The sequence below is a fragment of the Cololabis saira genome, chromosome 4 (genome assembly GCF_033807715.1).
Source record: "Cololabis saira isolate AMF1-May2022 chromosome 4, fColSai1.1, whole genome shotgun sequence".
NCBI lineage: Eukaryota > Metazoa > Chordata > Actinopteri > Beloniformes > Belonidae > Cololabis > Cololabis saira.
In genome coordinates, this window is record NC_084590.1 from 40114004 (window position 1) to 40350145 (window position 236142).

The 236142-nt window shown below is 40.2% G+C and overlaps 1 protein-coding gene across 11 annotated transcripts; it reads left to right on the plus strand.

Annotated features, from left to right (window-relative positions):
* Positions 1–24147: 24147 nt before the first annotated feature.
* Positions 24148–228147, plus strand: tenm4 (teneurin transmembrane protein 4). 11 transcript variants are annotated; one of them, XM_061719775.1, is made up of 32 exons: positions 24148–24285; positions 63286–63573; positions 65577–65849; positions 98102–98323; positions 110481–110730; positions 114405–114479; positions 117609–117844; positions 126927–127091; positions 129426–129640; positions 130723–130933; positions 137621–137722; positions 138245–138439; positions 139942–140142; positions 143942–144127; positions 147380–147406; positions 151335–151481; positions 154727–154943; positions 161526–161645; positions 165305–165566; positions 167196–167463; positions 167558–167701; positions 171290–171539; positions 173150–173170; positions 176686–176918; positions 178467–178621; positions 187152–188029; positions 194703–194875; positions 199857–200092; positions 211088–211384; positions 215073–216687; positions 219349–219491; positions 225168–228147. In XM_061719775.1, exons 2-32 carry the CDS (start codon positions 63351–63353, stop codon positions 225924–225926), a joined length of 8499 nt encoding a protein of 2832 aa, XP_061575759.1. In that variant the 5' UTR covers positions 24148–24285; positions 63286–63350; the 3' UTR covers positions 225927–228147. The 11 variants fall into 11 exon arrangements, with proteins under 11 accessions (XP_061575759.1, XP_061575757.1, XP_061575758.1 ...); XM_061719773.1 differs by lacking the exon at positions 114405–114479 and adding an exon at positions 114724–114822; XM_061719774.1 differs by lacking the exons at positions 114405–114479; positions 173150–173170 and adding an exon at positions 114724–114822.
* The last annotated feature ends 7995 nt before the right edge of the window (positions 228148–236142 follow it).

Here is a 236142-nt window from a genome sequence, read left to right on the forward strand (position 1 = left end):
GTTTAGATATTTTTCTCAAGGAATAATAGAACACAGAGGGGGGTTTAAATATAAAACTGATTCTTCAATATGTGTCAGAAATTATGAATATTATACTTTTGATTGAAATATCAGGAGTCATCCACTGAATTTAACCATACTATGCAATACTATACAAAATATCTCACACTCTTAGTAAATATTTCTCACTGATGATATCCGTTAAAATAAATGATGTAAAAAATGGAAAGAAATACATTAAAAAAATGAATGTTTATCATTTAATAATGTCAAGCTCTGTCTTAACCTGATCCCTTCAGTGATCAGCAAAGAGAAACTAACGTTTTAATAGGTAATTTTCTGACAGCAAGAAATGACTATTAGCGTCAACCCCCTCGCAGTCTGAAAGTAACAAGATGTAATAGAGAGAAAGAGGTTTTTAGTGAGTGACTAATATTCAGTCATTTACATATGCTGGTGGGGGCTTTTAATTTAAGTTTAAGAGCTCTCACATGCGGATTTGTGAGACGTAGCTTGTGGTGCTGACATTGTATTTGCAAGATCACGCACAGGGAAACCGCTGTCAGATGAGACACTTTGTATTGAAAGCCACAACAAGTCTCTTAGCTGGTTTGTAAAATAACCCAATTACCCCGCCTAATGCACATGCAAAATCAGTAAACATTTATTGGGAACAAACCTCAAACAATGAACCTACTCTCTTGTAATACCCAACAGGGATACACTGGCACCGGTACTGATATACCAATATGTCAAGTAGCTAGTTTCTCATGGAACAACTGAATCTGCTTGGTTGATACAAACTAGCTTTATATGTTTGATCTTTTTTGTCTGAATGTTTCAAGCTTTTTCTCCCAAAAGCAAGAAGCAGGCATCCATTCAACCTAAAAATAATACCTTTCTTTATTATCATGTTTTCTGATGCATACTGGTATAATTAGACAGTTAATGTGAGTTTACTTAGAAACTGCAAAACAATTTGAAACGCTTTCCTGTTCGGTAATTCTGCTTTCAGTTTTACAAAAAAAGGACTGAAAAACATCTATCTATCTATCTATCTATCTATCTATCTATCTATCTATCTATCTATCTATCTATCTATCTATCTATCTATCTATCTATCTATCTATCTATCTATCTATCTATCTATCTATCTATCTATCTATCTATCTATCTATCTATCTATCTATCTATCTATCTATCTATCTATCTATCTATCTATCTATCTATCTATCTCAGAGCAAAACATATATACATTAAGAAAAGCAAGTAAAATTTTGACCATTCTGCACAAAAAGGACATTAAAAATAAAAAAACGTGATCAAATGAAAGGTATTCCTGTTTGTGATCATTTGGAGTAGTGGGATTTTTCTCTATTTCAACATTATTACATGCGGCCATTTTTAGAGGGTGATTTTACTATCATCTATACAGATCTAATGAAATGGAAGAGGGTGCTACTTCAAGAGGAAGAGTTTAAGTATGTTTTGGGTTTTGTTCGTGAGGGAGGGGAGAATGAAACAGGAGATTAACAGGAGAGGTGGTGCAGCATCTGCAGTAATGCGACTCTGCTCCATTGTGCTGAAGCAGGAGCTGCTAAAAGGCAAGGGCTCTCTGTTTACCGCTTAATTTATGGTCCTACCTTCACCTGTGGCCACAAATTGTGACCAAAAGAATTATATTGCAGATACAAGTAGCTAAAATGTGTTTTCTCTGCAGGGCGGCTGAATTCTGCCCTAAAGTGACAATGGGAAGTTTGGTCATTTGTGAGGAACTTGGAGAAAAGTATCAGTTCTTCCAGATTGATGGTTGAGGCCTCTGGTTAGGATGCCCACTGGCTGAATCCCCGGGGGAGCTGGTTTGGGAATGTCCAACAGGCCCTGAAGCAGACCCAGGACATGATGGACAGATTTGATCTTCACTGGCCTAGGAACACCTTGGTATCTCCCCTGAAGATATGGGGGAGGTGGGAGTGGTGAGGGAAGGCTGGGCCTCTCTCCTAAGGCTTCTCCCCCCACCACCTGAACCCAGATTAGAGTTAATTGTTAATGGGACGGACAGACGGACGGATGGGTGAATGGATGGATGGATGGATGAATGAATTGATGGGAAGATGCTTGCATGCATGAATGGATAGTTTCCTTGAATGGTTTGCTTTATTTTAACCCAGTAAATATTCTTGATGTTTTTGATGTTATATCCTCTACTTTTGGTTATATATGTAAATGAGGTCAATTAAGTATTCTTTTACCCGATGTCTCCATGAACACCAAACTTGGCACAGATTGTTTGGATAGTACATATAAAACCTATCAAGTTTGATTATGATTTGTCAAAATGTCATCATACAGGAATTTATCATTTATTCTCCTAAAATGCTAAATCTGCTTTGCCACATTTAATTGAGCAAATATCAGTCCAAAGTTCACCTTTAAAAAAAATCTATCTAAACACAGTCTGTATCATGTGTTAATATTCTAATACATTATAGACAAACTTTCTATTTTTTATGAATATTTAATGAAATGCATAAATAGCAAAAATATTTTTCATTTTTTCAAATATTTATATACACTCCCACATTATTTGTATTGGAGCAGACAGTCATGTCATATCAGATTATCCTTTTTGGATTTTTGGAGAATATTTCAAGAGTTATGGTCTTTTAAAGAATCCGTACACACAGGTAGAAAACACACACATGCTCTTATTTTCAATACATGGTGGAGACCTAGCTTTTATTTGTAAATCTGCATCGAGGGAGGGGCCAAATCCTAAGCGTATGAACAAAGCCATTCGCAGGGCTAGGAGCGTACCCCAACGGGATGGCAGTCACAAAAAAATGACACTTGTCAGACTCAAGGTGGCTCTATGCCAAAAAAAGTATCTCCTAAACTATGTGTCCCACAGTAAAATGCTTTATATCATCATCGTGTCCCTTGAGTATAACTGTACTCTGACATAGGCCACGCCCACTTCTGTTTTTTTGGGGTTTTTTTCAACTATTTAGCATAAAATGCTAAACCTATTTTCAATAACTTGTTAGGGGGTTTTACCTGATCATCGTTATATTTTGGCTGATAAAACTAGAGTCTGAGCTTTAACAAATGATTTTGGTAAAAAAAATTTAAATTTTTGCTTCATAACAAAGTGACACATTTTGAAACATCATGTAAAAACTGGCAACATAAATAATGGCTAATATCTTAAAAATTACAAAAGATAAATAATGAGAGGATATTTAAGGACCTACTGTAGTTTAGACCTCAGTGCTAGACACCTGTTCCAACTCTAAGGGCGCCATAAATGTGAGTATTTTATATCTCAAAAACTGATGGACAGATTTGCACCAAACCTAATATGCATCTTTTCCTCTAAAATTAATTATGGAATATGGTTGTGATTGAGAGAAGTGGGCATGGTTCATGAGCAGCCTTAGGATGAAAAGCCTAAGGAGACTTTGCTAAATCACATTACTTCTTGGTATAATTACAATGACAAGGTATCTTTTCAGTGTTTGGATGCTAAGACTGTAATTTAGGGGTCTAAGGTTAAGTTAACACTGCATTTTTTTACCAAAATATGTTGGGTTTTTTTGGGTCTGGTTGTTCACGTTATCATTTTAATGCGACCTTCATCACACTTGAGTGTGATTAGTACGCAAACCTGAAGTGGCACGCATGTGCAGAGGAAAGCACAACGTAACGTAGTGTGAGGAGTTTACAGAATATGGATACTTCACGTGTTTGAGAAAGAAAGTGAGAGAAAGTGATTGAGAAAAAGGAGAGCACGCATTTTAACGATTGGCTTTTATGCAGCAGTGGAGTTCATCCATCATTTCAGTATGTCGAGGAATACTTTTGAATGTATCTGTTAGCGCCTCCCCTCTAGACTTTCAAGACAAAACACTCTCCTGTGATGTCAAAGTTGGATGAAATGCGACATGACCGTTCTGACTGCAGTCGCTTCGACACAGATATGTTTCTGATTTCAGACTACATATGAAAGTCACCTGGGCCGTTCAGACTATCATTAAAAAAAATCTGATAGGGTTCACATACGGGGCAAAAACACGGGAATTGAGCAGCAGTGTGAGCCTAATTAACTTCTTTTTAACATGCTGAGATCGCACCTTGACATCTCCCAAAAAAATCCAATAAAGTGTTACATGATGACATAGATGGGTAACAGGAAACAACAGCCAGTGAGCTGTTTCGCTGATAATGTATGCAGCAGTATGCAAGACATAACTCCCTTTAAAGTGGTAAGATTTCTTCTAATAACTTTTTTGGCATTTCCTACCCTAAGGTTCCCAACTTTAAGATTATAGCTCATAAAACTATTTTCACAGGGTCCTTTATCAAAAATAAAATAACAGCCTTCTTTGTTGCAAAGATTGTAGCTTTAAAGATAAACAGTGGTGGTACTGTAACATCTCATACTACTGGTTTCCAAAGGATAAAACTATTGGACTAATGTACCATCTTTTGTGCTGTATATCATATGTTCCATATTTAGATGAAGCGCACATCCTTCAAGGTTTTATTATAGGAATACATCTGTTTTTATATTGTATACTGTCTGAAGCATCTTAACCCATATGTTCGGTGTGACTCAAGTCAGCCTCTGTAAAAGTAATGATGGGCTGCTCGTGACACGCATGAAGACTCTGATTCACACCACTCTCATTTACAAGCGAGCGGCTCAGCTCCTCTCTGTGCCATAACTCAGCCTTTTAGAGAGGGACAGTGCAATGGACGAGGTCAAACCACAGATGCTGCTCCCTGGGTGATAATAGCTGATGCCTTTGAGTGGTCTTCAGAGCAAGAATCCATGCAAATGTTCTGATTGCATTCAAATTCAAAGCTCGCAAAGTGAACTCATCATTTTTCTGTGTCTGAAAAAAGAAGGAAGGCTCTGCTTGCTGAAAGTATCTTTCAATTGTCGTGATCAATTGCAATGTCTCAACAAGGTTCTATTTCTCGCTTACACTTGAAGGAGACATAATGACGAAAAACTGTATCGTTGGTCTGCTTCCACTTTATAAAAATATACATGTGAGCGCTCATCCTTGTGTGTGTGTGTGTGTAGCATATTGTAAACTAAGCCTACTTAATAATTCATCAACTGTGTTGCATCCAACATATTTGAATGCATCAGTGCGTAAGCTTAAATAGCTTGATGTCGGCATGAATAAGTTGCAGCTATATTTTTGCTTAGAGCACACATACTAATAATTGTCAGCGGAGGTGAGGTGGCTGAGGCAAAGACTTGCTGCACTGCTGAACTGGTAAATTGACCCTAGACCCTGACACCACACTTCAGCTCATATTAAGACAACACGGTCAGGGCACTGCAACTTGATTTTGACAGACGTGCTGTCGTTATCACTGTTGGTCATCACTAATCGTACGCCTCCAGAGGCTCAGGAGACAGATTTTCAAGGGCAAAACTTGCCTAGCATTTCTGTTGCAGATGAATAAGCCAGCTGGTGCGCTAGCTGTCACATGTGACACAGTGTGACCACGGTGATACAAAGCACAATCGACTTCAGCTTTACAAAGTCAAAAAAATAAAACAGAAATAAAAAAATATATACTTCAATAATGTGCTTCGAAACAATTAATCTGCCCACTGGTAATGACAAGTTGACACTTCAAGGTGCTAAGGTTATGTTGCGTCCCATATAAGTCTATGAAGCAGCTAAAAACTTCCTGCTTTATGACAATAAAAAACTACAGCCTCAGTGTCTAAAGCTGCAATTTCTAAATTTAGCCATAATACTTCAAAACTGCAGGGGTCCTCTACAGTCAAGCAAAGCTGACATATGACTAAATTTGCACGCACATGTGGGGAAAAGAAAGGACTCACTTTTAGCAACAATTTTTTCACGGACAAGATAGATTTTTTTTAAAATCCATCCATCCATCCATTTTCTATACCCCTTTCATCCTTTGCAGGGTCACGGGGCTCTACTGGAGCGTATCCCAGCTCATTACAGGCGAGAGGCAGGGGTCCACCCTGGACAGACCGCCAGTCCATCACAGGGCCACATATACAGACAGACAACCAGGCACTCACACTCACACCTACGGGCAATTTAGAATAATCAATTAACCTACTACACGTGTTTGTGGACTGTGGGAGGAAGAGTACCCGGAGGGAACCCACGCAAGCATGGGGAGAACATGCAAACTCCACACAGAAAGACTCTCACCAAGCCCAGGAGTCAAACCAGGAACATTTCTTGCCGTGAGGCAACAGTGCTAACCACTAAGCCTCCGTTCAGCCCATTAAAATAAAAAAATACAATGTAATATATTTAATAAAAAAAACAAAAAACAAATCATGGTCCTTACAACATGTTAAATCAGGTAACTACCATCTCAGATGAACAACTAAGCGTGATATATTACCGTACACAATGTCAGATAACCGATACTAAGTCAAAATGCAAAAGCAGTGAACTGCTTCCATTGGAATTTAAGGAAAGTGTATTTGTGTGGCACATCTCAGCAACAAGGCAGTTCAAGGTGCTTTACATAATGAAAACTAAAAAGAAGGTAAAGAGAAAAAAGATTGAGTTACAGTGCAAAGGCATAATAAAGAAAAGTTAGACTTAAGCTATGGTTAAGTGTATATAGTCTAGACTTAAAGGGAAAGTTCGGTTTTTTACAACCTGGACCTTATTTCTGGCATTTTTTATGGTTGTATACTCACCCAGAGGTGTTTGGTGTCATTTGGAGTCCTTCTGAAGATATTAGGAGTTTTTTGCGAACCGCTTCTCCATATAACGGTAGCGGATGGGGCACGGCCGGACACAGACGATGCAGCGTCTAAATAACACATGATTGCCGCGAAACTCTTCATTTCTTTTATGAATCACTAGATCTGCTTCCAGGACCTGTTGTCTATATCCGGGGCTGTGTGTGTAACAAATAAATCAGTTTGTAAACAAGACCTCTGAACTCATGACGTCATCTCTGTGCGCGCACTCTGTCCTCCGTTCAGTGAGCTCTTCAGCCGTATACTATGGCTCAAAACGGTAAGGACGTCCATCATATTCAAAGTCGTCGTCCACAACCTCAGAATTTGACAAATATTCAGACATGTTTCAAATAACTATCAGTAAACTAACAGTAGCGAACTCCAGCTGTACACAGAGCTGTGTCTGGGACGCGCGCACAGAGATGACGTCATGAGTTCAGAGGTCTTGTTTACAAACGGATTTATTTGTTACACACACAGCCCCGGATGTAGACAACAGGTCCTGGAAGCAGATCTAGTGATTCATAAAAGAAATGAAGAGTTTCGCGGCAATCATGTGTTATTTAGACGCTGCATCATCTGTGTCCGGCGGTGCCCTCATGCGCTACCATTATATGGAGAAGCGGCTCGCAAAAAACTCCTAATATCTTCCGAAGGACTCCAAATGACACCAAACACCTCTGGGTGAGTATACAACCATAAAAAATGCCAGAAATAAGGTCCAGGTTGTAAAAAACCGAACTTTCCCTTTAAGCTATAACTATAGTTATATAGTTATAGCTATAGTACTACTGACATAAACATTGTTTAAATTTCAAGTCAGAATGGTTTCAAAAAAATGTAGTCAAAGGGAGCTGTAAACAAAAGAGTTTTTAACCTGGATTGAACTGAGGGTTTCAGCGTTCCTGCAGTTGTCTGGACGTTTGTTCCAGATCTGTGGAGCATAAAAGCTGAATACTGCTTCTCCATGTTTGGTTCTGTTCTGAGGACACAGATGAGACCTGAGAGGTCTGGATGGTTGATATGGCAACAAGTCTCTGATGTATTTTGGTCCTAGACTCTTCAGTGATTTATAAACTAACAGAGGTATTTTAAAGTCTATCAATTACCTGGTGTACAGGGAGCCAATAAGGACCAGAAAATCGGAGTGATGTGCTCCACTTTCTTAGTTCTAGTGAGAACTCAGGAAGCGGCATTCTGGATCAGCTGTTGCCCTCAGATTGATGTTTTAGGCAGACCTGTGGAGACACAGTTGCAGTAATCAATTCGACTGAAGATAAATGGATGAATGAGTTTTCCAAGATCCTGCTGAGACATTAGTCCTTTAATCCTGGAGATCTTCTTCAGGTGATAGAAGGCCAACTTTAATTGTCTTAATGTGTCTCTGAAGGTACAGGTCTGAGTCCATGACTTTAACCAGGTTTTACATCTGCTTTTCAGCTGTAGTAACTGAGGCTGTGTGCCGATTTTAAAGGCTTCTCTTTTGGTCCAAAAACAATTAGTTCAGTTTTGTTTTTGCTCAGCTGAAGAAAATTATTGGACATCCACTCATTGATTTGTTCTATACATCTACTCAACACTTGCATGGGCTCATTGTCTCCTGGTGACATTGTAAGGTAAACCTACAGTATGTGTCGTCTACGCAGTGATGGTAACTTAATTTGTTATTTATTATCATATATATTACATATTAGTGATATTACTCACTAGTGAAAAACAGTCAAGAAAGTTTCCAATCTCCCCAGGGCTGAATGTCCCAGCAAAGTCATCCCAACCACAGGATGTGCACTGCTCAGAGAAACTCAAATTGTTATGTTAATGTTCATGACATTACAGTTAGAAAAGGCTGCATATGTATGGTTTGATTTGCAAAGGTGGATCGAAATGTACCTCAAGAGTAAGAAAGAACGTCCTTTGGAAAGATGACACCAGAGTACACGTATGTTTCCATAATAAACAGTGCCATGTTTGACGTGGAAAAAACAGCCGTTTGGCAGAAACACGTCTTACCAAGTGTCAAGTACAGTGGTTGGTAATCATTTGTTGTTTTTTTTTTGCAGCCACAGCATCTCGTATTCACCTTGAGCCAGCAATAATCTCCTGAGTACTAAACTAATATAACGTAAGCTGCTGGGCCATCTGTTTGACAGACCAAAAAAGATAAAAACAGAGTTGTGCAACAATGCAATAGCACACCAATAAATCTGTGACAGAGTTACCAGAAAAAGAATCAATGTGTTGCAATGGCTCAGCCAAAGATCAAAGCTCAACTGTGATTGACATGTTGCTGCATTGCATTAAAGGGATACTCAAGGGTTACATCAGTCATAGGTCTATTACTAGATCTAATGGGTGTAAAATATTGCTCAGGACCAAAACAAATCGAAGCAGATTTGAGTTAGAGTGGAGATTACGTTTGCAGCTTCATGCACTTAACATTAGCCCAGAAGGACGAGTGATCAACAACAAAACAAATCGGTTTCAAACCTCTGACCAGACAAAAAATGTCAATCCACAAGGTTGACTCGGCCCGTACAGATGAATCAGAGTAATTATGATTTGTATTATGTACAAAATATGTATAAAACAACTCAAATGATCTCGATGCCAGTTACTTACTCACAGGGCAAAAGTTAAGTCAATTTTTCTGCCGATAACATGGTTTTTCTCCCTAACAGACTTGTGGATAAACAAATGCCTGCAAATCTGAGTGAGCCTAATCCTTGTTATAGAGAATAGCGGCTCAGAATTCCTCGTTACTGATGTAAGAGACTAATAACAATGTAGAGGAACAAATTACTTGAGGATATTGTAGCTAAAGGTTGTTCTGCAAGCTACCGGATCAAAAGTTTCACTTAGTTCTGTTAAACAAATAAAGACACAATGTACTATGTCATGTTTTTTCTCACCTGATATCTGATCGGTGTTAATTATTATTAGGGCCCGATCACTGACAGTGTGAAGGCCCTATTGCATCGGTAGGAATTTTTTTTTTCCTTCTTCCGGCGAAATGAGGGCCTTTTTGCCCCCCTAAACGTGCCCCAAAAGTCACCAAATTTTGCACGCAAGCCAGGCTTGGCCAAAGATTTGATATTTAATGGTTTGCATTAATGGGCGTGGCCTAATGGCTCAACAGCGCCCCCTAGAAAACCCCCCCAGAAAGCCCCACAATACGGTTTGACGTACATGCACGAAAATCGGTACACACCTGTATCATGTTGCAACTTAAAGAAAAGTCTCTTGGCGCCATGGCCGAAACCGAACAGGAAGTCGGCCATTTGAATTAATCGTGTAATTTTGGCGCAATTTATGCCATTTCTTCGGCCGCTTCTTTGCCCGAACCGTAACGTGCACCCAGGTGTGTTATACATCAAAATGTGGGTCTTGATCCTGCGACAATGTGCATTACTTTTCTCAGTCAAAAGCGTTACCGTGGCGACGATAGACGCCAAAAAGTTCCTACTTTCTGCCATACTTTTAAATGGTTTGACGTAAAGACTCAAGGGTGGTGTCATCGGACTCGGTATTGAGTCCTTGAACATAATTGGTGCAAATTAGCCCTGCCCCTTCTTCTAATTGGTCGATATTTGATAGTCCCTATTCTCTGCCATAACTTTTGAACAGGTTGTGATAGACATGTGGGTGGTGTCATCGGACTCGGTATTGAGTACTTGACCTTCATTGGCCTGAATTAGCTCTGCCCCTTCTTCTGATTGGTCGATATGTGATAACTTTTGAATGGTTTGCCATAAACTTAAACTTAAACTTTATTTATTTATATAGCACCAACTCATGCAGTGTAAGTGCAACTCATGGTGCTTTACATACAGAGATAAAATAACAATCAAAAGTACAATTTAAAACATCCCATACGACCCCACCCCCCACGCATACACACACCCTCACTCACACTCATACACATGTGCATACACTCACACGCCCACACACACACACAATAAGTGGACTGGTGACATGGCTTAGCACTAACGATCCAGGTGAGGAAAACACTACCTATGGGTGGCCGTCCACACCGAGAGGCTCCACCGGCCACGACCACAAGGAGCATCGCCACAGAGACCCCCCCAACCTGGACAGACCAGGACAGACCCCACACAGAAGGTGGAGTCCCTCCCCCAGCTACCCAGGCCTGAGGGACCACCATGACGACACCCCCATAGGCGGAGCAGGCACACCTCCCAGTGTGGACGACCCCCCTGAGGAAACACTGGAGCTAAAAACTAAAAGATTAAAAGAAAGTAAAAAATGCCTAAAAAGTGTAAAATTTTAGAAAAATCTATACAAAACTTAAGATGAATAATAAATAACATAAAATACAAAGTCACTCAAATGGATTACAGGTGATCAGATAAAAGCCAAGCTAAAAAGGTGTGTCTTGAGCCTCCTTTTAAAAGTATCAACGTTCTCTGCATAAAGACTCGTGGGTGGTGTGATCGGACATGGTTTTGAGTCCTTGACCATAATTGGTGCAAATTAGCCCCGCCACCTCTTCCGATTGGTCGATATTTGATAGTTTCTATTTTCTGTCATAACTTTTGAATGGTTTGACATAAAGAGTCATGGGTGGTGTCATCAGACTTAGTTTTGAGTCCTTGACTTTTATTGGTGAAAATTGCACGCGCAAGGGCCCGTTCATCGCTGCTTGCAGCTTTAATTATTATTATTGTTGTTTTTGTTATTATGTCCTGATGTATAAAACCTTAGATCTTTCTTTTCCATACATCTCAACAAGTAATCAGCTCTATTAAAAATGCAGACATAAAAGAAAGAATAAAGAGAACAGGAGACCTATGTCCACAGTTCAGTACAAGTCAACTCCAAATGTATTTATGCATGAAGGACAAAGCTAAGACAAATGGAAATGTTCTTTATTATTAAAGCTCCTGGACAGAATAGCAGCTAATTGGGTTTACGTGGGGCAATTTGTCTCCTGTCAAAAAGCTGTCGAATGGTTCACGTGAGTTTAAAACACACAGTCTTTGAACGTATGAAATCACCGCTCTTGTTATTAAAATTAATATCCATTTAATTTTTCCCCCTTGTTTCTTCTTATCCTTGTCAGGGTCTTGTTTTTTCCTTCACCTCCATCCCTGATGCCGGCATTAGTTCCTCCGAGGAAAGAGAATAGTCAGATTAAAAATGATTGCCTCCTTTTCCCAGTTGCTGTGTCCCCAAGAATTTCACATTATTGGTCCTCACTGCGGCCATCCTCTCATCTGCATGGTGGCAGCCCCATCGCCAGCACAAGGACAAGAAATTGGAACTCAGTGGGGAGCTAAATGTGCTTTCAATCTCAACAATCCTTTTAATCTTTCATCAATCATGTGGAAGGAGCTTGGAACCCTGATCCTATTACAGTTAGAGGGAAATGGCTTCAAACTGACAAGCATGAGAACTGCAGTGAAAGTTTGGCATGCAAGAAAGTCGTGATGGAAGCCTGGCTCGGTAGTCTGACGAGAAAATCCTCAAACTGGTTTGCTAAAATTGAAAGCAAACAAACTGGAAAGGGTAATTCACTTGCTGTCAACACGAGGATCTTGAGAGAACTTCAGAGAGCAGAGAAGGTTGTGAAGATTGTTTTCCTTCAATCCCACTGAAGGTGACAATCACACGGCAGTCGACAGGGCCAGATTAAATGCAAATCATAAAGTGGGTCTGAAAGTCTGTCAGTTTCAGAATACAGCTTGAGAGATGTGGTTTCAACACAATTGCAGTTTCTTTGGCAGAAATTGACCAAATTCTGCTTCCAAATCAACCTGATTAAGATGGAAAAGAGGTTTATGGTAAATAGAGTGCTGTGATGTTTCTAAACTGTAAACATGACATACTTGTTAAATCAGAATTATACTGGTAAGAAATAAAATGAAAGGATATTTGTAATTCTTAGAAATGTCCTGTTTAATTTTGATATTAACCCAACAAATTTATGTGAATTTCAAATCTAATTCTAAGTAGCAATTAGGAATGTCAAAAAATGTTAGACATTACTTCTCATTAATCTATTTAATCTTATACTTGTTAAGACTTACACCCTCAAATGTGAAGGTTGATGGGGGAATTGATAATTGGTTTCTGTATCTTGGGGATGAAGTCTGTCGACAAGGAGGAGAGTTATTTATCGCATCGAGACTATCTCTCCACTCCGTTACATATTTCATATGTACGGGGAATGAACCCCCCTGCTGTCAAGGTACGTGGATATTTCTTTAAGACACACCGTCTTGCCCGGTCACACCCTCAGGTTTACCTATAAAGCACCTGTGCTGGCGTGTAACCAGTGATTGTTTGATCTCCATCTGAGTCAAGGTGCAGCGTGAGACGATCTGTGTTGCAGAGAAATGAGTGTGTGGGTGCAGCGTGAATCCACTTACCTACTGTAGCTGTAGTTAAGTGTCTGTCTCTTGGCAGCCTCCCTGGATTTCTGTTTCCCTTCCTTTATCTTCTTCTTCTCCAGAAACACAAAGAACCGGTTCTAGTCCAGCGTATTGCTCGCGGTTTCGTGAGCTAACACGCTCGGTTGGATCTATGCTGGTGCAGTCTTCCGGTCACGGCGGCTGTGATTCCTCATACCGACGTATTGCTCACGGGTTCGTGAGTTCGTGAGGTGGTTAGACGCCGGTATGTCCTCAGAGTGATAGTCCGTGTTAAGCGCCGGCCAGGTCCGGGTCGGCTAACAGCGGACGTCTCTCCCTTTTGTTATAAAGAGCCAAAAAAAAAAGAAAAAAGCGAACTAGGCTATCACAAAGCCCCGCATATTAGCCAGGTGAGCAGCTGAGCCAGTGTACAATAAGTGATGCTCCAGGTTTCTGTCGGTCCCCGCCCCCTGACGAAGGAGCAGAGTGATTGTTACTCATCGCAATCATTGCGGCCCAGCAGGGACACTCTTGCATGGGTTGTGAAGTTTCCATTCCTCTGGAGGATGGCCACGACGAGTGTGTTAAGTGTTTGGGTCTTCAGCACGCATTATTGGCCAGAGAAAGCCCACAGTCGTGCATTAATTGTTTTATTTTGTCTGCACGTACCAGAGAGGCCTGCTGTAGATATTTCTCTGGGAAGCGTGCAGGTTCCCCTCTTTCTGAGGCGCCCAAAAGGAAAGTTGGGAAGTCGGGGGCTGTAGCCACACAAGGGAGGGGGGAGTGTTCGAGGCCCTGGCAGGGAACTCTGCCTCCCCCTATGCCTACAACAGTAGGCTAGCCTTGTGTTGACCTCCTTTCTCTCCCCCCTCTGGGGTTGGAGGAGGAGGAAGGTGAGGTCGATATGGAGACCGTCTTCTCTGACAACGATGACTTGTCTTGTGGGCAAAGGGAGGTCGGCACAGGAGATGGAAGCTCTTTGGCCCCACATTTCGATGAGGTTATTGGCAGGGCAGCCAGGGCTCTGGGTGTGGCCCCCCCTGACGACCCTATGGCGCCCACCTCTTGGTTTGAGGAGGACATGGAGGTTCGCCCCGTACCGGTGTGGGTGCCCCTCCTACGTGACTTCGAAGAACTGGTGTGCAGACAGTTTACTTCACCGGCAGCCACGCACAAGTGGTCTGCATCATGTCACAGGTTTTCGAACATGAATGACAGGGAGCGTGTTGCCTGCGGGCCGCTCCCTCAGGTCGATCCAGCTCTCTCTCCTCTCATTTCTCCCTCCGACTCCATTCTTGGCAAAGCCACCTGTCCCAGGAGCGCCTGTCGGGCCTCTCCAGGCGCTCCAGGGAAGGCTTCAGGTGGGCAAGAACAGCCGTCCTTCCTCCAACACTAGAGCCCCCAACATGGGGATCAGGGGACCTCAGGCCCCAGCTGGAGGCTTTTCGATGGCATAACACTCGCCATCTGGGGAAGAGAGGGGCACTGGCTCAGGGGTCCTCCAAGCGCCAACCTCCTCCTGACTATTCCCAGACCTCGGTCTGCCAGCGGCCCCTGTCGGCGAGCCGTTACAGGGACGCATGGTCGGCTTTGGGGGCAGACCCATGGGTGGTTTCCACCATGACCCATGGCTACCGCTTACAATTTTCACACAGACCTCCTGTGGCGAGGTTGGCCACTTTCACTAGTGTGACCAACTCTCAACATGCAGAGGTTCTGCGGGAGGAGTTGTCCTCCCTTGTGGAAAAACACGCCATCAGGGAGATGGAGTGCGGGGATCACCAGGCTGGGTTTTTCTCCCACTACTACTTGGTCCCCAAGCGGGACGGGGGACTTAGTCCGATTCTGGACCTCAGGGGGCTCAACAAATATCTTCATCCCCTGAGGTGCAGGATGTTGACGATTCCCAGGGTGCCGCAAGCCATTAACATGGGGGACTAGTGGTTTGCCACTATAGACCTCGAGGATGCATACTTCCAGATACCCATCTGGCGGGGGCACTGGCGTTTCCTGAGGTTTGGCTTCGAGGGCAGACGGTTCGAGTTTCGGGTCCTGCCTTTCGGCATATCCCTGATGGCAGCCATGGTGCAGGTTGTCCCTCTTGCCCTCCATTATATGCGGCCTGTCCAATGGTGCCTGCTGGGCTTGGGCCTGTGTCCACAGATGTCCCGCCAGATCACAGTTGTGGTTTCTCGGAGGCTCCACAAGCCCTCTCCTGGTGGAGGGATCCGGCCAATGTAGCGAACGGGAGTGCTCTGGGACCGGTGGTGTATCGCCAACTGGTATTCACAGACGCATCCCAAATAGGCTGGGGCGCTGTCCACGAAGGCTGTGGGGTAAACAGCCGCTGGAGCGGTCGCTGAATGTCCCAGCACATAAACGTCTTGGAGCTGACAGCTGTCCTTTTGGCACTCCGACAGTTCCTGCCAAGATTAAGAGGTCACCATGTCATCGTCAGGACCGACAGCACAGTAGCAGTGGCCTATATTAACAGACAGGGGGGTCTGGGCTTCCCCGTCCTATGCAAGCTGGCAACCACGCTGTGGCAGTGGGCTCACCCCCTCTTCTGTTCGCTCAGGGCTGTGCACGTGGCGGGACCGTTGAATACGGCAGCAGATCTCATGTCGAGAGGAGGGCCAACACCGGGGGAGTGGAGACTCCATCTTTAGGTGGTCGAGGAGATCTGGCATCGCTTCGGCAGGGCGGATGTTGACTTGTTTGCTTCCATGGAGTCGGCACATTGTCGCCTCTTCTTTTCCCTGAAGAACGACGATCCTCCCGTGGGGGTGGGATGCGCTGGCGCACCCATGGCCTCAGGGCCTTCTCTATGCCTTCCCTCCATTCACTCTTCTCCAGCCTCTCCTTCACAGGATTCAGGTGGAAGGGGTGAGGCTGATTCTGGTGGCTCCTCTTTGGCCCCACATGCTGTGGTTTTCGGCAATTCCACCTCTCTTGGACGGCACACCATGGGTTCTCCCGCTTCAGCGGGACCTGCTGTCCCAGGCGAGCGGAGCCCTGTTCCACCCCTTCCCAGCCGGTCTCAGCCTTGTGGCCTGGCCCCTGAGAGGGACGGGCTCCTGGCTTTAGGCTTGCCGGAGTCTGTGGTGAAGACTGTGCAAGCGGCCCGGACACCTTCCACTAGGGCTGCCTATTCATACCGTTGGGGGGTATTTACCACTTGGTGTGGGGCTCACCAGATGGATCCCTATACAGCCACCGCCCGGGGCATCCTGTCATTCTTGCAGTCTCAATTGGAGGCTGGGAAGTCTACCGCCACCCTGCGAGGTATGGTGGCAGCTGTCAAGGCAGTTCATGTCTGTGAGCATGCATTGTCTCCCGATGACTGCTCCTTGATTTCCCGGTTTCTTAAGGGTGCCCAGAGGCTTGCGGTTCATAGGACTGGACCTTCGGTCCCTCCTTGGGAATTGGATATCGTCCTTGGTGCACTTCAGCATTCCCCCTTTGACCCCCTTGGGGTTGCTTTTGCAATTTGCAATGGCTTTCCCTGAACACCGCGTTTCTGCTAGCTGTGACTTCTGCCAGGAGGGTGAGCGAGCTCCATGCACTGTCCTTCACAGTGACTGCTGCAGGTTCCTGCCGGATGGCTCGGTGGTTGTCCTCCGCCCCAACCCAGCATTCCTGGATTTTGGACACAATTCTCCCAGGTGTGCCTGTCCCGTCCGGGTTTCGGGCGCACTCGACACGTGGTGTGGCTACCTCATGGGCCTTGTGGCGAGGGGCCCCTCCCACTACCATCTGTGCAGCAGCCACATGGTCATCTCAGTCCACGTTTTCACGTTTTTACCGTCTGAATGTTGCAGCCAGCCCCTCCTTCAGTGAGCGGGTGCTGGGTGTGACTCAACGGTAGGCAGCTACATGCCTGTTTCCTTTGTTGTCTCCTTCGGTCAGCTTGGCGTCTTGCGGGCTGATCTGAGCGGCCGCTCCGTTCTTGACTTTTTGTTTGGTTTCTTTTGGTCAGTCTTGCGGCTTGCGGACTGTCCTGAGCGGCCCGTCTGCCTCTCAGGCTTGGCCTTGATTGGTATGTAAATAGTGTAGAAGAATAAGAGTTGTCACTTTTCGGTGTACTGGGCTTGTGGGCCGCACCGTCTCCTCACGGGGTGTCTTAAAGAGTTCCCCGTAGATATGGAGAGATAGTCTCGTTACGATATAGAAAGTTTGGTTACTTTGTAACCTTGGTTCTCTGAGTGAAGAGACTATCTCTCCAGCTTTCAGGCCGCTCGGAGACATGTTTCGATCAAACTATCACTGGTTACACGCCAGCACAGGTGCTTTATAGGTAAACCTGAGGGCGTGACCAGGCAAGCCAGTGTGTCTTAAAGAAATATCCACGTACCTTGACAGCAGGGGGGTTCATTCCCCGTACATATGAAATATGTAACGGAGTGGAGAGATAGTCACTTCACTCAGAGAACCAAGGTTACAAAGTAACCAACGATATTAAGCAAGGGGAGAGTCCAGATATCAGTTTATCCCTGCCAGATAACATAAAAATGTCCAATACTAAAAATGTAAACTTAACACCTCAGTATAAGAGGTTATACACATAGTTGCTCAATGTCTCAATTTAAGTTATTTTCGTTTATTTATTTTTTTTCTGGTAATCAATGAATTAATAGTCACGACTAGTCAGTAATAGTTTCTAACTTTCAACAAAGACAGAGATTAAGTCTGTAATTTTGTTACCTCAAGGACTGAAAGCACTTGGGGGTGAAAAAAAAAATCAATTTTCCATTTTTAAAATCTTTCTATCAAGATATATTCATGAAGATCAGCATCATCATATGATTCACTGTTCATGGTGCTTTTAAAGTTACCTGTGTGCCATTAAAAAAGAAAAAGGAGAAAGTATTGAAACTGTAGTCTTTAATTCTTTAAGATAGGAGAATGCTAAGGATGCAGGGAGCAGAGGTGAAGAAGATGCAGAAGTTGTGCTGAGCAATGAGGATTATAGAAAAGCAGCAAAGAAGAGAGTGCAGCTAGGTGGAGAAGTGTGTCTGGAGTTATATGTGATAGAAAAATAACAGCAAAAGTAAAGGCAAAGGTTTACAAAACTAGAGAGTGGCAGTGGCCAAGAGACATGAAGCAGAGCTGGAGGCGGCAAAGCTGCACATGTTTAGATTTTCTATGGGAGCGATGGGGATAGATGGGATTAAAAACAAGCACATCAGATGCAGAGCCAGGGCTGGACACGTTAGAGAGTAAGTAAGAGGGACAAGTCAAAGTCGAAGTGCTGCTCCCTAAAAACAAAATTAAAGCCATGCTGCAACCATACAATCCCCATCCCACCAATACATTAAAACAGTAGATGAAAACAATAGGAAAAAACATACTGAGCCAATCAATAAATAGTTCAGCGTGTGTGTTCCTATTGCTTTACTCTGTGATGGAAGCCTGGAGGAGAGTATGTAAAGAGGAGGGTTAGTGAAAATGTTGCTATCCAGATGCTAGAGACGGAGCTGCCAGGCAGGAGATAAATGGAAGGACCAAGGGGAAGATTTCTGGATGTGGTGAATGAAGTGAAAGAAGATATTTAGTTGATTAGTGTGACAGAGTAAAATGCAGAAGACGGCATCAGGATATAAGGAGGAGGAAAAGAAGGATTAGTAGGAGGGCTAATGTGGGTTGACAGTATGGCTAATGTCGATTAATATAGCTAATAAATCTCATTTAAGAATAAAAAAAACCATAACTTAAATATTCTTAGCTTCAAAGCTGAAATAATACATAGGTTTTTTTTTTAACATAGGACATTTAACATATTGAATCTAATTTTAGTAATCGTACGCTTGTTGTTTTTCATACTGTGGGTTTTTGATTAAGCAACACATGACTCCATTTAAAAAAAAAAAGAAACTAAAAGTGTAGTTCAGAATCTCTCTGTAGCAGTAATGGTAACTTCTGTTAATTATGCTGTAATTGGTTTTCCTACTCACAAACCGTAAAGCAGCCCTCTCGGTTTTGACACTGATGCACTGTGAAAAGGACGAAAACATCCTGCGCACTGCCGGCCCCTGCTGCTCCCTCCATTAGCAAAATGTTGGTCCTTAAACCTTCACCAGGGAAGGTTCATCAAACATCTGAGGACCGAAACATCGTTAACTAAATGAGTGCGAGTGATGAACTGTGTGGGAGGGTTTCTCTCTAGCCACACTCTGAGTTCATGGTTTTACACAGCAGCCCGGATGACTGTGCAACACCAACATTTTGCGTGTTACCTGATGCACTAAATCTAAATTGAGAGGAGACAAATTTACTAATTATTTGAGGTTCTTAAGATAAAGAATCAATAAGTAACTGCTTATCTTCTCCATTTAATCCTAAAGCTTCTTGTTGTTGTTACATCTGAAGCTAAATCTGCAGTTCCATGTTGTAACAAGACATTTCAGTTATTATGTCAGATTATTAAGAATATTGGCAGAACAAAGTGTTTCAAATGAAGCTCAGGTGATATTCCTCTCAAAATCTGATTAAATTTGTTGTTTTTTTCTCTTTTTTTTTAGTGCAAAGTTTATTTTAGCTTTGAGAACAAATATTGCTGAAATTAAAGAGCCTCTCACTACAACATATGCAATGCAAGACGTCAAAAAAAACAACCTCTTTTGATCTGTAATGGGTTTTTTAACAAGTTTATTCAAACATGTGCAGTAAAATCATTTATGAAAAGTAGTTGAGTAGCTTAATATATTCTGCTGCAGGAGATTAGATGTTGTACAACAAAATGCCACTATTGTCTGAAACTGTCACAGATATTGCAACTCATTAAGATCTGATCCTGTCCTGCAAAAGTAAGAACAGCTTAATCTGTATTTCTCTGGTCTCAATGGGTTAAAGGAGTCAGAGGAAAGAAGAGGAAAAAGAAGACAGGGAGTGGTCGTCCAACAGAGCCAAGCATTCCCTACTTAAATGTTTTATGGGGCATATAATTTGAGTCACCCCATGAAGGCTTAAATCAAAGCTCTAACCCATTTCAAACCTGGATATTACAAGAATACTTGGCCGCAAAGTGAAATCTCACATAGCAACTTTAATAGTTTATCATATGTTTTGTTAACATAAATCAGTTACTTTGATTCATTCTCCTGATATTTGAAAAAAAACCTTTGAAGGAGTATTTTCAGTGACACACTTAAAATATTTTTTATTTTTAATTGCAGCCTGTCTACATCCATATGTTAAGCGTGTCCCGATAATGATGTGATTATGGGAGCAGACACGCTCACATCCCATGGATGTCGCTGCTGTGAACAGGTACTCCTTCCTCCATCTGGTGCTCTGGATGAGAGAGAGAGGGAGAGAGAGAGAAAAGCTGCATAGATGGGATGTAAAGACATTTGTTGATCCAGTCGTCTGTCTTCTCTCTTTTGTCCCAGTTCACAAAGCACCGATTTCATGTCCTCAGAACATAACTCCTACATATTCAAATCACCCGAATCCTAAACCAGATGTATGCGTGTATGTTTATATGATTAGATTTACCCTATATTTGGTCTCAGATTGTATTTGGTGTACTCCAAGTATTGGCCTGGTTCCTCTGCAAAGATTAACATTGCATATGTGACAAAAAAAAAATGAATAAAAGCAAATGAAAGAAGAAATGTTCTAGTTTTTGGTCCAGGCAGCAGGAACAAGCCATGAATGCTTCAATAAGATTTAAAAATTGAAGTTGTTATTTACATATCTAGCAGTTACAGTGAAAACTGATCATTTATTTGAAGCTATTTCTCTGGAATTATGACACATTTAGGTCTAGCATTTTCTTTCTTTTAGCTCAGTGTTTGGTCTCTACCAACTCCTAAGGGAAATTGCTATCTCTTTATCTACTAAGTGCTCCTCTAAGTTCACTAGCTCACATCGTCTGTCTCTCGGTGCTGGCAGGTAGTGCGGAGTGAATTTTAGAGCCGAAAAAACATCTGCCACCTACTGCAGCTGAAATGATGCTATTCTCTGACAGTGATGATAGTGAAGCGTTAAAACATCTGAAAAAAAAAAATTATACAAAGCTAGGAGTGAGTTGAAGTGATAAAAAAAATCCCTTCCACTCTACCTTGGTGCTTAGTTATTGTCAACGGGAGATTATAATCATTATTTACATGATGACAGTCAATTCAGTGATAAACCCAGGAGCTTGAAAATGATCTCGGACAGCAATTTTAGGAAAAACATGATAGGTTTTCATGGGAGAGTGAGCTTAAATTAAAATTTCCTGCTTGCAGGATGAAAATAATTTGCAGAAGTTGAACGTTTTTACCTATGCTGGTTTGATGTATATACACTGTGCCATCAGGCCTGATTGATGGTTGAGCACAGACCACAACTGTGAGCCAACAATTTATTTTTCAGTCGTGGGGCGGCCTGAAAATTGGTGTATAACCATTGAATTACAGCCCCGCCACCTGCAAACACGAGCCTGAATGCGGCTACTCAAACTTGAAACGGGCCCCTTTCCTGCTGTTGCCTGGGTCAACGGCAAATCTCCCCATCCCCACAATGACACAGGCCACAATACCGGGCCCGTCCTGGAGTTTTACATTTGAAAGCATATTTAACTTTTCACTCATTCACTCGCGGCCCGTGAGCAGTCAGACTCCGAGCCTCGCCAAGATTAGCTTTTGGCAGACAATGCAGTGAATTAAAGGCCACACATGGCCCCTCTCTTGTTCTCTGGGCGACCAAACACACTTCCAGGGCCAGGAACTCTTGACCAGTCTTTTTGACCCTGAAGGTGAAAACTAGGAGTTTAGAGATAAGTATGCAGTGGATTTGGGATCAGAACGTAGCCAGACAAAAGACAGATGGTCCCCTTGTTAACCTGAGGTGGTCCCGGCATTGCTTCAGGAAACGCAAGACTACATAGTGTACCTTAAAAAACTGAACCTTTTGTACCTGAATTTTGAGAGCTTTATGTGTTTAGCTCTTTATTATCATTTGATGCTTGTTTTATGGTTGATGTTGCTGTTTCCTCTAAAATATTTATCAAGAACTCACAACGAAAATTCAAACACAGCTGAACAGCACAGCATTTTACCCCTTACATTTAATTATTAATAAGGAGAAAGCCTATTTTAAATAATAATTACATAGTCCCTACATGAAGTGGTTATATTTTAGGAAAGCTAAAGAAATTCTCAGAAGATTCTGAGTAATTGTGCGTCATTCAGAAAAGGACTTCCAACTTGGTTACAGCAGAAGCTGCTTAAGCTGTTGAAATAATTGCGATTTGCTGTATGCCTACGATTGAATACATTTAAAAGGATGTAAATGAAAGTTCCTTTAAAAATAAATGAATAAAAAGGGACACAGCCAGTCATCTCCAAAGGACATTTTGAGCAACACTATTGGTTGAAACACTTTCTTGTAACTTACCTTTTATAATCCATAAGGACTATTAAGTGACTTGTCTACATTTTTAGGTAAATATCTCACCACTTTATAGTTTGTTCAGATGCAAGATAATAATAATAATAATAATAATAATAATAATAATAATAATAATAATAATAATAATAATAATAATAATAATAATAATAATAATAATAATAACAATAATAATAATAATAGTAATAATAATAATAATAATAATAATAATGTGTTTGTAGACAAAAGACAAGGCAGCTCTTGGGCAGACCTCGCAGATCCACCAACACACAGTATTCGAAAGGGAGTAGGATTGAAGTATATACTTATCAGGTCCTACTACCCCTGAATCTTATATATATTTTTCCAAATAGCAAGAGAATCAATGAGCTTACTTATAGAACACAAAAAGCATAATATAAGTCCATATATCAACATGAATATACATCCATTTATCAACATATCTACATATAACAATATATCCATATATATTAACAGAGATATACCCATACATAAATACTGTATGTATAATATATCTCTATATATCCATATACATACATATATATAACATGTTTATTTCCATAATATTAATCTATATATCTACACATATTAAATAAATCTATATATATATATATATCTACATTTTTATTCGCCACTGTATTTTGAGAAAAAAGTTTCTTTATATCTTTTTTTAAATTGTGATATGTTTTGACTTTGTTTTAGATCTATGCTCAGGCTGTTCCAAAGTTTTACACCATAGGTAGACATACAGAAGCTCTTCAGTGTTGTGCGTCTATTGATAACTTTAAAATTAAGTTGGCCCCTGAGGTTATAATAATAATAATAATAATAATAATAATAATAATAATAATAATAATAATAATAATAATAATAATAATAATAATAATAATAATAATAATAATAATAATGAGGTGAAGGTTAGTCATGTCTTTGGCTGCTGCTGTAATCCCCTATAGGATTATTACAGCTATTCCAAGGAGAGAGAGAGAGAAAGACAGAGAGTGAAGGCTGATTTATGGTTCTGCGTTAAAACCTACGCCGTAACCCTACGGCGTAGGCTCTGCGTCGATTTAACGCATAACCATAATTCAGGCTTTGGGGAGATAGAGAGAGAGAAAGAGAGAGAGGAGTAAAAAAAAAACCACGGGTGGATATTTGGAAGTCTTTACCGAAGGGGGCGACCACGCACAGTCGCACTCTTATCGTCGCTCGTGCCCGGCCAGCCTGGATGTGAGGGAGCCGCCACTACACTTCATCTCCCTCGACCTGCCTGTTCACGGGACTGTCTCTCCTATATCTCCCCAAGGATTCTTCTTTTCAACCAACCCCCCACCACCTCACCCCACCTCTCTTTCGCTCTCTCTCCTTTTTTTTTCTTCTTTTGATGGCGTTCAGATAGGGCTCTGCTTGTTAATGGGCGTCTTGGACGACTGCTCTTCCCATCCATGTGCGCGCCCGTGAGTGCGCTGTAACAGCAGCAGCAGCAGCAGCACCTTGGAAGAGAAGGAGGAGGAGGAAAAGGAGGAGGAGGAGGAGAAGGAGGAGGATTGCTTTCTGCCGTACCGTGTCGTGCACACTGGAAATACGCTCGCCTGCTCCGGTTACTATCAAAGCGAACGGGAGAGAGCAGCAGCAGAAGACCAAGTATAGGGGCGTGCAGGGCTGTTTTTTGGGGGGCATCCCACTCTTGTTTTCTGCTGAATTGTCAGCGGGATAAGGCTTTGCCGTGATGGACGCGTCCCCGCAATGGTAAGCTCAATTTCACTGACTATTTTCTTTTTTTTTTTTGCCAGTGTTGCAGAAAGCTGCTCACACGCATCACGCATGAACCGGGGAACTAATGTGATGCAGGAGCCGCGATCAGTTTCACTCCTCCAGACCGATGTTGTTCCCCCAAAAAACACTCACACACACACAAGCGTTTTTTTAGTGTGGACTCTTCATGCATTCGCAGATTTGGCTTATTTTTTCGGACAGAAGGCGGTTAGATGGGGCTGCGGGAGCCGTGTAGATCGGTGGGTTACCTGTTCTTATGCTGCGTTCCATTTACCTCGGAAGTCGGAACTCGGAACTGGGAATTTACGTCACAGCCGAGTTATCAGCGTTCCAGTTACAAATTAGGTAGGCCTAAACCAGTTTGTAGTTCGCATATACCACATGAAAAATGTAAATTACACTATAGCAGCATATATATGCCGAACAATACTTGTATACGACTGATTTAGTGTGACAAAAACTAGAATGAAGTGCTACGAAGCTCTCTTCTACTGTTTACAACCGGGGCAGCCATCTCGGAATGTGAACTCGGGGGTGGTGAAGACTCTCCGACTTTCCCAGTGGGAAATCCCACTTCGAGGGGCGTTCTAGTTGAAAAATGTGACTGGGAACTGGGAAATCCCCACTTCCGAGGACAAATGGAACGCGGCATGCGTCGGTGTAACGCGGAACCATAAACAAGCCTTTAGAAGGGGCTCTCCAAACCGCCTTAACATTATTGCACCATGCGCATGCATGTCATAGCTGGTGGAAATTAAAAAAAGAAGTGCATATGAACAGTGAAACAGGTCGCTGCATAAATGAGGATGAAAACATGAATTGTAGGTTGTGAAAGCCCCTGTAGGCTATGACAGTGTGACCAACCTTGTGCATGTTCCTGTGATTCTGAGCAGGCTGCGACATTACATTATTTTTGCCCACATTACTGCTTCCCAAAGGCTCTGGAGTAAGACAGACTTGAACTGACTGGGATGTGCTCCATATTGCACCCATTTCCCATCCCTATTTTTTTACAGGTGTGTCCGTATTCAACTTTGTAGTATTTACTATGAGTAGCAGTATGGCAGCAGTAGCAGGGGCTCGGTGGATTTAAAAAGCAGCGTGGCCTATAGAGAAACCTGCATAGCTGATAGTTTTACTGCAGCATAATAAGAATAACATGAATAAAATTCATGAGCAGACCTGCTTCCAAGAAACGCCATGATTTTTTCCACTACAAAAGAAACTACAGCTACAGTCTCATTATTGAAGTCACATACAATCCAATGTTAAACTTATAATATAATTAGACTTTCTTTTGTGATAGAGAGAGCCTTCAGAAGCACGTTATCATATTTTAAAAATGCAACCACTAATATTAACTGGAGTAAATGAAGAGAACTTAAATGTATGATACAGGTCAGGAGTATTTCAGACTGGAGGAGTGAGGACCCCTGGGAGTCATCGCGGGGGCCCTACACACTACATAAATCAGCTTTGCACTCAGACTCAAAAAGTTGTAGTACACACACACATCACAGAGAGTAGCAGTGTGGTAGTACTCTACTACTGGCAGAGTTGGACTTCCTTGTTGAGGAAGCTTTTGGACTAAAGATTAAAAAAAAAAAAAAAAGAAGTTAAATAAATATAAATTAATCTTAAGGAATATGAATTCAACAAGCCATCACTCATATCAACTTCTTTATAGCCACCAGACTTCAAATTACAAAGAGTTTTTACAAAGGAAACGTTACTTTCCCAGGACACACTGCAGACATCCAGACCATTAAGATGGCACTCTACGTGCATGAGGCGGGATGTTGGACTCACAAGTACCACCGTTGGCCATGGTGGGGTGCGTGACCTCAGATATTAGAGGTTAAATCCAGGGGATTCCAGGGGCCCTCTATCCTCTGTGGCTGGTATTTGATGGAAGCATCAAATGAGAGGTCTGAAGTTGTTAGGTCCCCTCGAGGTTAACCTTTGTAGAACAAGGCTGCATTCTCCCGCTTGTCTTTGTCGTGCTGATGAGCTCTGAGAAGCCGCCTCAGCACTAGTTCTCTGCATGATAAGGGTGGGGTGGGTGGATTTTAAGGGGGGGGGGGCACTCTTTGTAGTCACAAATGAAAAATCTGTTGCTCATCTTTTCACCTTAGCCGTTGTTTCGTTGTAAAATGAGTGCCTATTTGTTCTCATGTTGAAGCAGGATGCTGAAAGAGGACCTTGTTATATTCCATATGCAATTGTTGGGGATAATGATGAGTGTACAAGTGCAAAAGGATGACTGGGAGGAAACAATGAAATGCTTCTCTCCCCCTGGAGTTTCTCAGGGGATACTGTGTATTTGATGTAATAATTGTTGTGAGAACTTTACAGTCATCAGGGGAGGCAGTGGCTGAGTATGAGGGGGGATGTATACAGCGGATGATAGAGAGTATGTTCTTCCTGATCAATGGGAAGAGATTGGCAATAAAAAGGATAAGAGCCCGCACTTGCTTTGCACAACAGAAAACCCTTAAAATTAAATGGACCTGCATGCCAGAGAAGTGCTGGATTTGATATTTCCAAGTGATGTATATACAACTATATACCTGCTTTTGCAGCGCCGAGGCATCACAAGCAGACCTTGACTTTCCAGCCTGGTCATTTCCAGCATGTTCAGCTGAAGCCGCAGTGATTTATAATACGTAGAATTAATGTGTAGTTGTCACATTTACAACACTCTACTGGACATGAAAGCGAGACGGTGCCCCCTTTCTCCCCGTCTCATGCACATGCTCATGCACACAAACACCTCATTTTTTAAGAATGTTGACAGGACAGGCCGAGACTTTTATCACGAGCAGAGGACACTGCAGAAATGAAAAGCATGTGGCGTTGCCAAGTGACCAACTGATTGTTGCACAGCCGTTTTTATCAGTTTGGTTACATTTGATGGCCTTTTGTTTTGGGGGAATGTTTCTTTCTTCTGAAAGCTGGCTGCACAATGGTTTTTATTTCTTTTGGGAAACTGGATAAACATTTAAAGACATCAGAGTTAAAAGGAAAGTTTAAAATTGCTATTATTAAATCTAATTCAATTACAGCTTTTTCCGTCTTTTATACTGAAGGAAAATGTGCACAAAGCCCACATTTTTTTCTCACAAGGTGTGCTGAAACCATGATAGCCCAGGATTTGAACAAAGAATAAAAAGCCCTTTTCTGTATTTTTCATTTTAAGGCACAATTTTTCCAAAATACAGGAATCTTATACTTGTTTGGAGCTCTGTCTCACAAGTCTGAATCACTCAAAGTATATCATGAGAGTGATTGAGGTTGAAATTATGCACTTGAGCCCCCAGACACAGGATAGTATTTCTCATACTGGGCACACGGCAACAGACTCTTCTTTGTGTTCTGCACTGAAAAGTATGTATGTAGCAATTTTTAAGATTACTGTCACTGGTGTTGAAACAAATGATAATTTGCAGGTGTGGTTCCTGTTATCCTGACATATCTTGCTTTGATATGTTTTTGTCGGTTCGGTGCAACAACTGAACGTTAGCATTTTGTTTTGTTTTTTCGCATTTGCCATACTTCCCCGTCCTGCACTGATACCGATTTAGATAGTAAGGTAGAACCCTTGTCCTGAAGCTGGTGGATGCATAAGACCTGCACATTTGACATAATAATATATTTATTAGTAACAATAACTATAAAACAGTCTAGTAAAAGACAATGGACCAGTGTATGTACTATTTTAACTTATAATTTATGCCACGTACCTTCAATTTACTTTACCAGTGGGATTTAAATATATTATACTCTTCAAATGTTTAAACTGGTGTTTTTTTTTCATTATAGAAAAAGAAGCTGTTAGAGAAATGCAACTTATTCTTTGTTGCGCTCTTTCCACTGACTACTTGATGGTCTACTTCAACATATGACATATGCCCATATCGCTATTACAAACAACAAATACTCTTGGCGTGGGCCTAATTATGGCTCGAGGTTGTCTCAAAATGATGACATTAAATGTAGACTTAAAGCTTGATGTTTGCTTCTCTACGTAGTAGTTACGCACAAGACCGATGTGGGAGACTTGCATGGTTGCTTTGGTTGCCACCTAGCAAATCCAAATGCTAGGTGGTGGTGTGTGATACTTGCAGAAGTTCAGCAACAGTAACTATTACCGACATTGCAGCAATCTTTTTATCCAGCTCGAAAAAACTATGAAGTGGTAGCAAAAAAAATATCGAAGGAAATACAATGCTACCAGGCGGATCAATCGTATTTGTTGCAGTTGTGAATTAGCCTAATCTCGTGCAATATCGGTTTTTATCCCTCTCTAGGTATTTGCCAGCATCTGAGATCTCAGAATTGACACACAAAGTAATGCGTTGTCCGAGCCTTAGATAGCTGGTGCAGATGCTCTAACAAGGTCTTTGCTTTGCAAATTTGAGATGGAATCCCAGAATGAAATCAGTCAATTCTGTAAAACCACCAAAAAAATCCATGTTGTAAATCCATGAAGCGGGTTTCAACGACGTTCCAAACTATAAACACAGCAGTGTTGCTGGTATTGGTAAGCATATACGTTTGATTAATTGTGTTTTTTTCTCTTTTTCATACTGTTGAGGAGATCTGCATGCAGAACAAGCACGAGGATAATTTCATCTGACATTATCTCTATTTTTAAACATGACTCTGGAAAGGTAATGGGAGGAACAGCACTCTCGGTAGGGTCATTAGACGTTCTGGTTTCCTTGTTTGGTTGTTCATATCCAAATAATGCGTCCATTGTAGAAGTGCACTTAGTGCGAGCGCTGCTCTGGAGGCTTATCCTGCTAGATGATTAAGCTCCCAGCACTGTAAGGAGTGTTTCCTGAACACGAGGATGTATCACTTTCATCATGGAAGTCCTGTTTGTTCTTATCTAAGAATGTCAAATTTGACCGTCCAGCCAGAGGTGTCTGTTTCTCTTTCTTCAGCGCGAAGCAAAAAGGGCTTTCACTGGAGAGTTAGTAGGAACATACAGTGCTTGTTTTTGTTAAGCCATGAAAGTTATTTCTCGATTTACTGAAGGAGAGGTGATAAACGGTGGCCTGGAAGAGTTTTTATGTCTGTATGTCAAGTTTTTCATCTGTGGTAGCTTTTGTTGGTGTTGGGTACAATCATTTTTCTCACAAAGTAATCACCTGAACCTGGATCAGAAGACTTTAAGTGTAACATCAGTAGGTATTTGTTGCTGTGGTGTTATCGTTCTGTCTTGGCCTTTTCGAGGAACTATGCGTCTCATTTCTGTTGCCTTTGCAGTGTTGTGTCTGTGCATCAAAGAGTGCCACATGAGGTAGAGCAGACCGGCTTAGAGCTCACGCTAACTACAAAGACCTGAATCAAAAGTTGATAAGGCTAGGTAGATATAACAGCCCTGTTATGACGGCTGAAGTAAAGCTGGGGCTTTGCAGATTTCCCCCCCAAATAAGCAAGTAAAATGGTTGTCAAATGAGCCAATAAAAAGGAAATGAAGCAACTAAAGCTGGACACCTTCAAAGGCTCCAGGAGTTAAATGTCAAAGTTAGCATCACCCAAACAGTTTGCTCTAATAGAGCAACCTGGATGTTTGATTGCCCATCAAGCACTAAGAAACTCTACACTGATGGAGAGAAATTGAGGCTGACCATTTCAAACCGCTCCAAAATACTGCTCGGAGACTGACTCTGCCCAGCTGTCGGGTCAATGTGTTTTACACCACTCCAGTTAAATGCACTGCAGCAAATTGCTGCTCTCTCAACGTTGTGTGTGTATATACTTTGTCCTGCTGCAGCGATGCACAGTGGATGAGAAAGCTAGAAGTTTGATGACGGATCTTTGCGAAGGTATTAGAAAGATGTCCTTGCACCGTTTGAAAGTTATGGTTGCGAGGGAGAGTTATCCCACAGCCATCACATTCCTCACAGCAAACACACTAACAACATCTTATATTTTTCTGCATCTTGGAGTCCTCCCATTAGAAAAGCCTCCCAAGTGGCGTTTCGTCATGACCAGGAAAATCTTATGCAAGATAGTGAAACGACAGTCAATTTGCAGGTAATTAAACCCTAGTGATTTACAGCTGAAAAAAGCAGCGTGTACTTTGAGTAAGTGTGGCTGTGTGATGCGTGGAACTTTAAAAAAAGGCCACCGCACCACCAGGACCTGCCCGGGAGATCTAATGCAGCAGCTTTGGCAGTGCTGATTAGGAATGGGCGATATTTTACCGTTCACGGGAAGGAAGGAAGGAAGGAAGGAAGGAAGGAAGGAAGGAAGGGAGGAAGGAAGGAAGGAAGGAAGGAAGGGAGAAAAGAAGGAAGGAAGGAAGGAAGGGAGAAAAGAAGGAAGGAAGGGAGGAAGGAATGAAGGAAGGAAGGAAGGAAGGAAGGAAGGAAGGAAGGAAGGAAGGGAGAAAGGAAGGAAGGAAGGGAGGAAGGAATGAAGGAAGGAAGGAAGGAAGGAAGGAAGGAAGGAAGGAAGGAAGGAAGGAAGGAAGGAAGGAAGGAAGGAAGGAAGGAAGGAAGGAAGGAAGGAAGGAAGGAAGGAAGGAAGGAAGGAAGGGAGGGAGGGAGGGAGGGAGGGAGGAAGGGAGAAAATAAGGAAGGAAGGGAGAAAACAAGGCAGGAAGGAAGGAAGGGAAAAAAGAAGGAAGAAAGAAAGAAAGAAAGAAAGAAAGAAAGAAAGAAAGAAAGAAAGAAAGAAAGAAAGAAAGAAAGAAAGAAAGAAAGAAAGAAAGAAAGAATTGGTATTTTTTTATCGTCATTTTTATCGTTATTGGGATAAATGCCAGAAATTATCGTGATACATTTTTTAGTCCATACCGCCCATCCCTAGTGCTGATATGCAGCTCTGAAGGTGGCATTTCCCCCCGTCACAGCAGTGAGTGGTGGCTCGCATAAACTGCCATAATGTTTTTGTTTTCAGCAGCCCTGATTCTACTTATACAGCCCTGCAGATTAACATGTTAGTGCTGAAGAAGCAAAAGGGGGCTGCAGCTCTGGAAAAAAAACAACAAAAAAAGCATGGCAAAGACGTGTACAAATGCACAGGATGATGCATTTCACTGAAGAACTATCTGGATGCAGTCCCTTGGCTGATATTCAGTCAGTGCTGAGCACGGAAGTTGTAGTGCACGACGTATGATCTATGTCCTCTCAAATTCTGTCCTAATCCAGTCAAGTAAAACGGTTTGTTTGCAAGTACAAAAAAAAAAAGAAGAGAAAACAAACTGTTTCTTACAGTTATAATACACATATGTTAGTTTAGAAATGAAATGGTTGTTGTTGAGAGAATGATGATTTCAGAGGGTCAAAGCAGGCACCGTGAAATTGTTCCTGAGTTGTTTATTTATACATGACTGAGGGAAAGGCTCGCTGAAATTTGACTTCATGGCGTTACAGCGGAGCACTATGAAGATTTAACTTCACAGCGCTGAATTCTCTTCTGATCTGAAGCTAATTTGTAGCTCTGAGTTAAAGCTGGGATTGCTATGACAGAGGCATTTTTAGAGGATGTGAATTAGGACTGCATGAAAGAGAAGACGCAGGACAAGGAGCTTATCATACTCCTCACTGATTAAACTCCTTTTTATAGTAATTAAAACATTTCACATCTGAGTTTGATTTTTTTTTTTTTTTTTTTTTTAGTGTTGACACCAGCTCTCTGTCAGTTCTCTTTGAACTTTGTCTTCCAAATCACACAAGTTGCTAAGCAACAAAACTTTTTTTTAGCTATTTAATATCTAGAACTACTTAGCAATGATTAAAGGATAGTTTTCCATTTTTCCGAGGGTGGTAGGTAATTTCCTCCCGTTTTCTTTTTCTGTCTCACTCTGTCTCAGCATTTCTTTTTTTTAGCGTCATCTGGTTTTGATTGGGAAAGTATGTTAAAGCAGCTTATGAAACAGAGTAACGCTCTCTTTCATTGCCAGCAACTACCGCATTTTATATATACATTCACAGACCTGGCATTAAGGATGGCTTTGGGAGAGATTAGTTTGAGGGAAAACTTGAGGGGTGTTTGCCAAATATTAGATTTCTTTTGATAACCAAAGCAAAAAGAAGTTTACCTCTTTGTGCTAAGATAAACATGCCACTGTAATCACAAGACATGAGACAGTATAGTCTGGAAATGTTTATCTGGACCAAAGAGCGATGAGATTATCATGACAGCGTCTTTATGTGGGTCTCGCTAATCCATCCAATCAAGATAGTGTTACAGAAAGGAAGCTATCCCCTTTGATTACGTCCGTGTGTTTGTCACTGCGTGTCAAGGGTCAGCTTGACAGCTGCTGAAATGTAAAAGAAATGAGCTGCTTGCTTGGAGAGGCTCTTCCCCGCACCGCGAAGGTCCTGGGCAGAAGTTGACTAACAGCTGGTTCAATCTGGCTGGCATTGCTCTGAGTCACCCGAGAGCTGTCAGCGGTGCCTGTTTGCGCATTCAGGCACACATCAGGGTGACACCCCGTGACACAACATTACAACCGGGCCTCTTTTTCTTTTAAATGCAATAACAAGAAATTTCCGCCCCAGTCTCCTAAAATTTTATTTTTTGAAGTATTTTAAAAATGAAATTTTTTAGCCTCCCCTGTCTCGTCTGTATTCCTTCAGAAAACTGTCTTTTTTATTTTGAGCCTTGCATGTGGAAGTTTTTCAGAGGATAAGGGGATGTGAAAGGGAGTTGTCAATATATTTCGGACGTGTCAGGCAGCTAAGTGGAGTGATAGCTCTCGAGGGGGACGGCCTTAAGCTGTTATTCTATAAATATTAATAAAGCCCCACTCGTCTGCCTGGGAGGAAGCTAACGGTTTGCTCGTGTCAGAGATTGAGGCTTCGGCGTGACAAGTGGTGAAAAGAGTGATGAGATAACATAGAAGTGGCGAGATGACATTTTGTGACGGAACACATTTTTTAAAATGGAAATGGCATCTCTGAAAGCGGACGCCGGGCCGGTTGACCTCTCCCATACAAAACTCTGACACAGTAAACAATACCGGCCCGCCGTCAGTTTCATGTTTTATTTATTTTCCCGTAAACATTTACATGAACCATTAGAAGAAGCGGAAAAGTCATCGAGCGACATTTAGTGGGATTAATGCCCACGGACAGAATTAGCCGTTCTCCGCGGCGTCGCCAGCCGACGTAATTTTACACCGTGATCGCCTCTTTTGTTTGAGAAGCGTGCTTTGTTAATCTGACAGGTAACCTTGCGTCTGCCTTTTCTTTCACCGTGGTGTCATTGCGCTTAAACCTCACATTGGCCTGTTTATCCACGTGTGCTGCTGAAACAAATGAAAAGCAAATGGCACCAACAAAGCGGACAAGAATAGACCGTTCTGGCTGCTGAAGCGCATTTTTCTGCCAAGATTCACTCGTCGCCCACAACAAAAGCTTGGACAGCCACACAGGCAAATACTGGGCTGGGAAATTAATTAAAAATTAATCGAAATGTAGACTTAAAGCTTGATGTATGCTTCTACGTAGTAGTTACGCACAAGACCGATGTGGGAGACTTGCATGGTTGCTTTGGTTGCCACCTAGCAAATCCAAATGCTAGGTGGTGGTGTGTGATACTTGCAGAAGTTCAGCAACAGTAACTATTACCGACATTGCAGCAATCTTTTTATCCAGCTCGAAAAACTATGAAGTGGTAGCAAGAAATATATCGAAGGAAATACAATGCTACCAGGCGGACCAATCGTATTTGTTGCCGTTGTGAATTAGCCTAATCTCTTGCAATATCGGTTTTTATCCCTCTGTATGTATTTGTCAGCATCTGAAATCTCAGAATTGACACACAAAGTAATGCGTTGTCCGAGCATTAGATAGCTGGTGCAGATGCTCTAACAAGGTCTTTGCTTTGCAAATTTGAGATGGAATCCCAGAATGAAATCAGTCAATTCTGTAAAACCACCAAAAAAATCAATGTTGTAAATCCATGAAGCGGGTTTCAACGACGTTCCAAACTATAAAGTTTCATGTTTTATTTATTTTCCCGTAAACATACATTTACATGAACCATTAGAAGAAGCGGAAAAGTCATCGAGCGACATTTAGTGGGATTAATGTCCACGGACAGAATTAGCCGTTCTCCGCGGCGTCGCCAGCCGACGTAATTTTACACCGTGATCGCCTCTTTTGTTTGAGAAGCGTGCTTTGTTAATCTGACAGGTAACCTTGCGTCTGCCTTTTCTTTCACCGTGGTGTCATTGCGCTTAAACCTCACATTGGCCTGTTTATCCACGTGGCTGCTGAAACAAATGAAAAGCAAATGGGACCAACAAAGCGGACGAGAATAGACCGTTCTGGCTGCTGAAGCGCATTTTTCTGCCAAGATTCACTCGTCGCCCACAACAAAAGCTTGGACAGCCACACAGGCAAATACTGGGCTGGGAAATTAATTAAAAATTAATCGAAATTGACTTTCAGAGCCTATGACCAATATAGGGCCATGTCACAAAATAAGGCCCATGTCACTCATTTAATCCTTTTTTCTTTAATTCTGTTACTACTTTTCCCACTGTGTGCATCTGTATATGTACTGTACCCTTAAAAACATACTGCTAAACATCTAATCACATGAGTCCACCTCGTCCAGTCCCGTAGGTGCAAAACTCAAACACAGACAACCGACCAACTCCAGCAGGTTGCACCAAACAAAAATGCGGCATCTGAGGTTCGGACACATTTTTTCGCTTTTCTTACCAAACAGAAGGTAAATTTAAATGCTACAGACAAACAGCTTCAGCAACCAAAGGTGAACACCAGCAGTCTGTTTCAACGCCTGCAGCACAATCACAGTACTGTGTCAGAGCAATGCATGACGTTAATTGTCGATAATTGTCGGAAATTCTTTTCTTTTTTTCTTTAGCTTGCTAACCTTATTTTTAACAACAAAACCAAAATGTGAACTTTTTCATATGACATTTTCATTTCAAGCAACATGGGCTTTAGTTTCAGTTGTTTAAAATAATCAATGCATCGAGCGGGTACGTTTTCTTTCACTTATTTTGAAATGATGAGCTCCAAACCAAACCGACAGAACCGTCTTCACCCAGGTCCGGTTTTCCTTCACAGACCAGGGATGTGTGTCAGTCTAAGCTTTCATTCTCAAGTGGCCATTAGGGCCTTTGCAAAGTGTCATAAAAGGAATGGAAATGACTGAGAGCTCCATCATTTATTGTAACAATACAGGCCGCAGCACTTAGATGATGCTGAAAGTAGCCACGCCCGTCATAAAGTTAAAACTTTAAATGGTCTTGTTAAATTAAGAGAGAGAAAAAACAGGTGCTGTTGTGTAGTTAGCCATTTTTAATTTGATCATGAATTAAGCCTCAAGTGGCTGTTCAAGGAATTACAGTTGTCTGCTTCATGTTTAAGCTTGTGATGGTTGCCGTGTGAACCTCTTTGAATTGCTGTCTGCACAAAATGTAATGTATAACATGCTGTTTAAGTAATTGTTATTTTTATCTGAACATCTCCATTTTGTCATACTTCTTTTACTCTTTTGTACTTTTCTCTTTAAAGTACTAAATTGCCAATTCTTATGGTTATGAACATGGTTATGAAAATCACAGGGGACTGTTTTCTACTCATTATGGGTTCAGGATGTAACTAAAATGTTCCCTATATTATTAATAGTGTGGATACAGCCTGTCAGTCATTTCAAACAGCTGAGCATCACAACATCTGTATTATGAACAAAATGTGGTTGAGGTGGTGATTATTCGTGCTTGGCCAGAGACGAAAACTAAGCAAGACCTTGTTGTCTCGCTATCGCTTTTCCATCAGCTTCTGCTTCAAGTGCCTGTGCAGCTCCGTGGGTGTAATTTGCCATCACATTGCTAAGATGATCGTGAGGCTGATTTGATCGAGTCCAGCCATCTTTGTGACGCACTCGTGTTGTAATCGATTAGGTTGATGAGTTGCTCCAGCCTTAATGGAACTGCTCGTCCGAACAATGAGCGAAGGGCTGAGGTAATTCCTGCTAGCTCGTCCACGCTGCCCAAGAAAACGGAGAGAGAGAGAGAGAGAGAGAGAGAGAGAGAGAGAGAGAGAGAGAGAGAGAGAGACTGCACTTTTTCTGACATTTGTGCTGATTTCTTTTCTCTCCTGTTCTCTCTGTGTGCATGTCTGTTTTCACCATGTACTGTATGAAAGTCTCTCCCACCACACAGAGCAGTTAGGGTTTGACCGGCTCCCAAAATATGCGAGCCAGTCATCCGAAATGACTTCAGAGTCAGCGCTGAACTTTCTCCCATCCTCAGCAAAACTCTTGGCAAGTGTGAGGGTTTGTTGACCTGCTGACCAGAAACTTGCAAAACGCAAACAAACACTCTGATTCATTAAATCAGTCACTACACCCACTGTGTTAACCAACTGATGAAATAACAAGCTATTTAAATGACTCTTCTGATTGACAGGTTGGGGTGTCTGTGTCGCCTCACCACAAAAACGTTTAATCCTGGTTTGGGCCTTTTATGTGGTGTTTGTAGTAGGAATGGGCGATATTTTACCGTTCAAGATAAACCGTCCAAAATAATTCCCCACGGTAAGAATTTGTCATCTCGCGGTAAAAACGATAAATTCCCATTGATGACGTTTTTGTGTAAAGCTGATTTATGGTTCTGTGTTAAATCCATGCACAACGTACATGAAGGAAGGAAGGAAGGAAGGAAGGAAGGAAGGAAGGAAGGAAGGAAGGAAGGAAGGAAGGAAGGAAGGAAGGAAGGAAGGAAGGAAGGAAGGAAGGAAGGAAGGAAGGAAGGAAGGAAGGAAGGTGGAAGTAGGAAGGAAGGAAGGAAGGAAAGAGGATGGAGGGAGGAAGGAAGGACGATGGAGGAAGGAAGGAAGGAAGGAAGGAAGGAAGGAAGGAAGATGGAAGAAGGGAAGGAAGGAAGATGGAAGAAGGGAAGGAAGGATGAAGGAAGGAAGGAAAGAGGGTGGAGGGAGGAAGGAAGGAAGGAAGGAAAGAGGATGGAGGAAGGAAGGAAGGAAGATGAAGGAAAGAAGGAAGGAAGGAAGATGGAAGAAAGGAAGGAAGGAAGGAAGGAAGGAAGGAAGGAAGGAAGGAAGGAAGGAAGGAAGGAAGGAAGGAAGGAAATGCACCAGAAATAAAGAAAGATATGAGCCAGAAAGAAAGAAAGAAAGAAAGAAAGAAAGAAAGAAAGAAAGAAAGAAAGAAAGAAAGAAAGAAAGAAAGAAAGAAAGAAAGAAAGAAAGAAAGAAAGAAAGAAAGAAAGAAAGAAAGAAAGAATTAGTATTCTTTTAGAGCAGTGTTTTGGCTCCAAAGACTGAATGTGGTGATAGATTTATAGTTAAAAAGGTGGAGTTGAATTGGTATTTTTTTTATCGTCATTTTTATCGTTATCGGGATAAATGCCAGAAATGATCGTGATACATTTTTTAGTCCATACCACCCATCCCTAGTTTGTAGCTGTGTCCCGTACCTGCGTTGGTTTTCTGCAGCTACTCTGGCCTCCTCCCACAGTCCAAAAAACATGCATGTTCTCCTGATTTGTGATGATTTCTGATGGCGTGGGTGGAGAAAATGAATGCGGCATTTCTGATTTCTAAGTGGACTGTTGTGATGGTTGGCTTCGCTTCGCCCGGTGGACGGTAGCTTCCAAACTTTTGCCCTCTAACTTGCTTTGTACTGCGGGTTCATCTGATTTTATTTATTTTTTCCCAACATCAGTTATTTCTCTCGCCTATGTATGTCCCCCCAAACACTGGAGACGAAATTCAGCTTAAACATAAACGACCCAAACTATATAATCTTTGCACTTCCCCATGTTATGTCATGACTTTGTCATGAAGGCACTCGTTTGGTGAACTCCAACCATCGCCATCAAAGACTGCATAGAGACACGATTCAGTTGCTCCCTCTGAAGTCGCTTTTCTAGATTTAACTTCTCTATGACAACCACACAAAGAGAGCAAAGCACTTTTATAAATGGCATTTCTCACTTGTGAGGAGATAATTCCTGTTTTTTCAAATTGAGCCTCTTTGATGTCGAGCAGTTTATTTAAGAATCAAGATGAGGGGATTAATTAGTTTCAAGAAAAAAAAAAAGTTCAGTTTTTGGAAGTTTTTTTTGTAATCCCTATGGCCCAAGATCAGGTTGGCACAATTTTCAGTTCAAAGAAAACAGATAACGAAAACACAGAGCACACGAAGGCAGTGTGATGGGATGTTTTTTTTTTTTTTTTTTACTGATGCTAAAAAATTACAGTATATTAAATATCCTCATTTTATCATTTGCATTCTGAAAAGTTCCTGTTAAAACGGCTTTGATGTAACAGCATTGCATATTTATTACTAGTTTGCTGGCTATGATGTCTCTCTCGATGGCGGTAATTGTCATGAAGGCACTTGTTTTACTGCGGTACAATTTAAAAGCAATCAGTAAAGCAGAACTGTAAATTTCAACAATAAATTCAGACTCCCCAGATGTTTTGAACTCTTTTTGAGGATGATGAAGAAGCCAAACGACTCATATAGCCGAGTAAACAGCGGGCCGAGATGTGACATTTAAGAGCTCAGGGAATATTTGTCTGGAACATCTGTCTCGACAAATGACTTCAAATTAACTATACATGAATACATACCTTACACAGTTCTCTACGACCCATTTGCCAACACTAGCTCTGGCATTTCAATTAAAAGGAAAGGAATGGCTGTTTGTAAAAGGAAGGAACACATCCTTAGATAGTCTCCAGCTCGTCCATATGCAGATCCGTTGTTGCATATTATTTCCAGTGAAGCCTTGCAGAGTATAAGCACGGCCTGTGCTCAGGTCATAAACTATGCCGCTAATAAGTGCAACTGTGGTCTCATTAACTAGGTTGCCACAGTGCACAAAACTTTGCTTTTTAAAGTTCTCGTGCATCCACTAATGACGGACGTTCATAATGCCGGGCTCCTGGATTATCAAAGGCGTGGAGCACCCATAATGCAGTGCTTGCAGGCTTTCCATGAAAAAAACATTGGCAGTTGCTTAATTTAATAATGTCATGAAATTTAGGCTTGGCTGAAGTTCAGCAAAGTTTCTGGTTGTTCACCAGTGGATTGCTTTCATTTTGAGGCCCACACACTAAATGACAGCAGGATCGAACTGTGTCAGATGAGAAAAATGAAGTTGTTGCAGCCTTTGGTTCTTGTGTTTCACAAAGCTAAAATATAAAACCACCGTTGATAAGACTGAAAGGGTTTTTTTTTTACTGTACTTTCCAAGTAAACTGTTATTATGCAATCACATCTTTTATTTCAAACGTTTATTTTTACTTCTCCTATTAATTGAATGAATCCCTTGTGTGACAAAGAGGACACGCTCCGTTCGAAGTGCCACATTTAAAAACGTAACCAGCTGTTCAAAACAAAAGACTTTGTACTGTAACTCACTGGATGTGTGTTGCTGGAGAACTACATAAAACAAAGTAGTGAAAAGAGAGAATGAGGGAAACAGGGAAAGGGCAGCTTCCTAAATGTTTATGTCCGATTTGTGTGTTAAGAGCTCAGGAACGACGGGTCTGAAAGGCTGTACAGGAGCAGGAGTTTGGGTCTTGAATTTTTATTTTTGTGTGTTTTTGTGTGTGTGTGTGTGTGTGTGTGTGTGGGTATCCATTGCCTTGTGAATGTGCATAAATACTTAAAGAGCTGGTGCAGTATTTATCTATATATAAGCCTTTTTTCCAAAAGGGCATCTTATTTCTCAAGGTAGTTTTGTCAATAAGGGAATAGCAACAGCCTTGATATGTGTCTGGAGGCAACTCATTGTGATGTAAAAAGTGTCTTATTTATATGTTTAAGAGATGCATTTTGGAACGTGTAAATATTCTTTCTGTTGTCGGCGCTGGAATTACAGACCGTATTGAGTCCCACAGAATATGGGCATTTTAATAAGTTGCACAAAGTTCATCCGCCATATCATATTTCTTGATGGTATTCATGTAAACTCAAGAAGCTGTTGATTAAAGAGCTCTGCCGCAGAAGTTTCTGAAATTTGACATTATCATTATGTAGTTACAGGGATGCAACTATGTATATACTGTAATTCAAATCTGTGTAAATCATATAATCACATCTCATCTGTTCATAATATATATTATCATTCATTCATATCTGACCTGCACTTTATAACAATAGTTATTTACTAATCTACACTATGTACATATATATTCATATATATATATTAATATATTAATAATCTAAACTAATGACTATGTTTTGTAGTCCATTGATCTATTTATTATTGACATCATAATTCGACTAATCGAATTATGTAGCATAAACCATTTTGTTTAGCTTTTCGGCTTTAAGATTAGCCTAACATTGTTTAAGGGCATGTGTCAACTAACAAGAAAACATTGAAAATAAGGTCTTCAGTCAAAAATATGTGATTTATTTAATTTGTGTGATTAACAAACCTTGCTGCTCAGGAGACTATAAAAAATAAACAGAGTTAAGTCAAGTTAAATCCCATGTCAAGTATGTTTACAACCTTCTCTGCTCCCTGAAATACTTGCAGCGGAGCTCTGCTGCGATGCGTGCACAAAAACACAAGCGTGCGCTCGCAGATGAGACAGGAAAATGTTGCCTCAATCACCTGAAACAAACAACAATATCTACAAACCTGTGTTTCAAATACCAATCTACTGCACAAAACACAAGTGTGATGATGTCACTAATAGTCGATTAATAAGTTCATTGGAAACTACTTTTGTCAGTGATTTTTGCTGACTAGGTCTTTTTTGTCATGAAACCATAAAACACAGTAGATTAGTCTATTTGGCTGAAGATTAAAGTCTTTAGACAAACAAAATTAATTTGAATCATTTCTATTGAGGGAAAAATCATTGATTGGAACTAAACAAAGTGACTACATTTAAATCTTTCGAGTGTAAAGAAGTCAGAGATTTGGTTTGTTGGGGCCCAGGGTTAGTTGATTATGTTGGAGTCGTGTAACTTGAGCTGCTCTCTCACATGTTTCTCCAGTGGTCTGCATGTGTGCAGCCCACATCAGATAGACTGGAGTTGATGTTTGGAGAATTAACAGCAAGTTCAAATATTGATTGTAGCTGTAATGACTCTTTTTATGCTTGAATTTATGTCGTTTACTTAGGGCTGGGCGATTTTGGACGAAAATAAAATCCAGATTTTTTTCTCTGAAAACCCGATTTTCGATTTCGATTTCGATTTTTTTGGTAAAAAAGACAATGGAATAAATTGTTTCAAATATTTTATCTTTATTTTTAAAGAAAAATAGCAAACAAATTTCCCTATTGGGAATGAAATGCAATTGAAAGATACTGTAAATCTTCCTTGAGTTTAGTAAAGTGACAACATTTACAATTTTCTTGACCAAACAAAGCTGCAAGAAAGGAAAATCGATTTTCCGATTTTCCTTTTTTTAACATCGTCTTGATTAATAAATCTGATTTAGATTTAAAATCATCGCACAGCCCTACGTTTACTACTCACCTTTTTGCCAAAACCTTGGATAGGTGTTCAGGATTGGTTATCATTACAAATGATTAGAGGGCCTCTTACCTTCCTAGGGTTTAAGTATGGCCACAGAACAGGGAAACTGCCCACACCATCTCAATGAGAGCTACTTTAAGGTGTCAACACACTGTCAATGAATTTTTGGAGGTGATTTATAACTGGACGTAATTCCTAGGACCCAATAAGAGCAGTAAGTCACAATAAGTAGTGTTTAGAATGGTCCCGTTAACAGCATTTGGACTGCATTCGAGCTCTAATCAATTAACATTTGGGCTGAAAAGAAAAATAAGCTGAGCTGTGCAGCTGAGGAAAGTTACTGAGTACAGAAAACCATGGCCCTACGCGTAAGCATGTGACCTTTACACAAAACTGCAATGCACTAGTCTGGATCACGGAGCAGGCTTTTCATTTTACCACCAGCTTGCATTTTCAGATATCAGTCGTACCGGCTCCTCTGTTTTGCTGTCATTTTGACATGTAGTACATGTGCACAGTTCAATAAGTAATGGTGTCGCCGGTGCAGCACACATGCATTAACACTGCAGACGAACAGAGCTGCTCAGCGTGCTCGGGGTCCCTGACTCCCCCCCAGGACCTTTTCCGGTTCAAATCTGCCTTAAAGCTGCATGAAGGTATCTTTTACATAAAAAGTACATGCAATCATAAAACAACTCTGCTAAACTGCTTAGTAGAGGAATGCTCAAATCCCTTTAGCTCTGGCACACCCAGACTTTTTTTGAGTGAGTGAAAATAAGAGAGCTGAGTGCTGTTTATTGATGTCGCTTATTAATGTTTATGTAACTAAAATTGATCAGTGCGGTTTAAACCTTTGTTCGTTTTCTGGCTGTCTTACATTTCTGGATTCATGCTCTGTAAAGTGATGCCAGTTCTGCATCTGGTCTGGAATAATAAGATGAAACTGCACGACAAAACCTCATGGTTTCATGGTTATGTTGTTTTAACGTTATTTTGAAAGGGGAGAATAGCTTGCTCCCAAAACATTCCCGTTAAGGGCCGATTTGAAAGGGGGAAACAAAAGTACCAGCAGTCTTTGCAGTTCCTTTGAAGAGTCTGCTTCTTTAGGATCGTCTTAAGGTCAAGAAAGTAAACTGTCGCTCTAATTTACTTTCACCGTTTGTCCACATTTTTGAGTATACAGGAAGAAAGGAAATATCAGGAGAAAAGGAGTTGAGGCTCATCTCTGTCTCTCCCTCTTGCCCACTGTGCCACCCACACGCTGCCTCGCGTCTCTATTGCTCGGCTTGTCTTTGTACGATGCAGTGTTGTGTAAAATGACAGTGTTGTGGAAATGCTTCTTTGCTTTCATTTGGTCTTCCTTTTAAGACAGGGCGAATTTGCAATCTTGCTTTGCAATTTTCCCTTTCTTTGTTTCCAGGTTGCGCAGTAAAATAAAGTAATCATTGTTCATGATCATTTTGGACCAACTGTGGTGTATGTACTTTCCAAATAGGAAGGTACGCTCAAGTTTCATCTGTAAAATAAGGTTAATTGGTAGTGATGTTAATGGCAACATGCACATGATCAAAATAGCATGAATGCTAAATAGTAGTAGAGCATTTTCAGCTTTAATTACAGAATGTACTGTATTTAATGCGCCAGCATGCAATTTCACTTTTTCTTCTTCTTTCCAGAGTTACATTATTTATTTTTATTTTTTGCCAAGATTCTGTACTGATCACAGGAGAGTCAGATTGATGTGTAAGGTCTTGTCTAGTAAATCCCAAAGATCCTCAGTAGGGTTAAGGTTTCTGCTGGCTGATCCATGGATGAAGGGGATGTGTCTGTATCACACTTTCGTAATTTAAACCCTATGGTATTGTTATCCTGGAGTATACAGTACCTGTGCCATCACAGAAAGAAAACTTATAGGATGTTTTTGTAGTCAACTGACCTGATTTTCTTTTGAACACATATCATTGCTGGAACTAGACCTGACCAATTGAAGCAATCCCAGATCTTAACTCCCCCCGCAGATGCGTTTGTCCATAGGATGAGGGGTCTAACATTTCATCATCCTCCGTTACTCTTGAACAGGTTATATGTGGACTCGTGTGACTTTCCCCATTTAGCACAGCAGCTGGTTTCTGTTCCGACTCCCTCTTCTGCAGGCCACGCCTCTTTCAGAATCAATGCTTAGGCTTTGCAGCATGACATGAAATTGAGTGGAAATTATGCTATTGGCAAAAGCTGAATATTTCTACTCACAGTCTGTGAGGTCACAGCTGTCCTTGAAAAATCTGAAAATCTCACTGAATGAAATATTTTCAGACTTTCAGACGTTTTTGTTAGCAGTCTTTTCAGACACTCAAAGATTTGCTCTCAATCACATTTCTTTTTCATATATCTGCTTTTATAATACAATGCTCCACACTTCCACACTTTGAGTTCTCTTTACATACAGCATGTATGAAAATGCTCTTACTTTGACTGGTAAACATGACTGTGGTTTCCATTCTTCCATTCTTCATTTTCTTTATTTACATTTAACCATACAACATTCAGAGCTGTCTGTCCAGTAGGGCTGCACGATTAATCGTTAAAAAAATCGCGATCTCGATTCATGCTTGAACGCGATCTCATTTCCAAATGACAACGATTTAAAAAAAAAAAAAAAATTTTTTTTTTTTTTTTTTTTAAAGATGGCTGCATAAAAAAAGGACTAGGCCTATGTTCTAGGTTGTTGTAGTCCTGTCATGGTCAACTATCATGTTGTCATGTTTGTTATATTTTGTTAATGATTGTGGATTACATTTGGAGAAACATCTACCTTTCTCATCACCTGACACATATTGCACATAAATATTGTTAAAATTGTTATTGTTAAAATTATTTAAAGACAAGAAAGATTATTGTTTTTATGTTCAATGTCAGCTATTACAGCAAAAAGCAGCCAGAGGAATAATTTGTTGCCTCAGAACTACAGGATCTGTTACAAGTCCCCTTTCTGAAAGGGTGTTCAACTCAGGGAGGAACAAATATTGTTCAAAATTGTTATTATTATTTAAATTATTCAAAGGTTTGTGTAAAGAAGACAAGAGATGTTTATTGTTATTATATTTTTGTTCAGCTGTTGCAAAGTTAAAGTAATAAGTGCAATAAATTTTATATTGGAAAAAAATCGTGAGAGAATCGTGATCTCAATTCTAAGCAAAAAAATCGTGATTCTCATTTTGTCCAGAATCGTGCAGCCCTACTGTCCAGGTTTGAAAAACGCGTTGCACATCTCTTAACCACCTTTTGGTAGTTACAGAAAGCACCCTTGATTGTTTTGTTTGCTTGATTCAGACCAATAATTTGGTCTGGGGGGCAATGGGGTTCCATACTGTATACTACTTCACAGATGCTTTCATGTCTTTACTGTCACCAAAACTTGGTTACAAAAACATGGTTAAACGTATTTATTTATTCGTTTGGTAAAGCTGATGGGTTTATTTTTTTTTCTCTATTTATTTATGTATTTATTTTTTACTCTTCCTAAATCTTCCTAAAACCTGGTAACTCTCCGAGATGTGTTGTTTTCAACACTATTTAGGTTCTGTTCTCAAGACTGCGCTGCAGAAATATGTTCTAATAAAATTTACTTGGTGAAAAAAGGTGTGACAAAAGAGAAAAAAAAAGTAAAAAAAAAAGAAATGTCATTTAACTCTGAATGGATATTCTGTGGAGACTATAAAGTATGACCGAGGCCATTAGTTACCTATTTTCTTTCAAAGCGTTGCTGCAGCCACTTTTAAAGTGCATATGCAGCTCTAAAATGTGTATGAATGCACATGAAAAGAAACACTGAGGGAGTTTGTGAGGCTGATATCATAGTCGGGGAGCCTACCTCCGAGCAGGAGGGAAATCATAGAGAAATAAACTGCTGTTCTTTAGCACAAAGCTGCACCCATAGCATGAATTATTTATTTTTGTCAACTGACAAGCTCTTAACAGCTCACTGATTTATTTTTATTTGCTAGATCCAGTTTGATGACTTGCGTTGAAGGTGAAAACAATCAATTTTGATGTCAGTTTTCAATAACAATAACTAGAAGGCAAGTGAGAAAGCAGTTTTGGGCAACAAATACGAATAATATAAGATATTTTCTCCCAACATGCATTTTAGGTAGGAAAAGGAAACAAAAAAAAAGTTTCAAACTATAATACAATGACTGTTTCTGCCATTGGGTCTTCCTCATTTTTTAGGAAATAGCTTTTCCCTTCAAGATCAATTTTATAATAATAAACCTTACAAATTACATAAAAATGACTTGAGTGCTTCAAATACGTGGTAGTAGGTTTCTCCCCAAAAATATACTTTTCTCTGTAACTATTTTTTTCAACCTTTGAAACACAAGACTAAAGGGTTCTGTTTAACTTTTAAAGAAATTATTTAAATAAAATCAAATGCACTGATGTTTGAAAAATGTACACAATGGAAAGAAAAAGTATTTTATGAATAAAAAAGAATTCAAAATGTAGTGCTTAAAAAGGAGATGGGTGTTCAAGTCAAATTAAATCTTCTGTATGTGTGTCAATCAAACTAATAATAATGATGGAAATAAAAGAAAGGTCACCCTCAACAAAAGGTGTGTACAGAATTATCACTACGCTCCATGAATTCTATTATTTTATCTTTTATAAACAATAGAAATCGAATGACAAAGAACGTTGTTGTGGTCATTAGTGTGAAAAAGTGAATGAGTCATGACCTAAGTTGATGACGTTAGCGGCCCCTGAATCCCTCCCATGATGCCTTTGTGTTCAGAGTAATAATAGCATGCGTCCCAGACCACCTTCAGATGTATCCTGAGGATCTGAATCCGTCTTGAAGTGCGTTCAGACATGTGCATGAGCTTGGCCACTCGTGTTTGGACGTTCTGAGACGCACTTTAATGCAAAACTGACAGGGTCCTAGTCTACATGGGAGGCAGCAGAACGGTCGCTATTACAGGCGTAAGTCGGAAGGTAATTCAACTCAGTGGCTTACTTTTAAGAAAATAACAGAAGTGGGTGAAAGAAAAAAAACAAAAAACAAGCCTCTGCTTGGACGAGACCCAGAAATACTGTACCGGGAATTCGCAGTACACTGCGTCGGCTTTCAGAAGTTAACAAAACACAGAAAACAACGCATGGCTGGAGAAAGATTTTCATATCATTGATCGGTGAGTTTCTTTCCTATTTTTTGAAGAATTGGCAAGGAGACGTGTTGGCATTTGTCATAGGCATTTAAATGACAAATGGAGGTTCCAGTCAGTTTCGCTGCGATAGCAGCACAGGAAGGAATCCCAAGCAGAAACTCAGGGCTTTTCCCCCGCTGTCTAGATGTGTGAAACACCATCCAATGAGGATTTGAAGGAAAGCCCTTCTTGTCTTCAAACTTGTTAAACACAGAGATGGTGTTAACGTGCTCTGTTCCAGTGCACAGCCCCCCACCTTCCCACACATACACACACACACCCATCCTCCACTACTATATCCAAACACACCCCCTTTCAAAGTTGAGTAAACCTGCAGAGAATCAAGCGAAGGGAGCTTAGCCCTGATTTCAGTGTGGTGGAGAGACCTTGGGGCCCAGGGGACACTCAGGTTACCAGCATTGAATCCTGCAGTATTAGCAGCGCACAGTGAAATAACAGCCTGCCATCTGGAACCTATGTTAAAGTCATCCCAGTCTTGCAGCATTCAATCACACTGACCTCAATTAAGTGTTATTTGTTCAGCATTTTTACTCTCGTCTTCCTTTGGCACAAGAACTTGTTCTTAAAGTGTTGTATCCTACTCACTGAAAAACGCCGTTTCAGATCCTGAGGGATAGTTGGTGCTCGTGTTTTCTTTGCAGGTTCTCTATTCTGCACGAGCTTTCCAATTAAACTTTAAGCAATTTCCCATCAGAAGAGGTTTCAGGAGGAGAGCACCTTAAGTACGGAGAATAAAGCTTGTCTTTGTGCTGAAGAGATGCTGCATGGTTTACTGGGTCAGGACGGGTGTTTTTTTTTTTTTTTTTTTTTTGCTGAGCCCTCATGCTCATGACTCAATGTAGTCTTTCTTGACCCCACTTAAACAGGAGACAATGAGCGCACTTGAGTAGGTTGTCCCCCTTTTGAACCTTGATGCCCTACACTTACCTCAGGAAAACTTTCCACTATGCTTTCATCATCAGTGTGCTACGAGTTAATGTTTACTAAATCACTGATAAGAATTGCCTTGTTGGTTGAGGTAGACATATATTTAATTGGTTTTATACATTACTCACTTTATTTTCACCAACTGGCATTGTTTGAAAGATGCACGACCACCTTCAAGCCCCACTTTTTTGCCAAAAGTGTCTATATTTTTTCAAAACCAAAGCTTTTAAAAGGAATTGAAAAGAAGATTGTATGTGTGCTTGAGTTGTGTCTCTGACCGGAAAGAAATACTCATAAAATTCAACACTTGAGTTTAACATGTATCCTGGGACTTTTGACAAAAGTGGTCTGAAAACTAGCCTGAAATGAACTGGGTAATTAAAATTTAAAATTAGTGTCCATGGCGACATTACCCTCAACAGTTACTGCTCTTTCAAAAAAGATCACTTTAATGGAAGTTCATTACCGCTTCACAATCCACCAATTTGGTTAAATTCCTTTTACATTTTGCTGTGTAAAGGTTGATAATGTTTGAAGAAACACCCCCAGAGGAATACATCCATTCACATGACTTTTAAGAAAGTTTAGGACTCATTAATGGAGTTTTATTATTTTTATATATTTCTGATGTAAGGGTAGTCTGTTTTCCTGCCAGCCATATTTACACAGTGTAATATTATATATTTCGCACAACATGAATAAAAAAACCCACGAAAGAAGTAGTATATCATTAGCCTAAATTAAATGCTCTCCCTCTGATGCAACTCCACTTTAATTAACCCTTAAACATGGCCGCTCTCCGCAAACTGGCATGTTTGTAGCTCCTCGTGGCTAATTAGCACAAACAACAACACCGACAACGTATACACTAATGTACACTTGCTGTCCACTTTATTAGATAGGGAACACCTGGTGTACCTAAAGTGTAATAATAAACCTGGATGTGAACCAGGTGTACCCACTAAAGTGGGTAAAAGAGTGCACGCTAATGGCAACAAACGAGGACAAATATTATTTTTCATCATCTTTTTAAACATGTGTTGCCTACTCAACATAAAACAAGCTCTTAGTAAATAAATGGTAAACACTTAATTGTATCTCATCACAAGGTTCAAATTAAATGCTGTAGTGTTCCTGCACTTAGGTACTTTAAAGAAGCAGCCCCCTTCTATGCCATTTCTATACCAAAGTACCTGTTTCATTTCATGTTTTTAGCTTTTGGTCTCCACCCGTCAGCGGTCCTATTAATAATCTAAGGAGTGTTTGTGTCACGAGTGGTGAAACCTTGATGGAGTGTGCAGACGGTGACATGTTTATATTGTGATATCAGTTTCTGTTTTCACCTTTGGATTCCTAAAGTCACTCCACAACTGAAAATTGTATCAGCATTTTCATTTCCCAAGAAACTAAACTAAAACCATGTTCTCCTGCATCCTCCTAAATATAACTTCAGTATCACTTGTGTCTTTTCTGCTTTGAAAAGAATTTCCATGAGTTAAAGGGGAATTAACAAATGTGTTAGCAGAAGAAAACAACTTTGGTGGTTGATGATAAGTTTCTTCCATGGTTTTACATGAAATAATGTCATGAATTATGCTTTTTTTTGGTAGCCGCTTTCAACATTATGCATAATAAAAAATGTTTATTCATTCAAATTTCCTAGTTTAATGCTTTTCAGGTTTCATTCCATCTCACTCATGAAAATTTCATTGTGACTCTAGAGGTATTTTTTTTCTTTATGCAGGCAAAATATGCTAAAAATATGGAAAAAAGGGAAAGATGAAGCTTAGTAAAAAGAAATGAAATGGCCTGCCTTGTGGTAGGGAGATAAATCCAGTGGGAACGTGGGTAAAAGTTTTAGCTCGTACAACAACCAACTCTGTGACACATTTGTCACACAGTTTTCATTTCGATTTTATTTATTCCTTCAGAATGACTCGAAACATGTCGGCGTACTCCTGAAAATAGAGGACTCGGCAAAGCACTCTGTCATCTGTTTTGAACTTTTGTGATGGGTGAGCACTGGTCTAAAATGTGCATCCTTCTATGTGCCACAGTATCTGCATGTCACAGCGCCAGCTGCATGCCAGAGATGCCTAATAGATAAAAGCTGTGAAAATGGCATTTTGAATCCTCTGCTAAATATCCCATGCTGTCGGAGTCAGACATCAACACGAGAGTTGGCTTGTAGCAGCTGCAAAGACACATGTCTGAAGTCTTCCCAAACAGGTGATAAAGGGAGTGTTGCAGGTGGCTTCGGAGCGCCTCTGCTTTTTAGTTGACGTCTTAAAACATGCAACTCTGTGGGCACAAATCTCTATGAATCCATTTTTTTATACTCCAACACCACCAAAGTTGTGATGCTGTAGAATATATTTAAATGTAAATGAAAACAGGATGCAGAGATTTCAAAATATCATGATTTTATGACGTGAAAAACATATCAGATATAGCAAGTGACACATTTTCCCATTTCATGAACAATATTTTACAGTTTTACCAAAAACATATAGATAAACCTCTCCCCATCAGCAATCTGCGGAAAAATATGTCTGAAAATAATTTTGAAATGATATTCCTCTGTAGTAAGACATCATCTATAGTATGCTTTATTATCAAGTCATTCTAAGACTGGGCAAATGTAAGTGCGTAAGAGACAAGGCCGAAACCAATATTGGAAGTCTGTGATCTTCTGAATTAAAAACAGACATGATCTTGAAACAGAAATTGGAGCAGAAACACTCCTGGAAATCACTGTCTAAGATCACAGTTGGCTACAAATGGAAGTTAAACCTCTGTCACGCAAAGACGAAGCCATATCTGAACTTGATCTAAAAGTACCGTACCAATGTCTTCTCTGTGGAAAAGTGGAAAACTGTTGTCAGACAAATGGAAATGTCAAATTCTTAGGTAGTATGGAGCCATCAGGCCTGTTATCAGGCCTTTGTTCAAAAGCCTGCACCTCTGCTGGTATGGGGGGCGCATTAGTGTTCATGGGATAGGAATCCTGCACTTTTGCAATCATCAGTAATGAAAGGTATTTTAGGAAAAAAACATATGCCGACAGCCAAGGCCCTCCCTAACAAAGACACTGTATCTCTGTCAGGGAAGGCCTTGCACCTTTCAGCAAGACAATGCTAAACTGCACACTGCATCCTTTACAAAAGAATGGCTTCACAGTAAGAGTCTGAGGGGTGAACAGGCCTGTCTCCAGTCCAGATGTTTCCCCAAATGAAAGCATTGAGCACCTGATGAGATAAAATGATGATAATAAAAAGAGAAAAGAAGGGGCAGGTAGTGCTGGGCGGTATGACCAAAAATTTATATCAAGGTATTTTTCAAAATTATATCGGTTTCACGGTATATCACGTTTTTTTTTTTCATGCACAACTGGGTGTTAACCACATTTTCTAATGATTTGGAAAGGAATTGCTGCAGTAAATTGGCTTAGAATGGCCTATTTTACTGTCATGAGGAGGATGCATAAATCAAATAAATTTGATTTAGGCATGCTTTTCAAAGAAAAAAATCTTTTACAAAATTACAAAGTAGAAAATATTTATTGAACATAAAAAAACTGAACATTTTTTAATTTCCCAGCATTATGTTGTTTTGGTTCCACCTGGTGAATGTTAGGTAAAATTCTTATGTGGTTACTTTTTGGTTGGCCAACGATTTATGTTTGTGGTGCGCATCTGTTACGGGAGCGGCCAGTCTATTTCCTTATATTACAACGCCGTTATTAATTGTTAGTTTTTTTTCCCACTTATTCCACCGAACACCGTAAGTGTTTTTTTGCCATTTTCGGCCGAACAATTTCGGTTACCTAACAATCGTGCATCACTACTAACAAACAGTGTCCAGCGGCGCGGCGTTCCCAACATTGTGTACGCTACTCACCGGTATTACGGTATATGAAAAATTCATATCATAAGAAAAATAAACACCGGTATTCGGTATGAACCGGTATACCGCCCAGCACTAGGGGCAGGACTGTAGAGCAGCTCCAACCTTTTATCAGGCAAGATTGGGAGAATATTCTGCTACTAAAACTCCAGCAACTGGTTCCCAGATGCACATGGACTGTTTAAAGAAGAGGGGTGGCTACACAGTTTTTGAGATGTGATATATATATAATTGGGGTTGTTAATATTGTATGAGTTCTAAACGTCCCTACTTGGATTTAAGTATTTTTTCAATAACTCAAAACCAAAGATTTCTCTCCGCCTCCAGTAGGGTGTTAGCATCTACCAAACATGAATTTTAATTCTAACAGTGCGAGCACCACCGTCTTCATTTAGTTAATAGATCCATTAAGCTGCATGGCATGAGTGGAGGGTGGCCGCTGTGCGGAGCACAGGATGATGTGTTAATTCTGGGTAATTTATTACCCTGGGTGTCGCTGGGCAAGGGGCCTCTGACAGAGCTTTTCTCCCTGGGATCATACCAGCCGAGCTTCCATGGGCATTACCTGCTTAACAGGGACTCTTGCATGTGGTTCTCACATGCACTGATGCAAGCATGATGTAAAGCCCTCAGTGCAGGAAAACAACGGTGCGGGTACACATAGAAACATAAAGAGCAAAGTATCACACTTGCAGCGTTTGAAGCTAGAAAGCTAAAAGCACACTTGTGGAGAGAAAGGAAGACGATCGGATTTAGGCTGTGCGTTAAAGGCACTTGCTGGCTCTCATATGGTTTTTATTTATGGAAGTATCCTTTTCTGTCTAGGCCAAGCTCTGATTAGATCACAGATGCTGATTGTGGCCTAGAGCTGGTGATCAATCCTAATTTACTCGGAGAATTACATTTATATATAGAAGGATGCAGTGCCCTGCCCTGATAGATGAAAGGTCATTTCCCTCTCATGCACGGACAATCAAAATAGAAAATAAAAGAAGGCAACACACAAATTAGCGCTATGTTTTGTATAATAACAACTTGTAACACTGAATTTTTTTACGAGGAGAAAATGCTGCATATAGGACTAAGAGTAGATGGGGAAAATAAAAGAGGGATTTCAAAAGTGTGTGTGTGCTGAAGGGTTTCTGCAAGCCTCAGCACTGTCTAATGTTTAGCCAGTGGGATCAGCTAGTGCAGACCTATAGTGCCTTAGAGGCAGAGGGATTGTGCAGGTCAACGCACAACTGCCAAACTGCCCGTCAGGCATTTGATGTCATAATCACTTAGGGCAAAATCAGCATTAACTGTCAGTGGTCCAGGTCCTCATAGAATAAAACAGATTTCCTTCTTTATTGGTGGTCAGAGAGGGCGGTGTCTTCTTTTTTTTTTTGGTATGTTTGTGCAGTTGTTATACTCTGCCTTCCACTCGAGAAGACAAGCACATTGTGTTTGGAGCAGGCCACTGCAGCAGCTCCTCTTTCTCTAAACATTGCATCTTTATAGCCAGAGCTGTCATCCAGTGGGTGATGAAGCTACAGAGTGAGTAGCCACACCCAGGGGCTGCCGAGATGGGAGATGTGGGAGGTGTGTGGTTGTCAAAGCGGGGCTCGCAGGGATGACTCAGTTGAGCACTTAGAGTAAGACCATTACCATTCAGGAATGCTTCTCCGAGCTTTGCTGTGTCGGCTGAATTTTTACTGTTGATATTGAACATCCGCCGATTTTATTGTTTCATCACAGACGTGATTGCCGCTTGCCGTTCATCACATCTTCACGTAGTTCTCATGTTGACACATCCTCTGAAACCTGAAATGGTAGCTGACTCATTTTGCAAAGTGCAGCGAAGATTCATATTATTGCTGTTGTGAGGAAACCTAATTACCCCAGTTTATGTGATTGATTGATGTTATATACTGCTCTTCCTACTGAACAGTGGGAAACACGACTATGCTGAAGAAGATGGGGTTTAATTATGTTTAGTTTAGTTTAGTTTAGTTTATTTCGGTCATGACATCACAAAAAAAAAAGAATAAAAATGACAACAAGAAAACGAATACATTGTTCAAAGAAAACATTACAAAAAGGTTTCCAATATACAAATAACATCTAGACCGAAAAAAGGTGTAGGCTGAAGCAAAGCTTATTATTTGCCTACCCTCAAAAAGATTAACTAAAGCAATGAAATAAAAGCAAGAAGCAAGAGTAAAGACTGCCAGCAAAACAAATTGCCTCCATGGGGATAACAAAAATTCCTCAAGAAATAAAAAAAAAGTTAAGAATAAAGGTGCAGTCTACATGCTACCCCCATCCCCAAAAAATCAAATCAAATCACCAACCAAATAAATACCCAACTCAACACAGCATCACCACTCATCAATCCGATATAAAGAAATCATCTTTCTTTTCAATGTTTTTTTTAAATAAGGTTAAGGTTCTACTTGATTTCAAATCCCTCTCTAACTTATTCCATCCATCCACCGCTGCCACTGTAGCATCTCAGTTTGGTGTTGCTTCTGATTGTTGATTTCCTCTATATGCTCTCCCCTCTGAGGTTGTAATGGCTTTGTCTTAAATTAAACATATTTTGAATACAGTCTGGCAGCATGTTCTTGTTGATTTTGAACATAATCTGTGCAGTTTTGAAGTCCACCAGTTCATTCAATTTGAACTCATTTGTGTCTATAAATCAATGGTTGGTTGGGTGCTTGTATCTAACTTTGTTTATGAGTCGCATTGCTTTTTTTTGGAGTAAGAATATTGGTTTCGTGATTGTCTTTTTTATTAAAGATTAAAGATTATTAATTATTATTAGAGATTATTAAAGATTGATACAGTGGTTTTAGTGAGTTTAATGTTAGAATATTTTTACATTTATATAGAATTGCAATGGTTTTTGATATTTAGTTTTTTAAGAAGTTGACGTGAGGCTTCCAGCACAGCTTATGGTCAATAACCACTCCAAGAAACGTATTAACAAAAACTCTTTCCACTTCCACATTATCAATAGTGATTTGTACACTTTGATTAATAGGTCGATTTGCAAAAATAAGAAATGTAGTTTTACTTATATTTAATGATAATGATATGTACTGTATATGTACTTGATCTTCTTTGCCTTACTTAACTTCTTGTGACTTGATGGACAGGAGCTATTTATACTCACACCTAGATTATGCATTTGGGAAAATTACTCATTCGTGTATATGTTCAATTGAAGTGAAACTGGCTTTCTCCTTCTGCATATGCTCTACGGCTTCCAAAATAAGTTGGTGCACACAAGAAAGCAAAGGGGCAAGTGAACCACAACAACCGATAAGATGGCTTAAAGACAGCAATAGTTTATTATTCTTGGCTGGACTGTGGGAGTCCAACACAGCGAGGCTAAAGAGGAGCTGCCAGCTGCCACATAGACTAGTAAAATGGATCCATCGTGTCTGTTTATCTGCAATTTGGTGCTCCTTTCAGTTTCAGAGGCTCCATCTGAGACACTGCAGTCAGTAAACATTTCTTTTTGAAACTTATATCTTACCGCCACAAGTGCAGCAGGGACAGTCGTTATGTTTGCATCAGTGCTGATCAGGCTGAAGCCGATAAATACCCTCCCAGTGCCACAGTGTCCTTCGATGGGAGCTTATTGCCAATTGTGCCCTGTCACGCAGGCAAGAGGCAGGTGTTACTGGGTATTAATGTGATGTTGTTTTTTTTGTCTTATGTGAAATGGGTTTAAGCTTCTGATCTTTGGAGTTCACTTCCTGAATCTGGGCCTACAGGACTTATCTTGAGGAACTCTTTTGTGAGAAGGTTGTAATTGGTGTCCAGCGTTACAAGAGCGCTGTCTCCAAAGCAGCTGCTTTGCCACATAGTGGCCTATTCTTTATCACCTGTCACCGAAGGGGCGGGGGTGTTGGCGGTGTTGGGAGAGTTGGGGCCTGGATTAGATGATCAGATTACGCGTATATGGTCCTGATTACAACATTCATTGGCAAGAATGTTTTTGCTTTTATGTGACAAAGTGCTTTATGTTTTGTACTGGGAATACAGAGATGAGCTGTGGTCGGTTCTTTCTGGACCACTGAAGTGGAATTGGTTTACAATGGTGTTTACATCTTGGACAGTGATGTGAATTCCAAACAAAAGTAGTCTCTGGAGAGAAATCTGGGATAAATTTGGTTGCCATGTGTCAACCAAAATCTGGTTTATTTCACTTTAAATAGCCTCTGGATTTGTGTGAGTGTGTGTGTGTGTGTGTGTGTGTGTGTGTGTGTGTGTGTGTGTGTGTGTGTGTGTGTGTGTGTGTGTGTGTGTGTGTGCATGCGTGCATGCGTGCAAGCGTGCGTGCGTGCGTGTGTGTGTGCGTGCGCGGTGAGGGCTTTTAGCTTTTCACTTTTGTGGGAAATTGATTTATTGTAACAAAATTAGTTGACTTTACATTTGCATCACTGTGTAATGCTGCTAAACGTAATTCAAGCAGCAAGCTTGGATTCAGTAACTGTAGGATCATTAGTGACATTACTTTGTGATAACATCTGTGACTCGTTTATAAAATATTGTTTTCCCACAACCACATGCGTTTATATCCACAATTGAATTTATGTAAATACCAGTAGCAGTGAAGTCACACATTTTGATTTCTGTAACTCCAGTATTCGTAAGTGCATTTAAATTACCCTTTTAAATTACATTAGCGAGAGTGAATGGCAAGAAAAAACAGTGCTTTTGGGGAAAAAATGCTTTCACATAATCACATTGACAACTTGTGTTGCCAATACAAAAACATGTGTGTACAGCACAGCTTTTTGTCCTTGAAGAAAAACCAAGAAAAGGATAACGTAATAAAGACAAACATGCAACATGTTGAGATAAAGTAGAAGCTGCAGAGGTTTTAATCTCCCACCACGTACATATAAGTTTGGGCTAAATGACCAGCTCAACTCAAGGAGCCTCAAAAGTACCAATTAACCTAGTGACTGAAAATATTCTACTTGGATCATGCGTTTAGAAAATTGACCCATCATTGCAAAATATCACTTAACCTCAGATGCAGCTAATAATTCTTTTTGAAAGATGTCTGGTGAATGTTTTGCTAAAGGTTTCTGTCTTTCCCCATCTTCTGGAAAAATGAGGGAGTTAAGTTGAATGATTTTGGAGCAGATTTCACAATAAAAAACCCTGTTTGTTTGGAGAAGAAAAACAACGATAAAGTTAAAATAGCTGTGAAAATATTTTGTATTCACTGCATCAATTATTTTAGACGTTCCTCAGGCCACAGCTGCAAAACCACAAATATTTACCACAGAGACTTTGGCTGTTGCAAGTTTACAGTAAATTGACTATTCCTTAGCTGGTATTTGGTTTGGTTTACCTTCAGGTCAAACTATAAATCAAATGCTAGCCTCTTTCAGGATAATGAGTGTTAGTTTCAGAGTAATAAAAAGGAGGTCACTTCATCTTAGCCAAGAAGTCTTCTTTTACACTTCTGTTAACTTTATTTCCTGGATTAGTTGTTGTTCAATGCTGTATGAACCTTAGGAGTATGTATTAATTATTTCCATTAAGTTGGGTTAGGATATGCAACTCTTGATCCTTACAAGCGCTAGTTTTCCATGGTCCGTTTTGTTCATCACTGCAGAGAGTGAATAAATAGATTGCTTCTCCCTGTTGCTCACCAGGCTGGTTGAAAAGCATTATTCCATCTCTTGCTCCTGCTGTCAAGACTAAACCTTGAATTGCTTAGAGTGATTAGTAGCAGGGAGCGTGCTGTAGCTGCGCTCCAAGTCCACTTTTGTTTACGTTGAGGCTTTTACGCATTCTGTTTAATGCGCTGTTGGGGCTCCCTTTTGATCCCGGAAGAAGGCTGCTGAGATGCCCAACCGACACCGTGCCCCCTCCGTCTCCCCAGCTTGCATTAGCACTACCAAATTCGGATCTAGCAAGCCGTGCAAACCCCAACCCCCCCTCCCCAGCCCCATCTACCCAAGTCCTTTTTCCCCCCTATTGAAAACACACCTTTCTGTTGACTGAGGAGGCCTTTCTAAAGAGCTGAGGCATGTGAAAATCTTTCAGAAAAGAAGTAAATGGTGCCTGTGTGGAGCCTTCTTTGCTTTCAATGGACCTTGCAGACAGCGTTCTTGATATCTTCTCAAGTTTCCTCCAAGCTGCTCTCGAAGCTGCCTCTGTGTAGATGTTGGCAGTCTAGTGAGCTGTTATAGATACTTTGATAATGTGACAAGGCTAAATCATAACAAAGGGATAATTCAGAAATATTTTTCAAAAAGTTTGAAATGGTGTGAATGTTCAAATCTCCATCAGTGTGTTCCCTGTTTCCTGAAAGGCTATATGCATGTAGCGGTATTCCAGCTATCACTTGTGTAAAAATGTTGTCACTCATTAGTAATTAAGTGATTTCACAGACAAGTAACCAGTAATCACCTGAGATTATTCTCTGAGGGATTTGGCAAACATTGTCCCTGTGTCTCCTTGCGTCTGTTTTGTGCGTCGTCTGAGAATGTTAGCGTTTATTCCTGGCTCCTGCATGGAAAAATCTTTAACAAATACAGAGCTTCTGTAATGGAAAACAAGGGCTGTGCAGAGACTGACGACCAGATTTATATGCAGCCCCAGTGCTGAATAGCAATTCTCAGCACACTGCTAATTGTTTGATGGATAGTGGAGAGCCATTTGCATTTATATTGTACCACAAATGCCTCCCGCCTATTTAGATCCCATATTTAACTCCTGACATTGCCGCAATGGTCACAACTGCTTTGGAAAAGCCTCAACAACTTTTATTTGTTTTGTTGTTTTTTTCTTAATTTTTTAGCGAGACCTTCCAGTGTTCGTGCTGCAGGTGGTTTGAAAGATTTTGTCTTGTGTTAAGAATTGGATTTTGTCTTCTTTAGCAGTAGTTTGGGGAGCAGTGATTAGCCAGGAATAATTGAATCCATTTAGAAACAAATCACCTCGGCTATGCACAGAAGAACTACACGTTTGCATAATTTGAACAACAAGCTTAAATAATACAACAGAAACATGTAATGTACTGTGAACGGAATAGTGTCTACATTTATTTATTATGTAAACAAGGAGTTTTAAAATGTCACCTTGGACTCTGTCTGTGTATTAAGTTTTATACCATTTGGGAGCTTGAAGCATTAAAAGTTCTATGGTGAAAAACTCGATTGTGTTTTTAATACTGCCATGAAACGAAGAGAAAGAAATGTGGACATGATTACCTGGACTGCTAGTAGTCAGACTCTTCTAACAACCTGGCGGACATTTGCTGATTAATGTTAGTCCTAAGAGTAGCAGATTTCTATCCAAATTGTACTTTAGTTAATGATTAGTTCCAGTACCTTTTGAAAAAGGTAAGCACTGTGTTTTTCGCTGCTGCGGCAATTGCTCTTTTTTTTTTTTGTGATCACAGGTGGTGAAATCTAATCATGGTGCAAATAAAAGCACATACTTGAAAGTTTATTAATCTGCATTTATCTTAGCTTGACATTACTTGCATGTCTTTTGAAACTGTTACATGTTCGTCGAGCAATTCTAAGGGAGCTCTCCAAAGGACAGGACACCTTCATTGGCTTTTTTTTCTGGTAGTAATGACCTTGCAGGTGGGAAAACTCAAAGAAGAGCCATTACCTGGCCATTACAATACAGCATTTTCCAAACCAATCACAGCGGGGCGTTATGCAATGACTCATATTGTAGCATTCAAGAGCCAGTACTCAAAACAGAATTGTTGATGACTCCCCGGATCAACAGGTTTTTAACTGCAACAGAAAATAGTCGTTCCTTTTGTTGACACAACCCTGGTTGCTGTTCTGCCCACGCCACCTACTTCGCATCTCTGATTGGTTGCATCCCAACTAGGGGTGGGTATTGCTAAGGACCTCACGATATGATCACGATACAATATGATATTGCGATATCCAAATTGTGCGATATATTCCGATGCATAGTTAGCTGAAAACTGTAAAAGGCATTATGCATCTTAAAATCTGAGTTGCACGTACATCAGGTTATCGTGATAATTCATCAAACAAACTGAGGCAAAACAATGTAATTCAAATAATCCATGCCGTTTTATTGTAACTATACAAGCTAAAGTTACAACATATTTGATATATGTTTTTCATATTATTTACATAATATGAATTTAACATTGACTATATTACTTAAGCCAATGTATACAATAAAGTCTTACTGGATTTACAACCCATCTGAAACATGATATAATATTTGAAAAAAAAAAAAAAAAGTAAATCGATATTCAAATTTTGAATATCGATATCAAATCTGCCAGAAAGTATCACGATATATTGACATATTGATTTTTTTGCCCATCGCCTTATCTTATGTGTTGTCCAGACGCAGCTTTTTCTGTCTGATGGTACTTTCCCCCAAACATGAAAGCAAGAAAAACAAAAAAATTCTTTATATTGAAGAGGAAAGCAATTAGGATGGCAGGTCACGCTACAGAGATCAGTGAACCTCACAGCACCTTTGCTCCACTGCATATCAAGTCAACAAACCCTAGACACCTGACTCACTCTATTCCTTTGTTTTTGTTTACTTTTTAAAAAAAAGATTGTTGAGAGCTGTTGTTTGTGCAGCCACCTTTTTCACCAGTGATTATGAGCTTTTTTCTAATCGTGGTTTCTGGTCTTGTGCTCATACGTTTAATCACTAAGTGCATGCTTACATTGTCTGGACGATTCACTGTACAATTAATTATTATTTATTAGACAAAACCTCCTCAGAACATGTACTGGTTAATTGTGGTGTTTGGTACACTGCAGAGAGGTTAAAACTTTGATAAAGTCAAGCTTAGAGCACATCATAGTATCTCCATATTGCTCAGAAGACCCCATTATTTGGCATGTTTAACTGCAGCCAGTTTCTCTGCATGACCGTTTCAATAGTGATTTTATGCATCACTGTATCTGATGACTTTCATTGTTCCACACACCTTGCAAGACTTTCTTTGTTGAACCACATTACTGCAGCACTCACAGCTGCCATTTGCTTTACACCAGCAGACAAACTGGATTGTAGCTTAGTCAGATAATGAAACTGAAAAAGGTGGAGCTTGCAATTGCTTTAAAGAGCAAAACACACTATCCATCATTTCTTTTGTCTTTTCAGAGAGACCTCAATTGATTTTGGATCATGGAAAAGATATGCAGCTAGAGTTACCTTTTTGGCACTGCTAAGGGTTTGAGAGAACTTTGTCTTTGAAATAAAAGCATGATTCTTATCTTCCCTTTGTAGATTTCAATCCATGGCAGTTATTTTTCACTGGTCTTTGTAAATAAGTTTTCTTACAAAGTCTGTAAATTTCCCTATTAACGTTCTCCTTCACGACTTCAAGGCACTACTCAAAGCCTCTTGTATCTTATCTGCAAATGATAACACTTTAAAAATAGCCCTGGTATCGTGTTTTACTTCTTTCTTTCTTTCTTTTTTTGATTACATTTTTTTAATTTGGAACATTTTCTCATGATTTATACACGGACAGAAAAAAAAAACGCTTTATGTTCTGTTTTTAAATGAAATTACACTTTTTTTTTGTTTTATTGTATACGTAACACAAAGATCCTGACAGTGGCACTCTTGATGGACATGAGTTCAGGATATGAGGCCATTGTGTTTGAGGCTCGCCTGAAAGACTTTCCGGGTTTCCCATGTCTCAAAAGTACACCTCATTGCCTACTGGCTGATTAATAATAAAGAGGAAGCTCTGTGCCGAAGAGAGATGGCCAGAGTACCGCGCTCATCTCGTTGGGAACAACAAAAAGGCACTTTACAAAACATTCACAAAGCTGCTTGTTGTCTGCGCTCTCAAATTTGCATCAAGAACCTCGAGTTAAAGGTAAAAATTAGCAGCTCATACAAGCTGCATTTGAAATCTTGGGAGCAGCTGAAGTGCTCTTGTGGCTGTAGAGTGGGATCACCCCCCCACACCCCTACCGCCCATCCCCACCTCCTCCTCCTCCCACTGTGGCCTCAAGTCATTAATCACTGCCATCCTTTCAGCTGTCAATACGCACAAAAAGAAAAACCCCCAAACCCAACAATGACGTCGGAAATAAAGCGTTTTTGTATTTTCTTTTTTTTTTTTTTCCAGAGCGGGGGCAAATATAGTTCACTGAAGATATTGTTTACTGTCTGGCATAAATCTTGTACAGTTTCCATAAAGAGCTTATCTTGTGGAAAAATCCTCGTCTGAACAACACAGCATATTGTCAGTAAAAAAAACTCAGATTTGCCAGGATTAGTTTTTATCTCTTTTTCTAAGAGCTGTGCTCTCTTATCCAGTGAGATGTTTTCCTATATTTGCCCCCTAAGCCCCAAGTAGTATGGAAGCAGAATCCCGTGCCACATATAGTCAGGTTTTAAGCTCACAATGTATATTTATGAATATTTTATGACACTGCAATGGCAAGAAGAGTTATGTATTTAACTGCTCTGATCTTACTTAGAATGTTGCACAGCTGAGCTTCAAAGTAAACAGTGTCCAGACCTTTAATACAGTTTACTTGCACATTGACATCCGTTAATCCAACTTAATGTCTTAAAGCACGTGGTCACTTTAAGTGAGCTGCTTGCAAAGGCATCATCAGTTAATTCCTGTACAATTATCCATTGATTTACCCCATGTTTCGCTGACACAGCAAATTCACATTTTTTTTTTTTTTCCTTTTCCGATATTCACTTTAATATTTTGTCCTTGAAGGCAAGTAAAACATGGAGCTGCATAGCTGAATACTAAAAGTGCCTCTCACTATTGATCTTACCCTCAGTGCGCTGTTTGGCAGTTGCGGTTTTACGATGCAGATTTTAATCACCTCTGCCGGTTCGGAGTAGCCCTAGATGTGTCTGGGCCCTCACTTTTTAGCTCGTGATGATTTGTACCTTATAAACAACACAATTCATCGAAGGACACCTGCCACTTTAACACCGGCTGGACACCGGCCTTTTCTGTACGGCGCATAAAATAGAATATTTGTGGGAGATTTGTGGTGTAATTTATAGATCCAAGATTTGTTGGTGCCCTATTTTATTAGATTGAATCCAGGCGATTCCCTGTCCTCCGACTGTGTGTGCTGCACCATGCACACTCGCCGGGAACATGCATTTGCATTTTATACATTTCTGCCGCAGCTTAGTTAAGAGGATATATGGCTGTGTGGGTGTGTGTGTGTGTGTGTGTGTGTGTGTGTGTGTGTGTGTTTCTGTTGTGGACCAGCATGGAGTTAAAGATAATATTTTCAAATTATCAGTGATATTTTTCAATATGAGGTAACATATTTCCTCCTGAAATAGAAAGATTAACATTTCTGGCATTTTAGTATCCAAAATGAAAAATTGCATTTAAAAAGAAAAAAAAAAAGTTTAACCTTCACTTAACTGACCTTGATTTCTGTGTTATTTTCTCTCACAGAACAACTTCAACTGAACAAAGAACTTCAACCCACATCCGATTGTGTTAGTAGTGTGGAGGCAGCCATGGAGGTGAAGGAACGTCGACCCTACCGCTCGCTCACCGCCCGGCAGGACACGGAGCGCCGCTACACCAGCTCCTCAGCAGACAGCGAAGATGGTAAACCCAACCAGAAGTCCTACAGCTCCAGCGAAACCCTCAAAGCCTTCGACCACGACTCCAGGATGGCATACGGGAGCCGCGTCAAGGAAGTGGTTCACCACGAAGTGGACGAGTTCGGCCGGCAAGGTTAGTGCGTCATCAGGCGCTTTGTGACTTGATGAAGGAATAATAATTCCTGTAGATTTCTTACTGATTCTAATTACTCTGGTAGAAACTAAGTATTAAAAATAAAACTTTTACATCGGTGAATTCCCCCGCGATTAATGCACGGATCGGACTGACGCTGGGTGGCGTGTCGAGCTGCCTCAGAGTGAAGTCTTATCTGCAGGTCAGCTCTAATGTAAACATAACTAAGGCAGGGGCCGGGTCGTGGGAGGGGTTTGTACATCACGTAACCTGAGTACAACCCACCAGTAGGGATGGGCGGTATGGACTAAAAAATGTATCACGATCATTTCTGGCATTTATCCCCATAACGATAAAAATTACGATAAAAAAAATACCAATTCAACTCCACCTTTGTAACTATAAATCTATCTCTCTCTCAGATCCGCCATGTTTGTTACACAAAAACATCATCAACGGGAATTTATCTTTCTTTCTTTCTTTCTTTCTTTCTTTCTTTCTTTCTTTCTTTCTTTCTTTCTTTCTTTCTTTCTTTCTTTCTTTCTTTCTTTCTTTCTTTCTTTCTTTCTTTCTTTCAGGCTCATTTCCTTCCTTCCTTCTTTCCTCCTGTTCTCTCCTTCCTTCTTCCCTTCCTCTTTTGCTCCCTTCCTTCCTCCTTTCCTTCCTTCCTTCCTTCCTTCCTTCCTTCCTTCCTTCCTTCCTTCCTTCCTTCCTTCCTTCCTTCCTTCCTTCCTTCCTTCCTTCCTTCCTTCCTTCCTTCCTTCCTTCCTTCCTTCCTTCCTTCCTTCCTTCCTTCCTTCCTTCCTTCCTTCCCGTACGTTGTGCGTGGATTTAACCACAGAACCATAAATCAGCTTTACACAAAAACGTCATCAACAGGAATTTATCATTTTTACCGCAAGATGACAAATTCTTATCGTGAGGAATTTTTTTGACGGTATATCGTGAACGGTAAAATATCGCCCATTCCTACCCACCAGGGATGTTTTTAATCTTTTTGAATTATTATTTTATAAAATAAGGAAACAGCTGATGAGAGTTGCAGCAGGAGGACGTCACAGGTAGGCCTTTATCAGCAAGATGAGCAACTGGGGAGACGAGGAGTTATGTGACTCAGCCACAGAGCCGAGGATGCAATAAACCGCTGTATGTCCGGAACCACAAAGGATGGTCCATTGTTTGAGCAACCGGACACAAAGATGACAAACCGGGGGTTTGCAGGAAGCAAAATCCGGCCAAAAACGCTCATCCCGATGTTCATCCATCCTCATTTCGAAAATTACACCTGTCTGACGGCGAATAAATTCTTTCTTTCTTCCTTAAATTTTATTTGAGAGGGAACATGTGCAATTAAGAACATAAATGTAAACATTTGATGCATTGCACCAGAGTTAGCCTTAGGCTAATTTTCTAATCTTGCTGATGTAGGGATAATACGCCATTCTACACCCACACAGGTTATGTAATGTTTAAGTTAACGTCTCCCGACTCGCCTTCCCTCCCCTCAACTGGCCTTCAGGTGACAAATAACACGCCTTGTGTTAACATTACCAACACGCGTTAAACACGCCTTCATCATCCAGCGATATTAGCGGGATCCAATCTAAAAACACCTTGTGATAGTAAAAGTAAGAGTCACAGTAGATCTATAAAGCAACTGCTGCTGGTGTTATTGCAGAGAGAAAACATATGTGCATTAATAGCAATAGCTTTATAGCAGCAGTATGTTGGATTTAAGAGTTCCCACTTTGGTAACTCAGTGTGACTCACAGCTCTGAGAAGAGATTACTAATGTGAGAGCAACACTTATAAAGCTATGATTACCTAGCAAGGGCCTCTGAATACTAAAGGTATTGGTAAAAAAAACAAAAAAAACATACCTGCATCTTTCTTAAAACTCCATTACCACTTTTTCTCTGTGATAAATACAGTTCATTACGTTAAGCAATGCAGTTCTTGCTGGTGTTAATTAGCAGAGTTCTGCATATCTCGGCTCGCTGCAGGGGCTGACTTTTCCCTTCGAGACCTTGGCTTCGGAGAAGCTCTCCCATCGCACGTCGCCACGTACAGGAGCGACATGGGGCTGCCGCACCGAGACTACTCAGTCAGTGTGGGCTCGGACGCAGACACGGAGACAGATGGAATCATGTCACCGGAGCACGCCGTCAGGTTATGGGGGAGGAGCAACACGAAGTCGGGCCGCAGCTCGTGCCTCTCCAGCCGGGCCAACTCCAACCTAACACTCACCGATACCGAACACGAGAACACAGAGCACGGTAGGACGCTCATCTCTTTTACCTTTCTGTCTGTTCTGCTGCTTTTCTAAGGATTTATTTTTCTTAAATCTGCTGTTTAAATTTAATAGTTTGATGTTTTTTTTTTTTTTTTTAAAGCATGTTGCACTTAAGCAGAATGTCTTATGAAGCTTTAAAGAAACACTGTGTAGATCAAGATATTGCAGTCTCAGATGACGATACGATCATCCTGGGTTGAAGTAGTGTTGTTTCCGACGGTCCTAAGCTGGAATACATTTATTTAAAAGATTTTTTATCATTTAAGAGGAGTTTTTATATTTTTAAATGTTCAGGAATTGATTTCTTGAAAGAAAGATAAGCACACAGACATTTTCGGTGAATAATTTGATAGATATATCTGTGTGGCTCTGCTTGACTCGCAGCATTTTCATAGACTTTGATAAAAAAGGATCCGGTCGTTTTCTGTTTTGACTGTCGTCCCAGGGTTTGGGACACTTTATGGACTGTACGTTTGTGGCTTGTTGTTTCTCTGTCACTCCTTTTGTGTTTACTTAACTTAAAAAAAAGGAAAAAAAAAGAAATAGCAGGTGGAAGATTAGTGTTCAATCCCAGTTTCTTTTGTGATCATCACATTTGTATATTCTGAGGAGTTTTGTCAGTAAACACTGTTTGATTGATCTCTTTCTTGGATGCCTTACAGTATACAGTGAAAGAAAAGACTCCTGGAGTAAATTCAGGGTATGGTGGAGGCAGTATCACGTTGGCAGGTTTCTATCATGTCGACCACTTTCAGATGTGTTTACCTCAGTAATGCGGAATAATGAAATTCTCTCTGACACACAGTGGTGTCTTTGCCAAGAACTGAAGCTCTTTTTTTTGCGTGCTGTAAGGGCAAATGACAGCCTAAATCACACATAATATAAGGCACATTTGTGATATCGTTCCCAGGGTACTTGAAAGATAGAGAAACTCATCAAGAAGCTTTTGGCCAAAGTTTAATTGCCCTGCAAAGTCTTGCAGAGAACCTTGTGAATAATCTTGCATTTCAGACTGTCCCACGTTATGTATTAGCTTCTCATTGTAACTGACAGAAATGACTTTTGGAAGTGGAATCCATTTGCACAAATGACTCAGGGAGAGAGCGTGGCATCCCCCCCTGCTTTATCATCTGAGATGCCAAGGGTCTTGAATTTGCCTGTAATGTACATAATTAAAGAGAATATCCTCGGAGGGCTGTTCAGTCCTGGTGTGATGGAATGTATTTAGAGCACCCATAGCTGCAGCATCATGCATCTGTGAGACCCAATCGAGACTCAAAGGAGGCTTTTATTCCAACCAGCAGAGCAGAAAGAGCACTTGTATTCAATGTTTAATTCAGTAATGCCAGATAACATACAATTTATATATGGCAAGCTGATTAAAACCAGTCTGAGCAGGGCTGCTTGTGTATGCTTTAATCTGTTTAAATCAACAAACCATTTACTCCCCTTTAATGTATTCAAGCCGCTGGGCAGTTTCTTCCCCACTTCACATGTGACTTACTTGACCCTGCTTTTAGCGCATGCAAATAAGCAACAGTAATTTTGGAACAATTTTCTTGATGCTTGATCCCAAGCCATCACTTCCGTTATGCGAATAAACCCCCTTTGCTTATTATGATGTTCTTTTCCAAAGATGAATTGTGGTTGGGATGGGATGTTAGAACGATAATAGCAGTGAAGCATACTGCATGTCTCGTGTTTGAGTTGTTTGAGTCACAGACATTTTGTAATTACAGTAGTTCTGGCTTAACGATTATACCCAACGCAGATGGTTGCTTCATGCACGTGTATGTGACGAGCATTTGTATGCATATGTTTTGGATAACATTAAAAAGTGCGTTCATGCAACATTGACGGCTTTGTGCAGAGCACATCCTTACCCGTGCAGTGTCTAGTTCCCAGGGAGCCCCTTGAGGACACTTCCAGCAGCCAGCGACTGCTGAGTCACTGCACATCCTACTGAGCATAAACAGCAAGGAGACAAGGCTGGCTGCTGTGTTTGGAAGAGAGTTGCTTTTCTTGATTCTTACCCAATAACAGCTTTTCCAGATGTGTGCTCTAATCTCAAACTTTTCCCCATTGCGGTGGGTAGCCCATTACATTTGTGTAACCATGAGAAACAGCGGAGAAGTTAACCACAATTCCTCTCAAGGGATTGTTATTCATCTGTTCACAAACCTGTAGAGAGAACTTAGGCCTACGCAGTTCATACAAAAATTATTGTTTGACACACAAATCACCTTAAAAAGGGATGTGATCATGTGCGGTTGCTGTATTGGCTTTGGCCAAAAGTTCAAAGAATTGGTGCAACCTTCATGAAAATATCTGCCCATGTTCTTTTTGGCTGAAATGATTTTGTTTTTCCCGTTAGCAACTTGTGGGATTTCAGCTTACATCTCCTGACGCCTCTCAAATCACCCCCACCTGAAAGGTATTAATTCCATTGCTTCACTGTTAGTTGTGCGGTAGTGTGAGCCAAATCATTAAAATCTACTCAGCTTGAGAGCACTATTTATACTCTCAATTACAGCCACGGTGATGCTGATGAAAATGATCAAAATTTGACTTGTCTAAGTGCAACGTAGTACAAAAACAGCTGGTAAAGCAACAGCGGAAGCCCCAGGCTGGACATCAGTTTTGCAAGAAATTGCTTTAGTGCTCGACTTTGGGTGCACACGCCCAAAAGGAGATTAGCAAGTATTGAGTGATGGGTCCATTCATGCTTTAAAAGTACTCAATAAACTGTTAAGCCAGATTCAGAAAGCCTCAGGTTCTTTTTTTTTTAAACTTTTTTCTAAGGAATTATGCAGTGAATTGTGTGGCATAATCTTGTTTTGGTGCCAATCTAATCTTTGGCTCCTACTCTTAGCACAAACTAAGAACAGATTTACTTTGAGTGGAATTTCAGTAAAATAGACTGTGCTCAATTATCATCAATCCTCCTCCTTCAGAAGATGATAAAGGAGATGTTGGCTAAAGAAAAGGTGCTTGTAGACAAAAACCACAAACGCAGACACAAAAAGATGAGACTGACCTTTTGTGATAAGCCTGGAATAAACCTCTAAAATTAGATTAAAATACTTCTTCCCTAGCTGATAAACATTGCACCAACATGCTGACACAACACTATATGTGAAGCTGCAAACAGGGCTTGAAGCTGAAACATTTTCTTTTTTTTCTGCCTCTAAGGCACTGTACCTCTGAGGTACATTGTAACTAATGTGGCGAAGGCAGATCATTACATACAGATTCCCTCTTTCCTCATACAGGGGAATGCAGAAAACACCTTTTGGATACTTTCAAAACTCTTCAGTGTATATACAGTCTTGTGCCAAGATATTTTCAGAATTGCTTTCGAAGTCGCTGAGTTTGCTTATTCTAATGTTACATCCAGGGGTGATAGCGCTCCGGCGTCACGCCGGATTTCCGGCATACCGAGGTGTTTGCGAGAAAAAAATAAAATAAAATCAGGTTTGCCGTTTATTTTTCTTATGATATGAATTTTTCATATACCGTAATACTGGTGAGTAGCGCACACAACGTTGGGAACGCGGTGCGGCGGAACGTAGCGCCGCTGGACACTGTTTGTGAGGGGACCGTTTAGCCAGTGAGCAGAGCCGGCAGGGAAAAGTCAACAGTGCCGCGTGTCCGCGTGTAACCTAAATCTACCATGGCCTCAGCGCCAAGTGAGGCTTTATAAATATATGGGCTTTATAAATTTATTAAATATATGAGCGCGGAGTCGGCGAGGAGCCGGGCGCACAGTGAGTCGCGCTGTGAAGCCTGATTTATGGTTCCGCGTTAAGTCGACGCAGAGCTTTCGCCATAGGGTACGCCGTAGTTCGCGTAACCCACGGCGTAGGGCCTGCGTTGGTGTAACGCGGAACCATAAATCAGCCTTAAACCACACCTGCAGCCCATCAGTTCATGAGGATGAGAGGTTAAAACAGCGCGAGTTGTTCATTGCTGGTTCGTTTTGTTAACTCTGAGAGCTTTATTGGTTTGTTTGTTAGCTTGCTGGTGTTTTTTTTCTCTCTGGGAGTTATTTATGAAGAAGTTCTGAGTTCCGTGGGAGCAGTGTTCGAGTTGAGGGGGGATGAGGGGTGATGTGATGGCACCCCCCCCCCCTGAAATAAAAACGGTCCAAATCATCCCCCCTGAAATAAAAACGGTCCAAATCATCCCCCCTGAAATAAAAACGGTCCAAATCATCCCCCCCTGAAATAAAAACGGTCCAAATCATCCCCCCTGTAAAACTGCCATCCCCCCTTTCCATCCCTTATGTCATTTCATCAATGAATGTGGTTTTACTGCTAATTCAACATTTAGAGTCATCACCAGAAAAATAACACCAGAAAAATAACTTGTTTGACAATTTTCACCTGTTTCAAGTACATTTTCACTTGAAATAAGTAGGAAAATCTGCCAGTGGGACAAGATTTATCTTCTTATTACAAGCAAAACAATCTTGTTCCACTGGCAGATTTTTCTACTTATTTCAAGTGAAAATCTACTTGAAACAGACTGATTTATTGCTTGTGTAGTTGAAAAATACATGAGAACAGGACCTTGAAAAAAAATAATCACATATTAAATTGTAATATTGAGGAAAAAAATCGCAATTAGATTATTTTCAAAAATCGTTCAGCCCTACATTAGAATCATAAGTGTTGCCACCTCATTGTAACAGCATCATTTTGTGAGGCCAAGCAAACCTGTATTTATACTAGTGTTGACATTAATGTTTTTCTACAATCTTTCCTCCTCATGACAGTAAAATAGGCCATTCAATTTAATGAACTATTTATCAAAATGTTGTCCCAGGGAATCACACCCCTGGCCTATGTTGTTCAGTTGTCTCATTCTGTATGGGCTGCATGTGGTGAGCTTGAACAACAGGATCATGGGTCAATTTACACCAGACTTACACTTTAAGAGGACAAAAAATGACAATTGTGTTGATCGGGGCATATATCTTGGCTTAGGGGCTCGCTTACCTCCCAGGAAAAAAAAGTTCAGGCTCAGGATTTTTTTTTACTATCACCCCTGTACATCACTATTGCTTATTTGCACAACAGTCTTGCATATTTTCATGAGGAATATGCTTATGACTTGATAAATGTACCATAATATGCAGCCCTTTTGGTTATCCCCATTAACTGACCATACCCAAAAGCATTGCAAGGCCTAAAAAAAAAACCGTCTTTGTTTTTTGTCTTCCCATAGAGACACAAATAAATGCCAACAAAACAACATGCTCACATTTGAAGTGGACATGTTGGAAGCCCCAGTCATTCACTGCCTGTATCTTATCGTAGCTCATGGTGGTATAAAACAAAGTCGTAGGATTGTTCCATTTTGTTGGGGGGGTATTTTTAGCCTGAGCTCTCAGCCCTCTGTTTCCAGGGTTATTGGCAGGGTAAGGCCTATGGGAGAGGAGTAGGCGATGGGTTACTGGGCAGAAATGGGATTGGGCCTAAATGTGTGCATGAGCCATTTTAATCCAAACTGTATCAGTCAGCTGGTATCAGCATAGAGACATATCACTCTTAAATATCATTGTAAGCCTGACTTTGGTTTACTGTGAATTGGATTAAAGGAGCTTGAGGCAGGATGGAGGCAGGATTTATGAACAAAATTCGTATACGTTTTAAGTTTTCTAGTAATAATGTCAGATGAAGCGTTCCAAACCAAAAAGAATGAGCCCTCTAGTGTATCTCTCCGTTGCCTTGAACAGGCTGTGTGCTGCAAAATGTGCTGCAATTGTGACCGGAATTTCCCGCGCTGTCCTGCGGATGTGACGTCACATGACGCTGCATGTGCGTTCTCCCCGTTCTCCCGTGCCTAGCTGTTGGCTGCAGTACCCCCAACGGCCGTCGTGGCGAAGGGTGGCGCTAATGAGTCTCATTTCTTAAAAGGAGCCTCATGCTCCTTTAACTTTTTTAAATATTTTTATCCCCCTGATTTTTTCCCCTTTTTTATCACCCGCTGCCAGTCAGTCCTGGGTACTGCTCTCCCTCTGCCAACCCCGGGAGGGCCCTGAGCTGAGCTCAAGCCTCCATCTTGCTTGAGGAGTGATCACCTTCTTTTCATGTTATTCCAGCCAGATCCTCCCCACCCTCGGGCGCCCCGGCTGGCCGGAGGAGGCAGTGTACGGCCCAGGTTTGCAGCCTGAGTGCAGCTCACATTACCTACCCCAGGGAACACGGGGAGAACATGCAAATTCAGCACGGAAAGGCCCTTTCCAACCCCACACGGTGTGTGGGTGCTGAGGATTTGGATTAAATTAAGTATTTAAAGTAGACATCCTAGTTATTGATGAAAAAAGTGTTTATAAATGTAAAACTTTGGGTCACCCTGCTTTGAATTAGGAATGGGCGATATTTTACCGTTCATGATATACCGTCAAAAAAATTCCTCGCGATAAGAATTTGTCATCTTGCGGTAAAAACGATAAATTCCTGTTGATGACGTTTTTGTGTAAAGCTGATTTTTGGAAGGAAGGAAGGAAGGAAGGAAGGAAGGAAGGAAGGAAGGAAGGAAGGAAGGAAGGAAGGAAGGAAGGAAGGAAGGAAGGAAGGAAGGAAGGAAGGAAGGAAGGGAAGAAGGGAGGAAGGAAGGAAGGAAGGAAGGAAGGGAAGAAAGAAAGAAAGAAAGAAAGAAAGAAAGAAAGAAGGAAGGGAGAAAAGAGGAAGGGAAGAAGGAAGGAGAGAGCAGGAGGAAAGAAGGAAGGAAGGAAGGAAGGAAGGAAGGAAGGAAGGAAGGAAGGAAGGAAGGAAGGAAGGAAGGAAGGAAGGGAAAAAAGAAGGAAGGAAGGAAGGAAGGAAGGAAGGAAGGAAGGAAGGGAAAAAAGAAGGAAGGAAGGAAGGAAGGAAGGCAGGCAGGAAGGAAGGAAGGAAGGAAGGAAGGAAGGAAGAAAGAAAGAAAGAAAGAAAGAAAGAAAGAAAGAAAGAAAGAAAGAAAGAAAGAAAGAAAGAAAGAAAGAAAGAAAGAAAGAAAGAAAGAAAGAAAGAAAGAAAGAAAGAAAGAAAGAAAGAAAGAAAGAAAGAAAGAAAGAAAGAAAGAAAGAAGGAAGGGAGAAAAGAGGAAGGGAAGAAGGAAGGAGAGAGCAGGAGGAAAGAAGGAAGGAAGGAAGGAAGGAAGGAAGGAAGGAAGGAAGGAAGGAAGGAAGGAAGGAAGGAAGGAAGGAAGGAAGGAAGGAAGGAAGGAAGGGAAAAAAGAAGGAAGGAAGGAAGGAAGGAAGGAAGGAAGGGAAGAAAGAAAGAAAGAAAGAAAGAAAGAAAGAAAGAAAGAAAGAAAGAAAGAAAGAAAGAAAGAAAGAAAGAAAGAAAGATAAATTCCTGTTGATGACGTTTTTTGTGTAACAAACATGGCGGATCTGAGAGCGAGATAGATTTAGAGTTGAAACGATGGAGTTGAATTGGTATTTTTTTTATCGTCATTTTTATCGTTATCGGGATAAATGGCAGAAATGATCGTGATACATTTTTTAGTCCATACCGCCCATCCCTAGTTTGAATCCAAACATGTCTGCTACCTCTCCCCTGGCCTGACGATGCTCTCTATTGGAAGTAGTTTGATAAAACCTTTTGCTAAGTAAAGTTGATGTGACTTTACATCCTTTAAGAAACGTCGTCATGAATCACAAAGGTCAACAACTCACGTCGGGTAATGACAGCAGCCACTCCTCCGTGCTTGAAGGGAGATAATGAGGTGGGGTTATTCAGTTGGAGGCAGAAGACATCACCACCAGAATTCACTAACTCCTACACACTAATAAGTTATAAAAGCAACTTTAAAACAAAAAGTCTCATAGTAAGTTTAAACCCCCATAGTGATTTATTCCCTTGCTGCCTGTTATAAGATGCGTTTTGCTTTTCGAAGGAACTTTGAACTCTAGAAAGATTGAGGTTAAAGAGCTCCAGGGTGATTTTTCAGTTACCGAATCTTTGAACCTAGCAGGATTGTCTGTGTAAGACAGGTGTTAACTTGTGAAATGTGTCACATACTCCCAAAAACTTTGGGGGCTTTGAAGCGCAAATCTCTCCCAGATTTGAACTTGAGGTGAAGTACTTTAACTGTCACTTGTCCAAGTATTGAAATAGCCATTGTTCAATTCTGTTATTCTTGGCCCAAACCACATTTCCACTGCTGAGCTGTAGGATTCTTGTTCAGTATATTTATCTTAAAAATCCTCTGATTAAATGCAGATGTTTTTATTTTTCATGTAACTGACCCAGGTGGAGAAATATCTGCGTTTGCAACAGTTGTAGAAACATGATTTAACAAACTTTGTGCAGTCTGACTTTCTTCGGTTAAATGCAACTCATTTCTTTGAACGTTGTTCACCAGCCTGCTAAGCCACAGCATGTAGAAGAGGGTAAGCAGTCGCTTTAAAAACATATTCCCTCCTTAATGATAGTTTTACAAAAAAATAACCACAAACCAGGCAGCATTCTCATACTTGAACGCAAAATGGGTGTAGCTTAATCTTGTTTCTTGTACACTGCACATATGAAAATACTGTGGCTGATAGCTCCGGCATCCTGAGGTGTTACTGTTAAGATGCTCGTTAACTTTGAAATGATTCTCTGCAGCATTGTGTCCATACCAGGAGTTCTGCATGTGAAGGGGGAGCAACACTGTGCTTTCTATTACACATTATTTTTGTGCATCTTTACAGTTTCTTTTGTGGCATTGTACTGTAGCTGTAGGATTTATATAATTACCTCAAAGTAGAAGTAGCATTATTTAAACACGGCAACATAGATATAAAACAAGTACCTTCTCATTATAAACAATTATAATTATCTGGGAGAATATTCTGAGTCACTACCTGGCTTTGACTGTTTTAAAAAAAAAATAACTCTTACTTTTTCAGTAAAGCTATTAATCACGGACCTGACTTGCAATTTTAGTACCACTATATTCTGTTTGATCAGTCATGCTTAATTTCAGTTCTTTGTGGCAGACCAAAGACTCTGAGCCACGTTGGGGAACATTTTACATGTATCAAAACTCAGAAGATATTAGAAAAATATGAAATGTTCATATTTAAAAAATTCATACAAGCACATGGCAAAATATAACCAAAAGAGAAATGGTATTAACTGCAAATGGCTGTTAATCTCATTCAAGTCTTATTAGATTTGTGTCAATATAGTTTCATTATGAAATGTTAGTTTTGGCCACAACCACTTTTATTCCGTTTTTCTTTCTTTAAGAAATAATTCCAAGCACCAATTCAAGAGGTTAATTAAAATCAAATTTCGACTAATTTTAGATATCAAGAAAGAAAGTAACAAAAACAATTAATAAAGACAGAAAACGTCAAATTAAAAAGTTATGTTTGAACAACACCCACGTAGTTTTGTCTTCAGCAACATTTTATTTATGTTAAATGTTTCCCTGTCATTTTCAAGTGTAATTACTGTTGTCAAACAGCTGAATTTTGATGCCTTCTGGCATCTGCGATAGAGGCTGTGATCGTATTCTGTAGGGGACAGGGTTTTTCTGTAATATTGTGATCCGTAATTTCTCTGCATCCTTATCGAGCTCAACATGGGAGCTTGTTCTGAAGCGGTCGTAGGGATCTCACTGTGGCAGCAGGGTAGCAGGCGAAATGATGCTTCAAAGAAACCACTAGCGGTTTCCAAGCTCACAGCCAAGGCTATTTCCAACCCCCAGTATTTCTTGTGAAGTTATTTATTTGTTTACTTTTTTTGGCAGAGTCTGTGCTCAGATCATGGATTAGTAGAAATATTCTCTGGCTCATTTGCGGGCTAATTTGCTGGGTTTTGGAGGCCCTCGTGGACAGTTTGGGGCTGTTATCTGTGGAGTTGAATACCCACTCCCCGCCAGTGCCTTTGACAGTGTAAACCAGCACCACATCAGGGCCCATCTCCACCACAGCTCAAGGCTCAGCATGCAGCGGGATGAGCCCTTCTCTACAGAGGATCATCCCAGACCAAGACTTACAACTTTTGTCCTTTTTTTAGCAATATCCATTTAACACACTGTCAATTATCTATGCTCATGTTATATTTATGTTGGTTTCAGGGAATACTCTCCCAGCTTAAAGTGGAATACAAGTGGTATTGCACTGATTTAATATTCTGGATCCGTATCAGTGCATGCACTGACCCTGTTAAACAGGTTATATACAGACCAGATTTAACCAGTCTGCAATAAACATCCTTTTTTATCATTTAATCAATAAAAATCCACAAACCTGAAGAAAGATAATTGACATGTGAACCTCTCTGAATGTATCTAACTTTGTATTTTGGTGGGAAAGATTAAACACCTGTCTTTAAATGAGTTCCCAGTTACCTTTGAATGAATGGCTGTCTTTAGTAAAAGCAATTAGCCGTTGTTATTGAGGTTCAAGAAGCAGAGATCAGAGTTTTGATTTTGCTCTAGAATAACATAAAAGTAATTATACTTTCATGTTGAGATTCCGCTTATCTAGGTCTATCATCCATCCACAGAAGTTTTGAACATATTAAATATGTCACTTTATCAAACTTTGATTATATTTTTATTTTTTCTTTTGTCCAACAGAATAATGATTTGTATCAGGTACAAATTTCCTTATTATTTTTTTTAATCATGCTTATGCAAGTGCCATTTCATTTATTACTGAAAAAAGTAATAAATAATACCATGCACTAGGGCTGGGCGATATATCGAGATTTTAATATATATCGATATATTTTCAAACGCGATATGGTACGAGACAATATCGTTTATATCGATTTAAAAAAAATAAATAAATTATGATTTTGATATAGCTTATTTTGTGACAAATTGACTTGAATGTTTTATTTGAGATTTGCACAAATGTTTTGTTATTTGCACAACTGTCAACCTCAGTGGAAAAGTCTGCCTGTTACCAGGGGTGGAAAGTAACAAATTACATTTACTCGCGTTACTGTAATTGAGTAGTTTTTATGAGTAATTTGTAATTTTCAAAGTAGTTTTTGAAATATGTAATTTTTACTTTTACTCGAGTACATTTTGACCCAAGTATTTTACTTTGCTACATTTGAACCCCCTCACGTTACTGAGTACAACATTTATGGTGAAAATCTCGTGGGCATTTTATTTTGGTTTATTGTGAATAGCAGGATCCTGCGGGCATTGGGCACTTTATTTTGTGTTTGAATACTTTGATTCTGGTTCTAGTGTTGTCGGTTGGACAATATGACTGAAAATAGTTTTCACTTTACATTACAGGTTGTGACTGTCCTTTTTGTCCTGTTCTGTGGAAGTAAGAGGATCATGTTACTGAGCTCAGCTGAGCTTTTACAAGTGTGGATGTTTAACTTTAATATGCCTCCAAGTTGATTAAAACAACTTGTGCTGGATTTGATTCGTGACTCATCCTTTTTTTGCATTAAATAACTGAAAGTAACTTTTACTCAAAATACATTTTAAATTAAGTACTTTTGTACTTTTACTCGAGTAAATTTTTAGATGAGTACTTTTACTTTTACTTTGAGTAGGATTTAAGCAAAGTAAAGATACTTTTACTCAATTACAATTTTTCAGTACTTTTTCCACCTCTGCCTGTTACTGTCTACATTGTATTAATTGCACAGTGTATTTTAATTTAATTGTTATGCAGGAAAGGGATATTTTTTTATTTTATTCAAGAAGCATTTTTATTCTATATATGCAGGCAGTTTATTTTTATTTCATTTGTTTTATACATTTTGATATTGTGCAGACCTCTGTTAATAAATGTACCTGTGTGACATTTGGCACGAGGCTTTGTATTAAAACTGACTGTTTTTTTAAGGGTTTGCCTCAGAAAAAATGAAGCTAACAGAGATGCTAACAGAGATGCTATGCTATAATGCTTTGGGGGAAACCCCAATTAAGGCACAGAAAAAATATTGATATATATCGAGTATCGCCATTTAGCTAGAAAATATCGAGATATGACTTTTGGTCCATATCGCCCAGCCCTACCATGCACTTACTTTCAAAACATCTTTTGTACAAAGACAAAAATATTAAAACTTCCAGGAGGTTCAGTTGTCAGGTATTATTCAACATTAAATCAACATTACATCTTTCTGTTAACTCTTGAAAGCAGGAGCTTTTATTGGGGCGGTTGTGTCATATAACTAAAGTTTTCCATACTGCATATACGTGTAATTATTCATTTCCAAAAATCCTCTGTTGCGTTTCAGCATGAAAAGATTCACAATTATTAAACTTAGATGAAGGATTAGTGTGCACAGGATGTTCATACATGTTAGACCCTGTTCATACCTGGTATTAACATCCATCCAAAGTCATCCAGTCACAAGCTGCCACCTCTAAGGGCCGGGACACACAAACCCGACAGCCCACTGTCGGCAGTAAAGCAGTCGGACTGAAAGTCGGCTCCCATCTGCCCGAGTCGGTCAAAAAAATACTCCCGAACACACCAACCCGAAGCTGACTGGAACGTACGTTCTGCGCATGTCCGGGACCTAATACATCCCCATAACTGCAGGCGATGCTAATCTGTGAGGTCGCCCAAAAAGAAAAGGAAAGAAGAACAACCGGAAATGACGGATGGCTCTAGTCTAGAGTACTGAACATAACCTGCTGTCAGTCAGTGATAGAAGTCAAGAAAAATCAAACATACAATGGCTAATATTGAAAATATACTGGCGTTCACAAGACAGTCAAACACAATCCAAATCCAAACCGATGCCATAGTGTAGCGTCTATGCAATCGCTGTTTATCTAGTATGTTTACCTTCGTCATTTCCGGTTAACTCTGATTCGCTAATCAAGGGCTAACATTCCACCAATCAGATTGGTCATAGAGGCCGACGGATAGTGTTGAATACATGTCGGATCAGCCAAAATGAATGCAGACGCACGACTGCACAGGACACACCAACCCGACTCGAGTCACCGACCTACGACTGCCCGACGGTGTCCGATGGCCGATTATCGGGTTGGTGTGGCCCGGCCTTAACTGTGTCTGTTCACACTTGGCATTGACATGCGATTTCCTGGCATTTACACTGAAATTTGTGATTGGATCTCTCTCACAGAACACCCTTCCTGAATTCTGTATTTTTCTTTATTTAACAGATGTACCATGCATATAAAACAGCTATTCCAATGGGAAAACATCCAATTGATGGAACAACATGGAAGATAACAAAAGTGTTTAGAGTATTGAAAGAGAGATGTGGAATGAATTAGGATCTGACTGCGTTCTCAAATGCATCCTTTACTTTTGATCCTCTTGTGATTGAATCACTCTGAACAGATTTTAATACCAAGTGAACCAGGGCCTAAGAAACCTGCATTTCAAAACTCTATTGCGGTTTATGTTTTCTGATTTGTCTTCCAATGAGGACACTAAAATTTCACGACCTTCAAGTTTTTGGAAGGGAATAGTTCGGATAGTTCGGATATCCTTACATTTTTTTTCCCTCTCTTTCAAGTATCCATTTCACTATGGAAATACTACTTCTTTCATTTTAACCTTCCAGCCTTTTCATCAAGTTGCACCACAGCGATTGTCTTTCTTTAAACTTGAGTGATTTCTGTATGAGAAAAAGTCAGCATTTTGCATGGACTTGTAAATAGTGTGATGGTTTATTAACAGCTTAAGAAATGTTCACCAAAGGTCAAATCTGATAGGATTTCTATTAAGTGCAGGACATTTCCTTATTTAACTTTTGTATCCAAGGCACCCTGAGGCCGTTGTTTTACATGGTCACAAAAGAAAGCTCAATTCATTCCAAATAAATTGACTTCTGTCAGTCCTTTGCCTGATAATTAGATTTTAAAACATACTCTAATGGAATTGTACAGAATTCTGGCATAGTTAATCCTTTTTTATTTATTTCTTCACTAATATCTTTAAATGGCTTTTAAATTATTCTTAGTGAATCTCTACCCTTTACATGTCTTGAAAGTAAGTTTGACTACATGACTTCAAGCGCCAGGCAAGCGCTCGAGGCATCTCGTGTGAAATGCAAACGAACGTTTGATTTTTTTAGATCATGAGTGTAAAGTTATAAAAGCCATTATTGAAGTGGGCAAAAGAAAAAAAGCCTCTTCAGTACTGAAGTTAAATTTAAATAGCAGCATGTATATAGCTGGGAATTTTAATGAAGTGTCAGAAATTGTGTTTATTTTCCTCTTAACCACACTCTGAGTTATTTAGTGATGCAGCTGTGAGAAACTTCCAGAGTTGCAAGATTCAGATATAAAAGAATGTACAAAAACAAGTAATGCATTAACATCTATTTTTATTAAATGTGTGAGCCCAAGACTCACAAATCAGAAATGAAACTATTGATATGTTTTCCTATTCTCTTCATAATATAGTATGCTTAAAACAAAACATTTGCAAATTACATTAATTTTGACATGCCTTCCGTTAATTTTCAAAAACCCTCAACATAAAATAATGTGCAAAAGTGTCTAAAATAACTGTCGAAAAGACAAAACACTCCCAGAAAAATGGGAAGAATAAAAAAAAAACTCTGATCTACTGTTAGATGGCTCAGATTAATAAATCATTCATTTTATCTAATATATGCAGAGTGTTCCACAAAGATCTGAAGTAGCAGCCGGTAAGAAAAAGGATTCTGACTGTTCAGCTCTAATCTATATTTTAATACCGCTACTCCATCATATTGCCTAATTGCATACTTTGGTCGATTAAATTACTTCTTTATATTATGTTAGACCTGTTAATGTCACAACTTAAGCTGTTTTGGAGGGTTTGCAAAAAGTCTCCATTATTCATGTATCTGTTCACTCATTGAGGTCCTTTATATTCTGTCTTTGGCATGTGGTGGAATTCACAGCATTTCTTAACTAAAACTAACAGCATATGAATGAGTTAGGTTCCAGGAAATTCTCAGGTAGATTTATTACTCGTTATTATGGCAGAGAATTAAGGCATAAACCCTTTGTTTATTTTGCTGTCCATCTTGAGTCACTAAGACTCGGGTGACATTTCCATTCATTGCCTCGGTAGGAATTTTGAATCAAAACTGGATTTCTTCATTGTGGCCAAAACCTCCACAGCTATGCTCCTCAAATGTTCTTTTTTTTCTTTATTTCTGTCTGTGGCCACTATTTGTTGCTCTTGTATTTTTGCCACCACTCTGTTAAACGCCCTTGAAATTCATGACAGAAAAGATGATTATTAAAAGATGAAATGTAGCTGAGTGTTTGGAAAATGCTCATACTATACATACTATTAGAGCTGCAGCTATCGAATATTTTAGTAATCGAGTATTCTACTGAAAATTCCATCGATTAATCGAGTAATCGGATAAAACCTATTTTTGTTTAGTTAAAGAGCAATTATAAACATGCATAAGATGTTAGATGTTAATTGACATTACTAAGACTAAATTAAATAATCCAGTAGGTTCATGGCTGTGCATTTAAAAACCCTGAACTTACACCAGCGACCAAATTCACTGCCTTCACTCAAAAAACTAAGGATCTTACCAAGAAATGTTCTTATTTCTAACCTAAAAATGCCATTACACCTGATAACACACATCACTTAAAAGATTAGGTGTTTTTTTTAAACATAGTCGGGGCGAAATACCTGCTTTGAGCTGGCAAAATTAAACGATTTATTAAACGATTCCTCGAGGCAGAGAAAATTCCTCGATCATTTTTTGTAATCGAATTACTCGAATTATTCAAGGAATCGTTTCAGCCCTACATACTATACTCTTCCACCTGGTACCCGTTGGCAGGCGTTACAGGTCCATCAGATCCAGAACCAATAGACTCAGGAACAGTTTATTCCACAAGCTGTCACTACAGTGAACACTCAATCTTAACTTATTTGATTTGCTTCTCATATTTTATCTTGCACTTTTACTGTGTTGCACTATGTTCATACATGTATTACACTCCAGCTGATTAATTACGTCGTACGAACCCTATAAGGCTTTTAAAGTCTTATAACTTATCATGTTTTAAACAAACCTCATTGGCCGCATTTGTGACTGACTGGCTTCCGTTTTACTGTTTAGGAATTATATAAGCGCTCAGGAACACAGCTCTACTGACAGCATGTATTTTAGATATCCTTTTGAACTGTCATGCACTCAACGGGAGCTGGCACACAAATCAATTCTTCAACACTGACAAAGTGTCTGAAATGAAAAACTGTGGGCTTTTATGTAAGCTAGCTGGAGAGCGTGATGAAAGGAAGGAATTGTGTTTTGACAGAGGTGTACTCTCTTAGCATGAAAGCATAAATATCGCTATGATGTTTATATGAAACAAATAGGAATAAACTTGAATTACATAAAAAGGATGTGGCTCTCTGGTAGCATTCGGTCTTTGGTTTGGTTAGTTTGGTTTTTTGAGGCTGTTCGTAAGCACTTTACTGTCTTTTACTGGGATTTCTAGCTCTTTCTCAAGGGTGCACGTTAGAATTTACTAGGCCAGATCCAGAATGCTCTGTGGAACGACAGGGTGGGGATGGTGCCATCTTTGTTCAGCAAGGCCCCAGGCAAGCCACATGTAGCTCTAATGAGTCGCTTACAATTTCAGGCTCCGCTTACTCTCAAACACCAAAAGTAAACTTTTGTCTTTTTTTTTTATCCCCCCCCCCCCCCCCCCCTCGTCACCATTCGGGGATCTTAAGAGGATTGTGGGGTCATTATTTATTCATGCCATTGTGTTTATTCACCAGCCTCTGTGTGTGATGGGAGAGGGGATGGAGCAGCCGGTGCAGACGGAGTAAAAGCTGATAATTATCCACTATTAGCATTGTTTTTTCAGCCATGGTTTAAGTTGGCTCAGTCGATGATCGAGTTATGATAGAGGCCCAGAAACATTCATTTAAAGCAGATTACCACGAGCATGTCTTTGATGTCTGAAATCCTCCACAGAGGACTCGCCACACATGTGGGTGTGGGTGCATTTATAAAGCTTGTTTTTTATATGCCCCTTTTTTCCATGCAGATAGAGGAAATATCCTGGTGCAATGTCGTTTACACACATACACTCATGTGGAGCGGGAGATCCTCAAACACAGCCATCTCATGCCTGCGAGATGTTGTTAACAGTGAGAGGTGAAGAGATCGGGATCTTTACTTTTCATCCTCAAAGAAAGAAAGCCCCAGGGATGCTTAAATGGGGGTGTATAGAGGGATCTAGCAAAGTTTGACAGCCTCAGCACTAACATTGATTCAAAAGAGCAAAAAAATGTGGGGCTTCTGGCTGTAACTTCTATAAAGATACTTTATCAAGGGTCATCTTATTACTCAGTGTTGATGGTATCGGTAGGGGAAGTGAATGTAAGGTTCCCCGTCTGAAAGAAGAGTTTTTTTTTATTAAATAAATACAGGAATGACTAATTTCTCTGTTTTTCTCCACAACAATGAAACAAATGGTATCTTTCAGCTGGATTGCAGGTCACAGAGTGAACTGGATGTAAGTTATAGGGTGAGGCAGGGTGTGGCTCCGGGACGAGAAAGGATGACAAATCACTGGTAGGAGAAACAGCATCGCCACTCGTGACCTCTATGAGATTCATTTCCAACTCTACATGATTCCTTGGGATACTGCTGCCGGTTTCTGTTATGGTACGTGCTAATGATTGGAAGATTGGAAGATTTTGGATGAATTGGAAGATTCAAGAAATTGTATAAAGACCACACAATTAGACAATATGAATTTAACGGGTAAAATATATTTAGTTGTTTTTGTTTTTATATTGTTGGTGAGTTAGTGTGTATGTTTTCTTATTTTTTTGTTTTGTTTTTTCATTATTTCTTTTTTTTTGGTATTATACAAGTAGTGATTGTTGAACAGACGGACAGACCATCTTCATATGAATTGTTTTATTTTTTTGAGAAAGGGGCTTGGTATATAAGGCTTTCTTCTTCATGCCCCTTTTCTATCATGGAATGGAACATATGTGAACTATTTCCATGATATGGAATAAATAAAAATGAAATGAAATGAAATGAAATGAAATGAAGATGTTACATTTGTTTTTGTTTTTCCTTTCTCTATGTATATGAGCGGATTATCAATAAGTGAGTCCATTCTTGTAACGGGGTATTTTGAAAATGAATGAACGGTAGATTTTTGACCTGTCTTGGACCTTGAACAACCTTATATACACTGACAAGCGATAAATTAGGTTAAATCATACAGTTCCAGCATCCCCTTAGCAATTACTTTAGGGCAGTAAAACATGAGAGATTTTTCGGTTTGTTTTCTGGTTATGTCCTAGCCATACATTTGAAATCTATCATTCAGCATGCCTTTAAGAGCCTTCAGTAGTTGTGCTGTAAGTAATGGACGCTGTGTTCTACACTGCTGGTAGAAATGTGCAACTTTAATGGAACTGTGCTTTCTGTGGTAATACTTTTTTACTACACACAAATATAATTTCCATATTCTCTCTAGTGATCAGGTCTAACTATTAAAAAAGAAAAGTATTTATGGGCATTTATAATTTGTTTTCAATCGTGCATTATGCTCACTCTGACATTACGCTATTGATCGCGAGCAGGTACTTGGCACCCACAGAGAAATATTTATCAATTTTCCAATGTTGGCCCACAAAAACTAATTTTCCATTTTGTTTTTTGTCTGTGTTTTGCATTATTTAGTTTGAGGAAGTTTAGAGCATCATATGCAATGTTTTGGATTGAAGACCACTGATATCAATATTAATAGCGGTAAATATTATAATTCTGCAGCACACATATTTTCTTCTTGATGTGTTAAATTAACCAGAAACCTAATTTAGTATAGATATTGATTCACATGCCATTTGTATACAGAATATAACACCTGCATTCTTTCAACTTTACTACAATTCAAAGGGATTTATTGTACTTTTTAGTTTGCTAATTTATTAGCTTCATTCACTTTGCTATTTTTCAAAATACAAGTCTGACTTACAGTTGGATACTTATACAAAAGAAAAAAATATGTGAACCCCTTGGAATTAACTGGTTTTTCTGAATTACATTTGTCAAAATGTGATTTGCTCCTCATCTAAGTTACAATCATAGACAAACACAATATCTTTATGCTGAAAATACACAATTCTAGTTTTGTCTCGACTTTACTAAATACACCCAAACTTTAACAGTTCTGGTGGGAATAAAAGTAAGTAAATCCTTGGAACGAATAGCTGGTTGGGCATCATTTTGTTCAATTTTGGTAACTCTGGATCTGTCCAGGAATGGTAGAGTTGGACCCAGATGCAGGAGAGACAAGGAAGCAGGAGTTCCAGAAAAAGGCATTTATTAACTTGAACAAAACCAAAAGTGCTGGTCAGCAGGACTGGGTGAAGAAAAGGAAGAAAATAAACCTGACACGGCACACGGAGAGACAAAACAGTACGGACCTGCAGGGAGCAAGAGAAAGACAAGACACAAAAGGCTTGATGAGACACATGTGCAAACAATCAGGGCAGATGGGGACAAGGGAAGTCAAACTTGGACACAAAGACATGGGGTTGCAAAATAAAACGGGAACTTAAATACCAAAACTGTGAAAAACTGTGAACTTAACTCAAAAAAACATGATATGATCAGGGCTAGGATTGGAGATACCTCCTTTTAGGAAAATCCCCAACATAATTTAAATACCTACATTCATAGATAATTTATCCAATGGTGGACATATGCATAAACACATTAAGATTACTTTACCTCCCTCAGGTAGGTGGTGGTACGTCTTCAGAGATCTCACGTTTTACTTGACATCAACAGATGCTGTTTATGAACATCAAATCAAAGATGTTTGTGCATCCTTTTTTAATTAAAACAGTTTATCAACCACACTCCCAAAAGCATTTCATTAATTAGATTTCAGGTGTTGAAACTAGTGACATCATTAGCTTTTTATTGAAGTAATTAGCGAGTGGGTTCACAATTGAACACACGCCAAGCAGCACGTATACCATCTCCTCAATGTTCTACATCTTTGGTATTATTTTCTTCTCCTTTGTCTGGGTCACACAATTACAGTAAGTACGTCACAGCAGCTTCGCTCCAACCCGCCTACTTCTGCTCCGGGTGCTGGATTGTTATGGAAAAGAAACTAGGCCAAGTTGAGTCGATCCGAGTTGAGATGAGTAGAGCCGAGTAGGTACTAGTGGAAAAGGGCCATAAGTTACAACACACATCACTCTTAACACACACACACACACACACGCACGCACGCACGCACGCACGCACGCACGCACGCACGCACGCACGCACGCACGCACGCACGCACGCACGCACGCACGCACGCACGCACGCACGCACACACACACACACACACACACACACACACACACACACACACACACACACACACAAATAGTGACAGAATAACCACCACAGTTCAAGCTAAATGCGTTTTTCTTGGCTTGGTTTGGTTTTTCTTCATTATACATCACTAAGACAAATTATTTGGCCACTAGAGTGTTTTCCTTTGTCATATAATACATAAATAAAAGAGTGTATTTGATATAGTCAAATGTGTTCTTTCTGAAGAAGCTGGGTGGATGGGACAGTGGGAGGGAGACATCCTCTGTCCGTGCCCCCCCCACTTCCAAACTTGAGAACCCTGGTGATAGACATGAAGGGTGTGTTCCCAGATGGCTTGCTGAGTGACATGGCTGCGCTCTGTATGAAGGGACATCAGGCTTCAAAAGCCTTCTTCAGAAACCAATGGGTCACGTGACCGAATGCTTCGTCCATTGTTACATAGTCTATGGTTGCAACCGGCCCCAGTTTTGTCCTTTTCCGTGAAATATAACCAAACTCTGGTGCATTTCTGCCTCTGAGCCAAAATACGAATAACGTCATCACGCAAATGCGTCAGACGTCGGCAGAAACTTTAAGCGGAATTGTTCTCGATTCCCATCAATAGTGACAAAGGGGACGACAGTCGGATCACTTTTTATTGTATAACATTTTGATTAATTCAATTCTTAAAATCACTCAACAATGTGTACTTAATTTGCAATGTGCAAATAAAATAATGTGCGACTTTTTAAAGAACAAATCTCCTTGAGGCTGTCATTCCTGAGAATATTCTTGCGTTGGGAAGGAGTTTCTTTCACTTCCTTAAGAAAACTAAGGAAGAGAAAAAAAAACAGTGGCCTCAGAAAAAAGAGTCATTATATTAACATTTTGTTTCTCTAAGAATGAATGGTTGTGGACTGAACAAAAATACAAAGGTATGATGAAATAACCATTTCATCTATTTAGCCCTTTTTCATGAATGTCTAATGAAATCTGTTTTCCACCAGCTACAGACAATCAGATACAGAGACAAGCTTACTCCCAAGAACAAATGTAGATTGTGTACCCTAAAATGTAAATAAAACAGAAGGTGCTGACTACCAAACCACTTTATCTTTGACTATGACAAGCACCAAAGAACAAATGCTGAAGCTTGCTGAAATCAAATTCTAATGTACCTAGTCAGTATGTCTTTTCAAAACTGTGGTTCAAAGGCATGTGGCAAAGGCAAAATGTACGGTGTCATCAAATCAAAGACAATGATCAGTTAAGTTAAAGGCTGATATTATTATAATCACCTCTGCCTCCAGCAATTGAAAAGAGTGAGATATTTCTTTATTTCATGTACACTGTTACATGCATGTCATAGTGTGAATTTAATTAAATAACATGTGAAGAAGTATTTGCACAATGTTTGAGTACAGTTGCTTCATTTAAACCTCCTAACACTTAGCAAAAATGCATTCCTAGTTGTTTGGAGCAGAGTGGTCTTCAACCCTGATCCTCAAGATCTACTGTCCTGCACGTTTTAGATGTTTCCTGCTTCAGCACACCCGGATACAAATGGCTGTGTCATTAACAGACTTGTGCAGACCTTGATGATACGCTGACACAATCATCATTTAGAATCAGGTGTTTTGATGCAGGGATCATCTAAAACATGGAGGGCTGTAGATCTTAAGAACCCGGTTTGAAGACCACTGGCTTAGTTCAGTGGTTCCCAACCTTTTTTCCTTGGAGCCCCCCCTACTTGTGTCTTAGACCAGCCGGGCCCCCCTCAAAAGAGTAAAACGATTCGTTACAAATCTTTAATAGAAAAAATGAACATTAATTATGTTTTTTTGATACATTTCTCTTTACCCTGTATACATATGACTTTGTTTTTCTCACTTCATTTTGTGTCACCAATGTTTAAAATACTCACAAAAAATAATTGCAAGGACATAAAAATATTTAAAAAAATTTTTATAAAATATGAGAGCAAACATTTTTTTTACATTTTTCCTTTAACAACCTGTCGGAGTAGTAGTATGATTAAATGTTGAATAATTATATAATAATACGTTTTTAAGTTTTTATCCTGCTAAATAACTTAGTATTTTAAAATGACCAACATATATTTCTAAGAGGGTTTATACAGACTTGGATTACTGTATTCCATTAGGTGTGTTATTATGATTTTTTTATTTATATAACATGTGCAAATATAATTTTTACAACTACATATCCTCAAAGCAGACAAAGTTTCGCGCCCCCCCCCCAGAGATCTCTGGCGCCCCCCCAGTTGGGAGACACTGGCTTAGAGGATTTAATCGTCCAAAGGTTTTATTATCCCCAATACTGTTTGCAGAGAGAGAGGTCACTTTTGCATGTTATCGCTATAATCTTTACGTCTGAATGCTAGGTATTTGCTTGGGAAAGTTTGAGGTGAAGGGAATCCCCTAAAGGTTTTGAGCAACTTATTTGGTCTAAAAACCTGCGCGTTGGTGTTACACGGACGTGGAAGGGTGCACACGTATGAATTTAAACACCAGTGGTTCAAAGCCTGGGAGAAAACATCCCTTGCAACAACAGGATCACTCTAATTGAATTGTTTTGGGCCCTGAAGCAGAAGAAATTCTGTGCTTCATAAAATGTATTTTTGGCCAGTGGGCACCATTGTTTGCACAATGTATGTTCAGTTTAGTGGAGCAGCATGCCGTTACCGTAAATGTAACATCCACATAGAGTTTCAATCTATTTGTGCTGTTTTTCGCTTGTGTGATTTTTTTTTTTTTTCTTCTTCCAGCAAGTACAACTTGTTCTGCTTAAATAGACCAACCACATAATATCCCTTTTTCAATGTGTTCAACCCGCTGCCTTCAAATGGTTCTGGTGAGAGTTAATGTACTGAAAAGGAAAGTCTTCATATAAGAATGATAGTAAGGACCAGGACAATCTGTAGTGCGGGCCTCTGGTATTGTGCACATTGTACACATTATCAAAACATTTCAAAAGGCATTTCTTTTCAGATTCTCCTGAATGAAGAATGTACTTTAAAATGAAACAGATAAGCAAACGGTTCCTATTTCAAGTATTTGAAGGTTGTTTTTTTTTTCCTTTTTTAATCTGATCTGAGGTTGTAGCATCAACAATTAGTTACACGTGAATAACTTCCATTCACTCTTCAATCTTCCATGTAGATTTGGTGCAAAACCAACTCCATGCCAGGAAAATGACACTTTGCATCATTTGTGAACCCGCAGAAAAAACTAACTCAACATTTCACTTTGAGCTCCAGAATCCTAAACATTAAAGAAACTCACAAGCGACAGGAAGGATCAGAGTATTTACAGCCGAGCTGTTGATTGTTGTGGTGGCGGGGTGAGTCGAAAATTCATCACAGCTGAAAAAATATGACAAAAGCGTGCCATCACATCGTGGAGTGCATCCCGCTCCTCCTACACAGGATGACAAAATTGATGCCGGGGGCAAATTACACAACATTTTACTGATCTGCCAATGACGAACTGCCAACCTCTCACACATCCCTGTTCAAACGCTACCACGCAACTGTCCAAGCTCATTTGTTAACAAACTGTGTTTTTTTTTCTTGTTTGCTGGCTGGTATTATATAATACCAAGATGTTAATTTAGATAAACATTACATAAACGCTATTGTATATTAATTGCATTAATACCACATGCAGATTCAGTAGTGGAATGTAGATTCTAGGGGTGGGCAAAAATATCGATATGGCAATATATCGCGATACTTTTCCAGCCGATTCAATATCGATATTCAAAATTTGAATATCGATTTTTTTTTTATTTTTTATTTTTTTTTTATCCCCGATTTTTTTCCCATTATATCACCCAGGGCTCCTACCTAAGTGGGACCCTGGGAGGGCCCTGCACTGAGCTCAGGTTTTATTTCACGTTTTATTTCATTTTATAATTTATTTTTTATATAACACAATTGCCTGTCCTTAAAAAATGAAAAATAATGGACAGAGGTTTATTTATTTATGGATTTATATCTATACTGACTGATCACTGTGCCTGTCCTTGGTTTTAGTACCATCTTTCTTGTGTTTATTATCATTTGCCACATAATTAAAGCAACCTCATACTAAATTTAATGTTAATTTCATATGATGTAAATAATATGAAAAACATATACAAATATGTTGTAACTTTAGCTTGTATAGTTATAATAAAACGTTGTTTTGACTCAGTTTGTCCCATGAATTGTCACTATAATCTGATGAACGTGCAACTCGGATTTTAAGATCCATCACTATCATCTGATGTACATACAACTTGGATTTTAAGATGTGTAATGCATTTTTAAATTTTTCGGTGAACTATGTAGAATATAATAATCGGGATATCACATAATCGGGATATCGCAATGTGTATCGTATCGTGGCTCAAGTATCGTGATGCGTATCGTATCGTGAGGTCCTTCCCAATACCCACCCCTAGTAGATTCAGCACGATGTTTGCTTTAAAATTTGAATACATTTGTGATGGCACCCAATGCATCAATGCACATCCAAAATAGACTGTGAGTCATGCACCTGTGTCTTATCTTAGCATCAGTTGATTAAACAGGTGATTAAAGTAAACCCAAGGTTCCTTTTTAATTATTTTCATCTTATTTCACTGTTTAAACATAAACACAGTGCATCTAGGTAGGGCGCTGCCCTCAGCTGTAGGCTTTGGCTAATTATAATCCTTGTTGTCAACGTGGATTCACGCTGCTCCTTCACCTTTCTCTGTACTCTGGATGTGCACTGCATTTAACTAAGGCTGTCATAGACCTTATTTATCCTGTTGTGCATTTGAGGAGTGACAACCTTTCTGCCCTTGAATGCATCTCATAGCCTATGTATGGTGCCAGCCCAAAGGTAAATCAGAGACGAGTGGAGGAAACAGAACAAATGGGAGAATTAAACATCAGGACAGATCTGGATGGAATTTGTTGACTCTTATTAGATTTTTTGTTGATTATGTCCCCCTCTCCCTGAATTCAAAACCTTCTGTTTTCCTTATTTAATATGGACACTTTTAGCCCTTTTAAATGGAGGCATTTTTGTAAATACAGTTTTATATTTATTTTTATGATAATGACAAAAGCAGCTTCTTGCGCATGCATAAAACATGTTCATTATGATAAGCTTCAGAGGGGGGTTTTTGGATCAGAGTGTTGATTGCAGTAACTGTGGCTGTGTATATTATAAACATCTATGTTGTATTTTTTTTTCAATCTCTGCTCATGACTCTGCTCGTTAGCAAACCCAGATGAATAAATACACGGGCCCTGTCCAGATTCAGCCCTGCAGTCCACTATATAGTGCCTTAAATCAGTGTTTGCTATTTTGTAGTGATGCCAGGATATGTGGTGACCATTGTGATACTCAGTGGTGGACAGTAACGGAGTAAATTTACTTGAGTACTGTACTTAAGTACATATCCAGAAGATTTGTACTTTACTTGAGTATTAGATTTCTTTGGTACTTATTACTCTTACTTGAATACATTTCCAAGACAAATATTTTTACTTTTACTCGAGTAAATTTCTAGGAAGGCTGAAAAGTACTCGTTACTTTCAGGTCTGCTCTTTTTTCTTCTTCCCTAAAATCATATTGGACACAAGCTGTTTTTGTCAAAGGAGGAGACCTATCACAGTGCACGCTCTCCACCGGGATGTACGTAAAGCGGAAATACGTCAAGCCTCCTCAAAACGATACCGCCAAAGTAGCCTGCGTTTGTCAAGACAGAGCCGCATTTGAGTTATTGAAAGCAGAGATGTCGTTTTTTGTTTTTTTTTTTTGCTTTGAGGGGGATCCAGACTTAATTAGATGGTGCAGGTTCATTTGGTTTCAGTTCATGATTGTTAATAAACTCTGCATCATCTGCTGTCCTCTTATGATCCCATTCATTTGATTTGTTTTTGGTGTTTCCGCAGGTTTTATATAACATTGTGGTTCTAAAAGCAGCACATCAGTGCAGCTGGTTTCAAAGAGTTAATTCTCAGAAACAAGAGTTAAAAGATCCTTAAATTAATTTAGAAAAAATATAGTAATTTACTGATGTGGAAAATAAGAAATTTACTCTTACTTTTACTTAAAGTAAATTTAAAAGCATTTACTTTTGGATACTTAAGTACCTTTAAAAGCAAGTACTCTTACTCGAGTAATATTTTGACTGAGCTACTTTTACTTGTAACGGAGTAAATTTTGACCAGTAGTATTTGTACTCTTACTCAAGTACTGGGGTCGAGTACTCTGTCCACCTCTGGTGATACTCCATATTGTGCACTCGTTGCATCTCACGATTCACCATGAAAAAAGTAGTGCACAGTCGCCGGTTATTACATATGGCATTTTTTTTTTCGTAACTAATCTTCGACAAGATTCTTTGTCTTCAAGTACAACAAAGATGTCTTTTAACAATGGGTGATAGCGCAGGATAAAATGACTGACAGAATTTCATTTTCATGAAGTCGGGCTAATTATACAGCAATTATGAGCGTTCAGTGTCAGACAACGGGTGCGATGCTCTCAGTTTGGAGAATCCCGGAGGGAAAGAAACCTGGGAGGAATAAGTTGTAGTGATGTGGACATTAGTAAAAGACAAGAGTAAAAGTGACTAACAACAAACTGCAGGATTTATGTACGTATAAGTACAAGTATAGGAATGAAATAATCAGATGAAACAGGAGCTTGTCAGGCTTTACAAAATGCAAAGTAAGATAGACTTTGAGGAATTCTCTAACATCAACCTAGTGTCCTAGTTTCACAATGATTCATGTTTGCATATATTTCAGTACTCGGAAATGTAAATGACCCCCTCTGTATTTATTAAAAACAACTGGTTGACTATGTATTGTAATGAATTAATTGGACATTGCTTTTTGCCCACAGTCCTGTAGCTCAACCAGTCTTCTAGACTACATTGATACAGAGGTGCAGAAAGGTTTTCCTCATCATCAGATTGTTGTTTTTAACACGGCCACATACACAGCAGAGAGAGAGCAGAGTGCACTCCATCTATCAGGTCATGAGATTACTTTTTAAGTGATCCCTTTTCAAATGTGGGCCCTGCATGCACAAATATTTATGCCTTTCCCGGTCGCTGATGTGCATGTCACCATAGCAACCAGGAAACCAGTGTCCCACCCACTTGAAAAATATCAAAGTAACCTCTACAGACTATGGACAAAAAGAGAAGATAGCTAAAAAAAGAGGAACATGTGAATTAAATAGGGTACAGGGCTTTAGGTTGCCAGTAAATTATCCTATGTCAAAGACGTTGTTGCTCAGTTTGTCAGGTTTTTCAATTTAAAGTGGCTAATATCTGCTTAGAAATGTGGAACCAATTCAGTTATAATGACAGTTTACTTGGAAAATAATATTAAGGCAATTTACAGAGTAAATAAACAGAATCGAGTCATACATAAACTGTGTTAATAAAGCTAGAACACCAGCAAAATTGTCATCTACATGAAGCTACACATAGCTTGTCAGTTGTTCCCTTGGAAGCTGTATCTACCTGTTTTATTAAATTGTATTTTTTTTATCAAAAAGCACATAAGTGCAACATTGAAGAGGAAGGTCATGTCAGAGCCAGAATGTTTTTTATTTATTTTTTTATTCTAGCACCATTGAGAAGTCAAATTTGCCGTCACTTGTCCGATATGATGGCTGCTCTCATTCTTCACACGTTTTATCAGCGGGACCCAGCGAGCACCCACAGCATCATAAAACTCCTGTGTTTAATTTAGTTAACATTGAGTGATTACCTTATGACAGTAAACTTTAATTAAAAAAGACTCACTGTTCATTTTTTAATCAATGCCATTTTTAATCCTAATCATAGCATTAAAATATTCATATCCCTAATTTTACTAGACTTTAGTACATTTATATTTAGAACGTGCATTGCAATTTCTAAATATTTTCATTTATTTTGCATTAATTTGTAGTTATTTTGACACAGCTTGACGTTAATCTACTGCAATGTTCAAAACCATCTATTTTCAAGTTGATAAATGGTACAAATTACCTTGTAGATTATCTTTTACGTTTCCTGAAAATGTACCACACACTCTTGTTTGATATAAAGTTGTTAGTTGTGTACCGTTACAAAATATGTTTGCCATGCTATCCACCACTGAAGTGCACACACACACACACACACACACACACACATACTATAATGTAGTTTTTTCCTCCTATCCGGGGTCACGGGGGTCTGCTGGAGCCTTGTCCCGGGTCACTACAGGGGTACACACTGGACAGGCATCCAGCCCATCACAGTATACACAAACCACCATACACCGTCACACTCACGCCTACGCCTACAGGCAATTTAGAATCATCAATCAACTTAAAGAAGCTCGAGGAAGCTGGAGATCCCGGATAAGCAAACTAAACAAAGAAAGACTCCTGCTGGGCCCAGTAGAACCTTCTTGCTGGGAGGCAACGGTGCTAACCACTAAGACACCATGCTGTGCTTGTACATACATGTGTATATATATATATACCCTCAACAGCTGAGACAGAGTATGTGCATTAACCACTCAATTAATCAATTAATAAGAAACCCTGAGTCATCAGCATCACAAGTTCTTCACTGCAAATACAATCTTTTGGCTCCTTGCACACTTTGAATATGCCTTATAAAGTCTACTTTATTTACTGCATGCCGTATAGTTACACAAAAAAACAAAAAGAACACTTAAACTAGCTTTACACCCCTATTCTTATTTTTATGACGTTCAGTCTGTCTCCTTCCCTTGAAAATAAATGTCTTTTCTTTTTAACTAGAGCTTTGACTTCAGTTCATGGCTTTCTGAATAGTTGTTGCCTGAGCACTTTTGACATGCTTTATTACGTACTTTGTTCAAAAAATATCAAAAGTTTGCAATATGAGTTGAAATATTTCCAATTTTTTTTTTTCTTACATTAAAAAGAGTGTAATTTGCAGATATAATATGCAGTATGTAATATTTCATAAACACATAATTGTATTCATGGACGTGAACTGATGGGATAATGTTTAACTTGCACATTTTTGCTCCTTTCCACTGATGAAAACATCGGTTCTGTTCCAAAATCATTGCAAAAAAAACATCAAAACATGTACTAAGCATCATCTCGTGGGAGGAATCACTAAATGCTACATTACTAGATTTTTATTTTTATTTTTTTTAGCTCCCAGATCACAGTCACACATTTACTTGCCCATTAATTTTGTTGGGTGACTAATGAGCTGATTAAGACCTCAAATGCAGTGGGAGGAGATCTGCACTTGCACTCAAGCCAAACCAGGCAGTAAGTGGCACTTCCTGATGCCGTGAGGCACCAAGCAACGGGGTACGGTCCCTGCGCTTCTAAATAAAAGCTCCCGTCTTCCTCCTTAACATAGGTAGTGAACGCAGAGGCAGTTCCGGGTCCTTCCACGGTCACCTCGAGCGCTGACGTCTCACCTGCGCAGTCGTTGTCTCCGGCTTCGGCTGGATGTGGCTTGTGCACGAATTGCCCAAGGCGGCATTAATTAAAGACACCGAGACAGTAAAACCTTTTTGTGCAAGACTAATGGCTGCTGAATATTTCGACTTTAACCTCATTTAGGTTATGACTTTGACCATTTTTAGATGACTTTAATCTTTCCTTGCTGAGTGATGAATTCCCTCTTTGAGGGGAAAAAATGCTATAATATTCACTCTTTTGAACAGCCTATCGTTGTCTTTCGCCTCAACAGTTTTAAGTCTTGCCTCTGGTCTGGCAGGTACCCACTCATTGAGTGGCGCTCAGATCAACGGTGTTGTTGTTTTGACACGCACTAATGAATTGTCTTACATGTATCTGAGGGAATCGGGGGAGTGACAGTAATAATGTTTATTTCAACAGCTCCTCTCCCTGTTCCCCGTTCCTGTATATTCAGGAAGAGCTGTGTCACAGTCGTTAACTCTCGGCAAGGCCGGTGTGTGGAGAGAAGTGCACGCGGGGCACAAACTGTGTCTTTCCGGGGCAGTGGACTTTTACTGCTCGTGTAAAGCTGTGGATGATATGTTAATATCGCTAATTGTTGCCCAATTAGATGCGAGCCAGTGAGTCGCGTTTTAATGCTCTTCAGGGATCGTTACAGAGCGAGAGGAAACTCATCTCTTCTGATGAATGACAGTCAGGTCAGCGGGAATTTTCAGCATCAAGTGCGAAGGACCGATGGGAAGATGCAGGAGTGCACCAAACTAATGGCTTTATGCACCGTGGTTCTCCTGCTCAAGTCATTTCCAGCCTGGTGCAGAATTACCTCATAAGTTAATCACACATTAATAGCAGGTCGATGTGGAGTTGTAACGTTCGCTAACAGCATGGGATTGAAAGCAGCAAGCTTTGCAAGAGTGAAAACACTATTTTTTGTGACTGAGAAAAGAGTGACATGGTAGCGTCATGTGGAAGACATAGATGTGACTGTTTTATATTGGAAACTTTTATATTTCCACTTAGGGCTGGGCGATATGGACCAAAAGTCATATCTCGATATTTTCTAGCTGAATGGCGATACTCGATATATATTGATATTTTTTCTGTGCCATAATTGGGGTTTCCCCCAAAGCCTTATAGCATAGCATCTCTGTTAGCTTAATTTTTTCTGAGGCAAACCCTTAAAAAACAGTCAGTTTTAATACAAAGCCTCGTGCCAAATGTCACACAGGTTCCTTTATTAACAGAGGTCTGCACAATATCAAAATGTATAAAACAAATGAAATAAAAATAAACTGCTTGCATATATAGAATAAAATGCTTCTTGAATAAAATAAAACAAATATCTCTTTCCTGCATAACAATTAAATTAAAATACACTGTGCAATTAATACAATGTAGACAGTAACAGGCAGACTTTTCCACTGAGGTTGGCAGTTGTGCAAATAACAAAACATTTGTGCAAATCTCAAATAAAACATTCAAGTCAATTTGTCACAAAATAAGCTATATCAAAATCATTAAAAAAAATATATATATTTTTTTTAAATCGATATAAACGATATTGTCTCGTACCATATCGCGTTTGATAATATATCGATATATATAATAAAATCTCGATATATCGCCCAGCCCTATTTCCACTGCATGAACTATTAACTCTTAAATCACGCGTAGAAGGCCATCATTCAGATATGTGCTCAGGACAAGAGTTCTAATCTCTTGATAAGGGCTAAATCACTGGAAAAATATCTAGTAATGAGCGAATATAAAAATAAAAAGTGTTAAGTATTTGTTTCTCTCAAACTCGTCTTCCTTTTCTTTTGTTTTTGGAGCCGTTTCACCTTCTGTCCTGAAGGCGTCATCAGTTTGAAAATGTCGAACTTGCATCACTTCAGATTTCGACAGTTCACATTTTGGACTGCCGAAGTCTTCAGCATCAAAGCATGAAACGTCTTCAATAGCAAAAGGAAAGGAAGTCCAGTTGCCTCCTTTCAAGCCTTTGGGAGTTACCGTGACGCGGATGACTGAGAGTCTACACCGGCAAGTCTGGCAATTGAAGTATTTTTAGTTTTCTTCTTCTGCAAATATGCAGCGAGGTATGCAAATGCTCCTTTCATTTTCTTTGCAACCTGAAATTCTTCTGTTTCTTTTTCCAATGAATATCCTATAAAGGCATTTACTTAGTTTTATTTTTCTAAGTGAGCACCAGACAATACCACATGTGTCCTCTTTTTATCCTTCAAGTCATTTCAGTTGTTTGTATTCTTCTTCTCAGCTGGGGTGAGGTGGCAGAGACGAAGGCAGATGTGTCCCTGTTTGTTTTTGAAGTGTCAGAGTTAGGTCTTGCATGCGTGTGTGTGAGCGCTTGTGTGTGTGTGTGTGTGTGTGTGTGTGTGCGTGCTCTGCTTCTGTGTGATGTAGCTTGTGTTTGGGTGTGTTTCATCTCCCCCCCATGTGCTGTCTCTGTTTGTGGTCCACAGGTCCTCCGCTGCATTGTTCATCCTCCTCCTCCTCCCCTGTTGAGCAGCTCCCATACCCTCCCCCTTCCATTGCAGCCAATGAGAGCCAGGGAAGGTTGCTAGGTAACTGTACGGCTCAGCCAGCCCAGGACTCTGACTCTGAGGATGAGTTGGGCCCCGATTCATTCTTAGTTAAAACTGGCTCAGGGAACCTGTTTGCTCCTGCCTCTGCAGCTGCTGATGGTGAGTTGGTTTTCAAACTACTGTTGCTTCCTGGAGCTTAGGCCTCCCCCTGTGTTCAGACATGATGTGTTACAGGTCATGCAGATGGCTTTGGGGCAGGATATTGCCCCTTTCTTTTTTTTTTTCCAAGAACCATGAGATAGCGTTGATGTGTAGCCTCAGGAAATGCACAGGACTCTGTGATGCAGGGTCCCCCAAGTTCAGAGCTTCATTTCACAGAGAAAGATGATTTTTCCTGCAAGAGATATTTGTCACAAATATTTCTGCTTGATGTCTGATGGTGTGAGCAACCATATACTAGTTCTCTCTATAGTTATTTCAGAGACAACGGCCTGCGTGCAACCTTAGCGCCTCACAGAATAAATAAGGTAGATATGAAGGCAGGTTACCTCATGCCAGGCTCGCTGCGGATCCTTCTGCATCATTCATCATTGTAAAAGTCTTAACTCTAAAGTTAGAACTCTGTAGTTTGTGTTCTGATAACTCCAGCTGCAAACCTTGATTTAGATCAGTTTTGAACTCTGCCTGTGCTTTCTCATTAATTAATGTCAGTTATTTATTCCTCGTGAAATGCGGCGTCTCCTGCTGTTAACACTCATTCGGGCTGACAAAATGACATTTGCGCTCAAAGTGCTAACACGGTGTTGACGTTTGACAAAAACATCAGTGATTATTAAACTCAGAGTGAGTGACACATTTTGACTTGCTACTTAGTTAACACCAACAGCGGAAAACTTATTGATTTTAATTATTAGGTATGAATTTTTTGGGATGAGTTGTGCCAGCATGGAACATCATTTGGTCTCTCCAAGGGGTACAATTGTGCTGTTTTGCTTGTTTATTCCTGCAAATTAACAGTATTGTGTATTAATTACTGACTTATGGGGCTTTCATGTTCATTAAATCAATCTACTATGTTTACAGTACCTCAGCCATTCACTCCATGGCGAAAGATAAATAAATACTTGGACATTAGATCATCTGAAATGCTTGGGGGGGGGGAAGAAAAGTCTTTTTTATAGTCACGAAATACACTTGAAAGTGTAGAAGGTTATACATCCATGAGTGTATAATCCATCTATCCACCCATCCGTTTTCTATTTCCTCTTCATATTCTTCAGGGTCATGGGGGCGTTGAAGCCTATCTCATCTATCACAGGGCCAGAGGTGGGGTGCACCCTGGGAAGATTGCCTGTCCATCACAGGGCCACGTATGATCCAGGAACATGAGAATATAAAGCGCTGTCTCTCAGACTGAGGAATTTATGAAGCATGTGTTAGTCAGCATTTGCATGCTGAATAAGGCAGATTGATTGTGGATCCCTTTTTTGAACCTGCTGCAACCATCCCTCGCTTCCACAGGTGCAGCGAACCCCCAAATAAACTCAAATCCAATTGTTTAAATTATTGATCACGTCGACAAGTTATATCAAACAATTATATCAAACTGAACAGTAGCCCCATACGCCTCCAGGACGCCCGGGGATTGAGTTATTTATCTCATTGTAAATCTGCTTGCTAAGTCCTCTGCAGCAGCAGCGTGGTCCCGCAGCTGACACCAGTGGCTTAAGGGGACACGGGTGTGGGTAATGACCTTTACTGCAGCACTTCTTTTCCTCTCACAACAATGACACTGATTTGCATAGGTAGATCATTTAGGTTGGCCTCGGGCTGTCAGTAATGGGCAGGAGAGGACCCGAGCAGGAATTCCCCCAGCTCCAGTAACTCCGTCTCTCTCATCATTAGGCTTTGCAAGAGCCATTGTAAGGTGGGAATCCAACATGCTACTGCGTGGCCCCTTGCTAACAGCAAGACCTTTCAAAATAAAACCTTAACCAGCATGCGTGACATCGGCATGTCTGCTCAGCCTGAAGACCTCTCACCCTGCCAGTGTTTTATGTAAATAAGAAGAAAAGGAAGATTTAATTTGAGATTTCTCTTTGACATTCCTCTGTGTTTAATTATAGTAAATCTTTGAGGATAAAGGCCTAATTAAAATTCAGAAGTGAACATGGGAAAAAAGCCTCCACCTTTTTCTTAACTTAATCTACATAATGAGTTAAATAAGCTTACTCTTTTTTGCATTTTCCACAACGCATCTAAATATTTTGATAACTTTCACTCAAATGTGGGTATATCTCATTTTTTGATAAAAAGAAATTACTCTTTCAGTCCACTGAGCAGCACAATGTTCTCTCTTTTGTGGTAAATATAATATGTAACTAAATAACTCTATCAAGCAGGTCTACTTTTACTAGAATGAAATTACTTAATAGAACATTTTCTTTGCCCCCCCTGTGACGCTGCCGCATGGAGCTGTATAAATCTCATTTTCACAAGCTCACAGAGCTACTCCAAGGTGACAAAACTGGAAAAACGCATATATTTGGCGTACAGAAGTAATCACATAGTGTAATTAAACCAAAGATGACAAATTCCCTGAATTTAAAAAAAAAAAACACTTTTTTATTCAAATACAGGAAATAAATCCTGATTTCTCCATTTCATGCAGAGTTGTTAGATGTTGCTAAACGTAAATGGGAATTAAATATGCATCTCAGGTTTCCAGCGGAAATCACGTGCGGAAAAGGTAATTTAAAAGCCACCTTGGCAAAAAGTGACTTGAATATCAAATCAGAGCTTGTGTGTGTGTATATGTATATATATATATATATATACTGTATATATATATATATATATATATATATATATATATATATATATATATATATATATATATATATATATATATAGGTCAGTTACTAAAGAAAATATCAGAGTTGACACAAGGCAGGACACGTTTGCTTCTTTTTATTGTCAATAAACAGCCACAGAAAACATGTAACCCCAGAATAAGTGGCTCACTGGGCATCTTTTCACAAAAAAAAAACAGGTGTTTTTTTTCTTTTTCTTTTTTTATCAGTTCAGATTACATTTGCCCAAGGTCGTCTTTGAGCCCACACGCACGACTTAAAATGTTCAGCTGGATTTTTGAACAAGTGAAAGCTCTCAGCAGCATATCATTATTCACAATAATAGCCTCCAAGGCTGCCGTATTTATATATTTATTTATTTTTCTGGGGGGAGATGGGAGACCTGTTTTCATTTTGGGAAAAAAAAGACAAAGCAATGGTACCTCTGAGGCTGATAAAGCTGCTCGCTGAAGCCTGCGGTCCTATTGTCGAGCGTGTGTTTCTCCGTGGCCCTCGGCTTTCTCTGAGGGGTCTTCTTCCTGGGGAGGCAGCCAGCGAGAGCCCGCTGACACACTGAGCTGCAAGATCTTCAGACACTGCAACCTCCCCGCATTAGCATGTCTTAATTCAAAGCAGCATGGGGTCGGTCAGTGTTGGCTTTCAGTAGAGCCGGTGCTCCCTGGTGAAAGGGCCAGCGCACCAGCACCTTACAGCTGACCAAGCAGGAATGCTGAGCCGGCCAGAAGGCTCGGGGACGGCGCTGCGTGTGAATTTCAAATAAGCTCTTCATTTGAACTGCTTAATCATCCCACTGCGTCTGCAAAGACGGGGAAATGTGGTTAAAAGAGGTCACATCAGAGAGTAATTTAGTCACAAACACCATGAGGAAAGAAACTAGCTGAGGCTAAATAATAATTTAATGAGTAGCACATGGCACTTGCTCACTCTGCCCCTGTTTTTCTGAAGACGTTGAGATTCCGGTTTTTCAGACAACAAGGAATCAGTTTCTACCGATGCAAGCTACAGTATCAATAAAGTGAATTCAACAGACATTTAGTCCAATTCAATTCAACGGGTTATCCGTCAGTTCACAGAGACCAGGGATAACGCATTTAAAATACCTACCTATCTTCTTCCCACTGACAGAGATTGAGATGCATTACTCTCATTGTATGTTAATTTCGGACCATCTGTGCATCCTAACAAAATCTCCAACTCTCGTGATGCATATGGAGCAGAGTGACATGCAGAACGGAGCGTGCATAACCACTTGTCTTGTTCTTGCTAAGGCAGCTCAAGGAATGACAGAAAATCCATTAGATCTCAGAAAGGGATGAGCGAAACATATGCCAGCGCCGGGCTTAATGGGTTTAGGGTGAAAACTGTGGCAGGCCCTTTATAAATTGACATTTTATGTTAAAGTTTGCATAGGCAAATGGTTGCAAGATTATTCATCTAATTGTATTAATAATGCATAAATAAATGAATATACACATGTGGAGCTCAGTAGGAATGAGTGATATTTTACCGTTCACGATAAACCGTCAAAGAAATTCCTCACGGTAAGAATTTGTCATCTCACGGTAAAAATGATAAATTCCCATTGATGACGTTTTTGTGTAAAACTGATTTATGGAAGGAGGAAGGAAGGAAGGAAGGAAGGAAGGAAGGAAGGAAGGAAGGAAGGAAGGAAGGAAGGAAGGAAGGAAGGAAGGAAGGAAGGAAGGAAGGAAGGAAGGAAGGAAGGAAGGAAGGAAGGAAGGAAGGAAGGAAGGAAGGAAGGAAGGAAGAAAGAATGGAAGGAAGGAAGGAAGAATGGAAGAATGGAAGAAGGAAGGAAGGAAGGAAGGAAGGAAGGAAGGAAGGAAGGAAGGAAGGGAGAAAAGAGGAAGGGAAGAAGGAAGGAGAGAGCAGGAGGAAGGAAGGAAGAAAGGAAGGACAGAAGGAAGAAAGGACAGAAGGAAGGAAGAAAGAAATGACAGAAGAAAGGAAGGAAGGAAGGAAGGAAGGAAGGAAGGAAGGAAGGAAGGAAGGAAGGAAGGAAGGAAGGAAGGAAGGAAGGAAGGAAGGAAGGAAGGAAGGAAGGAAGGAAGGGAGAAAAGAGGAAGGGAAGAAGGAAGGAGAGAGCAGGAGGAAAGAAAGAAGGAAGCGGAAAAGGAAGGAAGGAAGAAAAGAGGAAGGGAAGAAGGAAGGAGAGCAAGAGGAAAGAAGGAAGGAAGGAAATGAGCCTGAAAGAAAGAAAGAAAGAAAGAAAGAAAGAAAGAAAGAAAGAAAGAAAGAAAGAAAGAAAGAAAGAAAGAAAGAAAGAAAGAAAGAATGAAAGAAAGAAAGAAAGAAAGAAAGAAAGAAAGAAAGAAAGAAAGAAAGAAAGAAAGAATAAATTCCCGTTGATGACGTTTTTGTGTAACAAACATGGCGGATCTGAGAGCGAGATAGATTTATAGTTACAAAGGTGGAGTTGAATTGGTATTTTTTTAATCGTCATTCTTATCGTTATCGCGGTAAATGCCAGAAATCATCGTGATACATTTTTTAGTCCATACCGCCCATCCCTAGAGCTCAGTTGGTGTTTGTAGAGAAAGTTGGCAGGATGTTCCCTTCTGTTAAAGCACGGCTCCAGCCAGTGATGAAGCTGAAGTTATAAGAGATGCTTTTCACTTTTTTTTTCCCATAGAGAGAGCCATTGAGGAGCTTAGCGGTGTGTTTGTGGTGCCTGTTACCTCTCAAATGATTCTGGGGGAGACAGCTGGAATTCCCACAGGGCTCCTGCCTTCAGACTTTTCTAATGGTGTAAGAAAGCGTGGGGCTAGCAGAGAGCAGCAGCTCCACCCCGTCCGCATCTCCCCTGCTCGCGTGACACATTCTATTTGTATTTTTGTAGACAAATGATACTCATCTGGAAATTTTGCACTTGTGTTTTTGCCGTAGGGGGATGTAGCAGTAAACAAGGTTTAATGACTTATCTGGGAGGTTGATGGCTTTGGATTAATTCTATATTGAGAGCCTCACACCTCGGTGTGATGATTGGGTGTTCCGGGCATGTCATATCAGTTTATTTCACCAGGTCTGGCCATCTATTTTTCTTCAGTAAATAAATCTCTCTGGGGACTCTGGGTGAAATGGCCAAATTCACCAAAATCTGACCTCCACATACAACTAAATAAGGCAAAAATAGATTTTCTCTGGAGGCGTCAATCACGCCTGGAGGTCGAATGTGTTTCATGTCCAAAAAAAAAAAACATTATTAATTTTGACAGAAATTGATTGACATCTATTCCTTCATACTTAATCAGCTTTACAAGGAAATGAAATTGGCTCAATAAACATACAAACTGGCTTCCCATCACGTATTGATTACTATTCATATTGACGTCCAACGCTGCCGCAGCAAATACAGTGGTTCATATTCACATTCACCATTGTGCCGTAGTCGTAGTGCATCCAATACATTTGATGTTATTTGACAAAATGTTGGAAATTCACAAACTGTATTCCAGTCTATGTAACTGTTTCCATGGCTACCAGGTGGTTTCACACAGGTGTGCCAGTTGGTTTTCAGGACTACTCATAACAGCTGACAAATCACTAATAGCATCGTATTTTGCAAAAGGTGTTAATTGACAATTTTGATCCAAATTCCATTACTGAGTTTGTATTTAAACTGACTCATGCTACAAAGTTATTTTATGATAACGCAGTTAGTTCCAGCACCAGTCTTTACTTTGTATTATCTGTTTAACTCAGGGGTGTCAAACTCATTTTGCTTGGTGGGCCGGATTTGACAAATTTTTTTCTCGCGGGCCGCACGCTCAAAATTACAAAAACGGTGCGAACATTTTTTTTTCTAATTCTTTTTTTTTTTACTATTGTTATCTAATCCAATATCAGTTTAGTTAATTTTAAAGGAAATATGCACTTTGTTTACACTCTAATTATGTAAAATATATTTCTTCTTTTCTTGAAATTTCTCATTTTTTTTCAAATTATGTAAGATACTTTTACTATCATTTTACAAAGATAAACAGAAACGAGTATGTTTTTTTTTATATTTCGCTTTTTTATAGGAAATTTAATTAAAAGCAAAATCTTTCTTATTACATCCGAGAGTGTTTCTTTGTGATTTAGAGATTTTTCTAGTACAATTAAGTGTATTTATTTTTAAAAATTGGCGCAGATATTTACGCCAGTGTGCCAAAAAGGTCAGCACTTCTTTTGACTGTTTTACTTTGTCACTATCCTCGTATTCAAAACTGAAATTTTCAGAATAAATATCTTCTATCATCTTTTTTAGCAGTGATATTTTTCCTGCGAAAATATATAATAGTAGTCAGTTAATAAAAATAAACGACCGTCTACAAAGAAATAAAATCGGTAAATGCATTCTAGAAAACTATGTTGAAAACTGCTCTATTTGTGGAATAACGATGGATTTGTAGAATAAATATATTATCGGATATGCTGCGATTCATGGCAATTATGTATGCCTTACTTTTTAGTAAAATAACATTTCAGTTTTTTGCGTTGGAAACTTCTCGCGGGCCGCATGAAAATCTCTCTCGGGCCGCACATTTGACACCCCTGGTTTAACTGTTTTGAAGTTGAGGACAGTTCAACAAAGTCTCATCAACGGTCATTTTACTGCCATTTTATATTAAAAAACATGTTGAGACCATTTTTTTATGTGAACATCTGACTCCTGCTACTTGGGGTGGATAGTTTTCATATTAATGTCAGTAGAGGGGATGTTATTTTAAACAAATATGCTCAGAAATCTCAAATGCTTTTCTTTAAGCCAAATTTTAAATCCTCAGTCAAAAGAGTTCAAACTTGTTTAATTTTTTTCCTTTTTTTTTAAACTAAAAGACCAACATTCCTTTTATGTCTCAGTATGGGGGACAAGGTCCTACTTAATGACATGGATTTGCCTTAATTACTTGTCGAGAAAGCATCAGGAGGCCTTAACCAGAGCATGCATCTGCTAGGAAGAAAAATGAACTCCCAAATTCCCCGACTGAATGGATATCTTTAGGCCTCCACTTTCAATGTGATGTGAGTTTGTCTATTGTAGTAGGTCCTCCTTCTCTGACTCTCTGATAACAAATGAATCGCCTTTCCTTGGCAATTTTGTTGTGCAAAGCAGGTCAATAGAAAACCATTAATTTTTTTCCTGCTCTTTGGATTGTAGTGAATAATTGTTGCTGAATCACCACGTCTGTGGGGGTTGTGCTGCCCTGTGCTTCCTCCATCTCCAGCTTTGTTTCTCGCTCTGCTGTTTATCTCCACAACAGCTAAAGCGGCTGTTGGAAGGTGTTGTTAGTTGGACAAGGGCAAGCTCGTGCGCGCGCTCTGAATTCGAATCAAGTCGTCTTTGCACATAAATCAGCCATAACGGCTGTGTCTTAACAGACAATAAAGAGGGTTAAAGTAGGCAGGTTGATCGGAAGTTATAAAACAGTAGAGTAGTCGTGGCAGACGGCGTGGAAAGTAATTTATATGTTTGACAGTACTGCACTACAACCACACTTTTGTGACATCACTGGATTAAGTTCAGCTGTATCAAAGATCGTAATGCAAACAGGAATATTCTATGTCAGAAATCAGAAATCAGAAATCGCTTTATTTCGCCAAATGTAGAATGTACCGTACACAGCATAAAATGTATGTGAGTACATGCAGAGGTGTCTTCAGTATTCACATTCATCACTCAGGTAGAAGTATAGATACTAGAGTTTAAAAATACTCCTGTAGAAGTTGAAGTATCAACTCAAGTTTTTTACTCAAGTAAAAGTATAAAAGTACTGGTTTCAAAACTACTTAAAGTATACAAGTAAAAGTAATGTAAGGGGGAAAAAAGCCATTAAGGACAAAAGCCATTGAAAATGAATGCATCTTAGTATAATGCAGATATATTAAAGAAGCATATATGTGTACTATTGAGCATTAACATGTGTTTCAGAGAGCAGGAGATATGATGACTAGTTGCCTATAAGTATTATAATGGTGCAAAAAGTCAAACTTCAGAGGCATGTTATCATTTATCCTAACCTTTATTGGAATGTACATCCAAGTTTAGTTGCAGGAATCTGAGGGAACGGATGTAAGAACAAAACTGGACAAGAACATCTGAAACAACCACAACCAAATTCACTCTATCCGGATGGAGCAATTTAACTGGATAGTTTTTATTTAAAGGCCGAAATGAAATAGAGTAACGAGGCTGTTTTTAAAAAAAAAAGTACAGATAATTGCGTGAAAATGTAAGGAGTAAAAGTAAAAAGTCGTCTGAAAAATAATTACAGTGAAGTATAGATAACCAAAATTTCTACTTAAGTAAGGTAACAAAGTATTTGTACTTTGTTACTTGACACCTCTGACAGTATGTAATATGTACAATCACCAGGAGTATTTACAGGATGGCAAGAATGAAAAAGTAAATAAAGTGTCCTTTAAGTGGTGGGGCTGGGGGGCTGATATGCCTTTATTAAAGAGGGTGGTGTCCTGGGGTAAAAAAACTGTTTTAGTGCCTGGTGGTTTTGGTTCTGATGGTTCTGAACCTGCGACCTGATGGGAGGGAGGTGAAGATGGATCCCCCACTATCCTCCTGGCCCTCTGCTTGGATCTGCCATTGAGTAATGCAGACTTGCATCAAATTATACCTTTTGTTCATTTTGATGTTTATTGATGCATTTGTTTGTATTGATTTTGATCATGTAGCATGATTCTTAAGGAGAACAAACAAACAAACGAACAACTGCTTGCGGAAAAAATGAGTTACTTTTCAACTTGAGCTGCATTTCTTCTATCGCACTACTGTAGGAAACGTAGTACTTGTTTGCTGAGCGGTGAGCGCGTTGTAACGCAGTGAGGAATTTGTGCTTGTGATGTATTTCTCTAAGTATCTTTGCTGTCTTTGTATCAAATTAGCAAAAGTTTATTAATGGCTTCAGCAATGAGGTTCTGGGCTGAGGAGGAGGGAGGTCATCAACCACTGCGGGGTTTTTCTGCACACTTATACACTGTTGAGCAGGGCCGTGGCGGGCTTCTTTTTCAGTGCGAAATATTGGACCTCGGTAACAAACCGTGTGTCAGTGGAAACAAGTACGCAATATATTACATTCTCCAGATTTCAGCGGCCCCTCTAATAAATCACGTTTATTCTGTGGCACTGAGGAAAAAAACTCAAATCTGAACATGGAAAACAGAGCTCTTTAATTTTCTTAATGGGTTTTTGTAAATACAAAGATGAGTTGGGAGCACGTGCTTGTTTTAAAGTCCTACAGAAAGAGACTCGAGGGTTATGCGCCGCACGCTTTATTTTTTTCCTGATTTTTGCAGCTCAGACACTCATTAGCAGACCGCCCGTTAACACAAAAAACTCTATTCCCACTTTTCACAATAGCATCAAATAATCAGCCTGGATACAAGTGTTTCACCTCAAACTGTTATCAGTCTGCCTTGATTGACGCGTGCTGATATGGGAGATTCATGGCCCTGACCCCGAAAGAGAATGTGAAAGGACTCTAAGCTTCTTGACTGGCATGACTAGGTATTGCTTTAATGAAGGGGCTGATTATAGAAAACATGCCCGTCTGCGTGACTGTATTCTGCTCTCTGTGCTGTAAATTGGCAATTTAGTGTTTCGGATATCTGTGAAATAAAGGAGGCTCACCGCTATAAAGAAAAGCCACACCGTGGTAGGAGTTGATTGATTGATGAATGGCTCTGCAGACATGGAAATAACTTAATACAGAGTGCAAAAAGACATCGGTCCTGCATCGTCTGAAATGCAGATGGTGTCAGGACCGCAGCCTACAACCCCCCCCTCTCTATACTAAATAGTTAAGATATAAAGAGTTGGTAAAACACAAGAAAACAGCAGGGATAATTTTAGCAACTACGAGCTGAACGTTGGTACGTGCCCCCCAGGTAAAACAGTTTTTAAGGTGGCAGGTTCACCTCTGCAGAACTGGTAATGTCACGAAAATGACAGAGTCAAACCTTGATCCTGATTCCGCTGAGTTGTGGCAGTCAAGGCAAGTGAAGTGGAGTGTTTCCAAAAGAGTTTAGGAAAGTGAATTTCCCCCAGTTTCAGGCAGAGGCCAGCTCGTTTTTTACACCCAGCAACTCAAGTGTCACGGGTCTCTGTGGGAGGCACGGGGCACACAGTGGCGGGGGGTCAGCCGGGATAAATACTGAGCGATGGATGACCTTCTTTAAGTGTTGTTCCATGTGAGCTCTTTGTAAAGGGGGTTGCAGTTTAGGTGTTAATTAGTTTGAAACAACTTCTGACAAAGCCATGACAACTTTCTAGCTGCCGAAATCATACAATAAGCTTCTGCTCTGACCTCCCACCATGAAACTACCTACGGAGCAGTTGGCAACGCATCACTACTGATGTCAGGAACTGTAAGATCCAGTACCCGCTGTTGTGCAAATTGTAATCTCCTACTTGTTACGGGGGGACAGCGCTGGCATCGTGGTAGGCTGTTGAGACCGTCAAGGCTGATTGTTTGTTTTAAAATAACACCAAATGGCACTTGACAAGCAGTATTTTTCTTAGCCACTGAGAAAACACATGTGTGCACACTAGGGCTGGGGATTGATTCCAACATCAAGAATCAATTCGATTCCGATTCTTAAGATTCAGAATCGATTATCACGCTTTGATTCGATCCGATTCGATTCAATATTGATTTGGGTTACTGTTAATAAAACTGTTTTTTCAGCTGTTGCATGAATTATATGACTGTCTAGTTATGCAACATATTAATACTAGTATTATATTGAGATTCAACAGCAAGTATTGCAGCTAATGATGCTGTAAGGACCAATCAGATCCCAGAATGCTGATATAACTGCTTTCAGAAACATCATGTGGGTCAGAATTACCAAACAGATCCAGGGCAGCAAACAGAAAACGAAAGAAATTGCTTTTATTTTTTAACATTTATGCAAATGTAACCCCAAGACAGTATATAAAGCAAAGAAATATAGACAATTTATGCAATTATAACTGAAAACTTTAATGTTTTCATACCTTTAAACATATTTAAAGGCAAAAACATGGCACCAGTTATTCTCGTGTCCAACAAAATATTCCTTTTTTGGGCATAAACAAAAAAGTACCAAAAGTTGTAATGTAATGATGAAAAAAAAAAAAAAAAAAAAATGTTTTTTTTTTTTAAATCGATCTTTAGACATATGAATCGATTTTTAGGAATTAATATGAGAATCGATTTAAAATCGGGGAATCGATCTTTTCAACACAGGCCTAGTGCAAACTTGATAATGGATGTGCATCATGTAATAATAAAGATGCTGGTTGTACTTGATGGTGAATTCAAAGGTAACAAGACTCAAAGGTGCCACAAAAAGGCTAATAAATGAGTGAAATTCTTGATTTTGTAAAATGCTACGTGTAACATCTTTTTTTATTTCCTCTTTTTCTTTCTTTTTCCTTCCAGACGGAGCCTTTCAAAATCACTCTCGGCTGCGGACGCCCCCTCTGCCGCTCTCCCACTCCCACTCGCCCAGTCATCAGCACCACGCAGCCTCAATTAACTCCTTGAACAGGGGCAACTACACTCCCCGGAGCAACCCGAGTCCCGCACCCACGGACAGCTCGGCCCCCCCTGAGGGTCCTGCCAGCGGCCAGGACTCTGGCAGCGCACAGGACAACTGGCTGCTCAACAGCAACATCCCGCTGGAAACCAGGTACGTGCAACGGTCACGTGCCGTGCAGAGATTGTCGGCATCGCTTTGAGCTCCTGCCAGTGGACTCGGCTCGCCGTGTTATCTGCTCCATTTTTGAATTACCACAGCGCTAACAAGGAGCAAAGACGTCAAATGAAAAATGTGCTGCTTGGAGCAAAGGTCTACGTGTCTGAGAGAACGCGATTTTGTGGCAAACAAGAGAAAAGTGCTGCTTTTGGCTGCTCATCTAATATTGGCGATCCTAACAGTGGAAGCTATTCAGTTTAAACACCAGTGTAATTATAATCATGTCAGATATTGCAAAATTACATCCAGGCTTCACAGCGCCTCCACTCCAGCTCTGAGTTTTATTTATTTCATATTAATCAGCCTCTCTTCTCTAGTACTTTTCTCAGTAGGAGGCCCTCGTGTGAAGTATTTCTTTCAAGTGTTATTGTAATAAAGAGAATGTCTGTTAGTACTTATCTGGCTGGTTTTGTTGCAAGGCGGTATGAAATCAGGAGTACCGAGGGAGATTTATCTAATTCTTCATAATGATCCGCATTTACTCCGCGAGGAGACGATAAAATCCTCAAAGAAAGCCCGACTTGTCACTGTCACAAAGTTACCTGCTGAGCAAATTTCATGAAAATGTCTTTATTGAGGACCAAAAAAAAAAAAAAAAAGAAATTGCTTCCGAAGAGTTCATAATTATGATCCAGTGATAGCCGTTTAATGAGAATATGTACACCACGCTATCATCCACAGCAGTGGTTGCCAAAGTCTTTAAAGTTTTACTCGTCATATTTTGACACTCCCAACTAGATTGGAGCTAAACTGAGCAAAGCAATACGCCTCTGAAATGTATTTTATTGATGTTAGCAGAGTTAAATGACTTGGCTTGAAGGACAAACAGATGCTTGAGCCTATTTTTCTTAATGCTTTGTAGGAGCAGAGTCCACGGTTCTGACCATTAAAATGCTGTGCTACTAGACTGTGATTTAAACCCATGTAGTCATGCTGATAAAAGCCCCCCGTCCAACCTGATGCAGGCTTGGTTGGTTCACTGTGACGTATGTTTGGAGTTTTCTGTAATATTTTCAGGAACCACAGCTTTCCTGAATGTGGAGCAGATAAACTCCTGAGCAAAAAGCCTTCAAGTTGCTACTAGGGATGGGCCGTATAGACTAAAACACTTATCATGATAATTTCTGGCATTTATCCCGATAACGATTAAAAAAAATACCAATACAAAAACGTAATCAACGGGAATCTGTCTTTCTTTCTTTCTTTCTTTCTTTCTTTCTTTCTTTCTTTCTTTCTTTCTTTCTTTCTTTCTTTCTTTCTTTCTTTCTTTCTTTCTTTCTTTCTTTCTTTCTTTCTTGCTCATTTCTTTTTCTTTTTTCTTTCTGGCTCATTTCTTTTTCTTTCTTTCTTTCTGGTTCATTTCTTTTTCTTTCTTTCTTTCTGGCTCATTTCTTTTTCTTTCTTTCTTTCTTTCTTTCTGGCTCATTTCTTTTTCTTTCTTTCTTTCTGGCTCATTTCTCTTTCTTTCTTTCTGGCTCATTTCTTTCTTTCTCTCTCTCTCTTTCTGTCTTTCTTTTAGGCTAATTTCTTTCTTTTAGGCTCATATCTTCCTTCCTTCCTTCCTTCCTTCCTTCCTTCCTTCCTTCCTTCCTTCCTTCCTTCATTCCTTCCTTCCTTCCTTCCTTCCTTCCTTCCTTCCTTCCTTCCTTCCTTCCTTCCTTCCTTCCTTCACGTACGTTGTGCATGGTTTTAACGCAGAACCATAAATCAGTTTTACACAAAAACGTCATCGACGGGATTTTATCGTTTTTACCGTGAGATGACAAATTCTTACCGTGGGGAATTTTTTTGACGGTTTATCGATAACAGTAAAATATCGCCCATCCCTAGTTGCTACCAACCGCTTCTTTGCTCCAGTCTTGGTATATTCAACAATATCTATAAGAAAAATATTTTTTTATTATTGTATATATTCCAATATCTCAGCTATCATTTTTCCTATATTGTGACCCTATCATAACAGAATAATAAAGGAACACCAGTATGATAAGTGTAATGATACTCATTCATTCTGGGAAGCTACAGGATAAAATAGGCTGCCACAAATAAAACTTGTTTAGCAGGAAAATGGCTAATAGCTCATTTGGCATAGCTTAACAAGCAGTCATGATCACTTATTGCCTTTTTCTTCAGTCTTAGTGAGACGGTTCAGTCAACAGGAAAATGAGAATCAATTTCAGCTGGTGGGACAGTATGATGTTTAACGAATGATTACACATCTTCCGGCTCCAGTTAATCCCGCACAGGTATTCCCTGTGGAGCAGAAGACAGATGGCGAGGAGGGGAAAGGGTTTCTCCTGAAACCAGAGAGTTACTATACGCCACTACCTTGAAAAACAATCAGCCACCGAAGTAATAAAAGCTGAAATCATCAGTTATATCCACATGGACCTTGCAATATTAAATTTCACTTTTACCTAGTTAAATAGTATAACATTGCCCCTCTCTCTGCACTTTTGTGAAATTAAATGGCCCTGATTTATTGTGCACCAGTAGATCTTATCCTATTCTGGCCCCTGGAGAGTTGCCAGTTGTTGGCTGGCTCTACCCAACGTCACCATTTTCTTTCGAGCGTCTGCCAAGCAGCTCTCCCTCTCTCTCCCTCTCTCTCTCTGGCCCGTCCTCTTCATTAGAAGTTGTGTTCTTCCCCAGAACTAAAGCTTGAAAGACCACGAACAGGAATCGCTGCGGGCCTCGATGGAGCACAGATCAAACTCAGACCTTTTCTCTTGTACCACTGAATGTGTTCGGCCTGCCTATTGCATGTGGACAGTTAATTTCTCCGTTGCATTGCTGAAATATTTCCTTATGGAACCAAGCTCTCATTAGGGGGAGTGCATTATGCAGGTAATGAGCCTCTAGATACTTTAGAGTGAGCTGAAAATGTGTTATTTGGAGGGCTGGAACCACTATAGGAAAGTGTTGTAATTAATAACTATCAAGTGTTAAATCTATTGAACTTTATTTATATATATATATATATATATATATATATATATATATATATATATATATATATATATATATATATACTATACTACTGTCTCAGAAAATTTGAATATTGTGATAAAGTTCTTTATTTTCTGTAATGCAATTTAAAACAAAAATGTCATATATTCTGGATTCATTACAAATCAACTGAAATATTGCAAGCCTTTTATTATTTTAATATTGCTGATTTTGGTTTACAGTTTAAGATTAAGATTCCCAGAATATTCTAATTTTTTGAGATAGGATATTTTAGTTTTCTTAAACTGTAAGCCATGATCAGCAATATTAAAATAATTAAAGGCTTGCAATATTTCAGTTGATTTGTAATGAATCCAGAATGTATGACATTCTTGTTTTTGTAATTGCATTACAGAAAATCCTAATATTCTAATTTTCTGAGACAGTCCTGTATGTATGTATGTATGTATATATATATATATATATATATATATATATATATATATATATATATATATATATATATATATATATATATATATATATATATATATATATGTATATATATATATATATATATATATATATAAAAATACATATACTACTGAGCTTCTTCTTTGTAAGTGATGTGTTGTTTTCTTCTAATTACGACCTCAAAGGAGCGAGAATACTCTAATGTTTATCAAAGAAGAGCACAGCGCTTGCAGAGAAGGACAGGGGTCAAACACAACAAGGTATGGTAGTGTACAAATGAGGGGAGCAAGAAAGCTAGTTGTTTTTGTTTGGCACTTCTGTAGAAGTAGTTCCATAAGGGCCTTGGTTTCTCTGTCCCGTGCCCCGTGATGCCTCATCCATCCTGATGCCCCCGTTTGTCAGTTGCTGTTGCTGTTGCTTTGTGATCACTGTATTTGCATGTCCCTGTTTACGTGCACGCTCATCTCACACTGGCTTCATATCCATCTTTCCACCTGTGTGTAGAAACATAGCAAAGCAGACATTCCTAGAGACTTTACAGGACAACCTGATTGAGATGGACATTCTGGCATCAGCACGCCATGATGCCTCCTACAACGACGGGTATGTTGCACGTTTGCTATCTGGCTCAAACTACTGCCACGAGAAAAAAAACAATGAATGCCTGCGCTATTTTTGCATCAAACACCCTTCTGCTTTGAAACACCGTCAGTCATGAGTGTATGCCTCCTGCGGTGTGAGAATCCTTGTCGTATTTGTCCCTTCCCTGTTTGATGCAGCTAACAATTTGCATTAAGTCACTTTGTTGGGTTGTATTGCTTGTGATTGATGTTAAAATGCAAGTGCTTTATGGCACACCGCCTTCCACTGTGAGAGGAAGTCAACTTTTTCTTGATATTCACAAATAAAATATAGTCTGAATGACTTTCCCCATCGTGCACTGTAAAACGCCTTTCAATCACATTGATGTCACTGGTGTCTGAGTGCATCTTGTAAACTTGTCAATGAAATAGCCTTGACAATAGAGCTGCTGTCACCGACCTTCTGATAGGCCGATCATATGGCACTTGGACGCATAGTGCTACACACGTTTTCTGAGATAGCCAGCCATGTTCTTCAAGGGTAGATAAATCTGCTTCCCTCCGTGCTGTAGTTCCCCTCTGGACCTCCTCGATGCACAGCTACACCGGGGTTTCCTCTTCTCATATTGGCATGAATGTGTGAGCTCGAGCCAGCTATGGTCACCACTCCTGCAAATTACATATAAAACTGTTCCAAATGTGTTTTTTCTCTAAGCCGAGACACGCTTTCTGCTCCCTGTTAGTCCACTGTGTCCTCACTCGTTTTTTGATGTAATGACTGTGTTGCCCTTTGCAACAACACTGCACTTTTTTTGTTCACTGCTGCCACTATTTGAAAACTTCACAACAGTCAGCTTGTCATCACCTGCTACAGCTTCTTCGGCCAATATTGTGCCAAAAGCCCCAAAGGAAAGTGCATCAGCGTTGTACAAGCACAGCTTCTCTCCGGCTGGAAAATATGAATCATAAGCAATACAAGTGATACAAGTGATCAGTGGCTGTCAAAAGAATTGTCTAACTATGATCAGATTTGAGCTAATGACTTAGCAGTTCGTTTGCGGTTGGTAACGCTTTGCTGTGGAGTTTACATAAACCATAATGGCCCCAGGGATGAAATATTTCGGCATAAATTGATAACAGCTCCATGACATTCTGCTCTTTGTTCCCTTATCTGGAAATAATGGCCAGTGAGTGTCTTGACTTCTGCAGGAGCTATGGTTGCTAACTGATCCTCAAGGAGGCTGCACATGTCTGCCATTGTCATGCATCCTAGGTAACCTTAGCTGGAGTGGAAAGCTTCAAGTGCATGTTCACGGTTGCCATGAAATGCATTCTCACATGAATCGAGAGATTCCTGATACCCTCTCTATATGCATATAAATGCATAACTTAAATGACTAAGCAGGAGGACTTCAGTATACCTTTTTAGAAAGAGTTGAATGAGCTCAGTTATTGAATTACAACGTATGGAAAGAGTGAAGGAGCATAACTGTTTGGCTGTTTTTCATGTTCATTATCAGCAAACCAAAGCTGACTAAAGGGAAACAATTTGAAGCTTTTAAACTCACTCTAAGCCAGGTTAAGGCTGAAAGTAGATAATCAATATAAATGTCAGCTTTACTTCCTGTTGTGCAGCATATCCATGATCTTTGTTGCACCTTATAATGCACAACAATGCCCCACCTTGCTTCAAAAGTCCAGATTACATTCTGTTGTGGTGCTTCATTAAAGCAGGAGCAGAAATGAACTTGGCACGGCACTAAACATTTGTCACGCGGCCTGTTAAAAGGCAAATCCCGGGATCAACAGGACAGACATGTAGCTTTTGCCACTGTTCTCACAGCTGCTTGTTCATTTCTGTTGAAGAAATTAGCATAAAAGTCAAGCAAGATGTTTTTCTGAGAATGATGTCTCCTGTTAGTATGGGAGACAACATGTTAATTTTTCCCAGAAACAAGAGCAATAAAACATTTTAATGGTAACTTTCTGTGGAGTCATTGGTTTAACGTGTGACTCTTCAATATGGCCAAGGAACCAGTCGTGAATGTGAATGTGACAGTAATTATCCCAGACCATCGTCTTATTTGGCCTAAGCAATGTGTCCTTGATACATCTTGTGTGTCTTATTTAGTGCTGTTCATTTGTAATTGAAACATCCACCGTGCATATTAATGCGCAGAACGGTAGTCAGGATAGTTTCAAAACATAATCTGAGTCTTTAAACAGCAGTGCTACCTGGTGTTTCTTGCAGATCTGTTTGTATAACCTTAACTCGACAATATGGATAGCATTAGGGATGGGCTGCATAAATAGCTGCACCGGGTGCTTTAGTAAAGCAATTTCCACAAGCGGAAAATGCAGTAAGCGGTTTGGTAGGTATGTTTCTGAGACACAACAAGCATTTGTGCTGTATTTAGATTATATTTGCGGGAGTTATTTCATACTTCAGAGAGGTTGCTTGTGTCTGGAGAGCACTCATACGTCAGATGTAATCATCTGACACCCACAGCTTCATCATCTTTAGCATGTAAAATGAATGTGTGTAACAGAAACGCTAATAACATCACTGTTTGTCCTGGAGTGTACTGGCAACTGAGTACTAACTATTTTACAGATGCTAAAATAGTAATGTAGTATTCCTCATTTTCTACTTAATAATCTATCAAAGTATGACCATACAGGATGCAGGATTTCTTACCAGTGCAAGGGACTGCCCCTGGACAGACCCCTAACCTCTGCTGCACTGATAGAAATCATTGAGTAATTTGCGTTTCTGTTCAAACTAACGTGAAAATGTTGTTTTCCCAGACATTTCCTGTTCAAACCAGGTGGAACCTCACCAATGTATTGCACAACTTCACCGGGGTACCCTCTGACCTCCAGCACGGTGTACTCGCCTCCCCCGCGCCCTTTACCTCGAAACACCTTCTCTCGACCCGCCTTCAACCTGAAGAAACCCTACAAGTACTGCAACTGGAAATGCGCTGCTCTTAGTGCCATCCTCATCTCAGTGACACTGCTGCTTCTATTAGCCTACTTCATCGGTGAGTCACGTCTAACGCTCCCACAACCCGGGATCCATAACTTTACCTAGGGCTGGGCGATATATCGAGATTTTAATATATATCGATATATTTTCAAACGCGATATGGGACGAGACAATATCGTTTATATCGATTTAAAAAAAAAAAAATAAGATATAGCTTATTTTGTGACAAATTGACTTGCATGTTTTATTTGAGATTTGCACAAATGTTTTGTTATTTGCACAACTGTCAACCTCAGTGGAAAAGTTTGCCTGTTACTGTCTACATTGTATTAATTGTACAGTGTATTTTAATTTAATTGTTATGCAGGAAAGGGATATTTGTTTTATTTTATTCAAGAAGCATTTTTATTCTATATATGCAGGCAGTTTATTTTTATTTCACTTGTTTTATACATTTTGATATTGTGCAGACCTCTGTTAATAAATGTACCTGTGTGACATTTGGCACGAGACTTTGTATTAAAACTGACTGTTTTTGTAAAGGTTTGCCTCAGAAAAAAATGAAGCTAACAGAGATGCTAACAGAGATGCTAACAGAGATGCTATGCTATAATGCTTTGGGGGAAACCCCAATTATGGCACAGAAAAAAATATCGAGATATATACCGAGTATCGCCATTCAGCTAGAAAATATCGAGATATGACTTTTGGTCCATATCGCCCAGCCCTAACTTTACCCATATACCCCCCCCCCCCCCCCCCCCCACCCCCACACACACACTCATGTGACTGCAGCGACAGGACGAGTCCCTGATCTATTCTGTTTCCTCAATCATCCAATTTAATAGTGTGGATCTCTTGCCTGGGCCTTATGACCACCAGCTATATCAGGATTCATAGATAGACTCCTCAGTCATGCAATTCGTGAGGAAAAAAAAAAACATTATCATTCATAGATTGGGTTGTTTGAATCTGCAGATGGGCAAGCCGGTGTCTTGCTCTTGTGAATAAGCTAGATAGGAAATAGATTAAAAAGACATCAGCCATCACACAAGAGAGGTCTGCACATTTAGAATATTCATCTTATGTGATTGACCAGCTCTTCCAGGTCCCAGCTGGGAAAGGACTATCAACCAAGTTATGCTATTAAATCAGTTCTGCTCAATTTGCCTGCATTCATGCACCAAAAGATTGATATTCACGTTTGAGCCTGTGGTTTCCTTCCATTTTCATTTTTTTTGGGGGGGGGGGATCTAAATACACAAGTAATCTTGGTCTTAAAAAGCATTTCTTCAAGAGAGAGAAATCAAAAGAACAAAAACAGATGTTATACTATAAAAAACAACACTGATTTTTTTTTTTTTTTTACATTAATTTGGGTGTATGATGATACTGTTAATTATATTGTTTTGGTTTTTATTTAACCATGAAGCCAACTGTGCAAATGTTGTTTATTCGAAAGAATTTGTTGCTGTTCCAGAAATTTTAAATTGATTCTTGCAGAAAATTGTTGTAGACCAAAATTCTTCCCAATTTCTGGTTGTTAAGAACAAACATTCCCAACATGTTAATTTGTCAGCACAATCACTCTAAGTATGCATGTGTTTTTAAGAGGGCAGTCAATGTTGTTAGAGGTAGAAGAAAAAAAAGGCTAGGGAAGCGTTCATGGGCTCATGGCAACAGAACAGCTGCATCTGGGGTAATAGTGTGAAAAAGATGACGGGAAGGTTGGAGGTCCCATGAAAATATAGGGGTTATCCTGTTCCTCTGTAGGAGTTTGACAGTTTTGACGGTGGGATCGCGCCTGCTGTTTACAGAATTGCTGTTTGGGGGTGGGGGGGGAGGATGATACAAACAAGACCACAAACACACTTCATATAAGTTAATGAAAGGGTTTAATTCTCCTGCTCAGCAGTAAGTTGACAGAACTCTACCAGGAAAGTCGACGGCTGTAATGATGCCATTCCTGCTCACAGCATTTAAAGGGTGTCCTCGCATCCAGTCCAGCAGCCCTGTCGTCTTCTTCCTCAGATGTGTCTTTGTTCTGTGTACAGACTTCTATCTGTGAAATGCACGGATGTCCCTGGAAAAGATGTTATTTCGAAACCACGCACGTAGGTGAAAAATCCCAATGTTGCCGTCGCAGGAGTGAGAATAACATATGTGAAGGGCACTCCTACAGCCACATACCATCACAGACCCTATAGCTTTTGGCCCTTTTTAATGATGACAGTATGTGTGTTTCTTTCGTCTTAAGTCTGGACCTGATATTAAAGGTATTGTGACATCATTTTTAACATGCTTTTAACACTATTAAAAGTCTTGACCAACATCCCTCAAATGTGTCTAAAAGAGTGTAACAAGAAAAACTTCACTATAGTACTCTTTTCCTGGCTTTTTATTACAGTGTTTTTTTGCCCCGTGAAAAACGCTTCCTTTCCCCTCTTTCCTGTCAATCATTGCTCTGCTCCTCCTCCGCTCCTCCTCCTCCTCCAGCCATACGCTCACAGCGGCGTCGGAGAGTTAAGCCGAGAGCGACAGGCGAAGCATGCACGGAAAAGCAGGAGGGCGAACCACAGCAAACAATCATAAAAATAAAGGCATGCAAGCAGCACTGTCCCCTTATCTTAAGTCCAGTCAGTGGCCGCGGGTCTTCTTAGCAGTTTTCCTCCGGTGATTAGAACAAAAGAGGCTCTAAACAGCTCCTTAAGCCTCATTTATGGTTCCGCGTTAAATCGACGCAGAGCCTACGCCGTAGGGTTCAGCGTATGGTGCGCGTCGCCGCGTAACCCTACGCCGTAGGCTCTGCGTCAGTGTAACGCGGAACCATAAATCAGCCTTTATGGTGCGCTGGAGAGGAGCGGAGGCAGGGAGCTGGGTGGAGGGGGCGGTGATTTAGCGGGCCGTTACGTAACGGCCCGCCACCAAACCTGATGCGCCGTTTTTGCACAGTTATGCGGAAAATCCCAGAAAGCACACAATACACTGAATGTTAAAAGTTCGTTGTTTTTTGGGTGTAATTGATGTCAAGACACCCAACAAAACACAAAAAATCAAGAAAAATGTGTTTTTCATGTCACAATCCCTTTAAATAAACTTTTTAGTGCTTGGTGGATTATACTGTATCTTTTGTTGTAACAATGACTCTTGGTAAGTAATCTCATACCGTTGGAAAGTCTGTTTATTTCCCTTCTAAATTGTGCCACATTTGTAAGGAACATTTGTGGAATGAGCAGCAGAGCCGAGTATGTGGGTTGCGCCCTTGAAAGATTTGCCAAATCTTCTCTGCCAGTGCCAAATAACTTATTTTGCCACTGATTCTTCTTTGGTGTTTGGCAGATTGGATGATTGAAAGTTTGAAGAAGCAACACATATTGGCAAATTTAACAATGTATCCATATACAGTAACAAACAGCAACCTCAGTAGCAGATGGAAGAACCGTACACAGCCACAACAGCCTGGCACCTCCTCCTCATGCTGGTCACACACTGCTGTGGGATGGATCCCATTCTTCCACCAGCATCTGTCACATTCAGCCAACGTGGTTGCGTTGGTCCCTCTGGCACGAACAGCACGGCCAAGCTGGTCCCACAAGTGTTTCAATGGGGTTGAGTTCAGGACTGCTGGAAGCATTTCCTCCTCTCCACTCCCAAACTCTGGAGGTAGTCTCTGATAAACCTGCTCTGTGGGGGCAAACATTGTCGTCTTGGAGGATAGGGTTTGGTCCCAGACTGTGGAGATTGCCACTGGTTTGCAGAATCGAATCTCAGTACCTGTCTGCATTGAGATTGGCTCCAATGATGATGAGCCTCGTTTTTTTCCAGTGAGAGAGATGTCACACTGTCACACCGCCTCCACCAAAAGATGTTACTCTTTTGGTGCAGCAATCAGCGTAGCGTTCTCCGCATCTTCTCCACACTTTGACCCTACGATCCAACTGCCGTAGGCTCATCGTCGAAAATAACATTTCTCTACATGTGAAGGGTTCCAGTGCATGTGTTGCCAACATCAGCACAAGCAGCCCCATGGCCTATGGGCTTTCTGGGATGTGAAGTTGCCCTATGGCAGATACAGATCAGATCAGTCAAACGTGGCTTGCTCTTGGACTCCTGGAGCAGATATGTACTGACCACTGTAGCAGGGCCCACAGGGGCCTGACTGGCAGCGACTGGGGGAACCAGAGGCTCAGAACAAGAGTCACTAGCGACAGCTAAATAAGCTGTTTGGCATTGGCAGAGAATATGGCACATTTTTCATGGGTACAACCCACATACTCAGCTCTGCTGCTCGTCCCACACATGCATGTTCCTTACAAATGTGTTACCATTTAAAAGGGAAAAAACAGGCTTTCCAACAGTACAAGATTTGTTGTCGAGAAGCATTGTTACAACAAACAAATAATCTACCAAACATAAATTTCCTTATTCTTTGTGCTAAGTTTAGTTGTTTTATTTCTCCCCCCCAAAAAATACATTGAATTCTGAGTTGTCTGTACCCAATACGTGTTTCCACTGTGATGTCCAGCGGAGAAACCTCCGAGGCGAGAGACATCAGTGCCTCTAGATATTAACGAGTGACATTTTCTGATGCTGTCCTGTTTTACGGGACTCATTTGCATCCGTCTTTGGTTTTAATCATTGCTCATTACCTAGTAAAAATCCTTCAGGAATCCTGTGAAACTATTGTAAAATCATCCTTTGATGTTCGAGAATGGCAATTAGCTAAAAAGTGTCTACCCTGTACTTCGCTTGTTTCAGACGGTCTCAGCTTTTTTGAATTGGCGTTGTGTGTGAAAAGCTAGCAACCTTTTTTTTTCTTTTTTTTTTACACCATGACAAGTAATTAAAGTTTTGTCTGGTTTGTTGTTCCAAAATTGGTGGAAAAAAAATGTTGATATGCTCTTCCATTTAATACATTTTAGATTTAACTGAGAATACCTTCTTAACATATAAATGGTTGCACTATTTCACTCTGATGACAAAAAGAATTTAAAAGGAATGAAAGAATTTGAATAGAGGAGTGGGGGGAACACTGCAGTTCATTTGCACAAAAGTCAAAGAGAGGAAAGGCAGTTCCCTCTGCATTGCCATCATTAGGGAGATAAATTAATCCTTCATTGAGGACATTTGTTAGAGATATGCACTGAGCAGTAACAATCATTAAAGCTATCGTTTCAGCTTCGCCTTGGGGCCATATGTAGTAAAATCTGATCATTCACTTTTTTGTCACCAGATCTATTTAAATAAGTTCATTTGACATTTAAAACTGTACTGATTTCAAGATTAATTTAATTGCTTCTCATGGTAATTACCTGTGAAACATTAATATTATATCGAGTCCTGATTTGGCTTGGTTTTTAGTCATTAGCAGTGTGGTGCGAGCACATATCCAGTACAGTATATGTCATCTGCTTGTACCTGGCCAAAACTCAAAAGATCCTCATCCACCTGGCACAGCACAAGTAAACATGCTGGAGACCAAACCTCGCCCATAGATTGGAATTTCCTCTCAAGAGCACGAGACATGATTGATTCAGGGCTGATGAGAAGATATATTTAATTTCAAGTGCAGTTCATTATCCAAGCCTGTAATTGGGAATCCTGGATGAGATGCCTAATAAACCCAATTATGCGTTATGACAGATGTTTTGGCTTCCAGCACAGTTTTTTTTCTTTCAACCTTTTTCCGAGGTGCAAAAAAGGAGTTTTTGATGGTAACATTTTCTGGTCATTAGCACATGTGTTATTTTTTTTTTCCTCATTTTAAGGTTATGAGTATCCTCCTGAGTTCATTTCCATTCACCATGGGTATCCAGTCAAGGACAAAGAGGTTGGGGCTCAGAAAATGTTGCACTACATGAGCCTCCAACCTAGAAAAGGCTTTTGTGCAGCACAGATTTCCAGTTTTTGTCTATTCTAAAGGGCTTCACAATATTTGTTTCTCCTGGCTTGCCATTATCCCAATGGGATGTTGTCAGTGTTGCAAATGTCCTTTAAAAAGTCTTGATAGGTTTTGCAGATTTTGTAGGGGTCATGTTGTGGACACATTTGATGTTGTCAGAAATCAGAAAAAATTGAGTCGTTTCAGCGAATTTAAGATCAGTCATTGACCTGCATAATGATCTGTGAATTGATTTTATTCTCAAACTACATCAGAAATTAATTTGAAACGGTGTAGTTTTGTTTCTTTTTAATCAATTCTTTCTACAGGGGTACCAAAAAGTACATTTGAGTTTATTAGCATTGAAACCCTTAGATACTAAGAATGAAGGGACTATTTTAAGCATAAACCGAAAAACATCAGGAACAGGACAACTTAGTGCTTTGCTTTTATGTATATGCATCACAAAAATAATTTACCCCAGATGTCGGGTGACCTACTTCCAAAAAGCTGATACAGTAACTCACATTTTCTAATATCAATGCTGAAATTCAGTAAGAAAAATGTTTATACATAAATATTGCTTGGTTTTAAATAAATTGTACCCTGAATAAACCATGTAACATTCCCAAGATGCTCTAGCAGAAATAGTAAACTTATTAATAGAGCATAAAGTGAAATAAAAGAACACAGGTGAGAACAATAATAGCTGCTTTTTGTAACACATAGTTATTTTAGCTTGAAACCATACGGCAGAACAAACTTAAAAAAAACCAAGGCTTCCTTTTTTTCCCCACCAAAGCAATAGAAAGCATGTTTTTTTGTTTCTTTGGGGAGGATGTTCACAGTGCCGTACTTTTTGGGCCAGGAAGATGATAATAGTGCTTCTTCTCATCATAGCTTCGGTATAACCTCACAGTAGATGAAAAGTGGTACCATCAGGCGACAGGGACTCTGACTTTCTCAGACGGAGAGGTCTTCGGCTGCAGAACCTTTGTTCCTTAATTGGCACATGGTGTGACCCAACTTGCCGCTGAGAGATAAGAGGAAGGAGGGCACAACGTGTGCTCAGGACAGAATGGGCAGTGTTAGAAAGTTCAGTTCTCTTGACCGTCGCTCAGTAGTAACACACTAATACAGAAACAGCTTGTCACTGCCGGGTAGCCATCCCATTAGAGGTGCCTTGTTAAAGCTACTAACCTGTCTTTCTACGGTTGCAGTTGCCATCACCGCCATCATCACCGTCACTGCCATCAACACCATCACTGTTGGTGCAGAGTGTTTGCAAAGTTTGAAAAGCAAGCAGAAAAAAATTAGGAGGCTCTTCTCTGGCTCGGTCCAGTGCTCTGCATATCATAGATAACATGAAGGCGCTGAAGTAAATCTTAAAAGTGGGAGGGGGAGGCTCTCCAACCATTTTCCATTACAGGCCTCAGGGATGCATGGCATGACGAATGGGCCTCACAAAGATGTGATTACTAGGACACTTGGAACGACACCCTGCCTGGTGACTTTGCAATCGTTTAGCAACATACGCTGACTCTTTTTTTTTTTTTTTTTCCCCCCGTTTTGTCAGTCAATGCGGTGCTACAGATAAAAAGGAATGTCTTTCTACAGCATACAAAATGACAAACAAAGCCATCTGTCTCTTCTCCGCTTGCCTTCCACTGACACAGCCGCTTCCATAAGCACCGTACAGGCACAGAACAGATGCTGGCATTGCTGTTGAACTTTTATCATCCTGAAAGTTGTGTTTTCTGTGATAAACATTTGCATCGGACATATTTTTTACTGCCTCACTGACTCCTTGCACTAATCTTTTGGACCAATGAGATTTCCAATCAAAGAGGGAATATTGGTGCCATCACCCAATATAGTTTTCACTCTTTTGTTTTATATTGATTAAAATACAATGAAAACTTTGTTCTGTTTCGCTATTAAAGGCTGCAGATCAATCAGTGGAAGTATTCTGCACTCGGTCTGATGAGGTCCTGCTGAGGAAATCTGGAAATCTTCCAGATCTCCCGAATCTTCCTTATTCAGTCAATTTTTTACTTCTCAATTGCTTGAGAACGTTTGAAAAAGTACCTCAAGACTTTGCTGTGAGGCCATACTGTCCATGCAGACCACACAAAACACTTGGCTCATAGTAAAACTGTGAAATATTAGGCTTATATCAAAGGATTCTGTGTTTTGGACTGCTTTTATAGTCGCCATATTCTTGTCTCCTTCTCTGATTTCCTGTAATAACTGGATAAGTTATCTTCAGGAAAAACTTTGAAAAAGTACATTTAAGTTTTTATTTACATATTATTTTTGAATTTCATTAAATTCATCACATGCAAATTTGAAACCATAAAATATTTGAACCAAAGTCAATTAAGTGTAGTTGCAACCAAAGCTTTTATCAGCAAACATGACTTATTCCCTTTACAGGTTACTAGTTTGTGCATTTACAAAAAAGAAAGAAAACTGAATTTGGAAAAGCCGCACTTGACTGGAGAGGTCTCACTCCCAGTCAAGTGTCGGTCCAAGATCGTCCAATAATTTTACTCTATAATTGAATTGTGTGGTTATTTGCTTTTGGAGCTTAAGAGATCCAACAAAACAATTAAATTGCTATATTGAGTTTCTGGGCCTTTTCTGCTGACTGCTTACTTCCAAGTTGGCTTTTTCCTTGCTAAGCTTATGTTGTCCATTCTCTTATTGGTGATCTGTCATGGTCAGCCCCTCCTCCACCATCCTGCGCTCAGCTGCCATTGTTCCAGAGGACATTTCTTTTGTCGACCTTGTAAAATATCCACATGCTTCATCCACTTTGTTCATATTGAAGAGCGCTGGTTTCTCTCTGCTGATTTGTTGCTTTTTTTCCCCCCTTTTCCCTTTTGTCCTTTAGTTTTGCAGGGAAATATAAAGGTAATGGGATTGGGAGAATGGGAGGGCACAGGGGATGTCCCATGCCGATGCTTGGTGTGATGAGACAGATGTTGTCCAATAGGATCAGGACAGCATTCATCCTGTGATCTCGCTTAGTCAGCACTTTTTAGCAAAATGCCGTTAACCATTAAACCATCTATTGTCCCTGGTTCTGTTTACTTCCTGTTCCTCCATCTCACAGTTGCCACGGAAATTATGTGAATGTTCCTCTGGGGTTTTTGAGTATTCTTTCCATTGAAGTTATGGATAATAACTCTACGTTTGGCTCATTACTTTCAAAAGCGTTCAATTTTGACATCTGTTTTGTTTCATATTTCAGCCATTCACCTTTTGGGCTTAAACTGGCACCTGCAGCCCATCCAGAGACAGATGTACCAGCTGTCAGAGGACAATACAAGTCGCCTACCTTTCCCTACAGACCTGAGCTTGCCACCACTAGGCAACACGGGCTTGGACATACCTGACCGCAGGGGAAAAGATGACAGTAAGTGCAAATATCTTTTTTTTTTTTTTTTTTAATAATTTTTTTTATTGAGATCAATAGCCAAGGTAACAATGGTACATACATCTTCATAACTATTTCTAAGAAGAAAAAACAATAGAACGATCACTACATTCAGTGACTGTGGTGTACCAAGTATCACTAAAAGAAAATCACAAGTCAAAGATTTATTTTTTCCCTTTTTTAACCCCTCCAACATAGAAACATAAAAATAAATGGATATAAAATTATAGCAGGATAAGAATTAATTATGCAAAAAAAAGAATAGAAAATAAATAAATAAAAAAAAAAAATAAATAAATTTAAAAAAAAGAAAAAAACAGCTCACTAAACTATTACTCTAAACACCATAATGCAAATACACACCCACACATAAATAAAATTGCAAAAAGGAAAGAAAAAGTATATGAAAACACCTGAATGAGTGCCAAGCACTAACAGGCACCTCTAAGTGGGTATAATTTTTTAAATACTAGAAATAATGTATCATTAATTTATAAATGCATCTATGTGGTTTTCATATATAAGTATGACTTGCAAGACTCCCTGCCGTGCCCTGCAAAGCACTAATCGGAACAAAGCTTTCAAATCGTAGTTTACAGTTGACATTTTCAGAACTTGTGCAAGTTTTTCATTATTTTGGTCGTTTAGTTTCACATTCTTTTTCGCCCGTCTCCACGGTACGCGTAGAGATCTGCATTGTAATCCTATGAAAGTTGTGGTAAGTGGGAAGTGTTATTTGTTCCTGGAGGGAGAAAATGGGACAGCTTAAGGGACAGAGTATCCAGAGGCTGGAAGGGGATTAGCTACTCTGTCCCCTTCAGAACGGATGTGATCCTTTCATCTCCTAGCTTGGACTGCATTTCCTGGCAGCCGCAGAAAGCATGTGCACACCCCTCGGTACCAGCTGCTCAACTCAAGGAAAGTTTGCTCCGTTCCATTGTTGGACAAGTGGGCCCAGATTTAACCATGTGATTCACCGCTGGCAAGGCTGCAATAGGTAGAAGATGGGGGTTATTACCATACAGATGAATCCAGGAGTTGTCTTTTCTCATTTACCAGACAGCCCAATGTGTGTTTTGCCAACAACAAGCATGACTGCAGCAGAACGCAGAGCCTGCATGGCTGCTGGTGCTGATAGGAAATCAATAGCCGTGCTTTTCTAAATAGTTTCATTCTGCAGTGGTGTCACTGGGAACAATGTCTGACTGCCTAATCTCGCATCAAGGTGATGCAAATGTGAACATTGTTTTAAAATTCAGTGCAGCGTTCTCTTTCTTAGCCTTGTCTTTCCATCGGAGCGTGATGTGCTAGTTTGGCTTGCAAAAAACAAACAAACAAAAAGAATATTATCCGCGAGGCCCGTTATCACTGGTCTGTATTTAAACAGTCTGATGAGCGCACTGCTAATGTGTTGCATAAATACACACAGTCTCCCAGCATGTGGAAAATGAACTTGTGGGATGCAGCATTATGTAACGCCCCGATCTGGGAGACAGGGAATGCGCCCTGTCCTCTTTGATAAACTCCGTGGCCGCTGACGGACTTCTGAGAGGACTTCCATCTGGTCTGCCACGTGCAGCCCAAAGCTGTGTCTGCCTTCAAGTCCTGGGGGTAGTTTGTGGGGATGTATGCTGTATTCGACATTGCAGCTGAGATTAGCTCATCTACACAGACAAACAGATGTTGCCATTTCCGCTGAGTCCAATATAAGTTGTATTATGGAGCATATGGGCGATTCTTGCTGGTATATGCGCTAATACCTGAGCAAGGTAGCTGTAACTGAAATCCCCCTCGACAATAATTACTGTTTTTCACTTTATTACTTTCACTCCTCACTATCGCAGGATGAAGACAATCTTTCTCTCTTGCCACGTCCGGACCATATGCTCTATGTCTTTTAACCGAACTAGAAAAAGGCACCGTTTGATCCGTAGTTTCATAACAAAATCCTGACTCATGTAAGCAAAGCAACATGAATGAAACCTGATATTTTTGTCATTTCTTTGTAAGCAAAGTACTGTATGTTCAATTTGCCATTTCAGAAATTAAAACTAACCCCAAAAACAATCTGGGAGATCTATGAAATAACGCTCAATCAGATGTGTCTCACACCCCCCTCTAGAGGAACTGGTAATTGCAAGCATTGGTTAGAGGGATCATTCATAATATTTTTCCTCTCACTGTCAGTAATGTGATTAAATGTCTGTGATATGGTCCGACTATCGTGCCCCAGCAGACTCACTCCCTGTGCCCTGCCTACGCTGGATTAATGATGTGATCTCTTTGACCGATTTTGCTCTGTGTGCCATGCAGGCAAATTGGACAGCTTGTTCCCAGATGACAGCTATATAGATATGGGAGAGATTGACGTGGGACGCAAGGTCGCGCAGCAGATTCCTCCCGGTATCTTCTGGAGATCCCAGGTCTTCATTGATCATCCCATGTACCTGAAGTTTAATGTGTCACTCAGCAAAGATGCCTTAGTGGGAGTGTATGGAAGAAGAGGTCTCCCCCCGTCACACACACAGGTGGGAAATACTATGTTATATACAGTATATGATCTTACAGAATAGCTGTCTGAGTGTTCAGGTACTTTGAATTGTCACATTTGAGTCTTTACCGCATTAGACATGATCAGTTTTTCTTTTTTTTCTAATGCAGTGATAAATTATAATGTGATGCTATGTGAAACACGGCACAATCATGCATAGTTTAAGACTTGGCTCCCTTCCCCATTCTTCTTCTGCCACTGAATATAAATTGGGATATTGTTTGAAAAAAAAAAAATCTAACCATGTACGAGCATGTCATGAATACAAACCACTTCATAAATGTCTGTATTGTATTATGAATCACTTTCTTTGTTGCAGAAAGGATTTATGGAAAATTTGTTTCAGGTTCAATGCCGTCAATGAATCACACAAAGATGTCGGGCTCAGGGGCCAAGATTTTTTCCTTTCCTTAATTTCTCCATCTTTGTGTTGCACAGAATGAAATACGTCACGTTATTAATCATATCTGACCGCTTCCCTCGCAGAGTTCTGCTGGAAAGGCAACTGTACTTCCTACAAACAGCACAGAGCCTGATCTTTGTTTGCACTAATGTCCAGTGTGATTTATTTCTCTCTTTGAAAGATCACTGTTGTCTTCTTCTTTTTTTCCTTTCATTTCAATGAAAATAATCTAGCGGGCCGTATTCATCCAGTGACCGATTGCACACGAGTCACGACTCTTGTCTTTATGTAGATGTAAATGAAAAGCTGTCTCTTTGTGATTCATTGACTCACCGCTGATATGAAGCAAATCAGTTCAGATCGTACTCGGTAAACACTAACTATACAATTAATTCGCCCGGCTTTCCATTTTTCAGTTTAATAACTTCAAATAAGACTTTCCTATAAGATATTTGAACTATGAAATTATCGCAGCCCACCCAGCCAGGATGTGTCAAGACTTAACTCAAGCTCCTCCAGAATGATGAGTTATTCATGCACCCCAAATGATGCTCTGCTATAAAGAGGACTAAAAGCACTTAAGTCTCATGTGTCACTCTAATGGTGTGTCTGCGGTCCATCCATCAGTCCTTCTCACTTTCTGTGTCTGTCTACAGTTTGACTTTGTGGAACTTTTGGACGGGCGGCGTCTGCTGTCCCAGGACGTCCGCGGTCTGGAGGGGCCTGTGGCTCTGCAGCGGAGTCTCGTACCCGTCACCACGCACGACACGGGCTTCATCCAGTACATGGATTCGGGCATCTGGCACCTGGCCATCTACAATGACGGGAAAGAAATAGAGACCGTTTCTTTCATTACTACCGCCATAGGTAACTAACACACTAAGAACTCTGTATTGTACATTTATTTTGCCATATCTAAATTATTGTGTGGAAGTGTGGGGTAATACCTATGTAAGTAACATCTCTCCTCTGTTTGTGCTACAGAAAAGAGCAGTGAGAGTCATTCACAGGGTAGGCATCAGAGAACCATCAAACAGATTATTTATTTCGGCAGGTTCGTTGAAAATGGCGGATATAGTTGAACTTCAAACTTTAAAAATAATGTTTAAAGCAAAAAATAGATCGTTACCAGAACAGTTACGAAATGTGTTCAGATTGGAGGATGAGGACAACAGACTTAAACATGATTTCAAACATACTTTTGCAAGGCTAAACATAAAACAAATATGTATTTCTGTTACAGGTGTAAAATGATGGCATGGACAAAGCAAGTAACTGAAAAGTTGCACAAGTTTGTATCAGCTTAAGAAAATGTTTAAAAAAGAAAAGATAAGTGCCTACAAAAAAGAAGAAGGAGAAAGAGAAAAAAAAGTTTGTTTTCTTGTTATAAATATGTGTATAGATCAGGGGTCGGCAACCCAAAATGTTGAAAGAGCCGTATTGGACCAAAAACGCAAAAAACAAATGTGTCTGGAGCCACAAAAAATGAAAAGTCTTGTATCAGCCTTAGAATGAAGGCAACACATCCTGCATGTTTCTATATTAGTTATAACTGGGGGAAGTTTTTTTTTTCATTATGCACTTCTAGAAAAAAGTCGAAATGTCGAGAAAGAAGTCGAAATGTCGAGAAAAAAGTCGAAATGTTGAGAAAAAAGTCGAAATGTTGAGAAAAAAGTTGAAATGTTGAGAAAAAAGTTGAGAAAAAAGTCAAAATTTTGAGGAAAAAAATCAAAATTTCGAGAAAAAAGTCGAAATGTTGAGAAAAAAGTTGAAATGTTGAGAAAAAAGTCAAAATTTCGAGAAAAAAGTTGAAATGTCGCGATTAAAAAGGAAAGGGAAAAAGGAAGAAAAAAAGGAAAAAAGGGAAAAAAGAAGAAAAAAAAAAGGTCAAATATTTTTGAAAAAGCTCTAGGAGCCGCTAGGGTGGCTCTAAAGAGCCGCATGCGGCTCTAGAGCCGCGGGTTGCCGACCCCTGGTATAGATAGATTGGACTTCAGTAAGTCAACGTAATTGTATTAACAGAGAGGGGCAGGTGTCATAAGTTTTCTTCTTCCTGCTCCTTTTCTTTCATAGTGACAATGTGTACTTCATGGAATTTTGTACAACATTATTAAGAACAATACCATGAATGGAATAAATGAAATGAAATGAAAAAAAGAAATAGGTGAGTACCATTAGCATGACCTGCTGCTGAAGCCGGTAGTAGCCATCCATAATCCCTACAACACCAGCCAGCAGGGACCCCACAGGAAGCAGCGCAGACCCACGGCGCGGGGAAGAGATACTGGTAGATCTAAGTAGGTTAATCAAGGTGAAGCCGAATATTTCAAAATCAGGACATCACTGCTATCCCTGCCATGTGACTAGGACATTGAGGGATCGTAATATCCTCATTAGCCCGAGTGTCTTCCAAGCATATCGGGGGTCCAAGCTTCTGGGAAACATTTGCATACAATTCAAAGCGTGATTGTACCCTCCCGTCTGTAATGCCTTTTTTCGATCACGGAGGGCTTCAATTTCCACCCACGCCTATCAAAGTGGGGGGAAGATATTCCCCTTCCTCTGACTGACTCTTAGTGGCACACGACTATGTTTCGCACGTACGTCTTTCTTTGTGGAGGTGACTTCGTTTTGTACGCTCCTCTTTGTTCTCCCTTAAGCGCCTTTGATTAGCAGTGCTGTATCAAGCAAGGTGCGAGAGGGCCCGAGGTGTCGGCTTTCACAGGGATGGCAGCTGGGAGCTGTTCTCACATGCTCTTTAATTAAAAGCTCCTGGGCCAGAGTCCATCTGTGGAGGGGGCTGTGCCAGGCAGCAGATCAATGAGAGGTTGTCCTCAACACCAAGTGGAGACAGGAAAGAGATGAAGCCCCCCCCCAACTGTGGCAACAACAGCTGTAATTCAATACTTAATATATGATATGACAGAAGAAAGAGGGGGGCAAGAGCAGCATGTTTACTTTTGCTTATTTCTTCTTGACTGGGTGTGCACGCAGCCCCCGCTGTGGGTGCTGTCACAGACAACACAAGCAGATAAGGTATTCTGTGCAATGGACGGGGTGGGTCAGATTTAGTCAGAGCAAGAATCCTGCCTCTGTTCGTTGGTACCGAAGCTGAGCTGCTCACAGGAGCTCACAGGGAGGCAGAGGGGCCCTTTTAAAATGGGTCACCGATTAAGTGCCCTTCAGCAGAAATTGAATCCACCAACTGCCTGAATTTTATTGAGCCGTGGAGGGATGGAGTTGACCTTCAAATGAAGCGGCCCAGGTATAGAAAATGTATGTGAGCAATAATATCTAGAGCAGGCACACTGAGACATTAGCAGCATTGTTTAAGAGGTGATTGCAGTGAAATTAGTTTGGTGTTCCTGGCAGTGGCGGAAGTTAGGAATGGGTGATATTTTACCGTTCACGATAAACCGTCCAAAAAATTCCCCACGGTAAGAATTTGTCATCTCATGGTAAAAACAATAAATTCCCGTTGATGACGTTTTTGTGTAAAGCTGATTTATGGTTCTGTGTTGAAGGAAGGAAGGAAGGGAGGGAGGGAGGAAGGAAGGAAGGAAGGAAGGAAGGAAGGAAGGAAGGAAGGAAGGAAGGAAGGAAGGAAGGAAGGAAGGAAGGAAGGAAGGAAGGAAGGAAGGAAGGAAGGAAGGAAGGAAGGAAGGAAGGAAGGAAGGAAAGAAAGAAAGAAAGAAAGAAAGAAAGAAAGAAAGAAAGAAAGAAAGAAAGAAAGAAAGAAAGAAAGAAAGAAAGAAAAAGAAGGATAAATTCCCGTTGATACGTGTTTGTGTAACAAACATGGCTGATCTGAGTCATTCCAGTTTTGCAGTACAGGTGTAACTCATTTAATTGGTTTTTATTAATTCAATTTCATTGGTGTAGTTTAGTAGTATTTAGTATCTTTTGGAGCAGTGTTTTGGGGGCTCCAGAGACTGAATGTGGTGATAGATTTATAGTTACAAAGGTGGAGTTGAATTGGTATTTTTTTTTATCCTCATTTTTATCATTATCGGGATAAATGCCAAAAATTATCGTGATAAATGTTTTAGTCCATACCGCCCATCCCTAGCGGAAGTACGAGAGTCTGATTTTACTATACCTTTTTTTTTTCCTGTACACATGTTAAGTGAAGGTTTCCATACTGGATATAACCGTGACACAGTATATCCGGGGAGCTGCAGCATCTGTGCTTTTAATCGGGGTTGCTCCTCATTACTTGGCTGTGGCTCCATGGCGATGTGAAATGTGTCCTACTGAATGTTTTGTATCGCAGCCCTCTGGAGCATGAAGCCATTTGTCCTTGCTGCCTGGTGCCAGACATGCTTCAGCCCAGACACGGCTCCCTTTACAGAGAGGGTTGCGGGCGAAAAGGAAGCAAAGACCCAGCACCGATGTGTCATGCTTTTTGTTCTGTCTCACTCCGTCGCAGAGGTTCTTACCGGGCACAACCAACCATCATTCAAAAGTGTTGAGCATCCTCTGAGAGGGGTGGCAAGTTGCTGATTAAACCAGCCTTCTCCACACTACTCTATCCTCACTGACTGGAGAGACTCACAATAGTTAGCTCCCTTGATATGAGGGGTAATGAATTTCAATGAAGCTCGGCTTGAATCCGTGATTTATGCGTTGGCCTATGTCGAGTGTGTGGCTAAGAGATATTCATGGCCTCACCTCCTTGCTCTCAGAGGAATCGCAGCCGCCAGACATGGGCAGTGAGTATTCTGCTAAACTGCACAAGAATCAGAGCACTACCCGTCTCTGATTGCTCAATTAAGCACGTTTGACAGGCTGTATGTTGTTCAGCAAAGAAATATGCATAATAGATTAAGATGCTCTAATTAGGGGCACGATGATGTAGAATACCTGCGAGCTGAACATTTGAATCGATGGTTGTATCGCTCACAAAAACTCAAGTATTTTGGTCCCTACATACTTGTGCCGGATAAAAAACTGTCTGGCAGGGAATCTGTCTGGCATAATTGTAGTTCTGGGTAGGAATTCCTATCGGTGAGCATGCACACATGCCATTTATCATTTTCAAAGCCATGACCGTTGAGCTTGCACTTGCAGTTTCCTTAGGTGTGTGCAAAAATCAAGTGTTATATATATATATTTAGATGTTAGTTAGATGTTCTAGTTGGAGGCCATCAAAACCTCAGCAAAATGCTGATAGCATCAACCACACCAGAGGATTGTATTCCCTGCATCCCTCCAGTAACCCATCATGGCAAAGGGAAGTCTGTAGCATGAAAAAAGGCAGCAGCTGCATTTCTCTCCTCGGTGTCCATCCCTCTCTCTTTTCACTGTATCGCTGGTTTGCCTTTATCTCTTTCTCCCTCTCTCCTTTTTTTTTTGTCTTTTTCCCCCCCCTCTGTCTTCCATTGCATCCTCAGTGATGATTGACTCTCCAGGGTAAAGGGAAGCTGAATCCATGGCTCACATTTCTGGCCCTTTCTGGAGTATAAGAGATTCTTTGTTCAATAAGTTTTGCCTCAGAGTTCCTGCTGCCTAAAGGCAGTGGACATGATTGGCTATTTTTCAGCACCATTTCAGGCTTCATTCAGCGAGCATCATGTTTCAGTTCTGCTACCCCCCTCGGAGATCAGTGGTCAGACTTGTCTCTAATAAAACACATGTCAGTGTGCAGTGTTTTGGTAGTTTTTTAGCGAGTTTATTTGAATCGGTGAGCTTTTGAAAAAGAAATCAAGGAGCATGATCTGCGGATTACTTACATCCTTCAAATGATCATTCATTCAAACTTAATTAAAACCTTTATTAGACATCACTACACTTTCAGAGATGTCTCTTTTATAACAGGGTTGATTAAAAAAAATACAGAAAAATAGAGATTTTGATTACGTTATAGGTGAAAAGAAATCAACAGAATACATTCATATACAATAAAATCCTGTTCTTAAAAAGGATTGAGTTAATAAAATGAATTAAAAATGTTCAATCCCAAATAAGAAAAAAACTGCAATATTACGGAAAAGTATCACATTATATTTTATTCCATTGCAAATGATTATATACCCAGTATATTGTATGTTTGGCTTGTCAGCAGTGATTGTTTTGAGAGAGTACAGGCTGGATTTCAGTCTTACAACCCATTGCACTGTAGAGATGTAAATCAGTATTACAGAGTTTTTTCTTTGAAGAAATGGACAGCAAAAGGACAAGAAGCACCACCCAATCTGTTATCAGTAACGAGTCCAAGAGCCAGGGACTGTGCTGGTATGAAGATGTTTCAGTGCCCATGGCCAAGCTCATTTACATTTCTGTGATGGCAGCATTAATGCAGAGAACCTTCATAAGATTTTAGGGCAACATAAACTGCTTTCAAGATAACATCGTTTCAAAAGGGCATCCTTTTTAAGTTAATCCAGACCCACATACGGAATGCAATCCAACGTACATGTATATTAGGTTAAGAATGTGTGTAGAATTCAGAAAATGTGACAACGATGATCACACATCCCCACCGCTGCAAAGCTCAAGACTTGTTTGCAGACAGAATGCTACAGAATATAATGATTCATTATTTGGTATTCTTAGTGCCAGGCGGCTCTTTGTTGTTGCAAGAAGGAATGGCAACATTACACGATTGTAAAACCTCCACTGTTCCAGCTTTTTCATTTTTGGGGGATTATGCAGGAGTGGCTAGACAGTAACAAAGGGAATCCAGTTGACACAAAATATCTTGGATTCACTAAAATGCAGTGCGAGTTAAAGAATAACTTCTTTTTTAGATTTAAAATCAATGCTTAATTTTAATCTTGAAATGTCAAGTTAATTCTTGACTTTTCAAACCATGATTCTCCAGATTTGTATTCATTTGTTTATTCCAGTTTTAACATTTGTCTTAAACCAAATGCAATTTATTACAAAATGTTCTGCGCAGACAAGGAATTAATCAACAATAGTAAGTTAACTATGCAGAACATTATTTTTAAGGTGTAAATTATGCTGATTCTTTTATTTGATTAGAATCCGACCAGATTTCCACGTGATGCCAGGAAACCATTTTCCGTGAGGGAATATTAATTTCTTTACTTGTCAAGCATAACCGGCGTATAGGTTGTATTAAGAAAAGTAAAGATCTTATGATGAATATTAGAAAATGCCTCTCAGCTTAGATACAACTGAAGACTAAGTGGGGAGATGCTGTAATATTCCTGGCTGAGCGCGGTGCACTAGTTTTACTCAACAGCAGGATACGCAGGTACCACTGTTACTTAGACTTTGGCTTAATGGCTCTTAAACAGCCAGTGCCTTTTGAAAAATTCAGAAACTTTAATTGATTAGTGATTTTTGTTCAATTCAAAAGCAATCACGACTTTGCGGCTTTCCTCAATGAATTGCCTAATTTTTCTGAAACATAAGTAACACTCGAACGTGCGCTGCGCAGTGAAATATAAATGTTGAGTCTGATGGAGCTGGTGCTCCTGACTGTCATCAGACAAGGGGAAATAATCAGCAGAAAGAAATGAGTGGGAGGAAAATTGTTTTTTTGAATCCTATTACTCAGAAAATCTCCTGATTGCTTTCTTTCAGAGTCTATTGATGACTGCCCCAGTAACTGCTTTGGAAATGGGGACTGTGTCGGTGGAACATGCCACTGCTTTTTAGGATTCAAAGGCCCTGACTGTGGGCGAGGTGAGTCACTCCCTCTCTTGTAACACCTCTAATAACTGCTATTATTCAGACATATTCTGCTATTATACACACACACATATATATATATATATATATATATATATATATATATATATATATATATATATATATATATATATATATATATATATATATATATATATATATATACAGTATATATATATATCTCAGATATATTTTATGGTAACTCAGTTATTTCTACTGAAACCCTCCACTTTACTGAAGGTTAATGCATTCTGTGCATGTTGCAGTGATATTCGTAATTATTTTGTTGATATACACCATACTTGACACTTTTACTTAGCTCAATTTCATGTATTTTTAATACAAATTGTTTAGCTTTTAAATATTTTTGCCGGGTTCTGTTGTTGTATAAGATGCACTGAAGAAGTAAAGCCGTTTTTACAGTTTGGTCAGGCTCATTTTCAGATGGAGGCTTTGGCACCCGTTCCCGATTCTCTGTCCATACAAATAGATTTGTGCTCTCTGCTCTTTCCGCAGCCGCCTGTCCAGTGCTGTGCAGTGGGAATGGTCAATACCTCAAAGGTCGCTGCATGTGTCACAGCGGCTGGAAGGGCTCCGAATGCGACGTTCCCACCAACCAGTGCATCGACATCACATGCAGTGGCCACGGGACCTGCATCGTGGGAACCTGCATTTGCAACCCGGGCTACAAAGGGGAAAACTGTGAAGAAGGTGATTGTTTCAGCGCGGTCTAAACGGATAAAACCCCACATAATACGATTGCTTTAACTACCGTCGCTGCTTGCTTGTGTTTCGCTGTCTAAATTCATGAGGGAGTGGTTTATCAAGTCGGCGCTGCTCACAATCTCCAGTAGGACATCTCTTACGAAGAGCAATATAAACCATAAAACTTCTGAATATGCATCCTTGGTGACTTTTTTCAGTAGACTTAATGGTTATGAGCCAGTGTGTTAATCACAATAGTGCGTATATTGTGTGAAGTTCAGACATAAAGTCTGACGTTCATCCGTGAGGAGCTCTCATTTCGTTGCCTGGTACGGCTTGGCTAGGTGAAATTGAAGGAGCCATTGTGTTTGTCAGCTCTTGAAGGCTCCCATTTCAAGATGAAAAATGGACCTTGGGAGTTTGATAAATGGGGGTTGATGACATCCATAGGCCCCTATTCTATTTTAGTTGGAGTGTCAGCCATAAGGAGTGCAGCCGAATGTGGACATGGGCCCTTTAACATTTTTACCTTTCTTCCATGTGACCTTCAGCCACAATGATTAATTACCAGGAGAGCGCGTCTTGTCAGTTAGCCTCTGATCTTTGTGTCTTGTGCCCAAACCATCTGCTAAAAGGCAAGGGATCCTGTTTGTCTTACTATGACAGCCTTTTTACCCGTTTATGTCATGGTAAAGGGGACCTTCCATGGCGTGGCCTATTGCTCTCAGTGGCTAGACGTTGCTCCTACTCAGCGCCCGTTTGCCATCTGTGTGTACCGAGCAGATATCGTCTTGTAGGGGGAGAATGTTGATGTTGTAACCGCCTGCTGCCACAACTGTTTCTCCTCACAAAGTGCGTATTCATTTGATAACACGTCATGGGAAGAGAGACATAAACACAGCCATTAATCGGTTGCTAATTGAACTTACGCATTGCGCACTGGTACTTTGTTAAAGAAAAATGCAGCGTAGTTCAGTCAGTACGAGGCACTCTGGTGTAAAACTGACGCTGTGCTTGCTTTTCTTTCACAGGAAGTCTGGCAGGTGCCCCGGGCTCTTTTTCTCACTTTCTTAAATTCATTTAATGCGGGTTTTAGGTTTCCTAGCTTTGAAATATGCATCATTGTGGCTTTCATTTTTATTGAAACATGCATCGGTTAAGGGAGCTTCCTTCTTTAGATGAACTTGCATAAAAAGAGTGCCAGCAGAAGTGTGGGTAGAACCTGTAGGTTTGTGCCATAACACCCACTGAGCAAACAAGCATTTAATTTGCTTCCACGGACAATTTTTTTTCTCCAGTTTTAGAAAAGCTGAATTTCTTATGTGTTGTCTTATGTGTCTTCATTATTCACGTGTTAATCTGGTTGCTTCTGCAGCTGAGCTGCAGCCCACTGCACTTGTCATTCTATTCAGGTTTCAACTACAAATGCCAATATGCCTATGAGAAAAGGAGGAAACAAATAAAAGGAAACCGGTGTCTAACACAGTTTTTTCGACACGCTTTTTCAGTGGACTGCCTGGATCCGACCTGCTCGGGCCGCGGCGTCTGCGTCCAGGGAGAGTGCCACTGCTTCGTGAGCTGGGGGGGGCCTGGATGTGAAAGCCCCAGGGCTTCCTGCATGGACCAGTGCTCTGGACACGGGACTTTCTTGGCAGACACCGGAACCTGCAGCTGTGATTCCAACTGGACGGGCCACGACTGCTCAACAGGCAAGTACTTCCATCAGGAGAGTAAACATTGGCAGGATCTCTTTTCAGAAGCCGATTTAGCTCTGATTACAAGGTAGAAAAAACAGACAGCAGTCAGCAGGCTTACCGTAGTTTTAATGGAGGGTGTTGATAGTAATTAGGCTTTGATGACAAATGATCCATTTGAATCCATTAGCATCTCAAAGATACGGAGGCAAAAAATGTACCAGTTTAAGAGTATAAATGTCAAACAACCGTGGTGAATTAAATGGAATAGTTTTCACTCAAAATGCTGAATAAAAACAAATAAAGCTCTCCACGCTCTAGTAACTAATATAATATATATGCAGAACTTCTATGTCAAAACCCACAATGACAAGCTCCAACATTTATGAACCTCGACATCTCTGTCAGTTCCTCTGATATTATCTCTGTCTGAATGTAAATTCATTTCCCCCGCTTGATTTGATGCAATTTTCATAATTGCCAGGCTCCTCTCTGAAATAAACATTTGTGCTTTTGGCCAAAAATAGCTCTTATAAATTTCTCTGCTACTTCCATCAGTAGTCATTTGAAAATCGAGGCCTAGCAATATATTTCTCTGCATTCCGTTTGTAATTTGTTATCTGTTACAGAGGATAAAAACGAAATGCTACAATTGATAATTACCTTCAAGAATGCGTAATAGAATTAACATCAGTTCACCTTTAGAAATCCCCTCGCCTTTGTCTAAATTTTATTCTCTGCTTGATTTAGTCCGTCTTTGCTAATTGCTTGGATGTTCACAGAAAAGAACCTCAGGGATTTTCTTGAAAGAAAATAGCTTGTGAAAAGACTTCAATTATTCTCATCAATTATCAGATGGAGGAATCCCATTATGTCGATCTGGCTCTTGATTTATTTATTTCACAAATATTTTCACCTTTAGTTTCCATTTTAAATTAGGTGGAAGACGAAGAATGGAGGAAGACTTTCATGAAAAAAAAAAATGATGGCGTGAATGACGCCAGTTCGAACCCCTTCTTGAGTTCTGGCCCTCTTCACTCAAGGGCAGTGGGCGCAGACAATAATTTTCTCACCGACTCTGGAGGAGCGGTCCCATTGTGTTCGTTATGTCCATGGGGAATGCTCTTTCTTGGAGCTAAAGAAAAGGCTGAGCACAAGATCCATTTTTACATCAAGAATATTTAGACTTAAAGCTCAAAAAGAAAAAAAATGGACCTCTGAATTTGAGCTCAACTCTGAAAGCTGCATAGTTTGCTCCCATTTAATAAAAAATATTTAACTGAAAACCTCAGTGAGCTCAGTGATGTATTGTTTTAGGGCTGTCAGATTAAGGCATCTCCCATCACTGACTTGCACGGCTGGCATATGCAAACACTAAAAGAGCAAAAAAAAATCCCTCTTTTCTTTACACAGCGAAGACAGCTGAAGAATTCAGCAATTTTCCACTTGAATAAATGCTCATGTGAGACTGCATTTGCATTTTATGCTTAGTCTCCAGCAGATCATGGCTGCAGATAGCGTCGTCTGAACGCGCCTCTGATGTGTCGATAATCAGTCCGTCATTTCGAGGGGGGGGCGGGGGTTCGCAGCGGCTGATACAGTTATAGACTTTTAAGCTTCTTTCTTTCTTATTTAGACAATATCATTTGTATTCACCCAAAATATTTCTGAAATGAGCGTTTTAGTGCAGCGGGTCTCTCAGATCTTCAAATCCTCCTTTGTATTCCAAGAAGACGCGCTGACCTATTCGGTAATCCCGAGGATTTGGAGGTAAATGGGCAGTTAGTCTGCGTTTGCCTCGCAGAGAAAAAGCTCTGTAAATGATGATGAGTTAGCTCTTTATCCTCCTTTATCCTGTTCATTGTAGAGCTTTCTGCAGTCTAATACAACACTAAGCTATGTGGTAGGGTTCTGCAGCAGGCCGCCTATAACCTCACAGGCTGGGAGAAGAAAAATGATGGAAAGCCTTCCGTGTCTCTTTCCAGATAATTTAATCCCTGCTCCACAATATAATATTTCTATGTCACAAACAGTTTTTTTTTTACTTTGCATCAATGCAACCTAGGTGTGCACCGTCGGTAGTAATACTCGTACCAGCGATATAACTATGCTTCAGGTTTTATGTTGTTTAATGTGTGTGCTTTTGTATCATTTTAGCCATTTTTGTTTAGTGAGAATGGTAATGGCTGTCGTGGGAATGTGGGTATTTGTCACTGTGAACTCCTCCGGACACAGATAATGAGGGTTTGCCTATAGGCTGTAATTGCATCTTTATCACGTTAAAGGTTTCCCCTTTAATTTCTAAGTGAACAGTTGTCTGAGAGTCAGGTGAACGGCGTGCCTTCTAATGAACCGCCAGAGCTTGCTTTGGCTTTCGTTCCTTTTCCTCAACAGACGTGTTAATGAGATCACTCAAAAAGTCAATTTAGTCAGTTAGCACCTTCCGTTCGACATGATATTGTCCTCGCAGCAGGAGGAAGTCGTCGTCCCGTCGTAAGAAGTTTCATGTGCAAACCCTGGAAACACTCACACCGCTAATATTTTTCTCTATTTTGCATGCGGAGGGATCCCTGCTGGTGCGCTCCTGTGCTTAAAAGCCACTGGAGGCAATTATTCGGACACTACCAGCACAATTATTAAATCAAAAGTCAGATGTAAAATTAGCATTTGCATAGTCTGTGCTGATCTGTAATTAGCAGCGGGAGAGGGGCTTTCTTTGAAATGCTTTCAGGGCTTGTAATGTCATGTCATGGTTTGTGGCTGAAGAAAACCACCCATATTTACTTTGTGACAATGACAAAATATGCACTGTAGAGGCGGTAATTGACTTATTAAAAGATTTTACCTCCAGTTTTGGTCCCTCGTGGTCATAGCTGAATTGGCTGGGCCTAATAAGCCGGAAATGCTATTGTTCATTGTTACCCATACTACTAAGCTCCTTTACCACAGAATAGTTAATAAAGAGGTTAACATTTCAATGAGATTCATTAGTAATCTGTTAGTGTTTAATTTCTTTGCGCTTTCAGCCTGTCACACTCCCCCTCGAGTTCATGAGACGAGGGTAATGTCCCGGGCTCCATCACACCCAGTCAGGGAGGTCTTCGGCTGTGACACAATAGCGCCAGCCAGCCCTGCTCAGCCTCGCTCAGCCTCGCTCAGCCTCGCTCAGCCTCTCTCAGCCTCTCTCAGCCTCGCTCAATCCGTGCATGTTCCTCTTCCTCTGGTTAAAAAGAATCAAAACGTCATTTTGAATTTCTATGCTTTGAAAGATTCCTTTGATTTGTACATCCTGTCTGCCAGTAGCACAGTATGTGGCAAAGCAATGAACTTGGCATGTGTTAAAAAATGAATGCCATTTTTAATTCCAAATGGTAGCTGTGTTGTTGTTGTTTTAGTTTTTATTTTTATTTTTTCATTTTTCCACCCTCTTCTCCTGTAAAAGAGCAGAATTTACAAATCTGAGTTGAGGCAGGGAAAGGAATATGTCTGCTAAGGCCACCATAAGCCTTGTCTTTTCTTGGTAATGCACTTATTAGATTTGTATTGTCAGAAAGGAGTGCCCTTATGAGGTGCAGGAATTTCTTTTCAGGCACCATCAGACAAGGTAGTGAAGCGTGGCAGCCTTCTCTCTGACAATAAATTCTGGATTTGTCTTTTTTCACCCTTGTTGCCTTGTCTCATCACCGCCTTGTCTTCCCTTTCCATCCCATTTCCACCCCCCCCTTCCTCTTTCCTGTCCGTTTGTCTTCCCCCATTCCCTTTCCTCTCTCTTTTTGTGTGTGCGTGTCTTTCTCTATGTCCCTGTCTCCCACAGAGATTTGTGCAGCCGACTGTGGTGGCCATGGCATTTGTGTTTCGGGCACCTGTCGCTGTGACGACGGCTGGATGGGCACCGGGTGTGACCAGAGGGCGTGTCACCCTCGCTGCAACGAGCACGGCACCTGCAAGGATGGCAAATGCGAGTGCAGCCCGGGCTGGAACGGAGAACACTGCACCATTGGTAGGAGGGGAGGAGGTTTGGGTTTGGTGGAGGGGTCTGTTTGGGTCTGGGAAGGTTGTGGGAGGCAAACAAAGGCATATAGGCTGCCACCCTGCCTTTGCGCGTATGAAGCGCTGAGTGTGAGGGGATGCGTCCTGTTGGAGAAGGGGGGGGGGTAAAGCATGCTTAATTGAATTTGTGCAACTGGGTAAAGCATGAACAGGTTTACTTGAGGATCTGAGGCTTGCCTTCATGCATTTTAATGTGGGAATGTGCTAAGGTGTCCTCTCATTTTACTTATCCTCGTCTCATCCCCCTTCTTTACGCCCTTCCCGTTTACTATTATTTCCAAACACTGACGTGCGAGTCACTGCAAGCGGGTCAGCCACTGCTTTTAGCTCCGTGTTTAACAGTCGCTCCTCCGTAAACAGTGGCAGAAGTTTGGTTTTCAAGACCTTGACTGAATGTCAAGAGCTGTTTTGAAAACCTCATCTCTCAAGATGACTTAAAAGAAGAAAAAAAGACATCTGTTCCGATAGACTAAAGCCGTTAAGTGCTGTGTTCTGGTCGGGTTTTAAGAAGCCTCTTCCAGAGGACCGTAGGACTGTTTATGCACTCTTTTTTTCTTCTTTTAAATGGTTTTACCATGAAAACGTTTAACAAGGAGCCAACTGAACTTTGTAAAGCAAACTGTTTTGGCTGAAAACAAACTTTTTCGCCGTGTTTGGACCATGAAGTTGCCAAGAAAGTGGCATTCCTGCTGTCAGCAGTTTTTTTCTTTGTGTGTGTGTGTGTGTGTGTGTGTGTGTGTGTGTGTGTGTGTGTGTGTGTGTGTGTGTGTGTGTGTGTGTGTGTGTGTGTGTGTGTGTGTGTGTGTGTGTGTGTGTGTGTGTGTGTGTGTGTGTGCGTGCGTGCGTGCGTGTGTGTGTCATCATTTTTTAGGGGCCAATAATATGTCACTTTTACAGTACAGCCAATTTGTTCTCATAACTAAGCAGTGGTTGACCTCTGTTTGTGACTCGTCTCCTCTGTTTAAAATGCCCACTGCCAAAAAAAAATGATGGCATAAAGATGTTTTTAGGTATCATGTTGAATGTTCTGAGTTTTGAAAGTTTCACTGATGAGGTGAAACTTGAGCCCATCAAAGTAAATGTTCTACACGTGTTAACTCGATGATATCAGATTTCAGGACTCTTAAACCTCCTCCGAGCATCAGAGGCACCTCAGAGAATGTGCTATGTCATGCCTGTTCTGCAAGATTGCAACGTTTGCATTGTGCATTCCTGCGTTTGCATCAATTCTCTTTCTCCTCTTCTCTCGTCTTTCTTCACTTTATCGCTGAAGAGTAACTCGTAATTTTGAGATATCGTTATTTTATAGAACAGGATTAGTCGTAGGAACTTTTGTTGTAAGTTTATTCAAAAGTCCCCCCATTCCTATTGATTGCCCTATTCAGTGGACTATATGGTGAAGAAAATGCATCAGACCGCACTGAGCTAATGTTATATTAAATGGTATACAGATAAAAGATCCAGCACTGCTTTTTTGACATTTGCCACCGCTCATTGTAACCCACTTATTATAATTCTTTGACACAACCACTCAAGCGTCAGAGAGGAGGTGGGAACACAATGGCCGGCTCCCCCTCTCTGTCACAGTGGCTCACTGAACAGAATATCTGCAGCTCCCACACATTTGAGTCAAAAGGAAATCAGGACAAAAACCCAAGAATTCTTATAAGTAAGACCTTATAGAGGATTACAATAATTTTTTTCTCACAGCATTCTCATTCATGTCTTGAAGCCGCGCTGCTTGAGCACAAAGCCTCGACTCAGTTTGTGAATCTTTTATACGCCGGCGTTACATTATTGATGGATCTTTTATAAAGGCCATATTGAGATCTCCGCTCAACAAGAATATACCTCTGTGTCCTCCATTAAGATGCCAAAGATCTCAATTTAAATCAATTTTCATCGTTGAGAGCTGTGCGTTTGCCCCGGCCCCCACGCTGTGGAGAACAGGAGGTCTGATACGACCCCACTGTTGGCAAAGCGTCCGATGACCTCATCGTTTATGGATGTGTGTCGAGGGGTTTTTCGTCGAACATCCTGACCTCCTGTACAAAACGCTGAGAAGGTTTAAGGGTGATATTATGGCATCAATCGCGCACTTTTGAACAGAGGTGGGTAGAGTATCCAAAAATTGTACTCAAGTAAAAGTACTGTTACTTCAGAATAATATGACTCAAGTAGAAGTAAAAAGTAGTCATCCAAATAATTACTTGAGTAAAAGTAAAAGAGTACTTGGTGAAAAAACTACTCAAGTACTGAGTGAACTGTTGAGGAACGTCTGATTTATTTTTTTAACACAACCGTTCAAACAGACAAAAGTACAAAATAATCATCTTCAGGTAAATTAAATCAATAAAATAAATTAAAATGAATAAAAAATAAAAAATAGCTTAAATTAAAATAATCTTAAAGTAAATTCAAGTACTTTAATAAATAATAAAATAAATAAAATAACAGAATAAAAAAATAAATTAAGCACAAGTAGCACAAAATCTCAAGCCTTTGTACTTTTCTTTTTTAACCAGGCAGAACTAGAACAAGCCCATGAACTCATAGAAACTCTGTGTGTGTTTGAGTCTGTGTAAATGTGACAAAACATGCAAAAACAAATATTTTTCCCAAAGAATCACCCAGTGATGTCATGAGATTGACGCGTACGCGGATAAAAGGGATAAAAGAAAAGTAACGAGCTCAACGTAGCCTAATGTAGCGGAGTAAGAGGAACAGTTTCTTCTTCACAAATCTACTCAAGTAAAAGTAAAAAGTATAGTGATTCAAAACTACTCCTAAAAGTACAAAATTTCCCAAAACTTACTCAAGTAAATGTAACGGAGTAAATGTAACTCGTTACTACCCACCTCTGCTTTTGAAACGTTTCCGACTGAGATATTCTGGGAATACCAACGTAAAATAAGCAGGAACAAGTTGAAAGGTTCTTCCTGAACATTTCCTTTTTTGCCCATCTTCCCGTTCTTTCTCTGACTCTCTCAGTCCGTCTCTTTGCGTTCCACGACTTCCCCCCAGATTTCTTTCTTTGTCCATCCCTCTCCTCTGTTGGATCGTATTGGGTGTTGCAGCTTGTAATGCATGCTTCTAATGCTTCATGCTTTCTGAAATGTAAACTAACACATTGGCCTGCTGTCCTGTCATGGAAGTGGCACTGTTCAAACCTCCCTTATGTGTCCTGTTTTTATCTCCCAAGCTCACTATCTGGATAAGGTAGTGAAAGGTATGGCATTCCTCCTTCTTCTTATTTTCCCCTCCTCTCATCGTAACTCCATCCAGCATTAACAAAGCCACCATGCTCTTCCTCTATAGACACATCCAAACACTATTCACCCTCTGTTTCCCAAAACACCGAATTCTACAGATCCTCACCTCACATATTTTTGCTGTATTATCCCGTGGTAATCACCGCTTTGCACCTTCACACCTGTTGATTCAAGATGTGCTCTTTTTTCTTTTTTTTCTTACACGTTAGGTATTTTGCTTTTGTCTGCATCTTTGCTCTCAATAGGAGGGTGTTGGGAAAGGGAATTCAGATCTTGTGCTATGCATTATGGATGAGTGTCCAGCTGTGAGCGGGGCCGGATAGGTGCTGAGGCCATGTCCTCTCTAATTAAAGGAGTTCATGGTCTGGTTGGTATTGGGATAGCAGGGGGTGAAGGCTCTGCTGCGACCATGCCTCTCTGCAACCAGCACCCCCCCCCCTCAGTCTCTCTGTGTCCTTGGTAATGGACCACCTGGCATGGGACCGGCTGCCAGAGGAGGCTTTTGAACACTTGCAGCCCCGCGGCTGGGGCAGTTTCAGGCAGGCTTGGGTAGGGCTTTGCAGGAACCTCGCTCTGAAAGTACTGCCAGTTAGGACCAAATGGCGCCAACACAGAGCGGTATTAATCGTTATAACAAACATTCTTAGCTTATTCATCACCCATTTCCTCTGACTGGTCCAACCGACTGGTTTTCGTCGGTTTTCTTAGTAAAAGAATAATTAAAGGAAGGAATTACCAGGAGACAAAACACTATTAATAAAGTATTAACTATTAATAAAGACGCTACAGAGTCATCAGGTCAAAAACAAACAGACTCAAAAACAGTTTTTTCCCCAAAGCCATAATCGCCCTGAACAATATGTGAATCATCCTCGTTACTGTCTCTTTAAACTGTGCAATACTTCTCCCAGACTCTGTGCAATATTCTACAATATTCTACACATGTATATACTGCCATCTGTAAAAAAAAAAAAAAAAAAAAAACGATTCAAATGCACCTTAACATTTTTTATATTTTTTATATTACTTATATTTCTTGTATTTCTTATTGTTTGCACTACTGCTATTTATCTTGCACTGGAGAGGTGATGCTACCTCTAATCTCACAGTACCCAGGTACATTGATAATAAAGTATTCTGATTCTAAAGGGACTTTTTTAATAAAATCAATTGATTTAATTTCTTTGCAGTTGTGAAGAAAAACAATGATTTGTCATGTTATAGATTTTTTTTATTTTTTTTATTTAACCTTTATTTATCCAGGAATTATCCCATTGAGATGAAAATCTCTTTTGCAAGGGGGTCTCCTGGCCAAGAAGGCAGCACAATAGGTCCACATCAGTTACACCTTGAACAACATTGAACAACATCAACAAAACGGACATAAAAAACAGCTAAAACAGTTTGGCAATCACATCACAACAGTATAATCACTCAATGTTTGATAAAAGAACATGTGCATTCAGTAGTCAGATAGACCTTGATCCTAGCTTTAAAATCTAGCAAACTTGGGAGATGATCCAATTTAAGATGACTCTGTAATTTATACCAGGACGAGGGTGCAAATGCTTTGAAGGCCCTTTCCCCAAAAACAGTCCGTGTACGAGGAATAGTGTACATTATCAATCTATCGTGCCTGAGACTACAGCTTTTGGATAGATGCTTCATAGTTGTTACATCATACAAAGCTGTTCATGACATCATAGCATCCTACAAATGTGAACAGGTCAAAGCTATTGGGTTGGTTCTTTAACACCCATATAAATGTTCTCAAGCTAAGAAAATATTAGAAATATAGAAAGAATATATTATTTTTTTCAAAACATATCCCCTTTTAAGGCAGCAAAGACAAAGTTTTGTTGTTTCCAGGGATCCCCTAAAGGTGCCATGGTAAAGTCACCTTTAAGTTGATGTGAGTTTTACTTTTGTTTGGTCCCAGTCACTCGTCCATTCTCTCCACTGTGATTGTTTTCTTGATTCTTCTTGCCTCTGCCACGGTGTCCACCGTCACACTGTGAGCTAGTTTCACCGTCCACGTGTGACATCGCGCCATAAAACGATACACAGTTATCACACCGGGAGTCCAAAGTTGCTCTGGCTGGTTTTAGCCAGTGGTAGGGACCACGATAACTAGATTACACTTTCTAAAAGTGAGCAAACATTTCTTGAAGTGATATCAAAACTGATATTTCAAACGTCTTTTGAGCTGCTCATCAGCATTTACATTTGTAAAGCAATCGCCACTCCCTTTTTTGATAAACCTAGAGAAAACCAGAATCGAGCAAAAAGATGGAATATCTTTTTTTGACAAAATTGGTCCCAGTTTTTCTGCTATTTCTGCTTTGGGAGATTTTTATGAGCATTTATATAAAAGTAGGTAAAACTGTGGGCTGTTCACCGATCCGCGGCTTTGCTGTGAATGGTGTTGTAATGCCCTCGTTACTCTGTTTCATCCATCAACTGATGTGTTTCCCTTTTAAACTTGTGCCGTTCGCCGCACCTGCCTCTCATCTTTCCTTTCTCCTGCTTCTCCCACTCCTGTTATCTCTGTGGGATGTAAGAGCATACAGTAGAGACAGCTGCCCCTGTCTCTTTAGTTGATAAAAATGGGTCATCTCCATCAAGGCAGCCTGCTAACATAACAAACTGTGACAGACCTGTGTGTTTTATAACTCTGTGTTTTATCCTATGCCTGTACGTATCATAAGAGACCAGATAAATATCAAACAGGCGGAGGAAAAATTGGCAAGATAATGCTCTCATCTATGCCCTTTTGAGGACCTATCTGAAGAGAAACAGTGGAATGCATCACTTGTAATTGTGCTTGGGCTTCCCTTACCTCCTGTGGAGTTGAACGGCCAGCTCCACCTCTCCATAAAGCCACTGAACTCAGTCTTACCCATTTCATACTTAATTATTTTGCTTAGCTTCTGTGTCCGTCAATAATATATTATGCTTTCTATCTTAAGGGGATAATCTTATTGATTTCACTTTCACAAACAATAAGTCAGAACTATTTTTCTCTCTCTCTCTCTCAAATACAGCTCATTTATTTTCTTTGAAGACGGGATATAATACTATGATCCTAATGGTTGAACTTTAAAGTCACGTAAAAAAAAACACCAGCAAATGCACCAGCACTCTCATTACCTAATCTGATCTACTGTGGTGGTGATAGGAGAGTATTGATTATGGAGATCCTTCTTACCTGATTTTAGTGGTAAGGGATATTAGAAGCTTCTGAAAAAGTTGGATCAAATGAATCAACATCAGCTGAGGATCATTATACCTGCTCTCACCCATTTTATATGTTTGCACAACTTTAGTCTTCTCCTAAATCCTTGCGACATGCAACTGTCATTCACCAGCCCATGTTTCGGTAATTATTTTATCATTGGGTTTGTGTACAAACAATGTCTACAGGACTGTCTCAGAAAATTAGAATATTGTGATAAAGTTCTTTATTTTCTGTAATGCAATTAAAAAAACAAAAATGTCATACATTCTGGATTCATTACAAATCAACTGAAATATTACAAGCCTTTTATTATTTTAATATTGCTGATTATGGCTTACTGTTTAAGATTAAGATTCACAGAATATTCAAATTTTTTTGAGATAGGATATTTGAGTTTTCTTAAGCTGTAAACCATGATCAGCAATATTAAAATAATAAAAGGCTTGCAATATTTCAGTTGATTTGTAATGAATCCAGAATGTATGACATTTTTGCATTACAGAAAATAAAGGACTTTATCACAATATTCTAATTTTCTGAGACGGTCCTGTAAGGTGTATCTGTTACCCATCAATGCGTGTTGGTTTCAGACAGCTAAGCCTTGTGTTTGTCTGGCTTTTTTTTTTTTTTTCTTTAATTTTCCACAGAGGGCTGCCCTGGTTTGTGCAACGGCAATGGTAGGTGCACTCTGGGTAACAATGGCTGGTACTGTGTGTGCCAGCTGGGCTGGAGGGGCGCTGGCTGTGACACCTCCATGGAAACGGCCTGCAGCGATGTCAAGGACAACGATGGAGGTAAGATCGCTGACGCCACAGTAAGATTAACCACCTTTGTCGTTGATAATATGACCCCGCTTCATGCTTTTAAGGCTCCATTGTAATTTAAAACAGGTGATTTCGCTTCTATTCTTACGGCATTAATAATGACTGAAAGATGCTTTTTAGAACCCGGTAGCTGAGTGCCCAGGAGAAAATGTATTTTTAACAGGAGGAAACCTTGAGCAGAACCCTGTACTTGAGGGGAACGGGAGTAAATCACAAGCAAAATACACTATACTACGACGGAGTATTAGGGCCAAACAAAAAAACAAAAAAGGGAAATTACGAGAATAAAGTCATAATGTAATGAGAATAAAGTCGTAAAATTATGAGAATAAAGTCATAATATTACGAGAATAAAGTCGTAATATTACGAGAATAAAGTTGTAATATATTATAAATTAATATATAAATATAAGTTCACAAGATGCTCAATATTCTTCATTTTAACACAGGGAGAAGACTGCTCTTCCTGTTAGAGTTCTCATAAATTACCACTTTATTTTCATAATATTATGACTTTATTCTCATAAATTAACACTTTATTCATTACGACTTTATTCTCGTAATGTCACAACTTTATTCTCGTAATATTACGACTTTATTCTCGGAATTGTACGACTTTATTCTCGTAATATTACGACTTTATTCTCATAATATTACGACTTTATTCTCATAATATTACGACTTTATTCTATTACGACTTTATTCTCGCAACATTACGACTTTATTCTCATAATATTACGACTTTATTCTCATAATATTATGACTTTATTCTATTACGACTTTATTCTCACAACATTACGACTTTATTCTCGTAATTTTACGACTTTATTCTCATTATATTATGACTTTATTCTCGTAATTTTCGTAATTTCCAATTTTTTTTTTGTCTTAGTTTGGCCCTAATACTCCGTCGTACTATACAGCCGCAAGCCGAAAGAAGGTTAAATGAACTGCAGTTCCCTTGACCGGCCACTTCGATTCCCCCCGTTCATGACCAATTGAAGGAAATATGCAAACTAAAGGGTGTGGCTGTATTGATTGACAGCCGTATTTCTGTAGCTCTGGGGTCTGTGCCTCAAAAAGATCTGTGCTTTGTAAATCAACCTCTGGCTCTTTCTACAAATGACAAAATACGCCACAAGCCAAAAGAGAACACCATCATCTCTCACATGAAGTGCATATGAGTTGTGCATGCTTGACAGAAATTTGGTAAAACTCTTCTTTTGAAGGATTAATGAAGGGAAATCACCTGAACTGCAAGTTTGTATTTGAAACACAGAGCACTTGGCCCTGGGCCTTGACCATCCACTGGCCCCGGGAGGAAGTCTTAGCCGTTCCCTGTAACTCGCCCTGAGCAGAGCCAGGCACACACACAGAGCCAGCCGGGGGCCCGCACCACTCCCGAGGCCAAGTGGGGAACGTGACTTCCTTTCTTCCAGGCTTCATTCACAGTTTCAGTCGTGACCACAAGCATCCCTCATTTATGCAGGGGCTGGTTGTCTCCCCCGTCGCTGTACGGGGACTACGCACAGTTCTCAATGACAAAAGAAGGCAACCGCAAGAGATGTGACGGACTCCTGACAGCAGGGTTTATTTTTGTCAGCCATCTGGCCTGTTGGGCCCCTGAAAGCAAACAGGAAGGGGACTCCCATGACCCATTTCAAGAAAGTAAAGTGCATGGCTCAGCCTTTTCTTTTTTTCGTTTGTATTATTTCATTGAAACAGCTGATGGAGAACCATGAACAATCCTATCATGCAAACCAGGTACACAACAATCCTTGGATATAAGATTGTAAAGCTTTAAGACACCTGACATGTTTCACAATAACATTATTTTATCCTGTAGGTACATATTTGTGGATAGTAAACAAACTGGTCATTAAGGGAAGCTCAAAGGACTGACTTCAATTCAAATCTTGTAATACCATCAACTAAGACCTGACAGTCAACAGACGATATCTATTAAACTTCTGTTACTTCCTGCTTGCATTCAAAAGGATACTGCAAATTAGTGATGCACCGATTGTTCGGTAACCGAAATTGTTCGGCCGAAAATGGCTAAAAAAAACGGTGTTCGTTCAATTAATAACAGCGTTGTAATAAAAGGAAATAGACTGGCCGCTCCCGTAACTGTTGCGCACCACAAACATAAAGCGTTGGCCAACCAAAAAGTAACCACATAAGAATTTTACCTAACATTCACCAGGAGGTGGAACCAAAACAACATAATGCTGGGAAATTAAAGAAATTTCATTTTTTATGTTCAATAAATATTTTCTATCTTCTAATAATATTTTATTTATAATATTTAATATTTTTTCCTTTGAAAAGCATGCTTAAATCAAATTTATTTGATTCATGCAATGGTGAAAAAATTGGCAAAATAAATGAAAAACTGTGAAGAACCATGTTCTGTATTGTTCGGTATTCGGCCAAGTGTTTATTATTATTTTCGGTTTCGGTTTCAGCCACAAATTTTCATTTCGGTGCATCACTACTGCAAATACTGAAAACTTATTTGAATAGTACATCTAAGTCGTAGGGCAGTTCTCTGCACTTTACAGGTGAGCGACAGCCTCCCTGACTGGCAGCGTTGAAGCCGTGACATAGCTGAGTTATCTGAGTGCAGATGAATGGACCTGATGAGTCACAACTTATCCAATGCAGGCTGGGAGAATATCCGCAGGGGCGTGTTTGGTTGTGTGCTGCATTTTCTGAAAATGGAGCTGGGAATTTAAGGAAAATGAGAAATCTTCTGATTACTGAAAAATGCAAACCAGTTCTTATTCATCACCTTTGCCATCCCCCCAAATGCATTTTGCTGCATGGCAGCAATCCCAAAAAGATGGATCTGCTTTAAAGGAGAGCCATTTCCTTTGAGATGAGCGGGAGTTCACCAAAAGAAGACATGAAGCCATGGTCTGAATGTTATATGGAGTCAGTCGAGGATTAAATGAATAAAAAGAAGCAATTGATACCACCTAATCCACAGAAGAGCTGTTTCGAGTTGCTGGGAACGATCCACATAAGAAACAGAGCTGAGAATTTCCAACGAGGCTTGATGGTGTTTTAACTAGTAACTTTTTTAACCATTCTTGTAAAAAGTTTTTACGGCTTTGGTTTTCAGCCCGTACATGCTTAGCTTCTCAGGTGTGTGTGTCCGCGCTGTTGTTTAATGAGCCTGTGCCTGTGTGCGACTTGTTTGACCTTGTCAGATGGCCTGGTGGACTGCATGGATCCCGACTGCTGTCTGCAGGCGACCTGTCACACCACTCCTCTGTGTGTGGGCTCGCCGGAGCCCCTGGACATCATCCAGGAGACACAGATGTCCTCCACGCACAGCAACCTGCAGACTTTCTACGACCGGGTGCGCTTCCTGGTGGGCAGGGACAGCACCCACATCATCCCCGGGGCCAACCCCTTCGATGGCAAGTGAGTGATGAGCGCTTCTTTCACCTGACGCCACCCAAACCCTAAAATTAATGTTCTCATTCATCACCAGTAGGGCTGGAGAATATGGACCAAGAGTCATATCTCGATATTTTCTAGCTGAATGGCGATACTCGATATATATCGATATTTTTTCTGTGCCATAATTGGGGTTTCCCCCAAAGCATTATAGCATAGCATCTCTGTTAGCTTCATTTTTTTCTGAGGCAAACCCTTAAAAAAACAGTCAGTTTTAATACAAAGCCTCGTGCCAAATGTCACACAGGTACCTTTATTAACAGAGGTCTGCACAATATCAAAATGTATAAAACAAATGAAATAAAAATAAACTGCCTGCATATATAGAATAAAAATGCTTCTTGAATAAAATAAAATAAATATCCCTTTCCTGCATAACAATTAAATTAAAATACACTGTGCAATTAATACAATGTAGACAGTAACAGGCAGACTTTTCCACTGAGGTTGACAGTTGTGCAAATAACAAAACATTTGTGCAAATCTCAAATAAAACATTCAAGTCAATTTGTCACAAAATAAGCTATATCAAATTCATAAAAAAAAAATATATATATATATATATATATATATTTAAAAAAAAAAAACATATATATATATATATATATTTTTTTTTATCGATATAAACGATATTGTCTCGTACCATATCGCGTTTGAAAATATATCGATATATATTAAAATCTTGATATATCGCCCAGCCCTAATCACCAGCGTTTATCTTGAACAGTACGTGTGTCTGATGTCACGTTGAGCCACTGTGCTTTAGTAGAAAAGGTGCAGTTTTGGTTTGTTTGTTTCTTTTTCAACCATTCAAAAATATCAAAGAAGGGAGGAACGTTGTAAACAGTGAAATCTAAGATGGGCAGAAACGCGTGGCACGCTTCGTAGGAGAGGTGATGGACAGATGATGCACACACACATGGAATGGGGCAACATGTAAGGAGCATTGAATGTATTGTGATTACTTTTACTGTAATCCATCTGAGACCCACTCCCACAGGCCGTGCTCGTGGCATCCCAGCCATGAAATCTGAGATCCTTTTATATCAGGCAAGACAGAAGTCAGGGTCCCATAAGAATACCCTGATGTGCTTTTCTTTGTCTCTCGTTCTTTTCATCTTTAACCGCTTGTGAAGCAGTGTCACTTATTTGCATCCTACTTGCTTATGCAGCTCTCCAATCCTGATAAAATAAACTCGTGTGGGAGACAAAGACAACAGTAAACCTGAAATCAAGAGACAATAAGATACGATTATGAAAGACTTGTGTCTTTTGTCGGGGGGAAAAAAACTCAGAACGGTGTCGTTTGGGGACTTAGCATTTCTTTCTTTTGTTTTTAATGACAATAAAAGGTTGTCGTTCCAGACATTACCATTATTAGTCGAGCAAATTTGATTTTAAAAATGTCACTGCTCAAGCGGGGTCGTTTCCTTTAGCTGCAGCTTTTTCTCCTGATTGGATGCTTGCTAATCATTAGTTCCCCATTACTATTGTTTGCAGAAAAAGGAGTTGTTTTAATCTCTATAAGACTTTCATTTATAATGGAGCTCTATCTTACATATATCTGTATATGATTAAATACAATCGGTCAATGTGTTTGCAGTTAGAACATTATCTATTACATCATAAAGTCTAAACCTTTTTTTTTTTATCAACTTTTTGTGGCGATGCTGGCTGATGCTTGAAAGTGGCACTGTGACATTTTCTCTCATTGACATTTTCCTGCCTCTCAAAAGCCACTCTACATTTTGCAGTGCTTCGCCGGACAGGGGAAGAGCCGCGGAGTGTCGAGTAATACTCTTGTCTCTTTTGCAAGATGCATCAATAAATAAGTAAAATGAAGAACCCAGAGATGAGCTCTGAGATTGTGGGGCTCGGCTCACCTAAAAATATCATTGATGATCTATTATTCATGCTTGGTATTCATTCCCCACCCACTGACAGATATGAGCAGTTATGACAAGGGGCTTCAGATGAGCTTTGCAGGCAGTCTCAGCCTCTTCCTTCCGATTACGAGCTGCCACCATCACATGATCGCCTCCCTATCGATCCACCGGCCACTTCCTTACGCTCGTAGATGTGTCGGACTTCTATTTTTTGATGTCTCCCACCACAGAAGGCTGTAAAGGTGCAACTGAATGAAGCATCCGCCACTGCATAAAATGTCTTGATTCTCCACCATGAAACATAATACAACAGACTGCCAAGGCCCAGCAGCCGCCGCTGACCAGAATAATAAACAAGGACTTTGTCTATGGAACAATTTGGATTAAGATTGATAGCTGGTTTAGAATAGTGAGGCTGAAGTCATCCACTCCATTTACACATGAGCACTTTTATAATTTTATTTAGAACTCTTTTATCACCATTAAGCCATTAATGTCAGACGATGGAAAAAAAAAAAGAATCTCTGTTGTTTTAGCAGCATTATAATTTACTTTAATCATTTTCCATTTACACTCTCAGCACAGACAAGAGAAAGAGAGGTCTGCAGTGACGCGCTCAACATTTGCAGCAGATTTAGCCTATAATTAAGTCATTTGTGCGGATAATGATATTTTTGTAGCCTCCGTAGTAGTGGAAGTGTTTTTTAAGGCTTGGTCTTCCAAAGTTCTCTATTCTTAAATCTGACATTCTCCAGTTAATTCGTCTCAAATACAAAATTTTGAAAGTGTGCAGGTTTCTTACAATTGTATGCAGGTGTAAGAGTTTGTTCTCTGACAACATTACAAACAGAGGTGTCAAGTAACGAAGTACAAATACTTTCTACTTAAGTAGAAATGTTGGTTATCTATACTTCACTGGAGTAATTATTTTTCAGATGACTTTTTACTTTTACTCCTTACATTTTCACACAATTATCTGTACTTTTTACTCCTTACATTTTAAAAACAGCCTTGTTACTCTATTTCATTTCGGCCTTTAAAAAAAAACTATCCAGTTAAATTGCTCCATCCGGATAGAGTGAATTTGGTTGTGGTTGTTTCAGATGTTCTTGTCCAGTTTTGTTCTTACATCCGTTCCCTCAGATTCCTGCAACTAAACTTGGATGTACATTCCAATAAAGGTTAGGATAAATGATAACATGCCTCTGAAGTTTGACTTTTTGCACCAATACTTATTGGCAACTAGTCATCATATCTCCTGCTCTCTGAAACACATGTTAATGCTCAATAGTACACATATATGGTTCTTTAATATATTTGCATTATACTAAGATACATTCATTTTCAATGGCTTTTGTCCTTAATGGCTTTTTTTCCCCCTTACATTACTTTTACTTTTATACTTTAAGTAGTTTTGAAAGCAGTACTTTTATACTTTTACTCGAGTAAAAAACTTGAGATGATACTTCAACTTCTACAGGAGTATTTTTAAACTCTAGTATCTATACTTCTACCTGAGTAATGAATGTGAATACTTTTGACACCTCTGATTACAAAATGTATGACTAGTGCTTAACTTCTTTAACTTTCAAAGTGAGAAAACCCCCTCTACTGAAACAGTCAATGTATGGGACATCAAAGGGGGATCAATTGGACAGTCAGTTGGAGAAATAGACAAAATTCATTGTTCCCAAAGACTAAGTGAGGACCGAAGATGTTATCTGTGACAAAATCCTCTCCAACACTCAGCTAGACCATCAGTCTTGTTATCCATGATACTTAAACAGCCTAAACAGCCAACGAGGTCATGCTGAGTCCAGATGCTTCATCTGTTTACTTCTCACAACATGTCCTCCCTTCGCCCTCTGAAGATGATATACGATAAACTGGCGGTTGGGGAGATTGCCGAGTAACTTTTCCATCCTGTGAACTCCCTTGGACTAGAGAAATCTCAAGCAGAGAAGTTTCTGCTGTGTACTCTACGTGTTTACTTGGCTCCTCGTTCGTGTTTGATGTCGATATTTTAAACATTCCCCCCTGGCGGCACGGCGTCGCCCTTCCACGCGGTTCACAGGCCCAGAAATGAGATGCCTCCACTTTCAAGGCTTCATGAAGGACGTATATACCAGGGCTGGGGATCGATTCAAATGTCAAGAATCGATTCGATTCCGATTCTTAAGATTCAGAATTGATTATCAAGATTTGATTCGATCCGATTCGATTCGATTCGATTCCGATATTGATTTGGGTTAGTGTTATTAAAACTGTTTTATGAGCTGTTGCATGAATTATATGACTGTAATTATGCAAAATATTACTACTAGGATTATATTGAGATTAAACAGCAAGTATTGGCAGCTAATGATGCTGTAAGGACCAATCAGCTCCCAGAATGCTGATAGAACTGCTTTCAGAAACATCATGTGGGTCAGAATTACCAAACAGATCCAGGGAGGAAACAGAGACGGATGAAATCGCTTTTATTTTTTCCCACATTCCGTTTTTATTTGTTCATTTTTCGGTCTATTTTGGTTTTTAATTTTTGAGCATTTGGTTTTTAGCATTTTTTGCAAATGTAACCCCAAGACAGTATATAAAGTAATGAAATATCGACAATTTATGCAATTATAACCTAACACTTTAATGTTTTCAAACCTTTAAACATATTTAAAGGCAAAAACATGGCACCAGTTATTCTCGTGTCCAACAAAACATTCCTTTTTTGGGGATAAACAAAAAAATAACCAGAAAATGTAATGTAATGATGAACAAAAAAAAAATACATAAATAAATAAAATAAATAAATAAATAAAATCGATCTTTAGACATATGAATCGATTTTTAGGAATTAATATGAGAATCGATTTAGAATTGGGAAAACGATTTTTTCAACACAGGCCCAGTATATACGTTTTCAAACAAAACTGTACAATAATCTAACATTTTGAGTGATTAAACGGACACAACCGGGGCGTGTTCTTGGTTAGCTGTATTAGTTATTTTATGTAAACGTGTCCTGAAAGCTCTTAAGGGTTGAGCCTAAGGATTCGGAGCACTATCCCCTTACTTGTTTACAGTGCAGTCGTGGGCAGCCAAGGTCTTCTGAAGGAGACCTGCCCTAATTAACATAAAACTAGCTTCCATGGGACTGGAATAGTGTGGGGTGAATGATCTTGCCTCTGGTAAGGACATGTTGAGGGCAGCTACTAACACGCTAGTGTTAATTGTTTCCAGTATGTGGCAATGTTTAAAACCCAAAAGTATTAAAAATAGCCATGGTCTAATGAAGAAGTGACAGTAGCGCATTTGTTAGGGGACCTGTTTTTTTTTTTTTTTTTTTGCCGACGACAACAGAAACAATGCCTGACCATGAGTCTGGTTTTGATAGTGATGAGGGCAGGAGCTGACGAGGGAGAGGTAATAGCGCAAGTTCTCAACTCATCACTTTAATAAGATTAGGAGGTGAATTTGGATGACTTCCCACTATCGATTGGTGGGGACTGGTGATCAGATCTAATTTACACAGCTTTCTGGAGACGGGGTGTCGGTCTGGAAATCTGTCGAGATCTTGATAATCAGCCAACCAACTCTCACAATCTGCAGTCCTATTATTTTCCTCACACGCATTCTGTACTGGAAGAGATAAATCCTCTTTTTTTTTTAATTAGAGCAAAAGCAAACTAAAGCTTTCTTATCTCATTATCCCTCCATTCAGGATGGAGAAACCCTCAGAGACATCCTCTAAGATGTTAGGGAGGTTTTTTTTTGTTTCAATTTATTGTGTACAGTTTTTCATTCTTACTAACATCCATATTCACTTTACATTATCTCCACTCAAATGATCCTGATTAATTTCTGTTTGTGATTAGAAAAAAGAAAAATGCTGTACTTGTTTTGTACTTTATCTTGGTTATTGTTGTCTGCATTAAATTACAAACACAGCAGCTGCACCTCTACAGTACACTGCCATCCAATATCCTGCTCAGTTAAGTCAGGGAACTATAGTCATATCTAATACATCAGTGCATGCTGTGCTTCACGTGCATTGGGGTTGTTTTTTTTTTTGTAATTTACTTTTTATTCATTTTTCTTTTGAAACAAAACAACATACATGCGCCAACTGGGCACAACACATATAACATGGGGGAGATCTGGGTGTTAATAAGACATCAGAATCAGCATAAATACAGTATACACACATAGACACATGTACCCACACCCTTACTTATCTTGACAGCTCAATCAGTTTCCACATAGTACTCGCATATAGACACATATTCACATAAATACACACCTTACCCACTCCTACTTGTACAGCATGTGTCTTTATAAACCACATCTTTGTTTTTGCATGGGCACCAACATCCAAACTTAAAAAACATAAAGATTATGCACTTGGGAAAGTAAAAAAAAACGTCTAAATTTGGAAGATATGACCTTACTAACGGTTTGCCGATTATACAAAATCAGGTCTTAAACTTGACACATAAGAGAGCCACTTTGACCAATTTTCTTCAAAAATCTCAATTTGTTGTCTCAGTCTAAATGTGATCCTCTCCATCGCATTGGGGGTTTTAATGCTTATTTTTGCTACTATAATTACAGAGTAAGTTTGGTCTGAAAGCATTCACTGTCGTCTCTTTGTCTCCCTCTTGCACAGTCACGCTTGTGTTATCCGCGGACAAGTGGTGACCTCAGATGGGACACCACTGGTCGGAGTCAACATCAGCTTCATCAACAACCCGTCTTACGGTTACACAATCACCAGGCAGGATGGAAGGTAATAGCCTGCGTCTTTATGTCAACACACCCAGAGCGAGAAACGGGAAATACAATCCAAACTGCTCCCTAAATAAACTCTACAAAGATGTGGCAATGATATTTGTATTATTCTCCAAAAGCATGCTTTACAGGAATTCCATTGATCGAAGGAGGGGGAAAAAAAAAGCACAGTTGCCATCACAAACTGTGGCACCATTGATCTGCGTCGGGCCTTCTTTGGGTGCAATTTTTGGAGTTCTCGGCTGAATTCCCAGAGAAATTGAACAAAGCCCTTCTGGTACACTCATAAGTTATGCTTCGGTAGCAGCAGGGAGGGGGCAAAATAAAATCTGCCAATTCAAAGCACCTCAGCGGAGCTATAAAAACCAAGTACAGATGGACTTTATTTGATGGTGGAAGATTCAGAAGCAAAAATGGCACATTTATGTCTTATTTTTCTAATTTATTTTCACTCAATCCAGCGTGGCTAGATAATACCTTTTGAAGTATCTCACATGAGATAAATAAATGGCTCTAATCCTAACCTTCAGATGTCGTGGGGTGGTTTCAAAACTGAAAGATTCACGCCGAATGTACTGAGTGAAATTACTACACGATAATCTCACAAAAACTCTGAATCTTCAGGAAATTAGAAACCTAAAGTCACCATCCCGCTTGTTGTTGTTTAACCACAGCACCGATACGACCCAGATGGGAAAAAAATGTTGTGATCTGTTCTAAATAAGCAAATGGAAAAAGCCTGAGCTCTCTTTGTAGCTTTGTTTTGAGCTGCTCAATTTCAAGGTGCTTTGAGATCACAAGTGTTTCTCATTGAAGTCTTGACAAAAAAAAAAAAAAAAAAAAATCTAAGCATAAAAAAAACAGAGGTGGTTTTGTCTCTTTTGTTTTACCGTTCTCTGTTTCAGGCTAGAGTTTAAGGATCGGGTTTGCATTTACAGAACTCACATACTCACAGACCTCCAGCGCTGCTCTATCTCACACGGTACTCTGAGTGGAGAAGGTTTAGTGGTAAACCGAGCCTCTCTCTCACAGCACAGCACGAGTTGGTGTTCGCTCCGAGCCCCACTTCCTTCTGATACTTTTATCGGTCACTGACACTCTAAGGGCTGAAAGACTTGCTGCAGGTTTGGGCTTGATCATTCTGTTTTTTTCCCTCCTCATGCCCTCCATCATCTTGTCTTTCTCATCTCCTTTTTATTACAAAAATCTCTCCCATCTTCACTTCATCCTCTTCATCCTTCTCACTTATTTCATCTGCTCTACATTCCTTCACGCTTTTTCTCCTCTAATCTCCCGCTGCCCTTAAGCCTTTCCTTTCTGGGCACCACTCTTTCACTTATTTCCTGTGCTTTCTTTAAGCCCAGGCCTCGTGTCCTTTCCTCCTTTTCCACCGCACTAACTTCCCCTTATCTCTATCTTTTCCCATTTATGGATGTCCCATTTCTTTACCATGCATCGCTCAGTTTTTTCCCGTGCAAAGCTTTTTCTACTCCTTTCTCCCTTCCAGCATATGTGTAAACACTACTCCATCTCCCAGGTTCCCCTGTAAACATGCCCAGTCTCCTGCAACTCCCCTGCAATCACTGTAAACAGGCTCAGTGCAGCGTGAAATCAGAAATGCACCTGTTCAGCCACTTAGAAATGGGAAAGCTGTCTCAACTCATTTTTATGATGTGTTCTTTATTGTCCAAGGGCTTAGTCTTTTAAATTACCTTTTTCACTATCTTGGAAAGTTTTCTGGCCTAAACAAAAGAGGTTAGTTTAGTTTCTTTACAGCTATGCAGCAATTTTCTGTTTGGCTGAGCATCGAGAAAGACCCATTCCTTTTATGGTTTTTGCCAACGATTAGTAAGATGCTGACAAGATTTTTTTGGCCATTATTTATTACTAGATCCATACTGGCACCTTTATCAGGGCTATGATTTGTGAATGAAATACATTGTGAGTGTGGTAGTTTGTTATAAGCTTTCTTAGAAGCCATGATGATTGAAATCATTACAATGTACTGGTTTGTGTTTCTTTTTATTGTCCTTATTCATGTTTAATAACTTTTTACTGCCGAGTTTGAAAGATCAGGTAGATATCAGCCGGTTTAGGATATCATCAGTTGGCAAAAGATCATCAAAAGTGCATCATTTTCAAATTCAGAATGAGTTTGAGGCATCACCTGAGGGTGTGAACTAGGAAGACTGTTATAAATAACTTAAAGGAGCTTGAGGCTCCTTTTAAGAAATGAGACTCTCTAGCGCCACCCTTCACCACGACGGCCGTTGGGGGTACTGCAGCCAACAGTGAAGCCGGCACAGGAGAACGGGGAGAACGTGCATGCAGCGTCATGTGACGTCACATCCGCAGCCCAGCGCGGGAAATTCGGGACAGAATTGCAGCACATTTTGCAGCACACAGCCTGTTCAAGGCAAAGGAGAGATACGCTAGAGGGCTCATTCTTTTTGGTTTGGAACGCTTCATCTGACATTATTACTAGAAAACTTAAAATGTATACAGATTTTTTTCATAAATCTTGCCACAATCCGGCCTCAAGCTCCTTTAAGTTTTGTCACATGACTTTAAGTTGTCGATAATTAAAGGCATCCAGTAAACCCTGTGGTTGATGAACTACCACATCCTGGGGATTTTTTCTTTATCTGCATAGATTAATCCTGTTTTGTGCAAAGTAAGCGGTTGCAACGGCAGTGCTTCACATGGACCGCAGCTGCAGCCCGGTAACCACGACTACACCCCAGCTCAGCACCGTTTGGACTGTGGGAGAGCACTCTGCTCGCTCCCGGCCAAGGTCAAAGCACAAAGGGTGGAACAAGCCATTTTAAAAACATTTTGGTTCATCGTAGCCAATCAGATGTTTACCCCTCGAGGGAAGTTAAACTGAGCAGATTCTTTTTTATAGAAGCTTAAACTAAAAAAGGGAGGTTGCCTCTTTTAGAAGCAGCTATTTAGACCTGGTTTATTTACCTGTAATTTAGAAAGAAAGAGTCTCCTCTGTGAGGATATATGACCCTGTCCCCGGGGTCTGGAGGTGACCAGGTGCTAATTGGCTCTTAGAGGGAAGTGACAGAAGCTGCAGAAGTCCAGCCCAGGTGCAATGCATGCTGTTGTTACCATACTGCCTGTTTACCCGAGACTCGGGTCAGACAGGAGGCAGCGGCGCTTTAATGCAACAGCAGATGGGATTGCATTGCAGGGCTTTTAGACTGATGTTAGAGTGGACAGCCTCCGTCTAAGAGATCAATAAAGTAGTGGTGGCTGCCTCCATCCTGCAGTGCAAATCACTCCCTCACATATAACTGTGTGCACAGGAGCCGTGGGCTGCACGCAAACAGGGATGACATAGTCAAAGCTGAAATCAGCTTTTTCCTTTCCATTCTCAAAATAACATATTCAGACGGAAATACTGAGAGATGCACTTTTGTAATCGATATTAATTCAATTGGATATGCAGCTTGTGTCCATCTAGAAGATAGTGCTAAACAGTAAAAAGCATTCTTTATTCATAGCCATCATTTATCTAGAGATTTCTGTCGGCGGTGTTGCTGTTAAAAGTACTAATAAAGAGGATATATGTGCTTTATATTCACTATAGATCGAGCATCAAAATACATTAACACTATGTGTCACAATTCTGTTTTTTTTTTTTTTCAGTTTTGACTTGGTGACCAACGGGGGCATAGCCATAGCCCTGCACTTTGAGCGCGCTCCATTCATCACCCAGGAGCACACTCTCTGGTTGCCATGGGGACGTTTCTTTGTCATGGACACGATCGTCATGCGGCATGAGGAGAATGACATCCCCAGCTGTGACCTCAGCAGCTTCAGCCGGCCCATCCCCGTGGTGTCGCCGGCGCCGCTCACCGCCTTCGCCGGCTCCTGCGGTGAAAGGGGGACGGTCGTACCAGAAATCCAGGTGATTCCCCAATCTCACCGGCGCGATCTAGGTGGATGTAATCCATCTCCTCCAGATGATTCATGTCCCAACAGCTGGGAGATAATCAGCACACGATTCAAGTACAAGTGGAATAGTAACGCTGTCGTGTATGACTCATGGTGGTACTCTGATTTAATCTTTCCTTTTTTTTTTAGGATTTAGGTGTAAGCACACGAGTGGAAAGGAGATTAGCTTTTTACATTTCACACTTGCATTGTTTCCTGACTACATTTGCCCGCGTTTCGTCGGAGCAATCGCACAATTGAGCATCTGCGTTGCGGCACAAAGTGTTGCTTGCGCGACGTCTCGCAGGCATCTAGGTGCCCTTCCTTCCCTCATTGTCTCCCAGTTTACCTCGTGATGATTGATGGCATATCAGTGAATTTAGTGTGCAGTTCAGACTATTTATAGTAGCCTTGCCTTTGCCGTTTGCTGGAGCTCTCTGAGCGCCACACAAGGACATCATCCCATTTACACTTGTAAAAAAGGAATTTTGATCAGTTAACCACGAATAGCTGCACTCTGTGAACATTTAAAAATAAATACATCAGAAGTGACACGTCCCCTCCTGGCTAACGTCGCTTTGAGCAGGCGTTTTCATTTTATACTCTGCATGTTGGTTGTTGCTGTAGAGACAGGTGACAAGGTGTGATTTAGTATTAATAGGGAGGGCTGGGTGAACTAAGTCATGTGGTTGAGCGGCTCAGGGGGGGTTGGAGTCGCGATCCCACAATTGGAAGATTGGCAGTTTGATCCGCATCCCCCTCTACATGTCAAAGTGTCTTTGGGCAAGACGCTGACACCCCCTGTTGATGCTCATCGGTGTGTGATTGTGACAAAATATGTTGCATGCTGCAGAGTACGTGTTTTATGATTAAGAACAGTGTGTGATTAAGAAGCAGAGAACAGAGAAACAGTATTCTTTAGAGCCTGAAACAAAGTTGAAAGGCACTAAACTAGTGCAGTTTTTACCCTCTCAGCCAGTGCTGTAGATCTTTGATTTTAAATCTGAAACACTAAACTGCATTTGAGTGCAGGTCTGCTGGTTTATCATCGAGAGGTTCTTCTGATCTCAGTGGGAATATCCTAAGGCTATCCTACTATTTTCTCTTTGCAAACTAACTTTATTACGATATATGTTATTGGGCTGTGCAGAGCCTGAGCCCAAGGGCACCCTTGTTATGTCATTTTTATATAGATTGCAGGAAAAGTCTATTGCACTAATGAAGAACTTGCTATGATTAAATCAGTTCTGTAAAATACTCATTGGAGAACATAATGAAGAAATCCTTCATCGGATTCCATGTAATGCATGAGCCTAATTGTCGTCTGGTTAGTGTTTCACGTCTTCCCCCGGGTGTGTGCATTTGGACCGAGGCGGGGCAATGAAAAATAGGTGACAGAGATTTAGGTTTCCAACTGACCAGCTAAGTGGCATGTTGATTATCTGTGTGGGAAAGGAAAACATACAGAGGCATGCTATCAATCCTCCCTTAAACACGTGAGAAGTCCATTTATTACTTGCCAGCTATCATTAAGATTTATGTTTTTCTTTCACTGCTGAATTTCCTTTTTTTTTTCTTTCCTTTTTTCTCTATCCACTCACAGTCTCTGCAGGAGGAAGTGCCTATCCCGGGGACAGATATGAAGCTCAGCTATCTAAGCAGCAGGACTCCGGGTTACAAGTCACTACTCAGAGTGACCCTCACTCACTCCACCATCCCTTTCAACTTGATGAAGGTTCACCTCATGGTGGCGGTGGAAGGCCGGCTGTTCAGGAAGTGGTTCCCTGCAGCCCCTAACCTCGCTTACGACTTTGTGTGGGACAAGACTGACGTCTACAGCCAGAAGGTGTACGGCTTGTCTGAAGCCTTCGGTGAGCGGTGAAATATATATGACGCTGGTCGTTTTTTTTGGCTTCCTTCCTTCCACATCACATGTTGCTCAGTGTTTGTTGTTCTTCTCTGTAGTTTCAGTGGGTTTTGAGTACGAGTCGTGCCCAGACCTCATTCTGTGGGAGAAGAGGACGGCCGTACTACAAGGCTACGAAACCACCGCCTCCAAACTCGGAGGCTGGACAGTAGACAAGCACCACGCTTTGAATGTTCAGAGTGGTGAGTCACATGCTCAGCCCATTTCAAACGCCTATTCTGAATAATTCTTACCGCATTATAAGGCGCTGCAGTAGAGGCTGGGGTTACGTTATCCATTAGACCAAGGGTCTGCAACCCGCGGCTCCGGAGCCGTTTCATCCCTATAATGCGGCTCCGAGTGGCTTGGGAAAACAAATTACAAAAAAAAAAAAACTAAGTATTTATTGAATTGAGTTTATTTACAAATAATTAAAAGACACAAATACAGATAATAATCGAGGTTTGTAAAATGGGACTCCCCAGAAGCTACTGTAGCTTATGAATAGGGGCCCAGTCACACAGCAGAACAACTATAAATTACACATATAATACTTATACATACAGTATAATAACCTTATATCCCTATAACCTAAATAAGAAAAAAAAAAAAAAAAAAAAAAAAAGATCTCCTAGATACAAATATATTCTTATAAAAATAAAACATCAGGTATTAGTACATAGAAAATTTAACAAGAAACATAATTTAATAATAATTTTTGTTTTAATCTTTTTTTAAAAATTGAGAGAGATCCAGACTCTTTTATAGCACTACCAAGCTCATTCCAAATGTTTGGACCTTTGCAGGTTACACTAAAACTTGTACATTTTAGTTTCCTTTTCTTTCCCTTTAAAAGTTGTTTTCCCCTTGTGGTGTGTTCATGAGTGGGAACAGAAATGGGGATGAGATGACAGAGTCTGTCATTGAGTCTAAAAACTACAGTATACATTACACAGGCATTTAATTGAAGTGTATTTTATTTGTGTTAATTCTTTAATATTTTAGTTCTAAATTGGAAGATTATTGTGATCTTGACATATTAGAATAAATATATTTTATTGTTTTTCGTCGCTCAAAATTGCCTTATAGTGCGGAAAATACGGTAATAATATCTCAAAAGTTAAGCAAATTCATTTCAGCACTTAACACTACAGTACGCCACCACAGTTTACTAGCGGACTAATTTTTACAAATTTGTATACTTTATACCAACCATTACAGAGGAAGCAGCATAACACATTTAATTTCATTAAGGTTTAGAAAATAACAGCTGTTTAATTAAATTTGCATTGGAAATAAGCAAACCAGACACAAAAGCAATTTAATATCAGAAAAACGTGCAGTTTGCAGCGCAGTGTTTTAATAGCGTGTTTTAAATTTGTCTCCACACTTTTGTACTCATTATTGTTTATGAGCCTATAAAAAGTAGGTAACTACCACCCTGCGCCTTAGATAACAATTTCACAGCTTTGTCGCGTTACCTTAGACGGATCTTCTTAGTTGCTCCGCATACTTTTGGGTGAGTGGAGCATCAATTTTCTTATTGCCAACGAATTGCTCCCAAAAGACAGCAGAAAGCATAACTTTGGCCAGCACCTGTCACCAGTCAGACTTCACAGTCTGTTTGTGTCTGCAGGGTCTCATCAGAGGAGATGAGGCGTACTTGAAAATTGCTCAGGAAGGTGGCGCATTGATCTGTCAGAGCTTAAGCTTACACAGTCTGAACGCGGTGTCCAGAGGACGACGAGAGCTGCTTCCTGCCTTCTCAACGGCACTGGCAGTTCCCGCACTTCAGCATCCCATCTGGCCCACCCCCATGCCATTTTTTCTTTTTTTTTTTTTTCTCCTGCCCAGCATTTTTAGAATCATCCCTAATTTAATTGCCGTCTGAATACTTCTCCCAGCGGCAGCAGTCCCCGAGATTAAATCACGTCCCGGGAAAGGGATGCTTGGCTGATCCTTGCTGATAGCCCACATGCTGCACTGCTGCAGGAGCGCAGGTCACCAAGTACCATCAGAAGCAGAACAACCACCACAGATGTCCAGATGCTGATTTTCAGATATGATTAGATTGACTGAAGAGCAGGAGCATCTTCGTATTTACATATTTGGGCATTTTCCAAGTGTAAATTGGCTGCGCTAATTTTAAAATCATAGGCCACATGTGCGTTTACACGTCAGATTGCATGAGCGTTAAAAATAAAATAAAGCCATGGTGCTCCATGTATGTTTGTTCAAAGTTGCACGGGTAGAAAGTAGGGCTGGGCGATATGGACCAAAAGTCATATCTCGATATTTTCTAGCTGAATGGCGATACTCGATATATATCGATATTTTTTCTGTGCCATAATTGGGGTTTCCCCCAAAGCATTATAGCATAGCATCTCTGTTAGCTTCATTTCTTTCTGAGGCAAACCCTTAAAAAAACAGTCAGTTTTAATACAAAGCCTCGTGTCAAATGTCACACATGTACCTTTATTAACAGAGGTCTGCACAATATCAAAATGTATAAAACGAATGAAATAAAAATAAACTGCCTGCATATATAGAATAAAAATGCTTCTTGAATAAAATAAAACAAATATCCCTTTCCTGCATAACAATTAAATTAAAATACACTGTGCAATTAATACAATGTAGACAGTAACTGGCAGACTTTTCCACTGAGGTTGACAGTTGTGCAAATAACAAAACATTTGTGCAAATCTCAAATAAAACATTCAAGTCAATTTGTCACAAAATAAGCTATATCAAAATCATTAAAAAAAAATAATATATATTTTTTTTTAAATCGATATAAACGATATTGTCTCGTATCATATCGCGTTTGAAAATATATCAGTATATATTAAAATCTTGATATATCGCCCAGCCCTAGTAGAAAGGCAGGCAACATGCTAGTATGACTAACTCCAGGTCTTGTACGTGATTGCAGTCATGTAGTGATGCTGACGTTAAGGCTATATTTATGCATGTACATGTGCAGACCCATTTAAAAATCACATTAGATTATTATCCTTGCATTCACCAGCACTCTTCTTTGAATTTCTCTCCTAATACACGTTTGAAACCCCACTAAGCCATCTCGCATTACAAGGAGACAGTCACATGCAGAATAAGAACCTGAGCTGCCTTAACTAACTGAGATTTTCACCCGTGTCAGACGTCTGCCAACTTAAACATCCATAAGAAACATAAGAACATTTGCTAAGCCTCCTCCCTTTGCTCTCCACTTATTAACAGCGCTTCATATCACCAGATATGCATAATACATATCCTGATAAACACATCAAATCACATATTTTATTTACAAACATTTAAAGGTTGCATTTAATAAATAGTGCATTTCAGTAGTTGATTGGAAATGTATTTCTAATTTCTTGAAACTGTATATTACATTTGACATGAAATGAAATAATGACTTGTGTTGAGTAGTAAGAATTAAGTGGAAGCAGCCGCCGGTTACTAATGAAAATACCTCGATGAATATTTTAAAGGTTTGCTATGTAAATAACAAGAACAGCAGTTTCTTGATTGGTTGTGCTGTCACCTTTTCACAAAGACACAGATCTTAGTTCAAGATGGATTAAATACAGGATTCAGATAAAATCCTGGCCTGGTTTGCTTATTTGGAAATAATCTGCTCATATATAAGCCCACTTCAACCCGCAGTTGCGAGTACCAGTTGATTAAACCGCTCTCCACTTGTTCTTGAAGTATGCAAATGAGATCGCTCTCTGTTCAGCCTAAACAGGTTGCAAATCTGATTTCTTTTCTCCGTGCCTCGCCAGGGATTCTTCACATGGGCAATGGAGAGAACATCTTCATCTCCCAGCAGCCTCCTGTTATCGGCAGCGTGATGGGGAACGGGCGCAGGCGCAGCATCTCCTGCCCCAGCTGCAACGGCCTCGCCGACGGAAACAAGCTCATGGCCCCCGTGGCTCTGAGTTGTGGATCAGATGGAAGTCTGTATGTGGGCGACTTCAACTACGTGAGAAGGATTTTCACCACGGGGAACGTTACCAGCGTCCTGGAGCTCAGGTAACGGGAGAAGAAGCCTACTAACATCCACAGAAGAGCACGAGCAGCCCCAGATAGGCTTACCCACAGGTGATAAACCACCGAGGTGGATTGAGATAGACAGAAATGCCCTAAAGGCAGACGATTGATGGCCCTGCCTCTCCCATTCACCTGCATCAGCTGGAGTTTGGCCCTCTTAAGGGCTGAGAAGGATGTAATGGGGTCTTAACAGACGGCGTCCAAGAAAAGATTAATTTCTTTGTTAAAGGGGACCTATTATGGCATCTAATACCTATTTTAAACAGGCCTTCAATGTCTTAAAAACAAGCTTTTGATTGTTTTTGCTAAATAAATTAGAAATTCAACCTCTGAGTAGGCATGGGGCGATATACGATATTATCGTATATCGCGATAAAAAACGGCCGCGATAACGTTATCGTGGGGTACTGTAATTATCGCCAATTTTTGGTCACACAAGGCTACCAGCCAGGTAGAAGCCAGTGTTATTTTTTTCATGTATTTTATTAATATTATTTATTATTATTATTATTTATTTAATATTTTTTCAGAGAGTAGTACAATCCGTGTGCATTTGACTACTGTGGCACTTTATTTTCACTCAATCTTTGTGTTGGCCATGCAGCTTTTGTTTTGTATACTACAGAGCAGTGCCTTATTTTATTATTTTTCCAGAGAGCCGTACTAAGTAGCAGGCAGCCATCCACTGTTAAAGTTTCAGAGAGTAATACAATCAGTGTGCATTTGGCTCTACTTTGTCACTTTATTTCTATTTGTCACTTATTTCTTTCGACTCTCAGGGAAGTATTTTCTTGCAAAAAAAGAAAGTTCAAATAAGTACCGGTACCGGTACTATAGTTTACACTTTGTAATGCATAACATTTACAGTACACTATTGATTCTCTACCTCAAGTGTCACTGTGTTGAGAATGATTTGAGAATAAATGTTCTGAAGGAACCAGTGGATCCACGGTTAGTGATTTTCCTTGCATTTTAAGAATTTTATAAGCGACACGCTAATATCGTGATAATATCGTAATCGTGATATTTTTGTCCACTAATATCGTGATATGAAATTTTCATATCGTCCCATGCCTACCTCTGAGCCATGTCTTTATCTTCCCATTCTCTGATTGGCTGCCTGAATGACGTGATACACCGCTACGAAAAAATGGCTTGTTGTTGTTGTTCCGGCCAGAGTTATTTGTGGGCGTGGTTTCACACATCGGAGGCCAACCGATGCAAATTGCATTTTGGTTACGTAACGAAAGGGAGCAGAATCTGAACGGCTCGTAGATCCACATCACACTGGATGGCTCATCCGGGCGGCTGTACAGACACTGCAGAATTTGGTTGCTTTCCTCCTTCTCTGAGTTGGCAGGCTGAGGGGAGACCACTTTATATATGTTAAAGCAAGAAAAAACCTGTTTTTCATAATAGGTCTCCTTTAATGTGTGAACAGAGACGTTTCAGTGTGTACAAAAGTGACTGTTTGTCAGAATAATTTTGACTGATTCTGTCCACGTCCTTTAAAATTCAATCTACTAACATCTTATCTTTCCTCTCCTTTGTCTTTCTCTCCTTTTTTTTCTTCCGCTTTTGGCAAATGACAGAAATAAAGACTTCAGGCATAGGTAAGCTGTAAAGTGTTTGCATAAGATAATAGAAAAAAAAAGCGTTGCATCCCACATCCTTAGCGTCACGGACAAAGCTTGAGTCGACCCTGGACACGCATAAAGCCCAGATTCACTACCTTGTTAACGATGTTTCACCACACTGTGACTGCGAAGCCGGTAGACACTACCAGATTGATCACTGCATCGTTCAATACACCGCAGCCGTTTCTCCACTTCTGCCCCAAACGCCTAAAGTACTGATGTGTTCTGTCACTACTTTTTTATTTCTTTTTTGCAAATGTAATTTCAGGTGATTACGTTCACTTTGATGCAATACCACCTAAGCACAATTACAGGGAAGGGAACCTTAATGAAAGGCTTTATTTTCATTTTTCTAGCCGTTGCTGCCTGCTTGCGACTTTGGATTAAATCATTTATTGAAAATAAAAGGTGCCCTAATGAGTCATGCAGTTACGTGATTACCCCTAAAGACCTGTATCACCTTTCCATATCAGGCAGACCAACCACAGGGCATCTCACAGGCTCTCATGACTGCAGAATTAAACGTGATATGATAAGTTTTCATAATGGTCCTCTCGTGTAATGAAATGACAGCTCGGTGCAGATTTGATCTCCGGCTTCAGACACAGAGACCTCATTTTCAATGACAGAAAGCATCAAAGGAAATCTCTGCATGCCGTCTTTAGATACCGTGTCTCAGGTAAAGGGCTATTGATTGATTTTCTGTCGCAGGGTCATGACTGGAGCTGTAGAAACACATACACAGAGTGAGGATGAAAAGCTTTGTGATGACGGTCTCTGGCCTCGTCTGCAGAAATTACATTAACACAACAAACATAACCTCTCCACTTGTGTGATTTCTCTTTCTGCAGCTACTTTTTTTCCCCCACCATCTTTATCGCTCAAATTTCTAATATCATAACAGGTTTCTTTTTTGTGTGTGTAAATGCAAAAAAACGACGCGCCCCATGCACACACATGCTCTGTTTGACTGAAGCAACGTCAAAGCAGTGTCCCTTTGGTCTCTGTTCTCCAAACACATTTGCATATTAAAAAGGAGATTTATCCAGGAAAAACACAGCGTGTGTCTATAAAGCGGGGCGGCTGCCTCCTGCTCATGTGCTAGCTCCCGATAGGAGTGGGAGGTGGGCGATCTCCCTGCTATGTTCATTGACCCCCTGCTAAGGATGTCCCCATCCCGCCCCAATCATTTCCACGACAGCACGCAGCAAAATCCAATTATCTCCTACAAACGAGATGTTGTCAGAGAATATAGATGGCATATATGGTTGTAGCTCAAGGTCAGAAAATAACACCTTATGGTTTTGTACGGGGGGAAGAGGGGGGGGGGCATGTTTTACATGCAACAAGGAGCTGATAAGGTATCAGCCAGTTGCACGCAGCAGATAGGATGCAAAGCAGAAGCCACTCATGGAGAACTGCCGCTGACCTACTGTAAGAAAGCAGCACCTGGACCGGACTGTAAACCAGCATGTATCAGTCAACCCGGTCAGCCGCCTGATTGTGACATGTGCGCCCGAGGTTTGCCGCGGTGAACTGTCACCACGGATTCATTGAAGGTCAATTGTCAGTTAATATTATGTGCTGTAGATGATGATTCGACAGACCCAACTTGCTTCTTCCCTTGTTTTATCTTTCGGAAACATAGACTCTTGGCACTGTCACACTTGCCATAAGCCCCCGAAAGAGTCCTCAAGGTTAAAGTTGAAATGCTCTCTTAATCCACTTTGAATGACACCCTGCTGACAGGTTTTTCCATAAAGCTTATCAGGTCTGGCAGGAGTGCGTTACATCCTGCCCCGATAACTGTGGACATCTTTGCAGTGGCGATAACCTCAGCACTGCTAAACTGGTTGGTAATGCCTTCTTAATGTCTGGCCAAGACTCCAAGGCAAAGGTGCTCCGTTTTTAGTGATAATCTTTAACGCCAAAAAAAAAAAAAAAAAAGAACTGCAATAATCCAATATTTAGCATTTGATTTGCCATATTGATTGGGGAATCGATGTTGGGTATTGCATAAATGAAAGCGCAGACAATCCTGTAAAGTTGTTTTCATAGTACGGTCAGTTTTGCTTGGAATCTCCAGAATCCAATAGCGCCTGTACTGCAAAAACTCATTTCCAAAAAAGTGAAAAAGCCTTGTGTCAAGGAAACTACAGAGACTATTTAAGGCTTTTTTGCTTGTTTTAAGGATTCCAGTCAAGAAAATCTTTCTTACCCCACTGGCAAAGATATTTTTGCTTAAAATAAGACCATTTTTGACTAGATTTTGAGGAATATTGGGCTTATTTCTAAGAAGTTTTGGGAGCCGTGTGTTTGAACATTTTTTGGTTCTTTAGCAGAACATGCTTCGTCAAAAGCTGAAAATGAGTTAATCAAAGTCACATTTTCTGTCGTTTCATTTGTTCTTGTACGGCCGTGTCTGCTTCTCTGTTCTCTGTGTTTTCTGAAATCTACCCTGCCTCGAGTTTACTGATAGATTTCATGCATCCTCCCACGGCGGTATCGGTTATATCCGGTCCCATTGTCTGTCTGTCAGGTTGGGAGAACCTCATGTGGCAACCAAGGATTACTTTGTAGATTTGGCTGGGAATTAAACGGGATGAGATTTTTTTTTTTTGTGCTGGAAAAATCTGCCTGATGGATGCATAATGTGTTTCGGTTCCTGGTTCAGTTATGGTTTCGTGAGTCCCAGTGGAAAATAAAAACATACTTAAAGCGCGTTTCTTTGAATAGTATCCGGGATGCTGCTGTTTGATTGATTGAATTTATTTATTTAAAACAGGGACAATGCACAAAAAAAAAACATTAATCTTGTAAAACAAGAAGAGATGCTTTGAGCCAGGTTATAGCAACAATTGCTAATTTCCGCCTGTAGTCCCTGGGGAGGTAAAGTGCTAAACAGATACAATATTAAGATTAATTGAAATAAGACATAATAACCATAATATTAAAAAAATTGACAGAATGCACTAATAAATAAAAGCACGGAAACAAGAGCGCCAAATCATAAAGTGCACAATAGTGTTATGTGAAGGGCCTCACTAATGAGACCCAATAGTCGTCTCTTTGTTTTCCTGAAAACATCCGTCAACATCGGTCAATATCGTCACCGTTTTAGTGATATGAAAGCAAAGACGTGTCTGAGTTTCTAAATTTGAAGCGTATTCACAAATGTTGTCAATATAATACATGCTTTTAGACTTTCTTTTTTAGATAAGTGGCATTTTCCATCTCTTTGACAACGGGGATTTCCAACTAAGCTGATTGTATTCTAGATGGTGTCTAAGCTCCACCATTTTGTCGTGTTTAATCTCTTTCTATTTTTCTCTTTCCATGTTCCTGGCTTAAACTGTAATTTTGCCCAATTGACTCTCTAAATGGCTTTTGAATCCATTTTAATTGTATTACACAATGTTTCTTATTGAAAAGCTCTGTAGCCCTTCTGGGTTTATTGACTGGAGGTTCTTCGTCTCCTTCCCTTGGCTCAGCAACAGCCCGGCTCATAAGTACTACCTGGCCACGAGTCCCGTGAACAGCGCCGTGTACCTGTCGGACACCAGCAGCCGGAAGGTGTTCAAGGTGAAATCTCTGAAGGTCGTGAAGGACGTGGCTAAGAACCTGGAGCTGGTGGCCGGCACCGGGGACCAGTGTCTCCCGTATGACGACGCCCGCTGTGGCGATGGAGGAAAGGCCGTGGAGGCCACGCTCACTAATCCCAGAGGTACGGCTCTGATTTTATTCTTATTATTAGAGCATGTGTGGTTTCAAATCCTTTTTTGTCTTGTGTTTGGTCAGGTAGACTGTGGCGCTGAATAGGGCTGGGTATCGATTCAAATGTCAAGAATCGATTATGTAGGTGTATGTGTATATGTATGTATGTATATATGTATACAGCTTAATTTGGGGTGGCGAATTATGTTTTGTGTTGTGGATAACCGGGGCAGGGCTACATAAGTTTTTTAACTTCTCCTTGCTCCATTTCGAGCATGCAAAAAAGGAAGAAAAAAAAAGCCAGTAAGGCATGTTTTTGTTTATGATTGTTATGATTTTTATTATACTGTATTTATCATGATTATTATTTAACTATTGTTCATTGGTTTAAATATATATATATATTTATATATATATATATATATATTTTTTTTAGCATGTTCGAAATAAAATTTTCATTTATTCATTCATTCATTCATTCATTCATTCGATTCCGATTCTTAATATTCAGAATTGATTATCATGATTCGATTCGATCCGATTCGATATTGATTTGGCTTAGTGTTATTTAAAATGTTTTTTGAGCTGTTGCCTGAATTATATGACTGTAAAATAACTAGTGAAATAATAACTTCACAATAATTATTGTGAAATAACTAAGAAATAAATAACTCAAACAGGCCTTTCAATATCCATTTAAAGTGCAAAAAAGAAAGAAATTGCAACAGTTCATGCAGTAAACAAATCATTTTAGCTTATCTAATTTATTCTGTCACCACGCACACATATTGCCATGAAGTACCTGGCATTTTTCAGAAGTGTCATGACAAACTGTGTGTCCGACTACTGGGATTAAAGTTCACCTGGCGAAAATTATGAAAGAAAAAAAAAAAAAAAAAAAAAAAAAAAATCGATCTTTAGACATAAGAATCGATTTTTAGGAATTAATATGACAATCGATTTAGAATCAGAAAATCTATTTTTTCAACACAGGCGTAGCGCTGAATAATTTAGTACAGTAGTTGGAGGAGTAAAATCAAAACATACATAAATTCACATAATCAATTTGCATCTAATGTAATGGAGATAAGATTATGGTTTGTTCTTGATTCCATATCTGGATGTTAGATGCTTTAGTAATTTGAGCCTTTGTTTTTGTTTTTTTATAGCGCAGTTTGCTTTATCCATATAGATCCTATGTACATGCTGATTGCAAACTACTTTTTAAACCTCAGAGAAATTGAATAAGTTAAGATGTATGCTCTCAGCTTCATTGTTGTTTGAACAGAGACAAAAACACAGAAATGATGAAATGTTGACTGTAATCGAGTCAGTACTCACAGTAGCCTTCATCCGTTTTGATGCACCTATTGCTCTCCATTATTGACTGTAAAATACAGTGTTTTTCATCCGACTGATTAGTCTTTTATGTTGTTGCTGCACTTAGCCCCTATTTGACATCGAGTGGTGCTCTATCCTCGCATTAGGTACAGATAAACAAAAGAACTGGTGAATATTTTCTCTTCTGCTTACTGGGTGACTTTTTTTTCCCCTGCAGGCATTACGGTGGATAAGTACGGCGTAATCTTCTTTGTGGATGGGACCATGATTCGCAGGATTGATCAGAACGGTATCATCTCCACTCTTCTGGGCTTTAATGACTTAACCTCTGCCCGACCTCTGAGCTGTGACGCTGTGATGGACATCTCTCAAGTAAGAGCTCTTTGAGTGTATCTATGTATGGAAAACTAATATTATGTTGATCGGTTTCCACTAGTGATGCACCGATTGTTCGGTAACCAAAATTGTTCGGCCGAAAATGGCAAAAAAAACACTTTTGGTGTTCGGTGGAATAAGTGGGAAAAAAAACCGAACAATTAATAACGGCGTTGTAAAATAAGGAAATAGACTGACCGCTCCCGTAACGGTTGCGCACCACAAACACAAATCGTTGGCCAACCAAAAGGTTACCTAACATTCACCAGGAGGTGGAACCAAAACAACATAAATCAATCTATTTTTATGTTCAATAAATATTTTCTACCTTGTCATTTTGTAAAAGATTTTTTTCTTTTAAAAGCATGCCTAAATCAAATTTATTTGATTTATGCAATGGTGAAAAAATTGGCAAAATAAATGAAAAACTGCGAAGAACCATGTTCGGTATTGTTCGGTATTCGGCCAAGTGTTTATTATTATTTTCGGTTTCGGTTTCGGCCACAAATTTTCATTTCGGTGCATCACTAGTTTCCACCTGTTAAATGTCAAATACATATATAAAACAATTAATAACAAAAAAAGGTAAGAGCTCTTTGACTGGCGGTAGCCAACATGTGTTTTCTTGAATGAACCTTGGGGATGTTCCCATCCCCACATGGGCGTGTTCTTGGACCTGGCGGCTCGTAATCAGTGGAAGTAGGTCAGGGTTAAGTGTAGTTTTGGGTCGGATTCCCAGAACTTTCTCAAAGATTCTTATATCGAGCGAGTTGGAGTGAGACATTTTACAGACTTCAGTTGAACGTGAAGGAAATAAAAGGTGTGCAGTTCTACACGTTGTTACCGTGCCAGTGGGGGTTTACTCCAAGTGCTCTGGTTTCATCCTGTTGTCCAAAAATTGTATCAGCAATGGATGAATGAAGATGACTATAACAACAGTAATCATTTACCTGAGAATATCATACGGCCGTGCTTGCACAGCAATCCCAACAATTATGGTCTGTTCAGAGATCATTGTTACTCCACAGGATTTCATTTTGAAAGCAAGGTGGCGAAAGAATATAAATAAGCAGAAGGCCAGAAACAAAAGAGGAATTAATTCTCATGAATTATGCAAATACAAAAGGATGGAAATTACAAAAGGTGCACGCAGGGTTTCTGTTAACATGGCTGCACGTGTGATGTCCAAAATCTGTACTTTGAACACAGACGAAGAGTTCAACTATGTGAACAAAGTCACAGTCTGCTAGAAGTTTCCTGATCTGGATTTCTGTTATGCAGAGGTTTTAGGAAGTCAGAAAAAGCAGCAAAACAACACAGGTGCGTGTGGTAAATTTGAAAATTAAAAGATTTTATTGTCGCCAATAGGGCTGTTCGATGAATCGATTTTAAATCGTAATCACGATTATGTAATTAGAACGATGTTAAAACGTGAAACTCGTAAAATCGATTTTTCACTTTTTTTTTTTTTTTTTTTTTTTTTACCTTGTCTGCACACATATTAATGATTGATACCATATTAATGATTGATGGAAAATTAGTTTAATTAGAAAATGTCTTGTTTTATTTATTTGGAAATATAACTTACTGTATGTTTGCAAGTGCTGATTTGCTGATTTTATTTTTTCAGAGATAAAACTTTATATTTTATTGTATTTTTTAAAACTTTTTTTCAACTTATTTTACAGAGTTTTGCACTTTATTCATTCATTTTTGGTTTAATAAGAGCAAAGTTTGCACTTAAAGCCCAATGGGGCAAATGTTCAATAAAAAAACAGCATATTTTAAATCATTTCTTTGCCTTTTGTCAATTCACAAAATAATCGTAATCGAAAATCGGATTTTGAGAGAAAAAAATCGAGATTTTATTTTTGGGCAAAATCGAACAGCCCTAGTCGCCAAGCAAATTTAATTAAAAGAATGAAAATGAGCAGATCCCTGGACCGGTTCCAGGGTGAGACCGCCGGACTGCACCGGAGTTAAACGCGCCGACATCACCGGTGGCTCTGTGGTCCCAGCTGCCTCCGTGTCTTCCAAGTGACCACACAAGCACAGATGCGGCGTTTTGCTTACCTCCGCCTGCAGGGTGGTGACGAAGATGACCTATAACATAACTAGCCCTCAATTCATGTATACATGCTCAGTGATGCACAGGAACACAAGCGCACCCACATCCCTCAGGGAAGGACGCTGCACCGAGGTCACATCATTCTATAGCTCAGTAACTTCCCTTTGGTGCGTGCATACTTTTTGCATACTGTAGCAGCCTTTTTTTCGTGGCTGGTTTTTTTGTGTTTGTCCTCTTTGCCACACATCCTGAAAATATAAACGTGATGTGATCCGTGTTACTTTGAGCACCGCTGCATAAAAACATACAATTATGTTCTTGTGTCGCTTTCCAGTTTGTTTATAACAGTTTAACTTCGAATAAGATAACATTTGTAGCCTTGACAACGGGAATGGTTGTCCACAATGTCTCGAGGCTTTACATGCAGACACTAGATTTTTGTGTGTGTGTGGTTTTTTTGGTGTTTTTTTTTTTGTATGTGGTTGAATTCGACATGTTAGCAGGCCCTGAGGGGTTTCAGATAAAACATGAGGGGATCTTTACTGTCCTTCAGAATGCATGTGTTGTGGTAGGAAGGCGAAGCCTCCAGCTGGCCTTATCCAGCCCCAGTGGGGGAACTCTGTCCCCTGCCATGACCCCTGCTGGCGGTTCCTTTACCTTCCCACACACAACCAATCCCCGCTCCACAGCCGCGAGGACCCAGGCGGACTCACTGCAGCTCCGCTATGATGACAAATCACACAGGCATTGCCAGAGACACTCAGACAGTAAAAAGCATCCATTAAAAATTCATCCAGAGCACATAGCCTCCTACTTCAAACATTCCCCAACCCCTCACTTAGACATAGTTTCTCTGGAGAAGGCTCATGGCGGCGGTCATTACTTTTTCTGCACCACACCTGATTTAGTCGAGAAATAATGCCAGATTTCTCTTCTCCTTTGATGAGGTCGTTGTTCCTCGCTATGCCATCTGTGCAGTGAGCGCACTGCAGCAAAAACTCGCTCTTAATTCAGTGTACAGCTCCGTAACCTTTCTTTTAACTTTTTCATTATCATACAAAAGGACAAGAGCTTGACCTCGTTCAAGAATCTCTTTTTTTTTTTTCAGTTTGTTTACACCCATGACTTGGGGTCCTTGCTGTTACAGAAATCGGTTTCATTTTCTGTTTCAAGTCTTGAACATCCCCCACTGAGTTCAGACTTAGACCGAGGGAAACCGCAACTCAAAACAAGATCACTTGACGATATTTCAAGGGTGTGAGGAGCTTCAGAGAGCTTTATCAAGACTCTTGACTGTGACATTCAATTGAAATTGGAGAGGAAGTGCTAATACTGATGCATAACTCTCAGACAGGCATCATGCTGGTATGAGCAAAGATTAAAGTGTTTGTGGCTGGAAATATCCCTCTCGTTTCAAGAAATACATTTAATTCTTTTCCTTTGTTTATTTTTTGGTGTAAATCCAGGAGATGCTCCCTGATGAGCATTAGGAATGGGCGATATTTTACCGTTCACGATTTACCGTCAAAAATATTCCTCACGATAAGAATTTGTCATCTCGCAGTAAAAATGATAAATTCCCGTTTATGATTTTTTTGGGTAAAGCTGAATTATGGTTCTGCGTTAAATCCACGCACAACGTACAGGAAGGAAGGAAGGAAGGAAGGAAGGAAGGAAGGAAGGAAGGAAGGAAGGAAGGAAGGAAGGAAGGAAGGAAGGAAGGAAGGAAGGAAGGAAGGAAGGAAGGAAGGAAGGAAGGAAAGGGGAGAAGGAAGGAAGGAAGGAAGGAAGGAAGGAAGGAAGGAAGGAAGGAAGGAAGGAAGGAAAGGGGAGAAGGAAGGGAGAAAACAAGGAAAGGAGGAAGGGAAGAAGGAAGGAGAGAGCAGGAGGAAAGAAGGAAGGAAGGAAGGAAGGAAGGAAGGAAGGAAGGAAGGAAGGAAGGAAGGAAGGAAGGAAGGAAGGAAGGAAAGGGGAGAAGGAAGGAAGGAAGGAAGGAAAGGGGAGAAGGAAGGAAGGAAGGAAGGAAAGGGGAGAAGGAAGGAAGGAAGGAAGGAAGGAAGGAAGGAAGGAAGGAAGGAAGGAAGGAAGGAAGGAAGGAAGGAAGGAAGGAAGGAAGGAAGGAAGGAAGGAAGAAAGAAAGAAAGAAAGAAAGAAAGAAAGAAAGAAAGAAAGAAAGAAAGAAAGAAAGAAAGAAAGAAAGAAAGAAAGAAAGAAAGAAAGAAAGAAAGAAAGAAAGAAAGAAAGAAAGAAAAAGCGATAAATTCCCATTGATGCGTTTTTGTGTAACAAACATGGCAGATCTGAGAGCGAGATAGATTTATAGTTACAAAAGTGGAGTTGAATTGGTATTTTTTTTTTGCGATAAATGCCAGAAATGATCGTGATACATTTTTTAGTCCATACCGCCCATCCCTGATGAGCATGTTTTTGTTTGGTTTTTTCTGCTGGCGGTAGGGCTTGCTGACAGCTGCCCCGCTACATAACGGGGAGGGTATGATCGGGTTACAGCATGTGGGACAGCAGCTCGAGAAATATCACCTCATCAGTCAGAGTGGCGTGAAAACCTCCTTGCAGGCAGGTCTCCTGAACCACTCCACATCCAGGCTCATGAAATATTTAACCGCCACTGTTGACAAGAAATGGGTTTTAAGAAATTGAAAGTCTTCCCTTCATTACCCAAGTAAATGCGTTTTCTGCTCGCTGAGAGATGACATGTATCTACTGCTAGTCACCTGTTTGTTGTCTGCAGCCAAAAGATGGATCCTATTATATAAACCTCCTTTGTTTCGGGGGGGGAGCTGCGTGTGATGCTCAAATCTGTTTTTCAATCCACCTTTAGGCAATTCTCTTTCAGTTTTACATAAATAATTCTGCCAGCATTCACTTCTGATTTAGGAAATTACAAAGTACAAAAGTACAGACGGGGACGGTTGTCATTTTGTACATCCATTAGAAAAAAAAACTAAATAAACAAATGCACAACTAGTTCTGAATTAACTTGTAACTGGCAAAACCTTACAGCATTGATCATTACGTATTCCATGTTTAGCCGGGATCAGACCGGGCTTTGATTTTTGTGTCAGCTGAATATTTTACATGTTAAAAATAATTGAAAATGCCATGGAATAAAAATCACCCTCGGGTCCATATTTTGTTGCAGTAGCTTTTTTTTTTGGTCTTGGCGCTTTTGTTCCCCATACAATACACAGTATATTCTGTTAATAAAACGTCCAGGTCTAAATTACAAATGGTTTTTCTTGCTACAAACTGTACCCAAAGTGTCCAAAACAATCCTGAGGCGACTCTCGCGTGAAAGCCAGACTAAAATAACTCAAATGTGCCACCGTCTCGGTGTTTTTCTCCAGATTTTAATCTCCGGGGCTCGTATTGAAATACGACACTTCATTTTTTTGTTTCCCACCGGCATCGTAAGTGAGACGGAGACCGGTAAATTGAATGAATCCAATCGTTGTAATTTGTTAAAAGCCCCATGCATTGTTAGCAGAACAAGTAAGTCATCATTTCGGGAGGCCGGAGACAAACTGGGCCTTTGTTTTGGTGAGTGTCCTTTGGTCTCGTTCCAAGGACTTGTGCAATCTTTTGTCATTACAAAATTAATAACCCCAACCAAGAAAAGAAGCAGAGACTTGGAGGACGTGAAGGAAGTAGCAGTCTTGCCCTTAGCTGTCTGCTGCTCTCATAATCAATTACAGTGTACTTTTTATCCAGTCACTCCGATCATTTGAGAGTTCGATCCGTACGCTGACCTTCCTTACCGCTGTGGTCATAATCTATTATCATAAAGGATATTAAACCTATTTTTAAAAGATTTTCCCTTTTTTTTCTGAGCTCTTATTGAGGGTACAGTTGCACCAAAACATACCCTCCTCTGCAGGATGTGCATGTTTTGAGATTGCCCCTGAAACTTTGTGCTTTGACACAAAGTACACTCCATCCCCTTCCCAGATAGATGGCACAATCTGCTAATGTAGTTCTGAGGTGATCCATCTGAATTTGTCCATAGCATAAAAGCAGGTCCAGCTCACGACCCGGTAGCTCGCCTAATGTGATTAATGGTAATCTTTCAAAACGTGTCGAGTATGAAACGAACCAGATGGTGTTGAGGCCGGACTGGCGTGGTAACGTCAGAATTGACGGTCACCGTGTGATGTATCGTGGGTACAAATGAGCACCACAGTCCGTCGGGGGATGTGACAAGATCTCCTACCCAGATATCTCAGAAGATCAAAAAAGAAACAGTATTTTTCATCGCATGAAACGCTGCATCGCAAACCAGCGTACTATTAGTCTAGACTAGAGGTGGGTGCAATTCATCGATGTGTCGATGCATCGCGATGCGTCACGTGACGATTTGTAATCGATTATGGTCCAGTAAAAAAAAAAAAATGTTTTTTTTTTTTGTTTTTTGTTTTTTTTTTTAGTTATCCTATCCAGATTCCAGACTGAATAAGCTGCGGAATCATTTCATTTTCAACAATGCACATTTCTTATTGTTCACTTGAAATATGACAGATATGTTTACACTAAATAAATTTGATGGAAGTACATATCTTGTTTACTTGAATTAATGAACTCATTAAATCCAGGGCTTGACCGTTTTCAGTGTTTTCCGCCAATAGAGGGCGCTCTCATGCAAGTGCAGCTTTCCCTGGTCAAAGTTAAGGAAGTCAAAGAGCAAATGTTTACATAGTCATAAAATAAATTATTTTGTGTCTTTGAAAAATACATGTCAAATGTTCAAAAAACCTTGTTATTTATTTAATGAGTGTTGTTAGAGGAACTGAGTTAATTGATTGGCTATTTATTTACAAATGTAGCCACAGATGAAGACAAAATCAATCTTGTATGGAAAAAAGCATTAAAAATCACAATAATCGAAGAATCGTGGCACCAATAATCGAATCGAATCGACAATCGTTAGAATCGAAGAATCGAAGCTCCAATAATCGAAATCGAATCGAATCGTGAGGTACCCTTGTTTGCACACCCCTAGTCTAGACTAGAAAACCAGAGGAAGAGGAGCGACAGCCTACACAGCAATATGATGTTGGAGTCTGTAGAAGATGCCCCCGCCACTTTTAAACGGTTTGTGCTGCAGTATTCTGGTTGCCCTGTGGAAATGAAAAATGGCGGAGGAGGCAGGAGATACAGTTCCTGCCCAGAGGCTTCAACTGCTGCTAGAAAATGTTCACCAGCTCATACTGTATTCTTGCAAAAGAGCCTGACCAAAAATGTTTTCCAGCAACTGTATTTCTTTTCCGTTCTGTATCGGTAGAGTTGTGATTTCTTTGTACTTTACACAACTTTATGGATTTGGATTATTGAGCTTAAAACAAAGTTTCTGTTGCCTGTTATTAGCAGTTGGCTTCAAGAGGAAACTAAGAAAGGAAGTTCAAAAGAAACTGGTTGTTTTAGATCGTGTCTAATGGTTTTAGCCGTTTTTTTTGTTTTTGTATTTGCCTCATTTAGTATGCACTCATTTATCTTTAGTTGTACTTGGATTTATCTTTAATCTATCTGTTTTTGGTTGTTATTTGTTTTTTTCATTTTCGTTTTTTTCATTTAGGAAAATTCATTTTCTTTTTTTTCATTGTTTTCTGCTTCTTATTATCTTTAGTTTTTATTAGTTTTTGTTTTTTGTCTTGTTTTTCTTTTTAGTTGTTGTTCTTTGTACTTGTTATCTACTTTGTTTTATTCTGTTTAACTAACATTTTATATTGTACTCTAAAAGTTTTTTAGAAATGTATATTTGTACTGTTGGACCCCAGGAAGAATAGTTGCTGCTGAGGCAGCAACTAATGGGGATCTGAAATAAATAAATAAATAAATAAATAAATAAATTAGCAAATGTCCTTCATAATTTACCATACGGATCTGTTGAACTTAAAGTTAGGTAAACTACAGAATTTTCTAATAACACAAAGGGGCAAAAAATGTTTTCCCTAGCCACTCCAGAGGTAGATGGGTACGCTGGATAATTGTAGTCTGAGTTAATGCTGTGACATAACAATATCCTGCAATTGTGAGCGGCTTACTGAATAAAGAAACTTAAAGCCCAGGCGAGGTTATGCTTTGCTGAAGTTTTTGAGTTCAAAATCACCTTATAAACCCAAATATATCCTCTCAAGGTCACCGAGAGAGATTTCCTTTTATATAAAACATCATGTTTTTTGTGTTTCCTCTTTGAACAATAGGTCAGCTGCATGAAAGGAGAAATCTGTTCAAATGTGGTTTTTTTTCCATGACCCTAAGCTATAAGATTGCCCAGCTCTTTTTATGTAGTTATATTTGACCCTTCTCAAACAAAAGGAACATTGTCAGAGTCTCTAGTTTTGTCCAAGACAAATTTCTCTCCAGGGAGACAATAAAGTTTACCTTACCTTACCTTTTTTTTTTTGATCTGACGCTGATATTTTCTGTGTGCTTCTTTCCTCTCAGGTCCGTCTGGAATGGCCCACAGACCTGGCGGTGAGTCCTATGGACAACTCCCTGTACGTCCTGGACAACAGCGTAGTCCTCCAGATCTCGGAAAACCACCAAGTGCGCATCGTGGCGGGCCGCCCCATGCACTGCCAGGTGCCCGGGATCGATCACTTCCTCATGAGTAAAGTGGCCATCCACGCCACCCTGGAGTCGGCCAACGCCCTGGCCGTGTCTCACACCGGCGTTTTGTACATCGCCGAGTCGGATGAAAAGAAGATAAACCGGGTACAACAGGTGTCCACCAACGGGGAGATCTCCCTGGTCGCCGGGGCCCCGAGCGGCTGCGACTGCAAGAACGACGCCAACTGCGATTGCTACTCCGGAGACTCGGGCTACGCCAAGGACGCCAAACTGAACGGACCGTCTTCCCTGGCGGTGTGTCCCGACGGAGAGCTTTACATCGCCGATCTTGGGAACATTCGTATCCGCTACGTGCGGAAAAACAAGCCGTTCCTGAATCCCCTCAACATGTATGAGGTGTCCTCGCCGATCAACGATGAACTTTACCTGTTCGATTCCAACGGAAGCCATATTTTCACGCAAAGTCTGACCACGGGAGATCACCTGTACAATCTGTCCTACACGGGGCCGGGAGATATAAGCAGCATCACGGACAGGAACAAGAACACGGTGATCATCCGGCGGGACTCCACTGGAATGCCCCTGTGGCTGATGGTCCCCGACGGACAGACCTTCTGGTTCACCATCGGCACCAACACTGCCCTTAAAACCGTGGCCGCCCAGGGTCAAGAACTAGCGGTCATGACCTACCACGGCAGCTCAGGACTCCTCGCCTCCAAGACCAACGAAAACGGATGGACAACCTTCTTTGAGTAAGTACCACCGAGAAAATTCCTCTTAAACAAATCTGTAGATGCCAGTTGAGTTGATGATTTAAAGATACATGTATTAAAGGAGCTTGAGGCCGGATTGTGGCAAGATTTATGAAAAAAATCCGTATACATTTTAAGTTTTCTAGTAATAATGTCAGATGAAGCGTTCCAAACCCAAAAGAATGAGCCCTCTAGTGTATCTCTCCTTTGCCTTGAACAGGCTGTGTGCTGCAAAATGTGCTGCAATTCGGTCCCGAATTTCCCGCGCTGGGCTGCGGATGTGACGTCACATGACGCTGCATGTGCGTTCTCCCCGTTCTCCCGTGCCGGCTTCAATTTTGGCTGCAGTACCCCCAACGGCCGTCGTGGTGAAGGGTGGCGCTAGAGAGTTTCATTTCTTAAAAGGAGCCTCATGCTCCTTTAAGTAATTTTTTATTTTATTTATTTATTTTTTTTTTCATGATTGAAAAGGGGCAAGAAGAAGAAAGACTTATATTACAAGCCCCTTTCTAAAAAAAAATAAATATAAATAAAACAATACATATGAAGATGGTCCGTCCGTCTGTTCAACAGTCGCTGCTTATATAATACCAAAATAAAAATAATGAAAAAAAAAACAAAACAAATCAAAAAATAAGAAAACATACACAATAACTCACCAACAACACCAAAAACAAAAAAACAACAAAAGATATTCAACCCGTTAAATTCATATTGTCTGATTAATATACAATTTCTTGAACTGGTGAATATTTTTACAATCCTTTAAATCAATTGTTAAGGAGTTCCATAATTTTACACCACATACTGAAATACACATTTGTTTTAAAGTAGTTCGTGCAAACAGATGTTTAAAATCAAACTTCCTCCTATGGTCCTTATTTTCTGAACTAAACACAAAAAAACTTTGTATATTTTCAGGCAGTATTCTGCCTTTAAATATTGAAGTTTACAAGTTCTTCAGTACCTGATTTGGGTTTTTTTTTGGCCTGTGAGCTTCACTCTTATTCCTAGATGTGTATGTCACTCACAATGCAAGACCTGTGGAAGTATGAGTATAATCCTATTTGCTGTTATCATACCAAATAGGATTACGAGGTGATATGTGACTCATCTGCACCCATGTGCATGTTGGAGTGACAGACCGCTAGTCCCTCAATTGTTTGGAGTTGTCAGATGCAGAACAAGTAAAATATGTTGGCAAGATTTCCCCCACAGGACTGGGAAGATCCATCAATACAAGCATAATAGAATAGCCAGAGGTAGTAATTGATTGAGGCGAACCACACATTGAGACGGAACAACTGAAAACACTCCCACGCTTCCCAACAAAGAGCATAGTATTTCATGTTCTTGACTTGTGCGGCGCAACAACTTATCTTAATATGATGTACCAGGGGAAACTGCGCTAACTGGATGTCGTTCCAAAATGTGTGATTAAACAGACTGGCTGGTCAGACATCTGTTACACCTCGCTGGAGGAGTGAAACTCTGACACGTAATCAGATGCTCTGTTTAATATGAGCAAGCATTAATCACCTGTGTTTGATTTGGTTGTCAGCAGAGGTAGCTGGAGTGGAAACAAGGATGCTGGAACGCAACCATGCGTAGTCGTCTCTCGAGGAACAGAGTGTCCACAGGACATGTAAACGCTCTCCGACTTAAGAAAAATAATAGTAAAACAGTCTACATTACTACGTTCAAGCATACACATCCCTCATGTGTAAAGAAATGCCAAGGCATTTTATCCTACCAATTAGATTTGGTGTTTTTTTTTTGACTTGCTCATCATCAGCTTGAGTGACAGTGTATTGAAACATGAAATAATCCAGTTTATCTTCAGTGTAATGAACTGTTTGACTGTTTGCCACATCCAGCAAAACTTGTGTCACACACAGATGCCTATAACAATATAAATCAATTTGATAACAGAAGGTATTAAAAAAAAAGTTACAATTATATGATTAAGCATGAAATAATGAATCAAGTAATGAATAGTTGCCTTCACTGCACAATCGGTTTATAAACTCCCTTTATATCAGCTATGTAATGGAAAAAGTTGCAGTATGCAAATGTCACAAGTTAAGTCAGGTCAACTTTATTTATATAGCGCGTTTCAAACCAAAGCGCTTCCCAAAACAAAGATAAAACACAATATAATAAAATAGGTGAATGTAACAATGGTTTATATTGGATATTTGTGACAGTTGCATTTTCAGGACAACAACTATAGGAAGAATGTGAAATGTCTGCAAGTAGGCACTCATTTCTGTTAAGTATTTCTCAAATCTTAATTATGCAAATGATGCATTAAGAATTTAAATCCAATTCCCCCTCTTTTCCTTTCACTTTAGACACTTTGTTTGTATTTGCATTCAGTTCATCCATGTTCGACGGCAGCTTCAGGAAGAGCTTTTGTTTTTCTTGAATAATTATTCAGGTTCATCCCACCATCTAAGGGTCAAATATCGTAATTTGTTGCAATTAAACCCTTTTTTTTTATCACTGTCCAACGATGTGTTCTAATGAATATTTTAACCGAATTAAACACATTATATACTTAAATCCCTTGGTCTGTAGATCTGAATGAATGTTAATGAGCGCAGACACAACACAAAAGACTGGACGGAGAACAAAAAACCTCTATGAAACTCTCTTTTTTTTATTTTAACGCTTGGGAGCCTCATATTTGCTAATTATATTATACATGGAGACTCATTTGACTTCCTAATATGATGCTATAAGATTTGGTGGAATGCTCAAGGGTTACTGTAAATCCCTTAAATTAACTTGAACCAGGAAAGGTATCTAATTATTTTATATCCCTCAATTTAATGAGGTGATACTTCTAGTCTAGTCCGAAATGTGGCTTTGCCAATGGTTTTAAGCCCACGTTTTATACAGATTAGGGCTGGGCGATATGGACCAAAAGTCATATCTCGATATTTTCTAGCTGAATGGCGATACTCGATATATATCTCGATATTTTTTCTGTGCCTTAATTGGGGTTTCCCCCAAAGCATTATAGTATAGCATCTCTGTTAGCTTCATTTTTTTCTGAGGCAAACCCTTAAAAAAACAGTCAGTTTTAATACAAAGCCTCGTGCCAAATGTCACACAGGTACCTTTATTAACAGAGGTCTGCACAATATCAAAATGTATAAAACAAATGAAATAAAAATAAACTGCCTGCATATATAGAATAAAAATGCTTCTGGAATAAAATAAAACAAATATCCCTTTCCTGCATAACAATTAAATTAAAATACACTGCAATTAATACAATGTAGACAGTAACAGGCAGACTTTTCCACTGAGGTTGACAGTTGTACAAATAACAAAACATTTGTGCAAATCTCAAATAAAACATTCAAGTCAATTTGTCACAAAATAAGCTATATCAAAATCATTAAAAAAAAAATGTAAAAAAAAAAAAAAAAAATCGATATAAACGATATTGTCTCATACCATATCGTGTTTGAAAATATATCGATATATATTAAAATCTCGATATATCGCCCAGCCATAATACAGATATGTCATCAGTTTCATGTATTCTTAGATTCTTATGCAGCAAGTAAATAAAAAAAAAAGAAGAAATCCAAGGACGGTGCATAAAAGTGACATTTGGTATGCTGGAGGTGATGCTGACATCAGGTATGGGACCTATTGTTTGGCTCCAGCATGAAAGGTCATACAGCGACTATGTGGCACGGAGGTGATGCGATCTAAATAGACTTGTGACCAACCGAGGGGAAACCGGTCCCCCTCATTTTGTTGAGCAGGCTGCCCTGTATGCTCCTCTTGTCCAGAGAAAGCAAGCTAATAGGCAGCTGAGCTGAAGCAGACCAAAGCCATTAACAGCTCAGCGGTGAGGCTCAAGGAACAGAGCGAGCTCCGAGCCCTAATGTAGACAGAAAGAGTGCGGGTCAGCGATCAAGCTGCCGCATGTAGTTCTCGCTCCAGAATGAGACTTCTGTCTGCTCGACTCCTCCGACGAAGGCAGATGTGCGAACGCTCCGATGAACGAACTGAACGGCGGAGCTCTCAGTTCATTCGGCAGCAAAAAAGATGACATGCAAATTGTGCTTTCACTCTACAAAACTTTGATCATGTGACGAACACGGAGGATATCCGCCTCACAGAACGTGAACGTTATCAAAAAGAAATCAAACCCTTAGATATAAATTACTCGGCTATTTAGTATATCCTGACTAGTTGAAACTGCTGCTGTGAATCTCTGTTCGTGGTGCATCTGAGATCAGATAACATTTATCTCCAGGAGACGATTCCTCTCGCACTCTTCCTCTTCCATATTGGATATGTGAGATGGCAGAGCTGAGGAAATATCTGTAAACCAGCACCCGCCATCTCATTTATTAGAGGCTTTATTACAGCAGGCAGCAACATCGAAGAGGGCTTTCCAATCCGTATTCAGAGCACAGATAAAAGTCTTCATTCTAAGTAATGTAGCATTCCTTCTCCTCCATTCCGGGACGCCTTGCAATCTGAGGGATTTCAGATTGTTCGATGCCGATGTGCTCTCCGAAACAAAATGAAGCAATCTGACCACTCATGTTCCCCCGTGTGATGAGCTGATTTGTAGGCGAGGGAGATGCTGCGTCTCTCCCAGGAGTTGCACCTCACTGCTCCTGTTTCATAGACTGCATAATGAGATTAAGGGATATCCCTCATCTTTTACGCTAATATGCAGTCCACCAAATGCAGAACCGCATGGCTGTTTCCAAACTCCACACTTTTTCATTGTCAGTAGTTTTTTCTGTTGTTGTTGTTTTTCCTCTCATTATTAAGTTCTTGCATGATTTGAAAGTTACTTAAAGATTAAGTAGCATTTGTATTCAAGTCCCATTCAGGCCTTGTGGAAAAAGCTGGAGAGGTCCAAACCTGCTTTGCATGTTAGTGCACCCAGGAATACTGCAGCAGATAGTTTACACTTTGCTTTTAAACTGTATCGATTGTGCCTCAGTAATTAAAGGTGATAGTTTTGAATGTATTTAATTGATTGTAGCACTGATGGATTTTATGCCGCGTTTACTGCGTCTCTTCACACATTTTACGGCTTGTGACACGAAATAGGAAGTAAAGGGCTCTACAAGGAATAGAAAAACTCCCAATCCTGGCATGTTATTACCGCTACAATACTTCCCTGAACCTGTTATTTACGGAGGAGAACTCATAATGCTGCTGTCGGGTGACATGTTTATCTTCGCTGACTTTGGGTCACGTGAGCTGATTTTCTCCAGAGGTGTCAAAAGTATTCACATTCATTACTCAGGTAGAAGTATAGATACTAGAGTTTAAAAATACTCCTGTAGAAGTTGAAGTATCAACTCAAGTTTTTTACTCAAGTAAAAGTATAAAAGTACTGGTTTTAAAACTTCTTAAAGTATAAAAGTAAAAGTAATGTAAGGGGGAAAAAAGCCATTAAGGACAAAAGCCATTGAAAATGAATGCATCTTAGTATAATGCAAATATATTAAAGAACCATATATGTGTACTAGGGCTGTTCGATTAATCGATTTTAAATCGTAATCGCGATTATGTAATTAGAACGATGTTAAAACGTGAAAATCGCAAAATCGATTTTTCACTTTTTTTTTTTTTTTTTTACCTTGTCTGCACACATATTAATGATTGATGGAAATACCTCTCAATACCTGCGACAAGTGCCCCATCGGAGAGGCTCTTTAGTGTAGGAGGGGGCGTTGTAACATGCCACCGGGCTGCAAAAAACTTGCAAATGTGAATAGCAAATGTAATGAGTGACATTACACACCTCTACCTCCTTCATGGGTTGCATTATTATTTAGCATGCAAAGACCCAGTTTAGTTTAATTAGAAAATGTCTTGTTTTATTTAATTGGAAATATAACTTACTGTATGTTTGCAAGTGCTGATTTTGTTTTTAGAGATAAAACTTTATATTTTATTATATTTTTTAAAACTTTTTTTCAACTTATTTTACAGAGTTTTGCACTTTATTCATTCATTTTTGGTTTAATAAGAGCAACGTTTGCACTTAAAGCCCAATGGGGCAAATGTTCAATAAAAAAACAGCATATTTGAAATCATTTCTTTGCCTTTTGTCAATTCACAAAATAATCGTAATCGTAATCGAAAATCGGATTTTGAGAGAAAAAAATCGAGATTTTATTTTTGGGCAAAATCGAACAGCCCTAATGTGTACTATTGAGCATTAACATGTGTTTCAGAGAGCAGAAGATATGATGACTAGTTGCCTATAAGTATTGTAATGGTGCAGAAAGTCAAACTTCAGAGGCATGTTATCATTTATCCTAACCTTTATTGGAATAACATCCAAGTTTAGTTGCAGGAATCTGAGGGAACGGATGTAAGAACAAAACTGGACAAGAACATCTGAAACAACCACAACCAAATTCACTCTATCCGGATGGAGCAATTTAACTGGATAGTTTTTATTTAAAGGCCGAAATGAAATAGAGTAACAAGGCTGTTTTTAAAATGTAAGGAGTAAAAAGTACAGATAATTGCGTGAAAATGTAAGGAGTAAAAGTAAAAAGTCGTCTGAAAAATAATTACTCCAGTGAAGTATAGATAACCAAAATTTCTACTTAAGTAAGGTAACGCAGTATTTGTACTCCGTTACTTGACACCTCTGATTTTGTCGTAGGTATGACAGTCACGGGCGTCTCACCAACATCACCTACCCCACGGGCCGAGTGAGCAGCTACCGCACGGACGCCGACAGCTCGGTCCACATCCAGACGGAGGGCTCCAACAAAGAGGATATCACAGTCACCACCAACCTGTCAGCCTCTGGCACGTTCTACACATTTATGCAAGGTAAGTGTCTTCACTCGTAGCGCGGACGGTGAGGAGATTTTCTGTTGCATTATGGGTGAGCTGAAAGGAGGAACGCAAAAACTCACTTCACTCTGTCCTTACTTCTCTGATTTCAAGGGGTCGAACCAGCCGCTCGTCTCGCTACCTCTTTTTAAATTGGTGTTAAAGCTTCGTGTCACTCCCTCCTGGGATGCCGTGGATGCATAATGATGTGAAGCCGAGGTGGATAAACGCGGTAGATGAGTTAATTCTACTCCGATCTGGTTCTCTGATGTCACGATTCCCTGTTTCATGAGAGTCTTCGAGTTGAATCCTCTCAAGTGCAAAAGTTGTCATTCTCTCATAATACTCTCCCCTTAAACTTTAGTAAAGCCAAAGAAACTTTGAATATTGTGAAAAGGAGCTGACGGTATTGCTTTTTGAGACTTTAAGAACTAGCACTAGGACTTAGGGTCGGCGTATTCCGACCTCAGGGACCGCCTCAGTTTTGCTATCAATTGAACTGTTTAGTTTCCTGTGAAGGAAACATTGGATAAGCACGATTGTGAATGCCATAGAAGAGCTGTTTTTGGTGAAAGTGCACAGGAAGCTGCCCACGCGAAGCCCCCGGGGAGACTGGCTTCAGCTGAGGAACAAGGCAAAGCAATCTTTGAGGACTGACCCTGTTTGAGAACAGCTCGGGACGACGGGAAAACATCTCAGTCTTCTGGAGGCGGCCGCCGCTTTAACATTATTCCATTTATTTTCCCAGAGAAAAATCCTTTAAGGAACTGTTGACTTTTCCAATTGTAATTTGGTCAGCAGCAATTAAACCTTTCGTTGTCTTACTATAATACAATAGATGCAGAAGTCTCAGGACCTGAGTAAACAGAAACAAAACCCAGGGTGTCCCTGCAATTATTAAAGTTTAATCAAAGCTGTATTTGATTTGCTCTTATTTTATTAGCATGTGCTGTGCAGCTTCCATTTCCCCCAAATGAAAAAGAAATATTGATTTAATGTCAAGAAAATGAATCAAGACAGCACAATGCAGGTGGTCCATAAAAGGCCCTCCAAGAAAAAAATGTTGTGAAAAATATCCTTGAGGACAGATTGAGCTCACTTGAGCGTTGTGGTGTCCTGTTTTGTCCTGACTACTTGCACTTTTAATTACTCATCAATAGCTTTGATCTTTCTGGAGCTAATTTAATAGCTTCTGCTCCACCCACGCACCTCTCCATCCAATAAAGTCTGATTAAGGTTTGAGCTCAATCCACCGGGACCCCTGACTCGCCGCGTCTGAAGCTCGAGATGACAATCTCTGGTGTCTCACTATTGTTTAGCGGAGCGGTCACTTCCTCGCCGTGACCTTGTCTCCGAGATCTGCCTGCGAGGAACGACCGAGCCGCAAACTCTGCTCTTAATTAATTAAATGTTGTCAGCTTTGTAAGCCGGCGACTGGCGAGCGTAGAACATGTGAATCCCCCCCTCCTCCGACATTTGCTTTCTTGTTATCCGGCTGAGGGCACGTCCTGATCTGAGCGAGCTGCGTCTCAACTATGTATGGCAGATTCAAAAACTGAGATTTTAGTCAGGAAAGATGAGCTCACGCAACGTTTACTGTTATTACTCAACAAGTTTTAGGTTTTTTTATGGTATTATATCAAAATATATCAAACGATGCTCTAAATATACACTTGTCTAGTAGGTATGGGCTAAAAAATTTATCACGATAATTTCTGCCATTTATCCCGATAACGATAAAAATAACGATAAAAAAAATACCAATTCAACTCCACCTTTTTAAATATAAATCTATCACCACATTCAGTCTTTGGAGCCAAATCACTGCTCTAAAAGATACTAAATACTACTAAACGTCATCAATGGGAATTTATCGTCTTTCTTTCTTTCTTTCTTTCTTTCTTTCTTTCTTTCTTTCTTTCTTTCTTTCTTTCTTTCTTTCAGGCTCATTTCTTTCTTTCTTTTTCTTTCTTTCTTTCTTTCAGGCTCATTTCTTTCTTTCTTTTTCTTTCTTTCTTTCTTTCAGGCTCATTTCTTTCTTTCTTTTTCTTTCTTTCTTTCTTTCAGGCTCATTTCTTTCTTTCTTTTTCTTTCTTTCTTTCTTTCAGGCTCATTTCTTTCTTTTTCTTTCTTTCTTTCTTTCAGGCTCATTTCTTTCTTTCTTTTTCTTTCTTTCTTTCTTTCAGGCTCATTTCTTTCTTTCTTTTTCTTTCTTTCTTTCTTTCAGGCTCATTTCTTTCTTTCTTTCTTTCAGGCTCATTTCTTTCTTTTTCTTTCTTTCTTTCTTTCAGGCTCATTTCTTTCTTTCTTTTTCTTTCTTTCAGGCTCATTTCTTTCTTTCTTTCTTTCAGGCTCATTTCTTTCTTTCTTTCTTTCTTTTTCTTTCTTTCTTTCTTTCAGGCTCATTTCTTTCTTTCTTTCTTTCAGGCTCATTTCTTTCTTTCTTTTTCTTTCTTTCTTTCTTTCAGGCTCATTTCTTTCTTTCTTTCTTTCTTTCTTTCAGGCTCATTTCTTTCTTTCTTTCTTTCTTTCTTTCTTTCAGGCTCATTTCTTTCTTTCTTTCTTTCTTTCTTTCTTTCAGGCTCATTTCTTTCTTTCTTTCTTTCTTTCAGGCTCATTTCTTTCTTTCTTTCTTTCTTTCTTTCTTTCTTTCTTTCTTTCAGGCTCATTTCTTTCTTTCTTTCTTTCTGGCTCATTACTTTCTTTCTTTCAGGCTAATTTCTTCCTTCATTCCTTCCTTCCTTCCTTCCTTCCTTCCTTCCTTCCTTCCTTCCTTCCTTCCTTCCTTCCTTCCTTCCTTCCTTCCTTCCTTCCTTCCGTCCTTCCTTCCTTCACGTTGTGCGTGGATTTAACCACAGAACCATAAATCAGTTTTACACAAAAACGTCATCAACAGGAATTTATTGTTTTTACCGCGAGATGACAAATTCTTACCGTGGGGAATTTTTTTGACGGTATATCGTGAATGGTAAAATATCGCCCATTCCTATTGTCTAGCTCAAATAGCCACAAATGTCTTATACACCAGATATGATCATGCCTAAACGTCAAACAGTTATCTCCAGTAACTGACCAAATATATTTATCTGTTTGGTTTTTCCTCTATTCTGAATCAGTATTCCTTTAGTTTAAAACAGCCTGCTCACATTAAATCTCTGGAGACTGGAGCAAATACCTCCCAAGGTGCATTTTTTAGCATCTTTCAGCCTCCCTCTTCGGTAAGGGGCACAATCTTTGGATGACTCCTGAAATGCAGGAATGATGGAGAGAGGTAAGGGCCAGTGCAAGGTCACCCCTGCCTTGTCTGCCCATGCCTCACTCCACCGCAGCATAAAAATCCACCCAGCGGTGCTAAAAGAGACAGATACAGACCTCCGTCTTTCCAGGCCATGATTGTTGTCGAACACGGCAAACTGACACAGAAGAGAAGAAACATATAGTTGTTTAAACGACGTTAACTAACCGGTGTTTGTGCAAAAGATACATTTTCCGCCGCAGCCGAGGATGATATTCATTTGAGTCTCGGTCGGAGTGCTTATGAGAGGCGAGGAGGAGGCATTCCCAGCTGGATGTACGTAAGAAGCTCAGTGGAAGCATTAGTCACTGGTGCTGAACTGGAACATAGGCTGCCGTCACCTCGGGACAGTAATGGACAGGTTTAGATTTATCCCTTGTGATTTTGTGTGTAAGTGCGCGGCCCGACTCCTCGGCGGCCGCGGGCGAGCTAGCAGCTTTGATAGTTTTCATCCCTCCACATCCCCCCGGGCTTCTGCAACAGCTGTAAAACTTTACTTTACTGGTGCTGTGAAACCTCTCACTATTGATCTTTGTTGTCACAGGTTCGACATTACCATAGCGGCTCAGTATATACCGCTGCTAAAGGCTTTCTTTTTGCCGCGCCGCCATTTTAGGCCATTATTCTTGTGCCTCGCTGAGAGGAATATTAGATTCATTCTTCTTGTATCCAGTGGTGGACAGTAACGGAGTAAATTTACTTGAGTACTGTACTTAAGTACATATACAGAGGATTTGTACTTTACTTGAATATTAGATTTCTTCGGTACTTATTACTCTTACTTGAATACATTTCCAAGACAAATATTTTTACTTTTACTCGAGTAAATTTCTAGGAAGGCTGAAAAGTACTCGTTACTTTCAGGTCTGCTCTTTTTTCTTCTTCCCTAAAATCCTATTGGACACAAGCGGTTTTTGTCAAAGGAGGAGACCTATCACAGTGCACGCTCTCCACTGGGATGTACGTAAAGCAGAAATACGTCAAGCCTCCTCAAAACGACACCGCCAAAGTAGCCTGCGTTTGTCAAGACAGAGCCGCAACAAGTCAAGACAGAGCCGCAACAAGTCAAGACAGAGCCGCAACAATGGCTACAACATTGAGTTATTGAAAGCAGAGATGTAGTTTTTTGTAAAGCAGTGGTCTTTGAGGGGGATCCAGACTTAGTTGGATGGTGCAGGTTCATTTGGTTTCAGTTCATGATTGTTAATAAACTCTGCATCATCTACTGTCCTCTTATGATCCCATTCATTTGATTTGTTTTTGGTGTTTCTGCAGGTTTTATATAACATGGTTCTAAAAGCAGCACATCAGTGCAGCTGGTTTCAAAGAGTTAATTCTCAGAAACAAGAGTTAAAAGATCCTTAAATTAATTTAGTAAAAATATAGTAATTTACTGATGTGGAAAATAAGAAATGTACTCTTACTCTTACTCTTACTTTTACTTAAAGTAAATTTAAAAGCATTTACTTTTGGATACTTAAGTACCTTTAAAAGCAAGTACTTTTCTACTCTTACTCGAGTAATATTTTGACTGAGCTACTTTTACTTGTAACGGAGTAAATTTTGACCAGTAGTATTTGTACTCTTACTCAAGTACTGGGGTCGAGTACTCTGTCCACCTCTGCTTGTATCACTGTTTCTTTCCCTTTTGAGACCTAATCACGTCTTCTGAACATTCCCCAGATCAAGTCCGGAACAGCTACTTTATCGGCCTGGACGGCTCATTAAGGCTGGTTTTGGCCAACGGCATGGAGGTGTCCTTGCATACGGAGCCCCACCTCCTCGCCGGCACCGTCAACCCCACGGTCAGCAAGAGGAACGTGAGCTTGGCCATCGACAACGGCCTCAACCTGGTGGAGTGGAGGCAGAGGAGGGAGCAGGCTCGCGGCCAGATCACGGTGTATGGACGCAGATTAAGGGTGAGAACGAACGCCGCCTTTGCCAAGATCGACTGCTGGTTAAACACAGGGGCTTTCATCATTAGGCCAACTGTCTTTTCCTTGATCTTCTCTCACTTAAATGATTAGATTAAATCCACGCTTGCAGTAATGCTGCAAATGCAAATGCAAAAAAAAAAAAAAAACGGAAAACTCGCTGTAATAATCATCTGAAACAGATATTGTAATTCTCTACAGGAAGCAGTGATTGGACTACTGATGAGAATGATGTTCTCCCTGTATGTCCAGAGACCCTGGTAATATTAGAGAAAGCGCTCCCTTTTGTTTCCTTCCCTTCCTTCTGTCTTCAAACGAGCTCTTTAGGCCTGTAGTTGTTCCATCCAGACTGCGTGAGTGCCATCCACGCGCGCTGAACAGATCAGCGCCCTTAACGACGACTAGCTGCCACATTCCCCGCTTGTTATTTACTCACCACAGCCCCTGCTGAAAGAAACAAGCAACAAAAAAAGCAAACTCTAATATTAAAAAGTGTCAGCTTTGGGCATGTCGTGTCAAACGGCTGCACAAGCAAACACAGGAGTTGTCATGCACTCCAGGGCGCCAGCAACTGGGGACCCAGTCATTTTTCTTTTGCTTCTTTTTCTGACAGTGTGCCTGAAAAAACAGCAACGTAACTAAATGTGTGGTGTCACAATCGTAGTGGTAAATGTGGCAAACATGTACACTTGTTTCTCTCACATGTAGGCTACTGTGTGCTTTGTTTTAAAGATGTTAAATTCCCACAAACCAGTTGTCATTGACATGTTTTTGTGTTTCGGTTTTAAGGCGTGAGAACGCCTCTGAACTCCTGTCTGAAACTCAATCAACTACCCCGTGTTATACAGCTCTCTAACGTTTTACTAGCTGAAGCTGAACTCCTACTTTTATTATGTTGAGTCCCAAAATCACAATTATTTCAACTTAATCCCAATATAAGTTCCCGCTGAGAGAAGTTCTTAGACATCAACATTTAAAATGACAACTCATTTTATCCCTACGAGGTGGTGGTGCCTTCACATGTAACATTACTTATACCACCACCCACGCCCGCCGATAGGGGGGGACAAACGGGTCTGTTGTCCCGGGCCCAGTGTAGGTGGGGGGGGGCGGGGGGGGGGGGGGGCAGAACTGAGAAAAAAAATAAAAAATGTATTCTCATTAAATTCGTTTCATTTAATTATTTATTCAAACAGGTTAAAAAAATAAATAAAAAATAATCAGAATACATAAAATGTATATACCGAAAAAACAAAAAAAAAAAACATAAGCAAAACAAAGCAAATTAAAGAGAAAAATCTATATGTAGATAAATATTTCCTGTAGGATGAAGTTTCAAAAAACCTTTCTAGTCCTACCCCTTCTAATGTTATGGAATCATTTTTCAAAATGTTTCAAAATATGCCTATTTGTGGAAAAAATATGTAGTATTTGAGTTACATAAAAGCTTGTTATTTGTTTTCTTCCTAATTGTCCTTGTGATCAAGAACCCCCAACACAAAAATGGTTTGGCCGCTGATCAAAATTTGATGTTATCATTTAATTCAACCATTAGAATGGTCAAAATGTCCGGCCAGCACAAGTCCGGTGCTCAGAAAACAAGAGAAAAGAGAAGAAGAGAAGAAGAAAAAAGAGGCCTCAGAGATTCTCTACACAAATATTTTAAAAAGGTGGTGACGGTGAAGCTGGAATTAATAAAGTCAGCGTAGAGCAAGGTAAGAAACAGCGCAGCCAACGTTTACCAACCTTGTAACTTAAGCTAACTGGCTAGCTCTAATGCTAACGTCCATTAGCTTGTATAAAAACCTGAAGAGCAGAGGGAGAGGAGAGGAAGAAGGAGAAGGAGAGATCCGGGCGCAGGGGGGCCCATCTTAGATTATTTTGTCCGGGGCCCCGGCAGGACTGTCAGCTGGCCTGCCACCACCCTCTGATGGCACTACACAGCATACTGCATCTGCTCGTTATTTGCAAGTTATAGCAACGTGATTCATCCCCTTCTTCCCAGGCGGCATTTAAAAGTTCAAATTCAGATTTAGTTGACACTTGTATGTAAACAGTCTTTTTATTTAGAGCATGGTTTTACGGCGTGAGAAAGCCCTGAAACGTTGTCTGAAACTTGATCAACTATCCCGTGTTATACAGCTCTAACGCCTAAACGTTTCACTAGCTGAACTCCTACATTTGTTATGTTGACTCCCAAAATCCAAATAATCTAAAACTTGTACGCCACAATAATTGTTCACGCTGAGAGAAGTTCTGACATATTTATATTTAAAATGACGACTCGATTTATCCCTGGTTATAGACTACGTGTCATTATTGCACATGTGTAACATAACACATACAACGACCCTCTGGTGGCACTATAAAGCATACTGCATTTGCTCAAAATCAAGTTCCAGCAACGTGATTCATCCCCTTCTTCCCAGGCGTCTTTAAAAGTTCAAATTCAGATTTAGTTGACACTTGTATGTAAACAGTCTTTTTATTTAGAGAGGATTGTTTGCATCAGCAGCTCACTTGGATGCCGAGTGATAAACACGAGAGCAGAGCTGAGTCACACCAAACATGCAACTTGTGTGGTATATTGAACTTTTACACATCGCAAGGAAGTGGAGACTTACGGCATCTTTAAAAAGGTACAATTTGTTTCCTGTACGTTACAAATGTAGCAGCAGCCCTGATTTTTGCTGCATTCATCTACTCTGTTAAACTAATCCTTAAAAGGTTGTGTTATCTCAGTGTATTTGTTTGCGGTTGGAACACAGAGGACTCCGGTGCTGGATATCTGGGAGCACATGGGGGCATATAAAAAAACACGAGCAGAGCTTTATTAACTACAAAATCGGTATTCACGTCCCAAGAAAACGAGGTTATGCTATTAACGCGACCTGCCTTTGAGGAGATGTTTGAAAAAGGAATATCAAAAAAAGTGTGTGCTGATCCAATTAGCAGAGCTGAAAAAAGAGAAACGTTGCTTGCCGGGGCACGTAGCTGCTTTGTCTGAATACTAAAAACAACAGCGCTTTTTCCAGAGGCTTCCACGTAAACAAGTGTCTCTCATTTGTCATGGATGAGGCAGAGGTAGTGGAAAAAATAGGAAAACATCCTCAACAAATGATAAATTGATTTGAACGTATAAATAACTGAGAAGACAAAATAATAAAGAGAGAAGGAGCTAGACCAGGGGTCGGCAACCCGCGGCTCTAGAGCCGCATGTGGCTCTTTAGTGCTGTCCTAGTGGCTCCTGGAGCTTTTTCAAAAATGTTTGACCTTTTTTTTTCCTTTTTTTCTTCCTTTTTTCTTTTTTCCTTTTTTTTGTTTCTTTTTTCTATTTTTTCCTTTTTTAATTTTTTTTCTCTTTTTTTATCTTTTTCTTCTTTTTTTTCTTTTTATTTCTCTTTTTTTCTTCCTTTTTCCTTTCCTTTTTAATCTCCACATTTCAACTTTTTTCTCAACATTTCGACTTTTCTTGACATTTCGACTTTTTTCTCGAAATTTTGACTTTTTTCTCAACATTTCGACTTTTTTCTCGACATTTTCGACTTTTTTCTCAAGATTGTACTTCAACATTAATCTCGACATTTTGACTTTTTTCTCAACATTTTGACTTTTTCTCGACATTTCAACTTTTTTCTCAACATTTCGACTTTTTTCTCAACATTTCGACTTTTTTCTCGAAGTGCACAATGAAAAAAAAAATATTCCCCCAGTTATAACTAATATAGATAAATACAAAATGTGTTGTCTTCATTCTAAGGTTTATACAAGACTTTTCATTCTTTGCGGCTCCAGACATATTTGTTTTTTGTGTTTTTGCTCCAATATGGCTCTTTCAACATTTTGGGTTGCCGACCCCTGAGCTAGACTATATAAAAGAGCTGGAAAATCATCAAATCTGTAAAAAAAAAAAAAAAGAGGATTATGTCTGGTCCGTAGGCCAAGTTGCTCTCTTAAACATCTTAAACTTAACTCTGTAGATGTGAAAATAAAAGAAATACCTCGGTGACTACAAGGAAGGAAAACATTGTGAACAGCAAAAGAAATGAAAACTCAAGACAAGTGACACAGCAGCGGCGAAGTTCACAGATAACTCGCTCTACACTTTCATCCCGAGGTCAGCACAAAAGTACTCAAAGTGATATTGATTCTGAGCCCATTTCTTCTCAAAGTGAGTCCCTTTTGTTTGGGCAGGAAGACCAAAAAGACCAGAGAGGTCTGAAAGGAGTAGAAGGGGATCAAGAGGAGACAGAGCCCTCCAGGTTCACTCATAAACCTCTCAAAATTGTACTTTTCAGTCCAGCTCTCACTTGTGTTCTAACTAAAGGTTTGTCGCTCTCCGTAGCGAGCCAACACACATGATCGCCCTCAGCAACGAAGTGGAGGAAAAACTGTTCTGAGCCGGGTTCATTTAGATGTAAATACATTGAGATGAAAAGAGGATTCAGTGAAAGATCATTTTCTATGTAAATAGCAGAAAAACGATGAAGCTGTGACATCGTTATAAATCTAAAGCCTGAAGATTTGGAGGAAAAAAAATGTCATCACTGAATATAACCGTCATTGGGAAAAAAATCTACAAAGAGATACTGAATATGGATGCATCGCTGTATGAGATTACAAAAAAGATTTGTTCTTCCATCACTTTGACAACGAAACAGAAACACACCTCAGCTGTGACGCTTGTCCACCTGGCAAATCTGAGCATGCTTGGCTTCAGTTAAAAGGATTTCCAAGGGCTGCATTTTCAGATGTGGAAGATGATGTCACAGCAGGTGACCCATGCACAAGGTGCAAGGACATTTCCAATTCAACAATTTACAGAGTGTAATACACAATCAGTAGTAGAAATACGTGTCCGTGATCCCGGGGACATGCATGGTATGCATGAGACTGGCGAAAATAACTCTTAATCAACAGATCTCATAACACCGCAGGCACTCGCACTGGAAACATGGAATAGGCTTGCCTGGGGTCTATCAAATCCCTCTCTGTCGCTACTTTGAATTTTATTGGACTCAAGCATGTTGCTCTTCCAGTGAGATGACGCCCTGCATCAGAGCTGCCGCGCTGGATTTCAACATTTAAAACCATGCCCGCAGCTCAACTGAATGAGATTTTAATTCCAGACGCCTTTCAGTTCACTTCTTGTTTAGTTTCAAATGGCTGTTTTGTTTTGTTTAGGGGTTGCTTTTTTTTTTTTTATCTGCCAGCATAATCTAGCAAAATTGTGTTTGCTCAGCCTAGCCGTGACATTTATGTGGGCCTCCTATCTTCTTTTGTTTATTCAAAAGTGGAAGTCAGGAAAAAGTGGGAGAATTAGGTTGGCTTCAAAGGCGTATGATGACACGTCAGAAACACTTCAGCATCAATTTTACTTTCAATTTGGAGCTTTACATAGCTAAAAAGTGAGTGGAAGCAGCTTAAACCTGCCTCCTCAGATCCTCTATCATCTGCTCAGCCACACCTAAGCCTGTCAGTCAAATCCTTATATTTTGTTTGCATCTCTTTGTGAGAACAAAATTTGACATAAAGAGTAAAACTGAATGAATGAATGAATGACGTTTATTCACTCATTGCAACACAAAAACAACACCAAAAAAACATTGTACACAGCATTAACATTTCATACAAAACAAAAAAAATGTGTTGAACAATAACTGAAAAGGCATAGGCTGAAGCAAAATGCTTATAAAAGCCTATCCTATAGTACCAACTTTCTATTTTTGGCTACCGACCTCCAGAAAACCAAAAGGAGAATAGAAAAGCAAAGAAACAACAAAAGGCAAAGAAACATTTACAGATGGTCAATTGCACTTATAAGCTTCAAAAATAGCTTTACAAACCATTTTCTTAAATACAACAAAAGAATGACATGTTTTTAAATTTATGTTGGTATCATTCCAGAATTTAACTCCAGTGATGGAGACACATCTCCTTTTCATACCTTTTTTAGCTATTTGTACTGTGAAATTGCAGACACCTCTAAGATTGTAACGAGTCTCCTGAATTGAAAAGAACTTCTGTATTGGGTCAGGGAGCATTTTTGATTTTGCTTTAAACATAATTTGCATGATTTTAAAATAAAACAAATCATAAAATTTAATAACATGAGAATTTAGAAAAAGTGGCTCTGTGTGAGCGTAGTAATCAGCCTTATTGATGATACGTATGGCTCGTTTTTGAAGTTTTATTATTGAATTTAAGGTGGTTTTAAAGGTGGATCCCCACAATTCCACACAGTAAGATAAATAGGGAAAAATCAATGAGTAGTAAATCAAATGCAAGGCCTTGGAATTCAGTATATTTCTGGATTTATACAGGATTGCGAGTGATTTTGAAATTTTCCCTTTAATATATTCAATGTGTTGAAACTCCATAAGAACAGCAGCTCTCAGTAAGTACAGCTTGTGAATTACTGAATAATTTGGGTTAAAATACTGAAAATGGTAAATAGCCTTAAACACATTAAAAAGCAAAGATGACACAGAATATTTAACGTGTTTTTTACACAGAGTAAAGTGTGCAGAATGACCAGCAACTGGCCATTATTCACAGATGGTGCACTAATGTGGAAAAAGATGCCCCTGCCTGGATTGTTTTTCCTTCCTGTGTAAAGCAAATAGCAACTTAGGTTAAGTTGTCTGCCACATTCTCCAGAAGGCGACGCGGCTAATAGGGAGGTGCCACTTCGTCTGTCATTGGCTGCTCATTTAATGGCCTTGTTGTCCCTTTGAAAGTGAGAGCATCTAATGTATGTTACAGACAACGGCCCCAGGGGTGAGATAGTGAAACGGGAGCAGCCTAATGGCAAGAACAGAGGGGGCTGAACAAAACTGGAATCATTGAGCGACCTTGAGTGACATGTCAAGTGATATTACAGTATGTGGGTGGCTGGGTGAGAATGTGGCGGCGTCCAAGCGGGCGGGGTTTGCAATACAGAGCAGAGGGATTCGTGACAAACAACACAGACAAGTGTGTAGCTCTAACTTCACAGTTATTTTGTTGTGGTGGGAAGAGAAGACGCAGCAGATTCGTTCGCTGTTCCGGTCACTGTTTCCTGAACGTCCTTGTAACAGAGCGGACGTACACATGCATGTGTTTATTGCGCTGCAGGTTTCATCCAGCAAAGCCAAACAAGTCATTTCTGGTCTCCACTTTTCCCCATCTATGGTGTCACATATTACTGGAGCTCCCTCTCACAGCCTCCCTTTATGATTTCACAATGACTGTATCCCTCCATGGAGACAAAACTTCCTAGTAGGGATGGGCGGTATGGACTAAAAAATGTATCACGATAATTTGTGGCATTTATCCCGATAACGATAAAAATGACGATTAAAAAAATACCAATTCAACTCCACCTTTGTAACTATAAATCTATCACCACATTCAGTCTTTGGAGCCAAATCACTGCTCTAAAAGATACTAAATACTACTAAACGTCATCAATGGGAATTTATCGTTCTTTTTCCCTTCCTTCCTTCCTTCTTTCCTCCTGCTCTCTCCTTCCTTCCTTCCTTCCTTCCTTCCTTCCTTCTTTCCTCCTGCTCTCTCCTTCCTTCCTTCCTTCCTTCCTTCCTTCCTTCTTTTTTCCCTTCCTTCCTTCCTTCCTTCCTTCCTTCCTTCCTTCCTCCTGCTCTCTCCTTCCTTCCTTCCTTACTTCCTTCCTTCCTCCTGCTCTCTCTTTCCTTCCTTCTTTTTTCCTTCCTTCCTTCCTTCCTTCCTTCCTTCCTTCCTTCCTTCCTTCCTTCCTTCTTTTTTCCCTTCCTTCCTTCCTTCCTTCCTTCCTCCTGCTCTCTCCTTCCTTCCTTACTTCCTTCCTTCCTTCCTCCTGCTCTCTCCTTCCTTCCTTCCTTCCTTCCTTCCTTCCTTCCTTCCTTCCTTCCTTCCTTCCTTCTTTTTTTCCTTCCTTCCTTCCTTCCTTCCTTCCTTCCTTCCTTCTTTTTTTCCTTCCTTCCTTCCTTCCTTCCTTCTTTCCTTCCTTCCTTCCTTCCTTCTTCCTTCCTTCCTTCCTTCCTTCCTTCCTTCCTTCCTTCTTTTTTCCCTTCCTTCCTTCCTTCCTTCCTTCCTCCTGCTCTCTCCTTCCTTCCTTACTTCCTTCCTTCCTTCCTCCTGCTCTCTCCTTCCTTCCTTCTTTTTTCCTTCCTTCCTTCCTTCCTTCCTTCCTTCTTTTTTCCCTTCCTTCCTTCCTTCCTTCCTTCCTTCCTCCTGCTCTCTCCTTCCTTCCTTCCTTCCTTCCTTCTTTTTTTCCTTCCTTCCTTCCTTCCTTCCTTCCTTCCTTCCTTCCTTCCTTCCTTCCTTCTTTTTTTCCTTCCTTCCTTCCTTCCTTCCTTCCTTCCTTCCTTCTTTCCTTCCTTCCTTCCTTCCTTCCTTCCTTCCTCCTGCTCTATCCTTCCTTCCTTCTTCCTTCCTTCCTTCCTTCCTTCCTTCCTTCCTTCCTTCCTTCCTTCCTTTCTTCACGTACGTACTGTGTGGATTTAACACAGAACCATAAATCAGTTTTACACAAAAACGTCATCAACGGGAATTTATCGTTTTTACCGCGAGATGACAAATTCTTACCGTGAGGAATTTTTTTGACGGTATATTGTGAACGGTAAAATATCGCCCATTCCTACTTCCTAGTTGAAGTCATCGCCGTGACTGAACCCGTCTGGCAGCCTCGGCTCCATGGCAGAGACCTTCATCCACTTGAACATCGATTAGAAAACAGAGACAAAGCTGATGTTTGTGTAGTTGTGTAGTTGCATTTTAGTGATCATAGTAGCTGCTTGTTTAAAAGAGATCTGAATTTCAAATATAAAGCCGCAATGTGTTTCCATTGATTGCATCCAGGAGATGAAACAAAGCTGCTGTTTGGCGTGAAATAAATGAATCATGCAGCGTAATAAAAGACTTCACTCGCAAAATGACAGATTGAAGTTGTCATTTGACACAAAAATGTTGATTTGCAGATTAGATCTGCCTATGATGTTTTGTGCACATTTGGAAAACGACCACTGCAGGTCTGCTGTGCAGCAACGGCCGCCCTGGTCGTCTCCACACATTTTCTTTCTTTGAGAAATTTCCTTTAGAGGTGACGTCCAATTTGAAATCATTCCCCTTGAGTGGGTTTCCATTCTCATGGGACCACTAGGATCACTGCTGTCTGATGTATTTTTTTTCCCCCCTCTTTTTACGACAGAAGTCTTTCACAAGCCAAACTTTGGCATGAGGAACTTTTCTGAACAGACATCAGGCCTCCTCGGCCTAAAATAGAGTCCAAAGCATTTGGCACGTTGTCTCATGAAAGAGTCGAGGGGTCTCACCCTTTTATGCCCAGCAACTTTATTTTAGACTAAAAGGTGATCATTTAAGTGAAGTTTACCATTTTTTTTGTTTTTTTTTTAAACGAAAGAAAAAGAAGTGACAGCATGCTTTATTTCTACATCATTTCAAGGGACCCTACCCCCCCGTCCGTCCGTCCGTCTGGGTGCTCAAATTACTTGTGCCAACTGCCCATGGATTCCTGCTGCTCATGATTCTGTTGGTTTTACTTAAAGTAATCCTCTCAATGAGGTATCAGTTGCATTAATTGCCTCTGGTGTAATTGTCCCTTCACAGATGAGAGACTTAAGCACGCATTTCTCAACGCAATGAAAAGTGAGGTTGCTCAGCAAGTCCTCTGTGACCGGCTCGATGGGATGTTTCTGGAAGCTAGCCAGGAGCAGCTTTCTGAGCCACACTAAGATGTTTTTAAGCCTTGCCAAGCACTTTACTGAGCCAAATGATAGCACACCTGTAGATAAAACCCGGAGATTAATAAGGAAAACGTACGATGAATAACACAGGATTTGATTAAATCCATTCAGTGCAAAAACTCTTTACAGTATTAATCACCGAGGGGAAATTATATTAATCAGATGAATGCTGAATTAAAGGTATAGTTTAATTACAACCAGAAACCTCTATAAGCTCATTTTCCGTTGTCCCAGATGTAGAACAATAGTTTAGATCGTTTTGTATTCAAATGTCTCTGACAGGCAGTTAATCCTTATTTCTTCTTTATCTGATTTAATTTTCTTCTATAGCTTCTGATGACTACTGACTTAATGGTACGAGTCCAAATGTTGTCTTTGCCACAGGAGAGGAGCTGCCTCCTAACGCGATGCCCTCTGCTCTGGTCATGGTGTGGCCAGAGAGCTATGTTTTTAGCCGAAAGCGCCGTGTGTGCATCATTTAAAGGAGCATGAGGCTCCTTTTAAGAAATGAGACTCTCTAGCGCCACCCTTCACCACGACGGCCATTGGGGGTACTGCAGCCAACAGTGAAGCCGGCACGGGAGAACGGGGAGAACGCACATGCAGCGTCATGTGACGTCACATCCGCAGCCCAGCGCGGGAAATTCGGGACCGAATTGCAGCACATTTTGCAGCACACAGCCTGTTCAAGGCAACGGAGAGATACACTAGAGGGCTCATTCTTTTTGGTTTGGAACGCTTCATCTGACATTATTACTAGAAAACTTAAAACGTATACGGATTTTTTTCATAAATCTTGCCACAATCCGGCCTCAAGCTCCTTTAAATAGTGCTCAAACACTCATTTCTGAAGAGCGGATTACTTTTATTCTTTTGCAATTTGCAGAAGTGGTTAAATAAATGGCAGTCATCTGCACCTATTGTTTAGAGTGAGCAATAAAAAAACCTTTAATGACCAATGTGGCTCTCAGGTTGAACAGATATATAATACCACAACAACTGCTGAATATTTGAACAAAGAAATGCGTTCATTCTTCAGCTGTCATTCTTTCAACAGCTCCTGCAGTCTTGAGATAAAGCTCCTCCGCTGAAATTCAAAGAAAAGAAAAATGATTGAATAATCACTTTTTGATGAACAGCTCCCCCTAAGTTCACACCAAAAACGTCAAAAAGCATGTGCGATTCCTTCTTGTTGGAGTTGCAATATTTAAATGAAACCTTTTTTCTTCTCCAATAGGTCCATAATAGGAACTTGCTATCACTGGACTTTGATCGAATCACCAGGACGGAGAAGGTCTACGATGACCACAGGAAGTTTACTTTACGGATCCGGTACGATGACACCGGTCGGCCCACTCTGTGGGCGCCGAGCAATCGTCTGAATGGAGTCAATGTCACCTACTCATCCGGAGGTCATGTGGCAGGTATCCAGAGAGGTACCATGTCCGTACGCATGGAGTACGACCAAAACGGCAGAATCATCTCCCAGATCTTTGCTGATGGTAAATCTTGGAGCTACACTTATCTTGAAAAGGTACGTAATGTTGGAGCTGTCATAGTGTTTAACATTTTCTTAACAGAGCATCTCCTTTCAACCACTAAACATGCCTATGTGTATATGTGTGGGTAGGGCTGGGCGATATATCGAGATTTTAATATATATCGATATATTTTCAAACGCGATATGGTACGAGACAATATCGTTTATATTGATTATTAATTTTTTTTTTTTTTTTTTTTTTTTTAATGATTTTGATATAGCTTATTTTGTGACAAATTGACTTGAATGTTTTATTTGAGATTTGCACAAATGTTTTGTTATTTGCACAACTGTCAACCTCAGTGGAAAAGTCTGCCTGTTACTGTCTACATTGTATTAATTGCACAGTGTATTTTAATGTAATTGTTATGCAGGAAAAGGATATTTGTTTTATTTTATTCAAGAAGCATTTTTATTCTATATATGCAGGCAGTTTATTTTTATTTCATTTGTTTTATACATTTTGATATTGTGCAGACCTCTGTTAATAAAGGTACCTGTGTGACATTTGGCACGACATTTTATTAAAACTGACAGTTTTTTTAAGGGTTTGCCTCAGAAAAAATGAAGCTAACAGAGATGCTATGCTATAATGCTTTGGGGGAAACCCCAATTATGTCACAGAAAAAATATCGATATATATCGAGTATCGCCATTCAGCTAGAAAATATCGAGATATGACTTTTGGTCCATATCGCCCAGCCCTATGTGTGGGTACTGTAGATATTTTATGTATACGAGAGCTCTTATGCCAGATCTTTTGGAGAGGTTATATCCTTTCTGCTGACGTGCTAAGTGAAGCCTGCAGAGACAGCTGTAGCTCATGCGTTGTTGTTTTTTTTCCGTTTTTCTGTGCCAAGCACAGTTTGACCTTGGAGAGGATTTGCTGGCATGTCCACTTCTGGGAAGATGGACAAGTGTCTTCAATGTTTTCCCATTTGCGAGTAATCTTTCTCACTCCTGAATTATGGGTTCCAATATGCTAGAAAAAACATTTTTCCCCCGAATGCGGGGCGGCAACAGTTGCTTTTCTCAGATCATTAATGATATCCTGCCTCATTAGCATTATGTTAACACACACCTGAGTACTCGTGAATAGAAAACTGCTGTCGCCTCTGCTTTTCCAGACATAGTCACACTTACTTATGATCAATAAATGAAAATTCAGGAGGGCATTTGATTAGAGGCGCCTCACACAAATTTACATTTTTCACACTTTGTTTCTGAATTTTAAATCGTGCATCGTTGCTCATCTGAGGTTGTAGTTTCCCAGATTTAAAACCCTTATTTTTTATTTTTACGATTATCTTGATATGTAAAACCTTTGAATTAAAAGAGTGTGTACTTTCTTTCTCACATCACTTTGAGCCTTAAAGGTGTGATGTTATAACAAACTTGTGAGTTTAGGTGGGAGTTAAAAAAAGAGTTTTTCTTTCTCAGGTCATGTTTGTGCTGCACACACTGGAAGACTCCAGCATAGACAGATATTCGCCAAAATGTAATTAAGTGTCTTCTGCTCTGTAGACATTATACTTTGCTCACATCGTCTGATGGCAAAGTTCAACCAGCAATAGCTCTGAAAAGAACAGAGAGATATTTCACTTTGTTCTCAATAATTAAAGGCATGATGACAAACTGTTATGCTTTAACTTAAAGTCTTCATATGATAACAGCTGCCAGTCACCTTGTTAACAGACTTTTGAAAGTTTTCAGCAGCATCTAAGTGACGATGGGTGCCCTAATGAGACCACTCTTTCAAAGGCATCATGTATTCATTGGTTCAAAACGGGCTGAGGTTTTAGGATTTGCTGGGTTGTGAAAAATCTGCTTCCTTATTTGTGTTCAGATTAAGAGACTGCATGATTACAAAAGCAAGAAGGAGTTTGTTTTGTAACACCTCTGAAGTCAATCTTAAAGTTAAACCAACATCAACAACTTACCCTGCGTTCACACTGAAAGCGTCACGGGCGTCATAGGCGTCTGGCTGCCATTCATTGTCTATGAAAAACGGGCGTCGAGAGGCGGCGGGGGCGGCGGGACCGGCGGGCGCGGCGCGTCAATTTGAAAGTTGAAAAATCTGAACTTTATGCAAATGAGCAGCGGCGACGCCGAGGCGTCGTCCAATCACACACCGGGATTCCCGAAGCGAGAACTCTCAATGCAGATTGTACTTTCATGTAGACACAAACGTACACTCATTCACATGCGTACAGGAGCAGAGATGTGCACTAATAAACTTATTCTATCAGGAATTAATATATTTCATCCAACAAAATGACATTTTGCTGGTTTGACTGCCGTTTTTACCTGAACTGATCACGTGAAACACATATCTGATGGGTGAGGAGCTGGATGGTCCCAACGATTTTATTTGCTACATTGATCCAACGAAAAATAATTAAAACCCGTGCTTATTAATCACAAAACTCAGGTTAAACATCATGACTAAATCCGCTCCGACCCGGTGTGTCAGTATCAGCGCAGACAGACTGCAGCTTCGCCTGAATTATGGTTCTGCGTTAAAACGACGGCGTAGCCGACAGCGTAGGGACGCGGTGCGGTGTATTTCTCAAAAATTGGCCGTGTGCCCTATAATCAGGTGCTCACTGACCTGTAACCAGTTTTATGTGGCACACTGTGCTCAAAAATCTGTCAAAATGTTTTAGTGCGACTTTGGTAGCGATGAAGCCGCTAAGCTTGACTGTCGAACCATCCACCAGTGTTAGATGATGTAGCGCTGACAAGCAACCATCCTCCAACATCTAGTCCATGTTACCTTGCTATAATTAGACATCAAGCCAACGTTAGCTTTTTAGACTAAACCCAATTTTCAAATCAATATCATAATCCAATTATAATCAAATGTATAATCATCATGCTGGCAACCATGAACCAATTAGAGAACAAGATGTAATACACTTACCTCCTCCATTTTTTATTTGTGGATTTGTAGAAAATGAATGATTTAAAATGTGAGTTTATTTTCCTGTATTTATTACAACTGAACGATATTCAGAGTTATTGTGAACGAGTTGAATAAAGTTCGACTCACCAGACTGTTTTGTTTAGCCTTATATACAGGACTTTCTTTGAAAATTTGATAAAGTTCTTTATTTTCTGTAATGCAATTTAAAAAAAAACAAAAATGTCATACATTCTGGATTCATTACAAATCAACTGAAATATTGCAAGCCTTTTATTATTTTAATATTGCTGATTATGGCTTACAGTTTAAGATTAAGATTCCCAGAATATTCACATTTTTTGAGATAGGATATTTGAGTTTTCTTAAGCTGTAAACCATGATCAGCAATATTAAAATAATAAAAGGCTTGCAATATTTCAGTTGATTTGTAATGAATCCAGAATGTATGACATTTTTGTTTTTGCATTACAGAAAATCACAATATTCTAATTTTCTGAGACAGTCCTGTATGTTTTATCATGCGGTTTTTAACCCGGTGCACCTTATGTATGAAAATAAACCCATTCATTGGTATTGCGCCTTATAATGAGGGGAGTGCACCTAATGGTCTGCAAAATACAGTACATTAGTTCTATGTTGACTTCGCCTCCTGTAAACAGCAAACGCACCATCTATGTTGTCTTCATCAAAGCTTTTAAACAGACTTGCACCATGTCAACATGTTTGTAATGATCGCTGCTTCCTCTTCTCTTACAGTCCATGGTGCTGCTGCTCTACAGCCAAAGGCAGTACATCTTTGAATTCGACAGAAATGATCGACTCTCTTCGGTGACCATGCCCAACGTAGCACGGCAGACCCTGGACACCTTCCGCTCCATCGGCTACTACAGAAACACCTACCACCCCCCCGAGGGCAACGCCTCCGTGCTCCAAGACTACAGTGAGACGGGACAGTTGCTGCAGACCTCCTACCTGGGCACCGGCCGCAAGGTCCTCTACAAATACGGGAAGCTTTCCAAGCTGCTGGAGATTCTCTACGACACCACGCGCATCGGCTTCTCCTACGACGAGGTCGCGGGAATGTTGAAGACCGTCAACCTGCAGAGCGAGGGCTTCACCTGCACCATCCGCTACCGGCAAATCGGCCCGCTGATCGACAGGCAGATCTTCAGGTTCAGCGAAGAGGGCATGGTCAATGCCAGATTTGACTACGTCTACGACAACAGTTTCCGGGTCACCAGCATGCAGGCTGTCATTAATGAAACCCCCTTGCCGATTGACTTGTATCGATACGACGACGTGTCCGGCAAAACGGAGCAGTTCGGCAAGTTTGGAGTCATCTATTACGACATAAATCAAATCATAACCACGGCGGTGATGACGCACACCAAACACTTCGACGCCTACGGCCGAGTGAAGGAGGTCCAGTATGAGATTTTCCGCTCGCTGATGTACTGGATGATGGTGCAGTACGACAACATGGGACGCGTGGTGGCCAAGGAGCTAAAGGTGGGGCCTTACGCCAATACGACGCGCTACACCTTTGAGTACGATGCTGACGGTCAGCTCCAGGTGGTCTCCATCAACGATAAACCTCTGTGGAGGTACAGCTACGACCTAAACGGAAACCTGCACCTCCTCAGCCCTGGAAACAGTGCACGCCTCACTCCTTTACGCTACGACATGAGGGACCGCATCACTCGCTTGGGGGATGTCCAGTACAGGATGGACGAGGACGGTTTTCTCAAGCAGCGCGGGAACGACTACTTTGAGTATAATTCGGCTAACCTGCTGACTAAGGTGTACAACAAAGTGACCGGATGGAGTATCAAGTATCGTTACGACGGACTGGGGAGGAGGGTCTCCAGCAGGAGCAGCATGGGCCACCACCTGCAGTTCTTCTACGCGGACTTGTCCAGCCCCACGCGGGTCACGCACATGTACAATCACTCCAGCTCGGAGATCACCTCCCTGTATTACGACCTCCAGGGACACTTGTTCGCCATGGAGCTGAGCAGCGGAGACGAGTTCTACGTGGCGTGCGATAACATAGGCACGCCGCTGGCCGTGTTCAGTGGATCCGGCATCATGATCAAGCAGATCCTTCACACGGCGTTTGGGGAGGTTTACCTCGACACCAACCCCAGCTTCCAGCTCATGATCGGCTACCAGGGAGGGCTCTACGAGCCTCTCAGCAAACTGGTGCACATGGGAAAACGGGATTATGACGTCCTTGCCGGCCGCTGGACGACACCAGACCATGAGATCTGGAAACGCCTCAACAGCAACCACATCGTGCCATTCAACCTGTACATGTTCAAGAATAACAATCCTCTCAGCAACAGTGAGGAGACTAAGTGCTACATGACGGGTAAGCTCTCTCATCACGCTTAAGATATCCTGAGTTGAGACTTTTGCATGAAAATATTCAGCATTATTTGTCAAACGTTGAGAATGTCATTTCAAATGTCAAACCAAATCTGAAACTGCAAATAGCTTCTTCATTGTTCAATATCAAAAAGCAAGGTTTTCTCTGAAATAAATCTTCCAATAATGGCCAAGGAAAGCGTTCAGGAATCAAGTTCTGAGAAATGCGACCAATTGTTCACAACAGTTTGAAAATGGCAGTCGTTACATCACAGATAAGTGCTACTAAATCCATCGCTAAAGCATATAACTCCTTAATGACATGAAGAGGGAGGAATGGGTACCAAAATCCAAGCTTTCATTTCATGTTTATAGCTCGCTTATAGCGAGCAAATATTTCAGGGTTTTCCTTCAAATTTGATGTTTTCTCTAACAGTAAGCCTGCCAAAATTAAACTGAAGAGCTCTGTGATTGCTGCATGTTTTTAAAGGCCTCTCAAAGGGACACTCAGGTCGTGTTCAAGTGTGCATTTATGTTTGTGCATGTGCCCAGTGGCGATCATTTTGAAAGTGCTCAGAGAGGCGGGGAAAAAAAATGCTGTAGAGCCAAGCCCTCTCTGCTGTTGAACGCTCAGACTCTTCCCGGGAATACGGAGTGTTGTTTCTGGTAGGCAGGAGGTAAATGGCACAGAGAGGAGAGGACAAGGGATGCATAGAAACACTCACTTTCTTTAAGGAAAAATAAATTGTTAAGATACTAAATTTATATTCTCTATCTAAAGCAGTCAGATCTCATTCATATGTGATTTTTTTTTTTTTCGATATGAACTGTACCTTGTATTAATTTGAAAATGTGTATGTTTTTTATGCATTTATCCTTTATCCATTTAACTGTAAACACCACAGAGTTAAAATCCGGATTTTTATTAGGTGGCATCCAACCTTTTTTTAAGTTCCACCTTTATTCAACAAGGCCATTTAAGTGCGTGCCATTCAGCACGGCGTTCAGTGTCACAGTTCACCGTTGAAGGGTGACTGGCGTTTGAATGCTCGACAGATCGGTAGATAAGCTGTAGTGCTGCTCCCCAGTTGATTCCTTTCACTAAAAGACCAAATTATCTTTTTTTTGTGCTAAAATGCTGAAACAAATTCTTATTTAGAATAATTTAAGAAAAAAAGAAGCTTTATCACAATGCGGCAGCGCCAATCTGTGACAAACCCGCGCCCCGAGTGTCACAGCAACAATTCTGCAAATGTCTCAGACTGATCTGGTTCTGCTTTCGGAAAAAGCCCAAGCGGTCCCTGTACTCCGAGCAAATGATAATGTAGTTATGTGAATTGCAGCAGCTACTAAAACTACAGTGTTGGTGCTTACTTTTCCATGTGAAGCACATTATCATAATTGCGTGGATTTGAATCACAGACTTGTCGCTTTCCTCTCTTAGCAACTCATTAGAGATACATTACTCCAGATGAACCCACTGAGCATTCAAGATTCCTTGTGATGAAGTCTCTGGTGACATGAAATTACAGGATGTAATTATCAGCGCAGCAGACACTCCGATGTTGTTACGGGCACCCAGCTATGTGTCATTAGTGTGGCACCTGCAGAAGTGGACGTGAATTATCACCACCACCTAATGTGTTTAGGATGGACCGCACACTTTTACAAACAAATCAGGGGCCTCTTTCTAACTGAGTAATATCTCAAGGAGACAGTCATTTAAGCACCCAAAAGTCAACAGTTTTAATTTAATGCTTTAGTCAAATACCACAGAGATGCAGCCTTTTCAGCTCCGTTCATATACGCTGATTTAAGGGGGTGGAATCAAAAACTACACCTGTAGACTGTATAATATATCTTGGTGGCTTTTTTTTTGCATTTTTTTAGCTTCATGGTTTGTCTTCATCTATAAATGCTATTGGTATTTTTTTGCATCACTTTTTCACCTGCTCTGATACCTTCTCTAGGGCTGGGGATCGATTCAAATATCAAGAATCGATTCGATTCCGATTCTTAAGATTCACAATCGATTATCACGCTTTGATTCAATCCGATTCGATCCGATATTGATCTGGCTTACTGTTAATAAAACTGTTTTTTCAGCTGTTGCATGAATTATATGACTTTAGTTATGCAAAATATTACTACTAGTATCATATTGAGATTCAACAGCAAGTATTGGCAGCTAATGATGCTGTAAGGACCAATCAGCTCCCAGAATGCTGATAGAACTGCTTTCAGAAACATCATGTGGGTCAGAATTATCAAACAGATCCGGGGCAGCAAACAGAGGACAAAAGAAATCGCTTTTATTTTTTCCCCATTTATGAGAATTTGGTTTTTAACATTTATGCAAATGTAACCCCAAGACAGTATAAAAAGCAAATAAATATAGACAATTTATGCAATTATAACTGAAAACTTTAATGTTTTCATACCTTTAAACACATTTAAAGGCAAAAACATGGCACCAGTTATGTCCAACAAAATATTCCTTTTTTGGGCATAAACCAAAAGTTGTAATGATGAAAAAAAAAATTATTTATTTATTTTTTTTAAATCGATCTTTAGACATATGAATCAATTTTAGGAATTAATATGAGAATCGATTTAAAATCGGCGAATCGATCTTTTCAACACAGGCCTAACCTTCTCCTTGCAGATGTGAACAGCTGGCTGGTGACCTTCGGCTTCCAGTTGTACAACGTCATACCCGGCTATCGCAAGCCGAGCACGGATACCATGGAGCCATCTTACGAGCTGATCCACACCCAGATCAAGACGCAGGAGTGGGACAGCACCAAGGTAGTCTCTCACCTGCCTCGGCTGACATTCTGCTGCAGATCAGCGTCTCCTCCTTCCCCCCTTTCCTGTCTAACATTATTAACATACTCTGTGAAGCCACATTCCCAGAGGACCTGCCAGCTATCAGGCCAAACATGGCCCAGTGAGCAGGGTCTCTGCCCCTCATCCTCGGCTTGGGGAATGGGGTCAGGCTAAATAGCTCTTGTAATTGTCCTGCCATTAGGGAAATTCACCCTCCATTCCCTCCACCACTGGCCATTGATTTCATCTCAGCTTTACACCGTTGGCCAAGGTCTGAGAAGTAGTAGACATGCTCGGATTCTCGCTTTTATCAGCCCTTTTAAGTTCCTCCCAACTCACCTGAATTATTGAAGAGTTCCCTGTTGTTTCCGAGGGCTCGGTTACAGCGGGACAAGTGAAAGGCACCCATCAAAGGGGCAGATTCATGTTGCATGACACTTCGGCTGCTACCTTAACACACAAGGTGCCTGTTTCTACGATGCTATTTTTCTGTATTTATCAGCCCAAAGGCTACTAGGAGGGTATGATATGAGGTTATCTCAGACTGTGGCACTGGATCAGTCCAACCTAACACAATGATAAAGAGGGCATATGTCAAAACCAGAGGTGCCAAAAGTATTCACATTCATTACTCAGGTAGAAGTATAGATACTAGAGTTTAAAAATACTCCTGTAGAAGTTGAAGTATCAACTCAAGTTTTTTACTCAAGTAAAAGTATAAAAGTACTGGTTTCAAAACTACTTAAAGTATAAAAGTAAAAGTAATATAAGGGGGAAAAAAGCCATTAAGGACAAAAGCCATTGAAAATGAATGCATCTTAGTATAATGTAAATATATTAAAGAAGCATATATGTGTACTATTGAGCATTAACATGTGTTTCAGAGAGCAGGAGATATGATGACTAGTTGCCTATAAGTATTGTAATGGTGCAAAAAGTCAAACTTCAGAGGCATGTTATCATTTATCCTAACCTTTATTGGAATGTACATCCAAGTTTAGTTGCAGGAATCTGAGGGAACGGATGTAAGAACAAAACTGGACAAGAACATCTGAAACAACCACAACCAAATTCACTCTATCCGGATGGAGCAATTTAACTGGATAGTTTTTTTTTAAAGGCCGAAATGAAATAAAGAGTAACAAGGCTGTTTTTAAAATGTAAGGAGTAAAAAGTACAGATAATTGCGTGAAAATGTAAGGAGTAAAAGTAAAAAGTAGTCTGAAAAATAATTACTCCAGTGAAGTATAGATAACGAAAATTTCTACTTAAGTAAGGTAACGAAGTATTTGTACTTCGTTACTTGACACCTCTGGTCAAAACAAACATTGATTAAAATACCAGAATTAAATCTTGCAGGAAATTCTTATAATAGATGTAAAAGTGTGTGATTTAGGTTTTTCTCTCTTTTTTTTTTCCTTCACATATTTGTATTGTTTTGATGATTAATGTATAGAAAAAGCCCTGTTACCAAACCAGCACCCGCTGTCCGCTCTGCCTTATGTGCATAAAGGAATTACTTGACACATTACTGATTCAGGAGCGCTGCGGTTAATTACACAGGAAAAGACATACTAATGAATCCGCATTGATCATGTGTGAAGAGTGCAAAAATTACAGAGGTAGAAACCCCAGTTATGTCCTCATCTGGCACAGTGTGCTTTGTGGGGATTACTGTCAAAGCCCCCGGGACTGATTCATCCGCACTGCTTGTGCCTGACAACCCTCAGAAATCCCTCAGCTCACCGACAGCACAAACATACACGCCAGGTACAACATGGCCAATATTGAAATGGTTTCAGAATGCATCCCAGCTATTTCCAGTTCAGATACACCTTAAGACATGTATCAGTAAAGTGTAGATTATAGAGGATAGATACAACACCCTCTTTCCAACGTACAGCTGTTGAGCTCGTATCCTGGTCCTGAGCTAGCTGGATTTTTGTGGTCCGGCACTGTCGTCAATACAAGCCTCAGTTTGACCCCTGCCCACATGTGGTGGTACAGACAGTAAGTGATGTCAATGAGGCGTCTTTAAGGGATACAGATCGGTGGCTGTGCAAACACGGATCCAGTGAGTCATTCAAACTCCTCCGCCGCCTATAAACAAATGTCGAAATCCTGCCGGTGTAATCTAAACTCAGCGTCTCCGGCGACAAATACATACTTCTGAAGAAGTTGGCAGCTATAGCAGCAGATGTGTAATGATTTTGTTTTAAATGAAAGGATTGATGAGGTTTTGCTTTGTTTTCAAATACAAACATAAAGACTCCTGTTTTGTCAAAAATGTTAACAGTTAGAAAACAATATTTGTGTTATTTTAACATTAGATATTCTGATGTGTGGCATAGATGTCATTTGCATCTCTAGTAGTTTATGACAGCACAGGAGGAGCACACAAAAGCACAGTTACGAGAAATTAGCAGTGTTGTGCAAGTTCATACTTCTCATGAACTAGTTCAAAGTTCAGTTCACATAGTTTAAAAATGAACAGTTCACGTTCATAGTTCACCATTTTCATTTTGAACTAGTTCAAATTCAGTTCATTTCAATATTTTTAGGTGAGAAGTACGAATGAAACGCCTAGTGGCGTTTCAACTTTATTCAGAGGCTGTAAATCTCCAACATTGTAGTGCATTATCAATTTGTCTACCTGTTACTGGGAAATCAGACCTCTTGGTCTTTCTGGGAACTTTTTTGATTGTTAAGGACTCGCAGATATTTTCTCCCACTGGGCGGATGCTTTAACTCCACATGACGTTTCAAATTTGAAGTTGACGAGGCAGACGTTCGGACTAGTTTTCTCAGCGCAGGTGGACATAATTTTCACAGAAAGGTTAGTTTCCTACCGTCAGACTCTTTGGGAGACGATGTGTAAAATTCCCGCAGATAATGATAAGGATCATCATCTGACTGCTCGCTGACGCTGCGTCTGCAACGTCTCTCTTCACCCGTCAAGGCTGATTTATGGTTCAGCGTTAAATCGACGGCGAAGACTAACAGCGTAAGGTACGCGGCGACGCAAACCATACGGTCCGCACGCCGCGTACGTAGGTGTAACGCGGAACCATAAATCAGCCTACATTCGTAAAGACTGCACCGGGCTCGTCGAGCATTTTAAATGTTCCGTAATAATTGGACCTAAACACTGAAGCTGCAACTCACATAATCTGAACAGTTCAAATTCCAGTTCATGATCTGCAGAATGAACAAGTTCACGTTCAAGTTCTTTATGTGTAAATATGTTGCGTTCAGTTCAACGTTCTCACAGAAATGAACGTGTGCATGAACGCGTTCATTTGAACGCGTTCATGCACAACACTGGAAATTAGAGCTATCCTTTAGATTTTAGCTGAATCCCGTAGATCATTTTTAGGTTGAATAATTCATCGAAGAAGCCAGCCCCTGGATTATATAACCGGGAAACCCCGTGATAAACTGGAATATATCTTAAATGAGAAAGAAAACCTAGTAAGTAAAGGTTTGAATAGCGTAATTAACATGTTTGTAAGAAATTGGCATTAAACAAACATTAGAAGTAGGCAGTTTTATTGTAAAGTTGGAAATAATGGAAAAATATTATTTTCCCATATTTCTCATCCTGAACTTCCTGCCTCTGAAATGGTCTTAGATTGTTTTATGTAGGTTTATCCTAGGGCTGGGCGATTTTGGACAAAAATAAAATCCAGATTTTTTTCACTGAAAACCCGATTTTCGATTTCGATTTTGATTTTTTTGGTAAAACTACAAAAGACAATGTAATAAATTGTTTCAAATATTTTATCTTTATTTTTAAAGAAAAATAGCAAACAAATTTCCCTATTGGGAATGAAGTGCAATTGAAAGATACTGTTAATCCTCCTTGAGTTTAGTAAAGTGACAACATTTACAATTTTCTTGACCAAACAAAGATGACTAGACGAGCTCTGTCTGTAATGCAGACAGCTGCAAGAAAGGAAAATCAATTTTCCGATTTTCCTTTTTTTAACATCGATTGTGATTAATAAATCCGATTTAGATTTAAAATCGATTAATCGCACAGCCCTAGTTTATCCCCGTTAGTGCCGGGTTCTTTCAAAAATCTGCATAAATAATACAGCACATGGGTTTTAGTCGTGGTTTAGTTTAGTTTCCTTTTATTTATGTATTTCTTCCAGGAGAAATAAAATACCTGCCGTTCCATCTCTGTCCATTTTCCCCGTGTTGATGAATCTGCACAGAGATTGAAAAAGGCTGTGAGGCCCAGACAGATGAGGTCTGCGCGGCAGAAGGGTTGATCTCTTCTTTTATCTCGTGCTGGAGGCCGAACTGCAACCATGAATGATGGCTCCCCTGGAAAGTCCCGGGAGGGTGCTTCAGTGAAGTGGACGACGTCGCCAACCCCCCCCCAACCCGCCGCCCCTAAAACAAATGACCAGGTCACTCACTGGCACAGTTAACAAACATGGAGTGGCATGGTGTTGAGTGTACCCTCTGGCCACGGCGCCGGTCGAGCCCTGCAGCCCCTCTGCCCCCCCCACACCCTCCTTTTTCTCATACGTCCCCTCTCCTCGCCTCGCATGGTGTCGCGTGAAAGAGGGCGCAGACACGCTCGCCACCGGCGTTTCTGTGTCAGACTCTCGTCGGCCCCGCCCCGTCCCCAAGGCGGTTTCAACCCCCTGACAGAAGAGCCAAGGCGCAGAATTAGAAAGCTGTCAGGAAGACTTTGAACGTTGCTGCTTGACAAAAAACTCAGCATGCTCGCAGCTCATATCTCGGGTGATGGCATGAAAGCACAATATTTTTATTTTTGCTGCTCAGATGCATTCAGGCGGCGTTTTCCTTTGTACGCTGGCCAGCTTCCACTCCTCATCATTCTCCTCATCTCCCTTTCTTCTTGAGGAATATCTGTTGTCAAGTAGCATTAGGACGGAGTATTAAATCTGGTTGAAGGAAATGGGTTATCTCTTTGGATCCCTTAAGGAATGAGATATACTGTCTGTGTACACTAGTTACCAACAAAATTCCTGTTTCATATGAAGCCCAGCGGGGCTGTCAAAAGACTGCAGTATCACCCTTTTTGAAAATATCATGCCTGTCGCAAATGATCAGAGAGAATTGCATTTACTGGAAAGCACCTCTGCACTTACCTGGACTGTGCATTGTACTTTCGTGGCTTCAAAGCATTATGGATTTCTTTGTTTGCCATTGATAAGAGCAGCAATTTCATTATTAAAGAAGGTCAAAATGATATTGAATCAAGTACCGGAGTTCTTATTAATGTACCGTCGTTCATTTCCTGCACCTTGAAAAACTTTTTTAAAGCAATTTAATGAGATGTTATAGTTTGGGCTTACCAGACCGTGCTTTTTATTCCCTAGTTCTTGTTTTTATGTTGAATTATTCTCACTTTCAAATGTTTGAACATTGATAAAGTTTAGAAAAGGATGCGTGTCAGAGCCAACAGTTACGCTCCCTCCCCGTCTAAGGATAAAGGTTACAAAGGAAAGGAGGGGGTGGGGGGGGTAATATTTATATTGTGAATAAAGTCTTCAAACAAGCAATTGTATTGTTTTAATCAATTTCTCGCTCAGAGAAAGAACAGAAAAGATATTAACTGGGTATGTAGCCGCTGCAGGGGCTGTGACTAAACACCATTGTCTTTGTTTTTTGCAGTCTTTGCTGGGTGTTCAGTGTGAAGTTCAGAGGCAGCTGAAGGCGTTTGTGAAGCTGGAGCGCTTCGGTCAGATCCACAAAGCCAAAAGTGCTGGATGTCCTCAGACCGAGGACAAGAAAATCTTTGCGTCCGGAGGCTCCATCTTCGGCAAGGGGGTGAAGTTCGCCATCCGCGACGGCCGCATCAGCACCGACATAATCAGCCTGGCCAACGAGGACGGGCGGCGCATGGCCGCCGTTCTGAACGACGCCTTCTACCTCGAGAACCTCCACTTCACCGTCGGGGGAATGGACGCCCACTACTTCGTCAAGCTGGGCTCGGTGGAGGGCGACCTGGCCCTCATCGGCATGACGGTGGGGCGGCGCACGCTGGAGAACAGCGTCAACGTGACGGTGTCTCAGGTCAACAGCGTGTTCAACGGCAGGACTAGGCGCATCACCGACATCCAGCTGCAGCACGGCGCGCTGAGTCTGAACACGCGCTACGGCAGCAGCGTGGACGAGGAGAAGGCCCGCGTGCTGGAGCTGGCCCGGCAGAGGGCCGTGGCGCAGGCCTGGGTGCGGGAGCGCCAGAGACTGAGGGACGGAGAGGAGGGCTCGCGCACCTGGACTGAAGGAGAGAAGCAGCAGCTCCTGGGCTCCGGGAAGGTGCAGGGCTACGACGGCTACTACGTGGTTTCGGTGGACCAGTACCCCGAGCTGGCGGACAGTGTCAACAACATTCACTTCATGAGACAGAGCGAAATGGGTCGAAGGTGACATGAACATGGGGCTCTCGAGTGACGGACTAAAAAACGTAGGAAATAGGACTTTTTTGCCAAAGACAATTGTGTACATGACCACATTTTTCTTTGACTGTGCTCAACTTGGTTTTTTCTAAAATACTGTATGAAAAAAAAAAAAAAAAAAAAAGAGAGAAAATGGTTGCAATCAGTTGCACTGTATTAACAGAAGAGTGCCCTTCTCCGTCGGAAGATTCTTTAACAGTCTTTGCCCTTCAAGTGCGGCTGCTAGAGGATGAACAATTGTGATGTCTTTGACTTATTTTATTTTTTTTTGGTGACTCTATTTCCTCATCCCTGGTGGTGATTCTGTTCAAAGGAATCCGAGAGGACCATTGGTGATGCATTACTCTGCTGCCAGACTTGCAGATTGTTATTCACAAGCTTGCTCCATTCTGCCTTTTTCAGCGCCTCAGCCAAGGAGATTCCTTCTCTTTTAATCACTCCTTTTTTATACTTGAAACCTTCATATAGCCCCAGTCATCCATAGATAATGAGAGAGATTTCTGTTGGCGGCACAGCCCTTTATCAGAACCCCAGCTGAACTTGTCAAAGCACCTTCATTTGTGTGATGTCTTCTAATTTTATAAGAGGAGGCTTTATACTCATTTGTGGTCTTAGCTCGGAAGGCCTCTGTACACCCTGACTGTGCATGTAGGCCTTTTCTTTGTGAACTACACAATTAGCAAAATGGCTTAATTAAGCTTAGATTGTATGATAAAGCCAACTAAAGGGTATAAGGTCAACTTTTTCTTTAGAATTTATTAATTTTTTAAAACATTTTTTAATGCTTTTTTTTTCCCCCAAGGAAAAAAAACACGACATAAATTGCTCTCTGCTCCTTTTTTTTTCTTTTTTATTTGCCTGTGGTTAAACAACTGGATTACTGGAATCACACAAGAGCCGATCCTGTAAGAAAATACTGTGGAATCAATGTCTGTATTAAACATAAAAAGGTATTTTAAGGGAATGGTTTTGAATTGCATTTTAGTTCTGTTTTTATAAATAGCTATATGAATTAACAGTATAACAAATGTGAATTAAAAAAAAAAAAGAAAATGTGAATTATTGTCCCTTTTATTGTTAATTGTTGTAATTAAACAATACTTAAGGGTGTCTGAACACATGAAATAAACTATGGAGGTGGTTTAGTTAAATCAATTATCGTCTGTTTCATTAGATCAACTGCATCTTCTCCATTGGTTATGAAGGGCTGTCGGTGAGGCTGATATTCCGCAACACAATGTTCAAACAAGAATAAATAGATTTCAACAGAAATACTATTTAAAACAAAGAAACGGTAACGTCACTTAGATAGCGGCTGCAGACATTGACATGCCTCGCGTTGTGTTGTGGGTTTGATGAAAGATACAAATTGCCTTCGCCCTAAGGGCTGCCCCGCGGGTCAGCGTGGAAAGTGCTTCTTTCTTCAGAATAGGGCTCCGCTTGTCCCCATAACTGGTGGGAATCCATTAGACCTGCAGGTGTTCCACTTCCCATTTACAGACTAAAGGTCGTCTACACACGCCCCAACCTTGGAAATAACACACGTGGACACTTTTCTCGCGCTCGCAGATTTGTTTCCCCTCAGCGGATCCCGCAAAGGACAAATTTACCCGTGCTCATTTGAAAATGTCATGACGTTGAAAACTCAAGAGGGGTGGATGCTCTTTTGGGGAAATTGTCACATTGATTTGATTGGTTGTACCTGTTGAACTATGCCGAGCCACTGCGCACTCTCGACGTTGTCGTGTTTCCATCAAACATAAGAACTTGTCTGCGTGTGTAGAGGTGGTGAGAGCATGTTTGAGTGTCTTAATCTGTACAAATGATATAGCAAAATGATATAGCAAACACTACATGGTTATTTTTCTTTTCTGATGTTGGTTGATTCAGTGACATTTTGTTTCCAAAAATAGAAGAAAAAAAAAAAAGTCTGTTCAACATAATATGAATGAAGGATATTTGCATTGTGGAATATTGCACTGAGAACTGTCGCGTCATAAGACTGTATCTTTTTCTAAAGTTTTGGACTCATTTTGAGTTTTGATTTCTTCTCAACACTGTGTTTTTAGCGCTTCTCTCTGACTGTGTACATATGGAGACATCGAACTAAGCTGTAAATAAAATGCAAATGTAGATACCTTTTAGAGCTACATCAGTGACCCTGTGTAGTCTTAAGGTAGAAGAAAAATAAAAGGGAATATTTTGTGTTTAGTTCTGTGTTTTGTTTTATATAAACATCTGTCTCTGCATCACAAATTGAAAAAAACAACAAAGGTCTTCCTCACCAATTTGAATCCAAAGCATATTGCAGATTAGGGTTTTTTCAAAAAACATACCTGACCTTATGTGTTAATGACTATGTGAGAAGTTAATGTAGGATTTAATATGTTTTACAAGACATAAGGGCACGTATTCAGAGGAAAAAGTGGCTGATTTTAGCAAAGCTCCTACAAACGCTTTTTTTTTCGAACACCACGTCATATGACGCAGCAGGAGGGAGACGTCTCCACGGCTCTGCCCCATCTGACTGCGCAGTGAAACAACGTTTTTAACAACGTTTTTAACAACGTTTTTAACAACGATGTAATGTGGATACAAATTATTTTATAAACGAAGGGGGGGAAATATTCGGTTTTAAAAATACCCGGCTATTTCGGATGCATTTAATCAGAAAAAAGAGAAGATAATAAGCTTGTTTTCTGTTTAGAAAGTACAAACGTAGACAGATTACAAGTACTCACCCATCTTTTAGGAGTTATTTTTGGAGTTTCTTTCAGGAGCGCACGGGTGGGTGCTGCAGTGAATAAAGGCTGATTTATGGTTCCGTGTAAAATCCCACGGCGTAGGTTACGCGGCGCACGCAGCGTTCGGTGCGTACCCTACGCCGTAGGGTCTGCGTTGGTGTAACGCGGACCCATAAATCAGCCTTTTAAAAAGCGAGTTTCAGCTGTCAATCAAAAGAACGTGGGGGGCCTAACGGGTTTCGTAATTATAAGGCTGTGGCCTGTCATATTGGTGTGAATACACATTCACAACCTCTTCAGAGTCACAACTAACATTAAGATCCATTATTTTTCCTATTGTTGAAATTCACCGCACTCCCTCCCGATACGTCACTTCCGGTTCAGCTTTTTCAAATGCGGAAGTAAAATACTCTCACAAAAACAACTCCGGAGGTCACTGTAGTATATATTTATGCGTATTTCAATGAAAATTCAGTTCCTACATTATTTTCCTACACATTGATTCACAGGGGTCTCCAACCTGCAACATGCTCTTTAAGGGTGCTTTCACACCTGTGGCCCGTTTGTTTTGTTCCGATTCAGGGGCTGAATCGATACAGTTGTTCAGTTTCTCGTTCGAAGGGTTTATGTTCACAAGGCAAACGTCTGTACCGTTTCAAAGCTGGTAACAAATGCCATGCGCGAACCAGCTGCTCTCTGATTGGTCAAATGAACGCGGAAGGAGTTTCCTCTTCTGTACCCCGGGATAAACGACACGCCCCTTTCAGCGCAGCGCAGACCGCAGCCGCCGGCTTTAGGCTGATTTATGGTTCCGCGTTACACCAACGCAGAGCCTACGGCATAGGGTACGGCGTAGGCTCTGCGTCGATTTAACGCGGAACCATAAATCAGCCTTTACCCATTCATTTATGTGCTACCGGCGCAGAGCGGAGCTCAGCGGCGGGCGAGAGGCCGCCTGCCGCAGCCAGGTTTGCGCTGCGCAAACCCTGCCCGAATTGAACATTTTTTAATTTCCCTGTGCCGCGCTGGGACGACATCTCGGAGAGAAGGTGGTGGAGGCTGCGCCAACTCCTCTCCTTGCGCCGCGGTCGCACATACACAATGAATGGCGTTGTATCGGTTGCTGTGTGGATTATGTTCTCACTACAAATAAAAAAATGAACCGTTTCAGGTCTCGAATGGAATCGGGCCGAGACCACCTCTCCTAGGCGATCTCGGATCGGCTTGTTTTGTGCCGTTTCAGAGCGCGATTGCTGTGTTCACATATACCAAAACGTTCCGATCTTTAGGGGGAAACGTTCCCTGTTCCGGTACAACTGCTTGAAACGGTACAGGTGTGAAGCACCCTAAGTTTCTTCCCGATGCTCATTCCTGTCTTCAGGTCACAGCTCTCACACTAGAACCCATTTCAGAGGACTTTACCTGCCTCATCTGACACAAAATGACATTGTAATTTTGCACCATGTTCCATTATTTAGTCAAACATGGTGTAGCACCTGTTTAAGACTTCAAACCTATTAGAGTCTCCCAACGTGTGACAGGACACCAGCTCATAAAGTACACTCGGTTAATAAAAACATCTTTAACATGAATGTACTTAACTCGTAGGACAAGCTAGGCTTCGAGCGTCGCGGCACAAAACTGTTCCCTTAATTAACCTGTCAGAGTGGAAGACCAATCCTTTGATGTCATGAAGAGCCACCAGGAGATTTCTCCTTCTCTTTTTTGACTTGATAACTTTGTTTAAACAAGTGGAGCACAGGGGCTAATCCTGTTAGCAGGCGGGGCGTTCCCGAGAGCAGAGCTGCCAGCGTGTGGCGGCGGCGCGGGAGCCTGAAACATTCAGACTCACTGCAGGCGCAGCTCAGCGCCGCCTGATAGCCTGTTCTATTAAAACAGACACCTCTTTCCAGCATTTGCTCTTCCCCACTTTGCATTAATGCGGGCTAAATAGACTGCTGATCACTCTGTGTGAAGGACGGGCATTGGGACAATATGCTCTACCGTTGGACAGCACAAAAGGACATTTTCAAATCCGAGCCTCTCATTGTCCTTGAGGTAGCCCGAGCCTTCAACTGCACGTGTCGCTAGAAAAGAGGATTTCTTTAAAGGGGAACAAAAAGTGCCGTTAGAGGAGTACGTGTACAGGATGGATTAAGCATGATGTCCTTAAACCTGCAGGACTGTGCTCTTTTAAATCATACTAACAATAACCCCTCGAGGAAGCGGAGGCCAACCGATAAGAGGAAGTTGCCATGGTGCATCTTGTTTTTCAGAAACTATATCATAATTATTTCATGATTTCAGAACAAAATGATGCAGGTAGTTTTTTATACAGCACGTTGCTCTCCGTGAGTCATTCTCTGTTCATCTTTTGCAGAAGGGTTACATTAAGTCTGTCGGCTTGTATTTTTAATCCCTTAATCCAGTTTAAATAACACATGTGAACTGTGTCTCTAGAAAATCAGTACACTAAGGGCCTGATTTACTAAGATCCTAAATAAAGAGTACTAAATTGCGTGTGCACTGAAAAAGTTTGCGCGTGCTGTTGTTGTGTGTTTTGCGGGTGATCAACTAAGAATGCTTGCGCAATTGATAACAGGTGCAAACCGCAGTATTTAAATGAGGTGTTGCGTGTCTTACGGTTTGCGCCATGGAGAGTCTGGATGGAAAGCAGGATAGTCGCAAGCGCAAAATGAAATTTGACGAGTTGGAGTTAGAGATATTAGTGGAAGAGGCAAATAAACACATTCATGAACTACAGCAAAGAAATTTAAACATTACCAAAAGAAACGCAATATGGGAGAAAATCTGCGATAGAATAAATGCAGTTGGTAAGACAAAAAGAACGGCAGATGAGGTTAAAAGCAGGTGGCAAGATATAAGGCGAAGAACTAAAGAAAAAGTGGCCTTTAATAAAACTTATGCAACCATTTTTAAAATAGCATGCAGCAGAATAAAGACTCTCTCTCTGCGTATTCTTTGATTTTGGCGATGTCGCCTCCTTGCCACAATAACAGCAGCCATCGGTGCGTAATGCTGGGCAGATTAGCACCTTCCTTTCGAACGTATTAAATACAGACGCAATCACAATCCCCGCAATTACTTTCAGGCTTGGTAAATCTCATTGCGTTTGGTAAATTAACCTATTTGCATTTTCCCCTCCCAGTATTTAGCGATTTCTGGCGGGTACGCTCCATATTGATTATTCATCAGGGCAAAAGTACTAAATAAACAGCGTGTGCTATTTTGCTCATTTGAGAGGCGCAGTCCTCTTTGCACGCTGTTAGTAGATCAGCTTGCACATTGGTTTGCGGGTGATGATCAAGTTTGCACACGTTTTTACGCACGCAAACCTTTAGTAAATCAGGCCCTAAAGGTTCTAAACAGCTGAAATTGTTGTCCTGCTGCTGTCGTTAAAATCTGTCCACTCTTCTGAAAGGCAGGTTTTTTTAGCCCCAGAGATTGACAGCTACAGCACTTTTGCCGCATGAATTCTGCTCACAGAACTTGTTGTACTTAAGAAGGACCGTTACATCCTGAACCGACTAAACCTTTAGGAACGTGACGTGAGAGGAAGGATGAGAATTGACTTAAACTTGACACAATAAATCAGCGAAAAGGTAAACCTTTATGCCGACCGCGCATGAATCAGCATTACTCCTTACTCGTGCAGCTTTTCAATTTAAGACCTTCACGCCATTTTCATGCAGCGTCTGCTTCCTTTGTCTGATAATTCTGAGCCCAACGTTTGGATAAATACTTACAGTTTTCTGGTTGTTGAAATAAGCGAAAAGGTTGTTTCTTGCTGATTCCATCAATAAATGATGTGAAAAGTCTAAAAATAACCATTAACATGAAACCTGTTTGTCTTTTTTTTTATTTATTTATCTATTTTGTGTGTGTGTGTCAATCACTTGTACTTTCAAACATGACCTACATTCATTTTCTTAAGGATGAAACAAGAGCACCCTTGTGACAGGCTATACTTGTTCATCTCTTACTAATATTAACTAAAACCGCCAGTAAGGGCCCAACCTTAGCCTGTGTGGCTAGAACTGCCTGCAATCCTGTCTTTGGTCACTCGTTTAAACAACCCCAGTCTAGCGGTTATGCAAATTGTGGGCCAATAATAAAAACTAATGGGGCAGGGAATGGTATGCCCACTTACTATAGAGAACGAAGGCAGAGTTTTGAGTTTAGGTCTCATTTGGATGCCCAACATAATGACAGACTCCAGCAGCAACAGAGACACACTCTGCAGAGTCTAAACTCTGGAAATTAAACTGACGTGATGGACTTCAAAGTGTCGCGTTTGTACAGGTCATACAAAGGACAGGTTTTTTTGCCCCTCCTGCAAACTGTCCTGCAAAAATAAAATTGGAAAATGTGGTGTAGTTAAACTTTAAGCAGTGCAGTGCTGAATGATTGTAATATGAAAGGCATCAACCCCCTCCCCAAAAAAACAGACCCAATAACCCCGAGCTCTGTGTGCTGTGTGCATGTGCTCATTACATTAATTTCACCTCTGAGGTTATTTTTATTGGCATAACCATCACAATGATAATCAATAATCTGTGAAATAGGATCACTTTATAAGTGCCCTCGCAAATTCAGAATCTGGGGTTTCTTACTAGGACACGGCACCTGCAGCCTATAAATAAATACTGCCTTCACTTCCTGGCACGTTGTTGTAAAAAGAAAAAGCATTTTGTAGAAGCTGATTTGTGTTGCTTTGAAAAAAAACATTTTTTTAATTTGAAAGCTTTTTCTTGAAAACTAATTAACCTAATTCAATTGTTTGCTTTTTTGTTTGTTGGTCTTTTTTTTGTCATTTCCTCATTTGTTATCTCGGCTTGTGGACCAATTTTGTACTTCTCCTCATTTGTGATCTCGGTGAATTATGTCATAATTAAAGAGAAAATAACAAAAAAAAGTATGTCCTCTTTCTGCAGCAGAAGTGTGTGTGTGTGTGTGTGTGTGTGTGTGTGTGTGTGTGTGTGTGTGTGTGTGTGTGTGTGTGTGTGTGTGTGTGTGTGTGTGTGTGCGTGCTGGACTCCAGCGGGGGTATTGGTGGACGTGGTGGACTCACCGGAGGCGAAAGCCACAGCTGCAGCTGCCGTCTCCCGTCACATTTACTCTGACAGGTGTGAACAAAGGACCCAGAGAAATGTCACCGCAGTATTTTAAGGCATACAGACACCGCTTGCATTCATGGATGAAACTGCTTTCGCACATTATGCAAATCATATTGACAGCATATCTAAAGCCTTTATTAGGATAATTGTCCCCGAGGTCAAATCTGTCCATAAGCAAAGGATCAGTACACATTTAGAAGCACGTGCCTGGGAGGATTAGTGTGTACAGAAAGGTTGGTGAATGCTTAATGTTTTAGGACAGCATATCGTGTTGCTCTTTATGACCATGAAAACTAAGTGTTATTCATTTGTGTCCGGCGTTGCTCATCATCACTCAGGTGTCATCCTCACCTCTTATCATGAGTGAAGTGATAAAAAGCTTTTTCAAAATTGGTCCGTGATGTTCGGTTCAAAGATACCATCTCCACAATTTCCTGTGTTTGACACAGTAAAATAAAGACATCTTGGAAACCATCTTTTTCACCAAACCGTAAATTAAAGCTCAACCTCTGTTTTCATATTCAATTATCAAGGTTGAAACATGCCATTATTTTTTAATAAGTTCTAGTTTCTACAAAACACAGCGAAGAAGCGCCACAATAATGGCATTGGAGGAGAGGTATTCTGGTATTTGGGGGGGTCATTTCTTAAAAGGATGATCAAAACAGCTGAAGGATGAGATTCAGTTCAAAATCCTTGTAAGTGGAGCATTTTGTGGCAGACATCTTACATGCACACTATCTAACGATCAAGAACAAATTTGGTCAACATATCATCAGCATACTGCAGTGACATTTCTCTGGGTCCTTTGTTCACAACACGACACAACAAACCGAGCCAACGAAGTGCAGGTGAACAGCCTCCAACCTGCTGCAGTATCTGGCTCTTAACTGCAGAGTATTGCTCCGTTCATGTAAATATTAGTGTTTCCTATAAACCTAGAAGAAATGTTGCCTGTTCTGCATCCAGTAATTCATTTGCTAAGAGATAAGAAATACCTCCATCCAGTACTCGAGTTGTAAAAGAAAATCAGGGGGGGTGGTGGATTTTATCATATGGGGACAGATAATTTGTGCTGATTACAAATAATATAATATATTACAAATAATAGCACTGACCAAAACACCTGCAGAAATACTGCAGGAATGACATAGCAGCAGTTAAATGCAGCCTTCTGTAAGCTTTAAATATCCACTGGGCTTACATCAAATACATCAAAACACAACAATAAAAAACACTTTTCTGAACTTATCAATATGACTCTGTCCTTCACAGGATAAGTAAAATGGATCACTGCAAAAACTCAAAATCTTAACAAGAATATTTGTCTTATTTCTAATTAAAATGTCTCATTTTAGTAAAAGAAATCTCATTACACTTAAAACAAGACTCATCATTGGAAAAAACAACAATTTTCACCTGTTTCAAGTAGATTTTCACTTAAAATAAGTAGAAAAATCTGTCAGTGGAAGATTTTTTTGCTTGTAATGAGAAGATCAATCTTGTCCCACTGGCAGATTTTCCTACTTATTTCAAGTGAAAATTTACTTGAAACAGGTGAAAATTGTCAAATAAGTTATTTTTCTGGTGTTATTTTTCTGGTGATGACTCTAAATGTTGAAATAGCAGTAAAACCACATTCATTGATGAAATTACATAAGAGATGGAAAGGGGGGATGGCAGTTTTACAGGGGGGATGATTTGGACCATTTTTATTCCAGGGGGGATGGCATCCCCCCTCATCCCCCCTCAACTCCAGTACTGCCTCCATCAGGTGAAAGTGATAAAGTGAAATGAAATTGGTTGACCGATGTTTTTCTTCTTTTCTCATCCCTCCTTTTCTTCAACCCCTATGACAGTGGGTGTTGGTGGGGTGGAAGTGGTCCATTTTCTCTTTGGGTCGCATACTTTAGACCTGACACTGACTTTGCTAAGCAACTGTTGGGGTATTCCAGAAAGGAAGTTTAACATAGATTGACCTAAACTCAAATCTGAATGAACTAATCCTAACCTGTGCTGGTGGCTCTGCAAAGCTGCTCAGGAATTAGCAGCAGTTCAGCCCAGTACAAGGTGGTGGAGCCACAACAAATAGTCATAAATGTGCAATGAACTTCTTCCATTAGAGCAACAAATCCTACCAGGGGCCTATGTAGACAGGAAAAATACAATATTTTTTAAAAAGGAACACTTGGGTGTCAGCCAGCGAGAGCTGGCTTGGCAAAGAAATACGGACCACAAAAATGCTTGCGCACGATCATTCCTGTTAACAGATATGATCACGGGAAAACACATTAGCATGAAATAC

Bases quoted from the DNA above. Each gene is read 5' to 3' on its own strand.
- tenm4 (XM_061719773.1), top strand. From the start codon at position 63,351: ATGGAGGTGAAGGAACGTCGACCCTACCGCTCGCTCACCGCCCGGCAG. The intron at 110,731-114,723 runs GTACGTGCAACG...ACCTGTGTGTAG, and splicing joins AACATCCCGCTGGAAACCAG to AAACATAGCAAAGCAGACAT. The intron at 129,641-130,722 runs GTGGGAAATACT...GTCTGTCTACAG, and splicing joins TCCCCCCGTCACACACACAG to TTTGACTTTGTGGAACTTTT.